We start from the raw sequence: 249,604 nt of genomic DNA on the forward strand, positions 1-249,604 counted from the left end.
ATTGGCTGCGCAGGACAACGTTAAAGGTGAATATGACGCAGTTCATCAGTACAGTATTATTGCAACAGTAATAAGAGCTTTTTATAACAACAACAACAACAACAACAACAACAACAACAATAACAACAACAACACAATAGTAATAATAATAATATATATAGTATCCCAAATAAGAAGGGAGGGTGTGCGTCACGGCGGGGCCCGACCACGAACCAGTCGTGAAAACTCGTAATTATTTTGCGAAAAAATACCACCTCAGCCAGGAATCGAACCTGGATCTCCTGCTTACCGGGCAGGCATCTTATCCTTTCGACTACCGAGGCATGTGATGATATTTATCGCAAATAACGTGTTTAGAATAACACGTCAACAATACAATGATACATATATATATATATATATTACAATATACATATATACATGTATTCTTTCGAATCCCCACGACCGGTACTCCAGAGAGATGATGGTCCTATTCTCTCGATGGATGCAGGTCGGACGTCGGATAATAATGATAGTGCAGAATCTTGTGTAAAATTGGTATCTCAAATCCTACCGCGAGTTGTTTTCGTGCGCAATAGCGGCGTGCCATCAAAAGCAGTGTCTACAATGAGGCTTTAAGACGTAAAACTTAAAAAAATTGGCCAACCACAATCGATTTATAGAAGAATAATCGATTGTGATTGGCCAATTTCTTAAATCTTACATCTTAAAGTCTCATTGTAGACACCGCTAAAGGCAGCGGCGGCTGCTTTCGGTGTCGGATAACGTCCTTTAGAGCTCACAGCGACACGATACCGCTAATCCACAATCAATGCTGAATTATTGTCCGAATTATTGTTTGTCCCTGTATAACGAGTCTTTCTAAGGACGCACATATTCATTTGCTCGCCGACTCCTGTGCCGAACAGTTTGATTTGAAATACTACAATAGCAAGTTTTGTTAAACGGTATTCAAATATTTTTGGTGAGGTATCAAAACACGTACGAAACACATTGGACATTTAGTAACAAGTTACAAATAAAGAAATTATTATTTTTATAAAATATTTATAAAATATCATTCATTTAATTTTGATAGTAGAGCAGCTATTGCAATGTTATAAATATATATTATCAATTAATATTTATACTTTGTTGCACAATCTGCAATTATATTGACATACAAATCATAAATTTGTTGATGCACATCTGCGTATCTGTAAGAAAATCGTCTGTAAGAAAATCACATATTTGCGTATCTGTAAGAAAATCGTCTGTAAGAAAATCACACATTTGCGTATCTGTAAGAAAATCGTTGCATAAGTCTTTTTAATGCGATACTAAGCGGAAATAGATTTATAGATTTGATGAGACATTTATTTGCATACAATTAATATAGTATGATTAATAATAATACTTATATAAAATATAGACAAAAATAAGAGACGCATATTTTTTTATAACATTCTCGAAGAGATGAAAAAAATTGGTTTTTTTTCTGAGTAAATATCATCCAAACCGTTAAAAGTATGAAAAAAAGTTTTAAACAAAAGTTTTACGGCTGCAAGTGTACTTTACAACGTGGTATTCGAATTTTTCAAAAATGTTACGTTTCGAGCCCCCTGTAATCAAAAATTTTTTAATTTTTATAAGGACATAAATTCAAGAGCCTTTTATGCTGAATACAACGATATATAATAAAGTCATTTTCCGAAATCGCATTTTTGGAAAATGAGCGAGAAATACCTCTATATATCTGCTCCATAAGTATTCGTCTCATACCACATTGGCTGCGCGGGACAACGTTAAAGATGAATATGACACAGTTCATCAGTACAATATTAGTGCAACAATAATTATTGAAATAAGAGCTTTTTTATAATAATAAGAATAGTAATAATAGTGATAATGATAGCAGGTTTTATTAAACGAAATTCAAATATTTTTGAGGTATCAGAAAACGTACGAAGCACTTTGGAAACAAGTTACAACTAAAGAAATGATTATAAAATATGATTTATTTAATTTTATAAAATATGATTTATTTAATTTTATAAAATATATATAATTTATTTAATTTTGGTCGTACGGCAGCTATTGCAATGGTAGCTATTGTAATGTTATGAATATATTTAATATGAAAGGAAATAACTAAACAATTTCAATCGGAATCTATTTCGAACTGTTTCATAACGCACTCTATATCATGTACTCCGTATGTTAAATAAGAAAAAAACCGTGTAATTGTGTTTGGTTGATTTAAGATAGAAATTTAAATACATATTTTGTTCTACACAACAAAAATTTATTATATATAATAAATGTATTTTGTATATATGTATATATAGTCTAATTAATTATAAGAATTTAAAACTGGTTTTACTATATTAAGCGATATCTGCAATACAAAAGTAAGTTTGAAGACGTAAGATATTATTCGAATAATAGATTGCGTTTGATCAATTTCTTATGTCTTAAAGCTTATTTCTGTATTGTAGACGTCGCTTGATACAGTAAAACCAGTCTTAATTTCTCATAATTAGTCGATCATTTTCAGATCGCAAAAAGATGCTCAAGACGTCGCATAAATATACGTCACAATAACATTTCTGTCACTAGGAATTTGACTGTTTGTAATGTGACGGCAACGTATCAATTACATTTCGAACATCAGTTGAGACGTTGCTACGTAATGTACGACGAGTTAGGGCCATGGCACATAAAAAATTTAAGCAGTAAGGAAATCAACATTATGGATTTGCTACTGCTTATGTTACTGCCTTACGTTCTCGACTGTGATTGGCTAATTCGCTTACTGCTTAGTCTTACTGCTTAAGTTTTTTTATGTGCCACGGCCCTTAGCACGGTGTCATAGTGACGTGCTTATCACGTACAGTACTAGCAAGGAATTGTATTGTAACGATACTAAGTTTGATTTTTTTCTTAAATAAACTTTTTATTTATCCCCCTTTTTTCATGTTAAAGAAAGAAAACAGAAAAGATGAATAGTGCAAGAAGTTTAATTTAAAAAAACATACTATCAGTTTTTTTGTAAAGTTTTTGTATAATTATGTGTCTACAGTATTGACTCACATACTTATGTAAGGCTATTGCAGACGATTGTTATTAGATAATTGCATTTATAAGACAATTACATATTACAGTTTAAATAAAAAAGAAATGAATCTTCCTACTTAACATCCTATGAATTGTATATGTAGTTTAGATCTCTTTTGTTCGTTAAGACGTTTGGATCATTATACATAATTTTCTATAAAAATCAGTATTTCAAAATTAATATTAGGGTTGTCAAAACTAATTGAATTGCATCCAAAAAGAAATAAACGTGATTGCTGCTTGCTAGAGCATTATGTTACTACGACAATTTGAATTTATTTTGTACATCTGTATAAACTTTATCATCTTATTTAGTGTCTCTGCATATAGTCACAAATTTAGTGACGCTTGTATTCATACCCTACCGGCTTATGCTATTGCTTCAGTAGCTGACCTTATTGACTTGACGATATGTGGAAAGGAACTGCATGAATTTCGAAATGCTGTGGATCAACGAATATTATGGGGCTTGAAAGGTAAGTAAAGTTTGTAATCATTTTTAATCGTATTAATAACGCACTACTATTTTAAATTGGAAAACATATTTTGAAGGACATCATTCACATTTTATACATAGTGCCTAAATTAATTCTTATATTGTAGAGATTTAATTATATTTCAATTAAGGTTAATTCTCCACAAATGTAATTATTATTTAACAAAAAACGGTTTGAAAATTTTAATTGGAAGTTTAATTATTTATTAATATAAATAAGACATAATCTAAGATATGTTACTATCAGTTTATGTTACAGTTATGTAATTTCATATTATACTCTACAATCGTAGTTAAGCCACATAAATTACTTTGTTATTTATCTGTCATATTAAAAATAATAAAATATAATAAAATATACCGGATCTTGTATGTCATATAGAAATTGTTATGTCGTTGCTATATAGAACGTCTGTAAATCTTTGTATTTCCTTTTATGAGCAGATTCTTTGGAATATTCTAAGTCCATCGAGGCTATACTCTCTAACACATGATATCATTAGAATATTCTACACTTGTACTGAAAGTACTGTGGTCATACGTACTATTGGCTAATATACTAGAAGATATTCATATGACATCTTGATGGTACATCATTTCTCGTATATTCTTAAGCTCATCTTCAGAATATATCGAATATACCCTAGCAGCACATGATACGAATATTCTGTATTTATACTGAATGTACTGTGATCATACCGAATATATTAAGATTATTCGTAAAAAATCTATGTATTTTAAGTAGCAAGATGACATCATTATGACAATGATTTAAGGTCATTTTTTGTCAGTGTATTAAAAAACGACGTAAAACGTAACATTTGTTACGAAATATTATCATAAATATATTGTCATTTAATCATCATTTTTAAGTAAATTTTAATGAATAAATAATGAAATAACATTATTAATTACTATCTTTCTTAATTAACTATAATATATAAATAAGAAAAATATTTCCCATATTTAATACAATTATTAACAAATTCATAAACAAATAAACAAAATATATTCAACAATTTATAAACAATTTTCATAATAAAAATAATTCTCATTAAACATAATATAGATTTACTCTATATGTATATGTAATTTAATTATTTACAAGAATTACATATGCAATCGAGATTTTAAAATTGAGACTATTTATATGACAATATAATGACATTCATTAATCAGATCTATCATATTTTATGTCAAAATTCCGTGTTCACTTACATCATGATTTCAGTTGCAGATTTCATCCCATTATAGAAATTAAGCAGCATCGAGCAGAATCCCAAGTAGGATGGGTGATTGTTTTACAAACATGCAATATATACAAGATAAAAAATGTGTCATTACTTTCTCTCATTTTTTTTCACTTATTTTCTGTAAGAGGTGTCACGTATATTATAGATTTTCACGATCTATGACTGTCTGGGATACACTTATGCATGCCCTACATGATGTACTGTTTTTAAACTATTTTCTATGGCCATACTGCGGGATATTCTCCAGTACATACTAGGGATTAGGTTAATGAGCGGTAGTAACGATCTAAGTACATTCCACAGTATATCACAGTACGTATTTCGAATGTTCGGAGAATATTTCGAGAATATTATACTTGTGTGATATCCCATGGAACTTCTCAGAATAGACGAATGCTATTAGAGTAATAGTTTTTAAAATATTAAAAATTGAAAGTCACAAATAAAACTAAAACATTTTGCACACTTGGGCATAGTGATATAACAAATTATTAGAATTGAAGTTAGAATAATTGAATTAGAATAGAAGTCTCTTTAACGACATCGAGATTATTAAATATGAAATGATATTCTTATTAAAAGAGGAGCCTCATGTTAAATATTAAAAAGTCAAATTTGACTCAATTCCTTAAGTTAAATAATTTTAATTGTTTTTAATTACCATATGTGTTGAAATTTACTATTTTAACGAAAAACATGTCAAAAGAATACAAAAAAATGGACTGTGCGAACAAGCTAGGTGTAGGTCGTTATTTATTGAAAATAACTAATATAAACAATAACAATTTACATTTACGAACGTTTCGACTTTTAATGATTATCTTCAGTGTATAAAAAATTCGTTATGACATTTGTAATTCGGTATGACATAATTAAAATCAGTTTTGTTACAAAGAAGAGCGCCTTACGGTTGTCAATAGATGAAATCGCGTAAATCAGGGGTCGGCAAAATGCTGAAATTGAGCATGGGCGCCCACGAGCGCCCGCGAGCGCTCACCTGTGTGCACATCTCAGGAGCGTAACTAATATTTTTAGTACCTTGGGATAAAGTTCTGCATTTCACACTTACAAAAATAGCATCGCGTGTATATATGAACGATAGTGTAGTCTTAAACTACTAGTACTTGAATCTTTGTAACATCATAAAACTTTTTTATAACAGTTTAGCTAAACCGTTTAAAGATGAAATATGCAAAAATATATTGTAATACATATAAGACTTAAAATGCATAAATTCTTATGAATTCTTATGAATTCAACTTATACCTAGTTAATTTTTTTATTAGTCAAATAAAGAAATATGCTCTAGCATGTTTTGATTGTCCTAACATATATAATAATAATAAGCATTCATTATAGGAAAATTTTAATTAAAATGCTTATCTTTATTTTTAAATATTGTAAGTTGTCAAAATTTGTGCTAAATTAAAAATTATATAATTAATACATTTAAATATATTTAACGAAAATTTAAATATAACAAAGAAAATAAAACAATAATATAAACAATAATAATGTATTAAAATATAAACTTACAATACAACCATAAAATTATGAATATATATATATCACGTTTAACTTAGCGCTTTAAAATTATATTTTTAAATCCAGAAGAATAGTTCTTTTTCTGCGAAAAAAACTTCTAACAATTTCAAAATAAACATCTGCTAATATTAATCTGCTAAACGCTCAAAATAAAAGAAAAACAATAACTAAGCAAGAGTATAATCAAATTGTCTCTTGTCTAGAACAGTCAGACACATTTGCAATCTTATAATTTAATGTTTGTAATGGATAATCAAAGGAAAAGAATCTTAAGTTCAAGTTCGGACAGTTCTTCATGGGAAGAGAAGTGGTTCATAATGAAGCATGATAATCAAGCGCAATGTTTGATTTGTGAAACCATTATTTTTGCACGATTTAAAATCATCTGTTTCCAATAAAAATAATTTTCATAATATACATACTATTATAATATAAAATATGCGTTTTTTACTGTAGTCATTTTTAATTTAATTCATTATATTTAATTATACCCGATAAAAAATTTTTCGTATAAGAACATATATGCATACAAACATATATAAATATATATAAATATATATACATATATATATATATATATATGTTTTTACATAAAAAATTTTTTATCAGGTACATTACATTTAATAAAGATATTATTCTAATACAAGAAGAAGAATCGGAATTAAGTAAGCCTGCATTATATGCCAGTTACAAAATTGCTCATTTTATTGCACGTGAATCACGTCCATTTAGCATTGGTCCATTTGTCAAACAATGTTTAGAAATTGCCGCAGAAACAATATATCCTAATGATATTAATAAATTTAAATCAATTAGTCTCTCTTCTCGAACTGTAGTACGTCGCATTGAAAAATTAGCTGAAGATCTCGAGCGACAATTGATACTAAAAGCAAACAATTTTATTGCTTTTTCATTAGCTCTCGACGAGAGTACTAATATCGTTGATACTGCACAATTGGCAATTTTTATTCGTGGTGTGGATAGCAACCTCTCTATTACTGAGGAACTTTTAAATATAATATTTCTGAAAGGTACTACGACTGGAGAAGATATATTGTTTAACATTGAAGAAGCAATAGAAAACATAAATCTATCTGGGATAAATTAACTTCAGTTGTTACTGATGGTGCTGCAGCAATGATTGGACATAATATGGGCTTCGTAGGACGTTTAAAGTCTAAACTAGCATAATCAAAACAAGAAATACATTCGATCCATTATATCATCCATCAAAAGGCATTATGTGCAAAATCTTTAAAGTATGACGAAGTAATGAAAATTGTAATCAAAGTTGTAAATTTTATTAGAACTGGATTGAATCATCGTCAATTTCGCGAATTTTTATCTTCTTTAGAGTCAGATTATACCGACATCTCCTATTTTTGTGAAACACGATTGCTTAGTCGAGATAAAATTCTTCAGCGTTTCTTTCATTTACGCGAAGAAATAATTATATTTTTAGAAATGAAAGATAAGTCTCTGCCTGAACTATCATAGCCTTCCTGGATTGCCAATCTCGCCTTTCTTGCGGATATCATTAATCATTTAAATACATTAAATTACTCTCTACAAGGCAAAGATAAATTAATTATTCATATGTTTGATCAAATTAGATCTTTTAAAATGAAACTTAATTTATGAATCAATTAATTTCAATCTCGACAGTTGTTGCATTTTTCAAATTTATTATCTGTTGCCATGCACATTCAAGATAAACAATATGAAGAATATATAAATTCACTTCAATTATTACAAAATGAATTCGATTGACGATTAAGGAAATGCATGTTTTAGAAGAAGACTTACTTATTTTTATAACATCTTTTACTGTTGATATTAATATTGTTCCCGCAAATATACAATTAGAATTAATAGATTTAAAATGTAATACTGCTCTTAAAAATCGTTTTGATACAATTACTACATCGTACAATTTTATTCATATATATCTCAAGAACGTTTTCCACGACTACATGCTCATGCTGCAAAAATAATGAGTATGTTCGGTTCTATATATTCATGTGAACAATTATTTTCTATTATGAAATTAAATAAATCGCGATTACACGAACAGATTCACATTTACATGCAATAATTCATTTAAGTTGTGCCAAAATGATAACACCTGATATATCGTATATAATATCGGAAAAGTGAATATGAATCAAATATTAATTAAATATTATAAGAGTTGCTTATTTAATATTATTGTAAGAATGATTATTTAAAATATAGATAGTTACTAATTTATGCTAATTCTGGGTCTGAATTTGTGCAACACAATATTTTTTTACTCCTTGAATAGTACGTTCAACGAACAGACGTTCCTGCTATCCCCTCTCCTCACTTTATTGCATCTAGCCGCCTAACGTTAGCCCCAGTGCGCTCAACTATTGCTCGCGGGCATTGAGCGCCCGCGAGCAGTGCTCACTTGCCGACCCCTGGCGTAAATGAACTCGGAGTCTGGTGCAAATCAAGAATATTTAGCCCTCACATAGTTTTTCCCCTGTAGCCCCCACATAGTTTTTTCCATTTAGTTTCCACATAGCTTTTCCCATCTAGCCCCCACATAGTTTTTCCCATATTGTCCTCATCTAGTTTTTCTCATATTGCCCCATCTAGTTTTTCCCATATTGCCACCATCTAGTTTTTCCCATCTAGCTCCCATATAGTTCTTCTCATTTAGCCCCCACATAGTTTTTCCCATATACTTCCCATCTAGCGCCCATCTAGTTTTTCCCATATACTTCCTATATAGTTTTTCCCATATACTTCCCATCTAGTTTTTCCATATATTTCCCATCTAGTTTTCCCATGTACTTCTCATATAGTTTTCACCATATACTTCCCACATAGTTTTTCCCATATACTTCCCACATAATTTTTCCCATCTTCTTCCCACATAGTTTTTCCCATCTAGTCCCCTTATCGTTTTTCCCATCTTCTTCCCACATAATTTTTCCCATCTAGTCCCCACATAGTTTTTCCCATCTTCTTCCCACATAGTTTTTCCCATATACTTCCCACATAGTTTTTCCCATCTAATTCCCACATAGTTTTTCCCATCTTCTTCCCACATAGTTTTTTCCATCTACTTCCCACATAGTTTTTCCCATCTAGCGCCCACATCATTTTTCTCATATACTTCTCATATAGTTTTTCCCATCTTCTTCCCAAATAGTTTTTCCCATCTATTTCCCATATAGTTTTTTCCACCTTCTTCCCACATAGTTTTTCCCATCTAGTTCCCAAATAGTTTTTCCCATCTTCTTCCCACATAGTTTTTCCCATCTTCTTTCCACATAGTTTTTCGCATTTTCCTCCCACATAGTTTTTCCTATCTACTTCCCACATAGTTTTTTCCATATAGTGCCCACATCATTTTTCCCATATACTTCCCATATAGTTTTTCCCATCTAGTTCCCACATAGTTTTTCCCATATTCTTCCCACATAGTTTTTCCCATCTAGTTCCCATATAGTTTTTCCCATCTATCCCCTACATAGTTTTTCCCATATTGCCCCACATAATTTTTCCCATATGGCCTTTATCTAGTTTTTCCCATCTAATTCCCACATAGTTTTTCTCATCTAGCCCTTACATAGTTTTTCCCATCTAGTTCCTATATAGTTTTTTCAATCTAATCTCCCTCTAGTTTTTCCCATATAGTCCCCATCTAGTTTTTCCCATCTAGCCCTCACATAATTTTTTCCATCTAGCCCCCACATAGTTTTTCCCATATAATCCTTATCTAGTTGGTTGGTCATAGATATACATTCGTTGGAGTTATAAGCAAAGTCGTAATCAGAATTCCAAGAAAAAAAGTCTGCTTAGGATCATGTGCAATCAATAATTAAAATTTATATGTAGAGCGATGCATCTACGGTGGAAACCACGGAAGGAGAGCTACCTTTTTTATTAATGTCGGTAAGTGTCGGTCCACAATAAGTATTTAATCTTTAAGTCGTAAGAAATTGACCAATCATAGTCGATTATTCTTTTCATATTCGATTATAATTGGTCAATTTCTTACTTCTTAAAGCTTAAATCACCTATTGTGGACCGACACTAACGTGTTCGTGAAGTCTCGTCTTTAATCTCGTCTTTGTCTTTTTGTCTGTCCTACGTACGTGGTCTCGCAGCCATTGCAACTGATTTTATAAACTATATCGCAATGTGACAGTCGGTCTAATTTATCCTTGCCCGTGGTAATAAATTTCTTTAAAGTATTTGACAAGAAAAAGTGAACTCTAAGATTATGTTTCTTGGCTAGCGATCGGAAGCTCTCTGATGTTGTAAATATAAGAAATAGTTAAAAAATTTTTCTTTAGTGTTCCCAAGTTTTTTTCCTTATCTTTAAAATTTGATTTATCATAAAAAAGGTATTTTAATCTATTATTAATCGTTTTTATAGTCAGTTCTAAAGGATAATCCAAAAGAATTTAAAGGAATATTAATCGATTCTCGTAAGTTCTTGGAATGAAATCATGGATGTGACAACTGGATTATTTTATCTACCATATCATAAATAATACCCTTCTTGTTCCAAGAGATGGTGTGAATTGTAATTGAGGTATCTCCTTAAGAAGGTGGATTTATGGGAGCAATCGAATATGATTTTGTCATTCTCAATGACATTAAGGAAGCTAAGACGACGATTATTTTCTATTTCGATCATAAATTTTAGTTGTTCGTATAACGAGTTGAAGATTTCTAATATTATGTCTAACATATCCGACGGAGCACACAATACAATATCACATAATAGTAATAGAATGGTAACTGACCAGATAGACGCTCGATCGCAGTCGTCTCTAAATCCTATATAACTAAGTCACCCAGAATAAGAGGCGGAGAGGGAGGAGAAAGAAAGGATGAAGGAAGGGAGACTGAGCATAGTCAACAGAGAAGGGAGCAGTGAAGAGAGAGAAGGAGACAGGGAGGATGGAGAGAGGGACGCAGGAAAGAGAGAGAAGAGGAACGGGAAACGGAGAGAGAGAGAGATAGGGAGAGAGATGAACAATGAAGATAAACAGTGCAATAGATAAGTAATGAAAAAGGGAGTGGAAATTGTATTAGATTAGGATATTAAACATATGTATAGTAAAATGTAGTTGTAAAGCTGGAAGTCATCCAAAGTCGAAAGGCACGGATTATAAATAAATAAATAAATAATAAATAATAATATAACTAAGTCACCAATCATAGGAAACGGTGGTGAACTCATCGGTATGCCGAAGACTTGTAAAAACTTATAAAAATTGTAAAAAAGGCGACACACAGAAAACAAAAATATGTCTATTTTGTATTGTTCTCTTTAAAAATAGGTTCAACGGTTAATAATGTAAACCTTATAAAAAAGGAATCCATTTGATTTTTTATTTCAGATGAGTGCAAGCAGCGCTACATTGCACGCTGATAAAAATAACATATTAAATTAACATTAATATTATTCATAAAATACATTATTTTTTTATCTAAAAATATTTTTTGATAGTTCAATATTATAATAATATACCTTAAAAATTAAAGAAATTAGTCATATAGTTTCCGCAAAAAAAAAATTCGAAAGAATCACTTAATTTTCAGCACGTTACATCAGGCTCCCCCCTTAAGAAATATTTCTGCTATTATATAAAATCGTAGTAATACCATCATTATATCTGAACGGAAAAAGTATTAATTTTATTATTTATAATTTTTAATCGTTAATAATTAAAAACTATCATAACCTCTATATATTTATTTACACATATATTAGAATTTTTGAATATTCCAAAGAATCTATTGCTAAAAGAAAATACTGGTTTTAAGATATCTAGGTTTTAGAATATCTCATATAGGAGTCTCGCAAACACCGTACAGTAATTTAATAACATAATACTAGTATAATAATAATAATGTTATTATTTCTAATATTTTATACTAATATTTTATTTTCTGTTTTTAAGTATTAGATTCCAGTGGTACATTTAATTCTGGTTTTCTTTACGGAAATAATTATTGGCTGGGAAGTCGTAGCCAATGTCTCGATACAATGAATACTCGTCTACTGACTTCGAAGCAAAAAATATCAAATAATACATTGTATCATGATCTGCAAAAACAGTTTTCTCCTTTTGAAATGAATTATTTTGTTGTTCATTTTAGACACAACAATACTCTTCAATATCATGTGAATATGTTTGAAGAGGTAAATTTAGAAAAGCTATGTATAATAAAATTCAAAGAATATGTAAAACATATTTATTTATAAGTGTTAATTTATTGTATTTGTTAAATTTACTAAATTTTTAAATTAAATACAAAATTGAATAAATAAAAAATTAAAATGTAATTAATATTGTACATCGTAAATCTTTACATTTTTATTTAGACTTGCATTTATTTGTGTTTAAAAACGGCATACTTTAGAAAAAACGAAAAAATATTAAAATATACAAGGAAACAAATTATTTATTAAGAGATTATTTAAAATATTTATTAACTTAATTTGCAAATAAAAGCTTTTAAATAAAATTCAAAAATCATTTTATTTATAGAAAAAGAAGTATCATCTGTTTTATCTTTCTAAATATATCTGCAAAGATATATATTGTTGTAATATATTGTTTATAGTTTAAAAAACCGGAACGATCCATAAAAATTAAGAAAAATTTTTTGCTCTTTAACAATTTTGAATAAATAAAAATAATTAATATTGTAATTAATATTGTATAATATTGTTAATCTCTTTACGCTTATTTGAACTCTTATTTATTTTTTGGATTCTTATTCGAACTCTTTTCGTTTTTAAAAATGACACACTTTGTGAGAAAAATCCAAAAATATTAAAATATATATATGGAAAAGAAACTATTTATTAAGAAATTATTTAAATATTTTATATTAATTTTGCAAATATTTGCAAATAGGAACTTTTAAATAAAACTCAAAGAAAATTATATGATTTTATTTAAAGAAAAAGGTATTAACTGTCTTTTTAAATGTATCAGCAATGATATATTGTTATTTCTGTTATTTAAAAAATCTGAATGGCCCATAAAAATTACAAGAAAGATTTTTTTCGCTTTTTAATAATTTTGAATGAAACATTTTGTAACACTTTACGCGATACAATTTTGATATGAAAATTTGTTGGCATGTTTATATTAAAATTCGTAAGATGTTACGCCTTAATGTTGCGACGATCTCTGTAGGATCTACAATGCGGTCGTAATGTCGTTACGACTCTATGACCGACCAATTAGAGAAGAGAATATATGATTTTTTTCTTCTCCGATTGGTTGGTCATAGAATCGTAACGACATTACGACCGCATTGTAATAGACTTCGCATCAATCTTTCAATTAGCAATAGGTTTGTTCTTTTCAGCTGAACTGGCTGCACTAGTTCACAGTTTATCTTTCTTCTTCCAGTGTAAGAAAGAAAGATAAATTGTGAATTAGTCAGCTCAGCCAAAAAGAACAGGCCTAATGTCACTACGACAATTGAAATTTCGCGCTTAGCATACAATGTTTTATTTTTGATGTCTCCTCGTTTTATTATATATAGAATAGGTTTATAAAATACACATTTCTCTTTTAATTAATCCAATAATTTAGTACAATCATCTAATGAAAACCGGCTACAATTCGATTTTAAATGTATGATTATTTATTGATTATCAGAGCAGAAAGAGGGTCTTTGATACAAAATTGTTTTATTTTAATACAAGATTGAACAATTACAAATATTTTATAAAAATGTTTTATTTTGATATATTTTACAAGAATTTTTATAATGTATTTTCCCTATTCTGACGCCAGATGTTCCAAATATCTGCGGAGTAATTAGAAATCTTGAATTTCCAATTCTCTTTAATTAGTAATTCCAAAGCACTTGGCTTATTTCTAATTTTCCTTAATAATTTCCTTTTCTACAATAAATTTAAATATAAAAATTTTACAAAAAATTTTACTCTTTCAGGATGTGATTACACTTGGACTCTGTTTGCCAGCATCGTGCTCTATAAATGATTTAAATTTTATTTTGAAAAAAATACTTCATTATAAAATTTTCCTAATCAATGATCTCTATTCCATGGATTTTCAATTAATCCAGATTAAAGATCTTAAAGACGATTATGAATGGTGGTCCAATAATACGTTATTCTTTATTTGGTACGGGAAAAACACAAAGCAACTATTTTATAATATAATAATATAAATGACAAAAATACTTTATATTATAGTATTACAAATAATTTTTATTTTAATCTTTAAAAATTTAATTAAATATCAAAAATATATTTCTGCTTGTAGTATTGCTTTAGCATTTTCTTTTTTCATGGCAATTACCGGAACGGTATATGATATATTTGTGCAACAAAAATATATAAATAGAAATATAACAAATGAAACTAATAACGGTATGTATTATATTATATGTAAAATTTTCAAAATAGTCTGTTAAAATAAAAAATATTTTCGTCTTTCACAGACTATTTATCATTTTTTTTTATTCTACATTCTTAATTTTCTTCTTAAAAAGATTCTTAAAAAGATTTTTATCCATATTAAAATTACTTGATAAATTTCAAATCAACTATTTCTTTTCAACAATAAAAGTTTTTATGTAGCATGTTTCATCTATTATCAATATTTTTTGTATTATTTTTATTTAATTGCAGCATTTTTAAAATTTTCAGTTAATGTATTAAAAACGAAAAATGATTCAAATATAAAAATGGAACTTGAAATGGAATTAGAAAATAGAAATTCATCTCCATATCAGGACAGTAAGATTGGAAAAATATTAATGTGTTTCTCTGTCTATACAAATACGAGAAAAATATTTAATACAAAACTAGATGCCGGTGAAATACCCGCTATTCACGGGTTAAAATTTTTCAGTATGTTATGTATAATTTTTTATCATACTTTCTATTACACAGCGGAATCTATTGGTAAGTAATTTAAAATATTTATATAATAAACATTTTAAGATCTGTATAATAAAATTTATTATATTTATGAATATAGATAACAAAGCATGGTTTGCGAAATATAATGATAGTTTTTGGACTAGTTTATCTTATTGTACTGGAGTCTTAACAGTCGATATTTGTTTTCTTTTGAGCGGTTGTTTAGTGACTTATTTATATCTTGATCTGAGAAATAAAACGGAGAAGGAATTGACTAAGCCAATTGGTTACAGACAAAAATTAATTATCTCTTCTGTTCCTATAATAAAAAGATTTATCCGGTATGTACTTCCTTACTCAGATAAGATAGTAACACTAAAACGTTTGTTTCTAAATATTTTTTTATTTAATTGACAAATAAAGGTTAACTTAAATAATGATATCTTTGTAACAATATGTAAAATATTATATTATTTTACATCAATTGACGTTAAATAATGAAAAATAATCTGTCAACGTTATCCTTTATAAACAATTATAATTGAAAATTACTCAGAAAATTACTCAGAAAAGTACAGTAACTGAAAAAAAATTTTTAATTAATTTTTGTTTTTATTTATGATTCTGTATAATTTATTTTTATCATTTCTATAATTAGAATTTTATTTTAAGACTAACGCCAGCTTACATGATGACATTAGGAATATTCTTATTGAGTTCAACTAAGTTGCATAAGACTTCACAATTTTATATGTATGAGAAATCATATGAAACTTGCGAGAAGTACTGGTGGAGAAATCTTTTGTACATAAATAATCTTTTCGGCCTCAAGGAAATGGTACATGTAATCTATTTTCAAGAAAAACTTAAAATTATGCTTATGGACGTATAAATTTTTTACGTTTTATTTTTATTACAGTGCATGAGTTGGAGTTGGTATTTAGCTAATGACATGCAGTTTTTTATAATTACTATAAAAATTTTGATGTTGTCAACTGTGTAAGTTAATTAATTATTGACAATAATACAGCTACGTATTTCTCTAATATATTCGGAAAAATATTATTTTATCATTTTAGATACTTTTATGCCGCTGTTGTGATATTAGGTGTCATTTTAATAGGATCTATTATTGTTAGCGGTTATATTTCATATATTTATGAATACATTCCAATGTAAGTTATTAAAATATATTTTGCTTATCGAGAAATTAATAATTTATATTAATGCTTTTTCTTATTTTTGTAGTTGGAGTGAGGTGTATAGACTTATAGATATCTTATATTTTCCACCATGGATTAGAATAATTCCATATATTATAGGAATAATTACAGGTTTTATTTTAACAAAAATAAACAAAAATAACTTTGTTTTAGAAAAGGTAATATATAACTTATATTTTATGTAAGTTTAAGTAAGTTTTGATTAATAAAACTTAAATGTTAATTTATAAAAGTTGTACAAAGCTATAATAAGTTCTTTTGTTGCAATTTTATTGTTTATAAATTAATTGTTTGTTTTAGTATATAGGGCGTCGCATTAATCAGTCCATTGGAATATTTAGATGATTCATAATTTTTTTTGAATCTCCTTTTCAATTCAAAAATATGTTCAACTAATTTTTAAATAATTTATATCATATATATAATAATTTATATAATTTATATCAATACATTGCAAATTTGTATATGTTAATTGTATAAATTAGAAAATCTAAATACATCAAATCAATATCAACATATTAATTTGAAAATAATTATAATTCATATATAATTCATATATATAATAAATATCAAAAGTAATATTTAAAAGATTGAATATAAGAATGTTTCTTTTTCTTAAAATTTTTAAAGTCTTAAAGTCTTTAAACAAAATATTTTTGATATCATAATAACTTAAGTAGTAGCATCTTATATTTTTTTATTTTCATCAAAATGATCATAGTACTAGAAACATCTTTCCATAAAAACTTCTTCACAGAAGGAAACATAAAAGTTAAATAATAAATAGATAATATTAAATTAAAGATACAATAAACATGTTTTAAAAATATCTAATAATATCTTTAAAAAAAAGAATTTAGATATCTTTAATATCTATTATAAATATTTTAAAGATATCTTTCAGATGATTATAGATGTTTTTTAGAAGTGCTGCATGTGTAACTTTAACGAAATCTTTTTAGATTTCAATATCTTTATTTATCTTAATTTATCTTTTCAATGACTTTTAGATATTTTTCAGAAATATCTTAAAGATATTTGTAGAGATATATTTTTAGATATTTAATATCTTTTAATTTAATTAATATTAATATCTTTTAGATATTTTTTCACATCATCAAAACTTTGATATTCATTTAGATCATATTACGTAACAAAAATATATTTAAAACAATGGCGATCATAAAAAAGTCTCAATAGTGACGCTGTCCAAAAATGAATCGATATATTAATTACGTTCCCTCGATACTCTAAAATTTTTGTCTAACATTTTTGTCTTATATATAAGGATTTCAAAATATTTTTATTATAAATATTATTATAAGTAATATTAAGAAATAATATTATAATATTATAAATATTCTCTGGATTGATTAAAATAGGACATTCTATATAGTGTAGTACAATATATAGTATAAAATATAAATTATATTTTAATAAAATTATAATATTTTATATTTAGAATTTATTTTAATTTCTTACTGTATTACAATAATATGACAATTTTCAGAAAAAAATAATATTATGTTGGGTGCTTTCGCTCACTGGCATTATTTTTATAGTATCTGGCCATTATACATTCGTACAATATACATCCGTTATAACTACTGCTATTTATATTGCCTTGCATAGAGTATTTTGGGCTATAAGTTTTGCATGGATTATAATAGCATGTTTTACTAAACATGGAGGTTTGTTTATTTTTTGGAACTTATTTTATACAGAAACAGATGTTACCTAATTAACGCATATAAAATGTTAAAAATTATTATGTGTTATTTATATTTTACTTATTATTTATATTTTACTTATTTTATTTTAATAATTATTTTTCCATCATAATTATATGATTTCAAATTTTAAATGTTTTAGTTTAAAACATATTATTTTAATGATATGTTTGATCTTATTATAGGCATTGTTAATCAGTTGTTATCATTCAAAGGCTGGATTCCTCTCAGCAGACTTACTTATTGCGCTTATCTTTTAAATCCTATCATTATACAATCGATTAATTTGTGTAGTGAAGCATCAGTTCATTTGCAATTTTTGCTTTTAGTAAGTACATTACATACAAATATTTAAAATTCTAATAACAATGAATATGATTTGGAAAGATATATTTATTATTATTCTCGTTTTCAGATTTTTCTATATTGGGGATATGTCTTTTTGAGTTTCTTCTGCGCTTTTGTATTGTCTTTATTGATAGAAATACCTTGTATCTCATTAATGCGAATGTTCATCCAATACTTTAATATAAAAAAATATAATATGAATAAGAAAAAATTGTAATATTCAGATATATAATATTGCAATTTTATAAATATATAAATATGAATCAGTTAAGCAAAATTTCTTATTAAGAGATTTACAAAATTTGTAAAATTTGTAAATTTGTAATTGTACACATAATATTTGAACACAGTTGGGGAAGGTAATGTAGTGAATGTAGTACTGTAACTGTTACAATTGTTTTACTATAAACAAATAACAATAATTTGTTTCGACAATCATTTCTATATGGATAATAAAATAACATCGATGATAATTATAAAAATGTAATTTTAAATAAAATTAATTATTATTAAATTATAAATGTGTATTTAACTAAGGAATATTAAAATAATAAATACAACAATCTACTCAAGCCACATTTAACTGCAATATTAAAAGATTAAACCACCTTAGAAATTTAAAAAAATCGAATTTCTTTTTGTCTTAAACGATAATTTATAGTCCTAAAAATAATATCTTATTAAGTTTAGAAAATTTGACATTTTTTTTAACAAGTTTGGAACCAATTTAGTGAAGCGTTTTGCAACGCTATCGAGCGGTTTAAAACAATTCAAAATAATTCACAGCAACTGCGCGCAAGATATAAGAGAAAAAAAAACAAATCGACAAACAATAAGCTTTGTTGTAAATGGTGGTAATCATGGATGTAAAAATAACAAAATGGAACGCAATACTGCTGTAATACTGTTGTATTTATTATCATTAAATATTATAAAACACATAAAATATGTTAAAAAGAAAATTTAATGTTTGTAAAAATAAAAATAATTTAATAAAGAAATTGATTTAATAATAGTTTAGCGAAAACGGTGCATTTTTAATATAAGACATTCCTGAGGCATAAGGTTACGGCGGCTCGGCCGTCAAGTCTCGAACGGTGGGGGAACTGTAGGCGTCGCCTTCAAAATCGAGCCGAAAAGGGCAATTAATTCCGAGCACTGGTCTATATCATAGATATCACCGTGATTAGTCTTGAGATTCTCACTATTAAACGAATTCTTGCAACGCGTCAACACGCGAGCGAAACACTAGACGAACCGATACACCTTTAAAGTTTAAGAGAAGTCTGAGACTAACAAGCCGATCTATATCCCACGAATCTTGGAGAGATTATATTAATGCTTTCCAAATGAGCAAATCCGAGAGATGAGATCGAGGATTCACTCGCCGGTCACGTGAACACCACGTGGTGAGCACGTCACGATGATGTAGCTTCGCAATATTCCGGCAGCACTCCTCACATCACCTTCGCTGACTTTCGGAGCAAGTCTTGAATTTAAAGTTGTCCTTTTATGATATTATTACTGAGAAACTCACAAGAACAAAAGATCTACTTCGAGCGATGCGCATAATGACCGAGAGTGTGCGCACTGATGAAGCGTCTGAAGCGCCTCAGGCGGCCATCGACTTTCCCACGATCATGCATAATACATGTGTCCGTGCGGTGCTGCCATCTAAGAACGAGACACTGCGCGCGACTTTCAATGAGAATATAAACTCATTCTCGACATAAATACTTTCACCGAATGTGATTTATTGAAAAAAAAAAATTTTTTTACTTGAGAGAAGATTTTTATCACGTTATTTTGCAAAATAATGTTTTAATGATTTTATCATCAAAGAGATCGTATTATGCCATTGCATTTATATTTTAAATTTATGAATCATATTATATTTATTTTTATGAATTACTTTTTAATGTACATTAATTCACATGTAGTATTACATGTGATGTAGATCACATGTAGTTTAGATTAAAACGGTCTCGCGTTCCCGCGCGGATAGCAGTCAGTCGGTGGAAGCGAGGACGTTGGAGACAGAGTTAGAATTAGATCGTAATTACGATTTAACATTAATTTATTAGAAAAAAACAATAAATAGCTGGGTGAAAATTACAGAGTATTGTATTGAGATCGTAAATATAATAGATCGCGAATTTATTTAATATTTAATTCCTGGCCGTGATCGGACAGGACGGCGTTTCGACGCGTGTTTATGTGTATTTCTTATAATGATGTATCGCTTCAACGGTCGACGCGATACTGTGTGTGTTCGCTGCGTGTGATTCGGTGATGCGGGTCGCGCGAGACGGTAACGTACATGTTTTCGCGAAACTATCAATGCGGACCTTTAAATCGCGAATACAGAATTATAATTTCGGGCGGCGTATTTAATCGCGAAGGAGTATCGCGATGAAGATTGCGACCACTCGGATCGCGGAGAACGAATCTGATCTCACTATTCTCGTGGGTAGAGTAGCGAGTCTGCAGATTGCCGAGCATACTCGGCCGGCTGGGGCAGACCCCAACACTCGGAATCTTATGTGATTATCTGTTAAAATTTGATAAATGTAAAAAGTTTTTTTTCCGGGAAAATAATGCGCTACTGATATCTGTTCCAATGTTATCCTTCAAAACATGAAATCTATCTCATTTTTACAATGGCTAAGATGAAATCCACATTATCAAACACACATAATTTTTTCAAAACATATCTTAAATGATGCCGTAATTCTCATTAGTAGTATATAAAATGAGAAGCCTGAGATACACCTTGTTACTAATGAAGTTGAAAGTTCTGAGTGATACATGAAAATATACATTATCCCTCATGAAAATGGAACTAGAAGATATAGTGCAGCAAGAAGATGAAATGACAGTTGAAGAAAGATCAAAAGAAGATTTTCTTACGGATAATTTGTGTTATGAAACACAACATATTTTATGATAATTTTATAATGATGATTTTATAATGATGATTTTATAATGATCGGTTAATGAAATTATTATCACTTCTTATATCACAAACACATATTTTAAGAGTAATATTATTACTTAATTTTCACGTCTTTTGACGTGATTTTTCTCAAAACAATAAGAGTAGTCTTTAGAATGGCTAAATAATATATGATAACATAATTATTTTAATATTTATAAGAAATAAACAATAACAATAAACAATAATTATAACAATAAAAAATTGATAAATTTGTGTTACAAAATAAATCTTAAACATTAAAAAATGATTATGCTATGAAGTACGTTTAGGAATTAGTATATAAGGACAATGTAAACAAATAAGAGTATATTTATTCGCATAAACGAATAAAAATAATTTTAAATTTAAAATACTATAATGATAAAATATATGAAGAATGAATAAAAGAAGTGAATGTTTTTATATGTATAATTAAAGAAAAACAATGAAAATTATTATTATTGTTATTATTATTTGTAATAAGCAGAAACAAAATTTTGCCATGCAAGCGTTACATAACAGCACAAACGATGCATATAGCGATGTTTTCAGATTCTAAAAAATGCAATTTTATAAAATAACTTTATTATATATGGTTGAATTTGGCATAAAAGTCCCTTCAATTTTTATTCTTAGGAAAAATTTAAATTACGTAAAAATAATAATAAAGAGTGGGGGTAGTTCCAAAAATATTAATTTTAAAAAATCTAAATATATAGTTATAAAGTACATAAGAAATAATAAAAAGTTTTGTCTAAAACATTTTTTTATATATCTTACCGTTTCGTTCATAATTGATGGAAATCAAAAATATAAGTTAGCCTTTGATTGTTTCACCCTTTAAAACTCCGATTAGGCACAAATAAAAAAATACGTGTCTCTTAGATTTTTGTGTTTAATAACATATTTCAAGGAGAATCAAATCGGTTACGGACAGTTATGACAAGTCCCTTGTTAGTAAGCTTTCTTCTCTCTCTTATAATTAATTGCTTTTTTCTCTTGCATTAAAAATAAAAAGATTTTTTTCTACAAAATTATCTGAATACTAAATATAACAAAATTATCTGAGATTATGAGACAGAGAACCGATAATACAAAATCAAACTTTTGCATTTGAACTAATTAAAAATGTCACAAATATCGTTAAACACACATGGAAATCACAAGAAAAAAACATAACAGGAGATCACTATGCGATCGCAAGTTTAGAAAATGGCATGGATAAATTGAGAATTTGTATTTCATAGGTAATTAAGTATATGTAATTAAGAAAATAAATTTCTATACGTTTAGAATAAAATAGTTACAAAAAGGGATTAAATAGTCGCAACTATTGTTCGCGAGGGATGGCGGATTAAGCGGACCATGCATTTTTGCAGGCGAGTCGGAGACTCGTGCAGCAAAGTCCATGTGTATGCACGCCACGTTGAGCGGATAGAATCGCCCGACCTCCGGAGGGGTTGTTTTCTGTCTTCACGTAGAATCCGGCGCTTTCTTCGGTCCAGCGATCGAATGTCCGCGCCAAATAGATAGAAGTAACGAGAGAGTGGAGAGATATCCAAAAAAAGAAAGGCAGAGAGAGAGAGAGAGAGAGAGAGAGAGAGAGAGACAGAGAGATGAAGGGAAAGGAAGACGCAAAAGTCGGGGCATAGATGGATGAACGCAGAGGTCGAGCTTCCATCACTATCGCCACCACCACCACCACCACCACTACCACCACCACTGTCACCACCATCATTCTCCCTTCCGCCTTCCGTTGCCGTCGTTGTGAGCCCACACGGAGTAACGGGATGCATCCCTGCGTGGAAGAGGAGGAGAACAAGGGAAGGGCATGATTTGGATGTCCATAACTTAGTAAGAAGGAAGGAAGGAAGGAAGGAAGCAAGAAAGAAAACGGAAACGTCATACGCGCTTTTCCGTTTCTCTAATTTCCTTCGCCAATCTCGCCGCCGCAGCTCGCGGGTCTCGTGACCGCCACCGTCGCATGTCGATATTCGAATGCGCAGCGCAGGCTGAGCAGTGGCTGTGTTGAGCTACTGCGCCGAGAGTCTAAAATTATCGGGTAACCCGCGCGCACGGCTGCCGACCAAAGTGGAAGAGAGAAAAGAACAGAGGCGCGGCAGTCACGGAGTCGCGCCGCGGAACGGACAAGGACGGTCTGCTGCGACGTGGGAAGAGAACTGGCGGGAGGGGCGGCAGAGAGAGAGAGAGAGAGAGAGAGAGAGAGAGAGAGAGAGAGAGAGAGAGAGAGAGAGAGAGAGTTGAATCAGGTGCAGGGGCGACGGATCGTGGAGACGAGGAAGATGCGAGGTAGTATAGACAACGGAAGTGAGACGAGAAATTGCAGCGAGAGAACGCAAGAGAGACGGATAGAGAGGATTGTTAAGGAGTGAAAAGGATAGCTGAGCAGAAAGTGAGTAAATAAGTGAGTGAGTGAGAGAGAGAGGAACAGTGAGCGTAGTATATAAGGAGAAACGATCGTGCGAGACGACAGAGGGATGGAGACAGAGGGAGAGAATAGAAGAGAGACGACGCGACAAAGTTGACAAGAATAGTAAAAGTAGTATTCGCTATTACGAGCGCGGTGGAGGAACGAGAAGAGGGGAGAAAGAACGAGAAGGTGCGCATTTCGCAGGAGGAAGACGAAGAGAGGTATACGCGTAGTAGAGTCGAGCGCGAGGTGCGCACGCTGAAAAACAAGAAAGAGAAAGAGAGAAAGGGAAATATTTGTAGAGTAACAAAGACGGCTAACAAAGAGAGAGGGAGGAATAGAGTCCCGCGTGAAGTGGAAACGGACGGGGAGAGAAGGTGCGCGAAAGCGCAGCGCCCGGTATAGGGGAGGGGATTGACGAGTCGGCGAAAGAGAGACAGAGAGAGTGGAGCGCGAGCTATCGCCCGCGGCAGGACAGTACGCTATCTAGACTCACCTAGACTCACGTCGGACGTCGCGGGACACGCTGGACGGCTCGAAAGACCACGCGCGCCGACGTCGACAGAAAGAGCGTCTCTTTCTCTCTCTCTCTCTCTCTCTCTCTCTCTCTCCCCCTAATTCTCCCCACCATCTTCCTCGCGCTCCCTTCTCGTCGTCCGTTAAGCCGTCGCGCGCGCGAGACACATCGTCGTCGGTCGTCGGAGCCGTGTGACAGCTCCCGCGCGCGGTCTCCACTCCGTGCGAGTTCGATCGTCGTCGTCGAAGAGCGGAACGAACCGCGCGCGCGTAACCAGGAATACCAAGAATAAAACGCGACACCGCGCGGACTGACCGAGGTTCCGGGGAGGTCGGCGCCGTCCCCGGCGACGAGCCGCCCGCGAGTGGCGCGGGACATCATCGACGTCGACGTCGTCGGCGAGTCGATTCATCGTCGATCGGCCGGTCAGCGGTAGCAGCGGCAGCGGCAACAGCAGCAGCAGCAGCACACAGCAGCAGTAGCGGTAACAGCGGCATCGGCGGTTTCGGCGGCGAAACCATGGCGGACGATCAGGAGAATAACACGTGCGAGGACTCCCTCGGGACCGGCGACACCAACACCGCTTTCGCCAAGAAATTGCGGGGCCGGAAGGGCGCTCTCAAGAAGAAAAATGTCTACATGGTCAAGAATCACAGCTTCATGCCCAGATTCTTCAAACAGCCCACCTTCTGCAGCCACTGCAAGGATTTCATATGGTAAGTGCGAACGAATTCTCTGCGTCAATTCTCCGCGATTGTCATTCTACGCGACGCGCTAACTCGCGTGCTGTCTGTGTTGCTTCTCACGAGTTGTATCGATAGGTTATTTAAATGCGAACCTTTCTCTTCATCAATCTACAATACAAGGGGGTCTGATAAATTGTTCGACGGAACTGATTGATTTAAAAAAAAAAAATTGAAGCGTATCATATCGTTTTTGAAACGATACGTCCGTTAAATTTTAGAAGAAGCGTAACGAGATGTAAAAGGAAGATTTCGTACTGAAAAAAAAAAGAGAAAAAGACAAATAGACTTCCTTTCGTCTTCCGGGGATGTAACTCCAAACGACAAGGCGATCGGAACAATTTACCGTGACTTTCCCGGATTCCGAAACGCTACATAAATGTTCCCGCGCCTCCTATTCGTATTTTCGGCTTTGTGACTGTTACGATCGTAACTATCATTAGCCTCTTATTATTCGAGCGCGTTCCCGAAAATACGAACGGCGAACTATGTGCGCGCTGGCACGCTTTCGCTCTCCACGTAAACGTATCTATGCGTCGGATGCGTTCCAGTAACGATCGAGTTTGCATCCCCGGGAGAAGAGCAGGTGAACGCCTCGGGGAGAAGCTCATCATGGCTTGCATCGACAGGCCTGCACCGACTAACGAGGAATGTTCGTAAATTCTCGCAGTCGATTTTGACAAAACGCAGACAATAGACAATTCTTACTACCTGTCACAGTTGAATTGTTTACACCGCTTATCTTTCCGTTTTTTTTTCCACATTAGAGGAAAAAAAAGAAGAAAAATGAACAATGAAAAAAGCTAAAAGGAACAAGAAGAGGCCTAATTTTGATCTTATCTCCTGATGACATTTAATTTTACAATTTTTGAATTTATTTGAAAACATTTCTCTCATGCCAATGTATATATCGAAACTGCCGTATCGAAGTTACAAATATTTATTCTTTAAAAAAGTAAACTTTATGTCAAAATCGGTAGGAAAGGTGTTTACGATTGTTTATTCTTTAGAACGGAGGTATATTTTTTTTTTAAATAACAGCTTTGTAATTTGCATTGTAATTTACAATTTTATTAAAAATTTAAGTAACTCTTTTTGTACATGTGGTAACTATAATTTTGTTATTTTATTTGGATATTTGACATCGACGATCGAGAACGATCGGCTGCAAGTACGATTATCAGCGGCACAAATTTTATCTCGTTTATTTATTCTTCTCGCTTTGTCAATCAGCTTTTTACACGCGAGTTTTCATTTGCAATTTCATACGTAATGAGAGATTAATAATCTCCGCGGTGGCATATGGAACGATACGCCGTTCTAAAATTAGTACTCAATTAACATTGATGCAGCTAACGGTTCATGAGATACTTGAATATCTCGTTTTCTCTAATATCTCTATTCCATATAGTTGTAGTCGACTGATTCTCGAGATCGCTGATTGTCGAGATCGCGTGCAAAATTTTCAACGCCGTGAAATCGCGCGATTGTTCGTGACACGGTAGAAAAAAAACGCGGGGGAATTCTCTCTCTCTCTCTCTCTCTCTCTCTCTCTCTCTCTCTCTCTCTCTCTGTCTGTCTCTATCAGATCGTTAATCCGCTTTTGTACATGCCATTCGCTTCTAGCCACCTTTGGACCTTCGATGGCATATTGATAATGGAGTTTGGGGTTAATTATAAGCAGAGACACTCAACTCCCTTAGGGCAATGCGGTCTTTTTCAGTTAACCTCGCCCATTTTCAATCACCTAATGAGATTAACGTTGTTTTTTTTTTTTTTTAATCGAAACCCTTTGACAAATTACCTGATTCATTGATTTAAAAACGTTAAAAATGCATTCCTGCCTGCGAATTAAAAATGAACTAAAAATGAATAAAAAAATGAGCTGAAAATTATGAACTGAAAATCTTTTTTCTGCTTATACAGACAATATTATTTTTCACAATATTATTGAGTTGACAACTCTTTTTGTTATTTGAGTGATTTGTCATAAAAAGAAAAATCACGGAATTACGGAAGTCACTCATCCTATCAGAAACTTTGTTGACTTTTTTTCTTTTTTTCCTAAGTGCTCAAGGTCGACGCTGGAATAGTTTCTTCTCTCGTTGCGATGGCACAACGAGGTGCCGTCCATCTTCTTCCTCTCATCGTGGCGGACAGATGCATAAATCCAGTTAATAACTCTTTCGGGCTGGCCGGTCGAGCGGCCAGTGACTAAACGATCCGGCCTTGACGCACTCGCATCGTTCTTCCTCTGTCCGTTCGAATTAGAAACCTCTGTGTTGCGATGCGAGAAGCGGCGGCGCCGCTTCTTCCGAATACTACGTGTGCGTGTGTGTGTGTGTGTGTGTGTGTGTGTGTGCGCGCGCGCGTGTATTATAGCGTGCGTACGCGCGTGCCGACCTCCCATCGCTCTTCTTCGGGTAAGACCCTCGGCCTCGACCCTTCTTGGATCCGGCGATGAGAAAATTCGGGGTCCGCACTACTGACGTACGGTAATTGGCACGTTTGGTACATGCGAACGTCGTAAAACCAGTTACGTTACGTCTTATTACAAGAACGAAACGTTTCATGTTAATTGTAATCGCGCGAAAATCTTCAAAATTGCAGCTATTGCTACAACAAGTTGGAATTAGATAGAATTATAGAGCGCAATTTCAAATCGAGACTCGTATCACTGTAATATTGAGCAAACAAAGAATATGCAATATACCATTAAGATTAAGTTTATTCGATTTGATTGTTGAATCTATTCTCGAATCTTCATATTTAGATGATTTAATGATAACAATTATAAAGATACTCTTATTTAGTTATAAAATGGTTGTGATTTTTCGTATATTTCATTATTTATGTTTCGCGAAGGAAGAGTAATCTAAATAATAAAGTAACTATTTTATACAAGCTTATGGAATAGCAGTTCGAAATTTCGTTGACGTTGCTACAATCGATTTCCCATTTAGATTGAAAGTTCTCCGAAGGGCTAGAAGGACGAATGTTCAACGTCTGTGCATAAATCCCTTCTATTTCGAATTCACAGGATGACATTGGTTGTTTTCATTTCAAGATATTGATATACGATGCGTTGACATTTATGACGTCGGAACAGATAGGAGAGGTCCATTTGGACACTCCATATCATATCAGTGTTCGCAACGATCATTGTCATTCGATGATTCGTGGATAATTAACAATCGAGTATTTTTGCCAGACTTCTCTCGATAATTTTTTTTATTCGAATAATTTTACATATTCGGACATACGCTTAGACGCATTTATTAGACCATCATAATATACACTTTTACGAAGTTTTATTTGTTTTTTTATCGAAATCGAAATATCTTTAACTTTACTGTTTATTCTGTAAATTATTGTCAATTACAAAAACTTTTGAAAATAGAAACAGATTATATATTTGTTATTAACCGAAAATCGTCCGTTGCACGCTCATCCAATTCACAAAGTGACTTCCCGTTTGGGTGAAAAACGAAAAACGAAGGGCGCTTATTCAACATCTAAAACGGGATAGCTATCGATCGGGCCTCTCGATTCGCTCGCCGATCGACATACGGAGACATGTCGGTTGCGAAAAAAATTCACAGCGACGTTGTGTCCGGCATGATTTGCGATTGTTGACATCCACGTGTGTATTCGTGACCAACGACCCTGACGACCGATGACGTGCGCCGTCGCATTTGTCAGACGACATTCCGCGATCGCGAAGTGTGTGCATCGCGTTGGAGAAATGCATTTTGCAACGATGCAGCGTATCGCAGATTTCGTCCTTGTTGCATACTTGCGTCGAACTCTTTGCTCTCGGTGCGCATTTTCCTCCATCGACGAAATCAGAATATCGGCTGTCCGTAAACGACAGACACACGCTGTTGATATTAGAATCGCAATGTATATTTTGAAAGTGAAAAAAATATTTGTATTTCACTTTTCCAGAATAATTTTATACGAAAGAGGAGAATATTATTGGCAAACGTTTCATCGGAGAGAACATTTTTCTGTATTTTTCATTACATTAGAGTAGTGAATAAAAAATATTTTATAAGAAATACGTTTTTTTTTTTCGCAAAATTATCTCAAAAAGGTTGGATGTACAATCATATATTTTTTTTATTCACTGTATGTTAGCATTGAGGACTAAATGTGGGATCTACTGAAATCCGCAACCGTAATTTTTCTCCTTCTCTTTTATGGATGACTATTCCTTTTGGGATACAATATTTTCCTTTCCTTTACCTCTTTTTCCAATATTCTATTTCAATTCCCGCAGAAATTTAAAAAAAATTGCTGTTGCCGATATTATTTCGGCTTGTTTAAATTATCAAAAAATTCTTCTAATGATAATTATTGATAATAATACATTTAATCAATTATAATTTTAATATTGAAGAATATAAAATAACATTTTTAATATTTATTTTATTATTAAGATTAACAAATATATATCTGTAATATTTTGTATAAAAAATGGATTTGGTTACTGCGAACAATTACACGATAGCCATGTTATATATCTCAGGCGATTATCTTTTATAAATCAAAGTAAAGAATTTTATAATTATTGATAAATTTTTCGAAATGTTTTATTTTAATTTCTAGAAGATAAAATTTATTCCAAAAATCAAATTCGATTAATTGCTAAACACAATATTCGTACATTTTCTTAATATTCATCAAGTCGTTAATATTTCACTTACTTAATATATTTCACTGATGTGAAATGAATTATTTTAATTATGCAGGTATTAGTAACGATTTAATTAGAAGATATTAGTAACGAAGGTATTAATAAAGTTTGTGATATCATGGCCTAAAATTACGTGATAAGAATTAATTCTTTTTCGAGATTGCGCAACATTTTATTAATGAACCTACAGATATTAGCAAGAAGATGTGGATATTCGAGAAAACCAATTGACGAATACGGATAAAGCGTTACGTAAAAAATAAAAAAAGAATGATAGATTAAAGGAACAGGTTTGCAGATTTTTTGCCGGTAATCTTCGAATCCGATATTTTTAACTAATCATATTCCTCGGAATTTACGAATCTTATTATTTTCATGCGAAATGAAATCGATGAGGAAGCTGTGATACGTGTGTTATTATCTGCACTATTTTATCATTAAGACGAAAATAATTACATTCATATGTATTTATAGTTTTCTTATTTGCTGAAGAAAAAAAGGAATCATCTTTAATATTATATATTATGGCTCCGTTCCAATATTCACTGCCAGTAGTAAAAACCTATAATATATGTAACATGAATTCTCAATACTTGCAATGAAATGCAACCTATATTTAATTAGTTTTGAAAAGTTCAAAGTAGTATAAATTTTTTTATATTAAATTATAACCAAAATTCGGCCTTAATTATTAATAAAATAATGGATTTAAAAATGTATTTTTGTTGTATTTATTAAACTTGAAATTAAAATAATAAAGTTTTATATTCTTTATGTTTTAGCATTTATTTGATTATCAGATGTTTTTCAATCTATGAGCTTTATTTTGACTTATGACAGTTTCTTGAAGTACTTACATCATTTTCAGGCGAAAAGTTATATAGCTTTTCCATATATATAGAAATCTATATATATAAATCTATATATATATATATATATATATATATATATATATATATATATATATATACTTATGACAATTTCTTAAAATACTTACATCATTTTCAGGCAAAAAGCTATCTATATATATATATATATATATATATATATATATATATATATATATAGATAGCTTTTTGCCTGAAAATGATGTAAGTATTTTAAGAAATTGTCATAAGTCAAAATAAAGCTCATAGATTGAAAAACATCTCATGATCAAATAAATGCTAAAACATAAAGAATATAGAACTTTATTATTTTAATTTCAAGTTTAATAATTATAACAAAAATACATTTTTAAATTCACTATTTTATTAATAATTAAGGCCGAATTTCGGTTTTATATATATATATATATATATATATATATATATATATACATATTGTTCGACTTTTCGCTTCCGAACTACAAAACAATATTATAGTTAGTTTTACTTGCGCGTATTGATTTAATCGCACATAGCTTCCATACGTACACGTCGATGGTAAATAAGATTTATTTAACAGGTTTCCCGGTTTTATACGTGCGTCAATGCGGCTGTCGCTTTTAAAATCGTAAATCGTTATCGAGTCTTGCGGTTTTTTCCGGTCGCTTTATCGAGGAGGAAATCCGCGCGTAACGCGATCGTTTGATCCACTAACTCGTTCATATCTTGGCTACTATACGAAGTTAAAACCGCACCTATTGGCACTGTTACGGCTACATGCCAGTTATCTCACACGCAATTAATTTCGTTGCGCTTAAGTGACATATTTAACGATGCGTTAACAATGATGTGAAATTCACTGACGTAATTAAAACTGGAAAATAGTAAACGTGGCAGCAACGCAATGATTCGTAAAAAGAATTGTATTTTAATTTATTTATACGGTTAAAAAAAATATGTGTGTGTGTGTGTGTGTGTGTGTGTGTGTGTGTGTGTACATACGATTAAAAATATTTCTTTTTTAAAATTATATTATTCGATAAATCTCTCATATAATTTTATTTAAATTTATTATAAAATCGAGAATATTTAGTTAATAATTATCACGAGATTATCAAAATATGATAACTATTAATCTATTAGAAACTTGTTGTACATTGACCTATTTACGCAGCGGTTTTAGTTACTCCACTTGATCCTGTACTTAAGTTACTTGTAACTTGTAACAACTCTAGGTTAATACCACAGCTTTCCGAAGTGTCCTTCCAAATTATTGTCTCAATGTTACACCAATTTATGTTTAACACATCGATTTGCAAGTCAGTATTAATTATTCACTAAAATAGTGAACTTTCTTTATCCATTCTTCTCCAAAAGCTGTTTTTAATAAAAGTTAATAAAATTTTTATTCTTTTTGTGATTTAGATCTCTCTCAATGTCAACTTTTTGTTAAAATTTGATATTTTTACATATTCTTCGTTTTCCTACTGTCCTTTAAGGAAATCTCTTTTATTTGCATTCTATTCGCTTTCGAATTGGGTTTGCTCGCTTATTCTCTCGATGCTCGTAACAGTTTAAATGTAACCTTGAGGAATCCCAGATTTCGGCGTGCATCTCGTGAAAATACATTACGCTCACTGTACAAGTACGACATACACATACGCATACGTATGTATAAGCATGTAAGCTCTGCGCATGTAGGCCTATAAATCGCTGCACAAACTTTCTGTCCACTTGCCACTGACAGACTATCTCATATTTCGCGCACACACATGTGTGTACTACACACACGCACGCACGCACACACACACACACACACACACACACACACACACACACACACACACACACACACACGCACGCACGCACACACACGCACGCACGCACGCACAGAGAAGCATTCCATATACTATACCGACGAGTTCGCAGCGCATAGTTGTTGACCTATACTACACGTTCCTTTTTCCGTGATGGAATAGTGGTAGCCGGAACATAGATAACTAGAGTGCAAAGAGCAAAAGAAAAAGAGAAAATTCGTAAAAATTCGAAAATTTTGTTTTGAGCTTCCTGAATTTAATTTTAATCCAGAAAGCTTTCTAGACAAAAACGCGTTAATTTTATATTAATTTTATATTTTAAATTAAATTTATTCTAAGTTGAAATTACATATGCATTTTAAGGGATTCTTTTTTCGAACCGTGCCACACGGGATTTGAATATTACATTGGGAACTTCATGTATCTTCGATAATGAGTTTTCCTGCGAGGCGGTCAACTTCTCTTGTTAAAGGCGAAGACGCTGTTACTATTTCCATCCTGATGTTGGAACTTACTCGAAAAGTCATTTTCATCGACAACTTTATGACAGTAGCTCTAGACGGTAACTCTAGATCACACTTTACATTATCCCCATTAAAATTATAGAACAAACCAAATCAATCCCTGGACTTGGCATTTGCTCGCAAGTACAACTTGTAATTTAAAAAAAAAAAAAAGATTGAGGAAAGTCGAGTTTTTCTTTTAAAATACAAAAAAATATGAATTTTTTATTCGTTTGCATAATTTGTATAACTAAGAAGAGAGAAGTTTAACAAAGACATAGATCTTATGCCATTTCAAATCGTCGAATGTAATTTCTCGATAATGTCGTTAAAGTGATTAAAAAAAAGAAAATAAAAAATAAAGAACCTTTGCAGAGGAGAAACGTTTTGCGGATACTGTTGATTTATCGGTTCATTTTTCCTTCGACGTATCGGACATGAAGTGAGACGTAAAAGAACCGGGTCGCTGTGTGTCGACGTGAACGTAAGTCGTTTGTGAACGCGAAATCGTTCTTTCTAGATTTTATATTATTGTCGAAAATTAAATTACGCCTGAAATTAAACGAGTTTCATTAGCCGCATAGATACCCGATAGGAACCCAGATTAGCAACGCGTGATTGATGATTGGGTGAGAATAAATTATCCTAGCCGGTTGTTGTTTCATCGCCAAACACATGCGGACATTTCAGCAATCGCATCACGATTCACTTCGATCGCGGTAAATCGCTAACAACCACGACGTCATTATATCCTCGACAAACTAACCGGATATTGCTTCATTAACATTTGATTAATAAAAAGTAAAATATTCTCTGTGACGTAATTGATTATTTTGTTGCTACAAATCTTATAAAATTAAATTATTTAATATTTTTTTTATTTTACATCGATTAATTTTTATTGTTTTCATTTACATTGATAAGTTCTAAATTGTTGATTTGCTAGATTGTTATTTCAGTTTCTTTTTCGTATTTTTATCAATATGAAAACTATTTTTATTTGCAAATATTCATGTCTTCATTTTTCGTTCTTACAAAAATATTTTTTAAAAAAATATTTTCTTTTAAAATATATACAGGCGGTAATGATTAATCAATATTTAATGGAGAAAAATATATTTTTCTTACAAATGTTTTTCTAAAAAATGTTGACATATTGATACAATACAATGACTTTGTATCCAACGCACGTACCTTTGAAGAATACGTTTGCGTCTATTCAATTAGCATAATTTGTCTTAATCAGTCTGTTTATACCGCCAAGCAGAGAAAGTGAATAAATCCTTGGTGCAATTTTAGGATTATACTTGTTCTTACAAAGAAATTTTATATATATATATATATATATATATATATATATATATATTTCATAAAATATACATACATTTTCATAATATTGAAACCGTTTTTTTTTTTTATAAAAAGTTTCGCACATTTTTCATTTCTTTAGAGTAAAGTAAAACCAATGATGTTTCACAAATCAGATTTACAGACTTAAACTCTTTGTTCCTATTTTAAACTGCAATTTGCATCTAATCCATGATTTATTTTCGTCACGAAAAGGGCATTGCGCTTCCACCGTTCATTATGAAGAACAGTTTATGGGTGCTATAGTTACGTTTCCTCTCGCTGCATGCCTCTCAAATTCACTTGGGAACATGTTGCACGAAGCTCTGCGTGTAGTGCAACTCTGTAATGTGCATCTGTACACACATTGTGTAAAATGTTTTTGCGTATATATCCATGTAACTTGTGTATATACTCTTGTCCGGAGTTAACAAAGCGCATAGAAATGTGGAAAGGTTCTTTATCTAATTTATATGAATAAGTATCTCTAGGCTAGTATTTCTTCAAAATTATTACAAAGGAACATGATGACCTTAAACTCATATGCCTATTTTAAGTAACGAAAAGATATATTTATCATACATATATTTATTTATATTTTATTTCATATATATTTTATTTATATTTAAATTTATATAAATTTTATATAAATTAAATTTACAATATAAAAGACATGAAAAGGTGTATTTATATAAATATAAATTCGTGGCGTATATAAAATATATCTTCTTACGTAATATCTTCTCTGCAATCATCTTTTACTTTTCTCATGAGAATTTTTGAATTAAGTAAGTTAATGGATACGAAGGTGCGTAACGAATCCCGAAATAATCCCGCGTAATGCCGACAAGAAGACACTGGACGATGGGGCTATTGGGTTATCCCTTCTTTCTTCCCCGACGAAAGTTCACGGCCGCGCAGCTTGCGGTGCTTCGTTCAATCTGTAACGAGATTACGTCGCGGCAAACGTTCCCGCGGCGTTACGCAATTACGCAGCTGCGACGCCGACGCTCCTTACGGACATTGGGAACTTTTTACATTGGGTTACACGGTTCCCGAGGCCTGTTATATGCTACGACGACGCCCGTAATGAGGTCGTTGAGCAACGACATGACGACAAACCCCTTGAAAGGTTCCGGCAATTGTATTCGCAACCTATCACCCGTATTATATAAGTGATTCTTCATTTTCTTTGTCCGCAATGATCTATTTTTATCTCGATTACATACGCGTTAATGTAAAGTAAAGTATTTTACATTAATAACGAGGTGTCGCGTCTTGCGTCGAATTCAACTTTACTTTCCTTAGACAGTTGTGCGTATGGTTTTTGATACATATGCGTCTCTCATATTTTTAATTTTTACAATGCATTTTTTTTTTAAATTTGCAATTGGAAATATGCTATTGGAAATATGTTTTGATCAACCTGATACAGAATCGCTGGGGATATATCCTTTTACAAAAGAAAAAAAGAAAAAAAAAATGAAAAGTAGATGTTACATATATTCCGTGTTATACATGATAATCATATAAATATAAAATTTATATAAAATTAGATATAAAATTTATATTAAACAAGCAAAGTTATGTATTTTCTGTCTGCAATAGCATGGTCTCACCGCAGCACGTGTTTCAAATGTCCATCGCGTTTAACTTCCTGTAGATGTTTATATTATAAATTAATTCCCGGTATTATATATACAGATGCCTCCTCTGTTTTTCTTTTTTTATCTCGAGAAGATAAATTCCTGAGTCATTTGTCTACGCAGTGACAACGAAAGCTCAAGCGATCTTGGAAATCTATTTATTAATCTATGTCAAGCGATATATTTACGTCATGTCGTAAACAGTTACGCAATCTAGATCGGTTTTATTTCATATGACACATCATTCCGTTTCGCACCTTCCGACACGTGTACGGAATCTCGCTTCGAGATATCGACGGCGTCGCGGCGACGGTTAGGCAACGCCTAGGCGATGGCTGCTCCGGCTGCAATTGCGCGTTTTATCGTCAGCATCGGAATAATGAAATTAGATTGCCCTGGATAGAGTTACGAGTCGCCTGAAGTAGCGATAAACGAATGATCCACTTGCATATCGGCGCGGTGCAGGTGACCGCGTTGCATTGTTGGCTCGATCGAACGGAAAACGCATATTTCCTTCGCGTGTATTCGACACAATGAGAGTATCACATACGGATCTGTTGGAGTATCAGGTACCCTACACATCTTCAAAAACACTCTACTTTCAAATTTTTTTCGATACATTGAGCTGCAATCGGTTGATTACTCTGTAATCTGTATCGCATATCGTTTTCCAGATTAAGGCTGTATTCAGGATTTTAATAAGTGAATTTTGAAAGAAGATAAAATCCATGGGATTTGTTTAAGTCCGAAATCAATTTTTTTAGATAAATCTTAAAAAGTATAGAAATATAAATTTTTTTTATGAATTATTATAACATCATTTATAACATGATGAAATTGAGACTTTTAAATAAAATTTGATATGAAGATTATAGAGAGAAGATTTCTCAATTTTATTGTCGCCTTGCTTTATGATTATTATTACAATGATTACTAACAATATAAGTAAATATTCTTAAATCTTTTATTAATTTATAATCAATCTTTACATTTATTTAGCTTTATTTATTTATATGCATTTTTACATTAGATATAGTTTATTTTATAATACAAGTAATTGTTAATTGTTAATTGTTATTTGTGTTATTATATAACACAAATAATATTGTACAAATAATGTTCTCAACTTTTATTTATAACAAAGTTAGATGAAATATTCTGTAATAATACATTGAGAAATCATTTTGTATTTATGTATTTAATATTTCTCAATATTCTTACAAAATATTTCCCATAATATTCTCATAAGTTGAAAGAATTTGTAAGATGAAACCAACGAGTTTTACCGGAATTTCATCGCGTTTTTTGTGCAACCCGTACGATTACGTCAAACTTTGCCGTAGAGCGCAAGATTACGTCTTTCCAACTGAACATGTTAATATTTGAGGAGAGTGGGCGTGCGAGAAAAAGCGATTTCGTCTTGCAACAGCCGGGCGAAAGTCGATAGTTTGAAGTGACAGGTCTTTAACCCGGCGATAGATTCGAGTGGAAATAATATAGTAAAGCCGAGCGGAAGGGGGGGGGGAGAGAGAGAGAGAGAGAGAGAGAGAGAGAGAGAGAGAGAGAGAGAAAGAGAAGAGAGCCTACTAGCCAGAGCTTTATGGCAGTAGGGCGGAACGAAAGGGCGCTTCGTTTGCTTTCAATAAACACTACCGGCCTGTCGACGTACAGCCGGCCTCACAAAAGTCGACGCTTCCGATGGATGACGTTGGAGGTGAAATGGAAGTGGCGCTATACATATACCGCCATTACACGTTGCAGCATCCGATATAGATGTACGATAGTTGTACGTGTAGGTATACGTGCATGCGCGCACTCTCCTTTTGGAACCGAGGTCGAACGCGAATCAGCTCAATCCTTCGAAATTGGCTGTCATTAGACGCAATATGGTAAAAACCTAGCGATCCTGCTGGTGCAATTTACTCGATTGATCCGATCGGTTAGGTTGTCACGATGCACCTACAGGGACGGATTTGCGATAGGAATCGTGCACGTAAGGAACGGGGGAAACTTGAGCATCCCACAGGAAGGCGTAATAATTCGCTTTGTAACCGCTTGTCAACATCTTAGGTTTGTGTATTGAGGATAGCGAGGCGGCGTGATTTTAGTTAGTCGGGCGGCTGGAAGCCAGTTCTTGCCGCGAGAATCCTAAAATTATTATCAAACTTTGGAATATCACCATTCGTCTCTCTTTCTGTGCATACAGCAGAGGATGCAAATAGCTGTACGAAAGTTACTAAGACCGTCTGCATATGCTTCTGACTACTTCACTTGATCCCATTTCGAGAATTCCATAACTTGTGATATTCGCAACTCTATCCCTCCCCCCCTCTCTCTCTCTCTCTCTCTCTCTCTCTCTCTCTCACTCACACTCTCTCGCTCGCTCGCTCGCTCGTAAACCACAACCTGGATTTATGAGATTTTTTGCCAATCAGTTTCAGAATTGGAGCTACCAAACTCTTTTTGGTATCAGCTTCGGAATTCCATCGTTATTTTCGTTAGCAGAAACTGGATTAACGGTGGAAAAAACACGAGGCGCATTTTTCGTGTTTTTTATCGAATTCGCCCGTTTTCTCCCTCTCCCTCTCTCTCTTTCCCTCTGTTTGCTTTCGTCGACACGGAGATACACATAAGAGCCGTTTTACCGTGGCGTGTCACAAGGGCTGCTTTGTGGCGAGGCCGCGAGGGGAAGGCAGAAAGAGGGTGGTCGCGAATCGATGAAAATCAAGGGTTAGAGAAAGGCCGCTCGGGAGGAGAGAAAGAACGGCCGAACTCGGGATGAAAATAGCCGGCCAAACTCCGACTTTCGTTGCACTCGTATACAATACCGTATTGTACATCGTAGCACACTGCCTCGCCACTCGCTCATATTATTGGCCACAAGAGAGACACAAAGTACTTCGAAAGACCTTCGTGCACGCATTTCCATTAAATATTCATATATTCATGTACATTTTCCTATTAAATAATCCTTATGTGTGTGTGATGAGAGAAGGATTATTTTCACGTTACATAATAACGTGCCGATGATGTAAAGAAAGATTGAGACTTGGTTATAAATTCTCAAGGTAAACTCTTTAATCAACGTCAGATAAAAACTTTTAATTACAATTGCGACTCAATGTCTTGAGAAATATTCTTATTATTAATTGTAAATTTAAATAAGATGTAAGTTATTAAAAACAGAAACATTAAGCTATGTTTGTCATGTTTTTGTTCTGATCAAGATTTAATTTTACTTTTAAATTTTGCTGTCTTTTACAAATAATAAATAAATCTGATTCGGTTCAGTTCTTTGATTTTTCTTTGTCGAATATTGACAAATTTCTTCAAGATGCCGTGAAGTTGAGAATAATTTTATATATATATATATATATATATAAAGATTGAATAATAAATCTAAATTAGATAAAAAAAAAATTAAAAGCGTATAAAATAAGAAATCAAACATAAATATGTAAAAGATAAGTTTTCAATTATGTACTGGTCGTCAGAATTCGAGAATATACATGTATATATGTGTATTCTCGAATAGACATATATGTATGTATATATGGTGTGTGTGTGTGTGTGTGTGTGTGTGTGTGTGTGTGTGTGTGTGTGTGTGTGTGTATGACATTGAATTTTAACGTGTTGTTCTAAACACATTATTGCGATAAATATCATCACATGCCTCTGTGATCGAAAGAATACCTGCCAGTAAGCAGGAGATCCAGATTCGATTGCAGACTGAGGATGTATTTTTCGCAAAAATAATAATTGTGAATTTTCACGATTAGTTCGTGGTCGGGCCCCGCCGTGACGCACACCCTCTCTTCTTATTTGGATGGGCAAACACGATGTCTGTCTAAACAACAAAGGCTCATAAGCGAAAAAAATCATTATTGAAGCTTTGTTTAAAGCAAAAATGAGCATTTTGACATGATTGACATATGATAAATAACCTGTCAACACTAATTCTATATAAAGATTAGAATAGAATTAGAAAATCCTCCATCAATGCAACAGCAAATTGCAAACAGCATATCCCTGTCGCTCAACATCTTCCAATACATCTTCTCCTACCAATACATCAAGACTCACACAACCAACAATTTCCCAGCAGTTAAGAACTCCTAAAACCAAAAATCTTTCCATATCGGAAGACTCAAATTAATTTTTATCACATTTTACTGATTATAGTGTGCATTACAAATTTTTCTCCCATAACTTATCAATTGAGAGAAATTTCCGTGGCAAAGATACTCTTGGCAGTTTTGACCGCCGAAGAGAAGACACGGGGCGTATGAAAACATTCTTCTGCCGGGGATCGAACCCGGAATCTCTAACATAATAGACCTGTGCACTGCTTACCATGCCACACTCGCACTTCATTCCCAATATAACTATTTCCTAATTCTTGGCAGCATTACCAACAACAAGCAATATGATTTAATAAATAATGATTTATATAGAATAAGATGAAAATTTTATACTATATATTTGAATTATAATTATGAATATATTGCAAAGTGAGAAAATAAGTGGAAATTATTTTATAATGGATTTTATAGTGGAAATTATTTTATAAAACAGAAATTTGCGACGTACTTATTAAATTCAAAAACGTTTGTCATAATAAATAAATTAATAGAGCGAAAAATTTTAAAAATTTTTGTCATTGAAAATCAGTACGATTATTATTGCAAACATTAAAATTATTACGCAATATGTTATTAAATAATTTATTATTATTGCTAATTATACTATATTGCATCTTTTACATATAATTTTATATACACACCTGTAATCATACATAAAATATAATTTTGATATTCTTAATAATATAAAGTTTATATTCATACATTATATATTATATATTATATAAAGATAATAATATATATATATATATATATATATATGAATTTTATAAATAATATTATCTTTTGATTATTATGAGAAAAAAAATACTCTTATTATTTTATTTTAAACTCAAAAGCAATTATTATGAGTTCTTTAATAATAATATTTGATATATGAATGGGAAAAGTAACATGAACGAACTACACAAAAAATAACAAAAGAATTGTGTAAAGAAACACATCGATTATAGAATTGATTTAAATTCAACATTCACCATTTCGCGACATTCATCTTTCGCTGCAGTTACTGCGCAACACGCAACGGAAGTCATTTCAGGAGCTTCCTTGCATCGTTCTATGTTGGTTATATTTCACTTCAGTTCACTTCATGTTTACGATGCGAAATTCATAGAAATGCAATTTTGTGTGATGCAAAAACCACGACTAATTCGTAAATTTATTTACAGAATATTTATAACATACAGAATATAGCACGTGCGATTCTGTTTAATAATTTATCGCGATATATTTAAAAGTGAAGTTTTTTGAAATGAGACACGTTGCGAATATGTAGCTTGCGTGGAAGTTTTAATATAACACAAATTTAATTTGTATATGTTTCATTACTTCGTCGCTTTACAATATTTTTCTGAAACGTCTCTCTTCGCAATACTTTCTGAAGAATGTATCATAATATTTTCATGAAGATCGCTTCACTTTGTAATATCTTTTGCGAAGCTCAATTTTTATTCCGAGCGTTGGCGAAAATTTCAATGTGTCAAAATTTATACAAAAAATCGGAATCTAAAAATAATGTATTTGAAAAATGCAAACTAACACGTAAGTAAAGCTGTTACAAAATTTTTGACTTGACTCTATTATCGTAATACTTTTATAATTTACGTAAATCTGTTTAACGAACTTTGGCGTTATCCACTTGATGAATCTAATTACAAATTCATAAATTATAAGATATAAACTGGAAACCGCAATAATTAGAAAATTTATTCATGGTATGAAATAACATTCCAGCATACTATAAAATTAATGCGAATTCTGAAACGTGTTATTTCCACGATGAGATTTGAAAAGCGAGTTTATCAACATGAATAATTGTTATATCATACATATATTTTTAACATTATTACTATAAAATTAAGATAATATTTATCAATATTAATTGAAAATAAATAGGATTATTATAATGAAATCATAGAGCTTATTATGTAATACACAGCTCTAGGTAAAGAATTCCTTCAGTTATTTTATTTAATGCATTAAATATCACCAGGGTATAAGTATCTTATATTCGCGCAGAAAAGATATGTAATATTATGTATGGCATTCTTGACCTTCGTGTGATTTTGAATGAACGCGCATTTTACATGAATTGTGCATCTTAACAATGCCGACAATTCTACTTGCGTACTTGACCCGATCGGAATGAATAAACGTTTACTGTATTCTTTTTAGTCGCTAAGTTCTCCTCTATCAGACAATGCGACGGAACAATAATAACATAACTATTTAGTTCAACACTTTTGTTGGTACATTTTATAAAATCTACAATGATTATTAAATCCGCCGTGCTTTTGTGCAAAGAGTGCATGTGGGAGTAAATAATCGACGAAAGAAATTACTGCGTTTTATTATATTAATTTATTACATTTTACGGTTACGCATAATACGGACATTATCATCCTATATTTCACTATTATTTCGTTTTATTGGATACATTGTTACTTTATTGCATTTTATTAGCTGCGAAGTCATTTGTTAAATGTATAATTTAATATCGATCTATTACCAAAAATGTATGAATTCATTTAAATTCACATTTAAATGTCATAAGTAAACGATTCATGACTTGGCGTTTCATAAATCAAAAATTATTTGAGGAGGGATGGATATTGATAAGATTTAAGTACGGATTGGCTAATTCAAGATATTCATAAAATTCTGATTATTCAATCAAACAATGATTCATTATGAATATCGACCTTCACTTATTATTTACTTGAAATTGTACTTTTTCTTACCTTGCTGCCTGATTTTATAAACGGCACGTTTGTAGTAGTAGTTAAAGAATTTCTTTTTTTTTTACGGATATTTTTACTTCTTTCGGGGAGCCTCTCCTCCATTATCCAATATCCATTCTACTTTTTCCCAGAAACTTTCAAGAATTGTGATAATCAGTAATATTTCATGTTGTCATATCTAAAGTATCGGAATTTTTCCATTGACCGTTATTGACAACGGAGGGTTTGCTAAAGTCTAACTAAAGTATTAATAGAGCAGGAAAGTGCCGATTGGTGTGTGTGTGTGTGTGTGTGTGTGTGTGTGTGTGTGTGTGTGTGTGTGTGTGTGTGTGTGTGTGTGTGTGTGTGTGTGTGTGTGTGTGTGTGTGTGTGTGTGTGTGTGTGTGTGTGTGTGTGTGTGTGAGTTTCAAAACGGTCATCCTCTACCGATCGAACGCTCTTCATAGATCGTCATCGATTATGATCAAGGATCGTTCGTGTCGATCTATACAGCGGATGATACGAGAGCATTCGTGATGGATGGCACGATGAAGAGTGGGAGGAGGAGGGAGAAAGGGGGGGGGGGAGGGGGAAAATTGAAACGCACATGGGACGGATTATAGCACGGCCTATTCTCGTCGGGTGTATCCTTTTCCAGCCGATCGGGGGAACTCTCTCGTACGAGCCACGTGGCTGTCGATGTCGATCAACCGAATCGGAGGCACGAAACGCATTGACGTATCAATCGACGCGGAGGGCGCTTTGACGTCTCATCGACCACGGAGATGTGTTGCTCGTGAAATGACTTCGTATCTTTCCACCATCGCTTCGATGTAACCTCGTCTAGATACGGGTCGTCCTGCGGACCTTTCAGTCAATCCAATTCAGTTGGCCGGCAACTGAGGTTTCATCACCGATGTAAACGTTGCGTGAAACGAAATTCCTTTGACGAACGGCGGCAAATTCTTATTGGTCGCCTTTCATTGGCTAACCTCGTAGTTCTGGGGGGATAACTCAAATTTCGTGAAAGTTAGACGGCGATTAATTTTTTTTACATAATGACTGTCCTTAATTGATAGAAAATTACTGAGAAAATTTTATGCGTTAAATAATAATGGAGAAATGTTTGTTATATTTTGAATAAATAATCAAAATCGGATATATCATATTTGTAACATGACTAGCATGCAACATGATTCTTTTTTTTATAAAGAAATTATTGCAATAATACTTATATTTAACATTAGATATTTTTAGTTTTTTCTTTGTTTATTAAATACACAAATCATAGAAAAAGATTGCAAATTTTTTCTCTTTCTCTGAAATGTGAATGATGTAATTGATTACATTGTCACACATGTCAAATACAAGATTGACTCTAGAGCATATATATTTATATTTGATATTCTACTAATATTAACATTCAAAATCTTTGGCTAAGTAAAACAATACAAAACATTTTCAATAAAAATAACGTAAAAATTATCTATTTTAAATAAATTTAAATTAATAGTTGTGGTTAACCGTTTCCGTCTATCAATCATTTTATGTTCGTTCTTTTGCACATTTTTGTATTAAAATCTTGAGTGATAATAGAAATCTTTTCTGGCTTCCGACAGATGCGAAAATTCTATTTGTTATCTTAGATCTTATTGTCGCGATAAATCGAAAGCTGCTCCTTCTTGACTCGGCCGGGGACGCGTAAAAAAAACGAATGGAAGGTCGCACTCGTCGAGCTGGCGGCAACTGCGTGAAAGGTTAATCGCGAAAAATCGAAGTTCCCGGGACGAATTCCTTGCTTTTCTTCGGTCCAGTGTCGGCGCAAGTGTGCACAAGCTGTCGCGGCTGAAAGAATAACTCTTCACCCGGCGTCACGTCGGGGACGTTATTCTATCGGGAAAAGAATTCGAGATTACTGGGGAAGTAGAACTGAACAAAATTGTTCCTGGACAACCTGAATTATACGGGAAGTTTCCCTCCCTGGATTTAGGATTAGTCCTGTTAAACAAACCTTTGACAACTCGATCATCATCGGTAAACGTAACCTTTCGCCATGCAGGCCTTCCTGAAAGATTTGCACATCTATATGTTTGTTGAGGATTGACGTCCACATTCGATAATTTGAATGGGACGATTGATATCGCTGAGTAAATGTTAATGATAAAGTTAATGTATATTGATTTAATAGCGATCGTTTGTTAAACAAAGATTAAAAAATTTATTACGATATACGCAAATCATCGTATTTTATTTAAGAGTTTTATTTATTTAAGAGTTTTAATTATATGTATAACGACTACAACAAATAAATGTGATAATATATGTTTAAAAATATTTCTTTTTCTTTCCATTTTCTTTCCAGATATTTGTCGTCTTTTCTGAAAATGTATTTCGAAACTTTTAAAGTTTATGCGAATTACATCCATTTTTATGTAATCTTTCCTAATTTATGATCGTAATTATCTTTTATCTTGTAAATTGCGTATTATATAACAAACTAGAAGAAGGAAGGAAATAAATTTTTGTTGCGCGCAGGTTCCTGAATTTTATCGGATTTTCCTTATATCTCTTTTTCCGAACTTTAAGATTAATCGCGTCCGAATTTGCTCAATTTACGGCGACTCGGGCGCAAGAAGTTGAGTAACAATACTTTAAACGGGATGACGTATTTCTCGAGGTGGATCTCGTGTGTCTTTTATTCTCGGTGGCTCCGACGGCGCGGCGGTAACGATAAACGATGAAACATTCGCCGCGTCGATGCACGTCGCAATGAAGAAATGGAGGCGCGGCTTTTATGCCTTCGCGCAAACATTAAGTGCAATCGACGGACGGCCGTCTTGTCGTTTTCACTTGCATTTTATATGCGAGCCGTCCGCGCCGCGGCAACGCGCGCAAAATTCACTCGCGCGTCGTTTTATTCACGAGAAGAGACTACAGCTGCTGCTGCGTCCCGCCAGTATCCGTTTGGCACATGCAAACTCGCTTGTCGAAGAAAAATGGCACGAATAACTCGTTTGTTATAATATCCCGCGGTCCCGCGAGATGCATCGCCCGATGCGTCGTCTTCAAGAACGACCCTATCCCTCTTCTCCCTCCCCTCCCGCGCACCCCTCGTCCGCGCTCTCTCTCTCTCTCTCTTCCGTTATCGCAGTGTGCTCGCTCGTATTCAGGATTACTGGATATCAGAACATGGATTCCCGTAATCCCGGCCATACCTCAGAAATTCGCGAGAATCCTGTCGTGTCGCTCCCGCCATCATCCCGCTGGGCTTATGTATATGCTGCCGGTTAGTTGCCGCCGGATTTCCTCCTGTGCCGCATAACGGGGGCGGAATGATGCGACGTACCTCGGGGTGCACTCGAGGCTTCTGCCTTCCGCATTCGAGAAGGTTTTCAGCTTCCCTGGCCGGGTTTCCGCCTCTTTATATTATAATATAAATACATACATATCGTACGTGGGCCGCCCACGAAGGCGGCATCGCGATATCTATTTTCGGAGCGAGGAAGTCAAATCCTACCTACGTGGATATAATTTGACATTCGCATTTGAATATATCAGAATATATTTGAATGATGTCGGATCGTGGTGATAATAAACCCCCCTCGACACAGAGTGATAAAATATTTACTTTTTCCGAAGTGTCTTTCGGGATATCTTAAGCGATTTAGATCCGTCAATGATTAAAAATTCACAGTTAGTTATTAATGTAGGATTATCATTTGGAATAGGAATAGTATTTAGAAAAAATTAAATATTTGTGTTTTAGGAAAGTTATTTATGATTTAATCTCATGTATTATATATCTGTTTTTCTTTATGGTAATATTAAAATATGATATATTGTAATGAGATTATAAACAAAGTTATATGATTTTTGTTGTTTTACATATCTCATCTGATTTCTAATGTAAAATTTGAGATATAAATATGTAATGCAATGCAAAATATTGAAAAATAAAAAATCATTATTAAGAGATTAAAAATTTACTTATATTTTAATATATTTGATTTAATATAAAAAAAATTTCATAAATAAAAATTGAAATTTGACAAAACATCGAAGATTGGAAAATCGTTCCTCTTTTGATAAAATTACGTTTTTGAAAAAAAAAAAGGTTTCCTCACTTTTCCATGCTATCCGTGAAGTATCGAAGATTCAATCATTTTGAAACCTTTTCAAATCTCATGATTCAGATTGAGGTTGCGCTGCGAAATTCCGCTGTAAAATTTCTCTCTAAGATTTTTCTTTTCACTTTTCGATTTGATGAACGGATTTCTGTCGATCGCTTTAGCTCGTCCAAGTGTGTTCGGTGTCGGGCGATTAATTTCTTAACTAGGAAGCGAGAGGAAGTTCGACGTCATGTTCGACGTAAACATCCGCGTGTTGGCAAGAGGCCAGCGAACTGCCTGTTGAGTCCTCCTTCGTCAGAAATTTCAGTTATTCATTGTTTTCGTGACTACGAAGACAACGCGCGAGTTTGCTGAATCGCGATATATTTATATCGTCCGACGAAGGCCAACGTTTATTTCCCGCTTCACCTCTCTGCCCAACCAAAGCCCTTACCGGCGGCGGTATCGGTATTCCGAGTTTACGCCGCATTATTTTCTACAATACCGCTACGTCGCGGCGCGACACAATGCGAATGCGATAAATACGCGATAAGGTGTAAGTCGGTGAAATATATTTGTTACACATTGTGTTTTAATGTAATTAAAATCGCGCGAACGTAAATCGAGTTCAGCCGCAAAACGTATTTGTGATGCAGTTAGATCTAATACAAATCTAATGTAACCACGTTACACGAACACAAGTATTCGTTAATGGTCAAATTAATTTCTGCATGGAAAACACTATTTTCTGTGAAACAGTTTTTTTTTTTTTTTTTTTTTTTTTTTCAGAGTATCTGATACTTTTTAATATATGCAACTGGGTCACTTTGCGTCTACAACACTCTATGTAATGGCTAAATATAACTTCAACGTTACTGATAACCGCTCTTTCTCCTTCTCTCTCTCTCTCTCTCTCTCTCTCTCTCTCTCTCCCTATAAAGCTTTTTTTTAAACTATAATATATATTACGTAATAATAAGTAGATAAACAATAGTAATGGAGATTTATACTATGTATATATCTATACTTCATACTTCACTCAATATGAAGAAGAGATGAAAGGACAGCGCTTGCATTCCAGGGTTGAAATGTCATAACCATAATCATCCATATCGTCGGCAATCAGTTTCTTATTACCATCTCCATTAACCGCCGCACCTCGCTATCTCTTTATCAAGAAGTGCGGTATCAGCGAAAAGCGGGACTCGGCACAAAGTTCCAGTAATTGGAATATCCGACCTGCTGACTTTCTCCCTCCCTTATTTTAACTTGTCTTCGTTTTTAAGAAGCGCTTTCCGATGTTAAAGGAGCATTTTATAACTAATGCTTGCAATTAGTGCATGAATTTCTTGAATTTCAGAAATGTATTTAAAATAATTTCATAAATTGTGTCTTTTGGATGGTGTTTAATGTTTTACATATTTTCCAATATATTAATATATTATATTAAAAATATATTTTTCTATTATATTTATATATTTATATAAATAGAGAAATAGAGAAAAAAAACAATTTTAAGTGTAATCGAAGATAAGTATATCATATATTGATCAAATTTAAAGAGAATTATAAAATAAATATAGTGCTTTTTGTAAAATTGAAAATAAATACTTGGAATTTTTATATAATTTTTAAATTTGAAATTTAGAAGTTTTTTTTATAAAAATTATAGATATTATAAAGGAGGAAGAGGAACTTTCTAACTGGTCAATATTTTTCCGTGGCCAAGATTCTTTTTGTGACATATATTTATTTCTTCAATTGAACGGTGCTTCTTGGAAATTAAAGTCATAACTGATAGACGTCACGTGATAGTTAAATTATCAAAAGAATTAATTCGCAAATGTTGGTTTATTTGTTTTGTATTAACACAATGTGGGCGCATTGTTTTTTATTGGACAATGTGAAATCGGTATATCTTTATTTTCTTCTTTTGTCCTCCATTCTCGTGTATCTAACGGCGAGAAATGGAATAATTGCCGAGAGTGTCTGGCGAACGGCCAAACTATCCGCCTGTTGTATTGTCTACCAGACGATATTTCGACCTACCGTATATATTTGGGCCGAGAATGAGAGCGACGTTTAGATCATGTAGATCGCGCATTTATAATACATGTCGTTTCCACAAAAGAGTCCAGTAAAGAAAAATGAATATGAGAGAAAGAGAGAAGAGAGAGGCTCTAATTTCTACAAAAATTATATGTAACTTTACTGTTACCAATGTTTGACATCTTTTCATAATTTTTTTATCATCTGGGAAATAACAAATTCCGGAAATAATAATGTAATGTAATATAAAAAAATAAAATAATAATAGTGGAAATGGATATTAGTCGAGGAAAATAGTTTTGTCATTTCTCGTCGTGTTATTGAGTTTGTTTATAAAAGAAGGGATAATCTAAAATTATTTTCTAAATTTTTATGATAATTTAATATTATACAATTATACAATTATACAATATTATACAGTTATATAAGTAAAGTTTAATAATATTACTATTAACTAACAAGAAAAAGATAATAAAAGCTTTTAATGACAAGTTATTTACTAGAGATCGGTATCTTGTTTTGTTTTTCATCTTTGTATCGTTGAGCATGTTGCGAATGTAAGAGAAATCGTGAGATGACAGAGACGCGAGACCTGAGTGCTATTAATTTTGGCGCTTTTACTTAGTGCAGATTAATAGATATGTTCAAGAGAAAGAGCTTCTCGTATCCTTAGACATATGTTTATGAGGTCGTTTAACTCTCAGTGGCCCAATGTCTCGACGTGAGATTTATTTATTCTCATGGTAAGTGCTATGTCCAGCGTCACTTCGCCAGAGAGTGGCTTTCGCAATTCATTGTCAGCGAACCGTCAGCCGACGTAAATGGTTCTTTTTATACCGAACCCTCATCGCGCTTCGTGTCATTAACGGCGTCATTAATAAACGTCCGCAAATAATCGCGTTTGCTATGTGGAATGTAGGTTGAAGTAAATCGCGCGTGCGATGAATTTTAGGAGTTCCGCATCCGGCGCGGATCTATTGTTGCATCGCAAGTGCATCCAATCGCAATTTACGGATTTACGCAATAATCGACGGATTTTGTCCGCACGTTTTGCACGATGACTTTATCGAGTCATTTTCCTAAACGATTCGTAACGTCCAATCCATTCGCCGAAACGGCAGATCCAAAATAGCAAACTCCATCCGTTTCGTGAAATCCCGAAATACAGTTTTCCCAAATAAAAAATCGTGATAGCTTAAAAATAGCAATTTTTTTTTTAAATACAAGAGAACATTGGCATAATTGGTACAATTTTCTTTAATTAAAATTTTTTTAACTGCTGTAGTAATAGAAAAATGAAATCTCAATATATCGCGCAATATATCGCGTTTCCGTTATTGCGAGTAAATGTAAAGATCATTTTTCTGACAATGAAATGGAATTAGCTTGAAAGTAAATCTGTCTAAAAATAGAAAAATAAAAAAAATAGAAAAGTTAAATTCAGTTAACCGTATTGAAACAATCGTATATGGCGTCAAAATCAGAGCTTACTAAGGTACTACCAATTTCAATTCTATTAAAATGACAGTTGGTCGAAGATGTTTCGTGTATTGAAATGTTATTGTGTGATCTAGAGTGAATTTTTTTCCAGATGGTTCGACCGATTCGCTGTCCATTTCCCGTGATTTCTCGATTGATTTCCTCTTGGCGATTCGACTACTCTTCGCTCATTTCCCGTCATATCTTTTTCTCTGAACGGAGAAAAGCTGTCACGTCTCGATTTATCAGCAACTATTGAATGTTATGTTTACATCTCGATGCAGTAACAATTTTTGACATGTAGAAATGATTCTTGTTATTTGTGATTATAAAAATGGGACAGTGTACATAAAATCTAAAGTTTTCCGTTTATTATTAATAATTGGCATAAAAATTATATTTTTAGTATTTATATACCGATAAATTTAATTTATAAGATACAATTTAATGATATTATTTATTTATTCATGTTATTGTATTCAAGATGATCTTATTATAGGTCGAAATATTGATGTTTATATATATATTTATATTTATAATAGAAAAATAAGCTGTCGGATATTCAGTTTGATTAATTATTTTTAATCTGGTTTCTGATTTTTAATCTAGTTTCTTCTGAACTTATTATTATTTTTTGTATTTTTTATATTTTTTATTATTTTTGTTATTTGCGATTGAATGTAACATTATAGAGAATGAATGAACTTGGTGTCGCTATAAATGTTATTTAAAATTAATTGAGATTTTGTCTCTCTAATGTTCTCCGATTATCGCGCGAAAAGATTACAACTTCTTTTATTTAATCCCATCTTTTATTTCTTATTTCGATGAAAATGTGATTTTGCATGCGCAAATATAGTACGACGAAGCCATTTTCTGCTATGTTTGCGTTTAGATTTAAGCTCCGCAACAATGTAGGCTAATCGCAGATTTGTCGCGCTTTTTACCCTTCTCATTTTTCTCGTTTCGCCATTGTATATTGGTACTTACTTTTGGTCGCGAACAATCGCGGCAAGAGAGCTTCGCAATTCCTGATTCTTTATCTTGCGCGGCTTCCTCCTTCTCTCATACAAGTTCCGCCCTTAACCCTTGACGTCGCGACGCCTTTTTGTTCCGTTCCCGTGTTGCACGACGTGCGTCATCGATGCCGTCCGTTGTTAGGTCTCTTTTATTTTGGTACGAGATCGTCGTCGTACCGTAAATTCCCCGGCGTGATTGTTATCAACGATATGAAGCGACATGATGCTTCGACGATAGAAAAAAAAGTAAAAGAGTTTATGCATTTAAACTTGCGTCTTAATATAAATATTATTTTGAATAACAGAAAATAATGGATAATAAATATCATAAATGACGCGCGCGCGCGCGCGTGTGTGTGTGTGTGTGTGTGTGTGTGTGTGTGTGTGTGTGTGTGAGGGGGTGGGTGGGTGGGTGTGGGTGTGTGTGTGTTCTCTTTAAATATAAAATATAAAGTAACTTTTATATCAAGATTCTTAGATAAAAGTTGTTAAATTTAATATTTGTAAGCATATGTATAATTAATTTCTATCTTAAAATCAGAAAAGAAAGAAAAGAAATCAGTAAAGAAAGAAAGAAGATCAGTAATGAAAATAATTCGTAATTATTTCGAGTATCCTTTTCATATTTTTCGAATGACATCCTTTCGTCGTCGTCGTCGCAAAACATACATTTTTATAGCACGTGTAAATAATACATTATGCAATAATACATTATGCTATTTTTATTGAAAATGCTTTTACTGAAAATGCTATAAGCTTGATTTCAGTTTCAGATTTTTAAAAAATTTCAAAAAATCACACATACGTTCCTTGAGGAGATCGATGCGCAACGCAAAAAGAGCTCGCGTGAAGCTATAAATTTATGAAGCGTGACTCTTCTTTTTTTTCTTTTTTTATCGTTTATATTTATATGATTCGCCAATTTCATTGAGAGGATCGCGACGATCAGTCGAAATGCATTTCCAATGATCGACTCGAACACTTGGTAAAATCTTGAAATATTGATCTGCTCGTTGAAGCTGATTTAATCGACGTTCTAGTTCATAGAGTCCTCACTCGTTAGAATTTATAAACAGCGGTCAGTTGAAATGCATTTTTATCCACCGCTGGAAATGAACATTTTACCCTTTTTTTTTTTTTTCTTTTTCTTATGGATCTATCGTACGTCATATTTTCGGCATTATTGCATGGCTCAATGACGCGATGTAACGTTACGTCACCCGGGATTAAACCCGCGTGTAAGAGACTGGATGAAGCAGGAGAAGTCGTAAACGTGTCGCTCGTGTTTAATGTATATGTTAAGGATGGCAAGTTAGACAATGCGTATATTGCAACGCGACAGGGGATTTATGATCGAGATAAATGAGACAGGATGAGGATGAGGATGTGTACGCTGCGTAAAATGCATCTTCGTAATCACAACGTGAAAACAGAAATGACAGTTTCCTTTATACTTCGCACGTTATAAAAAAAAAAAAAAGAAAAACAAGAATCTCTATAAAAAAGTTTAATCAATTTAATCCTGTGAAAAGGAATCGCGTGTATGGGCGACAGCCCAGAAGATTATAATTCTTCCACCGAAGGCAATAAATATACACGATATGAAAAACACCTGCTTGAGAGAAAGAATCGTTGATGTCCCTCTCGTCTTGTCCGTTTGATTTATCGTATTTGTCGCGTTGCCCAGCCGTTGCTCGAGCAAACATTTTCGAAGCTCGCTCGCGTAATTAAAGGCTTCTGGTTGAATGTACGAACGGGGCGATATTCTCCCCGGCTGTTAATTGCATCCGTGTATGCACGGAACACTCGCATGCAGACGCGGAATCGAGCAAATAGACGCGAACGTGCGATGATTCGCCATTTACAGAACGAGCGCGAGCGTGTGTGTGCGTGTGCGTGCGTGCGTGCGTGCGTGTGTGTGTGTGTGTGTGTGTGTGTGTGTGTGTGTGTGTGTGTGCGCGCGCGCGCGCGCGCACGCGTGCGCGCGTGTGTATGTTTAATATAAATTTCTCGTCGCGAAATATATCCGGCTGTTTCAATTTCGTGCGAGCTTCGCGGCTGTTTTGGCCGTGAGTTAACTAACTCTAATTAGTAGCGTAATTTTATTATTACATCGTAGTTTTAATTATAACACGCGTAATGACGAAGGCAGTTCATCGGTGAACTTTGACGATGTGTGCAGAGGCTCTCTTTATTATTTACTTATTAAAGTATTTAATTGAGTAACTCTATACGTAACGACCGCGAGAGATGAACTGGCTTTTAATTCGTCAAGGGATGCGGCGAGGTATTCTTCCGATTCTCTCTTTTGGGATACTTTGCAATAATGAAGCGGCTATTAATTTGGTGGATGATGGGAATTTAATTAATTACATTATTAAATTATATATGTATATATATATATATATATATATATATATATATATATTATATACTATATTCGACATATATTGCAATATATTGTCGCGATGTAATCCGTCTACATATAAAGCGTTTCAAGCGAGAAATTGAACTCCGGGAGAGCAGGTGACTAGCGTGTCTACTTGACACTGCAAATATTTACGTGCATTGTGTAACCTGTGCCGTAGAATCGTGCGTCGCTGTTGCAGAAAATATGTACGGTACAGATTGTACGAAGTTAATATCGCGCGACTCGGTAAGCCATACATTACGAGTTTATATCGGCTATCTGAAAATCACCGTGATCACGGTGAAATACTGTCGTAACAAATACTAATAGAACAAAAATTTTCGTGAATGATTTACTCAAATCCCAAATGATAATATTTGTACGCGAATAATATAGTTATTGCAATTATGTCCAATTTATTGCAACAAGTTGGTTAAAAAAAAAAAGGAGACAAACTCTACGAGTTGTAAACATCGAAAATAAAAATTTAGATAGTGAGTTCTGTGTTGAACAAATAAAAAGGGTACAAATATCTTTTTCATTTTATTTTCTGCACCAAGTAATAAATAATTTCACAGACGCGAACGTCTTTCTGAACGGTAGAAATGGTTTCACAGGATGCGACATTTTATTTTCCGATTCTTTTCAATTACTACTCACATTCAATCCCGAGATGACTTGTTCCATCGTGACTCGACGGATTAAGATCTAAGTAATTGTGTATGTCGAAGTACGTGTGAGATCGAAGAAAATTCAAACGTACGTCGAAGTAATCGGGAGGAATTAGCGTGGACGTGAAGTGCCCATTAAAATTCCGTTTCCCGCGCAATGAGGTAACTGTTTTCGATGTTTGCAGCAAGTTTGAGATCTTGATGATTGGTAATTCTAAGAAGAAACAGTCTTCCTTCTGTCGGTATCTATCAGCATCGAGAGACCATGAAACCTAAGATAGCTTAGAAGACAGAGGGAGAGGAGAGAGAGAGAGAGAGAGAGAGAGAGAGAGGGGGGGGGGAGTGAAAAAGGAGAGAGTCTTTGAAACGATAAAATCATTTCGAGAATCCTTTCGCCGAAGTTTCGCCATGGGAGTTAATCGATGGCTGTCGTCATATATAGAGATTTCCTCCTGCACCAGCGTAGATTAGGGAATCCGTCGTACAGGACGAAGAGAATTCTCTCATTCGTAAACTCTCGTGAACCTTTCCGCTTTTCACTTATCTCCGCTTTATTGTCCGTTCCAGACACTTCGACGCGGCGAGTGCGCTATTAAATTTTAGAAGAGCTTAACTCTTAATAACCGTATTTACGTGAAAGGATGCTTGCGCTAATTAACGAGCCCGATGGTAGCGACAGAAATGGAGATTACTTACACCACCGCGCGATGTGACTATTAATATCGCAAAAGCTGAGTCGGTTAACGTATTAAAATAATCAAAGAGTTCGATCGAAAAAGAAAAAAAAATAAAACTGGAAAGAAATGAAATGAAAAATATAAAGTGTATTAATTACACAACTCGATCTCCTTCTCTTTATACTTATTATCAAGATATCTTTTTTCCAGAATGTAATGTAAAATCTCGCTTTTTAATGCTGCCAAAGTCAATCTTTTCCCACTTTTTCCTTTCTAAAATTCATTATTTTTAGAATAAAATTATAATTAATAATTAAACTGTTTTTTTTTATTTGTTGTTAATAATGCATTCGAATTATTATCATTGCTGTCTCTAAAATGACATTCAAGATAACTCTGTTGCATCTTTAAAAAGTGGGCATTTTAGAAATTTAGCGCAGAATTCAAATATAATCTGCAACTGGTGGTGTTACCACTTATAATCTCATTATTGCGGGCGAGATATAGGTATTGCATTACGTATTAGCAACCGCGCTTAATTTCGAGGCACTTGGGTGACGTTGAAATTATTTTGGCAAAGCTGACGACAATCACGCGAAACGCCTCCCCAGCACATAAATCGCTCGTGCAATTACCGTTCCACCGAGAATTTGCAAAACGAAAATTACACTGTGCCAAATTTCGCCCCATAATCCTGAATGTAATGTCCATTTTGCACACACACACACACATATATCTCACGCTTCTTTTATTAATACGGAGAGATCTGAAAGGCCTTCATAAATATATTTAATTAACTTTGATTTATTATACACTTTATACGTATAATTAATTAATATCGTTTAATGGACTCTCTTGTCGTAGGGTAATTGATAATATTACTTCTAAAGTAACTTTTAAGTATCGTCGCAATATGCTTTACTTTGTCACGTCGATTCATCAAAAATGCTCGCAAGATTTTTGGATATTTTTAGCTCAATTCATAAATATTCGCAAATATAAATTGCTAACAATATCACGACGTCTGTCGTGACGCGTGATTGATTCTTTCCTTAACGCAAGGTGTCTGCTGACAAGTTTATCCCGTTTGTTGTTGCAGGGGCTTCGGGAAACAGGGATATCAGTGCCAAGGTAAGAGGGTTAGACCGATCTCATCGGCTTTGCTATTTGCCCAAGGTGTGTCCTTGAGGAGGAAAACTAGGGGGCACGTTTCACTTATGTTTCAGTCTGTAGTTTCGTCGTTCACAAGCGATGTCACGAATACGTGACCTTCACGTGTCCGGGTGCCGACAAAGGAGCCGACTCGGATGTGAGTACCGATATTATATTTAATGCCAAATAATATCTCTTCTCTTCACATCTTCCTTAACGCGCAGACTATCTCGCCTTTTCTTCCTTTTGTCTTCAGCCAAGGTTTCTCCTTCGCAAATCTTCAATAATTATCGTGTTCCGCGAATGTCCACAGGTCTCTGATGACACAAAGCACATTTATTTAATAACAAATAATTTATGTATATTACAATTTTTTATTTTTTTTGTCAATTTCATATTTTAAGGAATTTTCTCTTACATGCATAATACTAATGAATATTAAACAAAGAAGTTAAATTTTAAATTTTAAATTTTAAATTTTATTCAATGATATAAAAAAAATTCAGATATAATTTTTCTACTCTTCCTCTCGAATTTTCGAGTTTTTAAACGTAATATCAATTTGTCACCCTAGACAAAAGCTGTTTTGATCAAATTGTATGTTACTCTTTCGCTAACGACAGTCCGAGGACGGGTCAAAACATCAGAAGTGTAACAAAAGTCTCTTTATATCAAAAATAGGTCATCGAGAGTAGCTTGAGGGCTGATCAAGCTGGCCAGGAGAGTCAAATAACTGTTTGACACGTCAGCTTTTAAAGCGTGCCTCGAGTAGGCACATAGCTCATCATCGCGGCTCTTTGATTTTCAAAACGTTAAAAGCGTTTCGTAAAAAAAACGGGGAAAATTCAGCGATACATCAAATATTGATGTGTCACTTTAATAAAAGAACGTCACTAAAGATTCTTGGATTGTGATAGATGATGATGTAAGATATTATCTATAGTAAGAGATATCGTAAATATCAAATTTGTTTCTTACAAATGACGGAGAATCCAAATAGCATGACAAAATTTTAATATTGATATCTTTGTAAAATCCATTATCTTGTCCATTTTCTAAGCGTGAAATCAAGTCATTTATCATCAATGCTATGAGAAATGTGACTAAAACGAGATTATTTGATTATACGTTTGCCGTGATATCAAAACTTGTGATTGCTAAAATTACTAATTTTTGAAATAAATTTAATATAAAAATTTAATATAAAACTTTTTTGACAAAATTGTGACAAAGTGCAGTAAATTATAATCATACAATTTGTTGTAAAAAAATAGAAATCACGAAGAAAATATAACGGATATTAAAAAAACGTAATTGTATATATATATATATATATATATATATATATATATATATCTATATATATTTTTTTTCTTTTTTTCATCTTTAATTAATTGTTTTTTTCTTAGTTCTTAGTAATTACAAAATTCTTATCTATAACAAAAAGAAGCTTGTTAATTGCGAAAAATTAAGGTTGTTACTCGATTTTTATTTACATATCAGCAACCCTGAACTACATTTGAGCGGCGGTAATAAAATAAAGAAAAAGGGAACGTATGTATATCACGGGGGAATTTTCATTACATCAGTTTGAACCGCAAAAGAGAGTCAAGTTCCGCGTGTGAACGTGGGAGAATGAGGTATATGACGGCGTTTCACAAGCGAGCCGTTCAACCGAGTGTGCGCTAATTGGCTGCTGCACGGCCGCCGCTAAACGCGTGTGAAACGTCGTCCACTGTCCCATCGTCGCAAGGTGCTAAAGGGTTGGGGGCTGAGAAGGATGGCAACACGTATAATCAATATCGAGGTCATTTTTGAAGGCTGCGATAAATCGCGCGCCGTCACCTTGTAAATGGATAATAATAACGCATAGCGTCAGTAATTCGTTCTGTCAATCTGCCCGTAAGAAGGTAGCTTCTACTTAGCTTGGCACACATTAGCAGAAGCGGACTAATTAGTTTATGAAATCATTGGAAGCGTTTCTTAAGGATTGCCGTGTCGCGTATTTGCGTCATCATTCGGAAAAAAAGCTAAAGAAATTTGTTTAGAAATAGAAAACATACTTTTGCTCTTAAGTTGTTAACGAGAGAAGAGACAAAAATTGAATTATAAAATAATGAAGAGAGTCTGTCCTCGGAGTAATGACACAAACGTAAAAATTAATTTGAGATGTAGCATATTTTTTAGATGTCAGAGTATCAAAAAATTATGAATTTAGCGAAATGCATATTTTTAATAAGATGATGACTCGCTGCAGACATTAAAACGTTTCTTCCTTTGTGACATTTACTTTTTATTTGCCATGCTCAAGTTACTAAATGCTTTTAAATAAACATCTTTGTGTCTTTACCCGTTTAAATAAAAAAAGAGAAGGATTAGTTTATTGCGACTTATTATGTCTCGAGATAAGAATTCCTGCGTCAATGAAATAAAAAACATCAAGGTACGGAAATTATTGTACCATCTGGTGCGCTACTTTCATTTCTTCGCTGAGATACGGGGGATAATGTTTCCGCGAGAGTGCAGTGAAATTTATCGCACAACACACCGTTACCGCGGGTTAGCGCGGTTGTTTCCTTTCTATCTCTTGGCTGGCAGGACTCGCGTTGCTTGAAGGAGCAACGAGTTAACGAGATCGGAATAAGAGGAGATAAGAGGATAATGAGATAAGAAGATCCTTGGCTGGGGTAGAAAAGGAAGAAACGGGAAGAACAACTATGCCCAGGGGAGGGGCTGAGAGCTGTACGTTTCTTCTTTCACATTTGTCTCGCACTACGCTCACTGCCTATTGGCCTAAGCCACCGCGTCCTTTTGCGCTTCGTTTAACCACGCTTGTAACCATATTTTCGCGCAACGATCACCGACCCGGCGGCCAAATACGTACGTACGTATTTACAAGCGGACAAGTAACGTCGGGAATATCGTTCCCAACGTGCTCGCCTGAAAGGGGCAAAGCGTTTCCGGCTCGAAACAATTCCCCTTCGTAAAAACAGAGTTTACTTTCTCCCTGCCGTTCAGCGACTCCGGAAACCGATAAAACTGTCCCGACGGCAAAATATACTTTTCCACTCTGAACGGATAATGAACGGGCAACGCGTGGGACATGTCGCATCCCCAGTCCGAAGCTCGACCCTGACGGTTAGTTTTTTTACCTTTGCAATACCGAAGTTTTAAACGGCACCGTGAATATTAATATTAGAAAAAAAGATGAACTGTCTAATAGGGTAATGTTAATAGGGTTGAATGTATCCCACGTTTCTCCCCTACAATTGAGATCGTCGACCCGGGGTTGATACTTGATTATAGTTCATCGAGTTTTTAGGGCTGATGTCAAGAGACAACTTCAAGACATTCGAGCCGCGAACGTTTTACCCTTATCGCGTCGGGAAAAAGTTTTACTTTATCTTTGGGATTTTCCGACTAAACTAATTGAGAGTCCCCGCTGTCTCCCCTTGATCCTGGGCGCTGACTCCTTGTCTCCACCTTGTCCCTCTATGCTTCTGTGCCTTCAAAGGTAATCCTTTCCGCGTCTATTGATCCGCGCGAATATCGGCGATCGTGGATTTCCCCGTATAAGGCACATAATGCATTTTCATTGTTGGACGCGGGCTGCGACAAAGGAAAAAAAGCGCGTATGTGAGCGAGCATTATAGCTTCTTTTTCTTTATCCTTTCTGTGGACAGAAAGTCGCGCGGCTAGCGTACCCGGGGGGCTAGTATCCGCGAAGTATTCTTATAATGTAATGCTTTGTGTGTTGGGGATAACATTGGTGCATTAATGTTTTGCGATACGTGATATTACCTTGCGAATATCTATCCAGCAATATACGCGTTTGAACGCTTTAGAATCGGATTTTCGTCCACGAGAAAGAGATTTTAATTTTTCATGAGTTATCTTTTTTATCTAGCAGACTGCAGATAGCTTAGGAATTTTTCGATAATATTTGGACAAGGTAATTTCGAAACTTTAACGATACCGGAAAAGTTAATATTATTATTTATTTATAATTTTTATTTATTGAATGAATTATTTTTGCACATACTATGATTATATGACAAATATTAAATGTATATACAAAAAATGGAAATATATAATATTTATTATATCATTATATTATAATTTTCTTTATAATATAAAGAAAATTATTTATATAATTATTATAATAATTATATAAATTTTCTTTATAATATAAAGAAAATTATAATATAATGATATAAAAATAGAAAAATTCTTTATATTATAACTTGTTTTTTCACCTGCTTATTATTTTTTCAAAGAGAATAGGAATGGACAATTGTGATGAAAGTCCTGTTTAAAGTTAATAGCTGCACCAAGTGTTCATAAGACAAACGCCATAACTGTCGCTGTTTGCGTTCCTCAGTCTCCGTTTTACGTTTTCGTCCGGTGAGAACAGCAATGTTGTTCTTACTGCCTAGGCCGAGCGGCTGTGTAATTTCTAGCAAAGTGGTTTCAATAATGAGTTACCGAGGACCGGACTAATCGAATTCGCGCCGTTGACCGACAAAACTTCACGCCTGGCGAGGCGGGGGTGTCCTTTTGCGCGATGACCGGAAGCACCGGAAAGCTTAATGCACCGGTTGCATGTCGGACTCGCGGCAACTGCCAAATCCCACGAAACTTCCTGCGAGCTTGTTTCGATTTCCGCTACCTTCGAACGTTATTCGCAGGAAGTAAGCCGTTACCGACCGGCTTCGGGAAGTTATCGGAACACTGCCGGGAAGCTGGCCGGGCTGCCGTTTGATCCTATTTGGGTTTAAGACCACGCCGGTCGCGTAACTTTGAGTTACCGTACCACAAATTACTTTCCGCAATTTGGAAAAACACTATCGATATTTAAATCACTGTCAGCCTCTCGAACGCGCCGTTCGAACCCGTTAACAATGACGACTGATGGGAAGGCGAAAAAAAACACGTTCGATCATTAAAGAGCTGGCGGACACGTTTCTAAAGTACTTCATTTCCAGGCAGGAATAAAATACATTAGAAAACTTCTCCTTATGGGAAAATTTTTAAAGCTTGAGGAAGTTTACGGACTTCGAAAGACTAATCTTTTCAATTTAGAGTACGACGCTTCTTTCCATTAAAGTTTATTTGAACGTAGTTACGACACTTAATCTTTCGATTTCGAAGAGAATTCCTCATTCTGATTGGATTAAACGTCCTTGCGACAAATATGACTGGTGTGCGTTACGCTCGAAACGAACAATATACTTAATTCTTAAGTTAAGAATTGAATATTGCATTTTCAAGTGACATGCGCTTGTATACCTATTGAAAATATCTAATTTTCACATCTAACATTTTCACGCTTGTACAGTTACATCACGCAAAAGAATATCTAAATGGAATTTTAAGTACCGTCATTATTTCTAATGTTCTACCTATTGATTTATAAAATATATTGACAAGCTCATTTACGTATATAAAACGTATATAAAAAACTAAATATTCAACAAATAATTGATGGACAAATGAAGGAATTCTTGAAATAGACTCGAAGGATAGATACGTTAAATAAATTAGTAAATAGATTTTGAGAATCTTTTATTCGACATTATTTTAAACTTTCACTGGATCAAACGGTAGTCCTTCGAGCTTATTGGATGTGTCGCGTTGCGCTTAAACGAACAGGGAAATCCAGCGATCTATGGCCGATTTATTCCTATCACCGCGTCTCCACGATTACAACCTCTTCCCTCTCCCATCATCATCGTCATCATCACCATCATCACCATCATCATCATCATCATCATCATCATCATCATAAGATCCGAGAGTCTGCGTGTGTGTGCACGGTGTAATGGTGTAATAACGCAGGACACGCGGACGAAGCACCAATTCAAGCAACACACCTACAACAGCCCCACCTTCTGTGACCACTGCGGTAGTCTTCTCTATGGTGTCATCCACCAGGGCATGAAGTGCCAAGGTATCATATGACGAACGAAAAAGAAAACGAGACCGACGAAAAGTCAAACGATACATACAGCTCACAATCAGCCAACACGCAGTTCACACACACACACATAGAAACACGGTCGTCTAACGAGGATGACCATACGCATACACACGCCTGTATAGATATACATACGTACACAATTACACTGATGTACAATACACTGATGTACACTAGCTACACGTTTTTCTTTTTCTTTCTATTTTACTTGGCCCAGCGTGGTGTTGCTTTGTCTTCGTATTGTTCTCCTTGTATAGTGTTTCTTGGTCTATCTCTCTTGTGCTCTCTCTCTCTCTCTCTCTCTCTCTCTCTCTCTCTCTCTCACACTCCTCTCTGTAAATAATACTCGCTGTAAATATTACATAGCAGTTTCTCTACGCCATATATATATATATATATATATATATATATATATATATATATATATCTTCGCCCGCCCGTCTCACAGGTGGGAGCTAGAAATCCGATTAATCGCGTTAACAATGATCGCAGATGAACGCTGCAGCGGATGATTGCCCTCCCTATTCGCTCGCGTTCCGACGTATCTGCTAATGCGATTAGCGGGCGCTTTTAATTACGTATACGGTACATCCTCCGACGTGGATTTTGCACTGACATTGTACACTCCGCTGGGTGGCTTTTGTGCGCATTAACTGCGTCTCTCTGTCAGCAGGAACACGATTCACATGTGGTTTGTGTGTGTATGTGTTGTGTGCGTGTGTATGTGCGTGCGCGCGCGCGCGCGCGCGCGATGTGCCATGTGTGAATTATTACGTATTAACTTGCGTAACAATTATGCACTGTGAAAGGGATGTAAATAGTGAACTGTCTTGCAGCAAGGAGGGACACGGAGAAAATGAAAGGGAGTTCGTGCGAATGTGTTTACAAACGTGACGGAAAAGTTGACGACGAAAAGGTAGAGGAAAAGGCGACAAACGGAAAAGCAAAGGACACAGATTTTAAAGGAAGTGTGACCGAGTGTTTCGCGTTTCCAGTGTCCTGTTTTACTTTCGTTCTCTCCTTGTCCTTTAGAGGGAGCGCACCTTGCCAACTGCATTCCCCTTTTGTTGCTTCCTTCAAATATCGCGCGTATGTTAACTACCCTTTGTGCTTTAATACATCCTAGTTTAATTATTCGAGTTACATTTATTTCGAAAACGTATATCCACATATCTGCGCTCGGCTCAGGAAATTAACGCTTCAAAAGGATGCTCTTCGCCGATAATCGGATAAATTCGCCTTTGGGTATTTAGGCTGGTAACATTAAGTGTCCTAAATAATATAAAAGGTAAAGAAAAATTTAAAAAAAAAAAAAAAGAACGAGCTTTTAGTTCGCGAATTGGTCCACTTCAAGAGTTATGATGTCGAGCGCAAGTTATAATATTTCCTGTATGAAAAATTCTAATTTTTTTGTCCTTGTCGTCAAAATTGTAAATAATCCTTGTGCAGTTATGGAGTGGAAAAAAATCTTTCTGACGAGATTGTCCGTTTCGCCGGTATGACGACAAGTTTGCAATTTATAAGTAATATCTATGCACTTATTGTGGAACTTGTTCACGATTTGTATAAATGTGTGCGTGTATGTGTTTGCGCGCGCGTGTGTACGTACGTGGGCATGATGGACAAATACAAAATTCTATATATGCCTAAGAAAAAAAGAAGATTTTAAAGTGATTTTTAAATATATACTACAACGATTATGAAAAAAAATTAATCGATTATTTTAAGATGTAATACTTTTTTATCTAAATATTCTTCGGTATTGAAAAAAATTCGAAATATGCAAAGTTTCGTCATCTGCTTTTTTCTCTATGTTTTTCTTAGGTATATGTAGATTTTTGCGATTAATGGCCTTATCGTTCTGTGTCTGTTTCACTGCCACGAGTTTCGTTGCACCAAATTTGCACAAAAGTGCATAATCGTGCACTTTTCCGTTATATTTTCTTGATGTGATTTTCGCTATATTTTCTCAATGTGATTCTTCGGTGTATTTCCACAAGTCGTTGACGTCATTCTTCGTGTGTCTCTTTTTTTCTTTCTCTCTTGCTCTCTTTGTATGTACGTTTGCCTCAAAACACGATGTTTCTCGTGTATCTCACAATTTGTTTACGTTCATGCCCTTTAAAGGTCTCTATTTTCTCGGTAGTTCTCGCAATATTTCTTACTTGTCTTTATGCGTGTGACTTGTAATTTGACCAGGTGAATTATCGATTTCTTCATATTATCCACGATTTATCGGCGTTTTTAATTTCGAACTCGGTCGTTGCTCGGTCACGATATTTTCAATCGTTCGTTCATAACAAGAATTCGCGACAACGTGTTCTCTCGAGGCCCAGTTATTTTTTCGAGAGAATTCCACAATTCTGAAACAATCTATCATTTCCATTTATCGTTTGTCTATGCAAAATTTTGCAATGTTTCTTTGTGGTTAGAGATAAAATAATAGCACACAACTTGACGATAGATAGAACTTTTTAGAATTTTCATTTAATTAATCAATTTATTCTTTCAATGATTATTTATGTCTCTTGAGAATTATAAAAGCAATAAGGTTTATCAAAAGATTCAAAATGAAAGAGCCACATAGCATTATCTTAATACAAGAGTTTCCACTTTTTTTTGTTTAAAAGATAGCTGTTTATTATTTCGCTGTTGTTAATTTCAATTAGGATTTGTACGGAGTATATAATTAAAAGAGAAAAAGACATAACGTGCGCGATTACACGAGATTACACATCTCCAATGTGCTATACGTGAATGAATGAGTGAAGGGTATAATGGATATCTCATATTTCTATTTTCTGCCATATAGGCAGATTATCTCTATCACGTGATTCGCCTTTATACTCTTCGAGCACGTTTATCATTTCTTCGTCGTGTTGAGCAAAGCCATCGCGTTCCGCTAATCTTTTCGCGACGATCAGAGGCACGCGAGCCGCAATTTTGCACGCCGTCGATGCAGCGATAAAAGCGGCACGATTAATCTGGCCCACAAGAGGTGCGCGCTTAAAGGAGCACCTTTCGCGACAGTGATTGTCCGATTACGTCCGGTTAGCATAAGCATAACGATTGGCTCATTCGTTCAACCTCAGCGGTTTAATCATTCGTGAAAAGGAAACGAGAAAGAGACATAGGCATGGAAAATGATGGACATTGGCGCAGGTCCAAGTATATATATATATATATATATATATATATATATATATATATAGGGCCTTTTAATTTCTTCATTTCTGACTGGCTAGATCTTTTCGTTCTTAGCTATGTTCTGCTCGTATTGTCGCTCTTATTGTTGTCGACGAGAGAAAGGTGAGAACAATGGTTCGCCTGTAAGTCTTTTAAGTACGCCTACGTTCCATATTTTTGCTCTCTTCTGTCGGGGTTTCCTAGATTGTTGAAAGTGCCGTGATCGGACTCTTCATAATTACTTTTGTTAAGAGACTCTTGACATTGTTCCAGTTGTCGATCACATTTCTGCAACGGTGTATGTTGAGTCATTTTCATGACTGGAAAGAAAGTAATATTTAAATGCAAATATTTTTTTATCTTTTTGCATCTTTAAGTAGTGCATCTTAAAGGATAATGGATGAGTAGTGACATCTGTCGTATTTTTTTTTTTTTTATCAGATCCGTACAATAAATTAGCTACAGATAAATATAAATGTAAAAAAATGAGTTTGTATAAGCATAAAAATAATATCTGTGGAAATTGAATCTGAAAGAATATAAAAGTAGAATTTATTGTTTTTGGCGCCGTGCATTATACGAGATTGTATTTGCCGGATTTGAAAAGGCATTATTCGTGCAACTTTAAGCGGAAGAGGTCAATTAAGGAGCGCAAAGTTCTTAATGAAGTTAGAAAACAGTTATAGTATATGCTATTACTCCCGCTTATAATCCAATTCTGAGGTCTATAATTTTTAAACACTAGAAACACGCTATGTATTTTATCTTTATTCACTCGCGTTTTTATCTCATCCCGATTTCATTGAGACATTCTATTCGAATTCTCGGTTTTATCATATTACATCAGGACGAAGATAATATTACAATTATATGAAATATTAATCTGAAGTTTCTACGCTTTCCGCGCTAACGATTTCATTTTCGAGCCGGACTAGGGATGATTAGGGATGATAAGTGGAAGGGGCGAAAAGGGGGGTGAAGTTCTAACGAAGATATCCAGGTTCATTTTAGAGACGATATTCGCATCAGATGCACTCGTAAAGCTGTGACAAAGGTCTAGTCTTTTATGAGAAATGCCGGTAAAAGATTTTCTGGAAAGACGAGCTGCCGCTCAAGACCTGAAGAAAAGGGAAGGGGAAGGGCAAAGGACTGGCGTGGAAATTAATTAACGGTTGAGTCTACGCCCCGGAAGAAAAGCCTGGAGAACGGAAGTGAGAGGCCTGGTGTTGTCTTTGTCGCGAAAAAGAGAACTCCTTTCCTCAAAGAAGCCTCCGTACAGGTGCTATTGAATTAAATTGAATTTCATGGCTATTAGTTCGAAGAATATTCAATAGCTTATAAGATCTTGTATAGTATTTTTTGTATAGTACTTTTGGATAGTATTTTTATTTGCACAATATTTTCAGAGATGTAAATGTAATAATTTCTATCTTCTTTATATACGAAAAAAGACAAGCGAAAGTGTTAGTTAATTATAAATTTAATTATTTGCTGGCTATCTTTTATAGACAATAAATACTTTTCGAGAATCTCAAAGAAAGATGCAGATAATTCTTCTCAATTATATAGGTCAAAGGTTAGTTTTGTATCACACACTTTTATAGTGTGTCGCATGAAAGTATTTTGAGAATTTTTGATCGATTCGATTCGAAATTTTGTAGAACTTATCATTGATCAAACATTGGTTAACATTGCGTTTTTTTTTCACTGGCGTTCTTTTGAGAGCTTTGAGTGAAAGCCTTTCCTGCATCGGGTCTAAGAATAACGCCACTATTGACCATACAGGCTCGATAATAACTGATGATAGTCTGCCCACGTCGATGTCTCGTGAAACCGATTTTTATAGTCTTTTATGCGAGGGAAAATATTCATAGTAACGACAAATTTCCAATCGACCGTCGTGCACGCCTCGAGTTGCGCGCAACCTTTCAGCACTTTACAAGTGATATCTCGTTAAGGAATTTTCGTGTGACATTGTGTGCGTTATTCCGCTGTTTTGAATCCACCTCTTCTCGTGTATCCTTCTCGCAAATGCAATCTTCTCGCGCAATTGGAAATGTTCGTTGAAATCATTTGCATCTACAATGCATTCGATTTGGGAAGTATTCTGGATACTCTCTGAAATTAATATTCAAGAATGCGATTGCATAGCATCCTCTCCAAGAATTGTACGTGATAATAAATCTATCTTCTCGTTTAGGAAACAGCATTCGCGCCGATACGATAATTATTTATTTGAAATTACATCAAACGATCAAGAAATTGATTTTTTCGACTACGACACAAAACACAGGGATTGGGTTTATATTGTGCTATTGTATTGCGCGAAGTTCTATTTGAGTTTGCCACAAAGCGAAAGTTCTTTTTCGATTTGTCGAATTGCAAACGGTAAATTTATTCCGGTTTGGAACGGAAATACGTTTGCTTCGTGTGTCGGTTAGGAACTTTGCGCATACAGAACATTTAAATTTATTCGTTCGTATATCCACACGCATATTGATACTCACAATAGAATCCTGGACTCCATGAGAGGAGTCAAATTGCACTTGTGCGGCACACTGTTATTAACAACGTCGTTCATCGTGATTGTGTGCGCCACCTTCTCCCTAATGTTCATCATTACGTGATCCACGTGCACGTATTCCCTTCTCGTTGCTTCTGCCTCACCTCAGCTTTTGGGAAAAGATATCGGGAGGGAAAAAGAGAAGAAAAATAAAAAAAATATAATAAGAAAACGGGAAAGAGGGAAAGGGGAAAATATAGCGGGAGAAAATGGGCTTAATGTTTTTTTTTTCCTGGAGCTGGATCCCTCGCTTTGGGGGTATCGATTGGCACACCCGCCACCGTCCATCTCGATTTCTCCGTCATACACAGGATCAGACCGCAAATGAAGGACCGGGCTTCCCCGGGCCCTTATTTCTTGTTCCCAGGCGAGCCAAAAGCACAAATGGGAGGTTTTCACGTACCTGACGCCGACCTTCTGCGACCACTGCGGCTCGATGCTTCACGGTATCGCCCATCAGGGACTCAAGTGTTCAGGTAGTTAAAAAAAGCTAAGAAATCAAGCCGCGCGTCAACGACACGTCAAATCCATCAAACGGATCAGATAATCTCGCACATCAATCCATCGAGCCACCACCATTATCATTAATTCCCGTCATAGTTTCACAGGAATGCGTTGACCATCTGGGTTGCCCGAATATCTGTCCCGGTAGGATGATCGATTTGACGGGTAGGTCAAAATTTCGGGTATCGATTAGACAGCGGAAGATTTCTGTAGTCTAATGTGTAAAATAAAACCGTGATTTCTATAGTCGACACAATATAAACGCAACGTAAAAGATTCAAAGAGGTGTATAATTGATTCGATAATTCACCAATAATACAAATACCAATAAGGACAAATTTTGTGTTACTCGCGGTGATAGTGTTAAAACGGTTTCGTTGAAACCGTTTTAATGGACGGTAGGTATTGTTATTATGGAGGGCAAAGCGAGAAATACCGATAAAAAAAAAAGGATATCGAAAATCCATCGATGGTGCGAACGGATAATTCGTTATATCCTATTAATAGTCAACGTATCGATATCGCGCTTCATCTCGTTGCGCTCGTTTCGCACACTTATTTGGAGAGACCCAGTTACAAGTTTTCCAGATTACAAGGCCGCGCAAGCAGTATAGAAAAATACTCGACAATTAAGTCCCCCTTGTTGCTTTTATCTTGTCGTGCGTTAAATCGCTTTAAAGTAATCGCGGCTAATTTGGCGCGTCGGAAAAAGAAATAGATACTTCTAATTCTAGTAGATAAGTAACCGATTGATTAGCCTTAAATTTTTCGAAAAAGTCTTTGGTACAGATTTAAAGCCTTATTCAATAACGTAATATCATTAATAAAGACATATAAAAGATTTTTTATTTATAAAAAAATAAATAAAATGAAACACGTATATGATAATGTTGAAAAAAAGATTCAGTTGTTTTATCTCATTTAGGCAATAAATCGTTTATTTGAATAAGTAATTTGAGGATAAATCACGTGATTTTTACGAGGCACTTTATTCTTTTATCATCTTTACCAAAATATGAGTTTTCTTGAATAATGGAATAGATTTAAATTAAGTAATACTGTATTCACATCGCTAAAATATATTTTCCATAAAGAAAATCTTGGAGTTGATACAAATTTATTAAAAATTTAAAAAAAGGACGTCAATTTAATTTTATTAAAAATATGATAAATTTGATTAATAAAACGTGTCAAACGATTTAATCGAATATTCGCGCCAGGCAAAAATAGATTGAACTCAGAGCGATATTGTTTTTAGAAATAACAAATACTTTTTAAATTTTCTTCGTCACTCAACCCTCGAGAAAGAGAAGCATCAAAAATCGGATCAGATGATTCGAAATTTCGTACCTTCAATATTTGCATATATATCGGGCAAGTTCAAGATCGTGTATCTGAGTTTGTCCAATGACATTTCGTTCCATTAACAACAGATTCTTTATCCAAACGGGACAGCGTATCTCGAGATGTAGATAAATTTTACATAAATGAACTATGAATGACTTTCGGTCACCTGGGAGAATATGAACTTACGCAGCAGGTTTTATATAAATTTAAAAAATTTGAGTAAAAAATCGCAAGAAATATCTTTGATAAAACTTAAAAAATGTTTTTTCTTATTATCTGCAATCGAATATATAATAAATCGAATCGTTATGAAAATACTGCTTTGTTTATTTTTGTAATTACTCGATAAATTATTATGTAAATACCTTATTGTCAAAAATTATGAAAAAATATTTTAAAAATATATAAAGGTATAGATTTAGCTTATTGTCTCTCCCAAAATGATCACCGGTATTACGTGATAATGCCACTCATGCCATTCTCAAATCTTTCTCTCTCTAATTTCTCGTTTTCGCGGTTGCGATAATCTTTGTGTTGTTACAAGTGTCGAAACTCGAATAAATTCCACAAAACGAGCATTATTTAACTAATATCTCAAGATACAAAAATATGACAATAATATTCGTATTCAAATTTCTTGACTAAGAAATGACATGTTTCTTTCAACGCTTTTATGCTCGTTTCTGGTTTTGGTCAAAAAACCGAATTGAAAACGATGAAACGATGAAACAAATTTGAATCTATGTCGTGATCACATTTATATATGTAAATAAGGCGATAATTGACAACAATCTGTGACAAAATTGTCGGAGTTCCGTACAAACATTTAAAAAATAAAAGAACTCGTAAAGTTTGGTTTATCGGAGCAATCAATTTGATTATAGAAATTTAATTATGAAATACGAGCGCGGAAACCCGACAAATGTGGTCAATCGTTTGTATCGCTAACTTTGTTAACAGAAACCATCCAAGACTCGACAAAGAAATGAGAGACATCACAACTTGATAGAAAGTATATTATATATTTATATGTTTTTTTATGAAAATTAAATTTCTTATGGACAGAGATTATTAATTTTTTAATAAAAGTTATGTATTATAATTATTTTTTTTTTATTAATCATTCTTATATTTTTTTCATACATAAAAAAAATATTTAAAATTTAAGAAATTATTTAGACTATTTATTAAAAAAATTAATTTATTACTTTTACTAAATGTAAAATAAAAGCTCTATAAAATCTCTTTGTTTTCATCTAGATATCGCATTAACATATATTTAAAATACAAAGTGAATAAAGAGAAATAAATGCAACATTTTTGTGAAAATTTACGATTCATTCAATCAGAATTTGAAACGTGAAATGCTCAAATTTCAACAGATTTAACCTTTGCTGATATTTCAGTTATCGGGAGTAAAGAGATCATTTCCGTGTGTTTCCATAACGCCGAGATCCGAGCTCTTTAGAATTCGTTTTCAGTGTTGATCGGAGTAATGGTAGACGTGTCAATTTAAATTTGAGGTCGTTCTAAAAAAATACGAAACGATTACACCGCTTACTATCCTATCTTTAAGCGTCTGCGAAAGGCCTCACTTTAAAAACTAGGGTCCTTCACTTGAGTGTAGTTCACTTTTTGCGCTTCGACATTCGGGCTACGGATTTTACACTGGCTTTAGACCGCGTAATTATCCCCCTCGATGCACTCGAAAGAAGCATCTTCCTCCCCTCCCTCCCCCCCCTCTCCCCATCACCGCTATCTCACCGTCGTCTCTCGTCTTGCGAGTTCCGTGGAAAAGCTTCCGAGGACGACGAGATGCACGATTACACGCCGACTGACACAGAAAACGTGTAACGCTGGCGACACTGACGTATTTCGCCACGTGAATTTTACACGCGGCGAGAGTGGCATGGAAACGTATACCGGGGATCGCGGTGACATGATACGAGATACTTGCCACTTGCGCACGTCTTCTTTCGGAAAGATAAGAGAAAATGCATTCGCACGTCGTAGCGGGAATCTTCCCCCCCTCCCCCCTGCCCCCACTTAAAGACCACTCCAGAAACGCACGAAACATTAACCGATCGTTTCGAATCACCGTTCAAGGAAACCAAAATCGATCGCGCTGCCCCGCGATTTGAGCAAGTTGCACGTTACTCGGGACATAGCGACTCGTTCCCCCTCGTTCAACGGCGATAGAATATTAATCGCGATTGTTACGTTACTGGTCTTACTCGTAGGTATACTTTCGGCCTTGGTGCATTTTTGATTGTGTTATCACACATCAAACGTCATTGCATTGCTGCTGTGCGCCCCGCAATCGGCCTCCTCTTCCTCGTTCTCGTCGTACGTGGACGACGACCGCCACGTGCCTACGTTCCCTTCTACATTCTACGACAAAGCGCACGCGAGCAGAAACGTATTTTAATATACTCTCCATTCTCCATTCTTCGCCTATTCACTCGCCGCTTATTCACACGGCGCATTCTAACCCCGCGCGTATCTCGTGTATCTCGCCGGGTGCTGAACACCCACCACGGGGATGCGCCACCATACGCATCCCCTACCAGTGTATTACATATGTATATAGATTGTATATAGATTGTATACAATTTAGCCCAGCGCTCATTCACTTGGACAAGTAATTATTATTGTTATTAAAATTAAGTAATTACATTATTAATATCTTATTATAAATTGTGGTTTTAATACATATGATATACGTGTATATATGTACGTGTGCCTACAGCGAAATTCTCACTGTGAATGATAATTTAATTGGATTAATTAAATTTATTACGGATTATTTCCCTCTTGTGACTCCGCGATGAGTTTAATGTAATTTTGATGACGTCTCCTTTGATAGTCTTGGGATTGTTTTCTTTGTAAGAAAATTTTCAAAGGAGCCATTATTCGATTCAAGTTTCTAATTTTTATGCGCTAACTACCTTGGTAATTAAATCTTGAGTTTAAAGTTTGAAAAGATAAAGTTTATTCATATTTAAGTGAACAATAAAGTTTTCCTATATAGTTACGTTTACCAGCGGAGCTTACTTATTAAAATTTTTCTTACTTAGCTTATTATTATATGTTTCATTTGTTTTCTTTAAAGTTCTTTGTTATATTTCCCTTTAAGTTTCCTTTTCCGAAATTTATTTCATAAAATAAATAATGTACGATAAAAAAAGTGTAAAATAAAGAGAAATAGCGATGTCGTACGCAAGTGTAAGAATTTCACTGTACGTACCTTTATGTTCGTATACGCACTGATGCACGATATATATACGAATTCACATACATATGTATATACACACACACACATACACACACACATAGACAGTGTATGTCGTGTATGCATGTAAACTGTATATATATATATATATATATATATATATATCATATTCACGTAGATTTACTGCGATTTACCACTTATCAGCGCGTGAATTTAAGTAATCGTATACTCTCCTCTTAGCAGACATGCGAACCCTTGATTGCACACTATGTGTTGACCACTTGCGTGATTATCATTCGTGTTACCCGCAGTTAGCTTTTCGTTGACTTGTATTTGTATTACACTGCCATACACGTCACTATCTATCATTTGTGCGTCGGACCTTTCATTACGTTAGAGATCTCTCCGTGCGCCGAGTAGCGAGAGATCCTGTAGAATATTGCTGCATACGTACGCGTGGGAAAAGATATAAGATACAGACAGAACAGCACGATCATCCTCGTGATTTATCATTTTTAGAAAGAATATTTTTAGCTTCGTGATGCACAGATAACGCCCAAAAAAAATGATCCCGCGACTTTCCCGATCGAGCAATTCCGATTCATGAGAGAATCGGATGAATGGAATCGGGGAGCGAATCGCGAATCTTCATGAAAGCTCATTTATCGCTTTCTGCACTTCAATTTTTGCACTCCTAGTTTTATACAGATCGAAAGCAGTTATTCCTTTATTGTCACGGTACTCTTCCTCTGGATCGTGAGTTTTAAATTCATCTCTCTACGAGATTCCATTCATCCGTCGTTTCATCGTTGATTTCCATCGTTGAACGCTTACGGATGCTTACTCTCATCAACATGAGAAAGAGCGAATATCCTTCCCATATTTCGAAACCTGAATCGACTCGGTGTTTCATTTCCAAGTTTACTCGAGCGAATTATTTTGAAAGCGGTTTTAGCAGAGATAATGTTATAATGCAACGTTACGATCAATGCTATGCAATCGAAATCTGGTTCTAAATGGAAGGAATGCATAGATATCTGAGATACTTATTGTTATATTTTTATTGACGCATGAACAGGAAGATTATCTCTTATAGTGAAATTTAAAGCAATTTTTGTTATCTGATAGGTGCGTTAGCTTATCTAATTTATAAATTGTTTTAACTTCAGGAAACACGGTTGTGCATCTGAGCTCTATCTCTCTAAAAACGCGATACACACCGCTTTCGAAATAAATGATACATTTATATCCCTGAATCTCCCACGCGTACGTATGCGTAACCGCAGCTGCGCTCGAAAGTTTTAAGCTCCTGAGATATCGGAAGCGATACGAGCGATTTTAAGAATATTTAAAAAGGGCGGACGAGAGAGAGAGCGTCAGCCCCGTGCAACAGTTCGAGCGACAGCTGTGGTTTCGTTGATTGGCTGAGAATTAATCATGTCAATTGACGAATTGACATGAGTCAATCTCCTTTAATAAAAGAGAGAAAGAGAAATTATCGACGCTGGTTGCCGATGATATAATCGATGATGATCTGATGATATAGCATGCGACATGAACGTGCACAAGAGGTGCGAAGAGAGCGTGCCAAATCTATGCGGATGCGATCACACCGAAAGACGTGGTCGTATACACCTGCACATCACATGTTCCGGTAGCAAACTCTCCATAGAAGGTACGTTCAAAATTGTATTTTATATATATATATATATATATATATATATATAATTGTATAAATATATATATATATAATTGTATATATATATATATAATTGTATTTTATATATATATATATATATATATATATTCTATATTTTTATCGCTTTCAGCTTTTTTACCTTTGGATTTACTCCAGGCTTTCTCTTCTTCGCTTTTTTTTTGGAAATTATTTCAGTTTTATAAGCCAATCAATTGTATTTTGTATAATATGTATTTTGTACACTTATCATTATGCGTACATTTTGCATTATATATTTTTAAATTATAATTTTCATACAATTATTGCTACTGAATGAATTATTCTCTTTTTTTGCTATTCTAGATTTTTAGTTTAAAATGGATATTATAACGTAAAAAAGAAGAGTTATATTATATTTATTATTACATAATAATTATGAATAAGATGATATAGAATTGATGATTGAAGATTAATTTTATAATTTGTAACGGTGTCTTAGAGTCGATATGAACTACGTTTTTAGTAATATAAAATGTTTTCTTTATTTTGTGACACAAGAATGTCACAACTAGAAAAAAAGTCATTTAATATAATTACTTTCTTTCTTTCTATAATTCGATTTTAAAAAGCGAAAAATTTTAAATTATACATAAAAAATTATATGATGCATAATGAATTACACGCAAAAACTAGTGTATATTTGAGAATTTCATTTTCACTAATTTTAATAATTATTCAGTATCCTGTTCAGTAATAAAAAATGTTTAATTTTTTTCTATTATTTCTATGCAAGTGAAATAATGTTGAAAAATATTATTTTCTACTTATTTAATATAAGTAGAAAATTATTATTTTCTACTTATTTAATATAATATCTAAATATGACACGCGCGGATTTTTAATTTAATTAATGGATGCATTCATATTTAATTACACCGAAAAAAGAAGATTTTTCCGATTAAATTATGATATAGCAAGTATGCTGAAATGCCATGACATGTTGAATCTTCCATAACGTGTTCTTTTTTACTGCTCTTTTTACGGTCATTTCACATAAAAGCATCTTTGTTTCCTTTCTTGGCGAGATCTATTATAAACAAATTAATTAACTATGCTTGAATTATCTATCGTAGCAGCAAACGAATGATTCAAAATTCAACGAATTTCGAACGATCGTTTGAGATAAAGATAGATGATATAAAGGGGAAGGCGATCGTTAAACTGCGCGATATTAATAGCTCGTTGTTAGTGGCTCTTTACCAGCTAGGCTTCTTACGAATGTTCTCCCTCGTTAAAATTAATTAGGAAGCTCTCTTTTCGAACGTTCGATTTAATAAAGCCGTACAATGTCGTCGTCATCGTCGTCGTCGTCGTCGTCGTCGTCGTGGTCGTGATCGTCATCGTCGAGAACGATCATTTCGAATAAATAAGGACAGAAGCGTAATAAGGACGTCGGAGATCTTATTGGTCGTTACTCATGATTGATATATATTGGGTCCTGTAAGGGCCAGATGAACGCGAGCGTTATTATCGTAAGGACGTAATAGCTCTGAATATTACAACCTGAGAGCGTAGTTTTCCGCAGCTGGCACTAACGCGCCCGATATTTGCCGCTATTCTCTAAATTCACCACGGCTGGAATGCATTAAATTTTCCATGGTTCTCGTCAAATCGGTTCATCGGGAGGGGGAGGGGTGATACTATTACAAGAGAGCCCTGGCTAAAGCCCTTAACTGCACCGCAGATATCACGTTTCATAGGTCACCAGTGTCTGAATCGCAATAAGATTATATAACCTAATTATATATCTAACGTCTCGGCTAATTGTTTTGCTCTATAATTATCTTAATTGATATTCAAGTTATAGAAATTCGACAACTATCTGACAGACGGTTATTGGATACAAATAGCTTTCTATATATCATCTTGCTCGCATCCGCTCACAAAGAAATCTCACATTTATGACTCGAGAGAACGGAAGAAATATGTATTTTAGTTGTACTTCCATTGATACACGCATTCAAACATGCAAAACATAAAAAAATTAACGACAGATTATTTTTTTGCAGCAATTGCTTTACATTTTACATATATTAAACGAAAAGCGTGTATGCATGGCAATTGCAAGCGTGATGTATATATTTTGAAAATATATAAATTATTACTTTATTATTTATCATTTTTAATAAATTAATATATCAAATATGTGTCAATCAAAGATTATTTTTTTATTATAGAGATATAAAATTGTGGAAAAATGTAAATATAAATATTGCGATATATGTGAATTTAAATAAATATTTATCTGCAGTTTTCCACACAAGTTTTACTAGTTATAAAAGTTTGTTAGAGATAATCATCGAGTATAGCGTTTATCATTTACGCGATAAATTTCTGCAATAAATTTATGAAATATCATAGCACGTGATATCATTTTTCCGCGTGTTGCGGCATTTTCTAACAATAAGTGGCTCGGCAAACATCGCGGAGGAACGGCGTGTCGGCTGCCTCGGAGCTCTTATCATCTGTCGATTATCTCGAAAATTAGGTTTGTTCGAACTCATTCGCGGCGCGCCTGAGCGGGCTACCAGAATATTATCCGTCATATCCTCGAGGTTTAATTAAAATTAGCGATGAAACGGATTAAGAGTTTTCTTCGCGCAAAACAAAACGCGATTTTTCTTCGCTTAATCACATTTTTCCTAGCCACATTTCACTTCCAGTCAGCAGGTTATTAATTACACATTGTAAAACTGTCAATCGCATTATTCGGCGTAAAATATATAATGAAGATTATATTAACGAGCGGTTTAAGAATGATCGATGCTTGCAAAAAGAAATCTAATGAGACGCGAGAAAACTTTTATACGTATGAGCGCGTCTAAGTTTTAAATAATTAAGTTTGGGGGAACATTATATTATATATTACATTTAAAAATGGATTAATGCAGTGATGATAATAAAAAAGAACAAATTAATGGATCATTCAAAGTTTACAATTAATGTTTACAATTAATGATTAATAATTCTCGATGCATTTTGCAATCGCAATACATTTTACGGGATAATATTTTTAACAATCGATACGACCAATTGATACGATCTTTCAAAGTATATCTTGTACGTGAAACTCGTTTTCCGGATAAGTGCATGTCTCGGAGATAAAGCGCGTCTTCTTTTCGGTAAATTCTTTCCGAAAGACTTCGATTTGTTCGTTCGCAGTGCGAGAGGGACGAAATCTCATTCCAATGGATCCGAATGGACTATCGGATCCCTACGTTAAGCTGAAGCTAATCCCGGATTCGGACAACGTGAAGAAGAAAACAAAGACAATCAAGGCGTGCTTAAATCCAGAATGGAACGAGACAATCATCTTGTAAGTCGATTTATTCGTTCGTTAATCAAGAACCGTATTCGCACCGGACAATTAGATCTTTATTCCCGAGAATTAAGACGTTCTCCGCAGTTTCGTTTCGAGATGTTTCCTTCCTTCCTAAGCTTTAAGAGAGTTTAGGCGTTATGTAACTTAAAATGATCATATACATTCTCATCTATCTGCATTTAAAGAGATTTTAGCGGATTTAATTGTGACAGAAAGTTTTCCGTAAAAAAAAAATATTCGAAGGTGGTAAAATGCAAAATTATAATAAATATTTTTATTGCAATTTTTCTCAATTTTTCTCAAATAGTAATAACAGATTTTAACAGATTGGAAAATTGTTCCAGTAAATCATAAATGATTTCTACATAAAGCTTTCTATTTTATGATATATCCATCAAAGTAAGAATGGCACATCTTGAAGTTGAATTGGGGAAGATTTACTATCCTTGTAAGATAAAACAGCGCTTAGCAATCTGGCTTTTACTATTAGCGACCTCAAACCCGAGGATAAAGATAGGCGGCTGTTGATCGAGGTATGGGATTGGGATCGAACATCTAGAAACGATTTTATGGGATCCCTGTCCTTTGGCATATCGGAGCTTATTAAAGCGCCCGCGAGTGGATGGTTCAAGCTTCTCACTCAAGAGGAAGGAGAATTTTACAATGTACCTGTTCCTGAGGAAGGCGTCGATCTCGCCGAGCTTAAAACCAAAATGCGGGTATTTATTTACTGGGCAGTGTGATTCTTTGTTCATTTTTAAAATACAAAATAAATATATCATTCACTATGGTATGGTGGAAAGAATCGGATTAATGAAAGAAATTGTTTTGAAATAATCTGCTATAATTAAAAATTGCTGTTTATTTTTAATTAAGCGTAACGTAGCGATTTTAAATTACATCTGAAATATTATTTCTTATTTTGTATTTTAAATAATGAATGCCCAGTTCTCTGGCATGACTCATACGCGAGCTTTTTGCTGACTTTATTCAGAAAACTTCGGTGACGAAAAAAACACACACGGCCCAGGATAAGGATGTTCCGCACAACATGGGCAAAAGCGATCTGATACGAGCCAGCGATTTCAATTTCTTAATGGTACTCGGCAAAGGCAGTTTCGGTAAGGTAAGTTTTAACAATCTCGAGAAGTGGCTGCTTTATCCCGCAATCGGGAATGCATCTCGACGGAATCAATTAATTCAAGGTCCTGCTGGCGGAGAGGAAGGGAACCGACGAGCTGTACGCCATCAAAATCTTGAAGAAGGACATCATTATCCAGGACGACGACGTGGAATGCACAATGGTCGAGAAACGTGTACTCGCGCTCTCGAGCAAGCCGCCCTTCTTGGTGCAATTGCATTCTTGTTTTCAGACGATGGTACATATAGTACTTTTTTTTTCCGATCCGAAATTACATGCACTCCTCATTTACAAATTAATACGATTATAAATTATTCATTTAATCACATAAATATAAATTATATATTTATTTAAATTATTTATCATTAAATTAATAATAATCCAAAGCCTTTTCCTATCGTGAATACCTTGAATATAATTTAATGTAAAACAATGAAAATTCTCTGTGCCAAGACAATATCTCTAGTTTCAAAGGTAAAACTTTTATTTATTCATCTTTACAAAGTTTAATTCAAAAGTTATCAAAATGGAATAATCCGTTTCTTGTTAAGTGTCCTATTAAAATCTCCGCGATGGGGAAACGTTGAGCAAAGAACGTACCGAGCTCTCTTAGGTACAAATGATGTGAAAACGCAATGAAAGATAACCGAGACTTGTGCTTGCGGCTTACAAAGATCCGCTTTCTGCTTTCCGCTTCAGGATCGCCTCTACTTCGTGATGGAATATGTGAACGGCGGCGATCTGATGTACCAAATACAGCAGTGTGGCAAATTTAAAGAGCCGGTGGCAGTGTGAGTATTTTAGTGTCCGTGAACGTGCTCCGCTTTAACTTGCGGATCGATATCCTTAACTCTATTAAAGCGCCGTGAGAGACGACGGCGACGTGAGAACGCCGAGGACGGGAACTCTCGAGCGATTCACGTTGTCGAACTTTCTCAACACGCTCCGAATACGAAATGAAAACCGATTGTACCCGGGAGATGTGTCGCGTCGAGGCGGACACGATGCGCGTGGCTTCGCCTCGCCGTCATCGCCGCTTCGTCGTGACCTTAATTTTTACTCGTTAACCGCCGACTATAATGTCGTGACCTCATTATTTTATTCCGCGTTTGCGACGTTTCGCGCATTTCCACGTTTAAATCTCATTCTTAAAGCCACGACGAAGAGAGAGAGAGAGAGAGAGAGAGAGAGAGAGAGAGAGAGAGAGAGAGAGAGAGAGAGAGAGAGAGAGAGAGAGAGAGAGACGCACGTCGATGGCACGTCTCTCTCGCACGTTTTCACGTCTGTGACGCCGCTCTCTACATTTGCAGATTCTACTCTTCTGAGATAGCGATCGGTTTGTTCTTCTTGCACTCGCGCGGCATCGTCTACCGCGATCTCAAGCTCGACAATGTCTTGCTGGATCAGGACGGTCACATAAAAATTGCGGACTTCGGCATGTGCAAGGAGGGCATCACCGGTGACAAGACTACCAAGACCTTCTGCGGCACGCCCGATTACATAGCACCCGAGGTGAATATTTAAACGGGGCTCGCATGAACGAGATGTTTCAGGAATATCGGCGGATAGTGGAAACATGCATTCCTTGCGAAATTTCAAAATCAATTTTTCCTCAGTAAAGTTCATCTTTTGCAGGAAGATTATCTCTTCTCTCATAACTTTTCTAATTTCAACATTCTGTAACTAAGCCTCAAATTAAAGTTCTCTGCTGAAGTACAAGTCAATTTTAAATTGAACGATAAATAACGCTATATTACTTATATTTGCTTTTAAAGCTCGAAGAAGGCTTTCATTTTTGAGAGAGATTGTATTAAGACTTTATCGCGAGAAATGGATGGATTGTATATTTTCATCAATTTTGAGATATCCAATAAAGTGAGGTAAAGCGAAGGCTGATATTGTCTTACCTGTCGAACTTTTTCATCTTTGTGCAGATTATTCTATATCAACCTTACGGCAAATCTGTGGATTGGTGGGCTTACGGTGTATTGCTTTACGAGATGCTAGTCGGTCAGCCACCGTTCGACGGGGAGGATGAGGATGAACTTTTTTCCGCGATTACGGACCACAATGTCAGTTATCCGAAAAGTCTATCTAAAGAAGCCAAAGAAGTTTGTAAAGCGGTACGCGTACCATCTATATACCAGTATCATCGCTACAGCTTTCCGGAATCTTAAGAAGTTTAGATATACTTATATATTGAGTTTTTATTTGAATATACATATAATATACAAAAAACTTTTTAAGAAACTTATGATCGATTTTCTTTCAATGGAAATATCGGAAGAAACTAATTTCTTGAGTTTTAGTGTCGGATAATTGAGTGATGATTTCTGTTAATGTTTCAATGTAAATTCTATAAATTTAATAAAGCAGTTCTGAAAGTTGATGTGCGTGAAAGAAGAAGTTTCTTACGAAATAATCTATTTGTATAAATATAAAAATAATACGTCTAATTGATTGTAAATTATTAATTTACGCTTGCGAATTTCGCTTCTTGCAGTTTCTCACAAAGAATCCAAGCAAGAGATTAGGATGCGGAGTACGCGGGGAGGACGACGTGCGAAGCCACGCATTTTTCCGGCGTATCGATTGGGAGAAGATAGAGAATCGTGAGGTGCAGCCACCCTTTAAGCCAAAAATCGTAAGTATCTCGTTGCGGATATTTTTAAAAAATATCTAAAACAATTTATTCTCGTTTGTGCAGCAACATCGTAAGGACGTGAGTAACTTCGACAAGCAATTCACCTCCGAGAAGACAGACCTGACTCCCACGGATAAGCTGTTCATGATGAATTTGGACCAGACAGAATTTATGGGTTTCTCGTATCTTAATCCGGAATTTGTGCAACACATTTAAGCGGATATTTTTTTCTCAGGCTCTTGTATCCATCCTTCACTTTATTCCTCGTTGACCATCTTCCTCTTTATCACTCAGGGCTCTCTCATCCTTCTTTTTCACTCTCTGTCAATTTCTCTCTCTCTCTCTTTCTCTCTCGCCTTGTCTCTCTATCTCTTACTATAGCATTCTCATGACAAAAACGAGCGAGAATTTGAAGCGCTGTCATTTCTGAATCTCGCTAGGAATTCACGCGAGATTCTTCGGTGTATTTCTAAGGGATTATTGATGGTATGTTGTACTATTTACGCTGTAAAAGAGAAAAAAGGTAGAAGAATACGATATATAGATGTCGAGGTTCGTCGAATGAATCCGAATAGCTGTCGTGAAGAAAGGACGAAGCTGACGGAACAATAGCACGTAGGGAAGAAACGCGTTTCCCGTAAAAAGAAATAAAGAAAAAGTGATATGACCGGCAAGAGGGAAATTTCAAAATCAATGTCTTCGTTCTTTACGTATGTTATTATGCATTTACTTCAGTAGTCTCTCTACTGTCGCCTTCCAGAGTATATATAATATATATATTGGACGAACGTGTAAATGAATATATATATAATTATATATACATATATACATTATATATATATATATATATATATATATATATATATATACAAAGTCATTATGACATATTACATATAAATATATATATAAATAATATATATTATACATTATAAATTTCTATCAATATTTCGTTAACGTTGCACTTCTCGGCGGTTTAATCTTCTTAAGTAGCGGATTTTTAGAGCTGGGTCCCTACATTCTCTGGACTCAAGACGGGTAAAGAATTTATTAGTGCTACGTTGAGATCGATTCTCATATTGATGACACATACACATGTACACACACGCACACGCACGAATACACACACACACACACACACACACACACACACACACACACACACACAAATATAGAAACGTATAAAAAAAATGCACTCACACGTATACACTTGTACTCACGCAAATACAAGCCATGTACGGTATCTTTTCCTTTCTCCTTTATTCGTCGCGAAAAAAGCACGAGGTTAAAGTATCTTTCCTAGTTTTTCTCCATCGTCCTTCGATGGAAATGCGGATACGATTACAGGTATCATGCTCGATAAACTATGTATACATTGTATCAGTAAGTAATGACAGAATGTTTTCTCTGATGCGAGCCGAGGGTGCGCTGAGTCGATCGGTGGTTCAATGTTGATAATAAGTGAAGCGATCGCCGTGTCGAATAATAACAGAGGCGGAATCGTATAACACAATAGTCTCGCGTTTACGCGAGGAGGATCGACAATATGAGTGCCGGCACGTGCTGGCGTGTAAAGTTTTATGCACTCCTCATTGGAGTAATACGCCCGCCCGTATATTATTCGACACGATAACGTTTTACGCGAGATGAGATATTCCAGGAATATATTACAGGAATAATTCACAATTCTCTTGCAATTACATGAAGTTTCTCTCGCTGCATGCTCGAACGGATCTTATCTCGTTTTACGTAATATATATATTATACTCTCAGATCCTTTTCCTCGAGGTACGTCACTACATGTAGAGAACACTCGTGCGTAAGAAATTAATATCTTGCATTGTCTGACAATCGAAAGGATCAAGGACAGCGCCTTGATCCACTTAGCGCTTTCCTCGCGCATCTTTGTAATTACTCGAGTGTGCGCCTCCTCTTGCCGAGACCTTTCGATTCGTCTTGTCGAGGAGGGCACGATCATCGGATGAAATTTAGGAAGACTTAGTACAAGCGAGTATATTAATGCAGAATATACATTACTCTCACGCGATGTTTTCCACCTCGATCCTGTGTTGTTCTTTTTTTTTTTTCCTCGTCGATCGTAGTATGCGCGCGTAACGACGATCAATATGATTAGTAATTATTATTGATTAATGCGCGTAATTAATGTAGACGTAGACGTGGCGAGCTCGATGCGAGCTTTCTCTTCGTTTTTATACACCCGGTATTGATAACTCGACGAGCGACTTTTTCGAGCTTATTACGATCTACGATGAGAATAAAAGTTTATCGGATAAAAGAAATAGAAGACAAAAAAAAATTGACAGAGCTTTGTTAGAGTGTTTCGAAGATCTACAGTGATAATCATATATTCTTTGTTCTCTAAGTTTTCACAACGCAAATTATAAGTAAAAAGACAGTCGCAATTGCTCGTCGGGTTTCAATATACGTATAAAAATAGAGACTCAAGGACGATCTCGTATCCTGTTCCTCGTCTTATTATCTCCTTACATAAACGATGAATTTTTCCAGAGGATCGTCGCTTCGATTAAATGTCATAATTTAATCACGGTGAGACTTAAGGTCGCTATATAATGTTTTTAATACAGAAGAATTATAAAAGCGCGTTCATTAATAAGATTCTCTTCAAATATGTTTCGATATCTTGAAAATTATTGTATTTTATTGCAGTAATATACTTTTATTTGCGTCGTTAAGATTGCATCGATAAAAGGATACGAGTTCGCGTTTTTTTTAAATTATGACTACCTGTTATTATTTTGTGTGGATGTACGTGCGATTGGTGTGTGAGCGTATGTGCGAGCGTGTCCCGAGATAATAAGAGATTTGATGTGGCTCTCGCCCCTTTTTTTCCAACGGGCGATTCTTGTTCTTCGATCGGGCGACTTCGCGCAGTCTCGTCGCGTAATCGTCTTCGCGTCGAATTATTCGATGTAATTTCGAGACACCATCAATTCACCAGTTGACAACAGAATTTCATTCGTTCTTTCGTATAGCGTATATTGCTAATTATATAATTTGCATTGTTGTACCATATACGATTATATTATTACAAGTCAATGTGGTAGTTGGCATACTAGCTCTCCGCACATCCTGCGTTCTCCGCATTTGTTCATATCTTTGGACATCTTACGATAATTACAATTTTTCGCTTACCTTACGATATTATAGCAACTTTGAGAAACGTAATAAAAAATTTCTGCAATTTCCGTCAAAATGAAACGTGTATCGATTCTGCGTTTCCACAACCGAGAGAAAACCCGACACGCCATTTCTGCGGCAATCCGTGCGTGACGACATTAGATTCGGTTACTTTTTATCGTAACGCGGAACCTGAAATATCCCTGCACGGGGCTGCGCGATCTGCGCCCGAAATCTATTTTTGTACTAAAAAGAAAATTTAACTCACGAGAAGGAGGCTGTTGCCTCCTACATGCGTCTAATGGATCTCTCATTGCCACAATTATGGCACTTCTTGTAGAGCTTTTAGTTTGGGCCAGGCGTTGTAAGAAGGCACCGATAAGAATAGCTGATAAATCACAGTCGCTATAATGCGCGTATCTACGAGAAAGAGAGAGATAGAGTACGTCATTAGGCTGGAAAATTCTAAGAGTTGAGTAGAAGTACGATTTTGCAGAAAGGAAATTTTCTTCATTTATTGCTATTATGCGCGTCAAGAGGGAGTACTCTTATTTCAATAATAATAATAATATACCCATATCTCATTGGCAAAAACATATATATATATATACAGTTAATAAAATCCGAAAAAATACGCGATCATCTGTAAAACTTTGATTCTAAGCAGTACTTTTCAAAATATTATTTCGTAATCATCATTTGAAAAATAATTTTTATTTTTACACATTTGTGTAAAAGAGCTAAATTTGAACTGGTGTCATTTTATCCGTCGCAATCAGACGCAATCTTTTTTTAATTAATAAATAAACGCGAATCTATTCTTTCTAGTATATTTTCTAGTACGCACGATTCGTGTTTTTTTTTTATTTTTATGTAAAAAAATTCTTTGTACTGTTTAGACTTGATTACAAAGGCAATACGTTTGTATAAGGAAAAATCGACGTTTGTTTCGTTTCTACAGATTAGCGATAAGGACTGGTTTGACAATGAATTTTCGAAAAGTAGCGAAATCTTTAATGAGGAATGTCAAATAAGTGACAGTGATTTTATAACAATTATGCTGGCTTTTTTTCTTCAATAGAGGCGTGGTGCAGTATTAGCTTTAGTGGTGATCGCGTCTCTATTGTCGATCTCTGTCTCTTTCCCTTTCTTTCACTCTTGCTTTCTGTCATTTTTTTCTGTCTCTCTTTCTTGATCTCTTGTTCTAGGTGTTACCTCTTTAAACTTTCGAAAGGTAAGGAGTAGAATGCGTTTTTATTGATACAAAATTTTGGAGGAATCGAGGCAGCGAGTACGCGCGTTTGTCCGTTGCGATTCTGAATGGAAAATTTGGAGAAATCACATCGAGTCTTTTCGCAAACAAAAAAATTGACGAAATCATTCCGTTAATTGTAGACAAAAACTTGGGAATTAGATTTATATTTTTAACATTATCATTACTTTACTGTGCATTAATCTTTCGTTGCGCATAACATTTTTAGTAAGAGAAATAAGATGTTCATTGGAAGCAAGACATTTTTCTTTTAGAATCGTGAAGTGTGAACGAAGTCGTACGTGATGCATTTGTAGTGATAAGAAATAATTACAATTTATTATAAATATAATTATTAAATTTATGTTATCTCGCAAAATACCTTTGCAATGAAAACCGCAGCTATTTTTCATTAGACTACATGAATTTATTTAGTTCATATAATTAGCTGATATCTTTCACGTATATATTATTTTTCTTCCGTGCTGATTTGAAGAAACCCTTAGAAACACATCCGGTCTGTAATTAATTGATATGTTTTCTAATCTGATTAACAGGATGCAGATGCGTGCGTATCACGCGCGTAATCGCGAAACGTAGTCGAGCAGTTGACTAGCGCGTTACACTTAGCTCTTAAGTTAAAAAGAGAGGTAACAAGTAAAGGGGAAAAAACAATTAAAAAAAATATATAAGGAAGAAGGTAGAAAATATATAAAGATGTAGAGTATATAAGGATAATCCCGATCGTGCGTAGCACTCTCTATTTCATCTTACCATACTGTAATAAAATATGTTTTCTTGATTACGCCCATAATACACGTATTTACATATACATACATATTTTTAAGATGTTTTTGTGCATTTATAATGTCGTTATAATAAAAGTTCCAAATCTCTCGTGTCACGAGAAGGTTTGTTGGAACCCCTGCGCCTTAACGCGCAGCGATTTCTTAACTGTTCGTTAACAAGTTATTTTAGATATTCTTTATCGAAATTTTTTCAAAATTTATTAATGTTTTTTTTTGAGAGAATAACGTTTTTCATACGCTGAATATTTCACCCAGGAAAAAAGATTTATTTCATATTTTTTATTATATTTAATTTGAAATCTAACGTCGACGTGTAACATAAAACCTCTTTAATTTGGAAAAAGTGACGTCACAATTTCTAATAATACAACATTGGAAAGTCTCAAACGTATTAATTGTCAAAGAAAAATATCTCTTTAAATAAATGAATATATATCCGCAATTTTTATTATTTCTCTCCTTCTGATTTACATGTGCTGATTTATTTCATTTCATAATATGACTTGTACATGATAAAAGATTGATTTAAGACTTTCTGTTATTAATACAGGATATATTTAAAATTACAGGATATATTTAAGTTATTTATACTTGCTGTATGAATTCATACATTGATCTAATATTAGATAAAAAAAAACACTTTTTTTTATTTAAAATTTTGATTCATTTGCTTTGATATTCATCGATTTGTCGTTATTTGTTGTTTTGAAAAGAGAAATTTTATTGAAATTATATACAAATTTGTTGTTGTCGAATTTTTAAAAAGTTTTTAAATTTTTATTTTACTTAATACGTCTTTTTAATTATTGTATAAAAGATTCATAATGGAAATATTTATTATAGTAGCATTGGAAATAAATAAATTTTCAAATTCAAATGCTTACAACTTTCGCGGGCAGATGGCACTACTAGTAAGCTACCATCTTTCTTTTAGTTTTTACGAAATATTCAAACATACGAAGGTTAGACCAGCTGTCAAATCGATTCGTGTGAATTTTCCGCTAATTAACACAATAAATAAACCATGTCACGCAAATAATATTGTGATTTGTGATGGTTCTTGGAATTAAGTTATCCTCACAAAATCAATAATCGTGATAACTGATGCTTGTGATCACGACGATTCGCGATTCGTTCGATTTTCGATATTCTTCGCGACTCCAACATTTAAGATTTTAAGATTCTTGGATTTTTCTTGGAACACTTCGTTCACATGATGAGACTAGTGACTTGTTAGCATGGACCTGTTTGCTGTATTTTTTGGTAAGTAACAAATAAAACTTGTGTTTCTCAAACCATAAAAAGCTCATTGTGTTGGAACATCAATCAAAAGTCGAAAATTCAATTTGCGAGAGGAATATTGATGTAAAAGTATCAAAATAGAGTATGCAATGACACAAATAATTGATCTACTTGAATATTATGGTTTTCATTACAGGCAAATTAAGTATTCGAGGTTAGGGCTATTTCGACTAAGCTCCAATTAATTTAACCAACAATGAATTTGCTGTTTTATTAATGTGGATAAAATTTCGAATTGTTTGTCGTTTTATATGTGAAATTTTTCTTCTGCTTAATTTCAATTAAGATTCTAACATCTATTTTGACTAATCGAATCAATTTCTGTTGATATTATTTAATATTTGCAATTTATATTTAAAATGATACACCAACCTCACATTGCCGATTATACTTAGTTTGCTAATTGAATTAACCATCAATTAAATTAATCAGACCTTGAACATTTTTAATCTTTTTTAGTAAAAGAAGAAATTGAATGACATACATTGGTTTTTATAGAGATTTTTACACGATATATTTTTATATATAGAGAAAAAGAGACAGCAGGAGAGAGAAAGACATAGACGCAGTGTCTATGACTATAATAGATTTATTACGCTTACTCTTTGTTCTACACTATTAACTCTATACTAAAGTCGATAAAAATTGGCTAACGCTTTGGACTACCCAATATACAGAGTTGATTTGATTTTTCGCCAAAACTCGTCGGTGATTATTAATTACAATACATTTCGTCTATGTACAGTTTCACTAAGTTAAGAAAGTTGTTTCCTCTTCGCAAAAACAGCTCTACACTTTTCCGCAAAGTTTTGCAACGATTTGCTAAAGAAAAAAGTAAGGTGAAGAAGATAAGGAGGGAAAAAGAGGAGAGAGAGAGAGACGGAAAATTAGAAAAAAAAAAATAATAAAAAAAGTGGAGAGCTATTAAAAATCGTGGCACGTTATTAGAAATCATACTTAGTGCTCGCTTAAACGTTAATAATCGTGTCTTTTTATATACAATTTGTAAACGCCTCGCTAAAGCTAAAGTACATATAAACGTTTACGTTATACACTATTTAGATATCTATACGTAAGGTAAAGTAAAAAAAAGTGTATTCGTCATCGAAGACGAAGCGGGAAAATACTCCCTCCTAATTCTACATGACGAAAATGTAAAAGTCTGATAAATCACGGGGATTATGAATCCAAGGATCTGTGTAGAGGGGAGGATCTACGATGAGATCAGACAGATGTATGGCACCACGGAAATAGAAATAGAGCAACACGGATTCGCACCGTACGTGCGAGTTCCAATTCGTGGAACTGAATTTGTTTTATGTTCAAGATTTACGTATCTAGATCCGTGGGAATTTATATAGCTCTGGGGAAAACTCTAACCGAAAGTTTACAGATTTCTGAGAGAGGAGTGATCGCGCGATCGTGGATTTACGAATCAGAGAATTCCGATAAAAGCGTGAACTGGCGAAAAAAAAAAAAAAAATACGGAGCAACGTATCTAGAAATTTCGAATCCACGATCGACGGATATCCGGATTTAATCTAATTCGGAGATCTCGGAAAAAGCGAAAGGTCATTTGGTCATCGGATCTTTGATGACCGAATGAATTCGCGACGATTCGTGTCGATCTAGAAATGTGAGAAATTCACGAGAAATGTGGGCCATGGCGGGTAAATACGAACGTATAGAAGTTTGGTCGAGATCTATGGATTCAAGGATCCGCGTAGATTACAAGATACGTACATACATATTTATTATGTGTACACGTACGTATATAATCGATTGATTGCGTTAAACTGGGATGTACATGCTATGCCGCGAGCCTGCTCATCGGCCGAAATACTGCACGGTGTTCCGAAACATTACAAGACATCGCCATCTGCTACTATTTTTTGCAAATTCGTCCTCACGATTTCGAGCATACCGATTTCAGTTTTTTTTTTTATCAATATACGCCTCTATTGTCTAATAGAGCTCTATTCCTGGAGATGCGTTTATTCGGGTGATCGTACATATGTTTCTCAGTGAAGTACATATAAAATTCGATATAAGGTAGCTTTTACGATTATTAAAAAAATACCAACGAAATTGTTGTGAAATTGACAACAATCACCGATTACACTACATTTCATCAATTACAATATGGTAATTTTGTTCGATAATAGTTCAACGTCCCACACATGAAGGAATCATTCCAAAACTAAACATGTCATTCTCAATTCACAATAACGTTACGCAAACTTACAATTCTAGATTCAATAAGATTCAAAATAAAGTTGCGTCAAGCATTAATTTAGCACTAAGGTGCTTCACTCTGCGACACAACATCATCCAATTTCTCGCTCTATGCGCGATTCTATCTCGACTCGCGATGCTTCTTCTCGGATTTAAGGGATTTCGCATGAAATCGTAACACACACATATACAGACACGTGAGATCCATATTTTCCGGGCGTCATGGCTGCGTACTTGTGCTGCTGTGACCCACGTGAGATTTCCGTGCGAAATGAGCGCGAAATCGCCGCCGCTCCGCGTCGGCGGACAGTCGCTACTAGAGACACTCGAGTCAGAGTCTAACTGAAAGAATTTGCTATAAAAATAAAATAATAATAATCCTGATGTGACCTGTTCGTTAAAAATAGTCGTCGTATGTATATACCAACCAGTCAATGACTATAATCTTATATCTTACTCAAAACATTTTTATTATTTATAAAGAAATACTTGTGACACTTAATCATCATTTTTAAATGCCGCCGTATAGTAAGGCAAGAAATGTATGACTCTTCGTATTCTCGAAGAATATATCTTTCGATACAAGTTGTATTGTAAACAAAAAAATTATTTAAACGAGATAAAGATTAAATTTTTATCAGCGCAACTTGCAAATCAGATCTTTATTCATCAGTTAAAAAAATAATTAATCGTTATTACCGCGAAGCTCAAGATTTTTTTCAAAATCGTCAAAATCGTAAAAGAATACTCTGGCTCGAGTGCGTCCCTAGTCACTGCTCGACGTTATTAACACGGGGGCACAGGAACTCACCGTTAATGCATATTGATACGAAGTGGTGACTAGTAGATTCTCGCCGAGCACTCCGCCGCGTCCGGCCCGCGCGCTCCCGCAGGCAGAAGGAGCTCTTGGGAATAGAAAGATAACATCGTGAAAAATGTCGAAGAGGATACGTAAGCTGCTGGCTGGTGGCTTTGCAAAGTCGAGAGAAAATTTTAACTATTTTATGCTTCATCATTGTTAACAGTTACATATGTCGTTTGTCGTAATACAACACCGCGATTTTATTCCGATGGCGTGTCGGTCGGTCGGTCGGTGTGTACACGTGTAGTCGTTCGTATTGCATTTGCACCGCGAGCAGCGAAACATTTTCTACCGCATTAACAGTCTATTGCCGTTTCTCATTATAAGAAGGCAGACTTATAAGTGCCGCGGTGTATTACGTTGCTCTACGAATAAATAAGCATTTATGAATACTTATTTCGAATTAATCCGTCGTGGTATGTGTCATGAGGTACCGAGAAGAGTGTCACGTTTCTTGCGTTATTCGCAACGAGTATTTCATTGAAAAACCTTCATCTCGGTAGGAAATTCAATTTCGGTGAACTGAAGTTCAAAGAGAAATATCTTATTTTCTTCTTTAACCATCTCGTGTAAATTTTAAAATTCCATATCCAGTTCTAGATATATAATCAAACTTGCGGTCTGAACGTCTGTTCCAGCATCGTATCTCCTCTTCTTCATTGTTCGCGAATATTAAAAGATTATCTTGAGAAGGAACAAAGGGAGAGGGAGATAGGATCACATATAGAGTGATTTCTCTAAATGCATGTAAAATATACACCATATGCAGCCGTTTCTTGCTGCATGCTCGCTCGGGATAGAGTATCTAAAGGCCGGACACGGCGGCGAACGAAGTGCGCGATTAATGTAAGCGGTGAGATAAATTCGTCGGATGCGTTGGCTGGTCCCAAACAGTCCGACACTTTGTAGCCTTCCGCCAGTGCGGTAGCGCGATATCGAGTCGTTTGCATTCATGCACATACGCCATGAAAGACTCGCAGTAACAGTGCTGGGTCGGGCACTCGCACATGTCCTGAAGGCAGGCTTTGAAGTACATATCCGGATTCACCTTCTTGTGACAGGGATCGAAGATTTGTGATTTCAGCCGATTACAAAGTCTGCAATGAAGAAGTCTGCAATAAATCATTGACATCGGGATTCATCATTTCGAGGTAGACATAGAATAAAGTTGGAAAATGCTAGCTGAGAGCAAAGAGAATGTTAACAATGATAGATGACGAAATAATGAAAGAACAAAAGATTGCCAACCAAATAATGTTATCATGTAATTATGTAATTTGATTAAGAATTGTTATTTTTATCGCTAATAATAATCAACAATATCACAACTGTTATCTATAAATATTTATATTTATTATTTATTTTATAGCCATTTCTCGCATCGTTGTATAAAATAACAACGATAATATAATAAAAATCTTTCTTTTATCATTAATTAAGAAAAATGTAATAGTAAGAAGATGTATAAAATTGTGTGAAATACCGTTGATCCTTTCTTCCTCGACAACGTCTCTGCCTTTCGGTATCCTCCTTCCCGAATCTTGGGGATCGGAAACACTTCTTGGCACCCACGGCCCAGGATTGACCAAACTGCTGCGGATCCTGCAATGGTCGGCCACGTCGCGTGGTGAAATCGTCCTTGATCTGACGATTAAAGTTACCGCAGAGACCGCATAGTCGACCCCTGTACGACGAAGGCGCGGACACTTCGAGAAAGCTGATGCCGTCCCAGAGGACCTTGATCCCGATATGTGTGTGGACGATCACGCTGTCATCTGTACGGTTGATGTCTAGTTGATTACCGAAACGATAAGGAACATTTACCTTCTTCCCGTTTACCTTCACCCTCATTTTCTGACCAAGGTTCACTTTCAAGTCACCAATCTGCAACACGATCGCACGAGGCGCGAATAGAACGAAAGTCCCTCTTTTTCCCATTGCGATTCTCTTCGAGCAGAGCAAGAGAACCTTGCCTCGGGGTAGATTTCATTTCGCAATGCCATCAATCAACCAGTTTGTCAGTCAGAATTTACAGTCTTATTTGCATAAGATTAAAAATTGTGCGCTATCTTTTCAAGAGCATTGAAAGTAGTTTTAAAGACTATTCGACTTGAAAAGTCAAGTGTGATAACGCTATGACTTCTATTATAGTTCTTTTAAAAAAAAAATTATTATTTTCAATTCAAGAGAGCTTTAATTCGTCTCTTTACAATTATTTATAAAATTTTCACGAAATAATAATGTACTCACCTTAATGGCGATGGTTTTAGTCCACGCCGAGGATTGCGCCTTTTTGGCGTCATTGGTCACGCGTATGCTGAACGTATGATAAAGACAATCGGTGACCAATTGGTATTTGCACGCTCCTTTGAAGCTGTAGAATTTACCGTCAAAGGTACGATAGTGCGGATCTCCAAAAACCGTGCAAACTCCGTCACCTGGAGAAATCAATATAATTTCAACGCTTTAAGTACATATTTTAATTCTGTAGAGTGCGACAGCATATCATAAAACTTACGTTCAACACATCGCGGACAACACTGACCCTCCGGATGCACCAACCTCGAATTTGGCGGGCAAACGAAGTTTATCGGACATTGAGGCATCGCGCAGCGCACTTTGCCCTGTTTGCAGGTGCATGTTTTGCAGGAATCCAGCTTCCAATCTTCGCCATCCTGCCTAGGACAAAAAAGGCCGTTTAAACCATGACGAGACGAGATGTCTAATAAAAATCGCGATATAAAAATCCGAAATAAAAACATCTCGAGAATCTCAACAAAATTAATTTCACACTTAAAAGGAATATTAATATTCATAATAGGATCAAAATATTATTATTCAAACGATATTCTATATAATTCCTAAGCTCTAAATAATTGAGCTTATTCGGTGATCCCTAGTTCAATTTATCTATCTAGAATTTCGTTATCAATGATGTTTGCGCGGCGGATAAGCTCGCACGACGCACGATGAACAAAATGATACTCGCCTCATAAGTTTTTCCACCGTAAGAGCAAGAAGCTCTGCTTTCCTCGATGAGCGGACACTGCGGGCAACAGCGATTCGGTAGGATCATCTGATGCTCCCTGGGGCATTCCAGCACCGGACAGGTCTCCCTTACGCACGAGACCACCGAATTGACGCAGGTGCAGCGCGTGCAATAATCCAGATAGAATCCAGTACCCGATTTGTGGAAAGACTGACCGAGCATCATGCATCCGCCCACGGGCCGAAAGTATTTTCCACTACCTGCGCGACGAAAGAAGCGGTGTTCTTAATCTTTCAATCTTGATACCACGAGTGATCGAGCTATAAGAGCGAGAAACGACTTCTGCGAATCGCTCGAATGTCATACGGCAATCACGCGAATTATTTTCTTAGCGGTGATTCGATGTTATCTACTGAAATATACAAATGGGCTACTTGTAGGCAATGATATTTGCAAATTTTATGTTAATTTTATGTAATATTCATTTGCATGTAAAACAAAGCCTGCTTCTCGACGCTTATACTTTTATTCGACGATAGTTATCGTCGATACACTTTGCATTATATTTTAATTCAGAATTTGAAAGTTGCAACGAGATATGCACGGCTAAATGGCAGCGCGTATTCTCGGATGGCTAGATGACAATCGTAATATTACGTGCGGCTGGTTTTTGCGCAATTGCGACATTGGAAAATAATCAGATTCCGCATAAAACCGGTTCGCGCCTCTGGTATTGTAAGAGAGATTGGAATGACCTATAAATTCAAAGTGACTTTAATTGTTTGTGCAATTGCCTAGAAAATGTTTCTTTTGAAAAATGTTTTCGCGAAATGGAACTCCGATCGCCGTTAATCTGATCGCACGGCATCGAAATGCTTACGCAATAAAGGCAATCCCGTGTCTTTATATAACATTACACCCACGTACAATTAGCGAGCTTATACATCGATAATAAAGAAACAATAACATTAGCGCATACCAAATTAAAAATCAATGAAATCAAGCGAATAATAAAAAGGAATTACTGCCTTTTTCTGCTCTTTATAAAGTAATTCAAAGAATTATTTTATAATTTTGGAGAAAGATAATTTTGTTTTTTTTAACAATGACACAAAATGAATTTCGATTATTGAAAATTATGTAACTCCTTTCACCTCGACAGCGCGGACAGCACTCCCCAGGTTCATTAATGATCTTTGTGGGAGGACAATTGACCACTGGACAGGCTTGCTTCGCACAGGTGAGACGTCCCTTGTTGCACTTGCAGGTTACGCAGGGGTCCTCCGCCGTTGTCACCGACCGGTCCTCCGTTACCTTCTGTCCGTTCATTAAGCATCCTGCAATACGCGACAAAATCGAACATCTCTTAACTTTTCTTTCCCTTTTGTATTCGAACATGAGACCGTTGTGTTTATAACAAAATATCAATAAATAGATACAGACATATCTAGATTGATGAGTCGTATAAACAATAGAGATATTGCGTATATGGTTGGGCAAGATCTCGTGGATGTTTATTTTTTTGAATTTAATTAAATAAATTCAAACAAATTATTAATTTGTTTGTCACACAAATTATTAATTTGTGTCTGAAATGTGTATGTCAACGCGGAAGAGAAGTGATAAGGAAATCTGGCCCGCAGCCGTGCGGTTTGTAAGATGCAATATGCCAGTGGCATCGTGCATTAAATTTACGGGGGTTACGATATATCCCAAAGAAAAAGAGAAGGAGAACATTGCAACATACGTTATCGTCCGTTCGTTTTTCGTCGAGTAGAAGCGGCGCTGTAATTTTCAATCATTATCGTTCTCCCCTCGTTATATCGGCGGAACATTCCAGTCTTAATTGCGCGGCGGGATCGGGCATTCAGGGGATCGTGAGAAATATTTGTGAGATTGGCGTGGGTAATTAGCAGCAGCAGCAGCAGCAGCAGCAGCAGCAGCAGCAGCAGCAGCAGCAGCAACATCGGAACGCGCGGAAGGGAAGAAGAAAAAAGTTACGCACCTTCGCATATGGGGCAGCATTGGCCAGGTGGGGCCGGTTTCGGGTGGGAACAGGGCGTGTAACATCGTAGCCTTGATTCGGTGATGACGCCCGCTTTGCAGGTGAATATTTGACAGGGGTCGTTTTCCTCCGTCCATTCCGTGTCCGATGCGTGATAAACGCCGTTCCGCGTGCACCCTGTGATACAGAAAAACGGATCGGAATCTTCTAAGTACGATATATTGTCTGCATATCAAAAAGATTGAACACAGATTGAACACTTCACATGCTGGAAATTGAAAAATATATCAATTTGTCAAGACGCGATTATTATTTACGTAATTCAAAGATGATATATTCGAATAAATATTTGATTGAGATAATAAATTATTTAAGATAATATGCTTAACTCTCTTTGGTCGATGTGGCAACATTTATCTCTTGTTTTTTAGAGAGAGAGAGGCGGAGGGGGAGGGAAGGAGGGAGGGAGGGGGAGGAGAAAAATATTAAAAATATTGGAGGTAATATTACATCTTTCTTATTCCTTATGTTTTGTAATTTGATTTATAATATTTTCTCGGCGCGCGCTTCGTTCAAACACTTTCCGGGCGGATTTTGTGTACAGGCAGGCGCTACGCGGCGAGAGGGCTTACGTCACTATTAGCATAATTAATAGTAGACGATGATAACGGGGACCGCGCATCTGTCAGCTCCGTTTCGTAAACAGGGACAGCCGCAAGAGGCTGTGTGACGCTAAAGTTCCTCGGGTTTATCACCGTGTCGGCAAACAGAACTGCCTTTGTGCATTGGGAACAATGCTCCGCCGACCGAGCATTCCGCGAGTTCTCGCCTTTCCTTCTTACCGCCACCGACATATTCTCCCTATTTCTCTCCTCTTCCTCTCTCTCTCTCTCTCTCTCTCTCTCTCTCTCTCTCACGCGCGCGCGCGCTCATCCCAGTCGCAGTACGAGCAAGTTTGAGCCAATTAGAATAATTAGGATAATTAGAAGAATTAGTGGACGGACAAGCATCCTACCTGTGCATTCATGGCAGCACTCGTCATCACGCGGATCCAGCAACGCGTAGCAACCTTCGATGTCGGGGCACTGTTGCTTCAAACACTCCACGAATCCATTCTGAAAGGAAACGAGGAGAAAATTTTTATATTTTTTTTTTTCTCTCTTGTGTATGAATGGAGTACACAGAGTGATTCAAAAGTCGCGCACTTTCTATCAGCTTTTTATTCGCCTCGAGAAGAATGTTAATTTCCGAGATACTCTATTATAAACGAGAGGAAAGTTATGCATTAACAATCTTATATAAGAGAAAAGAATATCTCCCCGCGAATATAATTTATTATATGCTCTTGGAATATAATCCGTCGCACTATCCATAGGGTGATAGATTCAAAGATGATGACTTGTTAAAATTATCAATTACTCGCGACGTCTCGAAGAGAGGTAGTTTCATCATTTTTTGCCACGGAAATCGCGACGCGTATGAGTATCGCGAGAGAAGAATGTGGATACTAAAAATTATGAATCGGGATTTTAGTCGGCGATTGAATGACGCCGCGAGCCAGCGGCGACAGCGAAATTCCGGCTTGATTTTTTTTTTATCGCTCTTGTTCCGATTTCACGTCCGCGTTATCGCGTTCCAGTAATTATTTCTCCGGTTTCGTTATCGGGTTCTATAATTAAGTCTTTACGGATTTATCTTCTGACAGAATTACGTAAACTAATTTAACGTGGATCGGATGGTCACATACGAGACATACAAGACGGATCTATTAGACATGCCGCAAAAGACCTCCATTTTTTTAAGTTTCCTCGTCTAAAACAGACATTTTTATACACTGTACGTTCGAAAATTAATTAATTATTTCCATAATAAATGTGGAACGTAGAAACAAACAATGTAATAAAACGATTGTGAATATGGATTTAGAAAAGATAATAAAATTCAATAAAATAGAAAAGAATCTAATATTCTTTAAAAATTCACATATCTATTCATGCATAAAGTTGATTTTTACCTCATTATTACGTTCTTTCATAAACATTTCTTATAATTGCACATTGCTGTACTCACACGTGTTTGTTGTATCTTTCCATATCAAATGTTAATCATTGCGAGTTTTACTTTCACTAGAGGTGTAATAAAAATATTTCAGAGATGAAAATAAGTATACCGTGGCGCAATAAAAAATTAAGTAATTTATAAACAAAAATAAACGGGCTGATTAAACAAGTTCTTCGCGATAGGAAAACGTAAATAAATAAACGCGCGAACGTTTCATCCGTAGCCAGCAAAACGTTCGTTTGCTCGGCCGACTTCTGATTGCGTCTCATAAATCGCGAGTGATTGATCGCGGTCGACCGCTTCGGCGCAACAAACAAATAATTATGTCACACGCCGCCGCCAGCACGCCGCCGCTCGTTACACAAGCAGCGGCAGCAACAGCAACAGCAACAACAACGACGGCGGCGGCGGCGGCGGCGGCGGCGGCGGCGGCAGCGGCGGCGGTGGTAGCAACTGAGCGAAAACAAGAAGTCTCATCTCGGTCGGCTACGAGTCGACGAGTCAATGAACCAAACGCGCAGATAAATCGCCGCGGTCGCGCTTAAGATCACTCGCGATGCGGTCGGTGCGTCGGGAGAGATGCATCGAGGCTACGCGGCGCGTCATAAGAGCGGACGAGCGCGCGAGCCGACGATCGAACGGACGCGGGACGCGTATGCGCGTGTATGCGCGCGTGCAAATGCGAGCCGATCGAGCGTCGAACGGATCGATGTGGAAATTCCTCTCTCTTTGACCTCCCGAATCAGGCCAGGCTACTTTAACCTCTTTAGCCGTTCCGTCCACCACACGGCGTTGCCTCGTCGTGATAACGACACCGATCCGCGAACTGGACTATGAAAACGGTCGCGCTGCTCCCCTTCTCTCTCTCTCCCTCGGCCTCCCTCGCGATTTTCTTCTCCCCTCCTCCCCCTTCCCGCTGTCTCGGAAGAGAAGCCGCCGTATCTCTAGGAGACGACGAGGCGAACTTTTTCCTGAACTGTGCCTCGTCGGCAGATCACTCGATACATACGTGTCTCGCTCGCCTGCTACTTTATTGTGTTCGCATTCTTCTTCTTTTCATCGAGATGTTTTATCTTGTGTTACAATGTTATGTGATATGTGAAACGTTTCTCCAATGTCCACCGTTAAATTCGGAATCGATCGTTCATGAAAGAATCTTATAGATTCTCGTATCCGAAATTTTAAGCTTTCCAATCACGCGATCTGATTTGCAGATTTATGCAGATTATTATATCTTCAACGATTAAATACCCGGAATACAATCTCTTTCCATTTAAGTTTCCTCGCAAGTAAAGATTTATCCTATCTTATTATCACGTTAATTCATTCAATTGTAATTTCCCGCGGCGCCTGAACGTCGATTAGCGGTGTTCGGATGCGTGCGGTTTACCTTGCAAATGCAGCGGAAGCAGCTCGTGTTCAAGATCTTATCGATGTCGGTGATGTCTTCCCCCTCGGTGTCACAGGTCTCCCGGCTTCCTGTAATCGAACAGCAACAATCGTGAAACGAACGAACAGGCAGAGCGTGTTGCGCACGCTCGCGCGCGATATCGGTTTTATATCACGGCACAATATCCCGGTGAGCGCGATAGAGACGCTATAATCACAATGCAGCATTCCAATCGATCGACCTTCGTATGCTAGAAGCTTCCTCGTTCTTTCATACACGTCGTACGTCGAGAGCCGAGCGCCCCGACGATTTGCTATTACGTTTCGGATAGCGGTCGTGCTTCCCCCGAAGAGGACCAAGGTCGGTACCAATGGTCTTTTCTATAATAATCTTACCGGACGTTGAATCGATACGATCTAAATCGATAAGACTGAAATTCGCGAAATGCCGCTTTCTCTGTAATTAAATCGTGATTAGAATTGGAATTAAGTTTCCGCATACGAGTTAAGCCAATTGATAGCACGATAGCGTTTTATTCGGTGACTTTTTTCTGAGAATAATCTTCTGTAAATATGAAATTACCTGAGGAATATATTTTGCAAGTATTTTTTTTTTTATTATTTAAAACAATTGATAAATTTCTTTTAATAAGTTTTAATGAGTTTTTTGTTTTTCTTTTGTCTTTCTTGTTCTGTTTCTTCGCCGTATCACGGCTTTATAAAATATGAGGCGCGATGACATGAACGTACCTTAGGACGCATCCCAGTCGTTTAACTCTGTCCTTTTCCCAGCGAAAATCATGTCGCGCTCCGCTGCGAGGTCGACGAAGTCACCACCACCAACATCCCTCCCGGGTTCTCTCACGCACGTATTCCTGCACACTTTAAGCAACTTTTCTATAAAACTCCATTTTTTTCCCGCATTTCTCTTTCCTCCTCTCTCTCTCTCTCTCTCTCTCTCTCTCTCTCTCATTTTTTCTTTGCTTTTATTTATATTCTCAAAGTGTGTAATTCGTTGATTCGTTAAATTTTATAATCAAGTAACGCTTGTTCTTTATTTTCGAATTTTCATTTTCATTTTTTATTTTCGAGCGTATACGAGAGAGCATGTAATTGATTTTTTTTTTTTTATTACTACCGGTGGCTTTATCTACTTCTGTACTTTTTTGATTATTTGTCTAGATGAAATATCACGTTTCTGGAGCAGAATAATATATCGCCTTTCTCACTTTTTCTTTTTATTTTTCACTCTTATTCGTCCTCCCAGCAAAGACGATAAGTTTGGCGTTTTTCCCCTCGAGAAAGCGCTTTGTGTACTCTGTCACTGCTCTCAGAGATTTAACGCGTCGTGCAGTTCTTGCCTCGTCTATCCCTTCGACTCATTTATATCTCCTTGCGAAAAATCTCGCGAGAGAGAATCAATTTATTCGTTTCATTGAGGATTTTTCAGACAAACGATTGCAAATTTTTTGATAACTGCCACTCTCTGTCAAAAATGTTTAAAGTGTTTTTTATCGCATATGTGTGTAACTAAATATTATTCGATTCTAAAACTTATTTGTCTAAGTCCTATCCTGTTCAATTCTGAAAATATTATCAATATTTCCATTTATAATATGAAATATTTTTATAAATAAAATAATTCAAAAGAATAAATTATTATCACAAAATTTAATGTACAATATTATAATATTATTTTAAAATTAATGGAAATATTTCTGCAAAATATCTAGGAGGAAAAAGATAAATATTTAATTTTAATTATTGATATAAGAAATAAATTTGGGAGGAGAATTTAATACTTGTACTTCCTTATTGAAATCAGGAAATAAATTTTGTATGATACTAACATAAAAAATTATTATGTGCAAAGAAACAGGCAGAAATAAGTAAAATTGATTATTTTCATTTTAATTAAATAACGATGTAATTTTAATAATGTAACTTTTGTAACTTCTGAAAATTTCTGGAAAATGTTGATTAAATTATCGATTGTCAAAGTGAAAATGTTAGTTTTGTGATTATTAAGTAAGAATTCGCGAAAATCATGTTCTAAAAGTAAGTGGCAATCGATTCTTGTGTTTGTTTTGTTTTACTAACATATTTATGTTAATGTTATTAATATAAACAACAACACAATTATCATTTTCCTATTGTTTTTGTTAATTATTTGAGAAAAACTGTGACACATTACTTCAAAGTGCGCAGGAATGCGTGTGCGAGAAACTTGGTTGGTGTTCGCGATCGTTTCCCTCAAAGGTCTTTCTTTTTTTTTCTTTTTCACTTATCCATATGTTTTTTTCTTTTCTTTCATTTTTCCGATTGTCGCCCGTGACTGATTATGGAAAAGTAGCGCAACAAATCGCGAAATATTTATGCACGCCCCTTAAATTCGAAATAATTTCGTATCGCGTCTTCTCCTTAATCTTTAGTTTAGTTTTCTTCTCTCATTTTTTGCATATATTTTTTTTCTTTTTTTCCTATCTTCTCTTGTGCTTCCCTCTTTTTCTCTTGCGCTCCTCAAGCTGTCTGCACGGTTAAAAACTCGGAGAGCAGTCTGAAGAGAGCGCGTAAAAAATGGCATGTAAAAACTTGCACTATTCATTTATCAGATGTCGATTTGACACGTGCTCAATATACATCGATGATGAAAATTTACATGTTCTAGAAAATTAATATTTTATCTATACTACGACAAAGTCATATCTGCATCTTTGAGGTCATAGTTTATATATACAAAAGAATCTTATTTTTCATTTAATTTATATGATTTATATATATGAACAATGAAAATTCAATGGAGAATTATCATTAATATGCAAGTGCCACATCTTCTAAGAAGATGCAGACATCATTAGTACATGTACGACATGGCAATCTAAGCGTTAAATTAAAATTGATATTGAATTTCACGATATATGCAATTAAATTTAATTCTGCATATTCATGACATTAATTATGAGTTTAAGAGATTTTTTTATTACAGACAAAATGGAATTGATTTTTTTTCTCAGCTAATACGACTCAGCTTGATGATCGTAATTTGCTGAGACTTCAATTAAATGTCTTGAAAATTAAATCTTGAGTAATATGACTTTTAATTTTTATCAATCTAAAATTAATTAAAAAGTTGTTTTTATTCCTTGTATAATCTTGATATAAATAATTGAAAATATAAGAAAATCTTTATTGAAGAAAAATCGTGTCCAAAATACGTCTATTATTGAAGTTATCCCTAATCATGACGTAGTTTTATTTGCATATCAACAATGTCATGTTTTTTTCTTAATGATTAACTTCATTGCTAAGTATGGCAGCAAGAAATTCGAGCAGTAAAGAATACGATGCGTCAACTTGTTGTTTAGCATTTGTTTTTAGATTGAAAAAAAGCTCGTATGTTTAAACCTAACTCAATACTTGGAAAATCAGCTTAAAAATCAAATCAAATTAAAATATGGAATGTAAGAAAAGAAAATTATGAAAATTATCGACAATGTATTGTATAGTAGCAAATCCAGATCCTTCATTACTTTTAATTTTATTATAACATACTGTATTTTATGAAATAGAAGAGATTTACAATAATATGTAATAAATGAAAAAATGTATATATATATATATAAATTGTTATTTTTTTCTAAATTAATTATTCTATTTTCAATTTTTTTTGCTCCAGTCGATTTGCTAAAGTCAATGGCTATGCTAAAATTAAAGTTAGCACAGCCGTAAAGAGAAAAAGTCAGAAATTAAAAAATAAATATGTATTTTTATAGTGTTATTTTTTTGCTAATTAATTGCTTTGTTTCCCATTTTTTTACTTTAGCCGATTGAAGATATAGCATCTCAGCTTAGTATCTCTTGGCAAAGAGCAGGACTTCATAATTATGCATTCTGAGTAATGCTCAAGTAACCCGCAACTTTCATTTGATTTTAATTATGTTGTAAAACTTAATTATGTTATAAAGTCTTTTCTTTCAATTTTGACAAAAAAATTTTAAAGCATATATGCATATATTGAAAGCAAATAATTTAAAATTTCAACATAAAAATGGCGATAACTCGAAAACAAAGGATTTTTAGACCCACATCAACTTCCTTTCTTGTTTTCCCCACTCATCTCCTGACTGATTGATCTCAATTTATCTCGACTTCAAACAAACACTTCGTATACTGCTAAATTTAGGCTTAATTATAGGACAAAAGGAAGTTGCGCTATGGGAATCTAATAGATGATATTAATACATCGCTAAGATGAATTCAAGATACATCGCGACTTCAATGCGTCGGAACCGGGTTAATGGAGCCGTACTTCGCTCTCGCAATTTCTGCAAAGCAGCGCCGGTCGATCGCTGATTAGCCCCCGAAGACAGCAGCGGGAATGCAATTTCTTGAAAAGTACATCGCCCTTCCATTACTTCTCACGAGGAGAGAATCGGCCTCCCCTTCAACGAAGGCGGACAATTTTCGAGATGCACGTTAGTCACGTTGCGGTACATAGAGAAAAGGGATGCGAAAGATAGGGATGGTAGGGCGAGATTTACGCACTTGTTGCAGTCGCGCGGATACGCCCGATGCAATTTCCGACGAAAATTACGCACGCGCGCAAGTACCCGGGTACCGTCGTAAATTGAGTCCTGCCAGACTGAAGTCCGCTCCGCCGTTGTCGTTGACCGATATCCTCCATAAAATACGCGCACAATTATCGATCGTAAGTTGCGAAAATAAATCACGCCGTGAAAAGTATAAAGTTGAATTAATTGGATAATTTGCAAAAATTATTCGAGGATATATATTTTCGGTTGCATGCTTAAATGAATTATATAAAGAGGTTTTCCGTCATCTTCGTACAAGGTTAAATCTTCTTAATTCTTGATTGCAGATTCTTCTTTTCATCGCGAATCTGTATTCAAATCATTTCATTGCAAATGTATGAATTTATAGAATAAGTGAAGAAATGAATTAATTCGACACGGTCTATCATTTTATTTTCTAGTTTAGTCTCTTCTTCATATTAAAAGAAATCATCTCCTGCTTTTTTTATGCTTATAATTTTTTTTTTAATTTATTTCAAGAAATATAAGAGGGACAGAAGAAGAAATTTTTTTTAGAGTATATATATATATATATATATATATATAAAATAGTCACTTAAAAATAATATGCATGTAACAATTAAAATTTTTTATTAGTTATAATATTAATTAAATTTATTTACTAACATACGAGAAATTGATTCTTTCAAGAGAAATCTATAATATTAAGAAAACAAGAAAGTTTGTATATAATAAATTATTATTTTAATAATTACCATGGTAATAAATTTCATATTGTTTGGAAATGCTTAAAAAATTATTTTATAATTTCGAAATATCTTTAGAAAATAATTCCATGTTGCATATATTACGAATATTTGCTCTTCAGACGGAACGGCTTCCGCGAAGTTAAGATAGTTGTTAAAGTGAACGTGTAAGATCCTTGAGAAAATAGTCACAAAAACGGAAACGTCCACATGGAAACGTCCTTTAAAAAAGAAGAAAGAAATTTACACGCGAATTCTCTCGGCCGATTTGTCGGCAATTCGCGTTTCCGCGAATTGACGAACAAAGCGTGAGAGAACGAGGCGGAGACGGCGCGACCTGCTCGCATTCGCGAGATGACTCGCGCGAATCGACGCGAGATTCGACTCGATTCCGAAGCAAATAGAACGTGCAGATAATGGAGATAGGCTAAGAATAGAGCATTTAAAAGGCGTAAATGGAGCGTGACGGACTCGCACGCGCGCGAGTGTACCGCGAGATAGCAAAGCAGCTGGAATCGGGAATTCGATCGCTTCGGCGGCAATATCCGCGCTCTGCTCTTGCTGGGTCCACGCGTTCGTGTTTCACGGAAGTATCACTTGACACAACTATTACGAAACGAAAGCGCGATAAAAATGAGCCGTCAAAACCCCTGACACGCGATGTTGCTGCTGCCTTTCATCGCCGATTTCTCTATTTCTCGTTCGCGTATTAAAAATTGCGAGAACATTTTAAGCGTTACCGAAAGAATTGTATGAATACTGTAACAATCTCTTTTTAAAACTAATAAAACTAACGTAAATTTGATGTCGAGAAAAAAAAAGGGGAATTTTCTATTGATGCTAAAGATGTTACAAATTGAAGATTCATTATGATTGTAATAATATCAAATTTAGTTTGTAAAATTTAGATAAAATGTACAGCGTACATGTGTGGCATATATAATTGTTATTTCTTTCTGACGCTAGAAGTGAGATGAATAAACAGAATACAGAATAATAGTAATCTTATTTTTAGCCTTTATTGAAACAGGGTAGATTTTCATAGCAGATTTATAACGAATTATTAATGATAATTTATAGCGATGCGATTGCTCTCCTTTACCCTACCGAAAAGTTATCTTAATCTTGATAGCATTAATTCTAAAATACAAAAATAAAAATCATACTAATATTATTATCAGGACAAAAAAAAACATGCAATTGTATTTTATTAAAACATGAAAAAGTACACTTTTGTTCAATTTATAACATGATAGATGCAGATTAAATTTTAGAAAATCCTTCGATATGAAACTTACATGAAAATGAAGATATGAGTAAAAAAAAACTATAGTATTCTTGATCGAATAGTTTTTTATCTGGTGTAATATTTCAGGATTAAGTGAGCGAACTTTAGTAAAAAGTACTGCACTTGCCAGTAGTATTATTTGAACTACTACTACGAGTACATTGTACATTGAGCACTCTCGGAGTATAATGCGATGGCACCTGTCGCCGCCTATACTAATCTGGTTAGCCGAACGGCATCGATCGAGTTTGGCACCCTTTTGAGCCCGATCATTTAGTCAGCTATCAAAATAACACGCTCGCAATCGTTGCGTGCGTGGCACGTGCTTTCTGTGCGCTCGTAATACTCACCTATTATACTTTCCGTGTCGCAATGGCGTGCCGCCGAAAGGAAGGCCAGGGCCAAAGCCAAAGTCAGCGATGTCAAAGATAATCGTGTCAACTCCATGCTTAGATGTAACCGGGCTTTTCTGGGATTTTTCTGTCGCGACAATTTGCTGAAAGAAACAAACAAAACGATCACGTTAGCCATGTGCCTCCACGCGCGCTCGTATTCTTCGATCGTGCAACAGAGTTGCAAAACATAGTTGCAAATTATAAATAGATTTGTATTTCCGAAACGCGAGCCAATGTTTGTATAGTAAACGCTTTCGATGAAGATAGCGCCATTTTGAATTTTCGCGCTGAATAATAACACTATATGTAAATAGGATTAAACTTACAAAATAAAGTAAGTGAGTAATCTTGTTAGGCGAAATGCGAGCGTTTGATTTATATATATTCAGTTCTTTGAAATAATTTTAAGAGAAAAAAGTTAATTAATTGTTGAGAAGTATAATGTACCCACTTTTCGCAGTAGAGTTTAAAGATATCATTAAGTGTTGTTGTTGTGCCGTGTAGCCTAACGCACTTCCGCGATTTCCTCACTTGGACGCATAGATTTCCGCGGCGGCATAACTCAACGCTGATTATGTGCATCTGTTTAACCTTTTGTCGATTATCCCCATTCATGTTTTTATGCAAAACTGCAAATTGTTTAATCGTGTCGCAACCTTGGAATTACGTGGTGCTATCAAACTCGGACAATCGGAGGGAACATTTCACGAGGCGACACGAGATTGAGAGGAAGATAACGGAACGCGTGATTTGAATTATTCCCGTTAATCGGCAGCGTTAAATGCATTATGCATTATTCAACGCATTAAATGCACAATCTCCAAATCGGATGAGGTCGCTAACGAGCGTTGCGACGCTCGATGAAAATCGATGAAAATTCTAACGTCGAGGGGAATTCGCGTTAGCGTTTAACGTGGTCGAGGGTATTCGTCGGGGTATCTGTTCTCGATCGATTACGAAAGCAATATCTACACGACAGCAGTATCTTTCGTATGCAACGTGAGTATCGTTAAACCCACGACGAAATGTCTCTATGCCGGGTGAGGTGACTCGACAAATCTATTAATACATGTACACACGTATCGAGGAGGCGCGCATGCGGCATATCGATAGGCACGATCGTGAAAAAAAAAGGGGGAAAACAAAAATAGAAAAAGAAAAACGATATGTAACAGTCAACCGACGGGACCGAGAGTTGAGAAATTTATGAGCCGATTCTTTCGATCGAGTGACTCGAACTCTGGGAATATTCCCGAACGCGCTGCACCGCACGAGCGAATAGATTGCGTCAAGTGCGAAGATAAGTATATTAATCACGCTCAGTTTTAGTTATTCGAGGCGTTTATTTCGAAAGTCGTTTAGATCAGCTGGGATATTTGAATCGCTATGCAATACTATGCCTATGTTTTCCTTCCATTATTTACGAGTACGTAGATATGTACGATAGTACATATCTATGACAATTAATTAATGGAATTAATACGGTATGCTAATTCGTCAATGCCCATCTTCCCATCTGTACACCGAGAGAAAAGTTTAGTATTTAGTTTTAGTATGAATAACAAAAATTTTGTTACTGACATTAACCATTTCTTGGTATATTACCAATTAAACCGTTGATTACGACCAATATTAATTCCTTGAATTTATTAAATCATTGACTGATCGATTTAATGATATAAATCTGTTTTGTAATAGTGCAGTATATTATCGTTCTGTACTCTAACAAAAATATTTTCTACCATAATAGATTATTTTGTAGAAATTATAAAAAGAAAATTTATTTTGTAATTGCAATTTTATGTTATTATTTACAAAATGCGAATAATCAAATAAAGTTGTGTTATCAAATCAAAAAGTTTATTCAAATTTTGCTTATTTAATAAAAAAATACTATATTTTGCTATTTTAATAAAATTGTCTAATGAAAAATCGGCTACTTGTGAACAATTCTCTTTTTTCGTTACCATCAGTTACCATTTTTTCTCAGTGCAATAGCACGAAATATTGGATATTATTATCACGTTATTTAAAAAAAAAAAAAAAAGATCACTGACAGATTTTATTGCGGTATCTCCTCTGCATATAAATGTTCTTCCTGGATAACAGCTATTCTTTATCTGACATTTATTTCTTAATCGTGATGTCAGAACGACAGGAAAAGCTTCGCTCGACACGAGCAGCTTCGGGGAATATTATCACCCGATAAATTTGCACGTTTAACCGATGGAATTCGAGGGAACCTCTGTGCATAATGACGCGCCGACACGAGATCCGTTGCAATCATGCGGATTGTTTGCACGAGCGAGGCGCGAACAAACAACGCTCGCGCGACGCTTGCTTGCGAAAGACGCGCGAGGGAAGTGCTCTCTCTCTCTCTCTCTCTCTCTCTCTCTCTCTCTCTCTCTCTCTCTCGTACTACGTAGTAGATGGTTTACGTGCAGACTCGGCGGTCTAATCCAAATCGCAGATGCCGGCGATGTAATTAGACTGCTAACGTCCCGTGCGATTACACATGTAAATTCGCGACGTGAAATACGAGCGGGAATTGAGACTGTAAATATTCGAACAGCGATATCGTTCGAACAAATCCGATACGAGAACTCCGATTCAAAATGTTTAACCGTTCAAAATACTGGGTTTTTTGTACTATCTCTCTTTCTCTCTCTTTCTCGTCTATTAACAAATATTTGAATACATATATGCTAGGAATTTTATAGATTGATCATAAAAATGTAATGAACATCGAAACATCGTAAAATAAAAGTTGCTAATATTTCTTATTAAATGTCTTCTTGATATTTCTTTATATATGTAATATATTCAGGTTATTATATCGTTGGAAACACGAAAAGATAAATTTGTGTGTCTCATTCTTATAATTATAGATTTGTAATAGTCTCTGAAAGACTTAGCCTTCTTTGGAAATAGAGGAAAATAATACAGAAGAAGATTAGATTGTTTTTATGGAAGTTCAAACGATTTTACTGATTTTACTAAATTTATAGGTAGTAGCGCAGAAAGTTGTGGGAGAATCCCACAGTTATCGAGATTACTGTCATAATGCAGGCACTAATTTGACAGTTAGAGATTACTTTTAGTTCTACGAAAGATGTGGATGCAAAACGTATAGATTAATCAGTCAGATACATAATGAAAACTAACAGAAATCAATATGAACAGAAATCAAATTTACATATGATAAGAAAATAATATTCCGTGAAGAAAAAGATTCGCTTTAGTTAATATTTGTACCTTCAAGTAGCTTGTATCATAATAAAAAAAAAAAAATAAAAAAAAAACAGAACGAATTATTAATAGATTATATATCAAATAAGAACGAGATTTGACACTTTGACTATTGACTACTCGACTAGGACGATACAATAATGCGCAATCGGCAAGTAATTTAACATTATGATCCAGGAAATGTTTTGCACGATTCTTCGCGTATGGCAAGCAGACAGACAGAGAGTCGTAAAACATCGGCGTGGAAAATTTTCTCGGTGTACGCCGGCGCGTGCATGAAAGTATATCAAATTCACGAGTGAGTCTTAAGTGTGGTACAGCTCTATTATGGGAGGTGATTAATAAATATTCGTCTCTCTCTCTCTCTCTCTCTCTCTCTCTCTCTCTCTCACTCACTCTCACTGTCACTCTCACTCTCACTCATATAGGCAGAGGCCGAGTTTACCTGATCTATTCACCAGCTGTGCGTGCACTAATGCGACGACAATCGTGCCGCTTGTCATTGATGTATTTAGCGGCGACAATGTTGGGCAACATTTATCAAAGACGAGAGAGAAAGAGAATGTTATTGAGGCTGTACGTTATTTCAAGGGATATTTATTTAGGAAGGAAATGCGCCGGTCTGACGGTGCACATCTCGTTCGCACATACAGCCCCACCACTTCTATTCACATATGTACGAGCGTAATTACATTTAAATAGAAATTATGACTCATCGCCAAGCACACCCTCTGGATATCTTTTTATCAACATGAATCTCTTTCATTTTTCTTAAAAACATTTCATAGATCTATTTTTTTTAATATTTTTTATATTTCATTTTATATTTTTTATATATTTCATCATTTAACAAACTTGTTCTGAATATAATTAAATTCAAAACAGTTATAAATTATTAAAAATAAATCTAGTGTCTGTTAATTTTGTCATGTTCAATTATTTCAAAATGATATAAAATTTAAAATTTTTTTGTAAAATTGTAAAGAAAGTATTGAATTAGAAAGTGTTGATACATGATAATTATATTTTGTATATATATATATATATATTTTATATATATTGAATACATTTTCCATCTGTTTCTCAAACTGAGAGAAAACTTATATTACTGATAATTCTATCGATTAAATATTTCGTATCTTCGTATTTTTACGCTTTCTTATATTTATATCTTCTTTTTCATTAATTGTTCGATCGAACTCTTGTAATAAATCTACCATCGTTTTACTCTCTACGGAAGGACGAAATTCTGTTTCGTATTTGCAAAATTTCGCGGGTAGGAAGTAGCCAACATATGTCCACAGAGTTCGCCGTCGTGCTCTTCGCACGTACTATTCAACTATTAATAGTCATTACCACTTTCACTCAGTGCCGTTATTACTGCTTCTCCTCTCCGCCACGATCGCCTCCCGGCGATCGTTCTCGTTTTGCTCTGGACTTTAATTAGGATTCCGTCATGACGTGAGCGCCGGGCTCCAGCTGCTTCGAATACATTTTTTTTTGAGCGCATCGCTAATTCGCCGACTAAGCGTTCCGATCGAATCTCGGCAGCGGCGAATAAACTCGTAACGAGCGGCGCTCCAAAGGGAAGTTCTAGGCTCGTTGCACTGTAGTACGCTAAATTAGGCCGTAAGCACTGCAGGAATCCAAAGAGGCGTTCGCTAGGCCGATTAGCATCGACGAAATTATTCGAATACTGGATCAGTACTCTTCGACAGTTGTCAACAGCTCGATAAATCGATATATATTTTTATCATATAATTTTTAATTTCAACGAAAATGTTGAGATACATACATGTTGTTTTTTTTTTATTCTTGAATATAACAAATAGTTTCAAAAATTGTATAATTTTTATTTCTTTATTTCTGAATTTAAGATATGATTAAGATATGAAAATCCAATTTTTTTTATGATATTTATCAAGACATAAATATCACGATACTGTAAAACGAATAAAAGTATTGATATTTTTTTTTTTTTTTTTTTTTTTTTTTTCAAAACGATCATCTCCGTCGTTGATACACGGCGGCGACTAATTTATCCATTCGTCAGGTATGCGCTCCGTTATTGGCCGGCCAGACTTTGCGAGTGAGTAGACAAAATGTCAAGATTTGATTTACGAGGCGGCCTGGTGCGCCAACTCCGGAGAAATTAAGCAGAGCAGCTTGATTAGCCCGGTTCAACCATCCGGGAGCCCGCTTGGATTTTACGACCGAAGATCTTCGATGCGCGTAATATAATCGTTCATTATAATGATAATGCAAAGTTCACACGGTGGTATTTCAACGGCGGTGTCATGACACGCTTGAGCTCAAGCGGTAACTTCCACGCACGATCCGCGTGATTTCGAATTTGACGTATATAATTCGTCTGTAATTTATGCAAATTAAAAGTTTTATCAAACTTATGAATAATGATATGTAATACGCCACGATGCAATTGTGTGTGCGACGATTATGGTCTGCGTGTGATGTAACACGTGATGTGACATGCGAGCGCCACGTAAAAAAAAAACGCAACATCGCTATGTCTTTTTTTTTTATCTACGGCAACTTCCAACTATTATCAATTGACGTTATGTGTTGCATGTGTTATAATAAATATCCCTGGATATTTAATGATGCGATAATGATGAGATTGAAAGCCGGTTGTTCTTCTGACGCGATTGTTCTTCTCTCGTCGATTTGCACTTTCCGCTTGCGAGGCGTATTCTTTTAGTTCCCAAAGGCCACAGTAATTATTCTTATCGATAATTGATATCTTTCTCCCCACGACTGCTATCTTAAATCAATATTTATAGTGGGAAGGTCCATAAGCTAATCGCTGTTAATTAAAACTCTAATTGCACATTCTATATCTTTATTGCCATACGTATTACACATACGCCAAATTTAAATGGCATACAAAAATGCAAGATAAGACGCTACGCTATCTAACGTTACCGTCTCACGTGCAAAACGTTAGTTGCATTCTTTATTGCACCTCTTTCGAGCGCGAGAGGAGGAATATTCTCCTCCGTGCATCGCTGGGAACCACAACTCTCAGTAGTAGCTTCTCTCTCTCTCTCTCTCTCTCTCTCTCTCTCTCTCTCTCTCTCTCTCTCTCTTCTCTCTCTTCAGCCCTTCACCTTTTTCCTCTTCTGCCACATGCCATTCACGGACACGTGCTCATGTTTATGTGCCCTCCTCTCTGCTGCCTCAGTACTCTCTTGCACGTTGCCATCTCTTTCTCTCTCTCTCTCTCTCTCTCTCTCTCTTTCTTTCTCGTTCTGCATTACGCGTCGTTGCACGATGTGCTCATTTGCGCAAGCGTGCGCGGCCGAAGAGCGCGCGCGTGTGCGGCTCTGTGCGCAAAAAAAAAAAGGCAGTAGCTTGCGCAAAAGCGCGAGCGAACGAGCGAGCCTACGGGCTGGCGTATAGCAGCACGACAGTATAGGTGCACGTGTGGTGGGAACCGGGTGGTGGCAGAAAAGGGGGAAGGGAGGGGACCAGCAGGCTCGGTCGCTTGCATTTACGTGAAGTGTATCGCGGTGGAAACACCTGCGGCACCGCGAGGCCGATTTAAATGGATGTCGGGAATATCGATGCACCGATGATATACGCGATTCTTATGATTCGATCTTACGATCTTACGCGCGAGCGTGCCACGGAAAAACTGATATAATTGACGACTTCGTTGAAAATTAATATAACGAACGATCGTTAAGTAAAAAACTTAAGATACAAGATTGTAAATATTAAATAAACAAAATGATGAAAAGTAAAAAAAAAGTAAAGTTTTTTCATCAATTACCGTTACGCAATTTCAGTAACCTTTGTCTTTCTAATAATTTAAGTTATAGTTTGAAATTGTGTGCTAGGCAACGTTCTCGCAAAGCAATAGACGTCGAGCTGAGAGAGAGAAAATATTTCGTAACCGTGAAACTGTATATTTTTTCTGCGATTTTGCGCGCTCATCGGGACTCGCTCTTTCTTCGCAGCCTAAGCGCGGAATATTGCTGCGATCTTCGGTATATTTTTACTGCGGCTGTATATTTTATCGGACGTGTGCCACACATCCCGGATCAGACTTTGTCGAGAAAGTTACGATTCTCGTGGATGTTATTCTAGGAAAGACAGTTACGACGCACAGCGGCCGCGAGATTAATCGCGCGACTTGTGACTCTTAATCTAAGCATGGTAGCTTTCGAAGAGTTAGGTAAAAAAAAAATGTGCCAATAGAGAAATCACAGCGAAAATGAAGAAGATGCGAGCAAATGCTCATGTTCACCATTAGAAGCGAATAAAAGAAAGAAAAGAAAAAAAAGGAGAAAAAAAGAACAAAGCGTGTATTATATATACAATTTATAATAAATAAAACATCTGTAAATTATTGAATAAAAAATAATATTCGTTTATTAAAATTGGGATATTTAGAGAAAATTTATCAAACTGTTAACAAAATCAATGTATAATTCATAAGTCAACTAATTTCTTTTAATCAAAAATAAATACTTCTTTTTATAAAAAAAGAGATTTAACATATAAACTATCGCATTTTAAAACACATAAATTGTAACTTGATAAAAATTTTAATAACGGACAGAAAAACATGTCGTAAAAGTTAAAATATGTGTCACGTAACAAATACTTTAGAAGTTTTTTTTCTTGCACAAGCGATCATGGATGTCGATCGCTTCGCAAAAGTCGGCAATAAATTCTACAATATTGCCTATTTAAAATAAAATAAATCATCTTTTTCCATAAAAATAAACTTTAAAAATCCACATTAGATATGTGGACGGTAATCCTCGATCCTTTCTGTTTGAATCTTCTTTTTCTCTTCACATTTTAAAATTCTAATAAATAATGCATACAAAACGGTAACGGCTTTATTCCATATGCTGTTATCATTGATTTCGTTATCGCGTTACACGTACGAGGTAATTATGCATTTAATGTTTTATCAATCCTCCATCTTGAATCATTATACATGAGAAGAAGAGGAAAAAGAGACTGGCCGGAGGAGTAAGAGCGGGCGATTACATCGCGCAACTTTTTCTCCGCGTTCGGGCAAAGATGAGCCCGCGAAGTTACGGGATTGAAAATAGAGACTGACGCGCCCATTATTCACGTCGTGACTTTTCAACGTCGACCGTGTTACGTACATCGCTGGCAGTTCCCTTCACCTTTTTTTTTTCCTCGGTTTCCGGCCCTTCCGAGCCCAACGATTCTAATTGTACTTCATTATTTCGACGACAGTGATCATTATTCAGAAGTTAAGTCGACTGGCCGACGTTTTTCTATTACACGCTCAACGTTACATCGAGGTTGATGTGACATTGTACATTTGAATTTTAAGAGAGGCTTAAGAATTCTAATTTACAGCATCAGAGATATTTGACGTTGAGTAATCTGATAGTAGTGAGATCTGGAAAAAGAAAAAGTTGATTCTAAGCCAAAAACAATATATCGAAAGACGAAATTAATTATTTATTACGATTGTTATATAGCGACTTACGTAACCGAATTCAGGAAATAGGCACACACTTGATTGTAATATTTTCTTTGAGTTTTTTTCTTTCTATTTTTGAAGTTAACAAGCTGCACCACTAGCTACGTGTAAAATGTAGCAGATGTGATTCTAATGGGATTGGCGAGGTCAGAGGGTGTGATCTTATTGGACAGTTTGTATCTTTGCGATTCAATTAATCGACCCATCGCAATCGCATTAGCTCTCCCAGTCCGATATATTTTTAGGCTGGTTGTATATTTCTTTTCGCGGATTTGCGAAAAGAAGAAGCGCGTATTGAACGGGAAAGTTGTAATTTCTGCAACTGTTATTCCGAGGAAGACAGTTACGGAGCATCCGTAAAATCATTCGTATAGATTACAATTTCGTGATCTATAACGAAAGGAAAGAGGAAGAAAAAGAAGTATCTCGAAGGGGCCTGATGAATTGGCCGGTTTAAAAAAAGTTTATTTTTTATCATACGCCAATAAATAATGTCTACGATTCAATAGATTTTAATTAACTGCTTGTTATTACAATGCAACATTTCTGTAAACTACATAAATTTTGTCATTATTATATTAAATATAAATGCAATGTTATTTTTAATTAATTGATTTTTTTTGTCTATGCCATCTTATATTAATATCGTCCGATTCAGAAGACTTTATTTGATTATCTTTCCGACTATCATTTATCTTTAATTCTATCTTTATTTTTTTACATTTAAAAATTATTTTGTATAATTTTATGATGTTTTAAAGCCGGTTTTGACAGGCGTGTCACAGTGGGTAATAACCTTTAGAAAGAATCTTGAGATGTGTCGGGTGTTTAACTGGAAGGGGGGGGGGAAGTCGTTTTTCCGCGCTTCCCCGTGGAAGTTCACGCATTCCTCCCGTCCGTTTACAGCGCGGCGAAAAAAAATCACAGAACGAATCGTTCTTTTTTCTGACTGGGTTCGCGGAACGGCAACTTGTTGCGTTTGAACTTACTATTGGAGCCTTCGCAACTTCGAAGAAACACGAGCGAGTTGAGTAAAAGTACAAACGCATAATTTCTAGAAGACAAATGAAAAATAAGAAGAGAAGGATGAAGTCACGATGTAAGCTCAATCGTAACTTCAATCGGTGCACGATATTTTCCTTCCGCGAGAAAACATATGTCTGTGCATATGTCTAATTAAAAATTAAAACTATATCAATAATATTTATTTTAATATTGAATAAAATTTAATATCAATAATAATGTTAATATTGATAATTTAATATTGATAATGATTTTTTTTAATATGGATATCTCATTTGTAATATTTTTCTATTTACCTTTACATTTCTAACATTAAATTTGCACAGAAAGGAATAATTTTTATTAACTTTGTCTAATTACTCTATTAATATTTATAATCGCTGAATATACAATTTTTTCGTAAAATATTTCAACAGGTATATTATATCGCATTTGTCAGCCACAAGCTTTCTTCGTCTACATAAACGGCGACATATATAATACACATCACATAAATTAATTAGCCGAGAGGTCGTTTAACACGGTAAATGCTCCTTGTTTAACAATAATATCGGCACGTTTCCATAGGCCGGCGGGCGATATGGACGCGCTACGTTTAGTCACGTTTACTAACGCGAGTCTATAATAATGAATTATCGTTCGCTAAGCAGTAATAACTGCTTGTTCGATGCGGTAATTATCGGCCGCGAACGGCAGCGGTAATCGTTCATTTAGCAATCGTTTATTGTAGGCTAATGTAATGCAACATTAAGTCCGCCGTTATCGATCTTTATCACGGGCGGCATTTACGATCTCTCTTCAACAGAATATGGGCGTTCCTCGTGCCACGGCCGATAAGACACGTGTTTCGGATTTTCCGCAACACAGCGACGGCATGGCGTTTACGCGCTTGCTATAATTATCGATATTGTTACATGACCGCTGCTCGCGATCGAGGATCGTACTTACGTAGGGATAATGCGCACTTAGGATAATTGATGAACAACCATCGTTGGCAGAACAAACGATCGATTTCGACACACACACACACACACACACACACACACACACACACACACACACACACACACACCCACACCCACACACACACACACACACACACACACACACACACACACACACACACACACCACACACACACACACACACCACACACACACACACACACACACACACACACACACACACACACACCCATACACCCCCCCCACACACACACACACACCGCTCGTTACGATCATCGATTGTCCTGTTCGTTACGATCGCGGTCATGTGTACCTCTTTTTTTTTTCTTCTTAAAGTCGCGAGCGCGCGCTGGAAACAAATCTTAAGCTTCAGACACTCGATTTGTCGAGGACTACCATGGAATAATTCTCTTCGGAGATATTTGTCAAATTTCAAAGTCCATCCCGTTGCTGGATGGCTGGAAGTAATTAAAGAGGCGGCTTTTCGAAGACTCCTTTTTACGCCGTGTACGTAATAATTTATGCACATAGAAACGCGCATAGCTCCGGACCGCTTCTCTGTCGGTGAATCAATATTGAAATTTCAATGTTTGAACCGTTTGAGTGCTCAAGACTGTCATGCCACTCATCGATGTCATTTTTTTTGCAAACTGCACGGTTCTTACACACGAGTGTAATAAGAGCTTGATTCGCGCTGTGTGTTTTATAACAGTTTTCTTAGATGGCATCAGCATGAATTGTTTACAAACTTGTCTCTTTCAAATTCAAAGAATATTTAAATCTCTCTGTCACGCATCCAAATTAAATAAGCACTCTCTCGGTTATATTGTTCATATAACAATATGACGTCGTGGTATAATGAAATTTTGTTGGAATACCGTCGCAAAAGCGGGAATTCAAATCGATAAGTGTCATTTTTGAGAATTGAAATTTTTCATACTAATAAGCGCGGAAAGCGATTCCTACATTTATTCACGAAGAAAACGTACGCGATTTTGGATCGCGCGAATGTTACAAGTTGTGGAGTAGTTTCATAGAAATATAAAAATTATTGCGGACTGCACAGCCGAGAGATTAAATGGCCGGAGAATCGGTTAATCAAAGGTTGAGGTTGAAGAAACTGGGTCTTCTTCGACGAAACGAAATGACAAGATGGGCGTGAGGCATGAGCATCGCGCGCGATAGAAAATTCTCGTCGGGGCGACGAGAATGTAGAATGTTCCTTGGCGCGCGACAGTTGCGATCGCGCCTCTGCGAATCCCTATTAATATCCGAGATTCTCACGTTGTCACCTGCGCCCGCGACGGAATCGCGAACGAGCGGAATCTCTCGTTCGCGCCGAGCGAGAAACTCGCGGTATCGTTTGTGCAATCGCATCGGCCGCGGCGGTGATTAGTTAAAAAGTGCCGGTAGCGTGGTCACTTGTCGATGCACAGAATTGTTCCTTGACTTCTCCCTCTGACTACATTATAATCGCGTAACAATGGCGCTTAGACTTTCTCACGCTGCTCGCCGCGGCGTGAGCGATCGTTAGTCTCACTTGAAACAGATCGATCCCATTGATAATCGTTGATTTTTCGATAATAAATGTATTCAGAATATCTTAATAATTTCATCATCTTTCGTTATCGCCGAGTATCACTGGTCTATTAATTTTGCGATTTTATATCACGCTATTTGTCTTTATTCCGTTTTTATGTGTCTTTTGTCTGATAAAAGCACGAACAATTAAAATTGCATAATATTGTCAACAAATATTCTAAAGAAAAGTTACTTGAATAGCGCTTGTGAGTAAGAAACGTACGTTTTCCGGCCAATATCTCATTTACAAGGATTCCTGAGATGTGATTTGGGGATGAATCACATCTGGTGGAGAGGACGCATTGAATAGCGAAAATAAAACTCATCGTAAACTACGACCGTGTGCGTTACACATGGCGGAAAAATGTTAGAAATGCGAACAGCGAATGTGGAATTTGTGTAGGAACGGTAGTTTGCGAAATTTAATCTCTAATCTCTCGGCGAATCGTATACCCACGTACGTTTCCAATTTATATTCGTGCAAATGACTTACTTTATTCACAACTTATCGTCTCGTCGTAAATTTTTAGGCCACCACTGATAAGACAGCGACTAATTTTAGATGATGACTATCGTTTGTCGGGCGGTTGATGTAATTTAAATCCCCATCTCACTCGACTACTATGAATATTTGTGAAAGAATTCAGTCGAAAAACTCAAGACTTCTGGAGTTGAAATTTCTTTGAAAAAAATTCCATCGAGAATCATTATCGTAAAAAAAGAACTAACAAGAACTAACTAACATCGAATCGAATAACCTATTCTGAGAAACCAAAGAGAAACCAATGTACCAGTATTTATGACACACGGTTCAATTTTATTTATTTTAATTATGTCCCAAAGGCGCGGCCCTTTATATAAAATATTTTCCATCGTATTTTCGATATAAAAAAATTACTTAGAATCTAAATATTCGACTTGAAAATTAATCGGAGAGTCCACAGTTAAAATTATAATATAAAAAAATTATAATCGAGGATTTCTTTCTAGCCAAATTTATTTTCACCGCCAAATTTATTTTCGTCTCAGACAATTTGATCTTGTTTGAAAAATTAGCTAGCTAAGTCTCCATCTCTTCGTGGATGTATTTAGGCCGTCGCAGTGAACACAAGGCATTACGCGTGCAATCCGTTATCGCGGCCTTCCACGCTCGACCAAATAATAATATCTTATGCATCCTTCGCTTCCCTTAATGGACGAGACGAGTTCCGCTTATCTCTGATTTAAAGCGGAGGATAATACTTTCGTTTCGCCGTCATAAGAATGCATCTGGCGGTCGGTGAGTCAGGGGTTCGGTGGACGAATAAGAATTCGACCTTACGTTGGCTTCCTTCGTTCTTTCCCCTCTTTCTTTTTTCTCCTCTTCCCTCCCCCCCCTCCCTCCCCCCTCCTGTCTTGCTACATCGTCTGGGCGTATAATAAAACGATCGAGGGAAAGCAAATGAATATTAAGACGATTACTTTAATGGATTTTGATTGAGACAGTTTTATCAGGACAATGAAAGTAAATATCCGCGCGCGCGCGCGCGCGCGCGCGCGTTGGTTCCCTCGTTCCTCGAATTACGACTTGCAATTGCATCTTTAAGTTGCGTCTTCGATAATTTATTTAAATTAAACTTCACTTACGGCGATAATTACGAGAAGGGGGGGGGGAGATATCACGCTCGCCGAAAAATTCGTGAGAAGTAATTGGAGTGATGTTTCTCCCTGTGTTTTATTAATTGCGATATATCTCGAATATTTATCTTTTAATCATTCGTCGTTTTACGACGAGTCGAAGGTCCTTTGATTCTCTCGCGGAAAAAACGCGGCCATACCTGCTCACAATGGTCAATTAGCCGCGGTTTCGAGAACTACGGTCGCGTTTACGGTCCGGAGAATTTCAATTAAACGACACGATAATATTTACACACGGTACATATGTTAAAATATTAAAAGTTATTCGTGCGAGGCACGGAGTATCTCTAAGATTCCTATGACGCGGCCGCGTCGGAGAGAAGGTTCAATTTACTTTTAGACGTCATTAATTCTTGCGAAATTCAATCTCGCAACGCGTAATCCACTTCGTCGTGAGAAGGCGGGACTTAATTTTCGAAGCGGTACTCGATTATTATCCGTTGCCCATTCAACACGGGCAACACGAGACTGTGGACTATGGACGGAGATGAGACGACATGTACGTCTTATGTAGATTTAATCAAACCGAGAAAGTTCGACTATATAAGAATTCATTTATGAAATCGAAAAGCGGCGGCATCACTCATGCGACGCGGATTAATTAACATTATTAAATACTCGGAAGAGTACTAACGACTAACAAAATAACAGCGGAAAGAGGAGAGCAGAGCTGAATTATATTTCTCGGCGGGGTTGTCCGAGATATATTAGTAGCCAGAAATGGAGTAAGTTGGGAATAACGCATTGATGAAATATATTATTTTCTAAATTCAATTATCTTGCCGATTATTTTTGACCATCAACGGGATACCATTGACAGTCGTCGAAAGTGATGACAATGGGAACTGAACACTGTTACAGTGCAGATGCGAAATAAAGGATTTCTGATAAGCTGGACGAATTTCATCGCGCGACAATAGCTTGACAACGTAAGCCGTCTCACCTTAAGGTATAGGACTCGCTACTGCTTAATTGAACGCTAGATTAAAATGCAAATGTCCAATATATATGCGAGTTGACATGACGGCCCTTGACCGATCGGGAAATATCAACGATAGATACGGAGACACCTATCGCGTCTCGAATTACCTTCTAGTCTCCCTCAAGTCAAATTCAAAAGAAATGACTCCTTACTTCCATTAGACATTCCCCTTCTCCATTGCGCCATAGTTCTGATAAAATAATTTCTTCAACGTTGACCTAAATTATGAAAAATGAAATGAAGCATATCCCATTTCAAATGAATTATTCTAAAATCATGACAAAAAACATTTTTTAATTTTTATTTTGAATTGCGGAAATAACGTTTTTAAAATTTATCGAAGTATCTACCTTTAATCAGTTTTTCCAATATCACTTTTATATTATCTTCTTTGGATTTCCAATATTTCTTTTTGTTGCTTTTTAAATAATTAATTACACGGTGAGAGAGAAATATATTTTACGAGTTTTATTTTTTAACAATATTAGTATTTATTACCGATAATTTATTACCGATTTTAATTTACATATAATGCCGGCTGGCCTGATATCACAAAAAGGTAGTTAATTATGCGAAGAGACGTAGAGTACGAATGGGTGTAATGGAGAGACAACGACAATGAACGCTTCCTTTTTACGTCGGTGTCGGGATTTACGGAAGATGTAATTTCTCGTACTTCTTGCGGTTGCTCGGCCCTTAAGTGCATCCGGTTGCTCGTCGACAAAGTTGCTGACGTATGCGATTGCGACGTTGGCAAATTCAATCAAAATGAATTGAAATAGTAATTTTAGAAGATAAGATAGATCAATATGTATCATTAAGAAAGGAATGTGTATTTTATTATTAATATAAAAGTCATTTAGATTTAATTATTATTTCATTTAGACTTAATAAAGTGATTTAGATAAAAGTCATTTAAGTCAATATAAATTAATAAAATCTAAATGACTTTTATTATTATTATTGTGATCTGCTTTATTGTTCTAATTTTTAAGTCAATTATAGAAGAATCTAGGACAATCGTTATCGATTATTGTCCTTAATATTTTTATAATCATTAAAATTGAGATATATTTATATATCAAGTTTTTCGTTTCAATATTTGATTAACCTTTAAATAGTAATCTTATCCGTGAAGGACATTATGAAGATATGAGATAGAAATTTGAGGATAAAAATTCGAAACATTTAAGAGCACTAATTTATTTCAATAATCTTCATACTGTTAACATCAAATGCAAAGGCGAACGCGAGAAATAAAACTTAAATTTTACAAATAAAAAGCCGAATTACGTGTGTAAAAATTATCTCGCGGCTTTTCAAACACCAAATACCCCTTTTCCGAGTCGATTATTACACCGCCTATCTCGCGGCCGCTTATTTTCTCGTTGTTTCTCGAAAAGTCTGATCGAGGTTGCTGTGGGTCCTTTCTTCGCTGCACAAAAGCGCGCATTCGTGCGAGCTCGGGAAGAGACGTGCGCGCGTGCGATTAAGCCGGAGAGAGAAACCGTGTGTAAATCGAAAGGCGCGGAGAGAGAAGCGGGAGAGAGAGAGAGAGAGAGAGAGAGAGAGAGAGAGAGAGAGAATAGAGAGCGAGAGAGAGGATAGAGCGGCGGGGTCCCTCTCGAGTGCGCCGGAGGAAGAGGAGGCGAGAGCGAGAGAGGAAAGGCTTCGACCTCGCATGCTCGCTCGCGCGGCTTACCGGAGTAAAGTGCTCCTCTCGGCCGCTCGATCCCGAGTCCCGAGGCCTCCGAGGAAGAAGCCGCTCTCGCGAGATCCGCGTCCTCCTCGGGTGATCGCGATCTCTTTCCTCCTCGATCGTGCCTCTGAGCCCGTGTTCTCCAGTCATTAAATCCAGTATAAGTTCGCAGTGAAGAAGTTCTCGTCTCTCTATCGTTATGCGAGAATCAACTTACGTTACTTATGTTAATCGTGCTTTCATTGCGCAGGGGATTTGTGTGTCGGTATATGTATGTGGCGTCAAAAATCTGTAGGTTTGTCTTTGTCTTAATTGTAAGGGAAATGTAGAGAGAGACGAGCAGGTATGTTGTCATCTTCAATAATTGCAAGTTGGGTTATCGTGTTTTACCACATTCCGATCGGGAATATTTTATTATCGATCCCATTTATGTACTGAGACATTACAATCTCTCTCTCTCTCTCTCACACACACATACACACACACACACACACACACACACACACACACACACACACACACACACACACACACACCACAATTTTTCTTCTGTTCACATCTATAATAATATCGTGTTTAAATAAAATTTAAGTAAGACTCACGAAGAATTCTTTTACCAGGTCAACGTCAGTTACCGTTAGGAAGACGTACGGAGGTAAAGTATATTACGATTTGCATCTCCTTACTTTTTTATATAAAATATTAATTTCTCATTTGACACTTTAAATAATCATATCTATCGTCACTTATTTCTCCTCATATTTTTAATGCTCGCAAGAGAAAACTTGCAATCCCTTTATAATTTTCTCTCCTTCGTTCTTATTCTATTCCGAAAGATCTATTCCCAGATCAGTGTGATGAATCCATAGCAAAATTGATATTCTGAATGTGAAACAAAAGTAACGTCGTTCCGCGACTTCGAGATAGCGGCGGATCGACGTATACACTTTCAAGTATCACGTTCGTCCTTCTTCCTCTGTCATTCGACGGAACGACACGTTGGTCGTTTCAGTCTCTCGCGCAGATACTCGTACTACCCTTAGGAATTTGATATTTGGGAGATAACGAATAATTACTTATTTCGAGCAAAAAACAGTGTTTTCAATATAAATAAATAATTTCTAGTATTATATATATATATCTACTGCCACTGCTAAATCGGATTTCCGTAAGGGCGTGCGCCAATGACTCTATTCTATTATATATTGTACTCTACCTGGCGGGTTCCGGCGGTGAATGGGGCGGACGATCAATCTCTCCCCATGTCAAGGGGTCGTAGAGAGTGGGTTCCACGATTCAGGCTGGTTCGATTTCAGCGCGAGAAACGGCGACCGACGGTTCGCACTGCCGAGAGGTAACTGGAAGTAAGTGGCACGAGCTGTCGCGTGCAGCCACGCCGCGGCGGAACGACAACACAACGTAACAGGTGCGTGCTGGCGAGGAAGGGCCCCCGACGTGCGTACGTGCGTGTGTGCGTGTGTGCGTGCGTGTGCCACGGCGCTGTGCGCGCGTGTACATACAGGCCACGGGGAATGGGATGGAACCGATATAGCGAGCCCGCGAGACGCGCACCGTCGACGTCTTGTCGGCTTGCGTCTTGAATCTCGCATCTGAAAAATATATCGTACCGGCGCGATAATTGCACCCGGCGCGAACGATACCTCGGATAATCGGAAGCTGTATGGTTATCTCGTTAATCTGGCGCCGCGCTTATTCCACGCGCGATGTTCTTTGATGCGTCCGACGTCATATCGTAAGTATCGTTAGTAGGAAATACCCGTTGTTGTGGCAGCATTTCAAGAATCAAACCACTTTTAGCTTTGAAGAGCCGAAGGTAAGCCAAAACGATTTCTCCGCTGTTGACCGATCGTAATTTAAAACTAAGTATATATATATATATATATATATATATATATATATATATATATCGCATTTTCCACACACTTTATAATATTTTTTGCGATAAGAGGAACAGCTTGATTTGGTAGTTGGTAATTTAATTGATTAGGATTAGCAATAATTGATCAGATTTATGGAAGATTGAATGATGATTTCTATTAGAAACTTTCTAGCTTGCTTTCGGTTTTTTGTGTTTTATTTATAAACACTTAAAAATATAATAAGATATATTAAAGATATTTAATATCTTCATATTAAAATATCATTAAGACAAGAATGTGTATTTTATTATTAATATAAAAGTCATTTAGATTTAATTATTATTTCATTTAGACTTAATAAAGTCATTTAGATAAAAATCATTTAGATTTTATTAATATAAATTAATAAAATCTAAATGACTTTTATTATTATTATAATATATTCTTTATTATACGATCCATACACATGTAATTTTCTTCAAGTTATTGCGTGTATTATTTTAATATTCAAACCAAATAACTCATTTCAAAATCATTTCATTATGTGGTTTGCATTACTTGACTTAAGCGATCGAAAACGGTCGCGCGAGATTTATCGATTAAATTGTTATCCGTTTATCGATTTCGTTTGATTAATCGATTGAGTCCCGGTGGTGTATGCCTTGATCGATTAATCGGTCCGTTCCCATTGATCGGATAAATGATTAAACCAATAATCCCTCATGTGCCTCGATAGATTCAATCAGATGAATCGACTAATTGCATTCGATAAAATTTTTTTCTTTTTATCATTCGCTTTGCCTCTGTAGAAAGTACATTCATATAAATCGTTACATTTTTTTTTAAAAAAAGACGACGGATATTTTGTCAAGGATTCGATCAATATTACATCTATCTTATACAAATTTGTCACAATTCATAAACAAAGAAATAGAACATTCCGACGTTTGTAAAAACGGCGAATTGTAAAAACCGATAGAGCGAATATCGATTGATCTCGTCAAAATTGTATGTTTTCGTACGCATTCGCGTACGATTTATTCGAATGTTTTATTAATTTAATTTTAGCGGTGATCATTTTTGAGAGTACTCTCGCAGTTACACGCGCAATCGATCGATTACGACTACGAGCGAGTTGAGTCGGTGCGACGCAAACCGGATTACGAATCCGATTGCACAGTTGACGGTGACGATTCTGCGCGAATTTCTTCTTTCGCTGTTTTCGCTCGTGACTTCGTAAAAATTGATGTTAATGTTGTTTTCTTTGGATCTAAATCTCATCGGGATGGTATGCCGAGCGCGATTGACGTAAACAAAGATCGAGAGCAATATTCTCATCCCGCATTTCGCTAAATAATGACTCACGAGCTCGAAATTCGATTGAGCCGGCGACTATTCCACACTTATATTCTGTATTCCAAGATGAATACAGCCGAGACGTCCGTTCATTTCCTCACCCCTGTCACTTCTATCGAATACCATCCTCGAAAAATGGAGGATATTCGAGAGCTCTCGGTCCGTCTCTCGCGAGCGACAATAAATATACCTGGCAATAAATGTCTAGCAAAAATGCACGTCTCAGAGGCGGACGCTCGTCGTTAGGCGAGTCAAGCAGGTGAATGCGAATCGAGACTTCATGAAGAATCGGAGAATCGCTATTATCGAACGGGAATCACGTGTCGCCTTCGCACGTGTCTCTACTGGCAAGATCCGGCGAACTCCCGCGAGAAGTTACGCTTCGCTTTCCTCCCGGTGATATCACGTGCTAAAAATCCGCTCGCTAGCCCGATCCATCCATCTCGCGCCGTATAATCCGCATTCTCGGTGTCCCGTCATTTCCTCCCTCCTCTCTTCTTCCCATCGTCCGTGTCCTCTCATCGCGCGAGGATCGCGCTTTAATTATCCCTATATGTCGCGCCGAGACTCCGCGAAGGAGCCTTCGAACGCGCGCCAAACGCGGCTGATTTATGGAAGAAAATATTCTTCGAATACTACGGAGTTAGCTCTTAATTTTAAATGTCAACTCTTTAATTTCTTATTAAATGTCAACAGAGAAAGTTAATTCGATATTAAAACATAGAGTCGACCGGGATGATCGTCATATATTTTACTATGTCATAATCGTCAATTCCTAATGAATTCGTCAACGCCCTTAATAACATATTAATTAATTTAGCATTAATTAAAAATCCCATGATGATTCACCGTGTGTCCCTAGGGGATTTCATTCTAGAACATAAATTCCATTATATTTCTGTAACTTTTTTTTTTTTTATATATTTCGCGCTGTTCTACCTTCCTCCTTCTTTTCATTATAAAAATTAAACGCGATAGGGATTACTATTTGCTTTATTATTTGCTCCGTCACGGACTTTTATCTCTTCTAAGTGATTTTTCCTAAGGGATGTACAATCAGCTTCTTTCTGTTCTCGGCCCATCCGACGGCCCGTATCCTCGAGGATCTCGTTCTCGGCGAGATACGCGGATACCTCATCCCCCTTCCCCCCCTCCCCCCGGCGTACGCGACAACCGATCTCTTACACTCACCTGCGAGGTATATTCCCTCGTCGCGCGGCGCGCTCGCTTGTCGGTCGCGCGTTCGCCCGTGCTCTTTCACAGGCTCCTTCCTCTCAACTGCCGTCGCGGCCGCGAGAGAAGCAGCCGGCGACACGCACCTCGCCGCGGAATCGCGTAACGATGATGACGATGGCGACCACGACGACGACACACCGCACTGTTCGCGATTGATACGATGCGACCACGATCGGCAGCAGGAGCGTTTCCCTCGCGCGCGCACTCGCGACGCGAGCTCATTTGCGGCGGGTACGAAGACACGCGCGAATTTCGGCTTGTCCTCTCAGAGGCGGAGGCGGCTGCGGCGACGGCGACGGCGACGATGACGATGACGATGACGATGTGTGGTCCAGCACCGGGTACCTGTTGACTACCAACGCGCACCGTTCAACTGGTCGTGTGGTGATGTCGCGTACGCGGCGCGAGCTCTACTACAAACCTGAATGAATTCCGCGTCAGCTGCTCGCCGCAGCTGCACTGAAGTTCCGTTGCGACTTCCACCTCCGTGTCCGCGCGGAGTAACAAAGATCACGCGCGATCACCGAGAAAGAGAGAAAGAGAGAGAGAGGAACACGGAGTGAGGAAAGGGTGGGAAGACGTAAGTTGGCGGTGGTAGAGAGTAGCCGTGGTTGTGGTGGTGGTGGTGATGGTGGCGGTGGTGGTGGTGGTGGTGGTGGTGGTGGTGGTGGTGGTGGTGATGGTGGTGGTGGTGGTGGTGGTGGTGGTGGTGGTGGTGGTGGTGGTGGTGGTGGTGGTGGTGGTGGTGGTGGTGGTGGTGGTGGTGGTGGTGGTTGTGGTGGTGGTGGTGGTGGTGGTGATGGTGGTGGTGGTGGTGGTGGTGGTGGTGGTGGCGGTGGCAGAGCGGTCTCAGCGGAGGAGGAGAAAAAGAAGGAGGACGTCGCGGTGACGGAGAGTGGTCTTCTTCGTGAGGAACGGAGGAGAGGAATCGCGCGAGAGAACAGGAGAGCGCGTGCACGTGCGACGCGAGATCCGCGGAACGCGAATAGAGACGGTCGTCGCGGATAGTGCCGCGAAGGGGAAAAGAAGAAGAAAGAAATATATTCGTTAAACGTTAGATGTATTTGCTTTCAGCTGGTGTTATTCCGCGGAATAGCGGAGTTCCGCAAAATTTCCGCACGAGAAGTAAAATTTCTCGTAACTTTAATCATCTTACGTTCCGGGAAGACTTTTTTTATCGCACTTGAGAATTCATGAGTAATATACACATGCGCGATACGTAGGCGCGTGTGTATGTGTGTGATTAAACGCGTAAAACGATGAATAATTCCTATCGCATGCCAATATGTGTATCTTAATGATAATTAAATATATGAAATATAATTAAAAATATGATATAAAAATATGAGAGAACATATACACGTTAATCATGGAAATGTTGACACTGTAATATCAAGATCCGGAAATTGCAAGTCTATAGCAAGCGGATATATATGTCTGGAGGAAACATCTTGCCAGATGTAGATTCGTGCGGTCAGGATGGCACGTGTGAGATGCACGCTATGCGGCTATGCATTTCGTAGCCAAATCCGTCTCACGTGTGCGTCGTGCGGTGGAACGCAGTCGAAGAAGTAGGATAGGTAGGTAGCTTTCACGATCTTTTTCAATGACGTGGAGAACAACGGAGATTATCGTTAGGTTATTATCTAGGAAGGAATTCGTAAACTTCGATCGGGTAGGAACGTGATGGGCAAGGGATGCCCTGCCTCGAAGAGATAATAGAAACGACAGGGTAGCCGATCCGAAGTAAATGAGTCATGGGAGGAAGCAACGAAGAGAAAAGCTTTATCTTCCATCCTTCGCGAGTGGAAGAAGGAGGTTCTGGACCTTCCGTGCGCGCGCGCGCGCGCGCGCGCGCGTGTGTGTGTGTGTGTGTGTGTGTGTGTGTATACGCGTCGAACGGATGAACCGATGTACTCATACACGCGCATGTTGACCAAGCGAATCGCTGGTAAATACCAGAGGCCCACCGCCGAGAGTGGTGTATAACTTGGTATGCGCGTATGCACGAATGTGTGTTTATGTTTGTGTATGCTTGACGACACGCCGCGAGGAAACAGACCTCCTCGAGACACCGACTGCTCTTCGTTCCCCGAATTGAACGAGCCGCCTTCGGAATGCCCGCTTTCACGAGGAGCACTGACAGATAGTCCACCACCTGGGCCGCGTCTCTCGGCAGTGCCTCCGAACTCACCCCGCCGCAATAGGTAAAAGTCGCGGCGGTTTAGCTTTCTAACTTTTCTACACTTTCAGCTCGTGTCGTGAAGCGAATTAACGATTACAGCGAGATTCGTAGTGCATTTTTCTAAATTTGAAAAATTTAGAAAATTATATAAAAAAAGGGTATTTGTGACGTGAAATTTTCTTTTTTTGAAAGTTTTTAAACGCGTAAGTGAAAACTGGACAGGTTGTTTTTTAAGATTTGAAACAAGTTGACATTTTTTCACGACTATTTCTAAACTTATCAAACGCAAATTTTAATTTGTGAGTATTTTTCATAGGTTTTTAATGATAATGTTAATTTTAATTCTGGAAACTGAGGAAAGATAAAAAGTCAAATTAAAATTTATGATTGATACAACTATCATCGGTGAGACTTAATAAATGATAATGATTTAATATTTCTAGTATCTTTCTTTATCTAATCGAACGTTTAAAAAATTCTCAGATCACCGCGGTCGGTCCTTGAGCGATGAGATGTGCAAATAAATCGTTTAATGATTGGGAGGTTGCAACAGACGTCTGACCATGCAAGGTCAAGTGGTTTCTTTACCGCGGCGATGTTTGAACCTTCTTACGGTTCATTGATCCGATACATGATCATCGTTACGCTGATGATCGATGAGGTATTCCAGCAAGTGTACTGCCTCACATCTAGGAAATTTGACGGATGCCAAACTCAATTGACTATCACAAGACGCACTAAGCTCGTATTAGGCATCAGCATTCCCTTCACATTATTATGCGGGTTAAGATGTAAAAGTCTTATAAGCAAATGAAAACACACATATCTTTATTTTCAGCATATACTTATACATATATATTTTTATTTTCAACTCTTGATTTTCGCCAAACATCTTTCCACCATTTCGTCTTTCATGAAATATCTTTCTCGGGAAATAAGAGAAAGAACTGTTACGCCTATTAATAGTTCGGCATTTTCTGATGACTAAACGATTCTCTCAAATATACTCTTTCTATGAATGTTGAATGAATGGCATTTAATAGAAGAATTCCATAGGAATATTTTCTCCCCCCTTCCCCTCCCATCTATAGATCATTATATTGAGCCCACGCGAACATAGGCTGCGAAGACTGTTAAGTAACACACCCGTCGAGCGACGAAACGTGGTCTCGTGCGATGAAAGATCGAGCTGCGGCTAACTCGCTCGGTTATTGTACAACATATCGAAGACGCTTATCGAGAGACGGGATCCACCGTCTCCGCTCTGTCTCTCCTGCCAAGTTTTGCTCCCCGCGCGGCTGTTAGCGAACCCGAGTATCTACCTGACCGCCTCGTTAGTTCTCTTCGTGGAAGCGCATCCTCGCTCTCTCATAGTAAGAGAGCGGAGAGAAAGAGAGAGAGAGAGAGAGAGAGAGAGAGAGAGAGAGAGAGAGAGAGTCCTTTCGTCTTTCTCTTGTTTGTGCGTCTATTAAATGCGATCATTACCTCAAGTGTTAACATTACGTGTCTTATTACATTTCATCGCTTCACTTTATTAATATATAATAATTGTATTATGTCCCGCAAGCTGTCGCGAGCCTGGCTAATTAAAATTCGAACGACACCAATTGAATCACTTTGCGGATCGTCTGTTTAGGAATGTGTCATGGGAGAAGCGAAGACAATATCGATCCTCTACTAACCCTTTCCCGATCACCGTCTCTCCCGTACATCTTACGTATGCTAATTCGTCGTCCCAAAAAAGAACCCGTTTACTTTTCACTCACGACGCTGGCCGTTAGAGAGATAGATGGAAAAAAAAGGACTTTTATGTCACTTTAAATTAATCACGCTTGACATGTCGAGATTTCGTTATTGCTTGCACGATCGCTCCGTTCGAGTGACTCAGACGTCGAATACCTCAGATCGATCAACGGACTCGACACGCGGGCTCCTCGCGTGTTGTCAGACCTGCGGCCAACGGGCCGGTCGCGGAAAGTCTACGAGGGGCCGTATGCTATTGTTTGCTTTTGCTTTCTTTTCGCGTAACGGGCGCAAGGTCGCTTGCGAATTCCGCGCGTGTCCTCCGGCTCTTTCGCGCGCCGCGGCTGAAACGAGGAGAGGAATTTCACGAGCGTGTCCGTGCCACATTTGAAAGGTCCGCCTTACTTTTTCTCTTCCCGGCGAGAGATCGCGGTCCCCTCTTTTTTGAGATCTTCCCCCCCCTCTCTCCTCTCTTTCTCTCATTCTCTCGCCCTTTCCCCCCCATTTCTCTCGCTCCCCTTGGGCCGGAACAACGTTTATCCGTGCGTGCGCGCGCGCGTGTGTGGCCTGGATAATTAATCGCGATTTATTTGCTCCGACATTGTTAATTTTAACGAGCGGCGAAATATTTTTATTGGGTGCTTGAGCCGCGCCGCTCGGGGATAATTTGTACGCAAATGCGCATTTAATTTAATTTATTTACGACGCGGAACGCCGGGTGCCGGTATGTCTGACGGTTTTTTTTTTCCCTTTTTTTTTTTTACAATTGAAACAGCCGCGCAATCGTAAACCGCGATTCGCCACTTACCGTTGGCTCGCGAGTTGCACGTAAATGTGTCGACGAGTATCTTCCTCGCGTAGTTTTATTGCGATCTTTTTTATCGCGGAGGAGCGATAGAGGTTGCCTCTTTCTTTCTTAAAATTTAATCTTTTGTTAATTTTCGTTTTTATGGATTATTAATTTCCGCGAACTGAGAAACCTCGACTGATTTAAAAAAGAAATACTTGAGAAGGGTGTATGTCTTTTTTTTTTCAGAGTGATACGATATCTCGATGAGAGATCTTCAATTGATCTGCGGTCATTGTCAGAAGAGTGGTGAGTGATGACTGAGAGAATTTCCACGGCTTCTAGATGAATCGATCATTTCGAAAGAGCGTTTAATAGTACTGGACATAAGTGGAACAGCTTTGTTTATCATAATAACAGATATAGATCCAAGAATAAATTCGAACCAGGAGCCAGAAGAAACTTGTTCTGGCTTGAAAAAAATATTAAAATCACGATTACATAATCTTAACACATATAGTATTTTTGAAACTTTCCATTGATCCACGTGGCGAGTAAATTTATCTTCATTTACCGCGTTCGTGTTCTTTTCGAAATAACCAGTTTAATTTTTACGACACTTTATCTTTCGCACTTTCATATTTTTTGCATGATCTCATACACATGCAAATGATTCAGAATATATTCCATGAACAACTATCATAATGTCCACGAAAGCTTATTCGTCTTACGTCGTGGATGGCGCTTTCCATTTGCGTTAACCACGCAATCTCTTAGAATGTGCGCGTGTCACGCGAATCATTAGATTATTAAAAAGGAATGATACGCATAACCGGAAGTGATTCACGGTGGTGTCGTCGTGTGACTCGACTTAAAAGGAAATCGCTAGTTTTAAACTTGTTGACAGCCTTGTAATGTCGTAGTATATTTGCGACATGTTGATATGGTAATGACATTAAACGCAATTAATAGCAGCACTCAATGAAACCTTAATTTTAAGTCACAAACTTCCTAATAATAGAATTGTAAATATAATAAAGAGATTTTTAAATTATATTTTTTTTCTTGTTTTTATTTTGCATTTATTTTAATAAGAATTTATTATAAATGACAGGAAGGCAAGTGAAATGAAGTATCGATGGCTAGTTTTCGATGAGAAAGATTAGATTAAACGCATTTGACCTTTCTTGAGCTCATTGTTAGATAAATCCAGCTTGGAGAAATTCTCAAAATATTATATCGAATGAAGCAAATATATGGTTATGCATTCAACATCAATCTTCCACTTTGCCTTCCATACGCACACGCATACGTATAGACGCGTACCTTGCTTATGGCAAGGTCGTTTCGGGATATTTCGCACGAGCCAAACACCTTTCGCAGCCTCAAAAGGAGACCTCGTGCTCGCGATGGTCACCGTGATCGTTCGCTTTCGATTCCTCGAGTTCTTTTGCGCCATTAACCCTAAACTTGACAGATGAAGTATGCTTTTAATCGATATTTTTATCTCTGTTCTTTACAAACAGACAATGAAGAAAAGAACGATATTTTTCAACTTGTTCAATAAATTTGATTGTAAGAATATTTTTTAGAATTAGAATAAATTTGTTATTACATTTTAAAATATGATATGATTATTTAATTTACAACTTTTTTTGCAGAAATTTAATTAGATTTTATGACTAATTAAAATCATAGTTCTTGATTTTTGTAAATTGTGTGTATTTTTTTTCTGGAATAAATAAATCAGGATATAATAATATATTCATTTATACAAATAGGTTCTTTAGTGGAAAAAACGGAAATGTTATTCTATAAATAATAGATTTATATGGCAATCAATTGATTACTTAAATAATTGTTTAAAGAAGAAATTAAATAATTGATGTATAATAAAATTAAAATTTGCTGTTACAAATATATACAACTTTGGAGAAAAAAAAAGAAATAAATTCTCTTTCGTTGATTATAGGATAACAATATATCCATTCCAAAAATAAAGTATTAAATCTTGGAACAATAACACGTTGGCACACGGTCATATTTTTGCGTGCACAGCGTGCTATTGTTTATATAAAGTGTAGTGATTGCCACTTACTTGAATCAGCAAGCAACCATATGTCATTCACGTTATTATCTCTTGAAATACGATTATTTTCTGAAAATTGAAAAATTAGCAGTTATCAGTTGGCGCAATTAATTAACTTTTACGATCAATAACAATTATTTATCTAAACAAATATTTCATTCGTATCATTAATTCGACGTAAAAATCGAAATAATAGATGAAACGGGAAAACCATTTCATTACGATACTTACGAGTAATTATTGTTTTTTCAGTAACATTTATGAATTTAAATATAAGTTCCGCATTTTATTTTGTACTTTTTGTTAATTTAAATGCGTTATTTTTTTCGATCTGAGGGTGGTAATGACACACGATAATTGCGGTTGACTTGAATGATTTAATTAAGTCATATATCATTCATTTATTAATAATATTGTATGTATTGCACGTCACGCACAAGAATGCTGTAACTAAGTCATGTGATCGACATGCTCTAGTAATTAGTACGTGATTATAATTAATCATGTTTTCGCGAGTGAGTACGAAGAATGAATCTGAGAGAAGAAAAAGATATTCTGCAAAACAGCGGACGACAATGAAACAGTTGTAAAGTAAATGATGTATAATCTATTTTTCATATACTATTTATTTCTCGAAAATCATAATTATATTATTATATATATTATTTTCGTATTCGAAGTATCTTACCCAATACAAATTTAATACAAATATAATAACTATAATATGACTTAACGTATCACGTATCGATTATGTAATTATGATACGACTATAAACTGGCTGTTTACAATGTGATGATATTTCACAATGTTTAAAGATCGGAAAGTAAACTTCGTCCTGTTAATCACGATATTTATGTATTTTGTAAAAGAGAAAGAAACAGAGAAGATAATCTAAGTCAAGTGCGCTAATCCAATAAATTTAATCTAGGAATGAAATGTGACTCACACGCGATTTTATCGCGCGCCAGGCTCGCGCAACTTTGTCTCTCGTAAGGGAAAACAAAGGAGAGATATCGCGGCGTGATTTCAACGGAAAAGGAGCACGTGCGCCGCGTGGAGGGAAGACGTTTCAGTTTTGCGCGCACGAGTCTGTAACCGCTAATTTGTTGTTTGAGCCGAGAGCAAATAAACGGCATCGCCGGGTAACGTTGCGCAGATGCGCAGCGCCGGGCATAATCGCAAAGAAATCACCGTTGGTTTCTTTGAAAATCCTGTCCCCGGTTACGTGTTCCTAATAGATATGATCGCTCGATCGCTCGATGTCTTACACGGTAGCGCTCGTCGCATTAGCGATCTTGCGCGATGACTGGCACAGGCTCGACGGCGCGTTCCTCTTCAGCTCTTCTTTATCGAATAAAAGTCCGTTATCGCTCAATCTCAACCGGGAGACAGAGAATTTTGCTGTGTAATTATCAATCGAATTTCCCCCCCGCGCTTTCGTCATCTAATGAAATCAATTTTTCCCGTCACTCGCAGGGAAATATTCGTGCCATTGGTAGTAATTTTGTATTTAAATTTAATTAAATAATTGAACAAATAAAAAAAAAAAAGATTAAATTAATATGTGCCAATAATCCACTGCTACACAGAACACAAGTCGTTACGTGTGCTTGAATTATGTTTCTTTCGTAAGAACTCTCAGACTCAGATTTTTTTGTTTTACGGATTCCCTGATGCTTAAATAGAATGCTCTAGATTCACAGAAAGAAGCAAACACATTCGAGTGCACAGAGGAGGGGGAAAGTGAGACTACCTACTGTTATGATTGCGATTACAGTAATTTACTCGGACGGAGATAATAGCGGCAATTGCAATTCTATTTTCGTGTGTGTGTGTGTGTATGTCTCGCTAACGAACGAAATGAGAAAGAAATTAAGGGCGCGGTTAGCCGCGTATCTACGATTCTGGCAGTTTGCCTTACTGCGGAATCGCTAATTTCTCCACCGATTAACAGATACCTCTGTACCCGTGTACCCTGTGTGTGTTTCCGCCACCACGACCGACTTCCCCGAATAAGTTACTGCCGTCGAGATTTGTTTTCCCGGGCGAATCTCGCTCGTCGGCGCGCAGCGAGCGGTCCGCCGCCCGTAAGCGAAAACACATAATGCATCGCGCGCCGAGGTAACGTCTATTTTCGGTTTAATTGGTTACATTAAGCCCAACCGGCAGGCCGGTTAATTTAACGCAACGGCGACGTTAGTCCGCCGCTCATTATATCGCGTGGCGACCGAGCGCGTAATTTCCCTCCCGTGCGTCCTCGCGCGTGCGTCGCACCCGCGCGTAATTTTTTTCTTTCGATCGGCGAAGGAGAGTGGCGTCTCCTCCTTTGTCGTCTCGTCTCCTTTGTCATCCCAGCTTCCTGCGAGCGTCTTTACGAGCATTATCGCTGCCGGGTTGTAAATTTCACGAGGGTCGTGGAACTGAGTCATTAGCGCATCTCGCCTATCTCTGCGCCCGTCTCGCCAACCCTCGTTGCTCGTACTTGACGATTTTTGGTAAAAATCCCGTCCCGGGTCTCGATACGGGAGAATCGAGCAAGGCGCAGGCACTCAACGCCAGATTTACAGGCCATTAAAGCGAAAATGAGCGTCTTTTCCTTGGATTCAATCGGCCAATAAACACGGATTTCCTCGCCGAATATCGGCCTTGATAAGACACGAATCTCTCGCGACGTTTCGCAGACGCTCGATTTAAATGCGAATCCGCTTACTCATTTTCGCGTTCGTATTCAGTTTAAGATTATTTGCTGGCGGTAATAAGTAGCCGAGAGATAAATATATATATGTAGCGATTAAAAAAAAATTAAATAATTTCAAAGATTAAAGAAAAAAAATGTAATATAAAATAAACATAATAAATCTGGATTATAATAGATTCAGTTTTCATACGTTATTTAATATGATAAAAACTAGGAAGGAAAAATTTAACAAATCAAATAATCAGATCTTATCTATATAAATCTTGAAACGTACACGATCAAATCAGCAGATAAGCCACTTGACAAACTCATTATATAATTCTATCGGGCGGAAAAAAAGGAATACTAATCGGAAAATCGATCTTTGTTTCCACGATGAGGAGATAATTCGACGAGCGCATTCCTTTTTCTATTCCTATTCATCATCGTTCATCTTTTTGTGTTTGACTGCACGGCAAAGAGCACAGTGCGATCAAGTTTTTTTCCCAGATGATTCAGCAGATTCAAGCGATTAAGTAAGGCGAACCTTTCAGAATCAATTTTGCGGTCGGGGCGCGATTGACGATGCTGTCGGCTATGCCTCTAATTATGATTCCTAATCGAACATTATCTATGCGCAATGTTCTGCATCCGTTCTTCATTATGCTCCCATTGATTATGCTGCCTCGTTCTGTCGTCACTTTGAGAATGAGTATAAATAAATGAATATGACATTGCTACAATGGCTACGCCATTTAGTAATCGCCGTTTACAATAAAGATATTACAAAAGAGCATTACTTGTTTGCGGTTGAAAAGTTTTATATATCACATGACAGTTTCCATGTGTTTTAATGATTCTCTAGAACACATTATAGTAAAGTATCACTCTAAATTTTAGAGAATAATCTGCATTAAACAAGCAAATATGGAACTAATTGTAGATATGATTTTATAAACGTTATAAAAATTGCGTTTTTTTTTTCAAATCTGTCAGATTTGAAAATTTCGAATTTCGATTATTTAATAAAGTACAGTTTCTCAAAACAATTTGTTTATGTTCTATTTTTTTATATTATATTTTAAGACAATTGTTCACTCTAATGTGTTAGAAGGATATTCCTCGATATTTGACAGGATTTAAAAGATCTCTAATATAGCGCGGTGAAAAAAGATAAAGGGCTACTTGAAAATTTCCTTCCTCGCCAAACAAACAGCTCATCGAAAAGAAATTCGGACAAAGATATCAGTCTCGGAACATCTTTTTCGGTTTCGTTTGACAGGGCAAGAGATACTTATCGTGGGACCGAGGTGGGCTCGATTCCGGGTCATCTGTAGGTATAGGCCGGCCGCAATAGGTATATGTTTAGAGTAGGAGTAAAGGAGCGCGGTAATTGGACGGAAGCCATCAATTATCGAAGGACGAGAGAGAGAGAGAGAGAGAGAGAGAGAGAGAGAGAGAGAGAGAGAGAGAGAGAGAGAGTCCTGGGAGAGAAGCCCCGGCGGTTTTCGGTCACTCCCGCCCTCTTTCCCTGCCTCGTTATCCACTGATTATCGATCTCTCTCTCTCTTTCTCTCGCGTGGTGGCTTAAACCTCAAACGTCGCTATTGGTGGTCCCGGAGTTGCGAGTTTAGCAAGGTGGTCCCGGTATTAAATCATAAAATGCCAGCAGGAGAAGAGACAGGGGGATGGGGGAGCGCATCCTTCCGTCGAAATTTTATTGCGGTGGTAACTGACGTGCGCCGCTGAGGGTCTCTTATGTTTCGCCGCTCCGCACTCGCCCGAACAATCGGCACGATTATTCACGCGGAATGATATTTGATTAAAGTAGCATCTTAATTTCCACTCGCTCATAAATCATCGTCGCTATGGTATAATTTCTGGCTGTTTAGTATATATATATATATTTCATGTCATGTTTATAAATAGACGTGTGCGCGTGATTTAAATTATATATTAAAATTATTTAATTATTACTTGAAGATGATTTCATAAAAGATGAGAGATGATTTCTGCGAAATTAAATATGAAATTTTCAAACGATTAAGATTTGAGAGATTTCCAAAATTCTTATTTTATTCGAGGAAAAAGAGGAACTTATAAATTTATATGTTATAACTTGAATAGACACAGAATGTTCTTACAATTTTATAAAATGAATTAATTTTTAATTCTTTATAATTTTCATAATATTAATTTTTGTCAATGTCAGTTTGCAGTGTTTTGCATTTATAAGCGCGCGAGTATTACATTTATATGCGCACGAGTTGAAAGCGTTTTATCGTTTTATCGGCTGCAATCGCGCGATAAAAGATGCTCCGGAACTGAAGTCACTTCTTCGAAGTCATCGGGCAACATCGGCTTTCTCCACGTTTCTGGTTTTATCGCGCGACCTCTCGTTTGCGTAACAACCATTTGTTAGGTGATACGATCTTGATTATAAAGAGGAAGAGCGTTGCGGCTTGTACGGTCCACATTCCCGTACAATCTTGAATCCGTTTCCGGTAATGGCGTATTCTGTGGTAGACTTGGAGCAGTTACCGATCTAGAAACGAGACGAGGAATTCCTGTCGGGCTTTCGCACACCCAATTAATTTGAATACGCAATCTGTGTTACTTCACTACATAGTTATCGCATGCATGCACAATTCGATTATATATTCGTCGATTATAAATTGAGATGAATTGTAGATTCAAATATGTAAATTAGAGCGTTAGATGTGTATAGATATCTCTAATTCTGGAAGAACTTAGTTGTTGGGAAAGAGTGTGTGTATGAAGAAAATAAAGAATCGATCGCAGACATGAATGTTATTAGAGATACCATTATATTTTTTAAAGCGTGACGATACAAGAAAAATATTTCAGGCATAACTTAAATTTTTTCGAAGATACGACATCGAACATAGGATGCCGCATGGAACGTATTCACAGTTACGAGGAATTGTTTCTAACTTAATAAGCAACATTTTCAGCCGTTTTATCTCGAAATGCTTCGTCGTTTTTGTATCTTATTAATTATTGATCGCTATTGTTATTTAGACATAAAAGAGCTGCGCTAAAGTACTTCAACGTAGAATACTTAAAAATTTCAAGCGATTTTATCAAGAAGATGCCAAAACTGATCTGTAAGAAATCGGTATAATCTCTCGAAAGATGAAAGAAGATAAAAAATCTGAATGGATGAACAGGCGCATATAGGATATTGAGATTTAGAATTTGTTAATGTTAACATTTTAGGCAATAATAAATTTTGTAGACGGACAAACGTATGAAAAATGACGACCTTTTAAACCGCATTTCGAACTGAGATAATTAACTTCTTCGGTATTTTTTTGCACCGATGTTTTGATAGCGCTTTAGCTACGGGGTCTGAAAATTGATTTGAGGGGCCTTCAAGTGCCCCTCGGTGCCGTTTTTTCCGCCCGGTATACCAATTAACTTCCCGATAGATCGCGTTCACGGGCGGCCGCGCGTATTCGATTCCCGCATCTACGCGCCCCATACAATATGCATCTTCATTCGGGACCAGTTTTTCTGCGTGCGCGCGCGCGCGCGCGCGCGTACGGGACGAGAAACGCGCGCATTTAAAAAGCCACCTATCTGGATCGGCCGGCGCGGCGGCGCGCATATTGCGGACGCATGTCGGGGCACAAAAGAATCCTATCCATAATCGCGCGCGGCGCGGCACGGCTCTCTTGCCGACGTGTTCCCATGCGGAGATCGCAAGGAAGCCGAGGCCCTGTCTACGTCGGGCCTCGGCTAGTTTCTTCCGGGAAGGTCGATCGCGCGCGAAGCCGCAGGCGAGTTTCCACGTAATCCGGCTTGGACCGAAGAGAGAGACCGAAGAGAGACCAAAGGGCCGCTCGCTCCGTTCGCGCTCTCTCTCGGAATTTAATGGCGTTTAAAGACCCCGATAGGCGAAGACCCCCGTCGGAGACGCGTGTCTTTTTGCATGATCCGCGACGATCGTTTATTTACGAGGCCTTCTTAAATTGCATCGTTTACCCCCCTTCTTTCTCCCCTCCCTCCCCGAGAGGACGTTGAATCGTAGTAATGCGTTATTGCGCGTCGGAAATTTTAAAAGTTTCGTTTAAACGACGACGTTATGAGAAACCGCGTGTTTTTCGTGTCGGAGCAAGAAAATTACCAGAAAAATTACTTCCTGCCACTGATCATTGATCGTTTCTCCTTGAAAGATTATTAATTTTCTATAATTTAAGCGATACACAAAATGTTCCAGAAAGGAGTTAATTGTATAGTATCATACTATCTTTTTTCTCATTCGAGTGTCGCTTTGAGTTTTTCCGCTCCAATTGCAGTTATAATTATTACGTGTCAATTGACGAATATGTGATACATACTCGTATTTGCGTATCGCTCAAATTCTATGGATATGGCGTTCATTGAGTACACGTAAATTCGAGAAACATACATGAATGTGGTTGAGATTCGATAAAATCTTAATTCAATATGTAGGCTTAAATAAATGAGATAAAAGTGATACGACAAAAATGTATATTTTAATCGCATTTTTTTTGTATGAGTCATTTGTGCTCTTCGAAAGGAATTTTTTTTATTTTTTTTTCTTTCTATAACATTTATCTTATTTTATCGGCCTTTTTGTTGTTAGAATGATATTCTTAAGTCTCCAAGTTATGTAGAGGAACTCGCTCCCCGCTGATCAGGAATTCATCGAGACAAGCATTCCAGATGGTCCAGATAATTCTACAAATCTACTAAATTTTAATATTATTTTACATTAATTTACGTTTTAATATTTATTTTACATTTTAATATTAATTTACTTTAATTGAAAGTGTCTTAAAGTTGAAAATTTTACTGTATAGATCTAATAGTTTTTTACCACCATAACTTGGAATCATTTTGAAAATCAAGAAATTAGTTTATCATTTCTTGCAAAATTTTCGGTGAACCTTTTCTATGAAAGGGAATAACACACGAGTGGCGAGCGCCTTTCTTTTACCCAACGGTCTTCTGTATCTCATTCTTTCTGAACTCATTCATTGTACCGAGTGCAACGGTCTTTGTCGCAGCTAATTCGAAGAACGAATGCCAGTTGTCGGAAGCGGTGAGTTAGAGGAAAGGTCGCATCTCTCTCTCTCTCTCTCTCTCTCTCGTTGGCATCGAGTGACAAACACGTAACACGCGAAACCCTCTTCAGCACTTCCTCTCCGGTATGCTCCTCGGACTCTTTCTCCCCCATCTGTCTCATTTATCGTCCTTCTAACTCGCCTGCAACCTTCTTTCATCTGTCTACCGCAACTTGTGCGATCCATGCCGCGTTTACACAAGCCAGCGGGAAGTCAAGTGGCTTTTTCAATAGTTGGCAATAGAAAGATGTAAACGAGTTGGTCGCTCTAGACCTCCCGGCCTATTAGCTTTGTATGTGGCATAATGCAAAGGACAACGTGTGCGGCGCCGAATTCTGTTTTCAATAACAGAAATTCATAGATAAATCATTTCTAAGTCAAGCACCAGATAGTTATCAGCAAAAAATTTGAGATTTTCTATAGATGACGATGCCTTAACTTTTTCATCGAATTCTTTAAATAATTTCCTCAATTTTGCCCTTCCCTGACGAAGGAACAATTCGCTTACGATATTTGTAAGTAATTTGCAAAAGCCTAATTGTTAGTTTCAATTTAAATAATTTAAAAAATTATATTCTTTGTTCCATTTTATTATTTACATTTTATTTTATTAACTGCATTAATAAAAATTCAAACAAATCAAAAATCAAACAAATATGATAAAAGAAAGTAATTTTTTTTTTTTACAGCAGAAAAATCAATTTTATATAATATTAATAAAAAAAGAAAAGCTTATATTTACATAAACATTTACTAATATCGTATGCATAAAAATTGAACCAATTGCTTCCACATGTTTCTTCAAAGCGCTTTTAGCCAGATATTGATTAGTCTATCGATTTTGTATCTTTCTTAACCATACTGCGCACGTGCGCGATTTATCATAGTTGAGAGAACGTTAGATCCAGAGAACGTTAGACAGATAATAATAAGGAACGGAGTACGCAATTCATCGTTTGTGCTTAGAAAACTGGAAGTGCGGTAATATGATGCATCGGACCCTGACCTCAGTGAACTCTCTTCCCTTTTCCCAAAGTAGTGACGACGACGATGGCCAATAATGACGGTGAGATACGAGATCCTCCCCCTCCCTCCCACAATGTTTTTTTGAATTTCCTCAGGCAAAATGGAAATGAAATGATATAGTGGTGTACGGCCCGTAATTTTCCTTCTACACCTTCGGAGATGTCGCCGATTTATTCCGCATGTTTATCGATTTGCCGTATATATTTTTTTCTCCCAAGTCTGTAACGCGCCTCGGGCGATCGATTGATCGATCGTTCCGCCTCAGACGCGGGAATATTTCGTTGAAAGCGGCATCTCTCTTTATCTATATATCTTTTCACGTTGCTGTGCGAGATAATTGGCGGTACGAGCTGAATTCGACGTACGTATCGTTTTCTTCAGACTTTCCAAGGGAATTGCGAAGGCGACTATTTGTATTGAAGATCGTTACGGTCATATTCCTCTTGAGAAATTCAGCAGGAGAAATATGCCCCGGCACTAGAATATTGCAAAATGGCTTTTACCTTTACGATAAATTGTTGATTTTGATCAGACTAAATATAAATTACGATTATCGAAATGTTTAATAGCGAATGTTGAAAAGCTGCGGTAAATAATAATGCCTTCTCCCGAATCTTCCCAAGTTAAGAGAGAATGCCAATTTCACTTTGTAAGATCAATTATTGAGGTTAAAGTGAGATAAAGTTCTGGAAAACCTTGCGCTCGATTTGTATTGACTGTATGCCAATGCAATTAAACGCCATCTGCCCGTAAAGGCTTTCATCATTGCAACATTGTTGCATTGTTTACGGCACTGATGTTCGCGGTTATCTGCCAATGTTACCGCGAGACGTTACGTTTATCCGAACCGCAAAGCTGCGGCCACAAATATTTCAATCTGTTACATCAGCCGCAATGGAAAAGTGCTGCCGTCTAAATATTTGCCGAGCACTTCGGTAAAGGTTACTCGGGCCTCGTGATTATTTGTTTCTTCACGCTCGTGGGAAGCCGCGTACGGAACGGAGCACGCATCTGCGTGCGCATGAGAAGTCTCTTTCACATTGTATGAATCGGGATATGAATGCTCGCGTGCCTGACACGAGTATCGGACGCGTTAAAAATACAAAAATCGTTATTAATTTATTGCAATTTCTAAAAGAACAAAAAAAAATACACTAATCGTCTTTAAGTCGAAAAAAGATACACGTATATAATTTTTATTTACATCACCAATTTAGTAGGAATTAAAACATATACAGAGTATATTTTATATATAAATATATATATATATATATTTTTTTTTTTTTAACAGATAGACAAGAATACAAGTTTTCATTCAACGCTCTGTTAAAGAATACAATTTGCTAGAATCACAGAGATGTGTATATTTTCGACGGAATATTGACTCCACATTCTGGGATGATTTTGTTACAATCCTTGTTACAATCCTTGATTTTGTTACAATCCTTTTGTTACAATCCTGATAATAGAGGAAGACGACAGAAGCGCGGTTGTGTTCTGCCCCGTAACACTATAATAGTTCGATAAGTTGCGTGTCTCTTTATTGTCGCGATATCGAATAGCGTGTGTGCGCGCAGCACACCGGGATCTGAAAAACTTCTTGCGATCCTTTCCATTCTACGCGGGGCAAGCACTTTGCATACATTACACAGCGACCGCGACTCGTAAGAAAATTATCGCGAACAAAGCGCGTGGCTGTTATGGGTCCCGCCGAGTTAAACACATACCCTCCCGTCTCGTACATTCTTCCCATTAATTAGCCTCGAAAAAGCGGAATCGTGGCGCCAGCTGGTGAATCACTCAAACTATACGTTACGCCGTTCGACTTCGCCTATTTCAATAATATGCCGCAGGCTGCGGAATAAAATTATCGCCGCAGCGCCGGCGCGTGTATGGACGCACTTACGTAAACCGCGCCTCGGTCCGACTTGGCGTGTCCATAATACGCATGTACCTGCGTAACATATCGGTATATATATATATATATATATATGTGTGTGTGTATGCACATGTAACGGCGCCAAGATATGCCCAATACTCGCGGTAATACTCCCGGGGATCTCATTAAAGATGCCGAGACGATTAATCATGCCGACGAATCTTGGAAACTCACCTGACAGAATACAGATTCTGTTTTTCTTTTTTTTTTTGCATTTGAAAAATTTTCTTCTCTCTTTTTTATCGAGACAGCGCAAGATGAAGTGAAGAGAACATTTTTTTTTTGTGAAAAATTATATTTACTTCAATTGTATTGTGATAGATTTAATTTCGTATTTTAATGATTCACGATTTTTTTTTTTTTTTTTTTTTTACATCGAGTGTGATGCGTTCTAAGGAATTTGTTTTTTGTCTATCGATTAATATTAACGATTTTTTAAGAAGCGCGACTGCCAGATTCTAACTGTTCGTTCTCGGCCATATCGGCTTCTCGGTAACTGTCGAGACGTTCGACCGCGTGAACCAAACGTTTCTTCAGCTTTGCGAACTCCTTGGTGGATGTCATTTTGCTTAATGTAGGGGCCTTTGCATCCAGGTGACTTGTGGATTTTCTTGACGTGTACCGTAAAAAAGTACTCAGACTGACGTCAGCAATCTCTTCCCAATCCTGAAAAACCGATCAATCGAACTTTTCGAAAAAAGTATTTGTTGCAGACACATGGTAACGAGAACTTTCTACGATTATGTAAATTGGGAACTTTGTACGATTGCAACCTGATTCTTCCAGATGGTTAATATTATGAAAAGAATGTATCTCTTCGCGTGCAAAAATACGGATTTATGTAAAAATAAATAATTATAATAAACTATACAATGTAATATGCCAAGCTACGTATCAGATAATTAGAGATTAAAGAAAGCAACTCTCAGCGAACTCGATATATATAAATTTGAAATTAATTTTGCTTTTAACTTACGACGCAGCAGCTCAAAGCTAATTTTTAATAAATCGATATATTCAAATTTTGAATCGATTAACCCTCCTTTTATATATATATATATATATGTACATTTGATAAAAGAAAAATTATCAGATTCCTAAGATCAAGATCGCCTAAGAGAGTTGCTGTCTTTATTCTCTAAATAATTATGAGTTAATCAAAATTGATTAAATTGAAATTATATTTTTAGTATTTTAACCACTTAGGGCGTATATATATATATATATATATATATATATATATTAAAAAAAAATATATATATATACATGCCCTAATATATATATATATATATATATATATATATTAAAAAAAAATATATATATATATCAACCATCGCGTCACAAAAGTACTTACGAGCTCGTCACGCAGCTGCGGCTCGAATCCGATCGCGGCTTCGAGCATCGCGTACTTATCATCGTTTACATTGAGCCGCAACAGCAGGAGCAGTAACCTCACGACGCACCGCAGACCGTGGCCGGAGCGTTCCCGTTCCTGCAACAGCCCAATTACTGCGTTACATCACGCCGCATTGACGGACTGCACGTCGCCAATCTGTCCGGATGATGCGAACTGAGATTTGGGTCAGAAATCAAAACCGGTATTTCGGCGAGGTCAGACCGACTTCTCCGTAATCTTTTTTTCTCTCGTTACGTTTATCAATCGTGCCCTTTTATCGTACTGAAAATTAACTCCAACTATAACGATCTTGATTTTAATTTAATTCACTCTTTAATTCGTTCTTACAGAAACGTCGGCTATTATGAGTTAGATTGTTCTTGATGGCTCTTCATAAAAATCCGGATATATATATATATATAAGGAAATGCAATTTAATTCTATTTCGAAGATTACGAAGTTACAACCTGGCGAGATGTATCCGTATCGATCATTTTTTTATTCGTTTGCGTCTTCGTACTTTTGATTCGGTTTAATGACAGCGAAGCGATCCTTCTGGCGTCTTTGGCTGTCTTTGCCTTCATTATGCGTCTTGTCTGCAACATGGATCTCCTGTGTATCGCGCGGATCAGCGCTTACATCGAATTCTCCCTTTCCCGGAGTGCCATAAATCTCGCAAATAATAAGCCACTCGAGCGCGACGAGAGGGATCGAGTAACGATCACGGGCATGTTGATACGGTTTCGCGAAACCACCGGTGCGATTGCCATCTCCGCTTCCAGATCGGCGCGCGATAAAGCATGGCGTACCGTATCGGTCGCGATCGGCCGCCAAGTGGCTCTCGCGTGTTTTATACGGCCGAGATTATGGTTGCCGCTCGCCGTCGCTGTCAGCGTCGGGTGAATAAGCGAGGGCAACTGTACCGAGCAATTACAGTGTGCGCAACTCGCCGATATTACACGAGACAAACGGATTTTGAAATTACAACTTAGCCGCGGTTCGAAATCTATTTTGTCAGTGTGTGTGTGTGTGTGTGTGTGTGTGTGTGTGTGTGTGTGTGTGTGTGTGTGTGTGTGTGTGTGTGTGTGTGTGTGTGTGTGTGTGTGTGTGTGTGTGTAAAAATTAAAAATCCTTCGAGTCAGTTGAAAAAAAAAATGATAAAAATAAAAATCCTCTTGTAATTTTCATCAAAACAATTTATTTAAATCAGCTAAAGATAAAAAAATGTTTACTACGTTGATATAAAAAATAATGCTAAGAGCTGGTGCAAGACAACTTTGATTTTTTTTTTTTAATGCAGCGAACGTAAGTTACTATTACTGATTGCGTATATGCAATAAAAATGTATTTGTCAAAAATCAAGGTGTCATTACAAATAATTTTATATTTGATAAAAAGATAAACTCGCGCGCGTTTGGCTCGATGGTTAAGGGTTGAGATTGATTTTAGAGCCAGCTGGAAGAGAAGAGTCTGCTGTTGAGAGGATAGGACATTCAATTACCGTTCGTGCGATCGCGAGATCGTCCAGAAGCGCGAAGATCGCGCGATAGGTCGACTCCAAGAGAAACGGCAATCCGGTTGCGGCCAAAGACCGGGTGTTCCGCTCCCTCACGGCACGCAGCATCCTCCTCTCGATGTTTCTCAACTGGGTCGACAGCAGCCCGATCTCGCTCTGTACTTACAGAGAGAACAAAAAAGCATGTTGAGGAGGCAAGAGATAATTAATCGACGGCAACGGCGATGTTTAACGAATCGGACGCCGCCAACGCCGTCATCGTTGTCGTCGTCGCGACTGCGAGGGAAACTGTTCTTAAACCTTTCGATAACGGCGGAAGTGGACATGAGCTTCAAGAGAGAGAGAGAGAAAGAGACAAGAAGAAATATATAAGCAGAAGTAAGAAAGACAAATTTTGAGAATGCGCAATTTTGCATTAATCTCAAACAGAGAAAGTTTGTCAAATCTTCAATCTTTTCGATAAGATGAAATCAGGATGGTGAGGGATTAATAAAAATAAAAAAGAAAGACAACTTTGTGGAAAATAAATAAATTGGAACAGTATTTTCATCTTAGAATTAGATCAATCGAGTACGTATATAATTATACTTAGCGACGTAATACACGTCTACGTACGAGCATGAACATATTTATTCAAGCTATTCACATATCAAGATTAGGTGTGGTTTGCATTAAAGTCTCATTTAAATAAATTACCGCGATTTTGTCCGCCTCCTGACGGCTACGAAAGTGCGCCTCCATCTGGGACTGGACCAGCTGTATGTGGTTTTGCGCGATGGCGGTCGTAAAGTTTCCGGTGGCCTTGTCTTTGAGTCTATTCACCAGCTGTTGAACCACCAAGGCCATCGAGAGCCCGTCGTTCGACTGCACTCGATATCGATTGCTAGTTGCACCGGAAACGATTGTCACTACGCTACCAGTTTGCACGTGCTGCAAGCCGAGTGCGTTCCAATTTTGCCTTTGCACGTCTCCTGTAAACTCTAGAATTATTGTAAATTAAAATCTTTATTTTACGAACTTCTGAACTTTTGAAGAAGGCAATTAAATAAGAAAATCCGAATTATTTAAATTCAAGATTAAAATCAAGGTTTAACCTTAAATGAATAGAACAAATTTTAATATTTTTTGAAATTTTGATTAAAAACTTTGAATTTAAAAAAAAAAAAACAATAAAAATAATGTATGGTTGAAAATTTTGAAATATTTGTATTAGAAATAATGAGACTAGAGAAAGAAAATTGATATTTTTTTATGATTAATATTTTCGGTCCTGAGCGGTCGCACGGGAGGGAAGGAATTCACTTAACGAGTATTTTACCGACTTTAAATTATGAATCTACCAGGTGTGCGAGGCTTAAAGTCAAGAGGCTGATAAAAGGAAGAAAATGCGCCGTGATTGAAGAGGTCCGGGTAAGGTTCCTGGGGCCCGCGATGTCTGATTATCGTATTAGGTGGGCTGAGAGACCGCGCGTTTAAACCACGAACGAGAGAGACTGGAAAGATTCCTTAATATTGCCGTTCGCAAACGAGACATCCTAATTCTCTAGCCACAATTTCCTGGCCCGTAATTTCCGAACAGCGGGGCGAATCACGAGGCAGTGGGAGTAAAAAAAGATCCGTGAGTTTTTAGGGAATTCCCTTTACGGCGGCGAGACCACCACAGGGCGGCAAGACAAAGCTACGGCCTATGTCGCATGTCTGTAAACAACCGATTTTTCCACTAAATCAACATTTGTGGGAATTAATTTTCACATATTAAACTTTTCGAACTTTTTACACATATCGTTTGTATTTCTATCTATTGTATTAAAGAAGTAATCGTGATATCACAGTGATTTATGCATTCACATTTATTTTATTTAAAAAAATAATGATATTCTATTTTTTTTTTGCGAGAAAAGGATTTTTTTACAAGTTCACAATTTTATCAATTATATTGTAATATTTTTTTATGAATTCATCAAAGTCTATAAATACATGATAAAATAATATATTTTTGGAAAAAGCTATCTGAATCCTCATAAAATGCAACAGTTGTGACATCAACTTTTACACTTTAAAATTTAGATTAGAACGAATTAGGAGAATTTTTCAAGGAGTTTTATTATGCGAAACCGCAGAGAAAAATTCGTCGATGGTTTGAGGGAATAGTTTTATCGCGGTTGCAGCCCTGGTCGCGAGAGGCGGGAGAGGTCGGGGGAGGGCATTATAAACGACGTAGCCGATGGATTTACCGGGAAACAGCTGGCTAAAAGCGACGAGGGGCTCGCTACACTTGATGGTTGCCGTGAAGGTGGACGTGTTCTCGGGTGGGCAGGCCCTCAGCATCATCTTCAGGGGCAGTTGGGCCGTCTTCTGAAGTACGCGCAGGCTCCCACGATCCGCCATCTCGTAGCTCGCCGTGATTCTCACGTCTGACGACATCGCCGGCAGATCTGTCGTCGCGTAGATCATCGTGCGCAGAATGTGACGGTCACCTATGGCATTCACACGGTCGAATAGGACGAAGTGACGTACCAACGAATTAGCCGCGGCTAATTGACATTCCGGCAATTCCGCCGTTGCGCGACCGCGAAGAGATAGAGTCTGCCGTGTCATCGCGATATAAAATACAGAATTTTTTTCAACGGTACCGTTCTATCTTCTTTTTTTTTTCCCCCTCGCATTCTAACTTCGTTCCGAAACGGCAATCTCTCTTGCGCTCGGGAATATGATGTCGTAAATATGCAGCTTTACGTGACTCGCTTACAAAGATTGGTAATAACGTGGCAGGCCTTCTCGGCGACGAACGGCTTTGAGACGTCGACGCACACTTGAACGTCGCGAAGCGTCGTGTACGTGGATAATTCGATGGTGATTCTGCACATTAAGCTACGACCCTCGGTGTCGTCCTTAGAGTCGTCCTGATTTCCACGCGTACAGGGTTCCAGATCCGGGGACACGGTCACCGATATTATCAGCTCGGCATCCATGGTAACGTCACCAAAATGATTGCCTTTTAATTTCAACGTACGTGATAATTAACATGTGTGTCTGCAGTAATTGTAAAACTTGCTTAATAAAACGACTTGAGTCGTCGGAAGATCGATGGACTTAGTCTTGCAGCTAATAATAATATTTATTATATTTATTATATTTAAGATTCAACTTACAGCTAATAATAATTGATTCATCGGTTTTATTCATACCGGAAGTCCTATTTTTTTTCGCTAATTTGCGGAGCTCCATGAGTTCATCTTCGGCGGCCACGTAATCGTAACCGCGTCGATGAAGAGGAGGCGCGATGAATAACGACGGCTCCGAGCCCAAGTAGCAAGCCTCTAGCTGGCCATCTTCCGAGAGGACGACGATCACTCCGTCTAAGTGCTAAAAAAAGAAATATCAGACTTTAAATTACAGTCGCATCGTCGCAAAAGGAAAAATCATCCCCCCAAATTGGTCAAAGAAACCGTGGATTAAAAAAAAAAAGAAAAAAAAAAAGAAAGAACCGCGGGAAACGTGAAATAGCCTGTACATCATAGTTATTATCCTGCAGATGCGCAAAAGCAATATGAGAGTTAAATTAAAGTTAAATTAAAGACCTGTCTGTAAAAGTGAATTGACCTTCAAAATTAAAAAAACTGAAGCGATCCGTCCTTGTACTTTGACCGTGGCGATATATATAACTAATTATAATTTTGTATAATTATATTTTTGTTTCTCGACATTTTAAATGCGGTAGATAGCTTTTTTGCATATAGAACTTTAAATCGGACGATTATGACATGATTCTTTTTTCATAGCGGCAAGCCGAAAGGCTATTTCTGCTTTTGTCGTGCATTGCGTAAGATAAGATAAGAATAATCGTATTCGTTGCTATTTTCATAATACACACTGGCGTCCGGTTGGTTTAGGCGGTTTCTAAGGCGTTTTTCTCGTGTCGGCGCTTACACGCGAAACAACTCCAGTTGCCGCGACGATAGTTCGCGCTGATTAACGAAGCGGAGTTCTCGGTATTAAGCTAATTAACCAGCAATTCGCGCGCACTGTGTCCTCCGGAAAGACAACAATGGCAACCTTGCTGGCCTGCGTGCTAGCTGCGGCCAGCAGGACGATAAGATAAAACCAGGGTGATAATTGCCGGCTCCTCGTCCTTCCTTGCACTCTTGCGGTTTTTTTCCTTTCCCCGGTTGGTCTTTCATTGGCCGATGCCGATGCTAAAAGCTTTGAGCGCTTCTTTCGATCGTCATCGTGCCGCGAGTTCTTCGCCTTTATGTTTCGCTTCTTTTCTTTTTTTTCTTTTTTTCTTTTTTCGCCGATTTCTTGCGATTTCGACAATTTCTAAACGAATTTCTAAAAACGAATGACGATTTATAAGATGATCAAACGTATTCTTGAGCAGTTCGATTATCATTTTATCACTGGCACTCGACCCATTCTCTGCGTACAGAAAAATATGAACTAGTATCTTCCGCAAAGTTTTTAACGAGAAATTTGTAATTTCTATTTCTATATTCATCTCATCCGAGATATTCTTTCGCTTTGTAACGTTCGGGGAATTTCGTATAATAAGGTAAAATTTATTTTATGAGAAGACATTTTACAGGAAGTTTCATCATTGCAAAATCAAAAGTTCAAAAGGGTTTTTTACTTATCTAAGTGACTTCTTTAAAAGTGTCGCGTAGAAATTACATTGAAGAGGCTTGCTGATAGCAAGGACAGGATAGTTTTAACGCAATATTGTCGGAGAAACAACGGCTGGTGGTGTCGATAGTGCGACACACGGAAGAGGAACACCGATATGACGGAGGTCCCGGCTCGCTTCTTTGTCAAATGTCATCGGCTCTGATTGCGGACTATCGTGGCGAACGTAGATAAGCGCTCCATCGAGGTCTTCTTTTCTCTCTCTGTCTCTCTTTCGCTCCTCTAAAAGAAATTCTTTCGTATTTTCTGTATATCATTTTCCAATATGGTTATCCGGATAAGACAACCTTTGACAACCGATAATTTGTTTTATTTCTGTCTTTTCTCTCGTCGACGAAGATTAATACTTGCTTCGTCAGAGGGAATATATCGATCATCGTTAGACTGCTGTACCATGATTTCAGTGCGGAGACGAAATGGTAAAGTAAAATAGAACTGGAAGGGTTATCAACATGATCTTCGCTATGAACTTGACCGAAGTTCTTTTTCTTTCTCTTTTTTTTTTTTTTTTTTTTTTTTTTTTTTTTTTTTTTTTTTTTTTTCAAGAAATATGTCGACTTTGTCGCAAGATGAACAAGTTGTCGACTGATAGTGAGAACATTATATAGTTTTTATTCAATTTATTATAAATATATCATAATATATCATAAAAAATGAAAAAAATGTTTAGTGACATTAATTATTGCTAATGTTATTATTAGATGAATTAATGTAACTTTTAATATAATATTAATTATTAACTACGATATATAATAAAAAAATATTACGATTTGTTACTGAAAAGATGAAACGAAAATCGTTAGTTCTTTAAATTTACGATGGCACGTTATTGTGTTTGTTATGACGAGCAACACCGCGAAATATCATATCAAATAAGGATATGAATTATAGAATTATGCAATTGGTTACCTGAAAATGTGCTCGAGTTACGGCGACTGGAGTAAGAGGCAGCTGAGCTGACCACTTAAGAGTCGTACCCTCGTAAATCATCAGGGTGTTCGTGTCAGCAATTACAAGCACCATCAGCTTGCCATCCGGTTCTACAAGCATCAGGCTCAATTAGCACATTTATTTTCTATCTGTTAAAATAGTTAATTAGACGTGTCGCATCGCGCAATGATCACGCCCACGTGAGCGAGATTCTTTTCTATTTGTCTGTCTCATCTTTCCTTTATTCTCTGAGAGAAAGAGAGAGAGAGAGGAAAAAATGAAAGCTTTTGAAAAGATCAAGATTTAATTTCTTTCTTTTTTTCTTTCTCTCTTTCTTGGAAAGTTTCTAAATCTGCCGCCGGTTATTACCTATCACGTAAGCTTGAAAGCACAATGCCTTGTACTCGAGCTTTTTTGCGTATTTTAAGGTAACGCAATTGTCTTTCAGACAGTAGAGACTCTTCTCGCCGAGTATGAGAATCCCGACCTCGAAGCTGCTCAAAGTAACGGCGTCGATATCGAGAATGGCTTCCCCAATATTATAACTCCAGTCCGGTTCCAGGTTCTTCGGTTCCTCCGAGTGATCCTTACTGCCAAATTCCGCCATATTCTTATATCTGTTCGAAACAGACACATATTTCCGCGATGATCTTATTTTATCTATATCTATATATTAGCGAACTATCTCTAAAGATATACCTAATAAGCTACATAATTCGCTCATCGGATTTTAAAAACACGAAAAAAATTACATTTTTTTAAATTCATAAATTTTTCTAAGATATCGTTCTCTTGCATTACTGTTTTAATATTATTATTTACAACTTTGTTAAACTGTATATCGATACATCGAATCCACAGCCTTCAAGATTCTTTATTAAATAATGGAGAAGCATTTTGAAGAGTTTAATTAGACTCCTCTTCTCCAATCAAATTCCAAGTTGATCCTCCAAATCTTTTGGACAGCTTATAGCTTCTTCTCTCTGTTGCAGATCCGATGACAGTCATATATCTCTCCATTTGTCCTCTCAGCTCATAATCCTGAAAGGGTGCAGACGAGGCTGCAATCTAATCTCGCACCGCGTTATCTGTATACCGGCAGGTGTTCATTGACGGGCTACTCGGAACGGTACGGTGGAACAACCTGCCTGTAGCATTCGAGGATCCACGAGGAGCTCGTCGTCACGAAGACGTCGTTCCGCGAAACGTAGACGATCGGCTCCGGCAGCAGCCGATTCCCGAGAATCAGATTGAAGGTGGGAGCCTCTTGCTCATAGAAGAGAAGCGTGCCGTCCAGGCACTGGACGCAGAGGAAGTCCCGGCCCCGCACGCCGCCGAACGGTCCCGTCGTCAGGGACGCCGGAAATCGCGGGAGCAAGTGCTCGTAAGCGATTTCCAGGCTGCAGAGATCCCCTGCGACGGTGTGATAAGAAATAGCTATTATTAATAATCTTTAATTTAAGACACAAAAACTTATGATTGAAAATCTTAGTTGATATTGAGATTGGAGAAATCAAAGAAATTTCTGAACCTCTTATATTAGAGTATTTTGCATTGCATTTTTCCACTTTATACTATGTACCAAGGAGAATTTATGAATACATTATCTTTGTATAGTTCGGACCTCGATTGCGATTAGACCTCGTAGACTTGGATAAAACATTCCCGTTCTATTTATCGAAATGGAATTTCGCGTCAACCATTTCGAATGCGAAACGAACGTTGCGATAGCACTTGTTATCATAGTCGTCAAAAAAAATTGTCTACTGATTGTTTACTGATTAAACGAATAATGCATTATAAAGAGAATATTTTCTATGAATGTTAATAAACCACGATGGAAAATAGACTTGTACATTCCATTATTTATAATTTTATCTGTATAATTTTTCGATTAATTTGATAAACCTCCCCCCAACAAAAGTGTTATTTATCGTCATTTATCATAAGTTTTTATTTCACGTATATATATTCCTTTTCACTTTTACCCACTCGAACGATTAAACATACGATTAAACAACGCATCTCGAGAATCAATTTATTACACGCGTTACGTAATATTTATTAATGCACTCCTTGGAGAGGAATGCGTTCTTTGAATTTTTTCCGTTACAAGGATGATGTTTGTCAGATCTGGTAAGAATTGCTTTGCATTTTTTTCAAACGGTCTTTGGCATTAAATCAGGCCGATTATGTACGCCTGTAGACATATATGTATTACAGTTAATTGAAGAAATAAATATGCGAGACTGACGTGCGAGCCCAAGCGGCGCTAGACAAGCGGCTCGAGCCGGCGGACAATCATGATTCCTGTCTGTATATAGGTCAGACCGCAATTCATCCGTGGCCGCGTTTGAGCGTCCGGACGAGAGTGATCAGTGTTTTGCAGACCGTATATATCACAACGACTATGTTATAACGAGTGCGCGAGAAAAAAATGTGGGCAAAGTATAGATGAGCACGTTTCTTTCATTAGAATAGCGTAAACAGAAAAAAAAAATCAACGAGAAAGATAAAGACAATGAAAAAAGAAAGATATAAGTAAGAGAGAATATTCTTGCTCACACACACACACACACACACACGCGCGCGCGCGCGCGCGCGCGCGCGTCATACACACATGTACATTAAAATTAGAAAAAAAGAGAGCTGATTTTTTTATTTACAAGTTGCAAGAGAACGAAATAAAACATTAAATATCCTAGACGTTTGATCGGGGGAGGGGAAAAAAGAATTTTTATTAAAATTTTATTTTTAATAAAAATAAAAATAAAATTATAAATATTAATAAATATTATTGCAATTATTTTTATTTATTCATCTATTTATATTTTCTTAATTTTACGAATTGATAAATTAACTAATATATGCCTTCGAATGTCTCAATCTGAAATGAATGAAAAAAATTGATTTCTTATTTTGCCTTTAGCAAATAATACTTGTAAAAGAAAATTGATACTTCTTGCTGCGGGAATAAAAAAAAGCTAATGGGAAAATTGATGGCGCCTTCTTGGCGTCAGGAAGTAGACGCAACGTGTTTAACGAGCTCACGAAAGAAGTGAATCAGACAGCCGCGAGTTGTATGTGTATGTGAGAATAGCTCGCGTGCAATTTGCGTTTTCCCCGCGAGCGTGCGGTCGGAACGGAAAATCGGCTGTGAACCGTGAGTTTTTTTTTCACCGAGGGAGATAATCGTTCTCGCGTTCCGTTCCACGCCCGCTCGGAGAGGAATCGCGCGCACGCGCTCGACGACGTAACGTGTTCGACGTCGTATCGGCGCTCGCGAATTATTACGAAACGGCCGACGGTCGTTGTTGCCGCGTCTAATATCGGCTAGATTTAACGAGATACTTGCTCGAGGCGCCTCTCGATCCCGGATCGAGCCGCGAAGGCAGCCTTTAACACCGGAACGGCCGAACCGGTCATTTTGACCAGCCAGCGCTTTTTCATCAGCCAGAAAGATTACCTTTGAGCGTCGGACAAACTTTATTTTCTTTCGATTTGATAGATTAATAATGAAAATAAGGAATTGACAAAATGAGGAATGAGTATACGTGATGCTGATGTATTATTTCGTGGAAACTCATTAATTATTAGGAATTCTGATTTTATCTTTTTTCTGCTATCTCTAATTATTTTTTCTAATAGTTTCATAGTTCTATACAGACAAAGTTAGACAAAGTTTTGGCCATTAAAATACAGAAATTACTTTAGGAACAAATTGAGATGTTAGGTTCGCGTGTGTCCCACTTTGTCCTGTGAGTTTTTCAATTCATTATAAGATTAAGAAATAGTTCTACATGAATTTTAAAAAGGGAGACGACGAAATGTTATCCTCATTTTTTAAATATTTATCATCTTAGGAAGGCTTTTTCGGAGAAAATTATTCTGATTAGAAAATCTATCAAAGGAATTCTCGACACATTCTCGACACAGTCCAGAACTTTGTTGCTCGTAGAAGTTTCTCTTGGGCAATAAACGTTTTAAAAATTCATTTAAAATTCATTAGAAATTCATTTAAAAAAATGAAAAAATAATGTCTGTGATCAGAACTCTTTCTAGAACTATAAATTTCTTGAAATCTGATATTAATTGTCTTTTTACGGATTGACTGCATAAAATACATTCGAAAAATTATAGGCGGAAGTATATTATACGGAATATAAAGTACATATACAATTTGATATTTTTTGTAGTGTGCAACGCGAAGATTATTTCAGATCGTAACATTATTATACGTTATACATTACCATAATGATATCACAAATTATAGAGACGAGGGTTGTGTAAGGTTCTAATGATCAAGACCATATTCCAATTCATATTTCCCCGCGGCAGTTACATAATTTTCCGCATGGAACTGCGTAGATCGTGTTAATATTAATACAGACAAATATTCCTTACATGGCCATTCTAGGGTCAAATTTGTCTGATCTAACTTCTCCTTGATCTTTCAAAGGCGTTTTAATTTCAAATCAACAATACAAGATCAAGCGTGGAAACATCAATCGAGGCGGTTGCAGGAAATTGAAAAAGTCTCCCAGACGTTACGTAAATTGACGTAAACGGAGGAAACATCGAGAAGGAGAGACTTGTCGTACTTGTGTACTTGCGTTTTCGATCGTTCGCCACTGTAATGAGCGAGACTGCACGACGCGTTTCTGTACTTTGATACACGATATCGCACGACCGAACGATTGAGCACACATAGATTCATATTTATGCTCCCCCCCCTCCCCCCCCCCCACATCAGCGTTGAATGTTGTAGTCTGCATTTTATTCGTCTATTTACGAAGATCGAAAATAGTATATTAGTGTATTCAACGAGGGATCGTCAAATAATCACATTTCAGAGAGTTTGTAACACGTGATACGAATAAGAATATAAATGAGAAAAATTCGCTGAAAAAGATTTTAATTGATTTTTTTTTAGAATTTTACTATATTTAAGGGAAAGGAAACTAAAATATTAACTTTTCATCTATCGGAGTAGCGAGTAACAATTATCCTTATCTCTCGTGTCAGATCTTCGCATGTATTACGGCTGCTCCGTAATCTTCTTGATTGTTCTATGAATTTCAATGACGGCCACTTCAATTCTGACACGATTCGTCGCGCGCGGAGTGCGCATTACATATTCTTGCAAAAGAGACAGAGAGCGGAGATATCGGCTTTACGATTTGTACGAGTTGCGAGTTGCCAAGTAAGAAGCGGTCGTACAAAAATCGTCTCTGTCGTAATAAGCCACGACGGTATCGCGAGATATTGTCGGTTGCGCGCATCTCTCCATCTCTCCATCTCTCATCTCGTCGAGGATCTTTGCGCGCGGGAATAACTTAACGCGCTCGTGATGCTCGTTAGCGGCACACCGCTCGCGGTCGTTTTATCTACGCGGCCAGGAAGACCGGCTCTCGGAAGAAGAGACGGGTCTATGGGATTGACCGCCTCGGGCCGTGAGGGCCCCTTCTCCCTCGGAGATCGAACGAAAAGTAATTACACGTTCCGTCCTCCCAAATATATAAATTGCACATCGAACTTAAGAATTACAGTAATAGCAATAATAATAATAACAACGATAATGAGGATAATGCCGGTAATAATAGCGGCGATTGCATTAGCAGTTGTAGCATAAGCTGTGGTAACTAATAACGAGAGATATTAATGATCACGAGGCATGAAATGAAAATATATGCAATGCTCGACATATTCTATATCCGTATAGACTTGTTTGTTCAGACTGTAAAATCTAATTAGCGGACCATTCTTTAAGTCGGGTCTCTCGCGAGAATTCCAACCGGACCTGTACACGCGGACCTCACGATTCCACCGATCTTGCTGGTTGTTGTAGGCTGTCCATCTTTCTCGAAGGTTGTTCCTGCGTGCGATTAACGTTATTGTCACGATATTAACATTAATATTTCAATAACACGGGGCGCATATTGTGATTCTCCAATTAAAAGAATAGAAAAGTCATGCGAGATTTCCTGCAGCGATATCATCTGTTTTTTGTTTTAATTAAATATTAACGATTAACGTAATTAATAATTAACGTAAATATATTTTCAAATTAAAACTAATGGAAGAACGATTTATATAATTGCACATTACAAAACGTATTATTATATTTTGACATATTAATACAAGAAGAGAAATTTATAAAATTAATTTAGAAGTTTAAAGGGGGCGATAAAAAAGTTAGCAAGTTGTAATATATTTAGGAGTAATATGTTAGTAGTAATATGTTTACATTTTAATTTATAATTTAATATGATATTGTATATTGTGATACAAACCATGTTCGACGGAACCTTGTTTCAAAATGACACCGTAAATGATGAGTTTCTTGGATGTCAAAACAGCAAGTCGAATATCTTGCAAGCCACTGAAATAAGATATAGCTGTAAAAAGTGCCTTTGTTTAATTATAAGTGATTTTAAATAATTTCAATAATTTTAAATTTTAAATAATACTTTACAACTTTTAGAAAATTAAGAGGATTAATTTAAATTATTAAAAATAAATAGAGATTTTTACATATGTTTTTAATTTGTATAATTTATTTAATTTTAATCATAATTACAAAACCTGCGAATTATGCAGTGATAATATTATTAAATATTCCTATAAATCTAAGATACCCAAGAGACGAAGCTTTAGAGAGCTCTGCTATAACTTATTTTCTATCTCATCATTGCGTTGCTCTTATTTACACACGACTAGTTTTTATTTCTCTTGTAGCTAATTCTCGGTTCAAGTTTAAATTAATTTTTTTCCATCGTAATTGATTTTAAGCCGTTGAAATGATTTTTCCTGTTATTCCGGCTTTCGCAAATCTTCATTACGAGGTCATGCATTCCAGAGTTAAAAACGTGCAATTCTTCGCGACGTCAATAATGTCCTTTCACTTCGCAAACCTCGCGAGCTCACTTACGAGACGAATTTTCCCGCCTTGATGTCGACGATGCAGTCGCCGATTTGCATCTCGACGATTAGATCCGAGGATTTGAAGCCGCTCGGCGACTTGGTCTCGTCTATCCATTGTGAGGACGGGCCGTATATCCGGAGGTGTCCGCTGTGGCTGCCGACGATGATGACGTCTTTCCGGTCGGCACCGAACAACGGCGCGATCAGCAGGCTGCGTCTGTCGAAAGATTCGTTCACTCCGCACTGCGTCCTCCACCATTCTTTTGTTTTGAACAATGACATTTCTAGGTTCGAGTATTCGGCGGCATCGCGACGCGCGATCGAGGGTGAATCGCAACTAACGTCGAGGGTTTACACGCCAGGGGTTGCCATGACACCGTGCCGCCACAACATAGTCGGTAAGACAATAGTAGGAGAATTTCAAAGCTAAAGGCTAATCAAAGATACATAACGAAATCTGCTCATTATGACATTAAGTGTCGCAGACGTGTGTTTTTCGAAGAAACATTTGTGTCGCACTAGCAAATTACTGCAAAGAATTGCGTATAAAGCGACGAGTTTATAGATTCTCAAAATAAATCTTTGAAGAATTTTAAAGTATAATTATCTAAAGAGTATTTTTTGCAAGTTTAGACAGATAAGAAATTTATCTTTTTTATCATAGATGTTAGACGTTTCTTTTGATATTATAAGCGTTATTATAAGATTCATTTTTAGAAAAGATTTATGAGAGAAAAAGAGATATATATACGAAACGCAAAGTCTAGTTTTAATTTTTATTACACATAAATATACGTATACAATAATATATTGTTTTGTACAAAAATGTTGTAATATGCAAAAATAATCTATTGCAATTGTTTGTATTTGCATTTATATTTGTGTTTATAAGTATAAGCTGTTTTATATATATATATATATATATATATATCTAGATTTATATATCGCGTGACCGCATTTTTCACATCACATAAATTGATGTGAGATTTTGTCAGCAGATGTCAGCACAGTATATATTCGATTGACAAATGACGGCAGTTGGAATAATAGATTTCCTAATATTCTTTGGAGATTTAAACAAAATGCTCACATAACAATTATTTATATATGTATAATTAAATTCACTTATTGAACTAAAATTATTGTAAAATGTAAACGCAAAGTTATCCCTTAGAAATCTAATTTAATATTGGCCAAAATTAATATTAGAAATTACTTATTTCGAACAAAAACAACACTATTTTTTAAGCAACACTATTTTTAACATTGTTAAACAAGACTACTCAAAATAATTAATTTTTATTTTTCAATATTAAATTTCTACAAGAGATATAAAACAGAATAAATTGAAAGAATAAAGCATAAATTAAGCATAAATAATATATGACTATATTTTGTAATTTTTTAATATAATTATATTGATTTAACCATGAGAAATTATGTTTACAATATTAATTGATTCTTATGTAGAGATATATTTTAGAATACAAATAAATATACATACAATATGCAGTACATTTAATGATCTTTATTAAAACTTGCATGAGATTACAAAAACAGCTTTTTTTGTTAATTAATTTGTAACACATATTGCATTGCAAGGCGAAAATTTTATTTATGTTGTAATAAATGGTACATATTACACATTGAGAAAGCTTTGAGGCTAGCTTTCTTTCCATTAAGTAGAATTGCATAAATACTTTCTACTATTAATTTCTACTATTAATTACCATACGCTATATTAATATGTACTAAATTAATATTGACTATCGACTTTCCTTCGTAAAATCGCCGAAAGAATCCGCTGAGCAATCAAAGTAATTTATCAGAAATTTAGAAAGTCTTTAATTCTCTTTTAGATTTTGCTAAATGAATACAGTGTAGTTTTGCAATAATCTAGTCAATATAATTGATATTTTCAAGGTCCGTTTTTTCTACCACAGTTGGAATTGCCTCTTCTGGTATAGCTTGATTTTGCCTATGAAGAGAAATACAAGATAATAATGGCGTGTATGGAAGGTAATCTTCCTTATTAACATTACCTTTTGTGCCACAGCAACTCGAGTATAAACACGATAACGCTAAGTAACGCTCCGTAACCCATTGCGACTATCGCAAAGTAGCATTCTGTGAAACCAATGGTGATGAAGCTAGTCTGACTCGAGCACACTGGCTTTTTTATATACAGACGATACTCGTCGCGATACTTCAATCCGTATTCTCGTAATTTCAAAGCTCTGTAAAATATTTTTCTCGAGTATTATGTCATAAGTCGAGTATTATTCTAGCAATTTATGCGTCCAACGTAATTTTCTTCAAATTTAATTGCAAAACAAAATTATTTTTGAATACGATTAACAAGTTAATATTAAAAAATCTTAAAAGATATATTTTTTTAGTAGACGATTTTTTTCTCCCAAAAATCGAGATGTTCTTTACAAGATATTTTAAAACTGATAATATAAACGAGAAAAGGATGATCATGTACAAAAAAAAATTCAATCTATATTTTTAACTTAGTTTTTTCGTTTAGTATTACCTCTTTCTCGCTTATATCAATTCTGAGATATTTTGTATATTGTATTTTGATAATTTTATAAACAAAATTATTTCCAATGAAAGCGTAATTTTACATTACAAGTATAACGCTTACAGTATCAACTTTTTTAGATATCTTTGATTATCTTAAGATTATTATAGACTTACTTAATACGAAGCATTATTGCGTTTTTCTGACTTTCACGTTAAACTTCAATTCATTTACGTAAATTCTTATCTTTTATTTGAAAACGTGACAAGTCGAGATAAACTTACCCATTTTTTATTATCTCTAAATAAGGCGATTGTTTCTGTATCACGAGAAGCGGATATATCGCATTTATGTAATCAATTTCAGATAGACCGCACTTTTCTTCTTCCTGAAATGTACGCTGTATGACTTGATATATAGGACTTGCCGCGCCGTGAAAGCCGAAGGATTCATTTCTTATGCGGCGCACTCCTTCCTCCAGAGACAACCAGTTAGATTTCTGCCCTTTCGGCTCGATTTTTTCTTCTAGAATCGCTTTTCTAATAGGATCTTGAAGCGCCTGTATTCCGACAAAAGGAAAATTATTTGATATAATTTTCCTGTTACTAGATTCTTCGTTTTAAAAGAATTAACTTTAATTTATCAACCTTGAAATAATGTCGGTTGTATTGTACATCTTGTACTCCGAGCTTTAGCGGACTGTACAAGAGATCGGAAAGAGTTCTGATTGAATCCGTGGTGGATTGCAAAAGGGCTACAATATTCGCTGTGTAAGAGGCGTAGAGGCTTAGTGAGGCGAGTAGTAACATGAGAGTGACGATTCGAGACGGGACCCTGTGTGGCTCATATGAATATCCTACGAATGTATAGAAAATGATAAAATGTTTTTATTCTGGATTCTTGTTCAAAATACGTTCTTTTTTTTATTATTTTTTTTTTCCACAAACAATTCTCTCGTTGTGTGTAAATTGAAATCCTTGAGTTTACCTCTTTTCTCCCATATTTTTTACATAATGAAGTGATTATGGCAAGAAAGGAGATGGAAAGCAAAATACAAAGGTTTTATTTCACGTATTTCATTTCACGTTCCGTCGAATAAAACTAGAGGTTGAGAAAAAATTTCAAAATACTGAAGTAATGCGATTTCGAAAACTTCAATATTGGAAAGTTCTATTATATTTTACAAATTTACGTATTTGCCATACATTTTATTGACATATTTCGTTTTGCAAATCGAGAATTGCAAAGTTGAATGTTGCTTTTACATTTATCCGTGTACCTTGTTGCGCAAATGCGCCTATAAGGATGAGAAGATTCTCGGTGACTGTCGGTGCGGCATTCAATTGGCTCCAGTAGACTGCCGATTTTGTTGAAACATCTTGATAATACTCCCATGTTGTAGATATGTATAACAAGCAAAAGACGAGAACAAGAAATACGGCGATTGCTATCCAGACATTCCGTTGAAATGGCAAGGCGAAGATATTTTTCACGGTCGACAATAAAGGTTTTCGAAATATGAAACACAAACTGCAATATAATTGAGGTTATATATTAATAATATTTTACATTGCCAATAATACTAGTTAATTTAAACTTTTGAACACTATACATTTTTTTTTATATATTACAAGCAAATTTATTTTTTATCTTTGCTTATCTAATAAAAAATTCACTACTAACTACATCTTTTATTTTGATAAGAAATATGAGAAAGCATGATTTCATTATTATTGCTATAATTAATGAACAATATTGGGACGAAAGTTTTACAAATAAAATAATAATTTTTTATAAAATAATAATTTAATCTTGGAAAATTAAAGGATAATGATGCAATTGCTGGCAATAAAAATTTTTTATTTTATCTCAAATCGAAGTTTCAGAATAGGGAAAATAAAATTGAAAGAACAATATATAAATATAGGCCGAGTACATGTTAACTAACAAACTACAACGCGAAATGGCATTTCTTCGGCAAGCAGGATCTTGATTAAAAGTCTTTTAATATGAAATAAATTCGAAGCAGGCGATCCAGGTTCGATCCTTGGCTGAGGTGATTTTTCGCAATATATATTTCCGGGGGGGGATAAGAAAAAGGATTTTAATCGATATCAATAATATTGATAATCGAATTATTATAGAGCCATTATGTTGAAAGTCCGCTAAATCAAAGCGACGCGTAGTTGGTAATATAATTAATTGAATTTATTTCATATTAAAAGACTTTACAGCAACCAAGATGCTGCTTACTGAGAAAGTGCCATGTTTCGCGTTGTAATTTGTTAGTTAAAATTGAAAGATTTACTGTATTTATTTTAATTATAGCACTAACAATAAGTATATCTATAAGAGATAAAGACAAAACTGTTTACATGAATATTTTTATATTTATGTAACATATTGATTAATGTACCGCCTTACTTTATTTCGCAAAGATAAATTTACTTTAATGAATTGTAATATAATAATATTGAAGATTTGATTGATTCAAATTAGATGCAATTTTACCGAGAGTGTGTATATAATTGAATATATTCCACTACGGGGATACGTTCTGTCACCAGATACATAGCAGTGCCGATATCGATTTCGCGTCGATCCAACATCTGAACTATCCCGTTCCAAGAGCCATTTTTGTCGCGATATCCCCAAGTGTCCGCAACCTCAAAACTTATTCTGTTATATGAAATGAAAAGACATGATAAAAATCACAGTGTATTGATTTTCAATACTTTCATTACTTTGCATAAATCAGGATTATTCAATTTTTTACAGTTGCTAATGATCGTATATATTCTTTAGAAACATAGAAAAGCGTTTTTGAAAAAGATAATCGAAAAATTATGATAACGTCTTCTCGCAATCGAATTGGATAGACCTGATTTTTATTAATAAAATGCTTATTTAATTAAATTTTATTCATATATCTAATTGTAGTTTAATACAAATATTTTATAATCTTTTGTTAACATATATGTAATAGTAATTCGTATATTTTATATTTATATAATACAATATATATAATTTGATTAATTATTATTAAAGTTTGATTAATAAATAGTCTTATTATTATGTGGAATACGAGTTATAATCTAAGACTCGTATTTCCAATTCACATTGATAAAAGTGAGTTTAGAATATGAACCTAAATATTATTGATTTATATTTATTACTAGATTCGCAAAAATAATTGGCAAACTTGATTTTATTGCCATAAAATTTATTCATTTATTCATTTTATTTCAATGATATTGATATGTTTTAACATTTTAAGACAAAACTCACGTTGCATTCATTCGGCTTACTAAATATAGTACCCAAATATAATTAGCCTTCGTGATTGGATCTATGGTACTATATTTATAATCAGTCAAATGATTGATTGTGTCAGGATTTGTCATCTGCAATCGCAAAGATAAAACAGATTATATTTTTTATACAAAAAATTCTGAATACCTAAATAAAATCTAAGCATGGAATTACTCTCTTCTCTTTATTTTTTTCATTACAATAAAATAATAATAAGGTGTTACATAGATTACTCGTAAAAGGAATATAATTGACTTATAAGTGTATTTTCCTGCATGATGGGCGCGTATGATATAAAGTACCACGATCGAGGATTTAAGAGCTGTCTGTTGAAGATTTCTTCTTCGTGCTGAAGCCACATCAAAAGTTCTCATCTGTAGACCGTTTTTCATCGTCCAATTCCCGCGATTTTCCCATATCACTTCTCGTTGTGGGCTTGGTCGATACACAGACGTCAAATGAAGAAAATCACCGTCGAATCTTCGCGCGAGGACTACATCACTGTCAGGATAGACAGCTAGATTCCCGAAGACCTCCAGCACTGAGTCATCATACGTGGAAGTTACGTTATCATCGTTATTGATTATCGTTCTTCGATCCTGAAGAAGCAGCCATTTCATCGGGGCGACGAACATCCTCTTTGAATGCGCCTGTTGCGTAATATCAGATAACAATTAATTAACTATGCCGAGTTAAGTGTCAAATAATTAGAGAATAAAGAAGGCAATTCTCGGCGAACTTATTGCTCTGAGAGTTGCCTTCTTTACTTTCAAATTAATTAATGTGAATTAATTAATGTGAACAACGAAAGAATAATTCTTACGCGTCATTCATCCATTTACGACCATTACTTTGCCTCTATTGACGATGAACCGTAATTCAAATTGGGTAACAGTGAATAAACACTCTACGGGCCTCGGGCGAAAATTTTAACGTCGATAAACAATGAGTGGCAAGATGAAGAGTTGCTCTATCTTTACTTTTTACTTTACCTTTTATTTTTTCGATCCTTTTAATCTAAACGAATCGCCTGTATTTGTGCTCGCGACGATACGTAATAGGCACTTGATACCTGTCGTAAAATTCTGATGGCGTAATCGCAGTTCAGGTCCAACGCGTACAGGTTCTGATGTTCCAAATTGTTGTAAATTCTCTGATCGAGATCTTCGGCGGAGTTACGAATGCCGTGTGTCAAACGACGGCTCGACATTTCCCTCGATAATCTAATCGTGTCATCTGAGAAAAAGAAAAGAGTAGAGTCAATTTAAATTCTTTAGGTATCTTTTATGCGCCTTCTTGAATGAAATCATCGTGATTTTATAGCGATGCGACACACTCCAATCTAGAAGTTTATTTTAACATGATAGCTTGTTATAAATTAAGCTCTTAAAAAGAAGACTCTCTCTCTCTCTCTCTCTCTTCGCAATTTATGATTATTTTTATTGACTTGACATTTTTAATTTTTAACTGCCATATTTTTCAAGAATCTCGATGTTTAAACTATAAATTCGAAAATCTTGCCGTAGTTGATGCAAGAATGTAGAAATAGTCTTGACGGTGAAAATAAAATGGGCGTAGCATCGATGATAAATTTTAAAATCACATCGTCGATCCGATGAGAAGATGCGACCGTGTCACCATCGAGCAACACTGTAAAGATGCATAAAACGATGAAGAACATTTCAAACGCTTTTGTATTCGTAGAGCGACTGCAAATAGGCCCCTTCGGGATTGTCGACAGTACTGATTATCTGCGTGCCATAATCTTTCTGCGTGTATAGCCAGGTTCGTGTATCCCCGCCTTTGATAAAATCGCTTATGAATCCGGAAAAATGAAGGGACAATCGACAATAATGGCCGATGTTATTGTCGCATGTGAAATATTTAACATTCATAACGGACGCTACAATGTATAGCCCATCAAGAGATTATTTCCCGCGGCGTAGCCGTTCTGTGATTTTAGGATTTCGTCAGCTTTCGCTGTTCTCACGGATCTCTTTCGCTAGCGTAATTATCGAGTGCGCAATTTGAGACGCAATAATGATGGAGCAAGGAATCCCGATGCTACGGGAGTCTATATTTTATGTGCGAAAAACCGCATGTGCGAGACTTTATGTATACGTCGTATTTGCAATGTAATTTTTTTTAAAGATTGCATATTTTCTTATATACTTTGCGCATTACAATGTGCCGACGAAAAAAATCTTTTCTGCGTAAAACATTTTTTTATTATTTCTATGGTATAAAATTAATTTTGGTGTGATGAATTGATTGTAATGGCAATGAAAAAGTTGTGTGTATATGAAGTTGAATATTAGCGCATAGATTCTATTTATTATGTGCGGTAATCCCGTTTTTGAAATGATACAATTTGCATAAATACTTCGTCATCTTAAGCAAACAGATCATACCGTAGTACATTTACTCTGTAATGGTCTGTACATATGTGCTGTAGCATATTATCATAAAGCTATGAAGATACATGCTTGACTCGCATAAAATGTTTGAACAACTTCCGCATCGATCTCATCTGCCTCCAGTATGTTGTCCGTTTATCACTTGCAATCTTTGTGATGTTAATTGTAAGATTCGAGATGCTCTCAGAACATTTTTGAAACATTCTTCCAAGAAGACTCTCAGACATAAGTCCAAAGTTAGAATATAAATGTTAAAAATATCATAAAGACATTTTTAAGGACATCCTATGTCTCAATTTTGCACCTTGTATTGTTTGGAACATTCTAAAATGTCTTAAAAATCTGTCTTAAAAATCTTTAAGTGACATCCAAAAAACTTTATGCACTTGATCCGTAGTACAAAAATTATTTTTTTTATAACTAAAAAATTAAGTTTTGGACAAAGTTTTATAAGAAAAGTCGTCTCAGAATTAAATTAGAAATATATTCTTTAAAGGATAAATAATTTTGATTTATCCTGTATATGTAGAACTATTTTTATAAAACTATGATATCAATCAATATGATTGACAATTAATAAATATATAAGTTAATAATAATATAATATAATATAATAATATAATAATTAAATAATATTTAACTATTGATGAAAATACTATAAATTATGTTAATCTTTGATATCGTGTAATTTGTAAGATTGAATTTCAAAAAACAGAAAAATAAGAAAAAATGAAAAAAAGAATTTTAATAGTATTATTTTGTGCTTTTATCATTCATAAAAATATTTTGAGAATTTTTGCATTCTTTCCCGCGTCGCAAAAAATGATGCACGGTTTTGTCAACAGATGGCGATATGCATTCGATTCATCAGCTGATTGTATTCAGATTTTTACTTGCTATTATTGTTTATAAAAGAATGACACTTGATATTGTTTATACAATTTAAGCATCGAGTAATACGTAATCGTGTAATACGAGGATATTTCAAGATGGAGCCGCAGGATATTTATTACAACAAAGCCGAATACGTTGAAACGGTAATAAACATTTAAGGAAATTAAAATACACTAAATTAATGAGACATATCTGAAATTGGAGAGAAATAATTATAATGATTATTAGATAAAAATAATTTGACAAACTCAATTATTTCGCGACGCTGATGTTCGTGGATATTTCGAACGTGATACATAACCTTACTTTTCGGTTATTTTAGGCCTCCGGAAATAAGGTGAGCAGGCTTACTGTGCTATGCGGCTCGCAGAACATTGTACTGCATGGAAAGGTAATAGTACAGTCCGATGCTATCATTAGAGGCGATCTGGCTAATGTCAGGACAGGTCGCTATTGTATCATTAGCAAGAATGCTGTCATTCGACCACCTTTCAAGAAATTCAGCAGAGGGTAAGTCAAGTTATTAATATGCATTGTATTAACAGTTTTAACTTTTCTCAAAAATCGTTGTCAGTCTATAATGTTAAAATAAACAATTTGTGAACACGAGTGTCACTTTAATATAATTACGTTGAATTCTAAATACTGAAGTAATGAATCTTGATTAGGGTTGCCTTTTTCCCTCTAACAATGGGAAATCATGTGTTTGTGGGAGAGCGAGCTGTTGTGAATGCAGCACTGGTTGGTTCTTATGTTTACATTGGGAAGAATGCTATAATTGTACGTATAATGGCTGTTACTTGATATAATAAGTGAATACAAGCAAAGTATTCTCATGATCAATCCTACTTGTGTCGCTATAGGGGAGGCGATCAGTTCTAAAAGATTGCTGCTACATTGAGGATGATGCAGTTGTGCCACCTGAGACTATCGTGCCATCGTTCACTCGTTTTGCCGGCAGTCCGGCAACATGTGTTGAAGAATTGCCCGAGTGCACGTTGGATCTCATGGTAGATTTTACGAAGAATTATTACGAGCATTTCTTACCGGCGCGCGTTTAACGCTCGCATATTTATATAAGTAGCTTACAATTTTGAAATGCATTATGTTTTTGTATTCTGCATTCAAAATTAAATTAATATATAATCAAGTGTTAGATACGCGCGAAAGGGAAAAATTAAGAAAAAGAGATAGAAATAAAAAGAATTTAATCAGTCACGCACTTTTTTATAATATTTTTTGTTATATATTTCAACTAAATAAAGAATTGTTTAAATTAATATTTTTGTTCTGCAGTTTAAAATAAGCTTCTTTATACATATGTTATTGCATCTCTGAGAAATCATCGCGATTGATTTTGACTATAAAATCATAGCAAATCTTGTAGCAAACCATTATAACTTCTATGACTTATTTATAATTTATACTTTATAAACATTAAGCAATTCCAAGAGCATGTATGTTCATAAGAATTGTCAAAGAGGGTAAAGTTTTTTAATGATATTATATATATTATATATATTTATTTTACTAATTTATTTCACATAATACATAAAAGGAAAATATTAACAACTTTTTAAATGATTAAAACTCTTCTAATAATAATTACTCTATGTTGTAAATAACGATACACGTTAATATAATGTCGACTTACTCTTATTACTAAAGTACACAAATATTCAATGAAGTAATAAAACTCAAATAAAATGTTTTTATAAAATTTGCAGTTTAGTTAAATTTAGTAGCAGAAAGCTTAGAAAAATTGGATGCTTTTATTTTCTTTCACGTACACTTTTATAATCTTTATTTAATCGAAGTGTTCCATGTCATTGTTGATTTCTATAACTTTCTTCATCGCGCGCATAGTTTGCCTGTGCAAAAATATAACAAATAGTGCGAGTCATGATGATAAGATCTTTGTTAAATCTTTTACCTCTTATTCCACAACCACTCAAACGCAAACACGATTACGGCAAAAAGTATTCCGTAACCCATTATGACCAGCGCGAAATAGCATTCCGTAAAACCGATGGTGATAAAGCTGGTCTGAGTCGAGCACACCGGTTTCCTCGTATACAGACGATATTCCTCGCGATACTTCAGTCCGTTTTCTCGTAATTTTAGAGCTCTGAAAATATTATCTTTGAATGCCAAATATTTCAAGGACTACATCGTAAAATTATGTGTTTCGTGCACATAATACATTTTTAAAAATAATGAATCAATAAAATCAATTTTTAAAATTATTTTTAAAATTTTTCTGAAATGAAATTTTAAATTTTGTATTTTTGCGAAGTTTAATGTCAAACTCTAAAAATGTAAGAGCTAATTTTGTGTGTGTGTGTGTGTGTGTGTGTGTGTGTGTGTGTGTGTGTGTGTGTGTGTGTGGAGGAGGGATAATTAGAGATATTCTTTACCCAGTTTTTATTATTTCTAAATAAGGAGATTGTTTTTGTATCGCGAGGAGTGGATACAACACTTTTAGGAAATCGATCTCAGTCAAGCCGCACTTCTCTTCCTCCAAATACGTATCTTGCATCAGTTGATACATCGTACCAATCTCGCCTTGGAATGCAAAGAGTTCATTTCTTACGCGTTGCACACCTTCTTCTATGGACATCCAACTAGATTTGCGTCCTTTCGGCTCAATTCGCTGCTCCAAGATTGCTTTCCTAACGGGATCTTGGAAAGACTAGCATTCCACAAAAAATTCATTTATTTCTCGCAATTATCTCTTGCTACTAATAGTTTTAACACTATAAATTGAAATACTCGGTACTAAATAAGGTTCGTATTATTAATTTCTGTAGTTTTAATTTACCGACCTTGAAATAATGTCGATTGTACACGACGTCCTGCACACCTAACTTCAAAGGACTGTTCAGCAAATCCGAAAGAGTTTTAATAGAATCCGTAGTAGATTGCAGCAGACCCACGATGTTCGCTGTATAAGCTGCATAAAGACTTAATGAGGCTAGCAATAACATAAGAGTGACGATTCGAGATGCGACTCTGTACGGTTCGTACGAATATCCTGGAGATAGAAATTCCATAAATCTCATCTTTTGAATAAGAGACGAAAATAATCTAATTTGTTGTATTTGATTTGAGATTTAATAATATTTCAGAATCCAGGTATTACATATTGTCGTTTTTTTCTACCTTGTTGGGCAAATGCGCCTAGAAGAATAAGAAGATTATCGCTGACCGTTGGTTTGTTGGGATTTAACTGATTCCAATAGGCCGCTGAGTCTGTCATTCTGTCGCGATAATATTCCCATTTGATGGATAAGTAAAGCAAACAGAAGACCAGGATGAGAAACACGGCAATCGCTATCCATACGTTTCGTTGAAAGGGCAGGATGAATATGTTACTCACAGTCGACAGTAAAGGTCGCCGAAATACGAAGCGCGAGCTATATTAATTTGTACAATGAAAAAGAGTAATATAATAAAAGGATAAAATTTCATGACAATTTAATAGAATTTATAATAGAATTTAAAATAATAGGATTGTCCTTTTTAGAAATTAATATCTACATTTGCATACATGTAGCATCTTGATCTTAAATCAACTGTGAAATTTTAATTTTGTTTTGTTCTTTTAACAAAAATTGATTATCATCAATCATATTTAAGCGTAATAAGTGATCTTTTTACCAAGTGTGTGTGTACAGTTGGATATATTGTACAACACCGATACGTTCTGGTACGAGAAATGTGGCGGTGCCGCCGATATCAATCTCGCGTCGATCCAACATTCCGATCATTCCGCTCCAAGAGCCATTTTCGGCGCGATATCCCCAGCTATTTGTAATTTCGAAACTTACCCTATAGTGTGAAACAAAAATACAGAATTTTGAGTTGATGAGTAACGTAATATTTCACTTGTACTTGGTCACATATCACATCTCGTTTCTGCGAACGGAAACGATAAACTATCAATTGTTCAATTGTTCAACAATCTGTGATTATTTTAATTTATATTTTAATTAAGCTTTTCAAAAATTATTTTTTTATATGTACTAGAAAAGATGTCGATTAGGATTAAAAAAAAGATGGAAACTGGAAAGTGGTAAAAAAAATATCGTTTTATCTTAGTTTAAATATTTTTGATATTTATACGATTATATTGAGATTATAAAGAGCTAACGAATTATATTACAATGTTCGTTAATGAGTTTCGGATTTTGAGCAGCCAATTAGACACGAGCATAATAAACATAATAATCATGCATTGTCGGTTACGATAATTGATAAGTATGTCATGCGCTTATTTAATTATACAAGTGGTTCCATTCATGCGTTTGGTCATACATCGTTGCATGAACAATTTAAGAACAATTTATAACCGCAATTTTGACATATGTAATACCGTAATCGTTTGATCACTTCATTAACCTTCTTAATTAACCTTGAGTTTATTACGTTGTTTTTATATTCACGATCTAGAAATTAACGAGATAATCCGTTACAAATTATCGCTGTCGAAATTTATTCCGTAAACACTCGACAAAATATTTTGGCGTCGTTGGTACGACGTCATCAAAGGCCGAACTCACGTTGCATTCATCCGATTCACTAAATGAATTATCCAGGGATAATTAGCCTTTGTTACAGGATCTATGGATTTATCCTTGAAGTCAGTCAGATGATTGATTGTATTGGGTTCCGTCATCTGCAATCGCAATAAATCTTGAAGAAAAATATATATCTCTCTCTGATTTAAAAAATTATTTAAAACCAAGGCTAAATAAGGCTAATATTCTCGAAATTGTATTATAAAAGTGGCTGGTATTTTACTAGATTCGTTTTCGTAATATAGCAATATTATTAGATGTAGCAATATTATTATATGTTGCTCTACCTTACAAAGACAACAATGTCTTATTGATATTTAAATGCATTTTCTTGTACGACAAATATATTTATATAAAGTACCACGAGACAAGATTTAAGTGCTGTCCGTTGAAGATTTTTTCTTCGTGCCGAAGCCACGTCGAAAGTCTTCATTCGCAGACCGTTTTCGATCGTCCAATTTCCACGATTTTCCCATATCACCCCTCGCTGTGGACTCGGTCGATATACAGATAACAATTCGAGAAAATCGCCATGAAACCTTCGCGTGAGAATCACATTGCTATCAGGATAGACCGCCAAATCCTCGAAGATTTCCAATATAGAATCGTCGGTTAGATTGGCTTTATCATCATTATCAACAGCCGTTTTTCGATTTTGAAGAAGCAACCATTTCATCGGTGCGACAAACATTCTCTTTGAATGTGCCTGTCATTTCATATCAGGCAGATTTCAATCGTGATAAATTGAAAGATTGGTGTGAAATATATTAACGACAAAATTGTTTGAGATTCTCATCGATCAAAGTGTCATCGAAATATTGTGAAAGTTATCTTTATTTTCTTGATCCTCTCATATCAAAATTTGTAAAATTTTGTATTTTTATCTACATGTATTTGTATTCGCAATGTCCTTATGATAGATATAAATAAATATATATATATATATATATATATATATATATATATATATATTACCTGTTGCAAAACGTCAATGGCATAATCGCAATCCAAGTCCAGCACATACAAATTTTGATGTTCTAAATTATTGTAAATCCTTGGATCGAATTCCTCGTAGAAGTTGCGAATGCTGTGCGTCAAATAATTTCTCGACAATATTCTCGATAATTTGATCGTATCATCTGCGAAAAGAAATGTTCGCATATAAAAATACATAATGCGATTATCTTTGACAAGATAAGTCATTTTTTTTCGACAAAATTTTATTTTTAAATGTTTAGTATAATATAATTTTTACATGACAATTAAAATGACAGATTAAAGAATGAACACTATAATTAGGAGTAGTACGCGCTTTTTCATTACTTTTTTTATAAAGAAAATGATGCGATATAATATCTTAATCTAAATCAATATTTATTTATTATAACATGTCTATTGATATCTCGGATTTTTTAAAAACATAACTAAACTTAAAATAAAAATATCTATTGTCTAAATGCGCATTAAAGAAAAATCTCGAAAGATCGAGATTTCGCCAAGTATCTTCAAGAAAGAAAGTCTATAGCCATTCATGGAAAAGATCTTAAGAATTATTTGTCTAAGTTTTATGTTCTCGGAACATAAGACGGGGCATAAAAATATGTCCACATGGCAAATCTGCATTTTGTGTACTAAAGAAAGAAGCTATTACGGAGACATTGATGGATGGACAGGTTTTCTTTCTTAAGATTTATATTTTCGTCTTTCCAAGAATTTCTTGGCTATAGGATTTTCTTTTTATTGTGATTTTAGTCGTACTATAAAGAAAGGAAAGAGAAAAGAATGGAGAGGAGTGAGAGTCCGAGGTAGACCAAATCCATTAGCGTCTAAATTCATTAAGATAACTTCTTATTAAAATAATTATCCCAGATACACATTTAGGTTTGCGTCTGTGAGTTAATTGAATTTCCCCTTCTTGCGGTGTTGCGTTGAGCTTTTCTTGCTTTCTCTACTTTTCATCCTTCACAATTAGCCTTGTGGCCGGCAGAAGAAAAAAAAAAACGTTCGAATATTGTTATTCGAGCGTTTTTTTTTTCCTGCCGGTCGATAATATAAAAATTATGAATAGGAAAATCTTGCCGTGGCTGATGCACAATTGCAGAGATACTCTCGAAGGTGGGAACAGAACGGGCGTCGCGTTGACGATAAATCTTACGATAACATCGTCGACGCGAAACGATGCGATTACGTCATTGCCGAGTGACAGCGCGAGGATGCACAGGATAATAAGGATCATCCCGGTCACGCTTGTCTCCGCTGAACTACTGCGGGAGATCCTCTAGGATTGTAGATAAAATCGATAATTCCTGCATCGTTTATTGTCCCGGTAATATCTCGGTACACACGTAGCGATTCGCGTAATTCTGCATGTGGAATCGTGAAATGATAGGCAATCAAGATAACGAGCGTATTACGACCGACTGAAATATTCAGCATTAGCGACGATGGACGCTGGTTAACGTCTGTCGTTTATATACTTCGCGGGTGCCTCCTCGAGGTATGATTTCGCCAGCTTTCTTCGTTCTCACGAGTACTTTTTCATCCTCCCTCCGAATGCACCGTTTGCGACGATAATCGCGAAGTAGGGCATTAAGAGTCCGACGAGGAAATGCTAACTCGGAGAGCTAGCCTGCCTTTTGAATGTCGCATTGAAAATCGCGCGTGCGGCTTTCGAAGGATTATCTCGCGTGTTTTCTTATCGCGAAACAAAGGTTTGCACTCTGCGCACAACTCCGGCGCACATGTTTGACGCACATGTTTGACGCACATGTCATGTTGAAACAAGATCCTCGCATCAGACAAATTTATTTCACATTAAGCCGTACGTTACTAAACTATGTTTCAATAAATATGATGCTAAAAATACGATGCGATGGAACTAAAAATAAAGAAAAACTTTTCATTAAAAGGTACTCTTATTAATTATTTAATGCGCTCTCTAATGGGCTCAAACTCGGAATAAGATGATTTTATTTAACTGAATGATGACTGGAAAAATAAAAAAATATATTTTATTAGGGAAACACGCATTTTTACAGGTGTGCAAGTCGGGAATTTTTATCGGCAAAATCTGTTCTTTTATTTATTATTTGTTTACGCGCTACTAACCGCATTTTATGATATACAATGAAATTTTTCCACGATACATAACGCTTTAGTATAAAAATTTCCGTGGAGCAAAATTTGTGTAAATATTCCGTTGCTCGAAACGTTCAACAGAATGCTCATCTGCGATGAACTTGCAAAATTGCTGCTTAGTTTAGTCTATATAACACACACACACACACACACACACACACACACACACACACACACACACACACACACACACACACACACACACACACACACACACACACACACACACACGCTATAACAAGATATCGTAAAGCGATAAGACTCGATACTCGTATAATCGATTCTGAAAATGTCTGTCCCATGTGCGTCCAACGTGGTTGATTTCAAGTTCGTTCCAAGTATCGAGCTCTTGTCATTTAATGACAAAATTGATTTTTTAATCGCTGCACACGTTCGATGCAGTCGAATATATTTACGCGTTATCTGCGTTTATATTTAGCTTTTGGAGAAAGGCAAATGTTACATGTTAATATTATAATTTGCGTGTTAATTATTTCTTTTTTAAATGAAATTTTGTTTAACGATAATTTAGCTGTGAGTCATAAGCGATGGGCACGTTAGTTACCGACATCATAAATTCGCAATCAAGAGAGAAAACACGCGCGCGGGAGAAAACTTTTCACTTTTCTCAAACATTTCACCTGTGCGCGAAATGTTCCCTGTTTATCGAGGAGATTGTCTCCGCAATTAAGCGCAAATGTAATTAGCGAGCAAACCGTCGCACAACCGAGACAAGAGATACGTGACAATCGCAATGTATTGCAACATTTCACGTAGACGAGAGATGATTGCGCAACAATTTAATTCTTAAACATAAAGCAAGTATCTCTCTAGAAGAGATTGCATCATGTCTCTTCAAAATTCTTTGATGATTTTTTTTTTTTTTTTTTTATTTCAATAAGTAAATAAGAGATAGAAAAATGGACAAATCCAAAAAAAATGAGCAAATGCAATATTATAAATACAGTTAAGAAGATTTTTGAGCTTTTGTGTGATTTTATTCCATGATGACATCAACATAGTAATCGCAACAAAAATCTCAAATCACAAAAATTCTCCAAGCGCACAAAAATTTTATAATTTTCTAGCAAATCTTGCTTTAGCAATAAAATTTTCCAGATAACAGTAATTGATTGTCATTAGATAAATGACATTAATTTTTCTCACGGAACAGCAAGGGGCTGATAGATATATCCTAGATACGTAGAAGCAACAGGCCGACCTCGTTGCTCGCATTGGCAGCTCGCGTGATTAGTTAGTGATTGGCACGTGAGACGAGCCTCCTGCCGCCTCCTTATCAACGCTTATTCACGAGATCGGTAGATCGACATGGGCAAATATGGAGAGGGATCGGCGTGACATATTGTGTGTACAAACGAATCTTACACGAGTCCCGCACGCTCAAAATTAGCTGTCTCACCGCCGCGATTCGGCGGGACGCGATTCAACATCCAGCTTTATTGCCCGTCTTTTAATAGGTCTGAATAGAGACGTACGATTCTACGATTGCGATTGAATATTTCGCTCGTGTGCGGATGATCCATTGCGATAAAGATAAGAACTTCGTGGAATTGCGATTGCGATTGTGAATTGTGAATTTCCTCCTTCACCGGGAGATACATTCTCCTCGCGTTTTTTTTTTATACGTTTATCGATTTTGAGCTTAGACGTGAAAGCGGTCTGACAAGGTCATTTGACGGAATTAATTTAAAGATTAGTCACAAATGTTGCATCAGAAATCATTTGTTCGCGATAAATCGAAATTTATTCATGGCAAATGCTGCTACAAGCCACTTGAAATCAATCTTCAAGTGTAATCACAATTTTATCGCGATAATGCCGGGGAATCCCGCGTTTATTTATTCGAATATTTATTGATCGAATCAATTTTATCGAGATCGTTTCTCGAGGTCGCTTCCGAAATTTTGAATGTTATCGAATTTGTATCGACTTTTACCATTTGACGGTCAATCAATTCCCCGATGCGATTACGTAGTGTTTTGTACCGTAGTGAGTTTTGTTTCGAAGAGATGAGACCGCAAGAAAGTCCGTGTTCACCAACTGGAAAGAAACTTCGCTATGTCGGGCTTGATAAAATGGTCGGACTACACATCTCGTTTACTGACAAAAAGAAAAAAAGGACGGCAACACGTCGCGACACGCTACACTTTCTCATCGCTCGAAACGCCGACCCGCCGGTAAAATTACGAACGCGCTTTCGCCGCGGAAACTTTTTTATGGCACGACAAAAGTTTCCGCAAACCTCGCTGAGATCCTGAACATTTCCATAAAACGGGACCGTCGTAATTGGTATCAGCGTTACTTGATAAAAAAACGCACACCGGAGTCGTGTCGCGTCGTGCCGCGAGTTTATCGCGTGAATCACAAAATGGTCGTAACGTTGATGAAAATATAACTCGGTGCGGTTTTTATTGACAATTCTTATTGAAGATCTGGGCAATTACGAGATATAAAGATATGATTAGATAAATAAAATAAATAAAAATAGATAAATAAAAATAAAAGATTTGATAAATATGATTTTTACAATCATCATAATTTATATTTATGACTACAATTATTTCGCGCCAGTATAGCCCCTCTCCCCCCCCCCCCTCCCTCCCAAGCTATCTTTATGAAATACAAAGCAATAAAATCTGGCATTATAAACATAATGAGCTGAATCTTTGAACTCGAAAAATGAGAGAGGTGGCTATTATGTAATAAACTGGGCCTTTCATCGCGACGAGCGGACACGCCACCGCGGTCTTTGTCATGAATGCTGCCATAATGTATTCAATCGCTTTATCCACGTCATTTGAATTGGTGACAATGTTAAGAACCGGAATTGGCGGAAGTGGAAGAGACGGGGGACGGGGGATTGGATGTAACTCGCTACCGGCAACGACTTGGTCTCGTTGCGGACGAGTACCAGTTTGTCGACCCGCGAATGAGGCCGCGCCGATGATGGGGTCTGTAGGTCACTCGAAGGCCCACCGATGATGACGACGCGCCGCGAATAAGACGCCCCGGGAATGTCGCGCGAGTCATTATGTGAATGACCTTTCGTGCCGAGAATGAGTTACGATTCCGGCGCGTAGAAGTGGTTCTCGTCAAGAGAGAGAGAGACGAGATGTCCGCCTCGGAATTTCTGCCCGGCGAGTTCTGCCAGCCAACTGCGCTCAGCCAACTCTCGCAATTATATTTCCGCAGAAAGCCAGTAGCGTTATGCAGAATCGGTGATAACCATAACGTTCCACAACGTTCTCGTTGCACGAAGCCTACCACTTTACAAGAACGCGCAATGGGCGAATGTGTGACGTTATTAAGAAATATTAACAAATTTTTCGCCGTGCGGTCGTACCTTTTAATACCTTTCTCGATCACACGTGCGACAGAATCAAAATAATAAATTCCATATCGCGATATGAGATAATATGAGAATACTTCGAATTGATTAGATTTTTTTTTTTGCAAAATCTATGTTAATCGTTATTGATATCCCATCCCGATATTCCTGTTCGATAAATGTCGGCTATTAATTATTTGTGATATAATATTGACGTAACTATCTCGATGTCTTTTTTAAAATCGATTGTATTGTTGAAATATGTGCGTTGTCGCTTTGTTTAATAACGTCGCGATAAGGATTACGGAAAGGTATGTTAGTTTTAGCTTTCTATTTTTGTACACTAAAAAAAAATTCATCTAACGTGATTGATTTTTGACCTACTCATATAAGATTAATCATATTTAGTGAAGTAGACGATCTTGACGTCTAGTATTGTCTCCATGATCATCAATCAATAACCATTCTATAATTTTTAATATTGAAGATCATTTATTTAAAGGAACGCAAAAAGTCCGCGGTCACAAAGGATATAATATTACAATAGGTTTTTTTTCTCTTTTGGACAAATAGTTGAATCCTTTCGATCAGTACCAGTTGGCCTTGGCATTACTATGAGTAGATTTGGTGATACGCATGATGGCATCGTTGCCATCGACTATGTTCGCTAGGAAATAATCAATATTATTCTTTTTTGTAAGTTGAAGTACGCTTGCACTTTATCGTTTGTCATAATCGTTTAAAGTTAGCTTGTTTTGCCACATAAACTGCTCTTACAATTTTAGCGATAAAAAAACGTTGATAATAAAAACGTTGATAATTATGATGTTACGGTACAGTTGATAATAAAATGTTGATAATAAAATTATGAGTTTCGATTAGCATATTAGCTTTGTTACTATTACTATGTGCTTATTGACATTTTTTTTAAAACGATGTTAGGATATGTTATTTGAAAAGTGACTTGGATATTTGCATGTCGGAGTCAATCAATTAAAATTTAATGTATATTGAAATTTAATGTATATTGGGATTTCATATAAATTTTATGACGGTCAATACATTATAAAATAATTGAAAGAATATTGTTTGTCTTCCAGTTTTAGATTAATCTAATTTGGGGAACAATCAATATAGTTATCGTTTATATTTTGTATTATACTACTAAATATAAATGTTACATTTGTTATATTGTTATATACATAGTTTATATTATTTGACTTAATTTTTGGTCAATTTAACTGGTGTTACGTTTATATTGGAGATTTGTCGAGAAAACTATTTTTTAATATTGTTTTAAGAGCTTTAACAGTCATAAAATATTTCTACAGGAAGAATTGTTGTCGATAGCGGTGTTAAATCTTAACAAACAAGATGATATTTTGAATAGAAATTAATTCAATGATAACTAATCAAAATACTTGGCTTGATCAATTTTATTTTTTTAGAAATTACTTTGTAATTCTCAACTCAAGTATTTCTCTTGCGCAAGATATTGGGTATTTTATTTAACAGACGCGTATATATCTTGTCACATCTAGTCATATCTAGTTTTTAAATAAAATCTACAACCAAATCCCGATTATTATCATTTCATTATCATTGATAAGTCAAAGTGAAATATCGACTGCATCTCTGAACGTTGGAACCACTCTTTCTTCTTTTTGACACATGTGTAAAAACATTAATTAAAGGATTCAATCAGTGGAATAGATAATGGGGCAATAATTCGAAGCACGTTACTGTCGTATGTGTGACATGCTTATTTTCCTTGAAAAACGACGTAATATCCATAATAATTTTTGAAGCTGTTTTGTTGAAAATAAAGTTGGTATTTTAAAAGATTCGAGTAATTAGCATTAAATAGTCTGTAACTTGTTTGTCATCAAATAGCTATCAATCTTCTTGTACTACACACCTTAAATATTTTTGAATCGATATTGATTTCAAAGGAATTGAAAAAAATAATATTTATAACAATAAATGATATTTATAACATTAAAATATTAAACATAATAATCAAACAAAATATTAAATATTAAATTATTTAACATTAATATTTTATTATTGTTTATTATTACTTAATTAATTTATATTTATTAATTAAATATTTATTTATATTATTGCAATATAATATACAGATTTATTTTTCAAAGACTGCGAATTAAAACTCTATCTTTTATTTACTTTTAACATTTTTAATATTTAATTGAATACAATTTTCTTTCTCAAGATATTCTTACGAACAGTATGAGAGACACAGTTATCTCATATCTATATTATTCTGCTTAAAATTAAAGATGTACACGTAATTATACATCATTAATTTTAATAATTAATTTTTGATCTTGTAATTACAAAAATACGAATAAATAAAAAAGTCTTTGTTTAATCTTTATTATAATAGATACCTTGATTTGAGAATTCATTACCAAGAATATTAGAAATTTAAAGTTTGCAACGAAAGATAAGATGATTTCTCTGATAATTTTATTAACGAAAATTAATTCAAGTTTAAAAAGTTTAAAAAAAAGTGCCGATAAGATAACGAAGAATTGATTTAAATAAAAAGCATCACGTTTTCATAAAATAAATATTTTAATATAATTTTATATATAAATCTATTTAGAAATCTATTTATAAATCTATTTACATTTTACGCGAGAAAAGTCTACTTAAAGTATCACGAACGAAGGAAATAACGACAGCCTCGAGACGCACTGTACATATTTGCTATACACACCATGTGCATGTTTATACGTCGCACATTGGTTTGGAATCTGCCTCTTTTGAGACACTTCATTGTATCATCATTCATTCGAAACAATTGTATTTTCCGCGCGTGTGGACTATTGTTCCTCGGAGGAATTTTACCGGGTTTTTTTTTTTTTTTTTTCCTTTTCGCTTACGACTCGCTGATGAGCAAACAGGTGCGATTCAGGAAAAGCGCGTCGCGTGGGAGAAGACCTGAGAGCCGCGCCGGTGGGGCTCCCATGGCGTTGTCTAATTGGCCGACATGCGCGAGGTGTTCGCCTCTAAGTGTCGCGAGTTCGGCCGTGTTTGTAACAGTGTCAGAGTGACCGTCGCACTGCGTGTCGCACTAAAGAACAGTCCCGACTTTCTGGACGAGTCTTCTCAGAGATCCTTGTCGCCGAAGAGATTCGTCGATTGATCCCTTCAGCGCATAGCTGGTAACATGGTCGAAAACGGGATGACCCAGGATCGGAAGAAGTCGGAGATCAAGAAACCCGAGGTCTTCGACGTAGAAGTTCCCGCTCCTCCAGGTGAGCAAACAGACAAATTTATGATCACGAATTTACCTCGTAGCGACTCCTAAGTGGTTCTTTTAAATATGTAATGTCAGGCAGAAATACAAGATAAGTTATCTCGTGTGCGATCTTTGACTTTATTTGAATTCAAAATGTATTTTACTTGTTGCGCTTTTATTATCGTGAAAACACGTGAAGATATTTTTGCATGTCTGTAGTATCGAAATCTAAATTTATTGAAATACAAATGAGATTATCGATTAATACTGTAGGAAATTGTTTTTACGTATTATTTGTTTGATATAAAGAGTCTCTACGTTTTGGAGAGTCTCTTTAAAGAGTGAATACTGCGTAGTATTCACTCTTATATACGGAGATGTGAGTTGACGATTTAAAATTTAAGATTTATGTGATAGAAATAAAATGATGTTAGACTGACAAAATTTTGTTTAACATTTTTAAAAATATTTTTAATTATGAATTTGCAGATATTTATAATTATTACTTCATTAGTTAAAAATTTTATATTATAATTTATATATAATTTTGTGTAATGCAGTGTAATTATTTTTCATTCTCAAACTCGACATGCTTGATTTTATATATTTTTTGAATTAACATTATTGGAAAGAGAGTTAGGGAAAATAAGAGAATTTTGATAACTCGTGAAGATATTATTCCAAAAGATAAAACTCGTGGAAGCTATATCGAGTAATTATAATTAATAATTATATTAATAATTATAATTTAATAATTTTATATAAAACTTAAATAACTACTTTTGATGATCTATATAATATTTTCAGTATGAGTTAAAGGGAGAACATTTATGAAAAGCGAAAGATTTATGACTACTACTTCAGGCGATCGTATTTCTTGTCTTTATTTTGTACTTCTATAGATGGGATCGAATCTTTTCATTTTACAATTCGTTACATATACTGGAAATACTACTCTTATTTTTCAATGCAAGGTCAACGATAGCGATAATGCTGGAATAAATAATTAACAGGTTCATTAACTCGTTTGAAAGTTAATTTTGTCTTGTAGTCACGAATTCTGTAAATATAGTTTTATGTACTATTGCGATATTCAATTCAATTCAATATTAATTATTCATCCAATGCAGCTGATATATTATAATGTGTATCAAGTATTAAATTATTTATAATTTCTATTTAGCTTGTAATATCGAGACACGATATCACATAACGAAATTAAAGATAGTTTTAGAACTAAAAATCTTATTTATCTTAATATTTATCTCAATTCAAATATATTGTACTATTCTTTTCTAATTCTTTTCGATTTGTATATACATTTACATACTTTTTCATTCCATCAGAAATTTTATTTTAGAGAGAGTTTTTTCTAGAAATATACATTACGTGCTGAAATAACACGGATATATTACAATTGTAATTTTATTAAATTAAATTCATTAAAACCTCATATGTTTATATGGTAAACATTTGTTTTAATATCAGAATAATTTATCAGAATAGCGCAATTTTTCATATCTCATTATTTTTTTATACAAAATTAAGACATTTACATTATACACATTTTTTTAACTTATAAATTTTAATATTGGTTGGTTTTATTTTCTGATGCTCTTTCAAAATAATATGAGACGCGCGTACGTGATATTATTTTATTTTTTTACGAAAGTTTATATTAATATAAACAAATCGACGAATTTAGAAAAAAAAATTTTGCACTTAATATAAATCAAGAAACGTATGCTTTTTAATGCGATACCTTTTTTACGGAATGGTGAGCATTATTCGCAATTGTTACTAGTATCGTGCAAGACCTTGCATTTCACGTTTACGAAACGAACAACGGTGCTTGATAAAATCGTTCGCGCTTATTATACCAGCACGTTTACGTAAGTCGATCGATGCGAATCACCCGGCGGCATTTTGTTTGATGTATTCGCGCGTATCTAGTTCGACCCGGAAGTAATGTGATCACGTGATTTTGTTGGCGTTCCCTACTAATGGAATTGAAATGGCGATTTGAAGCATCCAGTAATTCTACGTAATATTAAACAAAACGTGCTGTCAGATAATTATACAGAATTTTAATTAACTCGCCTTCGCCTCTCGAAATTGAAACGTTTATGACTTCCAGTATAAAATATAAATGCCTCCTTATGCAACTTTAATTTTGTTTCGCGGTTTTTTTCGAGATGATTATTGTGGATTTAATAATTCGCAAATGAGGCAACGCACCATAAATTTAAATAACACCGAGTACTAGATAAAATATTGCTGCGTAAAATTATATATAAATTATGTTTCTTAAGGTTTCGTCATGTTAGTGACATTTACTTTAGTTCGGGTTATTTATTGCATTTTTCGCTTTGCGAAAAAATATCTTTAAATTTATATGAAACTTTACCTAAGTATATAAATAATTAACTTCTTAGAATTCTTAGTAATTTTTTTTACAATTCAAATTCAGAATTTTATTAATAATTATTTTGAAGAAATTTTTCTTATCGATCAAGACTTCTAGCAATATATTTTATTCGGCAAAACTACTGCAATGAAGAAGGGCATATGTTTTTAAATAAAATATATCCTTGATTAATGCATATTCTGGTGAGAAGAATAGAGAAACGACAACCATGACGACGATAGCGTGACAGTTAGAAAAACTATAATTGAAATATGAATAATGTTAATAATGTCAAATATGTGTTTGAGTTGAGATTCACGTGCTCGCAACAATAACGAAGTCCATAGAAACTTTTGTTTTCTATTGTCTACGTTTTTCGCGGTCCGCTGGTCTGCTACGTCGACATTCTCATAATCTCCTAAAACATGATTATTTCTTCTTTTTTCTTTATCTTCGTGTTAAAACAATTCCGGATTTCTTTTCTCTTTATGTTGCAACGATCGGCAAGGCCCTGAGAATTCTCGGGCATGCGCCTTCGATCATTATCATTTGCAATTGATATTATCATCTACAATAATTTATTGAAAGATATTTTGTTAAAAATTTAAGGTAATATACATTACATTGAGAAAAGATAATTTTCGATTGATTTTAATCTCATAGAGTAATCTTTTTATCTTTGCTATTCCTTTATATTTTCGTTAATATTTTTAGTCCAAGGTCTGATCGGCTTATCATTCCCCTACTTTCATTACTTCGCGAATCTACTTTTGTAAAAAAACAAAAAATAAAATAAAGGCGTTATATATATCAGGATTAGTTACGTTCGTGAAGATTCTTTCCGAATGAAAATAAGTGGAACAGCCGTCTGAATTGGAAAGTGGTTGAAAAAAGTGACAACCGTTAATTCGTTATAAATCGAGTTGCCTTCCAAGCGAGTCTTTTGAATTTTAATATTGAGCAAATGTTAAATACGTATGCGTATGCGAGGTAAAGTGCTCTTCAAGTTTAATTAATCGAGTGATTTAATATGTTCAATATATGCCTAATATACCCAACGGTTATGTAATCGACATAACAAATATGAAAGGGTTTTCGGTGAATAATGACAAGGATGAAGAAATTATTATTTTTCCCGTAATCTCGATTTTTATTAAAGCTGGATAAAAACAAAATGAAAGAGAATGGAAAGCCAAATATCAATTATAAAATATAAATCCTTATTGCAACGAAAAAATATCTTATAAAAATATATAAGGCATAATTTAATGAGCAACATTTTGATATATTAAAATATTTTTTATTTTAATCTCGTAAATGAAATGTTATACTTAACACGTAACTGTTGAGTTCCGCAAGTTTCACTCGTAGTATCGAACGAGTCTCAGTAATATTAATGCGTAAAAATTGCAATTACTAGCATCGTAATTAATAGTATCATATAACACACACATTGGATATATTAAACTTCGAAAGGCTTTGTGTGACATATCGTCGAATGAACGATGACTTCTTCGATAACGAAACAATTCTTGTCGAATACGTCACGAATACGTCACGTGAATGACTTGAATTTCAAAAGTGTCACGATATAGTCTCGTGCTCGATAATCAAGTGGTTTTTCGATTATGTATCTATAGCTTAACTCTTTAGCTAGTGTTATGTCTCTTGTGTCACACACAAGTCGAGTTATTATAGGATATACGTACCAATTATTTGTCACTCTTTTACCTATTTATTATTAGATAAGTCCTCATAAGATTACGCAATGTTTATGCTGACAACTTCCTTGTGTTTGCTAATTATCCAGGTAATCAAGATAATTTTCAAAAGATATTTAAAGAAAAAAGATTTTATCAAAAACTTCCGGTAAACATACAGGCGTCAATCACTTTATAAGTCATGTGTAACAAAAAATATAAATATTGTAGGTTAAATAAAAGATTCTAGGTTAAATAAAAGAATTCTAAAAATTACATCCGTTGTCATGCGACTTTTTTTTATGTGTTTTTGTATAATTTTTGCGAAGTTTGTCATTATTTAACGACAAGATTGCGTTAACGTCGTCAAATTTTATGATATCATATGTCATTTATTTTTTTATTTGTCTATATTTTGTTCGTAAATTCTAAATATCTCGTAAACATCATATAGCAATTCCTTTGCCATTCAACGTAACCATTCGACGTCTCTTTTTACCTTTGTAACCTTGAGAACAAGTATGAATATTAATATATGCCACAGTCACATATCTTTATACATAAAGATTTTATTTAATTGCAACTAGTTCAGCAAAAACTCGATTTCAGTTCTCATTAGCGTGTATTTTCGTTAAAATAATTTTTGGATTTATTTCGAACTTATTTTAATACATTTCTATACGCTGCACTCTTTGAAGTTTGAAAATATTCTTTAGTTTAGAGTTCTTTTTTAGTGAATACCTCTCTCTCTTTCTCTCTCTCTCTCTCTCTCTCTCTCTTTCTGTCTCTCAGAATTTCATTCTATTGATGACAATCTTATCGTAGATAAAAGTTATAGATAAAGATCACAATATCTTAAAAATTTTATTATAGTTTTAAGCTACAATATATTAAATGATTAATTTTTAAAAAATGTTTATGTCTGTTAGATTGTAAGTAATTAATAAAAATAACGCAAATTGTATTTGACGATAAAATTCTATTTCGGATCGATTTAATACACGCTTTTAAATTATATACTTATCAAAAAATGTTTGTATATCAATTTAAGTTTAGACAGAAGTTTAACATCAATGAAATGTTTTTCTAATAAATCCGTCTCTAATAAGTCCGTCACATAGTAATGAAACAATGAAAACAGTTCGTATTTTTATTAAGAATGTCTACTTCATGTACTTTCAATAGAATCGCGCTATAAAATTATTATCTTATCTTTCGTTTATTCATTGTAATCAGTTTTTCTTACACAAGTAATTCAAAATCAAGTAGCCAGTCTTGCTTTTCTAATTAAATTGACATATGCGTAAATCTAGTTCTTTTGATACATTCAATTAACTGATAATTACAATTAATAAATTTACACCTCATTACATCAAATTACATAGATTTACAAAGATACTTATTATATCGCATAATAGTTTTAAGTTATTTTTAATTAAAAAATTGTCACTCGAATAAAAAAAAAAGATTATATATGTTATATGTTAATGTCACTTTTATATTTTTTTTTACAGCCTACATTTATAGTTATTAAAATGCAAATGTAAATCATTTTTTTGCTGAATGAATCTTCAATTATAGGAGTAATGAAAATATATGAATGTTTGCATCATATCAATTATATTCTATATTATATTGTACCATGAATAATGCATTGAGATGTATCGAGATTTGCTGATGTTATATAAATGTTCGAGGTAAATTGAACGAGAGGAATTAATTAAATGGAATCGAGAGTCTACTGATCATTAAAATTTCCAAAACTATAAATATATGCATATGTAAAACGTAATAAAACCCATGATTGCTATGACATTTTACGATAGATTATCCAAAGATTCTTTTCTATTAGATTTTTATTTAGATTAATATATCCTTATCATTGCTATATTTATTATTCTTGTAAATTATGATAATGCATCATTTTATCCTTTAATCGCTAAGTGTATTTCATTTGCATTTTCGTTGAATCAGTCGATTACGTCATAGCAGAGATTAATCTAGACTGTCTGCTGTATATTGTCTGAAATAACAAATACCTGATCTATCTTCTATCTTTCTACGTAGCATTCTTTCTCGTTATCATAAGTGGTAACCTATCTTGTTGCATGCCAATTAATGCAGACTGAATCATTATATCGATTGTCAAGTACAGTTCACTATCAATCGACTCATGCTGAAACTAATAATACTATTCGTGCTAAGTAATTTTTCGAGAAATAAGAATTTAATAAAGATTAATAAAGATTTAGAAAATAACATACAAGATGTAAATATTACATCATTTATTAAATCAATCGCAAATTAAAATATAAACAACAATTACACGCGTGGACACATTAAAAATCATCCGCGTAATGTTTTAATTATAGTGGCAACCGTTTCTAATTCTGGAGCTTGTTGTAATAATTAAAGTAATATACTTACATACGAGTCCTCTAATATTAAACCGTGATTGATGATAGAGAAGGTGTCGATGGGATTCGTGTTTACCTCCCGCGTGTTAATTGCACTTGTAACGAGTTTGTAGTAGGTATAATCATCGCGCAATATTTCGATACGAGTGTCGTAGCTTACATAATTAATTGCAATTAACGGCGCGAACGTGAACAACCGAGGCGAGACCGGTCTCGATAGCTTTTGCGTTGAACTACTTACTACGCTGATTTTTTTTTTTTTTTTGCGTTCCGTGAATATTATAGCGCGACGTCGAGTAAATTTGCAACGTATCGCCAATGATTCGTTCGATAGAAATTTGCGAACTGATATCACGTAATTACCGCTATATTTCATTAATAAGAACCATGATACTATTTTTAACTTTTATTTTCTTTGTCATTTAATAACTTCAAATGTTTGAACGTTTTTATGAAAAACACTTGTTATTTCTGCTAAGATGTGACGAAAAGATTATAATATACGTTGCGTGCTTAGAACCGCGCTATTTTTAATAACAACTTTTTCTGATAATTTAACATCTATACCTGAACGTGCACGTCGGGCGATTAAAATTATTTTCTTAAACTTCTCATTTATGCCAATTATAAGTCAATCGCAATGTTGTTCAACATTAAGTTGAAGAAGAGTCTCTAGTTTTTTTTTATCTAAGAACTTGAACTTTGGACGAATTGCAAAAGACTGGCAATACAACTTGCGTTGAATAATGTATGTTATGTCGTGGCCCTGTCAGTACCTTGCATTTAACCAAGAAGGAAACGTTTTATCAGCAAGTCGCTTTTCAACATTTCCTCCTGAAACGAGTCACCGCAAAACACTCCGGGAAAGAACTCGTCTGACGTTTATGTAAATTATTGTAAAACTGCAATTTAGAAGATTTTATCAGAGTCAAATAATGACGTTAAGTATTTAACTAGGCGGAGATTGTTGACATAATTTTTATAGCTAGAATGTTTTACAAACATTCCTTCATCAGCACGTTATTATCAGCAAGATTAATTGATGTGAAATATCTTTATTTCGTAGGAAGGGAATTTTGCAATTTTTTTTTTTTTATATTCCACCATCAAGATAAATAATCGATGCTTTGTCTCCTTTTCTCTCTGGTATCAATTATCTCGAATCGACTTCTGATTCAAGGTATTAATTGAAATACTGTATTTTAATCCACACCAAAGAGTGTATAATCTTGAATTATTTCAAATCAGATGTCATTATGCGCGACTAGTAATTTTTTTCGCACTAATATGCAATATTGATGCAATACATGTGCAAAAGATGACGTGTTTTTTTTTTTTTAAATACGATGCAGTATTGATTGAGTCTACCTGTATATAATTCTGTGTGTTTTTCCATCGCATCCGGAATATGTTACATGCGGTAAACCGCAATTTGAACAATTGGTCATTATGTTTGATAATATCTACAGTTTGTCTATTAATAGATTATAGAATTTCATGTTATGTCTTGTAGTGAGTTCAGGAATATTGTATGTACAAATTTTTTTCTGGATAGTCTTTAATAAAATTTTATGTTTTATTAATAATAGTTTTATTTCATGATACTTATTATCATCATTATTATCATATGTTAAAAATATATATAAATATTCACTTGCATTCTTTAACGTGGTTTAACGTGATAGCAAAAACAAGCTGATGTCATTCTGTTTACAAAACAAGAAACGAACACAAATTTTGAATATGAAAACGATACATTTTCCTTAATCGAGCATGAATTTAACATTCTGAGTAAAGGTTGCTTGATTGAATTAATTAATCTTCTAAAAATCACCAGTTTTAAATTATCGATCACCTAAAGTATTGGAGACATTATTGATGACAGAGTCATTATTGATGGCACAATATTCTTGAAATTATTTGTAAAATTTTATTTACTTCATATAATCATATAATGAATCACACGATAATTAAAAAGCTCTTTAAAAAAAAGAAGATTAGTCAAATAGTTATCAAGATGCAATATTGAAATGATATTTTATCGAGATGAAGTGGATTTATGATTTCTTTGATAAAATAACACTATTGCGAAACGAAAAGAGCTTTTCAAAGATAATTTAAAAGAGCTTTATACCTTTATAACTTTATAACTTTATATCATTGTAACATTTTTTGAATGCAACTTATCGACCAATATCAAACTAAAAATTACAATAAAGAGAGAGAGAGAGAGAGAGAGAGAGAGAGAGAGAGAGAGAGAGAACGATGCAATTAAATAAATGATTAATTCTACAAGTATTAGTTCCTCGAGAGACATGACAAGTTTTACTATGACGCCTTTAAGTAATCAAATAAGCAAGTCATGAGCGTCACGTGGAAAAGAAGCGATCTTAACGTGTTCTAAATTCACATTGGATTTGTCATCGTTCGTCCTTTGCCTTGAAATCCAATATTCAACTCATAATAGAAATTATTATGTGTGAAAATTTAAATTTAGATATTTCGAAAAAAATAATTGCCATGTTAACAAATTTGACAGGAGGAAACGTTCGACCATCTTTCAGTTTTTCGTATAAATCTCAATAAGTTCGAATCACATTGTGCTGTGCTAAATATCTCAAATTCTATCATTCCGATCAGTGAAAGTTAATATCCGATCAATCACTATTATCAATCGATTGTGACATTAATATTTAGCCAATGTCGCCTCGATAAATCGTGCTTACGTAAAAAAAAAATTATATTAACGTTAATCAGTGGAATGCGTGAAATACATCGTGATTTTTTTCAATGTCGCGGTTTAGTCGCTAATAATACTCGTAGATATTTACAACAATGCAGGTCGCATTTTAATATCGCCGAAGCCGCGGAAAATGAAAGTAGAAAGCGCCTATCGAAACTTTATGCTAGTTCGCAATTCTCGGTGCATCTAATTATATTTCCGAACGTTGCAGTTCGTCATTTTCTGCGGTCGAATCAGTTTGGAACGTTTATGGTTGTTACGGTCTACTATGAAAGAAAGTTCAAGATCTCCGTGCGAAGTGAAATGAAATTTGTATGAATGAAAGTTTGCTATTTCGCAAAAGAATAGAGGTTAATTTAATGGAAATTTAATGGAAATTTATTTTGTCGTAATTTTAAATTCCTGCGAATGGAAGCGAGAGTAGAATAGATTAATTTCATAATTGCTGCTGATTGCTTCTTTTATATTTTTAAAATTCTACTTTAATTAAATAATGTTCTCCATCTCTAGAAGAATAATAGGGAATATATTGAAAAATAACGCTGGAAATAACAATAATTTTTATTAATAATAGGTAATAAATAATAAAACGATAACACAAATCGTTTATAAGGGAAACATATATTGCATGTTGTACACACACACACACACACACACACACACACACACACACACACACACACACACACACACACACACACATATATTCGACTATTTTATTAGCAATTAAATTTTGCATTCGAAAGGCACAACGCGAGGACGAATTCTGGAAACTCAAGCTGCGCCCTCGGATATGACCTCGTACAAGGATCGCGGATACAGTATGACGAATTATTGATGTCGCGCCTTGACACGGATCGTTTGTGTAGTTAATGTACTAAAATCCCTATCCACGTGATATTAATGAGATGCAACGAATTACAATTTCCAGGTCGCTAATTTCCATTGGCGAAATTATTCTGCCGATTGGCGATTTTATTCTGCAAAAGTACTCGCTGAAACAAAATATTTTTTTTTACTTGATTTCTTCACGATTTTTTATTAAAAAAAAAAAAAAAAAGAAATATATATATACAATTGTCAGGAAATATCGAAAGATCTCTCAGACCTTTTTATATAATCACGATAAAAAAATTATTACGAAGAAATTTAAATTTCTTCGTAAAATTTCGAAAAAATTTTACAAAGAATTTTTGAAAAAATTTTGTTCTAAAGTAAATTATATTTAAAAAAACGCAAAAAAAGACTTTAAATGTAGGAAGAGATTTTGAGAGCCTGCACATTAGATCTCTGTTATGTTTTGGGGACGCCTTCCTCGTGGCGTGATCGGTGCTATTTTCTACTTAACCAGATAATAGATAATGAATTTGAATGTTTTTGCCTTTCCTGTTGACGTGTCGAAACTTGAAGCATTTAAGATCAAGTGTAGTGCAATTGTCATCCGGTATTAAATAATGTAAAGGCCGCGTTTAACTGTCCACGCGTCGCATTCGCGTAAGAGCTCGAGTAATCAGAAAATCGCCGACATCCTACTTCTACATTTTCAGTCTAGTCTTCCATGGGAAACGTCGCTCTTCTAACAGAAATTTCTATCTTAAATGAAAAATTATTTTCTTTCATTTAACGTAGATTCTGAGATGTGGATTTAAAAGATTCACAGTGCAATGCCTACTAGTTTCAATTAAAAATATCAAAATATTATTGTTTTGAAGCATATATTAAACATATTAAAAAAACATATTAAAAAAATTAAAAATATGAAGTTACACAGGAGGATAAAACAATGTTTATTGTACAATTTTATTATATTAAAATAAAGTAATGATTTAAGACAAAATATGATAATTATATAGAACAATGATACAATTATTTCTATAAACAACAATTTTCTATAAGAAATTATAAAAATTGTATATAGAAATATTGTGTTTTTAAAGATATGCAGTTTATTTTATATTCTTTTTTATATTTGTTTAAATAATTTCGACCTCACTTTGGAATAGAATCTCTCTCAATTCTATTTTATCTTTAAAGACATTTTATTATAGGTATCTACTATACTGTGGAAAAAACTGAATCCATAAATAGTTAACTACAGTTGGAAACATAGATAACTATAGCAGATATCTTTTTTATCGACATTTTATTACCGATATACATAGTGTTTTTATTATCTACATGCGGCTGATTAGCGCTCATTAATTAGCATAATTAAACTAATCACAATTACTTATGTCAAACAATATCTTATAGTTCATGAAGATATTCATTTTTTATGGATAATATATATTCGAAATTAAATTAAAATCTGTCTTGAGACATTTCAGTATACATATACGATCTTAGTTATTTTCACATTCAATCCTTTTTTCGAATATTACAAAATATTAACAAAAGTGTTAAATTAAATTGAGATCGTTTGCAATTTGTATGTTGTTACACAATATTCACAATATTTCAATAATTAATTTATGGCGTTTTTTCAGATGTGCAAATACTCTAAAAATAAAAATTGGATTATATCCTAAAAAGATTCTACACATTTTGTAGATCTTTAATTATAAACTCGTACGTAGCATATATATTTTTAATCTTTATTAAACCTCGTTAATCGCATTTGACACGCAATTTGCACGGTTCATTGTGCATGTGAAATCGCGATTCCCAAATCCATGCAATGAAATCGTATAATGTGATTCGCAAACACAAGAGAATGTGCTGCGATCGTCGAACAAGTCATCAATTGCACAATCGACAATTCAACGATCCTCCGATCGATTCACGCTTCGCGGAAAATTTACGCAAAAGTGCTGCTGCGAGAGAAATTAAATTAGAAAAACTGGGAAAAAGGGTGATTTTTAGGTCTTTTAGGCGTCTCTTCCCGCAGATAATTATCGCATCTTTCGAGTGGCCGGAAACGATTAGCTTGATGGTTCGATTTAGTTGAGAACGCAAACGTTTCTCGTAAAAACGATTACGTCACGCGTGCGCGCAGCTCGCTGATAAGAGACGGAAAAAGCCCGATAAGTTCGGTGTTCGCGATAAAAGAGATTTACTTATTAAGAGAATTATTTATTAGCATTGGGGTGATTTTTTTTTTTCTATTTACGTCGACTCCCTTTGTTCTGCTCCGACGGAAACACTTGTGACATCGATATACTTAATTTGAAATTTGACATATACGGCATGTGTACGACACGCAAATAAGTGGATACAAAAGGTGCCATGAATCATCGATGACATTTTATTTAACTGCGTATTCGTCCGTACCCAGCTTACTTTCGAAGTTCTTTTATTTTAAATATCTTAGTTATCCGATTGTAAGTTTTCTCGTTGAAATTCAAATTCGAATTAAGCTTCATTTTGAATTAAGAAGTTAATTAAACGGTATGACATAGAGAGATAAATAGAAAAATTATTAAACAGAAAAAAGAATTGAATGAGTGGTCTCTACATGAATTTAGAAAATGAATCTTGAATTAAGAAATTAAATAAATAGAATTAAAAAAAAAAAAAAAACAAAATTATACAGCTTGATTTTGCGATGTCGCACTATTTTTCACCGATCTTCAAGGAAATAATGATCTTTTTGATTTTTTTCTTTTGTAATACAACCGCAATTGGTTCACGAGACTATTCTCGTTGGAGTCCTGACGCGAGGAGAGGGATCTCTGCGAGAGATAGGCGAGATAATTGGTAATTAACGCCCAACTCGTCTTAACTCCAATTACTTAACACCTGATTAGAGGAGATGTGTTACGCGCCCGGCGACAGTCCGCGATTTTCTTCCCCTCTGATTTGCGCGAATCGCACATTCCAGCACCGACGTTCCTTCTTTGAGCGCTGCATATGTGGCAATCAAATCAATTATAGACAGCGACAACGACGACGACGACGACGACGACGACGACGACGACGACGACGACGACGACGACGACGACGACGACGACGACGACGACGACGACGACGACGACGACGACGACGACGACGACGACGACGACGACGACGACGACGACGACGACGACGACGACGACGACGACGACGACGACGACGACGACGACGACGACGACGACGACGACGACGACGACGACGACGACGACGACGACGACGACGACGACGACGACGACGACGACGACGACGACGACGACGACGACGACGACGACGACGACGACGACGACGACGACGATGACGACGATGAGGAGGACGACGACAACGACGACTCATACACACAAGCTACAAATCAACTCCGTCTCGTGTTCGCGGGGGAATATTTCTTATGAGAACACGGTGTCGGCGCGAAAGTCAATAAATATTTGCTCGTGTTACGTCTTCATAATTTCCACTATGGAAAATCCCACGTGCTCCTATCTTTATCTGGACGCTTTGTTACCTCGTTGACAATCTCAAATCGGAATTCCCGAAGACCATCAAGAGTTTTGACCCATTGATCTGGCAACACTTTCGAAATATCGTCGAGAGCAAAATCGAGAGCAGTTGTTGTTGTTGTTGTTGTTGTTGTTGTTGTTATTGTTGTTGTTGTTATGCCTTCCATCTTATTTGATATTATTTTCCTGTAATGAATTTTATATATCGAAACATGAGCCGTTTCTTTGAAAAATATCTTTGAGATCTAGCCTTGAAAATTCTTCTGATGTTTAACTTTTAAAAGATTGGAAAGCATTGTGCAATCCATATTATCAATGTAGAATTGATCCTAATATTAATATTGACGTTTCTTTTTTGTATGTAGATAAGCGTAAATATGCCGGATAAATGTAAATATTATCTCGTTATTACATTCGATATCGAGAAATGGCATTTGTAAGCGGAAAACTTCGATTGTGTCGCGTTCGTCAGTCGTTGGAAATTGCACGTCGGAACGTGAAGGATCTCGTAATCGATATCAGACAAAAGAGATTTCGAAATGAAGCTCTTCACGGAACGTAAATAGGAATCCAGAAATGTATCATCGAATTATCATCGGATTGATTCTTAGAGTTCAATGCGATTGGGGATCGCAGGTTTCGATATTCGAGCCTGCATTTTGTTTGTCTGCATCGGCCGAAAATAAAATTGCACCGTGCAATTTTTTTGCACAGTGACTTATAAATATATATATATAATATATATATATATATAACTGATATTTGTTTAAAACGTACCTCGCGACGTGTCGAGATATTTCATCTCCATCATCGAGTCGATTGCCGATTTGATAGAATGACTTGATGCAATCGGATATAAAACTGTATGAGTCAGAATTTTCAACGGTTGTTACTATTAACTGTGATTATTACTATTAACTGTGAGTTGTATTTTCCTGTTAGATACGCGGAAAAAACAATTTTGCTGTAGGATTTAAAAATTTGGCCAGATATAAATCCAAATAATAATTTTATTGGACCATCAAAATTATTAAGTAAGATGTTTGAATAATGAAGCTAATGTTACAAAATTTTTTTATATTCTAACAACTAATTTGAATATCCTACATAATTGTTTTGATAGCTGAACAAAATTATTTTTCAGATTTATATCTGGCAAAACTGTTTCTTTCCGTGTATGTATTGGAATGACATAAACCATATTTTCCATTATATTAAGAAACGACGTTATCTTGCAAAACTAACATGAAATGCTATTACTTCATTATGCAAACTTTTGTCATGCTCGTAAGATTGTAAAAGATAAAAATCTTATTAAAATAAAACTTTAATAATTAACGACGTTATTACGCGCATAGAATGACATAATACGATATTTATTCTGATTACTCGATTGCTGATTGCTCGATTTTATAATTTTAATCATATTAGGAGTAGCGATAACGATTTACGTCATTTGGTAAATCTGTTGCTTTTCACGTAAGTTTGTTTTGATTCTAGAAGATGAATAGCGTCTGTCGAGATGAAGCGGTAGTCGAGATTTCAATTAAACATGCGAGACGAGAGCGATATTATCTTCGCAGTGATTCAGTTTTTTCCTTCTTACGATATCTGATGTAATCAGAATTGTTATGAGAATAGGACTAAAGGATTCTACAATGTGACAACGTATAATTAGCATATTTTTAACGAAATATTAAACAGTTTCAATGGAGAAAAATTCAGCACAGACAATTTTGCACACAATCCAATGCATTCTTTTATTTCTATTTTATATTTTGCGAATCTTGAATCAACATTTCATGACGCAAATTCTTTCACGGAAAATGTCAATAATAAAGGAAAAAAATTAATATTTTGTAGTAAAGACTGTAAATTTCCTGTGTAAAATTAATTTATTACTTCGTTTTTTTATAAGCGGAATTACATTTTTCTTGAATGAGAGAAAAGGAAAAATATATAATTGTATTTAAATAAATTATTGAAAATATAAAAATATTTTCAATAAACAATGAGCGGATGTTCAGACAATATTTCTTCTTAGTAACACTTTTCGTTAAAAATAACATTTTGAAGATGTGCCAGTTCCAGGTGTCCATCCCTTTGGAATGTGGAATCGTCTTGATTTATGAGTGGGCTATAAAAACGGTAATGATGACACGGCGCATTTGACACGGCAATAATCCATTTAACTTTTGAGCCCAAAGGTCGAAAGTGAATCATATGGTTTCGTAGTACAGATGTTTTGTTGGAATGAAGCCCGATAGGTGGTAATCGCTTGGATTTATAATTGTTTCTCTTACACTTTCTTTTATTTTACTGAATCATTGCTATTTTTAATGATTCGTTAAAAGTTATTAACATGTTGTGTCGCTATAATTGTATAATTAATATCAATTTTTAATATTCCAAAATAAGAAACGCATATATGAACATATAAACATTTTTGTTTTTAATACATTCTATTTTTAATTATATAAATTTAAATAGAGATATAGACAGAGAAACAAGCGAATTGAATTCGCTATTCAATGTGTTAATAAATCATCAATTTGAATCGTCAACAGATTTTGAATTGTATTTTATCTTCAAAGTGTTCGTTACAGGTAAATTTAAAATCGAAAAAATTTTTAACTTTTTTCAAAAACTATCTTTTAAAAATAAAGTTAGAAATGTCCACTTAAAGTATTCATAAAGTATTCATAAATCATATGAAACATCGCTTAAAGAATCTAACGTGACCGTACAAAATAAAGTAATACAAAAGAAAAATCAAACAAATAGAAAACAATGCAGTTTTACAATACAGTTTTCTGTCGGTTTATTTTGCTTTCTCCCTAAGTTTCGAAAACATGGAAAAAAGACGATCTGGAAAGTATTCAATCTTTCAAATATCTTAAAAGAATTATTGATCCCAAGACCAACCCTTAATACAAAAGAATGCTTTTGTCCCGCTGTGAAAACCCTACTCCCTTGTCCTCGGCCATTTAAACTTCGCGCTAGTGGCCACAACTTTTGCCGCGCTGTGCTCCGATTGGCCGGGCCACCGGCGCAGCTGGCCGGCACGCCAATCAGAAGCGCTCTTACCCTTCCGCTCGCCCGTCGCTCGTCGGCGATCGCGGCGAGGGCAGCCGGCTGATTGCACAAGTCCCGGCATAACCAGTGTACTTGGTGCCACGCGAGGATTTAACCTCGTTTTCTCGGCTTCGCGTACAACCTTTCTGCCACCGTGTCACGAATGTCGCCCGCCACCGTCGTCGTCGTTGCCTCGTGTTCCGTTGTCTCGGTCGTCGTTGCCGCCGCCACCACCACCGCCGCCGCCGTCTGATCGGCGTAAGAAGAGAACGCAGGCGCGTATCTCCGCGAGCGCATTTCGGCGCCTGAGCCGGACGAGAGAGAGAAGTTAAGAGGAAAGACAGCGGACACGACACGCGCGCGCGCGCGCGAGAACATTCGGCGTTATCGCGCCAAACGTTGTCGTCAGTGACGCGTCTGGAGGTTTGTGAAAATCCGCGCTATCCATTTGCACGTTACCCGTCGTCTTGCCGAGTGTGTGTGTGTGTGCGATGAGCGGCACCAGGACCAGCGGTAGCGAGAACCGGGGACGAAACGGCCATGTGCTTGTGTGGGAGCAGCCCGGGCTTGACGAAGAGGAGCGGCGTGCGCAGAAAACCAGGATAAGATGTACGTATCACGCCGGTCGCGCCGTTTCGCGAGTCTCGCGACTCGGCGTGGCTGAGAAATTGCCGATCCTCTCGATCTCCCCCCCGGTCTCGTGAGGAGAGCGAGAAACGTGGAGGGTTTAAATAAACGAAGAGATTTAAACTCTCTTCGCGACACGGTTCTCCGTTCGGTGTCGGTATTCCCGTCGCCGTGCGGCTTGGAATTTTCAGACCGCGCTCTTCCTCGCGCGGTCGAGACTTCGTCTGATTTCATCGTTGACATCAATTCGCGTAAGAATAGCCGAACAAGCGCGCTCGCGCACGCGAGTTCCCGTGAAAATTCATCAGAGATTCCGAGATTCCTCGTAAAATATTCTCCCGTCCCATTCAACTCGGAGCACCGGATGGTCGCACCGCGTGGGCGTCGCGCCGGACGGAACGCGGATTCGAACGGGCGCACGACTCTCGACGGGAGATCTCGCTCCGTAATTCTCGCGTCGTGTCGCACGAAATGCCGTAATTCGAGACGAGGTCGCGCTCGCGCGCGACAGACCACGTGCTCGGCTGTACGCGACACGTTCGCGATCGCTCTCTCTCTCTCTTTCTCGCTCTTTCCCTTGGCGAGATTTCCGTTCGTTCGGAGACAGGGATCGTAGGAAAAGGAATAGACGCTAAGTTTCTTCATCGAAGGATGCGACTTTGACCAGCTCCGATTAATAGACAACAATAAGCCTAATGAGAATCAATGTTGTAGACGGTGTGCAAATTATATTTCTAATTTTTAATTCCGATTAATTTAACGACAGATTCACTCCAAGCGAAATTTATGAGTATTTAATTGATTGTTCTTCAAACTAATCTATTTTCCCATTAAAGAAAAATAAAATTAATTTAATAAAATTAATAAAATAAATTTAATTTCTATGTTAAGAAATTAGTACGAATATTACAAAACTTTGATTAATCACTCAGATTAGCTGTCGGTGAAATCATTCTAAAAAAATGGAGATCGGCATTTCCCTCTTTGGACTTTGGTCTTTAACTTATTTGTCTATAAAATGGACTTTAACTCTGTATAGTGAATTACTTGTCAGTAGACACGTTACAATTTTATAATTTCGAAATACGCAGAATGGATGTTATAAAATCCATTCATATTGCCAAGAAATTAATTTTCAATGTAAAAGAATATGCATAATAATCGCTCTTTATATTTTTAGTATATGGGATTTTAAATAGTTAAGATTTATTTAAAGAACCGAGAATGTTTTTCATACAGTATTTTGTGCTTTTATTCTGCAAAATTACCAGATCAGATTAATTTAAAGTATTCGCATATCTTGAATGTAGTATTTCACAGAATGCTCTCTCTCTTCGAAATGTTTACGCAATTATAACACGCTAAAATCAGCTGCTGCTTGTCGAACTTTGCGATCTTTAAAAGAAACACACTAGAATTTTCTTCTACTGCTTTTCGTCAACCTATTTCGCATTTTATCGCACATTTGAATAGAATTGCAAACATTTAGATTTAGATAGCTGCATCGTTAATAAAACTCATATGTTTTACAATTTGTGTTTATCTCTGTCGTTCGTAACGGAAAATTTAAATTTTTACCAATAATCTTTACGTGATAATTACGATCACATTTTACAATGGCATTTTAGAATTAAAGCATGATGAAATCCTACAATTTTTTACATGTTACGACGACGAATTATATACGAAATTTTGTTTCATCATTCTGTGTCATTAATATATTGTTTTTCTTTTTTCACGCAGAACAATATTCGAGACCGTCTACGACATTTCCTTTCATATTTTACATGCGTTTCTCTTTGAAAAAAAAACAAATTTTTCTTTGAGCCTGCCGACAGGATTTGCCGAATGCCCGTAATGAATCATAAAAATATTCATAACTTTTTTAGTATTTTTTCTTAGAATTATAAAATGATTTTTTAATAATAAAATAAAATGTATCAGTTGCAATCACAAAATGCATATCACAATACATAATTATTTAAAAAATAATACAATCATACTTGCGATGACGATGGAACATTCGAGAAATTGAATGGTAACTTTCTTCTATCGTACAATATGTAAAAGACTTATAAATAGAAATGTAATAATTACTAATGTAAACATGTACGTCAACGGGAAACGATAATAACGGCGAAATTGCTAATGAAATGGCTTACAAAATAACGAAAGCGATATTTTCCGTACAAAAATATCTGGCATTATCGCGGATGATATTAGTTTAAAGAGCATCATTTTGTCGATTTGCAAGTTAACGGTCCGCGAAAAAGTACGAGTGCACGTGGCGACGATCGTAACGCTCGCCGCCTCGACGATGACGCATCGCGAAAACCGGCTGCAATCTAGATAAGAGCGCTGATAGCGGAACATCCGCTCTTCCCCGGCGGGAACGCATCGCATTCGCGTAACATCTGTCTGCCTAAATGAAAAATCGCTTCGGCGTGATTACGGGGAAATCGTAGCGGGACTTTTCGGTGGAGATGCGCGGACTCGGGAGGGAACGCTCGAGAACGTTCGAATGCGTTTTTCTCGCGATACGACGCCAAGGTCGCCGAATGACTCGTGCATTTAGCCGCTATCGCGAAAATAGTGTACAGCGTGCTGCAAATTCGGCATGCGTAAGATGTTCCAAAGTTTTCTGTGACTCGACTGTTCTTTTATCCGCGGACGGTTTTTTTCAGTCGGTTCTTAAATTTGCTTTTTGCCGATGGAAAGGAGATTCATAGCGGCGAACTTTAGCTTTTTGGAGAAGTTATTAATAAAAGATGTCGGAGATGTGCAAGAATGGAAATCTTATTCTTCGTTTATTCTTAAATAGACTTTTTTGATAGAAAAAGATTCTAAGAATTGAGGATTAAAAGAAATTAAAATTAAGATATAGTTTAATGGAATATCTATTTTGATATAATGAAATTTTCATTATAAAAAGTTCGTTATTTATATTTGGATTGGAAAAATTTAATAGAAAAAGATATCTCATGTTCCGAAATATCTCGTGCGATAGTGAAATTAATATCGTCTGTGTCCGATTGTGACAGCTTGTTGTCCCTATCGAAATTACTTATCTCTGCAGATGCAGCGAAAGGGCGATAGATAACTATAAATCACCGCTAGTGATAACGAAGCTTAAAACCGCCGATATTTTGACCAGACCGAAGTTCAATCTTTTTTAAGACGAACTTTTTAAAGATCGATAATTTATTTTTTTATTTCTTCGTAAATTCTTATTTAAAAGAATTTTCCAAGAGTTTTCATGATTTTCTATGTATCGTTATTAAGTTTATTTCTATCGGCATGAGATGTTCATTTTTTTTTTGTAATCAGCTAAGTTTTATGTACTTCTATGCATTTTTATATTTCTGAAAGAGATAAGCCTTTATCATCAAGTAGATTATTTTTTTCTCATACGTAATGAACTGCGACACACCTCGGGTTGTCATTGGTTACATGACATCAATTACTTAGTGCGATATAAAAATTGTTTTGATTTCCGCTTAATGGATTGTCTATATTTATCACTAATAATAATAGCGCTTTGATATTAAAAAAAAAAAATTCAGTTAAAAGTTGCGTTAGCTTAGTTTATTACGTCGAGCAAGCATTTATTTAACGTTTAAAAAATAGAATTTTTTATATATAGATACAGTACTATACAAGCAGATATTGATAATACTTATTACTATTACTTTTTGAAACATATTTTGGTTTTTAGTAAATGTCTCGTAAACACTTTCGGCAATATTTCATATCAGTATTCATTTCATTCAACGTCAAAATATACGATAGTGTTCAGCATTAATTTAATGTTAATGTAGCATTAATGTAAATTATTAAAAATTTCTTTCATCGCTTATTCGAAGGCCTCTTTACGAGATTCCTTCTCCATATTTCAAAAGCTCGCGTAATCATCGTGCTGACGTGCGCGATATATAGATATGCTTCATATTCGTTCGCGTTACTTAGTTCTCTTCTCTAGGGAATAATATGAAATATATTTTGTGCTTGCTCACATTTCTCGGCATTGAATGTATACAGAGAATATTGTTTACTTTGCCACACTTCAAATTTTAATTAAGTGTTATTATTAAATACCATTTAATATACTTTTGATTAAATTTTTGTTGCATGAATTTTAAGAAAAACAATTATACACATATACACATAGATTATGTATATATTTAAATGTAAAAACTTTTTCTTTTTTAATGATCATTAATAAAAAGAGTATATTCTTTATTTTATTTTATAAGATGATTTATTGCAAATTGTAGTATTCTCCCTTATTCGATAATTTCGATTCTTCCATTATCATTCCGTTATCATTGCGTTCACGCATTCTTTCATTTTTTTTTTTCCCATCAGACTTTTCGCAGATATTTTTTTTTTAGTTTCTGAATCTTGTTCATTCGTATGCAGCAGCAGTCGCGACGCATCGTGCACGCATTGCGCGCCGGTATGTACGACGATCGTATTCACGCACATCACGAGCGATCGCAAGACGCGTGTCACGTGCACGAGACACGATTTCCCCCTCTCTTTACCCTGTCAATTCTCGCAGCTCGTCTCTCCAGTGCGACGGCGTCGGCTCTCGTCTCTTCCGTCTCGCCCCTCCCCGGTCGTTCTTTCGGCGTTGTCCTTCTCTGTATTTCGCAATACAATGGAGACACATCGCTAACGCATACTACGATATCCTCTATATGCCGGAGCTATTTCTACCGGATCCGACCACGTGCTCGACGGCTGGTGATGACGACGGACGACGCCGTAGGTGCCGTCTTGGAAATGACCGACCGCAGGCGCGCGCGCGCAAACACACACACACACACACACACACACACACACACACACAGACACGACACACTTATAGGCGACGATTGATTGATCGATGTTAATCCCCGCAAGATCACCTTCTTTCAGCCGGCGCCGGAATAGGAAAAACTTGTTGCGGAATTATTCTCGCGTGAATAAACTCCAATATAAAAAAATACTCAAGATCTCGCTAATTAAAAATAATGAACGATATAAATCCTTTACTTGTGATTATTTACAAAACTTTCGATGAAAGAAGTAATTTAATGTCGAATAATTTTTTTTCGATGGAAAATAAAAATTCGTTAATGTGAAATTACTTAATATTGCACATGCAGTATAGGATCACATGTATATAGATTATTTTCTTTGTAGATATATAAATTTCTATAAATATAATAAAATTTATCATGGTATGTTAAATCAAAATTATTAAAAGTGCGTTGAACAAAAGTATTTATTGTAAAAATTGATTCGCGGTTCTTTATTGTATATTGTTTTTTTTTTTTTTGTAAATTGTATGCTGATTGGCATAATGAATAAGAAAAATATGTTAAAGCGATATGAAGAAAATATTGGCTCTCATCGCGTAATCTCAATATCACTATCAACGTTTCTTTCCGCTGTTTTTCTCACGCATGACGGCTAATGTATCGATAAAAGATTCTCACATAGTAACTCCATGCGAGATCTGTAATCTATCTGATAGTATTTAAACAGTTGATCAAATTTTTTTCAAATACCGATGATAGAAATGTAATCTTTTTTTTTTTTTTTTTTTTTTTTCTTTATGTATCGCACGCAATGCACGCATGTCGAATATGCTGAGAACGGAAAATTAATCTAAATGACGCGTCGAATATCGCGCCGAGCTTGCTGAAATGCGATTCGGATGCGTTTGGCGGATTCAGACAGACCAACGTGACGACGAATACCGCTCGTGATTGTCTCGGTGGAGCCTTCTTACATTCGGCTCGATCGTCATTCTGCGAGTTGACGCCGCGCGTTTCCCGATGCATCCGAGATGCATACGAATGCGGGACGAGATGCGGCGGCGTCCATGCGGAATCCACGACGGGAAAAACTCGCGCCCTAAAATGACATAGTTGGGTTGCGCGCAAAAATAGACGCGGGCCTAATAATATCGGATAATGCATGATCCGTCTATTTTCGTTACATTACAGGCCCGTCGTTACATTACGTCGTTTATATTACGACTTTTATCGCCATTAAATATATCCCGGCACTCGATTTTACGATCCATCATCGATGGATCTGTAAATCTTCTTCCCACCTCGCGAATGCCCACATAATTCTGAAATGTTCGTAAAGAACGGATAAAAATGCCGGTAAAAATAGAAACGTAATGCGACTTGGTTAATTATATAATATGGACTGCTTTGAAATGCTATTGTTTTATTTATAGATCTTTTCGTAGGGAAATAAGAGTGCGCAGCGAATGGAACGTAGATAATAACTTAACCTATATTGTTACCGACGTTCTGAAAACAATCAGAAAAAAACTCGTTATTAAGAATATATGCTGCCGACGGCACAGATAGACCGACGGCAGCACTCACTTATCTGTGCACACTTATCGTATAAATGTCAAGGATTTTACGGATTCGCAATTTTCTTTTTTTATAAAAAATCAATTAACACTGCCATTTTATTTGTGAAATAAATTTAATCTACATCTGCTTTCTGCGTACTGTTTATAATAATTCTCTAATTTTATCGTGCAGCTTTATTTTACTGTTTGTTTTCGAAATAATAATTTGCAGTAAAAAATTGAAAGAAACGCCGTCTTAAAACTATATAAATAGCTCATTTAACATTGGCGATAACATTTAACAACAATAAAAATTATATCAGAGATTAACATTACATTACATGTTAATCACATATTTCAACCAAAATAGTATTTTGAAATCTAACCAAAATTATGATCTCTTTAATTATGTAATATATTTCCATTTATCTTCGTGCATTGTGCAGATTAACTAATAAATTTTGACATTGTATATTAAAAAAAAAAAAAAATATGAAAAATGCCTCAGATGTGTAACTTCAATTCGAACATATATATATATATATATATATATATGTTCGCTTTTCTATGATATGAGCCGACTTCTGATTTATACACACAGATTTTCTCATTATATTCCGCTCTTATTCACTCCATATTTTGAATATTTCTATTCTTCCGGATTTTCGAAATGATAAATGGTAGGTACAGTCCCGTCGTACTATGCGGTGTTTAAGAACGCTTGTGAAATGCGCACAAGAGTGCATTCGGCGGTGCAGTCACGGATAAAACGGATTGGATCCGGGCCAATAAACCCTCCGCATCTTGGCCTTCATTCTCACTTATCAGTAAACGTGCTTTGCTCTCGTCGGTTACTTTTATCAATGATTCTCCAATTGGATTTCGTCCCGCGTCCAAACACAGAAAATTCTTCCGACCCTCCGCGTTTACACGAATATTAATCACCGATTGTCGTCACGATCGAATTCTTACTCAACATTCTCCTCCCGATTATACTTGAAACAAGTTTCATTAACTTACGCAAGTTTGAAGACAACAACATTAATTATATCGCAATCAGTGTACAATGAATGAGATTATTTCCTTGTAAATAAGGGATATCTTGGAAAAACGACAGCAAGATTTATACATTATTTTTATGTAACGGAAATTTCTGAAAATTGAAATCGAAATATAATTTTCAAGTTATCCAACAAGCAGCAAAATCTTTATTTTTAATTTCTTGAACTTTAGAGCTTATCTTTAAAGTCTAATTAAAATATTTAATATTAGATTTCGAAATATTTTATATGTTAATTTTATTAATTTTTATATTTTATATAATAATTTTTTATATTACCAATGTTCTTTCATTGTGAAAAATTTTGAATTAATTGTGCCAATTTTCACACATTGTTATACATGCGAGTTTTGATTTTTGGCAGATAGCCACAGCAATTTCTTGCAGATTTATATACTACTACGTAATTCTTATTATTCAATAATGATGAAAGATTTAGATAAGAGGAAACTTATCGTTAAAGTTAATTATAAATTTTTTATAAATTATATAAAGTTGGATTTAAAGACGATTCTTTTAAATAGTGAGTTATATTATAAATATACGAAGTCGAAATATTAAATATAATTATTAAATTTAAAGAAAAAAGAGAGAAATTAAATTTATCCAAAAATAATTAATAATTTTTTAATAATAATAAAAAAAGAATATAACTAAACTGATACAACTTATGAACGCGGCAGAAAATTTTTTGTTTCCAAAATGTTTTTGGAACGTTTAAAATAGTAATGGAAAGTTATAGCAATGTCTACTTTTAGACTTTATTCCGGTGACTAATCAACCCTTAGCTAATAATCCTACAATCGTGCTGACGTAATTGTAAGGTCAAACGCTTGATCTCAGATAATGGGAGATTATTTTCGAACAATGCAATCTTACGTATTGATACAATAATTGGCTCCAATTTAGTAAACGATGTGCAACTAGAAATGTAAAAGCTCTGCAGTTATAAATAAATGCACACTCAAGTTCATGCACTATTCAAATGTACTTGCGCAATTTTTTCTCATAAAATTGTTAATTGTAACGGGCATAGGTACACATGAAGAAAACTCGACAAAATTGACATCGGACGATATTCTCGTTCCCGTTTAAGTCAACCAGTTTTTGCAGCCAATGCATAAATTATCCAAAACCGTCACGTTCACTTTTCCCCTTTTCACCTCTCTTTTCTTGCTTTTCTATTTAAATGTTTCCTTAATTTTTTCTATTTAAAATTTTTCTTCATTTATTTCTCCTTTATTGTTTTTCGATTTGAAACGTTTTGTTCGGTCAAAAGCATAGATATCTTAAGTAATTATTTTTATAACTACCTAAAAAAAATAACAATTTAATGTTTCATAAAATGCTCAAAAAATATATACACGCTTAAACAATTTTTGCAATATTTAAACTTGCAAGATGTAAAAATAATTAGAAGAGAAACATGCTCTACATATTATTGCACGTAAAGTGTCATAGATGATTCTCTTTCAATAGTAACATAAGTAGCATGTATCATATGATTTTTAAGAGAGCGCGAGAGGGGGGAGGGGCAGGAAGGGGGAAAGCGAACGTGATAGTTTGGATAATTTATGCATTGGCCACAAGAGAACTGGTGGTTGGCTTAAACGGCAACGAGAATGTCGTCCGATGTCAATTGACTTTAAGCTGGTTTGGCGAGTAGGCGACGAAATTTATTCCTAGAAACACTTGCGCGAATTGAAGCGAAACAATCTGACGCGGCGTTTCACCGTTCCTTCATCGACTCCTTCGGCGCCTATCTTATTTTCCTCCCGTTTACTTTTCTTTTTATTTGTTCTCTCTTGGCGATGTCTCTGACGAGAGCGCGGTGCGGCGTTAATCTGAGCGTGATAAGAGAAGTACAAGCCGAGTGTAATCGGCCGTGTGGTTTTGTAACATCGACTAAGAGGAAACGGAGGAGGGGGGAGGGGGGAAGAGAGGAGGGAAGGAGTCATTTGTTCTGTGACGCAGTCTGAGCTAATTGCTAACATAACACGTAGAAGCACGACAAGGTATTTGTGTGCATAGTTGGAACGTAACAATAATTAAACAGGATAAGACACTAAAGATGAGAAAAAAATATTATCGAATTAGTTATTTTCGGATCTCTTAAAATTCAGATAGTCTTGAAATTAATAATTATATTTTTTTTCTTTTTTTTTAATTATTTTTGAGTTTTGTTACAACATTTTAAAATCCGTCGCTTAATTATAAAAGTATGAAGAATCAAATCTTGGGAAAATTATTAAAAAGAAATGATATAGAAATTTTTAATAAAAATTCGACATATATTTTTATCGACATATTTGATCTTTTTTTTTATAGTCGTCACGATATACGGCATATTAATATAACTTTATGTCAGTAATAAGACATCCCACGAAATTTATCTAAGCGACTACGTTATCGATTATATATAACCAGGTATGATTTACGCACTAAGCCATTGGTAAATATTATGAATAGCGGTCCCTTTGAAACGGAATGCTCGTCATTCTTCATTAATGTCGTTAAATTTATTACAGCTGATGATGATTCGTGTATCATCCAAGAGATCTCTCAGCGGTCAAGTAGAACCGATTGCATTTAGACTGTGTACACTCCCATTTAAAATTGATTAGATAAGGCGAGATGGATTTTTGATTCGCATAACGATCTCAAACTCTGTCTTCTCGCAGTAGTAATTTCTATATAAGCAAATAAAAGTCTGGTGACGCGGTAGTCTACAGGACCGGTAGAATCGTTTAATTTTAACTTTGATCTCTTTCGATCTTCATCGTTGAAAATTGATTTCTTCCTCCAAGAATTGTAATCTCCAGAATTGTAATATAAATAAATTGGAAACTATAATGAGTCGTTTGAGTCGTTATCTCTGTCGCGTATCCTGTGAAAGTAAATATACAAGAGTTCACGCTAAAAAAAGAGATCTGCCCGATGATAACGATAATACCGATAACACGTGGTGTAAAACCATCTAGATAGATTAGCGTGAACGCGTTAAACAAAAAGTACCGTCCGAAAAATCGCTTCATATACATTAATTATGTCATCGCTAACGTGATTTCGAACTCGTGGAAAATTACTCGTAGCTTTTCACGTGCTTTGTACAACGACTCTTATGTCGGATTCCACCAATGTAGATTTACTTTAACTCTCTAATTTCTTAGAACTAGAAAAAGATGAATAGTAAGTTGAATCGAGATTAAAGTTAATTTACGTTGGTGGATTCGGGCATTTATTATTATTATTTTTTTTTTTCCCCACGAATATCTGTCGTGACACTTGAATTTGTCGAAGGATATGTATGAAGGCCCATTTAATATCTTACTTGCCGTATCTCGATCACCGTCGTTAATTGACGATCAATTATTGATGACAAATATCATTATCGACGACGAATTCCAACTCTCTTAACGACAGTCAAGTTTTCATCAAGTAAACAGTCATTCAGCGATCGCGGTTCATCGAATGTAAAACTTCTCTACTTTGTAATTCGTACGCGTGCACAGATTCACGTTAATCGTCAACAATGAAAGCAGCAGGCGATCATTACGCACAACAGTGATGTTTACACACGACGCCGTACACATGGCCGATTACGATCTAATGACTCATCATTCTCATTGATTGTCGTGCAAAGCTCATACTATTATGAAATGCAAAATGACGAAATGACGAAATTTCTCGAAAAGTTCACGTGAAACAATTTGCGCAATCCTCGTCAGTCTTCGGAATTAACATTGACGTCATTCTGTAATTTTAATGTAAAGAAAGATATATTTTCAGCAGATTTGTTTTTAGTCTATAAATTGCAATAGGAATGACGGTTCTTTCTTTGAAATTGCAATTTCAGAATACATACACTGGGTTTAATTTTTTTATTAAAAATTTTGAAACAGAAGAATGTCGAATGATCTTTATGAAATAATATTGGATAATCATAGAATGACAAAATCGTGTGCCGAAGCACGAGGCTCTCTTGTGACGTCGTCACGTGATGGCTTTTATGTATGTTAATATTTATTAGCGTTTCCGTTGATGGCTCAATTAATTCGCGTCATAATCTCTTTTGGCGTAACCCTCACCTCGGCATTGGTCCCGCGATTTGTCCTTCGGTTATTTCCGTGAAAATTTGGCAGAGAGATCTGCTAATAGACAGTTACAGGACATGCTCCGGCGAATATCTCGGGAGTACCAATTAACGATGTCATACTTGGTCTTTATTCGATTATTCGTAGGAATATTTAGAGGATATATGTATTCTAGGCATAGTATAATGTTACATAACACAACGTATAATGTAACGTTTAGGGACATCCGCCCTTAAATGTAATAACATATTCCGTAAATCCTTTGCTTTTGCTCAAGCAGAGTTTTTCTCGAATAGAAGTAACTAAAACTTAAAATTTTAATTTAATGTCCAGTTAAGCATTTTTAAATTATTACATTTTTAATTATTTTTAATGAAAAATAATCTTAAAGTTACGGTATAAATAATATTCTATCATATTTAAAAAAATAATATCTACAACAATTATCTCTACAACAAAAAAAAAACAATTAACTTTCAATTTGTAATTGAAATTAATGCAAGTTTAGAATGTTCTTCTGAAAGCATCTATGATATGATATGCTACATAGAATTTCGCCTTTGTTGATACCGCAATACAATAGCTTATAATCTGTTTCTTTATTCTTTTCAGTTCGATTGGGGAAACGTCACATGGTGACTTTAATGATATTCTTCGGTATGGCGAATGCCTACATAATGCGGACCAACATGTCTGTGGCTATCGTCGCGATGGTCAATCATACGGCCAGTACGGACAACGAGGAGGTGATAAAAGAGGTGAATGAATGCGGAGAGCTTATCACCAATGAAACCGACGCTACCCAACGTGTGAGTACACGAAATTATGCGATTTTTTTTTTTTTTTTTTAAGAAATTGTGCTGGATTTTATGGAAGAAAGTACTCAAAAATACACGTCATATTTTTATAGAGTGCCGATGGGCCATTTCCATGGAACAGCAAGGAACAAGGCTACCTGCTAAGTTCATTCTTTTGGGGCTACGTTATCACGCAGATACCATTCGGTATACTTGCCAAGCGCTATGGCGCCAAATATTTCCTCGGAATCGGCATGCTGATCAATTCGGTTTTCGGACTGCTGGTCCCAATATCTGCGGATTGGGGATATTGGTGGCTGATGACCATTCGATTTATTCAGGGTTTAGGAGAGGTAAGTAACATCTTGAAGATCTTTTACTTTCGTAACACAATAGTTTGATTGAGATCCGTGAAGAGCGAGCGAAGATGAGAATGAGTGTTTCGGGATCGGTTATCTCTTGTATTGGTTCTCTCAATACTTTCCAACTTTCGTTTGTAAGTATAAAGAGTTTATGAATTAACATAGAAAAAATATTTAATAGAGATATACATATTTATTTATTTTAAAAGTGTTATATTTATTTTAATGGCATTGTGCCCTTTGTTTTAATTCTTATCTTCTGTTTTATTTAAATTTAATGAATTATTTATGATTTTTATGATTATTATTAACGAAAGATTTTATAATTAATTAAGGAGAATCTTTAAGATAAGAATCTCTCTTTATTTTCAGAGATAGATATTAGTAATAATAATAATTAGTAATAATGATAATGATAATATATAATATAATAATAATAATAATAATATAATGTAGTTTTAGTCTTAAGCTTAAAAAGATTACTGATCCATTTTGAGTGTGAACGTTTTTTGATAGTACGGGTGTATTTCCTTCCCCCCCTAGGAATGGATTAATCCCTATTGCAGGGTCCTATTGTGCCTTGCACGCATGCACTGCTGGCGAAGTGGATACCACCTAACGAACGGAGCAGGATGGGTGCCTTTGTCTATGCCGGTAAGCTCGTTCAATGCGATTTCTTGCTTTCTTATATAGCGATTTATCGCGTGTCGAGAGTACCGGGTTGAGAGCTAATTCACTGCGCGAGTCCTCCTCTCTATGGGGCATTTCGATGCATCGAGTCGCTTCTTGCTGCAACGGGATTTGTGGACCGTGGACCGTGGACCTTTTCAATATCTTGAGTTACCTTTTTTTTTTTAACCATTTACTCAAAGAAGGTTTTCTTTCGTTGGTAAAAAAAAAAGCATTAGGAGGACCGGACACTTGATGATAATCACTAATCGCACTTCTTTTTTTGCATTTTTCTCTCTTCCCATCAATAGGTGCACAGTTTGGTACGGTAATCTCCATGCCGTTAAGCGGTTTATTGGCTGATTGGAAATTAGTAGGTGGTTGGCCCTCTATTTTCTACGTGTTTGGTATTATCGGTACCATTTGGTGTATAGCATTCCTCATATGGGTTTACGAAGATCCGGAGCAACATCCAACTATTACAGAAGAAGAAAAGAAATATATACTTAGTTCTCTCTGGGGTAGTGCCGGCATATCTGTGAGTTTTTTTCCACACTTTTTAATTATTGTAACATTAATAAAATTTTTATTTTAATCTGTTATTTCTTGTAACAAATTTTTTTTTAATAGCAAAACTAATAAAATCTAATATTCTTTCTTCTTTTAGTCATCGCCTCCTGTTCCATGGAAATCTATTGCAACTTCACTACCATTTTGGGCTATCTTGATGGCGCATATGGGCCAGAATTATGGTTATGAAACATTGATGACTCAACTTCCAACATTCATGAAACAGATTCTTCATTTTAGTATTAAAAATGTGAGTAATATATTAATACGACACATATTTAAATAAGAGAAAAGAGAACTTCTCAATAGTATCCTATATATTTCGGACAAAATTAATCATTCACATCTGTATATTTCAGAATGGTTTCTTTTCGGCACTTCCGTATCTCGCCATGTGGCTCTTTTCTATGTTTATTTCTCACGTTGCCGATTGGATGATCACTTCGGGAAGATTTACTCACACTACGACCCGTAAGATCATCAACAGCATTGGCCAGTATGCACCGGGCATAGCACTGATTGCTGCTTCATACACCGGTTGCAATCCTTGGTTGACAGTAACCGTCATCACAATTGGAGTTGGTTTGAATGGTGCTATTTATTCCGGTTTTAAAGTAAATCACCTTGACATCTCTCCAAGGTTTGCTGGGATTTTAATGTCCTTCACAAATTGTATTGCCAATCTTGCTGGGCTTCTCGCGCCGATTACTGTCGGAGAGATTATTGATAAATCGGTAAATATATATGATGAGTTCTTTAAATATATATTAACTAATTGAAAACTAGATTAATTAATTGAAAATATGAGTGATGGTATTTATATGGCGGTATTATTTTCAGCCATCGCAAGCAAAATGGAGAATTGTATTCATGATCTGCGCTGGTATTTATTTCCTATGTGCGACATTCTATGTAGTTTTCGGTTCGGGTCAAAGGCAACCATGGGACAATCCAGATAAGGATGACGATAAGAACGAGAAAAATCAATTAGACGGTGTAAGAATCGTCAATGAGACTCAACATTGACATGAATATTTTATCAATAAGATCAGTGGTGATACCAGGAAATCGACACTGACGACGTGACGATTGTGTCCACTTGGCCATTTCTGTTTATGCACATTCATTCCCTCCCTATTATTTAATTATTCAAAACAAACAAGATACATTAAGATATTTAAGTTAATCTCAGAATTGTATTTTTCTTTTTTTTACTGTGAAGATACAAAATTTGTCATGATAATTACGCGATGCACATTGTAAATCTTCGTACTTTTGTATTTGATTGCAAAGGTTATACCAATTGCTTTATATTATTGCTTAATATTATTTCGTGTGTTTCAAGTGAAAGAGATTGTATGTGTGTGAAAAAGAGAGAGAAAGGGAGAGGGAGGGAGAGACAGATCCATGTATAAAATATACTCATAACCGAGCTACTGTTATAAGCTTTGGTTCGCGTCGTTTGTTGTATTTTATAATTTATCCATTTTTACATAATTCGCGTATTATGTAGGATTAGAAAGTCGCACTTTAAGAATTTGCTAACTAGAGAAATGATAGGAGAGATGATTCTCAAAAGGAATAAAGAAGTGAAAACTATTACTTGCAGATAAGCGAATTTTCATAAACTTACTGAAAATGTCATGACAACAAATAAAGTATGATTTTAATGAGATTACAAAAGTGACAGCCACGAAATTGTTTCTTAATTATGTATCAAAAACGATCTATATAATTAAAGTCCGAATTAAATTATATATCATTATATCGCTTGGCTATGCGAGTAAGAGAGAAATAGTCTGAATTCTACGCGACGTTATAAATCTATTTGTGATATATGATGTTATTCGCGTAACGCTAACTTCAACTTTTCGACTCAAAGATCAATGATCAATATCAATTGCATATCTCGATAAATGTAAATTTCGATTTGCGCAATCAATGCTCCATAAATTCAAGTTCTGTGGCTGTTTCACATGCGAACAAAATTTATTAATCTCAGTCTTCCATTTTGTAACAGCACATTGATCACTTTATTATTTTTATGATGGAGATGGAATATATATAAGATTTGTACGATAGATTTGAGTAGATTTATCGCGATTATGCCGGGAAAGGGTCTATCGTAGTGCTCTTCGACGCTTATCTTCAAGGTAGCTTTCGTGTCTGTAGTTTGACAAACTTGTGGCAGCAGTATTAGAGCAAAGATCGTTCATCTTCCTTTAGTACATCACTTTTTATTATAACTACTGCCATGTTGTATTTGCATGTGTGGCCTGGATGAAAGGAATGAAAATAATGTTCCCAATTTCGTCATGCGGTTAGGAAAAGACTAGAGGTCTTTATCCATAATTCAGGCGTTGTGAACAGCACAATGTGTACAATACAATAATGGTGTCTATACATATTGTAGATATCTGTGCGTAGAAGCCGTATTAAGTTATTAGATATTAGATGAGTTACTATTCGTAATTATTTATATAACGTTTACGAAGGACAAAAATAGATCATTACCTCCATATTAAAATAAAAAAAATTGTCAAACCGATAATTCGCACTTGTATAGTAGAATGCATTTTTCTCATAATCGATAAGTCTCTCTTAAGCTGCACAAACTGAACAACAATTCTAATATGTAATATTTTCTGTACAGTCTCGAGTACAGTATCGAGGCTATATATTTGATATAATCGACATTATTATTGATCATTATACCTGAAAAATACGTAATGGTGTAAAACTCATTCTTGCGAAGATGAGTCTAAAACGATCGATTTGTCTGAAAATTGAATCATTAAATAATATTTGTTTAAAATGTTTGTTGGCTTATTCGTTTTGCGCTTTTATACAAAAACTTTGGAGATTTAGGTAGCAGCATACATTTAATTGTTAATAGAAGGGATGAAAATCGATATGAGTGGACTGTGATCGTGTATCTAAAAAAGTGCCTTCGACAAGTAATGTTTTTTTTCTTTTTATATATAATGTTAAAATAAAATCTCGCGTTACTCTAATAAGAAAAATGCCAAAGTGTTCGCGAACATTTATTCCTAACTGTCACGAGTGTGCAGTGTTTCATATAAAATGTCAATTGAAAATTACCGCAATTACTCTGTAACGCGATTAATACAATGAATGTAAATTGATTTGAAAGCAGATTTGGCAAAAGATGCAACAAGGAAGTTACCTAACGCTAGATGATAAAGTAATTTAATGCAAAATTTCATAAACTCATATTTTTATACAAATATTTATACACAATGTACATAAAGACGATACACGACCCATTTCGCGATGTTACAACATGTTTTTATTGTTGGGATTGTAAAATATATGTGATAATAGAACTGCAAGTAAATAAAATATCATTTAAGATATAATAAATTATTGTTGGTTATTTATTATTATAGTTTTATTAAAAAATATATTTTACAACAAAATGTATTTGATATTATCAATTATTAATAGAAATTTTCCCAAATTTTCCCAACAAACATGTCCAAAATATATCATAGGGATATCTTAAAGATACAATATCTTTAGAATGCTCTGTGATATATTTTGAATATTTTTGCTGTGTAGGTTTTGATCACCGACACAAATAATTAACAATATATTATTAATAAATTCATGATTATAAATTCATGATTATTATACAGATTATATATATATATACAATTGCAAATTAATATATAATATTTATATTATATTTACAATTATTTTTTCTACAGTTAACTTGTATTGATAATCTAACACGAACAATAACAATAAAAATTCATTCATCAATTTCATTTAAAACTGCATGAAATTAAATGTTATATACACATATACTCATAAATATATATATATTCAGAAACATCAGAATAATGATAAATCATAAAATTAATATATTATGAGTTGTTTAAATTTTATAATTACGAATTTTGCACAAGATTATTGATTTTTAATGATAAACTTGTCATGATAAATATACACAGGTACGAAATTTAGATACACGTCATCGGGGGAGCTGTTTTTGCGACACCGTGTATATATATTTGATTGTCAGATATGTTGGACATAGTGAGCTGGCTTGTGCGTTGCACAACGTAGTACATTCTTGGAATATACTTATTCGTTTATCAAAGTCCGTTACATTTTTTTGTTATTGTAATTTATGAACGTAAGTACAAGCACTGTAGAAAATTATTACTTTATTCCGTTGCTTGCATTCGTTTGCGACTTTCATACTATTTTTAGGTTAAATGCCTAGAGATAAAAGAATGATGTCACCTGTTTCGTATTATTGTTCATCACAATTGCAAAATTGCGAGCAAACCATTATTATTAGCAGTTTAAATCAATTACGTGATTTCCTTTGAAATTACTGATTTGTTGAAATATATTATTTGTTTAATCTTATAAAACCTACTTTCGAAGGACTGATATTGATGTATTGTACTATAACAATATCGATGGAATAATTGGTAATTTTCTACAATATTGATTTGTAATTTAAAGAAAATCTTAAGAACAATTCTGATATCTTTGTTATTTTCAGTACTATAATATATTATTTTATACAAAATAAAATTAATTCAAGTTTTTGTTATTGTTTCGATTCAGAGAGCTTTGTTAGATTTAATAGCAAAATATATAATATATAATATTTGTATATATATTAGATTGTCTATATGTTTATTTTTTATAAGTAAATTAATATAAACTCATATTTGATATAAAATAGATATATGTTTGAAGTTTGGCGAAAGTAAAAGAAAATTTTTTAAATATACAAGATATATTTGATCATGACTAGATCTTGGTGCCCAATGTTTTAACTTTAGCTAGTTATATTGCAAGCATTTGTTAAAAAATAGACATATTTGAAAGCAAATGACATGTATTTGATAGCAAAGGCAAAGTTAATTATTGAATTTATAATTATATATAAATTAAAAAGCTAATTATCCATTTTACATATTTTTGATATTAAAACATTTTGCAAATATTTATATAAAGAAAATTTTAATATAGTGGTGCAGTAAAGTGATATTTATTTTGTTAGTTTGCATATTAAAATACATATTTGTTACAGGTAATTCGTTGGGATGTAAATTATGTTGTGGTTTCGAACATTCATCTGCCTTGTCACACTCGTCTCGGCGGCGAGATGCAGCGACATAACGCCCGCTGTGTTCGGAAACGTGCTGGATGGTATGCCAGCGGCGTTCGGTGACTTCAATTCCGACGAACTGACAGACGTTTTCATGCTGCGTAAAGATGGTAAGACAGTGGAAATATTCCTGGCGGCTGAGCAGGAACCTCTGCTGCGCCCTGCGCCGGATCTACATTGCTCATTCAGGGACAATGTGACTAGCGTGGTACCGGGTGACTTTGACGGTGATGTTTTTATGGACATCTTGGTGACAACGTTCAACCGCGAGAAGAAGCTCATCAACGCGCACATATTATGGGGTGGAAACGGTCATTTGAACTGCAGCAACGAGTGGAAGCCACCTATAGAAATGCACAATGAGCCACTAGCATTTGATTATAATCAAGACATGATAATTGATCTTTTCGGAGTGGATAAGCATGGTAAAAGGGTGTATTGGGTATTCAATGAGAACAGGACCGATCCAACTAAAATCTACATGCGTAAAGAGAGTAGTACGAAGTTAGAGCATGAGCTAGAGCCTGTAAGAAATCCACACTCAAATGCCTTTCTGGATTTAAACAGCGATTTTTTACCAGATCTTGTAGTGACCACGACAAAGTACTTCGAGATATGGTTGGGTACGGAGCAAGGATTCAATTTTTCCCACTACATTGATCTCCCGTATAATATATCAGTCGATGAACATTTTAAAGGGGAAATCGGACAGACTCTTTATCTAGATGTTGAGCTTACTGGAAAAATGGCTCTTCTTTTGCCATTATGCTTAGATGAGACCTGCACCAATTGCGCGATAATGATGTACTTAAATGGCTGGCACAATTTGCAAGTGAATTTCCGCGACCCCAATAACGTCCTGTGGGGTTTTGTGAAGCCCAATGGTCAGCGTTACACGGAGACCATTACTTTACGCGGTGGTGATTTCAACATGGATGGTTATCCGGATCTACTAGCGACTCTGCAATCCACAAAACACGCGCAATCGTTTCTATTGCAGAATGTGGCGTGCAACAATTGTGCCGGTTTCAATCGTACCTTTGAAGTCAAATGGCAAGCATTGAACCCATTCTACAATAAGACCGCGATGGCGGTATTCTATGACTTCTATCAGGACGGTATTCTCGATGTGATTCTGGTCGAGTTCAACAAGACAGACAACGTCTATCGCACCGCGGCGTTCAAGAACAGTCTGGATTATGACGCTAATTTCGTTAAGGTGATGGTGCTCACTGGACGTACCAACAGTATGTATCCCATTTCGCCAGGTTCGCTCGGCAAGAAAAAAAGAACTTATGGTACCAATCTACCAGGACCATCAATCGCATATAGAACCACCACACAGGACGGCAGTCCTCGCAATGCGATTGCTGCACAGTTACCTCAAAGTGCACATTTTTCGCTTAATTTGCCGTACACCACCTTCGGTTTAGGAAGAACGCCCAATTTTGTGGACGCTCTTACGATAGGGGTACGTATACAAATACATAGAAATACTTGACTTTCAAGATTACATTAATGTGAATCAAGACTAAATTTTTTTGAGAATGAAGAAGCTTCATTTTCTATTTTACTAAATAGAATTATGATTTTAGATGATACATGTGTATACACATTAGTTGATCATTTGTAATATTAAATAGTTCTGATATAACTTGATTTTGATAAAATTTTGAATATTATAGAATATTTTTGAAAAATATATCTTTTTTTCTTTTTCAGGTTGGCGGCAAGTCACGCGAGTGGCCACAGATCATTCCTAATTCTCAGATGGTCGTGATACCAAATCCTATCGCCGAACCATCGAGATGGAAGGCCCAACTGTTCGTCACGCCCAGCAAGTTGATTTTGTTAAGTGTAGCCGCCTTATCTGGCACTTGTGGTTTGATTACGACTATGATTCTCGGTTTGTATTGGAAAGAGAGAAGAGAAGACAAAATTGAGAAACTCCAGGAAGCGCACAGATTTCATTTCGATGCGATGTAGAAAGTGGACATAATTAGGATGGGGGAGGGGGGGGGGAGATAAGATCAATAAGTAAGGCTTATTTAAGATATCGATTTATTGATATAATTATTTAATAATAAATAAATTGCGCTTAATATGCTACTCAAACTCGCATAAAATTCTCATATTCGTCAGTCGCGACTTGGATAGCGAATTAACTGTCGCATCTTTCCTTTCCGTCGACCGTAGAATTTTTACTTTCGATACGAAGAAGTTGCCGTCAGCTAGTAAAATTAACGATTTATCGATTCTTCCTTGTCATCATTGTAAAACGACAGGACTAGTCGGTGTCTTCTTCTCGCGGGGTGATCATCCAAATTCATTTTATATATATATATTAACAAATGATCATTGCCAAAGCGTTTTCTTTTCCACTTTTTGATCGCTGCGCTTCGTACGCGCCATGGCATGCTTTCGGTCGGTTTAAGCTAAGAGGAATGACTCGCTATTGGCATCGGTCGTTTTTTATGGCAGGGTTCAAGTCGTTGAAGTACGGATGTGTCATCGCTTCCTCCGCCGACAATCGTAGGGCCGGATTACACACTAATAATCTCTATACATCAATCAGATATCATACAATCAAAAACAATTCGCGATTTCATATAAAAGAGCTTATATTGCTAATGCTTATACTTCTAAAAGATTGTTTTTTTATAATGTGATTTTTCGATATATTTTCTATTTTCAAAGACACAAGACCTTTACAAAAACAATTTTCTATCTTTTTTTAGAGATTTTTATTTGTATAATATTTTCGATCTTTTTAAATCAATTCTTGAATCGCGAACTTAATTTCTTTTGTATATACACATACATGTATCAAGTAACGCTGTTGACATTATTTTCGCTGTCATTTACTGCATAGATATTTATATTTTGATATCACTCTAAATTATTAGCACTCTAGTCTCATTATGTCTTTTATTTTGCATTTTTCTTTGTTTATTAAATCGTTAGATCATTATAGATTTATTAATATTTACAGAGTAGTTTAATTGTAAATATATTGTTCGAATAATATATTTTCTATAAGCTAGATACCTGCATTTATGTTTTGCTATTATGCTGTTTCAATAATTCAAATAAATGATGATTTACCTGGAGTAAGTCTTTGCCTCTTGAAGTGAGTTTAGGTGTAACCTGCGCTAGTCCTTGTGTGGGATGGTATTGTGGGAATGGTTTGTAGTCAGGAAGTGTCGTTAGATCTGGCCATGTCTCCTCGGTTGGTGTACCCAGCATTTTGAATATTCTTTTCAATTGATCATCTACATCCGATCCGGGAAAGAGCGGTCTGCCGGCATTCGCTAATTCTATGATATATTGAGAGACAAAACATTAGTATTTTGCTTCATATTACAAAAGAAAAATTAATAATTTGTTTTAAAGAAGAACTTGGAATTAATTTCACTTTTTAAAAGCACACATATTCTTGAATATGTGTGCGTGTTGTACGTATAAAAAATTTTGTCAATAATCGACTAAATCTTTTCAGAGAGGAAATAATCATGAAACAATTACCGGCAAATATACATCCCGCGCTCCACATGTCAATGGACGTTGTATATAATTTCGCTCCGAAAAGAACATCTGGGGGACGGTACCATAATGTAACAACTTCCGCCGAGTAACATTTTACAGGAATACCGAATGCTCTTGCTAATCCAAAATCTGCGAGCTTCAGCTCCCCGTTCTGTGAATAATTATCTGTTTAATTCAATATATAAATGTATAATAAATAGTTATAAAAAATTATAAGACAAGAGATTTTTTTTTCTTAAGAGAATTAAGATTATTAAATATTAATGTAGAAACTATTGCAACTTTACCTTATTGATGAGTAAGTTCTGTGGTTTGAGATCTCTGTGCAGAACATTTCGGCTGTGACAGAAAGCTAGTCCTCTTAACAATTGATATCTGAAAAAAATGTGAATTTACAATTACATTTTGCTAAATGAATTTCAAAATAAGTGCCTTACAGGAATGATTTAACGACATCCAAATCAATCTCGCCATTCAGACTGTCGAAGTACTTCTTGAGATCTTGATCGCAGTGCTCAAACACCAAGGTGAGCTTCTTGTCGCTGTGCAGCACGTCATAGAGACGAACTATATTTTTATGCTTGAGTTCCTTCAGAAGACAGATCTCCCGTAGAGCTGACGACGGTACACCCTTGGATAATATAAAGAGCACACGAGCGATAAGACGTTGATATCAAGGAGACCCGCGCGCCGGCCTTCGTCGTGAGAATTATTTTCGACGTGACACGAGGCGAGCGTCGCGTTATAAATAAAGCGCGCGAGCGATCGATTAATTAGATTAATCGGAACGCCGGTGTCGCGGCAAAACAGCAGGTGGGGATTACGACGAAGGGTTCGCGCGAGGGGAGAAAGAAAGAAAAAGAAAGGAAAAAAAAAGAAGAGAAAGAGGGACAGATCCAGAGGGGAGGGGAGGGGGGGAGAGCACTACCTACTTCATCGTCATCATCCAGTCGCACCCGCTTCAGCGCGACGATTTCGTGTGTCTCGCGATTCTTGGCTTTGAATACGGTGCCATAAGTGCCTGGAAAGAAAAGAAATTCCAATCGGAGAGGATTAGTAGCGTACAGCGCGGTCTTCGGCGTTGTGTTGACAGAATGAACGAGGAGGAGGAGGAGGAGGAGGAGGAAGTCGCGCGACGCACACCGCGCGGCGAGGGAGAAAGAGAAAGGGGGGGGAGGCGCGGCGCGTCGCGCCGGATGACGTTCGTCTCCCGCGACTCTGGTCCCGCGAACAGCTCTCACCTTCTCCTATTTTCTCGAGCTTCTCATACTTTTGCATATTTTTGCTGATACCACGGGCGGGACGCGCACGCACGCACGCACTGTCGCGCACAGTGTCTCACCACTGCGCGCTCGCTGCCCGACGGACACTCGAATGCACTCTGACAGCACAGTGCCGCCAACCTGAGATCTCGCCGCCGGGCGCTACCAACGGGACGAAAGTCACCGCATTTCGCGAAGTTATCGCTGAGATCCGCTCTTTCCGCCCGTTGCGCCGTCTGCATTTTTCTCGATATTCTTCTTTTATTAAATACTTGCATATCGTCATTTTATATTACCTTATATCATATTATTTTTATTATTCTCTTAGGATTATTCTTATTTTACATTATTATTAATAATAAATATTATTTTTCTTTGAACGTAATATGATGAAATTAGGCTCTGTAAAAGCAGCGTTTGCGCATAATGCGATTAATTTATCGATGAATTAAAAAACTCACCTGTTTATAGGTAACTTCCGGTAAATTCGAATTGACTTACTTGATTTAATTAGTGTAGATATTTAAAACGAAATTTTTAGCTTAATTTGTTGTCTCTAATTTAGTTTTTGTTTGTGTGTTGAATTTTATTTTTTTTTTTTGAAATATTGTTTTATTAAATATTATTGATATTTATTAATTAAAATGTTAATATAAATATTAATTTGATATTATTAATATGAATGATTATCTCATTTTCTCGCAATAACTCGTTTTTGATTACCTTCGTCAAACTTCAGCTGAATCTGGAATTTTTGGCAGATTGTTATGCAAATAGAGAAAAATTTTTAATTCGTTATTTCTTAACATTGTCAAAAAACGATTGTAATATTCAAGTTAATTGAACAAAATTGCTTTTAGTCGTGATATTCGATAAAGATAATCATGTATATGATATATCGCTTTTTTACTAGCATAATCTTTGCGATGATAAACGCGACAGTTGTGTTGTACATGTGTCAACGCGTAAGTCACATTTAACATTACTTTTATATATTTTATATAATTTATATAAACACAGGAATATTTTCTATATATCTTTTTATTAAAAAAATAAAGATATCTGTCATATTTAAATCCCTGAAATAAATATATAATTTATTATAATTTAATTATTATTTATATTTAATAAATACTGCTCAATTATATATGTAAATAATTTCAATAACATTTCAGTTTTTCCGAGTGATGAGAGCACATTATCAGATCATGGCCGAAGCCGATAGATTTAATTCAATCGTAATACATTTCACGCAAAATCAAATGATACATTACATTTTCTTTAATTTATGACATGCATATGTTTAGTTGAAATATTTATCTTGCATGAAATTAATTTTTATAATATATTTCAAGTAATACGTTGCTATTTAATAGATTTCTGAATCACGTGCGAGCCTCGATTACATCAGCTCGAAAGTATCCGAAGGAATGGATCAGGTATTTTAAATTATCTTTACAATTAAATAATACAATTAAATAATACAACATAGTAATTTTTAATAAAATTGTTCGTACAGATGAAGGAGGACATTGCCAAAGAATTGTTTATTACTGATCACTTAACAAATCTGAGTTCGAAAGTAGGCCTGTTACTGCGACGTTATTCTAAACTGGAGGAAGAGTTGATCGAGGTGTAGTTATTTTAACGATTAAATAAATAAATGACCAAATTTTTATTTTTAATTTAAGAAGTACTGAATTTTATTGAAATTCTTTCCTCTCTCTTGGAATAATTCTTGCAAATTAAAACAGCTAAAAAATAAAAAGATATTATAAAATTATTAGATAAAATTCTAGAATATATATTACTAAATTGATTTGAATATTTATTTAAAAAAAAGTAAAAAAATTCTTTTATTAACTGTTCACAGTTTAATTCTAATATCACATGTAAAATATTATCTAAATCATCGAAACATATTGATTTCTTGTGTCAGGATTGTTATATATGTTATTGGACTCTTATAAGAAACAAAACTTTCAATAAATTTAAGATTCATTCTAAAGTCGTATACTGAAATTTATATTTAAATTTGTTTACAAGATGTAATATCTAATTAAAGGTGTTGTTTTCTTAGCTAGTACGAATGAATCACAATATGAAGAGCGTGCGAATTGAGACACCAACTGACATCAATGAGGAAGTGAAGAATCTCCTCATGACGGCGAGAAAGGGACAATCGCAGCAACAACCACAGCTATCAGATCCTCCGCGAACACCGAAGAAGTTGCGGATATCAACAAATGCTTCTATAGGATCAAAGGATTCTCAACCGCACAATTTTATTACAAATTCGAGGTTTCTTAAGTCGCAGTCATACGAAATCGCTAATCTCTCAAACGTAACAATGCCTGAGAGACAAGAACGACCACGTACATCCGCTTATCCGGAAGTACAATTGTTGAATGATCCGAGACCTGCAACTGATGAAAAGGCTATTGGCTTCCGACCCTCCTGGAAGTGCAACTTAGAATGATTGTCGATTAAACCTGTTGTATCTGTTTTTTTTTTTTTTTTTTTTTAGTTTATTATTCCTTTTGATTTCTTTTTTTGTGATGATTGTCTTTGTTTACAAAAACGCAAAAAATTGTGATTGTAAAATAAGACAAATAGATAAACAAATGTTTTTTGTGTTTGAAAAGATATTTCTATGTAGTTGACATATTATATTTATTGTATAGAATACTACAATTGTATTAAAAAATTGATTTTTTTTAATCTTGAAATTTATATATACAAATATATATGTAATAGGAGTATGAAGAGAAATGATGAATGAAGATAAAAAGACTGCAAATGTCATATTTTTAAGAAATAATTGTTCATTAAAATAGGCTATAATACATAGTAGTACAAAATAGCAGCACAAAATATATAATAAAACAAAATATATAATAAAACAATATTTGCATGCTATTTATATTAAATATTTATATTAAACAAAAAACTATTGTATCTAACAAAATAATTTTATGCTTTTCTTTTTAAAAGCACTTAAAAAATTATATTTTTTAAATATTTTTGTGACTGACATTTGCAACCTTCTTAGGTCACCTCTTCAGCCAGGAATTTATTAACATTCTCTTTATTTAGGTACATTTACATTTACAGAATGACATACGAATAGAGAGGACAAATCACATGATACATTTAATTTGATCTCTAATTCATCAAATTTCGTCAAAATGACGAAAATTTTAAATTGTTTTTAAATTACAAAGAGAGAAGGAATATCTTTGTTGGAATTATGTTTTAGAAATAAAAATATTTCGAGTATTTTCATTGAATTGAAGCTATTTCTTGAACGAATTTTCTTGAAGAGGGACGATATATTATATGTTTACATCCCAGCTATTTTTCTTCTTAACATTTAGTCAGTTTGAGTATTCAAGTTTGCGTCATATAATTCTGAGATTCACACATTTGAATTGAATTAATATACAATTAATTATACATTAACGTCGTTATATATACACGCCGTTTATATCTGGAGGTAAGTTAGTTATTTTAACGACGCAACGTGTTTTGAAAAGTGAAGACTCACAGTGAGAATATGTAAAACTATTTTAGAAGTAAATTCAATTATCTTATTTTATTTAACGACTATACTTTGAAATAAATGGTAACTAATCCATTTTCATGCATTTTAAACAATTTTGTAGATTTTGCAGAAAACGTCCGTGAATGTAATTAAGGATTTAATAAAGTTTCCTAACTTTTTTCAATTTTGTTTGATTCATAGAAGGATGAACTAATGAATGTCCTACTGATTACGGATTCTATTTTTATTATACAAAATTTGTGATAGGCCTGACTGTCAGTATTTAACTTTTAGTATTAAATACTTTGAGAATATATATTATTGTTAACGTTGTTCTATATATTAAATATATAATATGTAAAATATCTATCTATATATATATATATATATATATATATATATATACAAGAAAATATATTATAAAACAATTTCAGTAAAAAAAACTATTTTAAAACTAATTGAAATATATATCATAGTTTATTTATCATTACCGAAGTTTATTTATCATCACCGAATTCGATAAAGATTTTTATAATTTTTTATAATATTTTTATAATATTAAATACATAGTAATCGTTAATAGTTTGTAAATAAAACAACTATTGTTTTTCTTAGTTCATCCTCTAGAATTTTCGTTTAAAACATTTTCTGCGTATAAAAAAAGAAAAAATTATATCAAATAATATGTAATCGTATTAGCCCAAAGATGTTTTGATTTCGCTTGAAATATCATTTTACAATTATGTTTTGCATGCAGTAAGTTCGAAGATCTTGAATTTGTAGCCATTAAAGAACAGCGACGGCAAAGGGATGATTTTCGATATCGAATATCTTGTGAAATTTTGCATAGATTAAATGAGGTCTTCAAAATAGAATGAGCGTGTACAATTCTCATGTTCTCTAACGTTCCTCACTGCTCTTCTGTTTCCCTTCGCCCTTCGTTTCGTTACTCTCTCTCTCCTCCCGTTTTCTCCCTGTTTCAATTAATGTCGCTGTTTGTTTGCCAGATAATTATTGAGCCTCTTGACAAATCCGAAAGAACTGTCGATCTCGTCGAAGTTCCGCTTGAAGAAATTATCGAACGAGGTATCGATCTCGTCAATGTTCCTCTTTGAGAAATGATCGAATACCGATCGGTCGATCTCGTCGAAATAACCAGGCCGTTCGTTTATTGCAATCGCTCGCCTGTAATAATGGATACACTGTAACGAATCTGAGAGAGTAACTCGTTTATTCTCGAACATTTTATTTCAGAACGGAACGTTAAAATAATAAATGATACTTGTTTCGAAAACGCAATAAAGTTTCAGAGAGATTTAAATCAATTCTACATCTCTATAAAAGAGAAAATATGGAATTTAAATAAAATTTTATATTCTTTATTTTCTTAATTTGTTTTTCAAATTAGAAAAATATTGCTTTATTTTACAATTTTTATAAGATTTTCTAAACATAAAATTGTTTATTTTTATGTATGTACATAGATATGCGAATATGTTATGCCAATAAATAATATTACAATAAATGTTGCAGATAGTTTTAGAAACGAAAATGGGAGAAGGAGTTAACGACGAAATAAGTCAGATACAATGAAGGAAATATAGATATGCTTATGCTGGTCAGATTAGCCAGAAGCGAGGTTTGCAATAGACATTCCTTTCATTATTTTTCTTTTTTCAACAAAACTCGGACGAACGTAACTGAATATCAGCGATATCTGACATCCGGCGTTTATAAAAAACGATAGCGTTGGGGCGAAAAGGCGAGAGACGTATAGAATATACGTTTTATCGGATCGGTGTGAAATAACAATAGTTCAAAATGTTGGAAATGCTTTACTCCCGTTCCTTTTGATATCCTATTAACATTCAAATTTACTTAAATCCATTATTTTCTTCAAAATGTCACTTGAAAATAGTTGCAATACAAGTAATCGTAATTGGATATGATTAGACTTGGAAAAAGAGATTGTCGACGACGATAATGAGATATAAAAAGGGGTTTGCGCGATTGCAATCTCGATATTCGTTTCTGCTTTTATCTTTTTTTTTTTTTATTGTTCAGTGACATCGAATATTAGATATAGGTCGAAATTAATATTTGTAAAAATCAACTGGAAAATTAAGATCGTGTTTATACTAGAACTTCTAATGAAAACATGAAAGAAAAGCGTATATATCGGATTTGATAAAATCGATTCTCTTGCGTGGTTGTTTAAACAAACAACACGAGATGATTTGTTATCGGAATAGATAGATAAATACATATAAAAGTGACGAGATCGCGGGGGAAGAAATAAACGTTACAAACTATATATATGTATATATAGCAAATAACTGGCAATGCAATAGTTTTTTTTTTATTATATTAAAAATAATCTCATTCGAGCATGAAGAAATGATATCGCGGTTGCTTTGAAAATAAAGATAAAAATAAAAATAATAGCTATATGAAATGAAACCCAGATAAATATTTTCTATTCAAACAAGATGTAATTTTGAAATAGATTCAAAGATGCATTATTTCGTTCTATTTGTCGAGAAGATTGCATATTTCTGAAAACAAAGAAAATTGTTTTGCACACGCTATTTTATGTATTAAAGTTAATAAGAGCGTATAAATTTAATGAACATTAAATTTATATTACATCGCGATGAATTTTAATTGAGTTCGTGATAAGTTTCAATTAATTTGCTATAAATAAATTTGCATTTTTGTATTTCCTGATTAAATAATTTTTTTAAAATTGTTAATTCGATTTTCCGGGCAATAATTATTTGATGTTACGTCATGCGGAACATCTTCTCTCTTTGGCAATCATTGAAACTAGTTTTTCAGATATTAAAATGTTTTAATTAATATATTAATTATTTAATTATTATTTTATAAATATAATAAAACCGCGAGAAAATAACAGATGAATTTTTAAACCAAGAAATTAATGTAAATAATATCTTTAAAAAGTATATATTAATTCGCAATAATTGATTTGTAAAAAAGTTGTAATTTGCATCATGAATAAATCTAAGTAATAATAAATATTTGCATCAAATGTTTAGTGTAAACTCTGAACTGCTTGATATATATTGATAAATTTAACGGAAAATATATCTTAATAAAAAAATCTATTTAATGGAATACAAGAGCTCTTTACTTAAGTGAGCTTACATTACTATCAGACATTTATTATCAGATATTGAATATGCGTATCGATAACAATTTACCTGAAAGGTATAAACCTCTTGCTTTCACCAAAGGTTGTTCCAGATAATGAATCCAACCCTCGGCGTCCCTGAGGTCGCCACAGATGGCTTCCACTCAGACCTTGAAAATTTCAGAAAGTCGTATGTCTATGTTGATTTTAATGGAAGACTGGACAATATTCTGGAAACTTAGGACGATTGAAGAATGAAGATATCGATTTGAAGAGAACAGACGTACCAAATAAAACTTTATTATCTCTTTCGAGCAACTTAAAGAACAAAAAATGTAAGGAGAAGCAATATAACGTTCGAATCGTAGCTTTCTCATAACATTAAAATATATACATAACATTAAAATATTTGATTTTTTATACGACGAGCCAATAGGTTGACTAAACTGTGAATATATTTAAAAAGTGTTTTAAAAATAGCATAATATATTTTATGAGTTACATATATTAGAAGAAATTTTGTAAAATAAAATATATATATATATATATATATGTGTGTAAAAATTATAAAACACTTTTCATTTTAGTTTTGTTTTAAATTATGTTACAAAACATATATTTAAATCTAATTTGACTTTAAAAGTTATTTTAATTTGCATATTGTTAATGTGTCTTATTGCTTATAAAAGCATAGAAACACGATACTGAAAAAATAATTTTTCAGAATTAAACGGTAAAAAATAAAAAATGCGAATTTGTATAATTTATAGATGTTGTTGCTTTCTATATACTTTTTTTTAATTTTAATTGAATTGCTCCGCTTATTATGCGATGGATTTAATTAAAACAAAACTGCATGTTCCGATTGCATGTTTTATTAAATGCAATTGTTCGATTTCTTTACATAGGATTAATTCTTTAGAATATACATGTTAGATAATTAGAACTCAGAAAAAATCACAGTAACTAAAATTAAAAATCAATATAGGAGCTCTTCCGCATTCTTAATGCAATCACTTCTAAGCCGTTCTACATCCCTTTTCCTCATCCTGCATACTGATCCATCAGGCATCAATCAAGCATAATCAATTCAAGCTTCTCACGAGATTTGCGCCGCCAATCTGATCTAAGTTTCGCAAGAGGTTTCCGCCTCCGATCTGATCCAAGTGTCTCACAAGATTTCCACCTCCGATCTGATTCAGATTTCGCATAAAATGTAGTTTCTCCGAAGCACTCACAGGTTGAGCATCGCGCTCTTTCATTTCTGCGTTCAGATAATTGATACCTCTAACCAGATTTCCACCGCCGATCTGATCTAGATTTCTCACCAAATGTCCGCCACCGATCTGATCTAGATTTCTCACCAAATGTCCGCCACCGATCTGATCTAGATTTCTCACCAAATGTCCGCCACCGATCTGATCTAGATTTCTCACCAAATGTCCGCCACCGATCTGATCTAGATTTCTCACCAAATGTCCGCCACCGATCTGATCCAGATTTCTCACCAAATGTCCGCCATCGATCTGATCTAGATTTCTCACCAAATGTCCGCCACCGATCTGATCCAGATTTCTCACCAAATGTCCGCCATCGATCTGATCTAGATTTCTCACCAAATGTCCGCCACCGATCTGATCTAGATTTCTCACCAAATGTCCGCCACCGATCTGGTCCAAATTTCTCAACAGATGCCCGCCACCGATCTGATCTAGAGTTCTAGCAATTCGTCTATCTGCATTGTACGGAATGTCATCGATAAGTTGATTCATGAATAATTTATTATTTGTTTGACCGGCATTTAGCTTGGGATTCATTGCATTCACGAACGCCGTTGGATTGATGGAAGAATTAAAAAGAATTCCATTACGAAATCGATCCGCCAAAAGTCCCTCCTCGGGGCTCGCGTCGAGTATTTGCTCGTCATTGACGGAATCTAAATATTGAGTCAAGCGACCCTCTTCGCCATCTAATAAACGTTTCAATTGCTTGTCAGCATTTCTCACGAGATGTCCACCGCCGATCTGGTCCAAGTTTCGCTTCGTGTCCTGGTTCGTCTCTACAATGATAAAAGAGAGAAATTACTACGGCTTTCTATTCGGGGAACGAAATTGATACTTTTGGTGAATATTTATTACGCTATTAATTACATTGAAATATTCATATCGCATTTGCATTGAGCCGAATAAATTAATAGTAAACATGCAGAATACAATAAATATAGAGGGATTAATTTTGTATCAAAATCTAAATTTCACCGAAATTACAATACATGCTTCAGTAGTTTCAATCTTCATTTCACGTTTACTCTCAATGTCGATTTACAATTATGATTTGTGCGACCATCTATGACATGCGCCATAAATTAATGTTTGGAAGAATAATAATATTTGACCTTGCCAAGTCATTTCAATAATATTTTTACAGACGCGTAAAGAAAACTATAATTTATATAATTAAAAACTAAAAATATTATTTATAATTACAACAAATACATGCAAAATCATATTGATTGATATCATCCGACAATAGTTTTCCAGTTATTATTGCAAAAAAAAAAAACATATTGATTTCCTTAAGTTCTTTATCACATCGTGTATATAAAGTAACACATGCATTTATCGAAGTCATCGTAGCGTCGCGTGAGGTGAATTTTATCGTATAATTGATAATAAAAGTCGGAGTTGCCCCCATGGGTGCAACAAAACCATGCAACAAACAATGGCGTGGCATGCGCGCAAACATTAGCGAATTTTCACACCTAAACTGTTATCACGCTTACCTCCTGTCGACGTTGGTTGCGCGATTTTACGAACAATCCGCACGCACGGCGAATATTTCACACGTGGCATGTTTCCACGAAAATTTTCAGCGCGCGAAATTTCCTCCGCGAGAATTATGAGAATAAAGAGCTGGTAAATTTCCCAGGCGAGTTGTTAAAGCTCGGCCGGTCTGCGCGAAACTTTTAGTTTGGCACAATGATTATATCCAAACCGCTGGACGCACGTGCGCCAAATAAATGATTAATAACGCGATCTAATATGAAAATACACAATGAATGACAAACGCGTAGTATGCGCAGTACAAGGAAGATAGAAGTCAAAAAAGGATCGAGATGACAATGTGAATAAATGACGGGTATTTGAAGTATCAACGCGTTGCCACGCATATAAATGTTTCATTGTTACACCAGTTTTGATCATACTCCAAATATTAATAAAAGTTCGAGATATTCCGTTGAAAAACGCAATCTCTATTGTCGACTATGAATTTATTATTTAGCTTTGCGCGTGAATTCGGTTGAGCAAGAAAATATGTTGGAACATGGAACGTCATAGCCAGAGATCCGGATCGAAATGAAATTTCGATCCGGTTATGGTTACGGTCCGAAGCTATATCAAATTTTCGGTTTCGGTTTCGGTTTCGTCTTTTTACCGATAACGATGACCGTAATCGTTTGAATTTCGATCTTTTTCGGTCTCGGTTACGGTTATGGATGTATAATTATCTATTGTAAAATTTAATTTGCATAAAAAAAATACAAGTATAATAAGTCGCATATTATAAAAAAAAAATCATGTTTATTGAAGAAAAAGTTAATCACAATAAATCATGGGAGGTTTCTTCTTGAAACTTGTAAATGGGATTGCAATTTATTCTTATTATATCTATCTATGGAATACTCTATAACACGGATTAAAGGAACTATAGATTTATAGAATAAAAGTGTACTACTCTGTTTCTAGTTTCAAGTGCACAGGAGCGCGGAAATTTTTGCATCACCATACACATATGGGCATTTGGGCTTCGAACAATTTAATGAGCTACCATTAGCGATTTTTCAATTCCCCCAAATAAATAATTCTTAAGTGGGGTTTACAATAGATCGCAAAGTCGCAATAGCGATCGTAATATTAGTCGCAACGGCCAATCAGAACTCTTTGATTGACTATCGCGAGTATGATCGCTATTACGACTTTGCGACTTTACTGTAGATCCCGCCTTATAAAATATTTAGCAAATTCGAACCGAAAACTGGACCGAAAATCGAACCAAAATCCCGAAAAAAAAAATTTTCGGTGCGGTTACCGTTCCGATCCATTAGCCTGCCTAATATTTCAGGTTTTCAGTTTCGATCCAACTGAAATAATTACGATCCGGTTATCGGTTTCGATTTCGGTCCGATCCGGATCCCTGGTCATAGCACAGTATAAAAAATCGATTAAAATCAGATTTCTAAAAAATACAACTTGTACAAATACATATTCTACATATTTAATTCTTTAACTTTAAAATAATAATTTATAAATAAAATCCTTATGTATAAACTTCTTATAATATTAATATTTCTAATAATAATAATAATAATAATAATAATAATAATAATAATAATAATAATAATAATATTTCTAATATTAATATTAATATTTCTTATTTTAAAAAAATTTCGTCTGTTTGTTAGTATTCCAAAATGACGTAGGTATTGCACTGTGATTATTTCATTCAAATATTTACGTGTGTCATATTTCTTGTTTATGGACATACATTTTTGAAGTTGATTGAAGTTGAGCGTTAATCAAATTGTTGTAATCGAATTAACTGTATCGTTTCCCAGATAAGTGTGGGCGTTCTGCAGAGGCAACCTTATAGCCTTTGAATCACCGATCGTAATGCTCTAATCGAGCCATAAAACGCAGTCAGAAGGATGCACCATAATAAGCGTCATAAACCATACTTCTATAAACCATGCTTCTTTTTATCTACCATGATAATATTCGATGTACGTATAAGCACTCATCTATTCTATACATACTATTTATTCTCTTATTTAATTTTAACACATTAATTCTACGAAGCAATATACATTCTATAATTAAATTTCCAATCACAATTGTCTGAAGTAATACCCACGCTTTATTTTATTAATAAATAATATTGTCCATAAATAACAATCAGTAAAAAAAGTTCTAATATTCTATTATTTTCTTCTAAAAATTCTAGAAAAATTTATCTCATACATGTTATTTAACTTCATAGTACTTTTCCATTTTTTAAATGTTATCTTTCTACAAAGAATAAAGAAAAATATTAGCTTTTTCCTTCTCTTAGAAAATGTTACATTTGAAATTGTAACATTTTCTAAGAGAAAGAAAACAAATACAGAAGGAATACAAATACTTAAAATACGGAGAGTCAAGAATTGTATTTTATTTATAAATCTGTATTTCAATTTATATTTCAATGAATGACAAGAGTCCATTTTCTTACTTTTGAAAAATTTTATTTCTTTTTCAATAACTTTCCTATTTGCAATAATATATTTACTTGTTCTCTTTTCTGACATTAATTAATCACTTAATTAGTTTTAATTAATTTCATTTCGTATTTATGGTCAAGTAATGTTAAGCGATATGTTAATATGATCGATTGACACTCCTACAAGTAATTAATTGAAGTCTATAATGTAAGTACAAGATGTATATCCATATCGAATCAATCTTTTGACACGCAATTCCGATGACAGATCGGATAGCGTAGAAGTAATACATCAAAGGGCAAAGAAATATAATTTATGTATAGTAGCCTCGGTGCTGTATCGATCACGCATCATTTTCTCTCCCATGATAATACATAATTCACTATATAATTAGATGATGCGTACGCGCTAATAATTTAAGATAAAAGTTAAAGTAGCGAATTATCTAACGCGTCAATCGCGTGTATTTGTAAAAAGTTTCCAGCGTTTAAAATTTTTTTTTTTTTCTGTTAAGTAGGACGATTTGTATGTGTGTTTGTATGTTTTTATTTTATTTTATTTTATTCACGTCTGTTGATCTCTGTCGCGCGATATATATTGGGTTAGGCATAATTCATTCGTCTATTTATTCACGTCAAGTTTCCAATTTACCGTTTCTACGATGCGAAATGTAAAAATTATTCCATAATATATTTAACGCAAATATTTGCGAGTTATCTCCATATGCTCAAATTCTGTCATTGCTTTCTAGAAATGCGCTTTTTCTTCATTATTTCGAAAGAAATAAGAAACAAATGAAAAAGAGGGACCAAAGAAATTTAATATTTCACATAATTAAAAAATGTTATATACAACGAAAGAATAATTTAATTATAATAGTGCAATTATAACAGAGCAGTAATAAATTATATATATATATATATATATATACACATATATATATATATATATATATATATATACATATAAATAAAATACATGTATATGTCTCTAGAGTATATATATTTCTTGGTTTATTAAAACTTATAACTTTCTTTATATTTTTTCGAGTTCAGTTTCAGTTAATTAGTGTCTACATGGAAACTAATATTTGCCATGTAGACACTAAGGTGTTCTCTCGGAAATGTTCTTCTTTCCTAATATGATGAGAATAGTCTTTTTTTTCTTGACGAATACTTACTTCGATCTTCCCAAGGTCTTGCCAAGAAATCCGTCAATCCTAGTGGTCCGTATTCGTCCCGTTGCAGTGTATTCGGCCCAGCTTGCAACTATGAACAAAGGAAACTTTTTAATTGTAGCCACACAGGCTTCTCTAGGGTTTTATCATCCTAATTGCAGCCACAAGCATCTTACTTTCATTATTAAATTATTACACTTTGCATCGTCATTCGCAAATCACTACTTTGCATTTATTACAGTGTTTATAAAAAAAAAAAAATATAACTACAAACATGATTTAATTTTATTTTTTATATTTTTCTAAAAAATACTGATAAAAATGTCGCATGTGAAACTCTGATATTAAGTGACATTTTAATTTTTTATGAATAAAATAAAAATATTAAACTTTTAATTTAAATATAATAAAACAAAATTGATATTTTAATTTTGATTATATAAACATATAATAGATATTTTCTTCTATAATTTAGAAACTTGATCAATATAATTTATATTATTATTAATAATTATTATATAAAAAGTTAAATAAGAGACCTGAATTTTTCTTAATCATTTTTATTAATAAAAATTATATACAAAGTGTTTTAAAGTAATAATTGATATAGCATAAGGGAATTTATCTACTTCTCTTTCTAATTAAAATTGCAGAATGCATCGCGTGATGTAGCTCTATTCTATTTAAATATCGAATTTATCTTATTGTTTTATCTTATTGTTAATACCAAGTATTATTAATGCTACCAGTTCGACACACAGATCTAAATCTACACAATAGATTATTTATTTCCAGGAAAAGTTTAACTTTTGTTTCAGCTCCATTTATTTAATATCGATCGTAAGATCGTACGTATATATCGCAATGATCAGAGTTAAAGAACAAAAAAGGACAAAAATCATCTTGTACCATCAAATATGCAAACCTTAAGATCAAGAACTATAAGAATCATGTTAAGACCGTTTTCGACGTGACGACACGGCACATGATCGTCGTCTTTATCGTCGACAGCTTATCGTGCTTGCCACGAGGTTGCATTATGCTAATTAAAACTTCGTTCTCCATATGGTACTCGACCTTACATTATCGGATCGAATCAACCATACGACGCTTTTTCCTTCGCGCGACAGGTGCATTATAAACATAGAGGAGAATGTAAATTTCTCCAGAGCCTTCTTTGGCTAAATTGAAAAAACGTGACAGTCACGTCGACGAATGCTAATTCGTTGGCTTCAATATTACTTTCTCGATCTTACAACAATTCACGATATTATTTTTCTTTTCCACACTTTTCACATCCTCTCATAAATCTATCGTGCTTTCTGCATAATAGAAATTGAAAAAAAAAAAAAAATTGAAGTTAATATCGCATTATAAATGCAATTCGTTCTTTTTTTTTTTTTTTTTTTTTAAACCATGAAAAATTAATTCGTTCATCAGTTGTTATTTAATTATAGCTTTTGTGAGGAAGCCTTGGGAATTCCTTGTAAAAGATTATCACACTTTCCTGCTTTTAATTGCTTCGTTTAGTATTAATACTGTCCTTTGTAAGACTGTCCTTTGTAAGACTCGATAGACCCTTTACACCAGCGAGGTCGGCCCTGAATGCACCATTCCGCGAACAGATCGATATATTACGGTAAAACTCGTCATTATATCATTTACTTGACTCGCGCAACTAATTACAAGAGTTAAGGCGACGAAGAGTTAAGACCGACGTCATATCGGAGATCTTGCTTGACAGATCTCGCTTTTTTCCTCCCAGCTCGAAAATCATCAAGTAATCTTTTCCGTTTCCAAAACTTATACCTCGTTCACGAAATCACCGATAGATAAATTCGATAAAAATCGGAAGTTACGCGTTACGCAACGCACGGACAACTGATGTACTTTTTCACTTTTTCTCTCCTTCTTCCTGAGTGGAATGATACGATTTTAGCGATATAATCGTATATAATTTTGTGAAATTTCGCTTGGAGGCCTTCCGAAGCTGTAATCTTCCGTAACGTGCCGGGATAGTAAGCAAAAGGAGGAAAAATGAAATTTCTCCGTACATCGCAAAACGCTGAAGGTCGGAAAATTTTATGGATTTAATTTCGCTCTTAAAAGCAAACGTCGCCGACGGCGACGATGTAGGTTCGATCGTGCCCTGATGAAATCGCGTTTCTCATCACGCACCGTTACTTATCGTTACTAACAGTATGAGCTGTAGTATAACTTGACGAGTGTTGCGGTTAGTAGTTAAATTGATGTAGCTAATGAAGTTTCGTTATATTTTAAATAAGTGTTTGACGATCAGTCGACGAAGATGTAATTATCTTTCAAAAACAGCGCACGTTAGCTAGTTACACGTTGTAACTTATCTTATTCGCAACGATCGCGAATTAAAATTTGCATTTTAAATAAAGCAAGGATTATTAATTTTTATTAAAACATTATTAAAAATTTGATAAAAAAATTTAGAAAATTCCATTTTCATCAAGCGTAAAGATTGCAAAAAGTGCAAATTTAACAAATATAATAAACGTTACATAATTATTTATTTATTATAATTACATATAACAAAATAATATCTGTATTTTTACTTAATTACTTATTTTTCCAGTTAGGAAATTTACAAACAATTATATCAAACCCTAAAAACAAATGCATCTATCTAATATTAATAATCATATTGTTTGCAATTGCGCTTGAATGTTCCATATTTGCGATAAACTTACAATACTTTTAAAAAACAGATACGCGTTTTTTACTACATTCAACGAAAGAAATATGAAATATGCTTTGATATCGTCGATTTAGAAGATTGAATTCGTATTCGCCGCACAAGGTTGTTGGATGAGATTCACGAGGAGAGCGGAATTACGGGAATTACGGGAACACCGTTATCCTCGCGCATATATGCAACCGCGTTGCTTTGGATCGCGGGTCCAACTGTCATCCCGAGTGTAGATCACGTGTTGCCTCACAGGTATCATTAGTATGCATGGGAAAACTTTTCGTTGCGGGAGAGAACACACACACACGGTCACGCACGTATACATCGTTCGAGCTTTAATTAACCCGTTTCGGCTATCTTCCGGCTAGCTTCGCGCGAGCATCTCCCCGCCGTCTGGAAGCCGGCTATCGCGAATGTCCTTGCAAATTACAATCTCGCGTGTACGTTTTTTTTTTACCCACTTGCTTCGAGCTTTTGCATTGGAGACAGCTGATAATATCGTAGAATGAAATATGCAGGAGAAATCGTGAGAAGTATACAGTATTTTCTTGCTCTAAAAGCTCTCCTTGTCCTCAGACATTTTCTATCCCCGATGAATGGTCACAGAAATGAAGGCGGACAATTTTTTGTTACGAATTTGTTATTTTTATTTCAAATGAAACAATGAGTAAGGTTCAAGGCTAAAAGCTACCTTCGCCGAAGGAGAGGAACGGAGAGTACTGCATTAAAGACAATTTTATTGACATTTCATTCAAAGGTAAGAATTTATATGCGAGCGTAACGATCTAAATATGTAATTATTTAAATATAATGCATCAATTTTCCTTTTCTTTCCTTTCTTTTATTTACATTCTTTTTCTTTCTACAAAGAAGAAGGAAATCTTGCCTGTCCACAGAAGAAAAGCATAATGACGAAGTGGCTGTGAATATTATACGCTTTTGTACGACGAATCGACACGCTCCTTTTTCTTTTATGATATATCTTCACCGTATCAGCGTATCAGAAATGTAAAAATGCCGCTTTACAATTCCCGACTGACGGCAAGGACGTTTTTATCGAAAAACCGATATCAAGCCGAGGTCAATCTTCGCTTCAATCTGCGGAAGTGCAGAGTGACATGGCAAAGTGGAGTCCACTCCGATATGTCGCGTATAACCCGACTTCACGGCTCTCATCCGGCGGAAAGCCACGGGAGCGGCGAGGGCCATTGAGTAGTCTCGTGTCGAGATAATGTCCCGACAAGAGTAAAAGGTCGAGGCAGGAGAATGGCAGGCGAGAAGACTATTTGGCGTCGCGTGTCGCGTCTACTCCGAAGGAACGTCGCGCGCGACGATCCGATGCAACAAGTTGCGAATGCAACGAGGCGCACCCTTCTCCCTTCTCACTGGATGGATTATCGAATAAAGCGCACGACAAACAGATGACGAAAGCCCCTTGGGAGATTTAACGGGAGGATTAATACGCGATTAATACGCTCAAGGACGGCTCAAACGGATTTTCGAAGCGGAAACCGTAATTACATCGTGAGCGCTGTAAAACGTTTTCCCCTTTGTCGCGCCTCTTTATGCAAAAATTTTCTCGCAAAAAGTTCAGGCTCTCCTTAGTAAAGCAGGAAAATTTTCAATTTGATTGTAGTAGTCTCGCCTACTTTCCGCCGGAAATTGAGCGTTAAATAAGCAGCGCTTATAAATAAGTTTTTATTAAACTAACACACTGTGAATGACTTGAGAAAAAGACGCGATTATATTTTATAAAAATTATTTAATTCTTTGTAAGTATAAACGTATTAATAATAAATGTTTAGTAAATGTTGTTTGCAATAATTTAATGCTGATCGATAGTTTAAGTTGATTTATTTTTATTGAATTGTTCAAAAAATAAAAATAAATCTTTTTTTTTAAAATCTTTAAAAATATTAATAAACTTGACTTGTTGATTTAATCTGAAAGTAATATCCAATTCATGCAATATCCAATTCATACTTTATCACTCAATTATATTCGTTTTAATGTGATAGACGTGTTTCGACGAAATTAATTACACCCCAATGGCGCTTGTAAAGTCGAATGAAATTCAATCCCGTCAATGTATAAAGCGCGATTGTCGAAATTGACAAATAAACAGTTTGTCCAATGTAACACCCGTTCGCTCTGTTATTCGAAATTATAATGATTGACAGTGCGAATACGCGCCTGTTGCACAGGCTTGTTACAAATTAAAGCGTACTGCAGTGCGTATTGCAATACATTGAATTTAATTACTAAGTTTAACAATTTATCTTTAACGTGACGCGATAAAAAGTTGGATATTTTATTTTCATAACGAAAGAAAAATTTGATATATTTTTTTATCTGATACGGATGATTTCCATTGATCGTGCCCTAGGCTATTAATTTCTCATTTGGCCAAATGGTGAAAAAAAAAGTTGTTTTGAACGATATTCGCAAATTGCTCGTGTGGTATAATATTTATAAAAGTCATTGACGCGGCAATCTCTGCGCATTTTGCTTTTTACTTGCAATATTGTACGTCATCACACATCGCTGCTCACGACAGAAAAGCAAAAATTTGGTATTTTGTTGTTATTCCTTGATCCCTTTGCTATGCATGACTGCGAGAATTGAAATTTCATAGCACAAAGGATGCACAGATTTGAAAAAATCCCTCTATGCATGTGCAAAATATGACCGATATTTTATGTTTAATTTCATGCGTTACGATATATATTATTTTTATATTATCCATATTTTTTTATGATAAATGAAACTTTATTGCATTTTTAAAATCAATTATACTAAAAATTTTAACTGCGATGTGATTTTTACTTGACCTTTTGAATATAAAAAGTTTGGTATACAGAACGCTTACAACTTACGACAAAGACAAATAAATTCACTATCAACAATCCAATGTGTAAAAATTATATTTTATCCTATAATATAATTATTGTTATAAATATTACGAAAGTCAATATGTATGACATAGCAATTTTTGCAAAAAGAAATATTTTAAATTTAACATTTTAATATAATGATTATTTTTTTCTCTTCTCTTTTTTAAAAACTCTCAAATCTCTTTTCAAAATTTTTACTTAAACTTTCTTTAACCTAAAAATTTATATTTAAAGAAAAATAAAAAGTTTTTTCAATCCATTAATGTTTAATAAATCAAATATACGCATAATTTTACAATTTTAACTTATATTAGTTGTTGGACACAGCTATGTAAATTTGTCACATCAATCAATTAAAGAATTATTTATTGGAGTAAAGAGCTAAAAAAGGTATCTCACTAAAGTTTACTTTAGCCGCGATGAATGAGGGGTATGCTTTACCTGAATGGGTCCGGCCGCCGCGTAAGCGGCCACGCCGATGAGAACGATCACGATCGATGAACCGAAAAGTGTCATTATGTCGCAGCTCCTAGTGTACGGTGCCTGGTACCAATAGATGCCAATGCGAGTTTCGTTCTTCAAGGGGGGGGGGGGGGGGAGAAACTGATTGATCGCGGTTTCCTTAGACTTGTTGATGGAACACGTCGTGGAAAAACGCGTGGAGTGCCCCGAGTCTCGTGCTCCCATGAAATATATAGAGGGCTGCGCTCTCCCCTGTTTAGGAAGGGGTGCAAACGTCGCGCAGACGCGGCATGCCGCAGGTCTTCGTTGACGATTAGACATTTTTCGTTTTTCACCGTGCAAAATCCAACGTACATACTTGATGTCTAAATATCTGTCGCGATGGAAAACAAAATTATAAACTATATCGAAAACAAGTAAAGAGTAAATAAGTTCAGATTTCTGCGAAATGCGAGAACGATCGATATAAAATCAATTATACACGCGGTTTGCACGCGACGATGGAAGTGTGATGACTGAGAGGCGATAAGTTTTTTCTTGTCGACAGTTTTAATTTGGAGGTGTTAAATAAGTTATAGAATTTTTTCTTTTTTTCAAAAGTTTGATAAATTTAACAAGTTTTCTTCATATTTTTTCCACATGCTTTCTAAAAATACAGACATTAAGTATCGGTGATCAGTCAAAATAGCGCGAGTTCTATTTTATTATGAATGATTAATAACATTCGAATGAACTTGTCAGTTTAAGCAAGTGAATATTTTTTATCGCGCTGTTGTCCGATAATCTTAATCCTATACATTTTTAATCCATCAAATCGGACATGTCGTTTGATCATTAGCAACTTTTGTCGAATAAAGAATAAGTATTTTTCGATAACGCATCAATTAACGTCAAGCTTCGACGTTGCATCAGAAAAAAGAGATTAATATCGAGAAATAAATGCAAGATATATAATAGATTAACATTACTTAAAGTTTCTATCATTTAAAAGCGAAATTATCAGGTATCTTCGAAGTAGTTGAAATTTGCTGGTTTTTACTTTCTACTTCAAGGACTAGGATCGAACTGGATTTTTAATAACACTCGAGCATAAAACTTCACTATATTTCTCTCAATAGACCCCCGTGAGTTTGCCTCTCGAGAGAACCTTGCTTTCCGTCGGTTCATTAAATTGTCTAAATTGTAGTTAATTATTTCACATAGAAATGTTATAAAACTTTGATAAGAAATTAGCTGAATTCTCAAGAATTCTTTATTGACGATAAAAATGTTCTTAATACCACTTACAGTACATTTGATTCATATAGAACATAATTTGTAATAAGTTAATATTAATTCTTTCTTCTCTTTCTCTTCTGTTCTCTTTTTCTTTCTGTAAAAATGAAAAATTTTTAACCACTTATAAATATTATGTTTCGAATAAATTCTAAATTATAAATAGATCTCAAATACTTTAGATCAGACTTCTCGCGATGTTAAATAATATTTTTTATTATCAGTAATTTTAGAAGGGTTTAAATAAAAAATAAGTAACTAACATACGTGCTAAAAATAATAATTTTGAAATGTATTTTAATATATTTTTTATTTAAAAATTATTAAAAGAGAGTAGCAAAAAGAGAGTATTAAGGGAAGAAAAAAAAAACATTTTTCACTCATATTTTTCAGAAAAAAAAAATGATATTACAGGTATAATAATTATGAAAAAAATTATCGTTCGGCTGTGACATTCTAGCGATGGTTCATCATTACAGCACGATTAAGCTAATCAGGCGATCCTGTGCACGCACATAAATACAAAAACCGTGAACTGCGTGCAGGGACGAGAAGAGGCAACTGCTCGCGATCGATCCTGCTCTCGTATCTGGTGCAGAAAATAATTCTTGGCCGTGAAAATTCTGTACGTCGTTTATCGTTTATATTTGTTGCGCCATAAGCGCCATGAAAAAAATGACGAACGAAAATGGCAAACGTGAACGAGAAAAATATGAAACAAAATTGAAATACGATGGCATATTAAAATATCAAGGAGATACATTAAAATGTATTAAAACTGACTCTTTAATCAAATGGCAAATGTCGAAAGTGACTCGTGAAATATGCTCACATATAAATAATACGGCGTTCTCCAAAAGATGCTATTATCTTCGACGTTGCTTTCAATTCGGATCAATCACTTCGTAATAGCTTGGAACTGTCTGTCGTGGATATTAATGTGTAAAGTGGAAGCGGCAACGATGTTGCCCATCGTCAAATCCCTTCTTTTGTAATTCTCGATATAATCTCGCGCGCAACAAGGGGGGGGTATTAATGGAAAATACTGGAAGGCATTTCTGCGCCGATTACGCAATTTGACGCACGTCGCAATTCGGTTTGCATGATTCCGAAACGCGTTGCGTAATTTCATCGCGCGGGAATCTCGCGAGCGGTAATGAGGAGCGGACCATGCGTTTTCATTATCTCCCCTGTCTGTGTATATCACCGCGGGGGGGAGGGTGGGGGAAGGGGGGGGTAGTGGCGGTAATTTCGCGTATCGCGCGCTCGATTAACTCATACTAACGTTCCCCGGGAGAGATTCGAATTCGAGACGCGAATCCGAATGTTCCGTCGTTCGTGTCGTTCGTGTTGTTCGTGTCGAAACTTATGACGAGCTCGTTAAAAACAAGCTTTCTGATCACCGTGCATCGCCGCCGATGCATCTGTTGTGATATAACTTTTCGCCGATTGTTCGTTTGCGTTTGCCAACGCGACATCCGTTTCGTTAATAACAATCAAGTACGCGACGCCGTGTATAAATCTTTGACGCGGTGTATAAATTCGCAGATTTCCGTCATCCATTGCAAGATTCCCTGCATTTCCTGGAGTTATCTGAAGCGGAAAATTACATTAATTAAGGAGAAGGATATAATTGGGATATACTTAGAAATAACACACTTTTTTAATTAAAAAGATAAATTGCATATTTTAAATCATTATTAAAATAATTATTAAATACGTATATACCTTAAATATTTAAAAAAATTAGATATATATATATAAATCTCTCGCGTATGTATGATACAAACAAAAAACAATTAAAAAGATTTGTTTTAAAATTGTACTTTATTATATTAGACATTACAAAGGCGCGCTGCGCGTGCGCTATTTATCTTTTTCAACACAAGAGCAAAAATTAATATTAAATTAAATACTATTATACTAAAATTAAATACTACTGTTACACTATAATATTTTTAACTTTTTGATACACAATTGTCAAAACAATCCTCTGTGAGATCAATACAATGACAGCTATTCGCGAAGATAGCGCAGCGAGAGAACCAATCGGCATCGCGGAAAAACGATAACAATAAAGTTTGAGAAATACGAGTAATCGATGTCAAGTCTTTTTTTAGAAAGGAAGAAGATAACTATTTGTACCTCCTTTGATTTGAGATAGACAAGGGAAAAGAGAATAAATTATTATAAGAGATATAAGATTGCGACATGCGGTAACATTAAAAAGTTTAACAGTTGTAATATTATATTCTTGATCATTATGTATTTTTTCATAGTACTTTTTCTTTACAAAGGAGTTTACAAAGGAATAAATTATCATAAATTTTTCAGAATTTCTTTAAAAATTCATGGACTATAATTTAATCGGTTGATTTTATAAAGTTATAAATCAAAGATTACGAGGAATCAAAGTTGCAAAAAATTAACTTCTTTCAAGTCATAATTAAAAATTAATAAAAAATATGTATAAAAAATAAATTCTATTTTAAAAATAATTTATGTTAATTTTTTGTAAGCATTATACGATAAATAGTCATTAAATGATATCGAATTATTATCACTATATATATATATATATATATATATATATATATATATATGTCTACAATTTATATTATTATAGAAATCAATATAACATCAATATGTTATGAAAATGATGTAACAATAAACCTTGATAAATAAATATTTATTTATACGTATAACGTATGTGACAATTTAACATACCGTTACATATCGTATATACCACATAAAAAAAGTTGATATTTAGAAAAATTTTTCCGAAATAGCATTCTTGAATTCTGCGAACGGAATGAAATTATCCGTGTGCCGGGGATCCTTGAAAATTGCAGGTGAGTATTTCGAGAACCATCCAGTATTGTTCCCGAACTGTGCATCTGTTAATTTACCGGAACATCATTTTGCGTTACGGTAGTAAATACCGGGCAAGTATCGTGAAATTGAAGTTTTATAGACGTCGACTTTAC

General features: G+C 35.1%; 11 protein-coding genes and 2 long non-coding RNA genes across 27 annotated transcripts; 6 read left to right on the forward strand and 7 right to left on the reverse strand.

The window, feature by feature from the left end:
• Nucleotides 1–23,796: 23,796 nt before the first annotated feature.
• On the forward strand, nucleotides 23,797–87,461 carry Pkc53E (Protein C kinase 53E). Of its 2 annotated transcripts, none has more exons than XM_011637336.2 (14): nucleotides 23,797–25,237; nucleotides 56,515–56,546; nucleotides 56,642–56,724; nucleotides 68,661–68,769; nucleotides 74,923–75,051; nucleotides 78,277–78,430; nucleotides 78,927–79,155; nucleotides 79,431–79,562; nucleotides 79,642–79,815; nucleotides 80,277–80,368; nucleotides 80,888–81,089; nucleotides 81,512–81,700; nucleotides 82,081–82,221; nucleotides 82,285–87,461. In XM_011637336.2, the coding sequence occupies exons 1-14, from the start codon at nucleotides 25,041–25,043 to the stop codon at nucleotides 82,435–82,437; spliced, it is 2,016 nt and encodes a 671-aa protein (XP_011635638.2). In that variant the 5' UTR covers nucleotides 23,797–25,040; the 3' UTR covers nucleotides 82,438–87,461. The 2 variants fall into 2 exon arrangements, with proteins under 2 accessions (XP_011635638.2, XP_011635637.2); XM_011637335.2 differs by lacking the exon at nucleotides 68,661–68,769 and adding an exon at nucleotides 62,406–62,517 and having other exon boundaries at nucleotides 23,800–25,237.
• A 1,850-nt stretch (nucleotides 87,462–89,311) lies between these two features.
• cv-2 (crosveinless 2-secreting protein) lies at nucleotides 89,312–128,842 on the reverse strand. 5 transcript variants are annotated; one of them, XM_089083875.1, is made up of 12 exons: nucleotides 128,361–128,842; nucleotides 123,937–124,124; nucleotides 107,219–107,364; nucleotides 100,283–100,371; nucleotides 97,847–97,946; nucleotides 96,832–97,008; nucleotides 95,981–96,163; nucleotides 94,827–95,086; nucleotides 94,356–94,512; nucleotides 94,088–94,275; nucleotides 93,321–93,721; nucleotides 89,312–92,949 (listed from the first exon to the last, which is right to left on the reverse strand). In XM_089083875.1, the coding sequence occupies exons 3-12, from the start codon at nucleotides 107,313–107,315 to the stop codon at nucleotides 92,679–92,681; spliced, it is 1,923 nt and encodes a 640-aa protein (XP_088940001.1). In that variant the 5' UTR covers nucleotides 107,316–107,364; nucleotides 123,937–124,124; nucleotides 128,361–128,842; the 3' UTR covers nucleotides 89,312–92,678. The 5 variants fall into 5 exon arrangements, with proteins under 5 accessions (XP_088940001.1, XP_088940002.1, XP_088940004.1 ...); XM_089083876.1 differs by lacking the exon at nucleotides 128,361–128,842 and adding an exon at nucleotides 125,150–125,806; XM_089083878.1 differs by lacking the exon at nucleotides 123,937–124,124 and having other exon boundaries at nucleotides 89,312–92,934.
• Nucleotides 106,578–106,995, reverse strand: LOC105426215 (uncharacterized). Its single transcript, XR_016141101.1, has 2 exons — nucleotides 106,879–106,995; nucleotides 106,578–106,720 (listed from the first exon to the last, which is right to left on the reverse strand). It is a non-coding gene; the product is annotated as an uncharacterized LOC105426215 (long non-coding RNA).
• A 396-nt stretch (nucleotides 128,843–129,238) lies between the features above and the next one.
• On the forward strand, nucleotides 129,239–156,339 carry LOC148934743 (uncharacterized). Of its 5 annotated transcripts, XR_016141098.1 has the most exons (4): nucleotides 129,239–129,985; nucleotides 130,056–130,612; nucleotides 133,370–133,429; nucleotides 155,483–156,339. It is a non-coding gene; the product is annotated as an uncharacterized LOC148934743 (long non-coding RNA). The 5 variants fall into 5 exon arrangements; XR_016141097.1 differs by lacking the exon at nucleotides 130,056–130,612; XR_016141096.1 differs by lacking the exon at nucleotides 129,239–129,985 and having other exon boundaries at nucleotides 129,999–130,612.
• On the reverse strand, nucleotides 145,190–162,156 carry LOC105426217 (Bardet-Biedl syndrome 9). The gene is made up of 12 exons (XM_089083873.1): nucleotides 161,422–162,156; nucleotides 160,784–160,872; nucleotides 155,639–155,903; nucleotides 154,860–155,107; nucleotides 154,470–154,600; nucleotides 152,066–152,243; nucleotides 151,627–151,872; nucleotides 151,112–151,354; nucleotides 149,574–149,857; nucleotides 148,863–149,033; nucleotides 147,320–147,457; nucleotides 145,190–146,631 (listed from the first exon to the last, which is right to left on the reverse strand). The coding sequence occupies exons 1-12, from the start codon at nucleotides 161,694–161,696 to the stop codon at nucleotides 146,401–146,403; spliced, it is 2,499 nt and encodes an 832-aa protein (XP_088939999.1). The 5' UTR covers nucleotides 161,697–162,156; the 3' UTR covers nucleotides 145,190–146,400.
• An 825-nt stretch (nucleotides 162,157–162,981) lies between these two features.
• LOC105426276 (ionotropic receptor 84a-like) lies at nucleotides 162,982–168,999 on the reverse strand. Its single transcript, XM_089084169.1, is given in 11 exon segments — nucleotides 162,982–163,318; nucleotides 163,320–163,392; nucleotides 163,457–163,651; nucleotides 164,229–164,503; nucleotides 164,592–164,800; nucleotides 165,224–165,474; nucleotides 166,456–166,623; nucleotides 167,233–167,348; nucleotides 167,559–167,906; nucleotides 168,329–168,492; nucleotides 168,778–168,999. Coding segments are annotated over 11 exon segments (1,998 nt in total). The 5' UTR covers nucleotides 168,938–168,999; the 3' UTR covers nucleotides 162,982–163,279.
• Nucleotides 169,000–170,519: 1,520 nt separating this feature from the next.
• LOC105426218 (Dynactin 5, p25 subunit) lies at nucleotides 170,520–171,847 on the forward strand. Its single transcript, XM_011637341.3, has 4 exons — nucleotides 170,520–170,710; nucleotides 170,890–171,077; nucleotides 171,236–171,347; nucleotides 171,431–171,847. Exons 1-4 carry the CDS (start codon nucleotides 170,663–170,665, stop codon nucleotides 171,626–171,628), a joined length of 546 nt encoding a protein of 181 aa, XP_011635643.1. The 5' UTR covers nucleotides 170,520–170,662; the 3' UTR covers nucleotides 171,629–171,847.
• Nucleotides 171,848–172,084: 237 nt separating this feature from the next.
• On the reverse strand, nucleotides 172,085–178,141 carry LOC148934744 (ionotropic receptor 84a-like). Its single transcript, XM_089084164.1, has 10 exons — nucleotides 177,227–178,141; nucleotides 176,123–176,286; nucleotides 175,509–175,853; nucleotides 175,130–175,245; nucleotides 174,228–174,398; nucleotides 173,730–173,983; nucleotides 173,393–173,601; nucleotides 172,985–173,259; nucleotides 172,501–172,695; nucleotides 172,085–172,438 (listed from the first exon to the last, which is right to left on the reverse strand). Exons 1-10 carry the CDS (start codon nucleotides 177,381–177,383, stop codon nucleotides 172,375–172,377), a joined length of 1,950 nt encoding a protein of 649 aa, XP_088940290.1. The 5' UTR covers nucleotides 177,384–178,141; the 3' UTR covers nucleotides 172,085–172,374.
• A 6,423-nt stretch (nucleotides 178,142–184,564) lies between these two features.
• Nucleotides 184,565–219,556, forward strand: Picot (putative inorganic phosphate cotransporter protein picot). 3 transcript variants are annotated; one of them, XM_089084165.1, is made up of 9 exons: nucleotides 201,252–202,238; nucleotides 214,387–214,583; nucleotides 214,685–214,924; nucleotides 215,500–215,587; nucleotides 215,914–216,140; nucleotides 216,270–216,422; nucleotides 216,532–216,906; nucleotides 217,013–217,168; nucleotides 218,265–219,556. In XM_089084165.1, the coding sequence occupies exons 1-9, from the start codon at nucleotides 202,121–202,123 to the stop codon at nucleotides 218,370–218,372; spliced, it is 1,662 nt and encodes a 553-aa protein (XP_088940291.1). In that variant the 5' UTR covers nucleotides 201,252–202,120; the 3' UTR covers nucleotides 218,373–219,556. The 3 variants fall into 3 exon arrangements, with proteins under 3 accessions (XP_011635646.3, XP_088940291.1, XP_025073843.2); XM_011637344.3 differs by lacking the exon at nucleotides 201,252–202,238 and adding an exon at nucleotides 184,565–184,918 and having other exon boundaries at nucleotides 217,013–219,556; XM_025218058.2 differs by having other exon boundaries at nucleotides 201,260–202,238; nucleotides 217,013–219,556.
• A 621-nt stretch (nucleotides 219,557–220,177) lies between these two features.
• Nucleotides 220,178–225,094, forward strand: LOC105426222 (T-cell immunomodulatory protein). 2 transcript variants are annotated; one of them, XR_016141169.1, is made up of 4 exons: nucleotides 220,178–220,334; nucleotides 221,250–222,798; nucleotides 223,050–223,364; nucleotides 224,827–225,094. XR_016141169.1 is itself a non-coding variant. In XM_011637347.3 (3 exons), exons 2-3 carry the CDS (start codon nucleotides 221,272–221,274, stop codon nucleotides 223,311–223,313), a joined length of 1,791 nt encoding a protein of 596 aa, XP_011635649.1. In that variant the 5' UTR covers nucleotides 220,178–220,334; nucleotides 221,250–221,271; the 3' UTR covers nucleotides 223,314–224,441. The 2 variants fall into 2 exon arrangements, 1 of the variants encoding a protein (XP_011635649.1); XM_011637347.3 differs by lacking the exon at nucleotides 224,827–225,094 and having other exon boundaries at nucleotides 223,050–224,441.
• Cdk5 (cyclin-dependent kinase 5) lies at nucleotides 223,372–226,255 on the reverse strand. Its single transcript, XM_089084167.1, has 7 exons — nucleotides 226,115–226,255; nucleotides 225,806–225,894; nucleotides 225,311–225,504; nucleotides 225,161–225,248; nucleotides 224,853–225,024; nucleotides 224,433–224,644; nucleotides 223,372–223,887 (listed from the first exon to the last, which is right to left on the reverse strand). Exons 1-7 carry the CDS (start codon nucleotides 226,149–226,151, stop codon nucleotides 223,780–223,782), a joined length of 900 nt encoding a protein of 299 aa, XP_088940293.1. The 5' UTR covers nucleotides 226,152–226,255; the 3' UTR covers nucleotides 223,372–223,779.
• On the forward strand, nucleotides 226,234–228,856 carry LOC105426221 (uncharacterized). Of its 3 annotated transcripts, XM_011637345.3 has the most exons (5): nucleotides 226,567–227,100; nucleotides 227,311–227,373; nucleotides 227,512–227,574; nucleotides 227,655–227,768; nucleotides 228,216–228,856. In XM_011637345.3, exons 1-5 carry the CDS (start codon nucleotides 227,020–227,022, stop codon nucleotides 228,612–228,614), a joined length of 720 nt encoding a protein of 239 aa, XP_011635647.2. In that variant the 5' UTR covers nucleotides 226,567–227,019; the 3' UTR covers nucleotides 228,615–228,856. The 3 variants fall into 3 exon arrangements, with proteins under 3 accessions (XP_088940294.1, XP_011635647.2, XP_011635648.2); XM_089084168.1 differs by lacking the exons at nucleotides 226,567–227,100; nucleotides 227,311–227,373 and adding an exon at nucleotides 226,234–226,369; XM_011637346.3 differs by lacking the exon at nucleotides 227,311–227,373.
• Nucleotides 228,857–233,692: 4,836 nt separating this feature from the next.
• LOC148934745 (uncharacterized) lies at nucleotides 233,693–245,575 on the reverse strand. The gene is made up of 3 exons (XM_089084166.1): nucleotides 245,322–245,575; nucleotides 239,271–239,358; nucleotides 233,693–234,892 (listed from the first exon to the last, which is right to left on the reverse strand). Exons 1-3 carry the CDS (start codon nucleotides 245,565–245,567, stop codon nucleotides 233,919–233,921), a joined length of 1,308 nt encoding a protein of 435 aa, XP_088940292.1. The 5' UTR covers nucleotides 245,568–245,575; the 3' UTR covers nucleotides 233,693–233,918.
• Between the last annotated feature and the right edge of the window lie 4,029 nt (nucleotides 245,576–249,604).

This window comes from Pogonomyrmex barbatus, unplaced genomic scaffold (assembly GCF_055798465.1).
Source record: "Pogonomyrmex barbatus isolate J1 unplaced genomic scaffold, ASM5579846v1 scaffold8, whole genome shotgun sequence".
NCBI lineage: Eukaryota > Metazoa > Arthropoda > Insecta > Hymenoptera > Formicidae > Pogonomyrmex > Pogonomyrmex barbatus.

Coding starts and splice junctions, on each gene's coding strand:
- cv-2 (XM_025218045.2), bottom strand. CDS start 107,315: ATGGAGTTGACACGATTATCTTTGACATCGCTGACTTTGGCTTTGGCC. Junction 100,372..107,218: donor CGACACGGAAAGTATAATAG/GTGAGTATTACG, acceptor GTTCGATTACAG/GAAGCCGGGAGACCTGTGAC. Junction 94,513..94,826: donor ACGGTGGAAAAACTTATGAG/GCGAGTATCATT, acceptor TGTCCTAGGCAG/GATGGCGAAGATTGGAAGCT.
- Picot (XM_089084165.1), top strand. CDS start 202,121: ATGAGCGGCACCAGGACCAGCGGTAGCGAGAACCGGGGACGAAACGGC. Junction 215,588..215,913: donor GGGTGCCTTTGTCTATGCCG/GTAAGCTCGTTC, acceptor TCCCATCAATAG/GTGCACAGTTTGGTACGGTA. Junction 217,169..218,264: donor AGAAAAATCAATTAGACGGT/GTAAGAATCGTC, acceptor AGATTTGAGTAG/ATTTATCGCGATTATGCCGG.
- LOC105426222 (XM_011637347.3), top strand. CDS start 221,272: ATGTTGTGGTTTCGAACATTCATCTGCCTTGTCACACTCGTCTCGGCG. Junction 222,799..223,049: donor TGGACGCTCTTACGATAGGG/GTACGTATACAA, acceptor TTTCTTTTTCAG/GTTGGCGGCAAGTCACGCGA.
- LOC105426221 (XM_011637345.3), top strand. CDS start 227,020: ATGTATATGATATATCGCTTTTTTACTAGCATAATCTTTGCGATGATA. Junction 227,575..227,654: donor TATCCGAAGGAATGGATCAG/GTATTTTAAATT, acceptor TTGTTCGTACAG/ATGAAGGAGGACATTGCCAA. Junction 227,769..228,215: donor TGGAGGAAGAGTTGATCGAG/GTGTAGTTATTT, acceptor TTGTTTTCTTAG/CTAGTACGAATGAATCACAA.
- LOC148934744 (XM_089084164.1), bottom strand. CDS start 177,383: ATGATCCTTATTATCCTGTGCATCCTCGCGCTGTCACTCGGCAATGAC. Junction 175,854..176,122: donor CCATTGACGTTTTGCAACAG/GTAATATATATA, acceptor ATGAAATGACAG/GCACATTCAAAGAGAATGTT. Junction 172,696..172,984: donor TTAGAAATAATAAAAACTGG/GTAAAGAATATC, acceptor TAATATTTTCAG/AGCTCTAAAATTACGAGAAA.
- Cdk5 (XM_089084167.1), bottom strand. CDS start 226,151: ATGCAAAAGTATGAGAAGCTCGAGAAAATAGGAGAAG. Junction 225,025..225,160: donor AGAACTTACTCATCAATAAG/GTAAAGTTGCAA, acceptor AATTATTCACAG/AACGGGGAGCTGAAGCTCGC. Junction 223,888..224,432: donor GAGGCAAAGACTTACTCCAG/GTAAATCATCAT, acceptor ATTGATGTATAG/AGATTATTAGTGTGTAATCC.
- LOC105426218 (XM_011637341.3), top strand. CDS start 170,663: ATGGAGCCGCAGGATATTTATTACAACAAAGCCGAATACGTTGAAACG. Junction 171,078..171,235: donor TTCAAGAAATTCAGCAGAGG/GTAAGTCAAGTT, acceptor AATCTTGATTAG/GGTTGCCTTTTTCCCTCTAA. Junction 171,348..171,430: donor TTGGGAAGAATGCTATAATT/GTACGTATAATG, acceptor GTGTCGCTATAG/GGGAGGCGATCAGTTCTAAA.
- LOC148934745 (XM_089084166.1), bottom strand. CDS start 245,567: ATGGGAGCACGAGACTCGGGGCACTCCACGCGTTTTTCCACGACGTGT. Junction 239,359..245,321: donor CGGCGGCCGGACCCATTCAG/GTAAAGCATACC, acceptor CTTTGTTCATAG/TTGCAAGCTGGGCCGAATAC. Junction 234,893..239,270: donor AAGACCTTGGGAAGATCGAA/GTAAGTATTCGT, acceptor TTATCATTGTAG/AGACGAACCAGGACACGAAG.
- LOC105426217 (XM_089083873.1), bottom strand. CDS start 161,696: ATGTCATTGTTCAAAACAAAAGAATGGTGGAGGACGCAGTGCGGAGTG. Junction 147,458..148,862: donor ATCTCGCGATCGCACGAACG/GTAATTGAATGT, acceptor GGGCTGTTGCAG/GAACGGGAACGCTCCGGCCA. Junction 146,632..147,319: donor CGCAGCTGCGTGACGAGCTC/GTAAGTACTTTT, acceptor TCGGTTTTTCAG/GATTGGGAAGAGATTGCTGA.
- Pkc53E (XM_011637335.2), top strand. CDS start 25,041: ATGGCGGACGATCAGGAGAATAACACGTGCGAGGACTCCCTCGGGACC. Junction 56,725..62,405: donor ACAAAGGAGCCGACTCGGAT/GTGAGTACCGAT, acceptor GTAATAACGCAG/GACACGCGGACGAAGCACCA. Junction 62,518..74,922: donor CCAGGGCATGAAGTGCCAAG/GTATCATATGAC, acceptor CTGATGATATAG/CATGCGACATGAACGTGCAC.